Source organism: Pseudophryne corroboree, chromosome 3 (genome assembly GCF_028390025.1).
Source record: "Pseudophryne corroboree isolate aPseCor3 chromosome 3, aPseCor3.hap2, whole genome shotgun sequence".
Lineage (NCBI taxonomy): Eukaryota > Metazoa > Chordata > Amphibia > Anura > Myobatrachidae > Pseudophryne > Pseudophryne corroboree.
In genome coordinates, this window is record NC_086446.1 from 16,153,185 (window position 1) to 16,441,542 (window position 288,358).

At 47.0% G+C, this 288,358-nt stretch overlaps 2 protein-coding genes and 1 long non-coding RNA gene across 5 annotated transcripts; 1 reads left to right on the forward strand and 2 right to left on the reverse strand.

Annotated features, from left to right (window-relative positions):
• Nucleotides 1-72,959: 72,959 nt before the first annotated feature.
• LOC135057027 (uncharacterized) lies at nt 72,960-74,164 on the reverse strand. 2 transcript variants are annotated; one of them, XR_010244110.1, is made up of 4 exons: nt 74,098-74,164; nt 73,943-73,997; nt 73,756-73,860; nt 72,960-73,119 (listed from the first exon to the last, which is right to left on the reverse strand). It is a non-coding gene; the product is annotated as an uncharacterized LOC135057027 (long non-coding RNA). The 2 variants fall into 2 exon arrangements; XR_010244109.1 differs by lacking the exon at nt 72,960-73,119 and adding an exon at nt 73,341-73,461.
• Nucleotides 74,165-85,396: 11,232 nt separating this feature from the next.
• On the reverse strand, nt 85,397-164,539 carry LOC135056976 (zinc finger protein 271-like). 2 transcript variants are annotated; one of them, XM_063962791.1, is made up of 6 exons: nt 164,471-164,539; nt 140,657-140,848; nt 139,298-139,376; nt 139,081-139,178; nt 133,126-133,381; nt 85,397-89,064 (listed from the first exon to the last, which is right to left on the reverse strand). In XM_063962791.1, exons 3-6 carry the CDS (start codon nt 139,329-139,331, stop codon nt 87,146-87,148), a joined length of 2,307 nt encoding a protein of 768 aa, XP_063818861.1. In that variant the 5' UTR covers nt 139,332-139,376; nt 140,657-140,848; nt 164,471-164,539; the 3' UTR covers nt 85,397-87,145. The 2 variants fall into 2 exon arrangements, with proteins under 2 accessions (XP_063818861.1, XP_063818860.1); XM_063962790.1 differs by having other exon boundaries at nt 85,397-89,067.
• Nucleotides 164,540-164,808: 269 nt separating this feature from the next.
• On the forward strand, nt 164,809-236,457 carry LOC135057022 (zinc finger protein 585A-like). Its single transcript, XM_063962885.1, has 8 exons — nt 164,809-164,943; nt 166,279-166,427; nt 167,206-167,397; nt 167,916-167,994; nt 168,113-168,210; nt 168,335-168,878; nt 190,880-192,424; nt 234,746-236,457. The coding sequence occupies exons 2-8, from the start codon at nt 166,350-166,352 to the stop codon at nt 236,032-236,034; spliced, it is 3,825 nt and encodes a 1,274-aa protein (XP_063818955.1). The 5' UTR covers nt 164,809-164,943; nt 166,279-166,349; the 3' UTR covers nt 236,035-236,457.
• Nucleotides 236,458-288,358: the final 51,901 nt, after the last annotated feature.

The window sequence follows — 288,358 nt, forward strand, 5'->3', positions numbered from 1 at the left end:
TATAGGCGGAGACTCTCATTTTTTTCTGTCATCCTCCGGAAAGGGAAAAGCAACAAGAACCCTTTTAGGAATCTGGAATTTTTTTCTCCAGGTTTTCCCAGGCCTTTTCATAAATGGCATTTAATTCCTTAGATGCAGGGAAGGTGAGAGGGGCTTTCTTACAGTCCATTAAAAAGCATCCTCAACCTGCTCAGGAGTGTGTCAGAAATATTCAACACATCCCGCATGGCCTCAATTATCAACTGCACCCCCTTAGCAAGTGATGCCGTCCCCCTTGACACATCCCCATCACCGTCTGCTGTGTCAGAATCGGTATCCGTGTCATCCTGCGTAATTGGGCAAGAGCACGCTTGTGAGAATGTATCGCAGAGGGCCCTGGGGCAGCAGTATCGGACCATACAGCCATAGAGGACTGCAATACCTGAGTTGCATGCTCAGTCCTTGCAACCCTTTCAGAAATCTGAGAAATAGCCCCCCTAAGAGAGACTAACCACTCCGGTTCCCTAGCCGGGATCTGCGCTACAACAGTGCAATCCTGATTACATGGGATGGGTTCTTCTTGAGAAGATATATCCTCTGCAGCATATGAGACAGTTTCTAGACATGGTTGCTTGCACACCCCACATACACACAGGGTACAGGGCAGACAGTCCTCCCCCCCCCCCCCAGAATGTCAGAGAGACACAGAGATTGGAGCCAACCCACACATAGCGCTATACAGGTATAGGGAGACCCTTAACCAGCGCTGACTATGTCACATATTAAGGGACACAGTCTATACACAGCCTCCCCTCCCTTCTACAACCCCCTGGTACTGTACAGATAGCTGGAGTTGCTCTGGAGGGACTGCTCTTCACAGGCAGCGTGTCTGTAGGCAGGAAAATGGTGAACACTGCTGGGTCCGCTCTGAGAAGCTCTGCCCCCTTAATGGCGCTGTCTTCCCACGCTTCCAAGATTATACTGGCCTGAGGATTTTCTGCTGGCTGAGATCCGAGGACCCCGACAGGCTTTCTGGTCAGTGTAGGGTTTTGGCACCGGCTCAGGGCGCCCCTCACAGCGCCGCACCATATACTGCTGAGCCCGCGCAGCGCACTCAGTACTGCACTCCCTACCCTGTAGCTGCAATCTTCACATCGGCTCCCCGCTTGCCAGGGAGCCGATGACTCACTCGCCACACTTTGCAAGGAGGTAGCGGCATGCTACTGGGGTGAGCGTTCCCCTGCGGCGGGGAGTGATCTATCCCCTCTGGAGCTCAGTGTCCAGTCAGTGGAGACAGTGGCTCAGACCTTGCAGGGCGGACACTGCTCCCTGCTCAGTCCCTCAATGCAAGGAGGCTGTTGCCAGCAGCCTCCCTGTAAAATAGCAAACTCTAAAAAAAACTTTTACTAAAGAAGTTCTGTAGAGCTCCCCTAGCTGTGACCGGCTCCTCTGGGCACATTTTCTAAACGGAGTCTGGTAGGAGGGAGGAGCCAGCCCACACTGTTAAACTCTTAAAGTGCCAATGGCTCCTGGTGGACCCGTCTATACCCCATGGTACTAATATGGACCCCAGCATCCTCTTAAGAGAAATAGCAGATGCTATCTCTTCCTTTGTAATGATGGCCTCCAGGGTCTCCCTCTGCTCTGGGGTGTGACAAGGAAAGTCTGCCTCATCAAGCAATTTAGCCATCAGGTCAGGGTCCGAGGAAGAGGCCTGGTAAAGGGATTCATAATAAGCCTGGAATACCCTAGCAATATTAATAGTCTTAGTGGAGAATGTTGGATATGGGATCTTGAATGGTCGCAATATGATTGCAACGTTTGTAGGTTTTAGTTATATTGGCCAAGAAAGTACCAGCCTTATTTCCCCATCAAAAGTATTTCTTTTTCATCCACTAGGGGTCACTGGAGTACTCTTGGGATATGGACGGGGCGTTAGCAGGGATAGGCACATGTAAATATTTAAATTAGTAATCCACCACCCCTCCATACTCCCAAGAGAGTTAGATTTGGGTGGGGTGTGCAAGAAATCTAAATTGCAGTGTAATAATAAACTAGTCGGTATTTACCCTGCACAGAAACAATATAACCCACTCAAATCTCTCTCTGCACATGTTACATCTGCCCCACCTGCAGTGCACATGGTTTGGCCCAATTGCTAACTTTTTTTGGTTTGCTAACTACTCTGAATAACCCCCATAGGCAGATATTCTGTACAACCTTTCTTTCCCTCTTCGTGTAGAAGGAATAAAGCTGTATACACACGTTGCGATGACTATATAGTCACAATGGTTAGTAAAGTTATCACATATCGCACTGTGTGTACACAGTGTCACGATCCGGGTATCTGGACGCCATTTCTTACCCATCAGATGCCTCCTAAGGCTGGCTCAGCGCTCCAGGACCGGATCCCATCTGTTATCCTAATGTTCACATTCCTGCATCCTCTCCTGTCTCTCTGAGACGCTGTCACAGTAACGCCATATTACATCTGGCATGGCGTCTCCCGCGGCCTCCGCCGCCGTCCCTGAGCTTCTGCATGCAGAGTGTCAGAGTGGCGATTACGTCAGCCGCGGCCTCCGCTGTGTCCGCGTGGTTGGATGTGCACTTGTCAGCCTGGCGTCTCCTGTCTCCGGTGGCCGGCGCCGCCATTACTGTTTTCATTACCACATGGATTACAAACCAAACTTTCCTCCAAGTGTCTGCATGGGCGCAGCCATCTTGGATTCTGTCAGCTGATCATTTCCACCAATCTGTTGTCACTATTGTTAATCTGCATAATTGCCTAGCCAATCCCTTCCTTGCTGCAGGTATAAATATGTTGTGCCTGAGCAAGGAAGGCGTCAGTGCTTTGGTTGTCAAACCTAGTTCCAGTTTGTCTCTCTCCTGTGATTGTCTTTCAGGTTCCAGCTCCTGTGTCAATACTTCCACTATAGAGACCCGCACCAGCATTCCACCTGCGGTGTAGCCTGACTCTCCGATCCATTTGGATTCATCTGTTTCCAGCTACAGATCTACCTGCTTTCAGCATCCAGCTTCCAGCAGTGGTCAGCTCTTCTTAAAGTGCCGGTACCCTTTTTCTGCAGATTATCATTTATCACCGGCATTATAATTTCACCGCTCTCAAACTTAAACTTCATCTCATATTTCATCGCTCTCAAGTTCATTTATTATTTAACTGGTTCCAGCCAGTATCCTCTCCGTGCCAACTACAGTCTGGTTCCAGCCAGTATCCACAGCAGCCGTTTTATCTACAGCAGCCCTGCTTTTCCTGGAACACCAGCTGGTACGATCCTGGGCTTTCTTCATTGCTACAGTCGGGCCTGGTAAGGACTTTCCAACTAGAAGATTATAAGAACTATCTCACACTACCAGAGCCTGTGGCTCTTGCCACCCTGTAGTACCCAGGAACTGTGTTTATCCTCTGCTGACTTTTTATGTTTTCTTTTACTGCTGCTGTGTTGCGGAGTTGTCATAAATAAACATCATTGACTTTTATCCAAGTTGTCGTGGTCACGCCTTCGGGCAGTTATTCTTCATGTTACTTACATGTCCAGGGGTCTGATACAACCTCCCAGGTTCCGGTACATATCAGCCCCTACAACTGAGGCTGCCTCCCGTCAGCTCAGGCCCTCAGTTGTGACAGTAAGCACTGACCAGATGAATCCAGCCGGAGACCAGGATCAAGCGGCCAGGCCGATGCAAGAACTGGCAGCCCGACTTGAACATCAGGAGGCTGCACAGGGCCACATCATCCGCTGTCTCCAGGATCTCTCTACTCGGCTGGATGGGATTCAGACAACCCTCCGTGGATCAGGCGCGTCTGGTGCGTCAACCACAGTGACTCCAGCTATAACCCCACCCACCTTACCCATTTCTGCTCCACGTCTTCATCTTCCAACGCCAGCAAAATTTGACGGATCTCCAAGATTCTGCAGGGGATTTCTCAACCAGTGTGAGATTCAGTTTGAGCTACAACCTGGCAATTTTCCCAGTGACCGTACAAAAATTGCCTATATTATCTCTCTTCTCAGTGGCTCAGCCCTTGATTGGGCATCACCGTTATGGGAGAGGTCCGACATCCTGCTATCCTCCTACACTGCATTCGTGTCAACATTCAGGCGTATCTTCGACGAGCCAGGCCGGGTAACTTCAGCTTCATCTGAGATTCTCCGTTTACGCCAGGGATCACGTACTGTAGGACAATATCTTATACAGTTCCAGATCCTGGCATCCGAACTGGCATGGAACGACGAGGCCCTGTATGCTGCATTCTGGCATGGCTTAGCTGAGCGTATAAAAGATGAGTTAGCTACCAGAGACTTACCTTCTAAGTTAGATGAGCTAATCTCACTCTGCACGAAAGTTGATTTACGTTTCAGAGAGAGAGCAACTGAGCGTGGAAGATCATCTGCTCCAAAATCTTCTGCTCCTCCTCCTCGTCAACTGTCACCATCTAAAGATGAGCCCATGCAAATTGGCCGTTCCCGTTTAACTCCTGCTGAGCGCCGAAGACGTCTCTCCGAGTCTCTCTGTCTTTATTGTGCAGCTCCGTCTCACACCATTAATGCCTGTCCCAAACGTCCGGGAAACTCCAAAATCCTAGCTCGCCAAGGAGAGGGCCGGCTAGGAGTAATGAGCTCCTCTCCATCTCCTCAAGATTGTAATCTCCCAGTCTCGCTTCAAGTTGCTCAACGTTATCAGAACGTCATTGCCCTCCTTGATTCCGGAGCAGCTGGGAACTTTATTACCGAAGCCTATGTTAAACGGTGGTCCCTACCCACCGAGAGACTTCCTTCGTCCATCTCCTTAACTGCCGTGGATGGCAGCAAGATTTTTGATGCAGTTATTTCTTTAAGGACTCTACCAGTTCGTCTGAGAGTGGGAGTTCTTCATTCCGAACTTATTTCTTTTTTAGTGATTCCAAGAGCCACACATCCTGTGGTCCTGGGCCTTCCATGGCTCCGTCTTCACAATCCTACAATTGATTGGACGACTACGCAAATCCTGGCATGGGGTTCCTCCTGAGCTGAGACATGTTTGTTCAAAGTATTGCCTGTCTGTTCTTCCTCCCCTAGGTCGTCTGATGTTCCACCTCCTCCATATCAAGATTTCACGGATGTGTTCAGTAAAGCTTCTGCTGATATCCTTCCTCCTCATAGAGAATGGGACTGCCCGATTGATCTCGTTCCAGGGAAGGTTCCACCTCGAGGCCGAACTTATCCGTTGTCTCTGCCTGAGACGCATTCTATGGAGGAATACATTAAAGAGAACCTAGCAAAGGGGTTCATTCGACCTTCTTCTTCTCCAGCCGGCGCAGGCTTCTTTTTTGTAAAGAAGAAAGATGGTGGTCTGCGGCCGTGCATCGACTACAGAGGTACTCAAGATAAGTAGTGATCCCCCCTCTCTGTTCTTTTTAAGGGGAGCGCAGGAAAGAGGACACTTGGAAACTTTGGTAGCTTTAAGTGTTCTTTCTGGGGATGAGGGTAACATCCCACTTCTAAGTGTCCATTGACCTGCAGCTTGGTAGCGCAATTTCCTTAAAGTGTAAATTTCTTTTGTATTTTTGTGTACAGAGGTTTGAATGACATTACCATCAAGAACCGCTATCCTTTACCCTTGATTACTGAGCTCTTTGACAGAGTTAGCGGAGCTACCATCTTTACAAAGTTGGACTTGAGAGGTGCATACAATCTCATCCGGATCCGTGAGGGTGACGAGTGGAAGACCGCCTTTAACACCCGTGACGGACATTATGAGTACCTCGTCATGCCCTTCGGATTGAGCAATGCTCCAGCTGTCTTCCAGCATTTTGTCAATGAGGTCTTCAGAGACATTTTATACCGTCATGTCGTGGTCTATCTAGATGATATCCTCATTTTTGCCAACGATTTAGAGGAACATCGTTTTTGGGTAAAGGAGGTTCTGTCCCGTCTCCGTGTCAATCATCTCTATTGCAAATTAGAGAAATGCATCTTTGAAGTCAAGTCCATTCCGTTTCTAGGTTACATTGTGTCCGGTTCCGCACTAGAGATGGATCCTGAGAAACTACAAGCAATCCAGAATTGGCCGGTACCCTTAACCCTCAAAGGGGTCCAGAGGTTCTTAGGGTTCGCCAATTATTACAGAAAGTTTATACGAGACTTTTCCACCATTGTGGCGCCTATTACTGCTTTAACTAAGAAGGGTGCTAACCCGTCCAAGTGGTCTGAAGAAGCTATGCAAGCCTTTCATCTTTTGAAACAAAGGTTCATCTCTGCACCTGTTCTGAAACAGCCCGACATCAACTCTCCTTTCATCTTAGAGGTGGATGCCTCCTCCGTTGGAGTAGGAGCGGTGTTATCTCAGAGGGCTAAAGATGGCCATTTACATCCTTGCAGTTTCTTCTCCCGGAAGTTCTCCCCAGCGGAGCGCAACTATGCCATTGGCGACCAGGAGTTGCTAGCCATCAAGCTCGCTCTAGAGGAGTGGAGATATCTGTTGGAGGGAGCTTCTCATTCAATCACCATACTTACAGACCACAAGAACCTTTTATATCTGAAGGGCGCACAATGTCTCAACCCTCGTCAGGCCAGATGGGCACTTTTCTTTTCCAGGTTCGACTTTAAACTCCAGTTCTGTCCGGGCTCTCAGAATCGCAAGGCCGATGCCCTTTCCCGCTCATGGGAGCAAGAAAATGAGTCAGAGTCTTCAGACAAGCATCCTATTATAAATCCGTTGGCATTCTCCACGGTAGGGATGGACTCTACGCCCCCATCAGGGAAAAGTTTTGTGAAGCCGATGCTAAGGAAGAAGCTCATGCATTGGGCCCATGCTTCCCGTTTTGCCGGACATACAGGTATCCAAAAAACCCTGGAGTTTATCTCTAGGTCCTATTGGTGGCCAACTCTGAAAAAGGACGTCTTGGAGTTTATTGTATCTTGCCCAAAGTGTGCTCAACATAAGGTATCCCGCCAGTCGCCTGCGGGGCAACTGGTTCCACTATCCGTTTCCCATCGACCATGGACCCATTTGTCGATGGATTTCATTACAGACTTACCCATGTGCAACAAGTTCAATACCATCTGGGTGGTAGTTGACCGGTTCACCAAGATGGCACACTTCATTCCTCTCACCGGTCTTCCGTCAGCTTCCAAGTTGGCTCAAATATTCATACAAGAGATCTTCCGACTCCACGGTCTTCCTGAAGAAATCTCAGATCGAGGAGTTCAATTCACAGCCAAATTCTGGCGAAGTTTATGTCAAGTCCTCCAAGTCAAGCTAAAGTTTTCCACGGCTTACCATCCTCAGACCAATGGTCAAACTGAGAGGGTGAATCAGGACTTGGAGGCCTTCCTCCGCATCTATGTGTCCTCCTCTCAAGATGACTGGGTTCAATTACTTCCCTGGGCCGAGTTCTGTCATAACAACCAGAATCATTCCTCATCTTCTTCAACACCATTCTTCACTAACTTTGGATTCCATCCTAAAGTCCCTGAGTTCCAACCGCTTCCAGCAACTTCTGTTCCAGCAGTGGATATCACCTTGCATCAGTTTGCCAATATCTGGAGGAGCGTACGATCAGCTCTGCTCAAGGCATCGTTCAGGTACAAGAAGTTTGCGGATAAGAAGCGTCGAGCAGTTCCTGCTCTCAAGGTGGGTGATCGGGTATAGTTATCCACGAATAATTTGAGGTTAAGGGTTCCCAGTATGAAGTTTGCACCTCGCTACATCGGTCCTTTTAAAATTGAACAAGTCATCAATCCTGTTGCTTACAGACTCCAGTTGCCTCCCTTCTTGAAAATACCCAGGACATTCCATGTTTCCCTGTTGAAACCGCTGATCTTGAATCGGTTTCATTCCTCACTTCCTCCAACTCCGAAAGTCCAAACTCAACGAGGCGTTGAGTATGAAGTGGCCAAGATCCTGGACTCACGTCACCGTTACGGTCAACTACAGTATCTTATTGACTGGAAGGGTTACGGCCCTGAGGAACGTTCATGGACCAATGCTTCTGATGTCCATGCTCCTGCCTTGGTCCGGAGATTCCATTCCAAGTTTCCTCAAAAGCCAAAGAAGTGTCCTGGGGCCACTCCTAAAGGGGGGGGTGCTGTCACGATCCGGGTATCTGGACGCCATTTCTTACCCATCAGATGCCTCCTAAGGCTGGCTCAGCGCTCCAGGACCGGATCCCATCTGTTATCCTAATGTTCACATTCCTGCATCCTCTCCTGTCTCTCTGAGACGCTGTCACAGTAACGCCATATTACATCTGGCATGGCGTCTCCCGCGGCCTCCGCCGCCGTCCCTGAGCTTCTGCATGCAGAGTGTCAGAGTGGCGATTACGTCAGCCGCGGCCTCCGCTGTGTCCGCGTGGTTGGATGTGCACTTGTCAGCCTGGCGTCTCCTGTCTCCGGTGGCCGGCGCCGCCATTACTGTTTTCATTACCACATGGATTACAAACCAAACTTCCCTCCAAGTGTCTGCATGGGCGCAGCCATCTTGGATTCTGTCAGCTGATCATTTCCACCAATCTGTTCTCAGTATTGTTAATCTGCATAATTGCCTAGCCAATCCCTTCCTTGCTGCAGGTATAAATATGTTGTGCCTGAGCAAGGAAGGCGTCAGTGCTTTGGTTGTCAAACCTAGTTCCAGTTTGTCTCTCTCCTGTGATTGTCTTTCAGGTTCCAGCTCCTGTGTCAATACTTCCACTATAGAGACCCGCACCAGCATTCCACCTGCGGTGTAGCCTGACTCTCCGATCCATTTGGATTCATCTGTTTCCAGCTACAGATCTACCTGCTTTCAGCATCCAGCTTCCAGCAGTGGTCAGCTCTTCTTAAAGTGCCGGTACCCTTTTTCTGCAGATTATCATTTATCACCGGCATTATAATTTCACCGCTCTCAAACTTAAACTTCATCTCATATTTCATCGCTCTCAAGTTCATTTATTATTTAACTGGTTCCAGCCAGTATCCTCTCCGTGCCAACTACAGTCTGGTTCCAGCCAGTATCCACAGCAGCCGTTTTATCTACAGCAGCCCAGCTTTTCCTGGAACACCAGCTGGTACGATCCTGGGCTTTCTCCATTGCTACAGTCGGGCCTGGTAAGGACTTTCCAACTAGAAGATTATAAGAACTATCTCACACTACCAGAGCCTGTGGCTCTTGCCACCCTGTAGTACCCAGGAACTGTGTTTATCCTCTGCTGACTTTTTATGTTTTTTTTTACTGCTGCTGTGTTGCGGAGTTGTCATAAATAAACATCATTGACTTTTATCCAAGTTGTCGTGGTCACGCCTTCGGGCAGTTATTCTTCATGTTACTTACATGTCCAGGGGTCTGATACAACCTCCCAGGATCCGGTACATCTCAGCCCCTACAACTGAGGCTGCCTCCCGTCAGCTCAGGCCCTCAGTTGTGACACATAGCTTGTGATACTGATGCGCGGTCCAGCGAGGTCGGTATCTAAAAACAATAGACTGTGCAGGCATGGCAATGTTCACTATGTGTACTATCTAGTGCATGGGTCTTCAACCTGTGGCCCTCCAGCTGCCATGGAACTACACATCCCAGCATGCCTTGCCTCAGTTTTAGCATAGCTTAATAGCAAAACTGTTGCAGGGCACGCTGGGATATGTAGTTTTCCAGCAGCTGGAGGGCCACAGGTTGAAGACCCATGATCTAGTGCATATCGCACGTGTTTCCAGTAGTGACCGATATTAGCATGTGATACCAATCTACGTCATCACAGCCGCTCCCCACCACCCATAATGTGTATTTTCTGTGCGGAGACGGACAAGCAAGCATCGGCAGTGTGCAGGAGGAAGCAATACAAAATGCGGTTAGTATACTGCCACTGTACACCACCAATAGGGGGCACATGGGTCCAGGTGGGGGCATGAATAGTGCTGCATACACAAGTGCCACTGTACACCACCAATGGGAGGCACATGGGAACAAACACTGGGCATTGTGATCATGTGTAATGGGCATTATGGTGTGTAATAATGTGTAATGGGCATAACGCTGTGTAATAATGTGTAATGGGTATAACGGTGTGTAATAATGTGTAATGGGCATTACGGTGTGTAATAATGTGTATTGGGCATTACAGTGTGTAATAATGTGTAATCTGCATAACGCTGTGTAATAATGTGTAATGGGTATAACGGTGTGTAATAATGTGTAATGGGTATAACGGTGTGTAATAATGTGTAATGGGCATTACGGTGTGTAATAATGTGTATTGGGCATTACAGTGTGTAATAATGTGTAATGGGCATTACGGTGTGTAATAATGTGTAATGGGCATTACGGTGTATAATAATGTGTAATGGGCATTACGGTGTGTAATAATGTGTATTGGGCATTACAGTGTGTAATAATGTGTATTGGGCATTACGGTGTGTAATAATGTGTATTGGGCATTACGGTGTGTAATAATGTGTATTGGGCATTACGGTGTGTAATAATGTGTAATGGGCATTACGGTGTGTAATAATGTGTAATGGGCATTACGGTGTGTAATAATGTGTAATGGGCATTATGTGTGTAATAATGTGTAATGGGCATTATGTGTGTAATAATGTGTAATGGGCATTATGGTGTGTAATAATGTGTAATGGGCATTATGGTGTGTAATAATGTGTAATGGGCATTATGGTGTGTAATAATGTGTAATGGGCATTATGTGTGTAATAATGTGTAATGGGTATTACGGTGTGTAATAATGTGTAATGGGCATAACGGTGTGTAATAATGTGTAATGGGCATTACGTTGTGTAATAATTAGAGATGTGCGGCGGGCACTGTTATCCGCTTTGCAACAGGATGACTGCTGTGATATTTCATCTTCCTCGCAAAGGACTGTTGGACAGTCAATTGCTTACTGGAAGTAGTACAAGTGGGCTTACGACTTCCCCTCTGGGATGACCATCGACTCCCAGCAGCAACAACAGCAGCGCCAGCAGCAGTAGGCGTTACACGCAAGGATGCATCGGAGGAATCCCAGGCAGGAGAGGAATCATCAGAATTGCCAGTGACATGGCCTGCAGGACTATTGGCATTCCTGGGGAAGGAGGAAATTGACACTGAGGGAGTTGGTGGGGTGGTTTGCGTGAGCTTGGTTACAAGAGGAAGGGATTTACTGGTCAGTGGACTGCTTCCGCTGTCGCCCAAAGTTTTTGAACTTGTCACTGACTTATTATGAATGCGCTGCAGGTGACGTATAAAGGAGGATGTTCCGAGGTGGTTAACGTCCTTACCCCTACTTATTACAGCTTGACAAAGGCAACACACGGCTTGACAAATGTTGTCCGCATTTCTGTTGAAATACTTCCACACCGAAGAGCTGATTTTTTTGGTATTTTCACCAGGCATGTCAACGGCCATATTCCTCCCACGGACAACATGTGTCTCCCCGGGTGCCTGACTTAAACAAACCACCTCACCATCAGAATCCTCCTTGTCAATTTCCTCCCCAGCGCCAGCAACACCCATATCCTCCTCATCCTGGTGTACTTCAACACTGACATCTTCAATCTGACTATCAGGAACTGGACTGCGGGTGCTCCTTCCAGCACTTGCAGGGGGCGTGCAAATGGTGGAAGGCGCATGCTCTTCACGTCCAGTGTTGGGAAGGTCAGGCATCGCAACCGACACAATTGGACTCTCCTTGTGGATTTGGGATTTCGAAGAACGCACAGTTCTTTGCAGTGCTTTTGCCAGCTTGAGTCTTTTCATTTTTCTAGCGAGAGGCTGAGTGCTTCCATCCTCATGTGAAGCTGAACCACTAGCCATGAACATAGGCCAGGGCCTCAGCCGTTCCTTGCCACGCCGTGTGGTAAATGGCATATTGGCAAGTTTACGCTTCTCCTCCGACAATTTTATTTTAGATTTTGGAGTCCTTTTTTTACTGATATTTGGTGTTTTGGATTTTACATGCTCTGTACTATGACATTGGGCATCGGCCTTGGCAGACGACGTTGCTGGCATTTCATCGTCTCGGCCATGACTAGTGGCAGCAGCTTCAGCACGAGGTGGAAGTGGATCTTGATCTTTCCCTAATTTTGGAACCTCAACATTTTTGTTCTCCATATTTTAATAGGCACAACTAAAAGGCACCTCAGGTAAACAATGGAGATGGATGGATACTAGTATACTTATGGATGGACGAGCGACTGCCGACACAGAGGTAGCTACAGCCGTGGACTACCGTACTGTGTCTGCTGCTAATATAGACTGGATGATAATGAGATGAAATGAATATATATATATATATATATATAATATCACTAGTACTGCAGCTGGACAGGTATATATATTTATTATGTAATGACTGATGACGGACCTGCTGGACACTGTCAGCTCAGAAGCACCGCAGACTGCTACAGTAAGCTACTATAGTAGTATGTATCAAGAAGAAAGAAAGAAAAAAAAAAAACACGGGTAGGTGGTATACAATTATGGATGGACGAGCGACTGCCGACACAGAGGTAGCTACAGCCGTGGACTACCGTACTGTGTCTGCTGCTAATATAGACTGGATGATAATGAGATGAAATTAATATATATATATATATATATATATATATATATATATATATATATATATAATATCACTAGTACTGCAGCCGGACAGGTATATATATTTACTATGTAATGACTGATGACGGACCTGCTGGACACTGTCAGCTCAGCAGCACCGCAGACTGCTACAGTAAGCTACTATAGTAGTATGTATCAAGAAGAAAGAAAGAAAAAAAAAACACGGGTAGGTGGTATACAATTATGGATGGACGAGCGACTGCTGACACAGAGGTAGCTACAGCCGTGGACTACCGTACTGTGTCTGCTGCTAATATAGACTGGATGATAATGAGATGAAATTAATATATATATATATAATATCACTAGTACTGCAGCCGGACAGGTATATATATTTATTATGTAATGACTGATGACGGACCTGCTGGACACTGTCAGCTCAGCAGCACCGCAGACTGCTACAGTAAGCTACTATAGTAGTATGTATCAAGAAGAAAGAAAGAAAAAAAAAAACACGGGTAGGTGGTATACAATTATGGATGGACGAGCGACTGCCGACACAGAGGTAGCTACAGCCGTGGACTACCGTACTGTGTCTGCTGCTAATATAGACTGGATGATAATGAGATGAAATTAATATATATATATATATATATATATATATATATATAATATCACTAGTACTGCAGCCGGACAGGTATATATATTTATTATGTAATGACTGATGACGGACCTGCTGGACACTGTCAGCTCAGCAGCACCGCAGACTGCTACAGTAAGCTACTATAGTAGTATGTATCAAGAAGAAAGAAAGAAAAAAAAAACACGGGTAGGTGGTATACAATTATGGATGGACGAGCGACTGCCGACACAGAGGTAGCTACAGCCGTGGACTACCGTACTGTGTCTGCTGCTAATATAGACTGGATGATAATGAGATGAAATTAATATATATATATATATATATAATATCACTAGTACTGCAGCCGGACGGCGGACAGGTATATATATTTATTATGTAATGACTGATGACGGACCTGCTGGACACTGTCAGCTCAGCAGCACCGCAGACTGCTACAGTAAGCTACTATAGTAGTATGTATCAAGAAGAAAGAAAGAAAAAAAAAACCACGGGTAGGTGGTATACAATTATATATATATTATATACAATTATATATATATATATATATTAAACTGGTGGTGATTAAATAAACTGGTGGTCAGGTCACTGGTCACACTATCAGCAACTTGCAAGTAGTACTCCTAAGCAGACAATCACAATATATACTGGTGGTCAGTGTGGTCACAATGGCAGTGTGGCACTCTGGCAGCAAAAGTGTGCACTGTACGTTAAAATATGTACTCCTGCTCTCAGACTCTAACTGCTCCCCACTGTCTCCCCCACAAGTCAGATATACAGTCACACTATCACTTCAGCAAGTAGTAGTACTCCTCCTAATGCTCCCCAAAATTACTAAAGTAAATACTGTGTCTCTCTCTACTCTAGTCTCACTCTCTTCTCTATAAACGGAGAGGACGCCAGCCACGTCCTCTCCCTATGAATCTCAATGCACGTGTGAAAATGGCGGCGACGCGCGGCTCCTTATATAGAATCCGAGTCTCGCGATAGAATCCGAGCCTCGCGAGAATCCGACAGCGGGATGATGACGTTCGGGCGCGCTCGGGTTAATCGAGCAAGGCGGGAAGATCCGAGTCGCTCGGTCCCGTGTATAAAAAACTGAAGTTCGGGCGGGTTCGGATTCCGAGGAACCGAACCCGCTCATCTCTAATCAGCACACCTATATGTGACAGGACCAGTGTAATGTTATTAAGACATCAGCACACCTATATGTGACAGGAGCAGTGTAATGTTATTAAGACATCAGCACACCTATATGTAACAGGAGCAGTGTAATGTTATTAAGACATCAGCACATCTATATGTGACAGGACCAGTGTAATGTTATTAAGACATCAGCACACCTATATGTGACAGGAGCAGTGTAATGTTATTAAGACATCAGCACACCTATATGTGACAGGAGCAGTGTAATGTTATTAAGACATCAGCACACCTATATGTGACAGGAGCAGTGTAATGTAAGACATCAGCAGTGCACACCTATATGTGACAGGACCAGTGTAATGTTATTAAGACATCAGCACAGCTATATGTGACAGGAGCAGTGTAATATTATTAAGACATCAGCACACCTATATGTGACAGGAGCAGTGTAATGTTATTAAGACATCAGCACACCTATATGTGACAGGAGCAGTGTAATGTTATTAAGACATCAGATTCAGCACACCTATATGTGACAGGAGCAGTGTAATGTTATTAAGACATCAGCACACCTATATGTGACAGGAGCAGTGTAATGTTATTAAGACATCAGATTCAGCACATCTATATGTGACAGGACCAGTGTAATGTTATTAAGACATCAGCACACCTATATGTGACAGGACCAGTGTAATGTTATTAAGACATCAGCACCCCTATATGTGACAGGAGCAGTGTAATGTTACTAAGACATCAGCACACCTATATGTGACAGGAGCAGTGTAATGTTATTAAGACATCAGATTCAGCACACCTATATGTGACAGGAGCAGTGTAATGTTATTAAGACATCAGCACACCTATATGTGACAGGAGCAGTGTAATGTTATTAAGACATCAGCACACCTATATGTGACAGGAGCAGTGTAATGTTACTAAGACATCAGCACACCTATATGTGACAGAAGCAGTGTAATGTTACTAAGACATCAGCACATCTATATGTGACAGGAGCAGTGTAATGTTATTAAGACATCAGCACCCCTATATGTGACAGGACCAGTGTAATGTTATTAAGACATCAGCACCCCTATATGTGACAGGAGCGGGGTAATGTTATTAAGACATCAGCACACCTATATGTGACAGAAGCAGTGTAATGTTATTAAGACATCAGCACACCTATATGTGACAGAAGCAGTGTAATGTTATTAAGACATCAGCAGAGCACACCTATATGTGACAGGAGCAGTGTAATGTTATTAAGACATCAGCAGAGCACACCTATATGTGACAGGAGCAGTGTAATGTTATTAAGACATCAGCAGTGCACACCTATATGTGACAGGACCAGTGTAATGTTATTAAGACATCAGCACCCCTATATGTGACAGGAGCAGTGTAATGTTATTAAGACATCAGCACACCTATATGTGACAGGAGCAGTGTAATGTTATTAAGACATCAGCAGAGCACACCTATATGTGACAGGAGCAGTGTAATGTTATTAAGACATCAGCACACCTATATGTGACAGGAGCAGTGTAATGTTATTAAGACATCAGCACACCTATATGTGACAGGAGCAGTGTAATGTTATTAAGACATCAGCACACCTATATGTGACAGGAGCAGTGTAATGTTATTAAGACATCAGCACACCTATATGTGACAGGAGCAGTGTAATGTTATTAAGACATCAGCACACCTATATGTGACAGGAGCAGTGTAATGTTATTAAGACATCAGATTCAGCACATCTATATGTGACAGGACCAGTGTAATGTTATTAAGACATCAGCACACCTATATGTGACAGGACCAGTGTAATGTTATTAAGACATCAGCACATCTATATGTGACAGGAGCAGTGTAATGTTACTAAGACATCAGCACACCTATATGTGACAGGAGCAGTGTAATGTTATTAAGACATCAGATTCAGCACACCTATATGTGACAGGAGCAGTGTAATGTTATTAAGACATCAGCACACCTATATGTGACAGGAGCAGTGTAATGTTATTAAGACATCAGCACACCTATATGTGACAGGAGCAGTGTAATGTTATTAAGACATCAGCACCCCTATATGTGACAGGACCAGTGTAATGTTAGTAAGACATCAGCACCCCTATATGTGACAGGAGCGGGGTAATGTTATTAAGACATCAGCACACCTATATGTGACAGAAGCAGTGTAATGTTATTAAGACATCAGCACACCTATATGTGACAGAAGCAGTGTAATGTTACTAAGACATCAGCACACCTATATGTGACAGGAGCGGTGTAATGTTATTAAGACATCAGCACACCTATATGTGACAGGAGCAGTGTAATGTTATTAAGACATCAGCACACCTATATGTGACAGGAGCAGTGTAATGTTATTAAGACATCAGCACACCTATATGTGACAGGAGCAGTGTAATGTTATTAAGACATCAGCACACCTATATGTGACAGGAGCGGTGTAATGTTATTAAGACATCAGCACACCTATATGTGACAGGAGCGGTGTAATGTTATTAAGACATCAGCACACCTATATGTGACAGGAGCGGTGTAATGTTATTAAGACATCAGCACCCCTATATGTGACAGGAGCGGTGTAATGTTATTAAGACATCAGCACCCCTATATGTGACAGGAGCGGTGTAATGTTATTAAGACATCAGCACCCCTATATGTGACAGGAGCGGTGTAATGTTATTAAGACATCAGCACCCCTATATGTGACAGGAGCGGTGTAATGTTATTAAGACATCAGCACCCCTATATGTGACAGGAGCGGTGTAATGTTTGATAAAGCTAAATATTTATCGTATATAATACCCTTTATGAGGTCTAAGAACACTGTACGCTAACTACGTATGAAGTACCGCAAGGGTACGCACGTTGCGTAACGATCGCTTAGCCGTGGTCGAGACGCTCAAGCGTTACGTTCGCTCACGGCCAAGAGATCACTGGCAGGCACGCTATTGGCTGCCGACTACCGTAATGATTCGCTATAGCGATGCGACCGCTCGAGACCACGAAGAGATCACCAGCGGCGCATACGCTCACAATGTAAAACCTTTATATCTAAACCATAAACAGTGTATTATGCAGTAAACCCTTTGTGTAGTGATATGGTGTAAATGCAACACAGTATAACCTTACTAGCTTAAAAGCAGTTTGAGCGTCACCGACGCTCTGAGAATACTTAACTCTATAAGAAATACACAGATACCTGGGCTTAGGGTCCAACGCCTAATATATATATATTTTGAATGATATACTTGCAAAAGAATTAATACAAATACAAATCATACACTACAATATAACATAGACTAACTAACCAGGTAACTACACAGTAAATACAATACAATTAAGTTTAAGAGAAAAATGAGAGAAAGAGAAGAGAGAGAGAGATATGGCCCATAATAACAAGAGAGAAACAGTACGATTACGGAGAAAAACTTACGCACAAAGGAAACGATCGCATGCGCCTCTGGACATCCAGCTCCCGATTTTCAGCAATGATAACCGTTGAAGAGTAAGAGCTGGATGTGATCGGCCTTTCTATTTATTCCCCACACACAATGCAATTCAATGGTCCCTACAATCTCATTGTTCATTGGACACAGGAATTCGGCTTTGCATTATAACAAAAGGTCATAGGTTGATTCATACAGGTGGGCTGTGACTATTTCCAACAGCTCAGGTGGGAGGGAAACTGGGTTTCCCGCCGCATGGGTAATAAAGTGCAAATAAAGTAAATGTTCATAAACTTCTTATGTCCATAACTATTCGCACGAGCGATTGATCTGCTTCAAACCAACACCGGAATATTTCTAATTAAATATTCTTCCGATGGATACTAAACACCACTGTATTACTCCTGTCTGACCCTTCGTATCAAACAAAGAGGGATTTCTCTGTTCATGAACATTCTATATTAACCAAACTTTCAGAATCTATCAAAGGGACCATGATCTACAAAATACATTATATAGTGAAAATATGTAACGATTGAGTCGCACGCTACGATCACATAAACTCTACCGTAAATACGCATACCGTGCGCCTGCGGGTGCCCGCGACTGTGAGTATGCGCACGTACGGGAGAGCGTACGCATGCGCAGCACGGACCTGTGTGAGGTGCAAATATGGTAGTGTGCATAGAGATATTTTTCTGACTTTGACAGTCCACCCTTTGGCAGTCAACAATAACTGCCACTTCCTGAAAACATTTCAAAAAGAGAAAAATATATGTTAGGGGTTAATACATTTACATGGTTGGGTAAGGGAGGAGAGGAGATGGTAGGAAAAGGGTATGACCTAGTGAGATAGCAGAAGCATGTGTGTATGAATCCGTGCTTGGGGGTCATGTATCATCGTGCCGTACGTGTTTTAAATCAAGCTTCGAGGTATTGCGAAGTATACATTTGAATTCCTTCTTATCCCGTGGTACGGGTCTGTGGATGGGCTGTCAAACTTTACCGAGCTCTTTTCGGCTTTGGTTGTAGCAAAATGGGGGGAGCACATTTTAGTTGATGATACATGAATGGGGGAGATATGTGGTTGCTGATATCTGTGCCTGTATTCCCTATCGACTATGTGTGTCATTACCTGAGGGTTGTAGAAATGAAGAAAAGACATAATTACGGTAAATGCGGTGGTATTCTATGTCAGGTAAATGTACATTCGTCGATTGAGGTCTTGTTTGGTGTCTGTTGAATGCAGTCTTCTTTGTGCTTTTGCTCATAAGGTGCGAGCAAAGCTGTCAATGTCCATAGATTTACAAAAGTGTTGGGCTAGCGTAATTTTAAAATTTTCTAGGGAAACTGGGGATCCATGGCATAGTTCATCAAAAATCTGTGTATCAGGTTGTCAAAACTTCTTCTTTAATCCCTCTGTTGTCTGTATATCGGCTCATCAAATTCCTCGTCCAAGTGGGTCTTGTTACCTTGGAGAAAACGGAAAAACAGGTGAAAGAAACGGACCGTAGAAATCGCATTTTCATCACATCATTGTTTCTACATTTGGGTCATAAATCAAGTCCATTGGAATTACAGTTTCCTCACTCCTTAAACTCATTACCCTAGTACGATGATTGCACTTCATTAAAGCCTGACCGCATCTTATGACAACACCTAAGATACATAGGAGAAACTTCCCAACATCCATTATGACTCCTTGAGCCCAGTCTCCTAAACCAGAAAACCAATTTCGCGGGTTCAACCATGACACCCAACCAGTCAGCTCATTACCTACAGCAGCAAGAGTGAGATTGTGTCTCCTGCGAAATTCCCACTTCAATTGGAGAATATCATCCATCTTTTGGTCTATGACCTCGACCGGATCCTCGGTGCTATTCGTAATATATGTGCAACATTTCACGCCGTATTGTGTTGCCAGTGTGACACAATATCCGCCTGTCACTGCTGTGAGGTAATTGAGAACCATTCTATGCTGTACCAGTTCTGTTTTGTAAGCTTGAAGTTCCCTTCCAGTATACCTAAATGTATCATCATACATTTCAGTGATATTGTCTAACAAATTTGCGAGTGCCGATATGTATTTATAATTCAGCACTCCTCTAGCGGTGCGGGTGAAATCTAACGCGATTAAGAATTGAATCCCGGTGGATTCACTTATCAGATCAGAGGCCGGATGCTCTGTCTTCTCTATCAGGTGCCTTTTAACAACGTGCTCGTAATGGGTGTGAGTATAAGGAGCTTGGGCACCACGGTGTATGTCTTTCATTTTGTCATGTGATACAGTCATTACTTCAGGCAGTACTTTTCCAATATAACACAATCCTTCAGAGTTTGGGGCAAGCCACTTGTACGCCTTTCTCCCGCATATGAAATATGCATCATCGGGGAGAACATATGGGACGGAGTAGGACATAACCATATTACACACCTTCCATGTGAAATCTCCTAACCCTAATTCTTCCATCTGCTTAGTACACGTATCAGGTTGTATGATATGTGCACAGTATCCTGGTGATACCTCTCCAACTCTAGTAATCCTATTTCCTAAGGTATACCTATACCGGAAAGATTTTCCTCTACTGGCTATGTGGCGTACAAGCTCTGTATCTGTAGGCATTCTATCTGCTCTATGCGAAAAGGTCATGGTTTGGTTACTCCATGACACTTCCCAATTTCCCGGCTTTCGGGGATTGGAGATGTTGAAACATAATAGGGACCTATCCACATGGTATTGGTGGAGCTTCAAACTAGGAGGGCTGGAGATATTAAACCTCCGGTCCACCGGTCTCCCACCATTTAACTCAAGTACCTCCTCTATCGTTAAAGGAAATGGTACTAGCCCTGATTTGCTATGACCCTGAGGTACTTGAGAGCATACCCAACAATCTGTTTTGTTTAACACATTACCCACTAAGGAGTGATAGTCACTCAATGGATGCCGGTCCATATGGATATTAAAACTGGATTGGCATTTCTTAATTCACCCATCCTCAACTACATTGTTACAGAGCCTACAGATACAGTTTTCTTTTCAGCTAACAATGTTTACAAATAACATGGCTGTTAGATCGTTTCCGGTACTCGCCTTTGCTCGGTGCTTGTGTTGCTATTGGAAATTTACACCTCCGTCTTAGTCATTGGAACCTTTCTGGATCCTTTCTCGACCTCACTGGTACTCTCACCGAAACAGACTGCTCGGGTCAACGTCATGGTCAACAGGAAAATCCATATCACAGTCTCTCGGGGCAAGTCCATCTTACAGGAGGAGAAAAGAAGAAATTTGTAATGGGGTACAGAAAATCAGTTTGAGGGGGAGAGAAACTTGTTACGATAATTAGTTCTCTCGTCTTGTTGTTCTTCTTGTTCTGCTGTCTTCTCAGTCTTCCAAACGAACATTCTGGTGATGCAATATTCCCTCCAAACCAGCGATCTTTCTGTAAGGAGCAAAAATCTTGCATTACCATTTGTCTAACTGATGGGTGACATACCATCTTTAAAACATGAAAGCATGAGTGAGAAGAGAGAGGAAACAAAAAAAAAAACAAAGAGAGAGAGAACAATTTATATGCATATATAACATAACACATCAACAAACAACAGAAAAAAAAGAAACATTTTTCAAACATAAACATTTTCTAAAACATTGTCAGATCATCAGGCTGTCATATCTACATGTCCCATGGTTTCCTTGCGCAGTCCCTCCCCCCAGCACTTCCATATTCCATTGTCTGTATCTGGCCAGAATACGTTGGTGCGGATAGGTCATGCTGGGGTTTGGTAGACTTCTGCAACGACCAAGTATATATGCAATGTTTGAATCCTACCAATAATCGTCAGAGGTGGGGAGAGAGAAAAAGAAAACATTTCACAGATACATTTACAACGTTTCACCCGGTCATTCCTGTGTCTTCAGGGAATGACCTCCCAATTTATTAACCGTTACCTCAGGCTTACCATCAGTTCTAATGATCACCTTTCCTGACCACATATCATGGGTGTGGCCCAAAATTCTTCCTATATGGTCCCTGTTTATAATTGTGTGTGTTTTAATTTTGCTCATTTCTGGGTCTAGGGGGTCTGGCTTTATGTGGGTTTGTCACAACTGAGGGCCTGAGCTGACGGGAGGCAGCCTCAGTTGTAGGGGCTGAGATGTACCGGAACCTGGGAGGTTGTATCAGACCCCTGGACATGTAAGTAACATGAATAATAACTGCCCGAAGGCGTGACCACGACAACTTGGATAAAAGTCAATGATGTTTATTATGACAACTCCGCAACACAGCAGCAGTAAAAGAAAACGTAAAAGTCAGCAAAGAATAAATACAGTTCCTGGGTACTACAGGATGGCAGGAGCCACAGGGCACTGGTAGTGTGAGATAGTTCTTATGATCTTCTAGATGGAAAGTCCTTACCAGGCCCGACTGTAGCAATGGAGATAACCCAGGATTGTGCCAGCTGGTGTTCCAGGAAAAGCTGGGTTGCTGAAGATAAAACAGCTGCTGTGGATACTGGCTGGAACCAGACTGTTGTTAGCACGGAGTGGATACTGGCTGGAACCAGTTAAATAATAAATGAACTTGGGAGCGATGAAATATGAACTGAAATGTAGAACTTGAGAGCGGAGAAATAATAATACCGGTGGAGAGTGGTAAAGTGTAGAAAGGACACCGGCCCTTTAAGGGAAGCTGTACTCTGCTGGAAGCTGAGCTGGAAGCAGGTAATGTTGTAGCTGGAAACAGATGAATCCACAATGGATTGGAGAGTCAGGCTACACCGCAGGTGGAATGCTGGTGCGGGTCTCTATGGTGGAAGTCTTGAGACAGGAGCTGGAACCTGGAAGACAATCACAGGAGAGAGACAAACAGGAACTAGGTTTGACAACCAAAGCACTGACGCCTTCCTTGCTCAGGCACAGTGTATTTATACCTGCAGCAAGGAAGGGATTGGCTAGGCAATTATGCAGATTATCAATACTGAGAACAGATTGGTGGAAATGATCAGCTGACAGAATCCAAGATGGCTGCGCCCATGCAGACACTTGGAGGGAAGTTTGGTTTGTAATCCATGTGGTAATGAAAACAGTAATGGCGGCGCCGGCCACCGGAGACAGGAGGCGCCAGGCTGACAGATGCACATCCAACCACGCGGACACAGCGGAGGCCACGGCTGACGTAATCGCCACTCAGACACTCTGCATGCAGAAGTTCAGGGACGGCGGCGGAGGCCGCGGGAGACGCCATGCCAGGTGTAATATGGCGTTTACTGTGACAGCGTCCCAGAGTGACAGGAGAGGATACAGGAATGTACACATCAGGATAACAGATGGGATCCGGTCCTGGAGTGCTGAGCCAGCCTTAGGAGGCATCTGATGGGTAAGAAATGGCGTCCAGATACCCGGATCGTGACAGCACCCCCCCCTTTAGGAGTGGCCCCAGGACACTTCTTTGGCTTTTGAGGAAACTTGGAATGGAATCTCCGGACCAAGGCAGGAGCATGGACATCAGAAGCATTGGTCCATGAACGTTCCTCAGGACCATAACCCTTCCAGTCAATAAGATATTGTAGTTGACCGTAACGGTGACGTGAGTCCAGGATCTTGGCCACTTCATACTCAATGCCTCGTTGAGTTTGGACTTTCGGAGTTGGAGGAAGTGAGGAATGAAACCGATTCAAGATCAGCGGTTTCAACAGGGAAACATGGAATGTCCTGGGTATTTTTAAGAAGGGAGGCAACTGGAGTCTGTAAGCAACAGGATTGATGACTTGTTCAATCTTGAAAGGACCGATATAGCGAGGTGCAAACTTCATACTGGGAACTCTTAACCTCAAATTCTTCGTGGATAACCATACCCGATCACCCACCTTGAGAGCAGGAACTGCTCGACGCTTCTTATCCGCAAACTTCTTGTACCTGAACGATGCCTTGAGCAGAGCTGATCGTACGCTCTTCCAGATATTGGCAAACTGATGCAAGGTGATATCCACTGCGGGAACAGAAGTTGCTGGAAGCGGTTGGAACTCAGGGACTTTAGGGTGGAATCCAAAGTTAGTGAAGAATGGTGTTGAAGCAGATAAAGAATGATACTGGTTGTTATGACAGAACTCGGCCCAGGGAAGTAATTGAACCTAGTCATCTTGAGAGGAGGACACATAGATGCGGAGGAAGGCCTCCAAGTCCTGATTCACCCTCTCGGTTTGACCATTGGTCTGAGGATGGTAAGCCGTGGAAAACTTTAGCTTGACTTGGAGGACTTGACATAAACTTCGCCAGAATTTGGCTGTGAATTGAACTCCTCGATCTGAGATAATTTCTTCAGGAAGACCGTGGAGTCGGAAGATCTCTTGTATGAATACTTGAGCCAACTTGGAAGCTGACGGAAGACCGGTGAGAGGAATGAAGTGTGCCATCTTGGTGAACCGGTCAACTACCACCCAGATGGTATTGAACTTGTTGCACATGGGTAAGTCTGTAATGAAATCCATCGACAAGTGGGTCCATGGTCGACGGGGAACGGATAGTGGAACCAGTTGCCCCGCAGGCGACTGGCGGGATACTTTATGTTGGGCACACTTTGGGCAAGATGCAATAAACTCCAAGACATCCTTTTTCAGAGTTGGCCACCAATAGGACCTAGAGATAAACTCCAGGGTTTTTTGGATACCTGTATGTCCGGCAAAACGGGAAGCATGGGCCCAATGCATGAGCTTCTTCCTTAGCATCGGCTTCACAAAACTTTTCCCTGATGGGGGCGTAGAGTCCATCCCTACCGTGGAGAATGCCAACGGATTTATAATAGGATGCTTGTCTGAAGACTCTGACTCATTTTCTTGCTCCCATGAGCGGGTAAGGGCATCGGCCTTGCGATTCTGAGAGCCCGGACAGAACTGGAGTTTAAAGTCGAACCTGGAAAAGAAAAGTGCCCATCTGGCCTGACGAGGGTTGAGACATTGTGCGCCCTTCAGGTATAAAAGGTTCTTGTGGTCTGTAAGTATGGTGATTGAATGAGAAGCTCCCTCCAACAGATACCTCCACTCTTCTAGAGCGAGCTTGATGGCTAGCAACTCCTGGTCGCCAATGGCATAGTTGCGCTCAGCTGGGGAGAACTTCCGGGAGAAGAAACTGCAAGGGTGTAAATGGCCATCTTTAGCCCTCTGAGATAACACCGCTCCTACTCCAACGGAGGAGGCATCCACCTCTAAGATGAAAGGAGAGTCGATGTCAGGCTGTTTCAGAACAGGCGCAGAGATGAACCTTTGTTTTAAAAGATGAAATGCTTGCATGGCTTCTTCAGACCACTTGGACGGGTTAGCACCCTTCTTAGTGAAAGCAGTAATAGGCGCCACAATGGTGGAAAAGTCTCGTATAAACTTTCGGTAATAGTTGGCGAACCCTAAGAACCTCTGGACCCCCTTGAGGGTTAAGGGTACCGGCCAATTTTGGATTGCTTGTAGTTTCTCAGGATCCATCTCTAGTCCGGAACCGGACACAATGTACCCTAGAAACGGAATGGACTTGACTTCAAAGACGCATTTTTCTAATTTGCAATAGAGATGATTGACACGGAGACGGGACAGAACCTCTTTAACCCAAAAACGATGTTCCTCTAAATCGTTGGCAAAAATGAGGATATCGTCTAGATAGACCACGACATGACGGTATAGAATGTCTCTGAAGATCTCATTGACAAAATGCTGGAAGACAGCTGGAGCATTGCTCAATCCGAAGGGCATGACGAGGTACTCATAATGTCCGTCACGGGTGTTAAAGGTGGTCTTCCACTCGTCACCCTCACGGATCCGGATGAGATTGTATGCACCTCGCAAGTCCAGCTTTGTAAAGATGGTAGCTCCGCTAACTCTGTCAAAGAGCTCAGTAATCAGGGGTAAAGGATAACGGTTCTTGATGGTAATGTCGTTCAAACCTCTGTAGTCGATGCACGGCCGCAGACCACCATCTTTCTTTTTTACAAAAAAGAAGCCTGCGCCGGCTGGAGAAGAAGAAGGTCGAATGAACCCCTTTGCTAGGTTCTCTTTAATATATTCCTCCATAGAATGCGTCTCAGGCAGAGACAACGGATAAGTTCGGCCTCGAGGTGGAACCTTCCCTGGAACGAGATCAATCGGACAGTCCCATTCTCTATGAGGAGGAAGGATATCAGCAGAAGCTTTACTGAACACATCCGTGAAATCTTGATATGGAGGAGGTGGAACATCAGACGACCTGGGGGAGGAAGAACAGACAGGCAATACTTTAAACAAACATGTCTCAGCACAGGAGGAACACCATGCCAGGATTTGCGTAGTCGTCCAATCAATTGTAGGATTGTGAAGACGGAGCCATGGAAGGCCCAGGACCACAGGATGTGTGGCTCTTGGAATCACTAAAAAAGAAATAAGTTCGGAATGAAGAACTCCCACTCTCAGACGAACTGGTAGAGTCCTTAAAGAAATAACTGCATCAAAAATTTTGCTGCCATCCACGGCAGTTAAAGAAATGGACGAAGGAAGTCTCTCGGTGGGTAGGGACCACCGTTTAACATAGGCTTCGGTAATAAAGTTCCCAGCTGCTCCGGAATCAAGGAGGGCAATGACGTTCCGATAACGTTGAGCAACTTGAAGCGAGACTGGGAGATTACAATCTTGAGGAGATGGAGAGGAGATCATTACTCCTAGCCGGCCCTCTCCTTGGCGAGCTAGGATTTGGAGTTTCCCGGACGTTTGGGACAGGCATTAATGGTGTGAGACGGAGCTGCACAATAGAGACAGAGAAACTCGGAGAGACGTCTTCGGCGCTCAGCAGGAGTTAAACGGGAACGGCCAAGTTGCATGGACTCATCTTTAGATGGTGACAGTTGACGAGGAGGAGGAGCAGAAGATTTTGGAGCAGATGATCTTCCACGCTCAGTTGCTCTCTCTCTGAAACGTAAATCAACTTTCGTGCAGAGTGAGATTAGCTCATCTAACTTAGAAGGTTAGTCTCTGGTAGCTAACTCATCTTTAATACGCTCAGATAAGCCATGCCAGAATGCAGCATACAGGGCCTCGTCGTTCCATGCCAGTTCGGATGCCAGGATCTGGAACTGTATCAGATATTGTCCTACAGTACGTGACCCCTGGCGTAAACGGAGAATCTCGGATGAAGCTGAGGTTACCCGGCCTGGCTCGTCGAAGATGCGCCTGAATGTTGACACGAAGGCAGTGTAGGAAGATAGCAGGGTGTGGGACCTCTCCCATAACGGTGATGCCCAATCAAGGGCTGAGCCACTGAGAAGAGAAATAATGAAGGCAATTTTTGTACGGTCACTGGGAAAATTGCCAGGTTGTAGCTCAAACTGAATCTCACACTGGTTGAGAAATCCCCTGCAGAATCTTGGAGATCCGTCAAATTTTGCTGGCGTTGGAAGATGAAGACGTGGAGCAGAAATGGGTAAGGTGGGTGGGGTTATAGCTGGAGTCACTGTGGTTGACGCACCAGACGCGCCTGATCCACGGAGAGTTGTCTGAATCCCATCCAGCCGAGTAGAGAGATCCTGGAGACAGCGGATGATGTGGCCCTGTGCAGCCTCCTGATGTTCTAGTCGGGCTGCCAGTTCTTGCATCGGCCTGGCCGCTTGATCCTGGTCTCCGGCTGGATTCATTAGGTCAGTGCTTACTGTCACAACTGAGGGCCTGAGCTGACGGGAGGCAGCCTCAGTTGTAGGGGCTGAGATGTACCGGAACCTGGGAGGTTGTATCAGACCCCTGGACATGTAAGTAACATGAATAATAACTGCCCGAAGGCGTGACCACGACAACTTGGATAAAAGTCAATGATGTTTATTATGACAACTCCGCAACACAGCAGCAGTAAAAGAAAACGTAAAAGTCAGCAAAGAATAAATACAGTTCCTGGGTACTACAGGATGGCAGGAGCCACAGGGCACTGGTAGTGTGAGATAGTTCTTATGATCTTCTAGATGGAAAGTCCTTACCAGGCCCGACTGTAGCAATGGAGATAACCCAGGATTGTGCCAGCTGGTGTTCCAGGAAAAGCTGGGTTGCTGAAGATAAAACAGCTGCTGTGGATACTGGCTGGAACCAGACTGTTGTTAGCACGGAGTGGATACTGGCTGGAACCAGTTAAATAATAAATGAACTTGGGAGCGATGAAATATGAACTGAAATGTAGAACTTGAGAGCGGAGAAATAATAATACCGGTGGAGAGTGGTAAAGTGTAGAAAGGACACCGGCCCTTTAAGGGAAGCTGTACTCTGCTGGAAGCTGAGCTGGAAGCAGGTAATGTTGTAGCTGGAAACAGATGAATCCACAATGGATTGGAGAGTCAGGCTACACCGCAGGTGGAATGCTGGTGCGGGTCTCTATGGTGGAAGTCTTGAGACAGGAGCTGGAACCTGGAAGACAATCACAGGAGAGAGACAAACAGGAACTAGGTTTGACAACCAAAGCACTGACGCCTTCCTTGCTCAGGCACAGTGTATTTATACCTGCAGCAAGGAAGGGATTGGCTAGGCAATTATGCAGATTATCAATACTGAGAACAGATTGGTGGAAATGATCAGCTGACAGAATCCAAGATGGCTGCGCCCATGCAGACACTTGGAGGGAAGTTTGGTTTGTAATCCATGTGGTAATGAAAACAGTAATGGCGGCGCCGGCCACCGGAGACAGGAGGCGCCAGGCTGACAGATGCACATCCAACCACGCGGACACAGCGGAGGCCGCGGCTGACGTAATCGCCACTCAGACACTCTGCATGCAGAAGTTCAGGGACGGCGGCGGAGGCCGCGGGAGACGCCATGCCAGGTGTAATATGGCGTTTACTGTGACAGCGTCCCAGAGTGACAGGAGAGGATACAGGAATGTACACATCAGGATAACAGATGGGATCCGGTCCTGGAGCGCTGAGCCAGCCTTAGGAGGCATCTGATGGGTAAGAAATGGCGTCCAGATACCCGGATCGTGACAGGGTTATTACAGCTGCTGGCATAATGCCCTTCTCCTTTACAAAGATAACAAACCCGGGGCTTCTTCCAAGTGTCAGTGACCTGAGGTTTTGGTTGATTTGATGCCTCCTCAAACGCTCGGATGCTCATCACCATCAACCGCTTTCCCTGTGCTTCCCTGATTTCTTGGATATTATGATTATGTCGTTGTCTAGGGGGCTGATGTGACTTTTGTCTACTTCCTGATCTACAATCTCTTGCAAAATGACCTTCCTTCTGGCAATTGTAACAGACTTCCACATTTGAATTTCTTGCAGGGGTTTGGGGCTTATGCTGGAGTGGTCTTGTGGTTAGGGCCTGTATACTTGCGGCCATTAATTTATCACTTTGTGACTCTCTGTATCTGGTGATATTTCGATCAATATCAATAGCGGCTTCTCTTAATGCGGCCACTGAGATATTTCTCCAGTTTGGGTTGGTGGTCTGTACCCTTGTTCTCAATACCTCCTTTAAACCATTCATTAATACCTTAACCGCTATTTCTTTATGCTGTGCGCATGTTTTGATGTCTGTGATCCCAGTGTTCCTAGCCATTACTTGCAGTGCTCGATTGAAATAATTGGAAATACTTTCCCCTTCGTTTTGTCTTATGGAGAAGATTTCATTCCACTTGACAACGGCAGGGAAATATACTTCCAACTGTTGGTTTATCTGCTTAATACATTCCTGATTGTGTTCCTCCGTTTGAGGTACTTCTGTGTCTAATTGACAATCAGTAATAAATTTCGCAGGGTCAACACTGGAGGGCAAACATGCCCTCAGCACTGTCCGCCAATCTTTGTTGGTGGGTTCTGTTGAGTTTCCTAGTTCTTTAATGAACCTTTGACATGCGACTAGATTTTTCCTTGGATCAGGAAATTCGGACATAATTGATCTCAATTCGGTCCGGGACCAGGGACAGCGCATTGCACTGTCCTGGACGGGAATGGTTCCCTGATCGTCAGTCTTCCCATTGGGGACTGTGATCACCCTGACAGGACTAAACTCAATTACATCACCTTGTTTTGGTCTTACAATATGGGGTACATTTGTTTGTGCGTGATATAAAACATTGTACGTACCTGTGGACACGACCTCACCTGACCCTCCGTTAGGGGGTTTGATTATTGCCTTTACCGATTTGGTCGCGTCCACCTGGATGTCTTGTGTGATGGCTGCTGGAAGAGGTGCAGACATCGTGTTGAGTTCACTTTCTTGCTCGTATTCCTGAGGGAAGTTTGACATGGGGTGCAACTTGCACGGGTTAATAGTTGTACATTTAACAGCATTACAATTATCATTGTTATGTTTATTACACTTATTCTTATCATCTATACTACAGTTGCTAAGTGCGTTTTTATTGTTCAACATTGTGCCTTTCTCCGCAACCATAACCCTCTCCATTGCCACATCTCTCCTCCCAAGATGAGAGTCAGGTATGTCAGTTAGCTCTTTTTGCATTTCACTTTCCTGTTGCCATAACTTTAAACAGTCATAATGTTTGATCCGTCTCTTTGCTGGTTCAATAAGACCTATCCTTCTCCTTAGATTTAGTAACACTTCTGGGCTAAAGCTACCTATTCTTGGGAATTTCTCCCCGTCATGTACAGTCATTCTTTCCCATTCATCACATAAAACCTCTGTGTGTGAACCGTATTTTTCACACATTACATACCTGGCCGACCCTATTGGTCGGTTTACTAAATCAACCCGAACCGAGGTTGATCGCCCCCTACCTGAACAACTGGCCCCCATAACTTGCAGGTGTTGCTTTTCTTCAGCGAACCCTTACAAAAACCAAGATGTCCGGGGCAGGCTGGCGGTGAAGTTTACCGAGTACTCCACTCACTTCTCGCCCACGTTGGCCAGTAACACAATCACTGTATCCAGAGCTGTTGTACCCAACCTAGGGCCCCTGTGAACCTTTATTTACTGGGGCGCGTTCCCCAGCAAGTATCGGTTGTTGGATAGTTCCTGAGTGACCAGCGAACTTCCCTTAAAATAAAAAAATTACACAAATCACGTTAAAATGTACAAATAGCGTTTATGACCTTCGTACACAAATAGTACCGGTCAGGTTTACTAATATACACAATTACGTGCGGTACAGTCGTTCAGCACATAAGCAACTAATCTTATGTACGGGGCGACCAGTGGAATCGAAAATTGCGGCTGCGAATTCCTTCAGCAAGAGCTTGTATGGCCTATATGGGTGTTGCACCAACCCTTTCTTGGTGTTGTGCCTGTGGACTGTATAGCGGACTTCCTTGTCTGCTGTACCTGAACCTGCTGGTCTGCTATGACCTCCTGGTCTGTTACAGAATGACCTCCTGGTCTGCTACACTCTAATGCTCAAATTGTATGTTTTAACCAGGGATGCCTCCCTAGCCACCATGTACGTCACTTACACGCATGTACCTCACGAGAACTCGACTTTTCTTGTGGTTCAACCTGTAAAATTGTATACAACACACTCACTCACCACATGTACACTTTTGTTTCTATTTCTATTTCTGCGCAGAAATTTCTCTTTAGACCAGATGTGTTATAAATTAGGAGAAGGATCTATTAATTTAAATTTCGAATTTAAAATAAATTTGTGCGATTTATCGCCTGGCGTTATTTACCGCGTGGCGCTACTTATCGCGTTGAGAGGAGAGAGAAAAAAAAAAAAAAACTTGTGATTTGAGTTACGTGGGCGTACCCGTACGCTCCGTTGCGTAATATACGCTGCGTGCGTCGGCCCTTGGATTGCGTACGCAAGTCTCAGTCTTTTGTTAGAGACACGTGTACGCAAAGCAAAGATCCACCGTAACACAATTTATACGTTTATCAATGTAGATGATCCTTGATCATCTACCGCACACCACACTGACTTCGCCTTATCTCCCAGGCAAAACTGTGTGTTTGTCTATACTTTAACTATGTTACCTTTACTCTTAAACTATAAAATAGTGACAAATCTTTCTTAGCACGTTTATCAACTATAAAACTGGCAAACAGAAGAGTGATATACGAAAATACACAAATGAAAAAGAAATGCAGATATATATATGTGCGTGCGTGTGTACGCAAGACAGAAAAAAAATAAACAGTTTTAAAAAAACACTATTGTTTTGTTCTTACCTCCGGTTCCCGGATTCCTTCAGCACCCTTTACTAAGAGAAGCAGACGCTTATCCAAACAGCACTACGAGGAATATGATCTCCCGCCCTTTGCTGCTGGATAATGTCTGCTGAAATTACCTAGTGTAGATATGTGAAGGACAGGACGAGCCCGCAATTGATAAAGCTAAATATTTATCGTATATAATACCCTTTATGAGGTCTAAGAACACTGTACGCTAACTACGTATGAAGTACCGCAAGGGTACGCACGTTGCGTAACGATCGCTTAGCCGTGGTCGAGACGCTCAAGCGTTACGTTCGCTCACGGCCAAGAGATCACTGGCAGGCACGCTATTGGCTGCCGACTACCGTAATGATTCGCTATAGCGATGCGACCGCTCGAGACCACGAAGAGATCACCAGCGGCGCATACGCTCACAATGTAAAACCTTTATATCTAAACCATAAACAGTGTATTATGCAGTAAACCCTTTGTGTAGTGATATGGTGTAAATGCAACACAGTATAACCTTACTAGCTTAAAAGCAGTTTGAGCGTCACCGACGCTCTGAGAATACTTAACTCTATAAGAAATACACAGATACCTGGGCTTAGGGTCCAACGCCTAATATATATATATTTTGAATGATATACTTGCAAAAGAATTAATACAAATACAAATCATACACTACAATATAACATAGACTAACTAACCAGGTAACTACACAGTAAATACAATACAATTAAGTTTAAGAGAAAAATGAGAGAAAGAGAAGAGAGAGAGAGATATGGCCCATAATAACGAGAGAAACAGTACGATTACGGAGAAAAACTTACGCACAAAGGAAACGATCGCATGCGCCTCTGGACATCCAGCTCCCGATTTTCAGCAATGATAACCGTTGAAGAGTAAGAGCTGGATGTGATCGGCCTTTCTATTTATGCCCCACACACAATGCAATTCAATGGTCCCTACAACCTCATTGTTCATTGGACACAGGAATTCGGCTTTGCATTATAACAAAAGGTCATAGGTTGATTCATACAGGTGGGCTGTGACTATTTCCAACAGCTCAGGTGGGAGGGAAACTGGGTTTCCCGCCGCATGGGTAATAAAGTGCAAATAAAGTAAATGTTCATAAACTTCTTATGTCCATAAGAAGAGAGTATTGACTGCATAGGAGAGAAAAGAGTTAAACATCTGGGGAGGGGTGGACCTAGCTGTAAGGAAAGTACAGCCTTCTTTAAGGGGAGGGCTTGATATATATAGGGAAGGCGAAGCCATCTTAAGTCTCTTGGTGATTTGGTTTGGTGAGTGCTGCAGTGCAAGCAAAATTTTTGTTTTTCCTTGGGCTTTTGCTGTACACATAGTTTATTCATAGTCCATCTGTGGTGATTCTCCTCTCCAGAGAACCCCTCACTATTATAACCTCTCACCTGGTTTGTCTAACTGCTAACATGTCTGCTAGGCCCCGGCGCGGTACAGCGGCTCGGACGTCCGAGCGGGCCCTGAGGCGGCGGTGGGCGGCCTGAGGGACGGGGCTCCGTCCCCTAGGGCCTCTACACTCACGGCCGCAGGCAGCGCGGACGGGGTCCGGGCGGGCTCGCCGCCGGGGGCCGGGATGGGCACTTCGGCCGGACGAGGACGGCGTGGGGGACCGGTGGTCCTTTCAGGCCACCCGAGGATCAGCGGGCGGCGGCCGTCCCCTCCGGGGGCCGCCGTACCCGGGAGCAGGTCGGGCGCCCGCGTGCGCGCTGCGGTGAGCGCCCGGGAGCGGCAGACAGTAACTCTCCTTCCTCGCCGCGGCCGAGTGTTCGTGCCGGGCGGGGGGAGAGGACAGGTGCGGGAGCAGGCGGTCGCCGCGCGGGGCCTATGCAGGAGCCTCGCGCGGCGGCCGAGGAGGAGGAACAATGCGGGAGGACGTGGGACGCGCGCCCGAGGTGCGCGCGCGCCCACGCTCGTTCCGGACGCCGCGGGCCGCGCACGTGCGCGCGCAGCGGGGCCAACTCCACACAGATCACCCGCTTCTTCTCCCCGGATGCCGGTAGACGGCAGGGGGAGGGAGCACATGAGGGGGGTGCAGCGTATGCCTCGAGTAGGCAGCGCTGGGCGCATGGAGAGGGCAGTAGGAGGAGGGGGTACAGTATCAGCGGCAAGGGATGGCCGGGGCCAGCGGGCGGGTGCGCCCTCCGCGGGCCAGGTGACACGCGGGGGAGCACGCGCGGGGGGGCAGCAGGTCCCCATGAATACCGCGGGGCACAGCGGGTCCCGCGGCAGGAAGGGAGACAGGGAGTGGGTCAGCGGCCGCAGGGCCGCGGCGCGGGCCGCTGAGCCCGACAGTGGGTCCTCCACAGGACCAGGGGATTTTTCTGCTTCCCCGGAGAGGGAAGAAGTAGGCTCGGAATTTGAGAGTGGTGGGGCTGTCCGGGGTGCACTTGCCTTCGGTTTAGGGCACGAGGAGCAGGGTCCCCGGGGCGCGTCAGGCGGTCGGTGGGCGCAGGCTCGCGCCCAACCAAGGACCGGCCGTCCATCGGGCGGCGTTTCCGCGGGTCGCGCCGCACGGGTTCCTCCTGGGGCCATGGCGTCGGCGCTGGCCACGGTGGTGGAGGCTCTGGGGCCGTTGGCAGCAGTGGCCTCCCCTAGGGCAAGGACGGATGTTGGCCAGTCTGCGGGACGCAGGGGGTCTGGCGATCGAAGGGCATCAGCGGCGCAGCGAGTAGCACGGGCCTGCCGAGAGCTGGGGGCCGCCGCGGCAGAGCTGGAGCTAGGGCCAGAACGGGAGCAGCGGGGGCGCACAGTCACTGCGCATTCCGCACGGGGTGCCCGGCGTGCGCCGCAAGCGCGGGCCGGGCCCTCTTCTGTTTTGTCTTCCACAGAGGGCCGAAGTGAAAGAGATTGGGCAGATTTCGTGGCGGACGATGATTGGACGGAAGAAAACGAAGGATCCGGGTCGGAGAGGTCGATGGCATCCGGTGAGTTGGTACAGTCTATATCAGTTTCCACCACGAGCTCGAGTTCGCGAAGCTCTTCGTCCTCCTCGTCCTCCTCTTCTTTAGCGTCGCAGGCGTCCGACGCGGATAGTACTGCTAGGGCAAGGAGGGAGGCCGAGAAACTTGCCAAAAGGGCGGCAAAGCAGCAGAAGAGGCGCAAGCGACGCAGGCGAATGAGTGTAGAGTAGCGTAGGGCAAAGAAGCGGCGCGATCTGCCGGGGGTAGTGCGCTGCGAGTACACCGCAGTTATGAGGGGGCTGCGAGATAGCTGCCGCAAGAAGATACGTAGGGGTGACTTCGTGGACTTATTCGTCTTGACTAGGGCCATGAAGAGGGACTACAAAGCGGCGGCCGCTAAGACGGGCATGGGGACAGAAGCTTTCCGGTCTTTTGATAATTGGCTGGCCGGTTTCTGGGTGTTTGCGGCATGCTATTTGGAGGATAGGCCGGAAGAACACATGAATGTTATCCGGTACCTGCATCTCGTGCATGACATGCAGCGCACGTCCGCGGGCTCGGAATGGCGGCAGTATGACCAAGAGTTTCGGGAGAAACAGGATGGGCTGCGGGTCATGGATTTTGGTTTCAAAGATGTGGAGGTCTGGCTCAAAGTGACCCGGGCATCACAACAAGAGGCGGAGCCCCAGAAACAGGGAACAGGTGTGCGTCGCGCGGGGTCATCAGCCCAGGGGGCGGTCGCGGACGGAGGAATTGCCAGGACAGGCGGATTGGCCGCTCGCGGGGGCGGGCGGTCTGCTACTCGGGGGAAATGCTTCGCTTTTAACAGCGGAACATGTTCCTATGGCAAGCAGTGTCGGTTTCGTCACTCCTGCCAGCATTGTGGAGGAACCCACCCAGCCTCCTCTTGTTTCAAAGGGGGGCGACAGGGAAACAGGGGAAAGCAGGCTTACTCGAAGCAGGCCGCGAGCGGGACCGCTCAGCAGAGCCCCAACGCCAGTTAAGTTGGAAACGATGGGCAAATGGTTGGATATGTATCCAAATAGAACGGATGCGAAGTTTTTGTTAGACGGTTTTAAGTTTGGTTTTCGCTTGCCTGTTGCAAGCGAGGTATCAGTGCGGGCACAGAGAAACCTCCAGTCTGCACGGGCCTTGCCGACTGTCCTGCGGGAGAAAGTAGATAAGGAGGTCAGGTTGGGCAGGATGGAGGGGCCTTTTAGATCACCCCCGGTGGATGACTTGGTCATCTCCCCGGTCGGGGTGGTTCCGAAGAAGACCCCGGGCGCTTTTCGGCTCATACAGCATCTGTCTTACCCGCCAGGGGCATCGGTCAACGACGCAATACCGCCGGCTTATTGCTCGGTGGTGTATCAGTCATTTGACGAGGCGCTAGAGATGGTCCGCAGCTACGGGAGCGGGGCCCTCATGGCTAAGATCGATGTTGAGTCAGCCTTTAGATTATTGCCATTGCATCCTGACTCATTCCGTTTCATGGGTTTCCGGATTGGGACGGAGTATTTCATCGACAAATGTCTGCCGATGGGATGTTCCGTTTCATGCTCATTTTTCGAACGCTTTAGCACTTTTCTTCATTGGTGTGTGGAGTCGACGTCAGGCGGCCACGGGGTTGCACATTACCTCGACGATTTCCTATGCGCGGGTCCGGCGAACGACACAAGGTGCGCCGATTTGTTGTTTAGCACCCAGGCTCTCTTTTACCACTTCGGTGTTCCTGTAGCCGGGGACAAAACGGAGGGTCCGGACTCCTGTTTATCGTTCTTGGGGATTGAAATTGACACAGTGGCGGGGGAGTGTCGCTTGCCTCAGGACAAAGTGTCGAAGCTCCGCGAAACCATTTGCCGGTTCAAAGGCTCGCGTAAGGTCACGCTGCGTCAGGCGCAGTCCTTGCTGGGCATGCTTAACTTTGCTTGTCGGGTAATTCCGATGGGCAGGGTTTTCTGCCGGAAGCTCGAAAGGGCAACGGCGGGGTGTGCCAGGCCTCATCATTTCGTTCGATTGTCCTCTGAATTAAAAAGGGATCTGGCCGTATGGGCTTCGTTCCTGGAGGATTTCAACGGGGTGAGCATATGGCAAGCGCCAGCCGTAGACAGCGACCGGTTGCAGCTGTTTACCGATGCCGCAGGTGCATATGGATTTGGTTGTTTTTTGGAGGGATCGTGGTGTGTGGCATCTTGGCCGGAAAGCTGGCATAGTGAGGGTCTTACAAGAGATCTGTTGCTACTGGAGCTTTTTCCCATTATGGTAGCTCTGGAAGTTTGGGGCGACCGGTTGGCTAATCGCAGCATAGTGTTTAGATGCGACAATCTGGGCGTAGTGCATGCGATTAATAACCAGAGGGCGAAATCGCTAGTGGTTCTGAGGGTGCTCGGGCAGTTGCTTCTGACATGCTTGCGTAGGAATCTATGGTTCCGGGCGCAGCACGTTCCCGGTTTGGAAAACGAAATCGCAGATGCATTGTCGCGGGGACAGTGGGAGAGGTTTTGGGTTTTGGCACCCGAGGCCGAAGAGCAGGGTTTTCACTGTCCTGGTTATGTTTGGCAGGTGATCGGGCCGGACTGGAAGGTCTAGCGTTGCGGTCAGTAGCGCCGGCCACGCTCAAGGCGTACGGACAAGCGTGGAGCGAGTAAGAGGAGTTTGTCCAGGGTCGTCAGCATCAAGGTAAGAGCAAGCATCGGCTGATGCTTTCTTTTATGTGGCAGCTCTACGTTTCCGGTAGGTCACGAGCGGTGGTGTCCCGGTACTTGGCTGGCGTCTCATTCTTCTGCAAGCTGCGAGGCGTCCCGGATGTAACGAAAAGCGAGGTTCTACGGAAGGCTATGAAAGGGTGGGCGCGAGTTGCGCCGACGCCGCCAGATAGGAGGCGGCCCATCGATGCGGCTTTGTTGCCGGCCGTCATCGAGGCGGTGGGGCGAGTAGCGTCGTCCAGATTTGAGGCGCTTTTGTTCCGTTTAGCCTTCTCGATGGCTTACCACGGGGCTTTTCGAGTTTCTGAGTTGGTAGCGCCTTCCAAGAGGTCGGAATCGCGCATGCTGGTCGGCGACGTGGTAGTGGGAGAGAGGTCCTTGCTGTGCAGATTGCGGCGCTCCAAGACGGATCAAGTGGGGAGAGGGCGCTGGGTTACGATGGTTCCAGCGCTAGAAGAAAGCGTTTGCCCAGTGGGTCTGGCAATGCAATATGTGGTAGTGCGACCCGCTAAGGAGGGGTCATGGCTATTGCATTATGACGGGCTGCCAGTCACAAAATACCAGTTCCGGTGGAGGCTGGGTCGCTGTCTGACGGGCTTGGGCCTCTCACCTGCTGCTTTCGGTACCCATTCCTTTCGGATAGGCGCGGCGACGTCGGCAGCTGCGGCGGGTTTCTCCATAACTGAGATCCAGGCGGTGGGGCGATGGAAGTCGTCCAGTTACAGGCGATATATTCGCCCCGTCACGTGAGCGGGCGCCCGGCGCTTGGGGCATTGTTAATTGCAATTCGTTATGCTGTTTCAGTTCTGTGTTTTATGGAGTTGTGCGTTTGTTAATGTTTGTTCCCCCTTTTTATCCTACTCAGGGATTAGCTACTCGCCGTTGCCGGCATGAGTCGGCAGCGGGGGTCTGGAGTTATTTGCGATTTTTTGCCTGACTTGACGGACTGAATTCTAATCTATAATTCGGCTAATTTGGTCTAATCAGAGTCCCTCAGCAGGTCTTTACGTTTCATCTCCAGCTGAGTTATTACATGTGTTTCCCATTTTATACCCCCCCCCCCCCTCCCCCTGTTTTTATTTCGTTTATTTTTATTTGATCTTCCCCCTTTGTGTCTTTAATTGCACTTCTAAATTGGCAACGAAGCATGGTGCAGTCGGCTAGGCCGTGACTGCTGCAATAGCGAGTCCTAAAGTTTTCTTTTTTGGCAGATCCTTCAGTGTAAACAATTAATAAGCCTCTTAGTAATCAATTCTACCCCTCTTTTTCCCTTCAGGATGGTTTGAAGACAATTTGACCATTTGGGTGGTTGGCCACTCTTACATTTACTGGGCGGCCAGGTTTGTGGCCTCGGAAGGGTCGCAGGCATTGTTTGGAATACAGGGTGTCAGATGGCTTGGCTGGCGCGGAATGATGTGGGGTGAGCTGAAGAGTAGGTTAGTGAGTCAGGCCAGCAAGCATGGAGTCCCTAAAGTTTTGGTTGTCCATCTAGGTGGCAACGACTTGGGGAAGAGGACATCCTTGGAGCTGCGGTGGGCCATGATACAGGATCTGGCAAGTGTGACCGCGCAATGGACCAATTGTGTGTTGGTTTTTTCCATGATGGTGCCGAGATTGTGTTGGAGGGGTGTGGCGGATGGTCGCCGGATTGATGAGGCCCGGAAAAAGGTGAACGGAGCAGTGGCAAAGTGGGTGCTGTCCCACGGTGGGAGGGTGGTTCGCCACCCGAGGATACGGTTCAGAGACAGCCACCTTTTCCGGCGCGATGGAGTAAATCTATCCGATGAGGGGATGATGTTTTTTCTGGAGGATCTAGGTTTCGCTTTGCAGGAGTTAGGGTAGGTTTATGGTGGCGGTGCGAAAGACTTTGGGGATGAGTCTTTCGCTGTTGGCGGAAAAGAACGGCAGTTTCGTATGGTAGAGAAAACTGTAGTGTTTTACAGTTGGTTGTGGTTTAGGTGCACTCACCTCCATCGACTTATGGCCGCTTGACCACCCGTCCGGGAAGGCAGCGGCAGGGCACCCAGGAGCAGTGGGTAGTCACTGTGGGGGTTGAGTTGTCACCTATTACCGGTTTATGGTAAGCTTTTAGTAAATTTATAGGGTTGAGTTATTTAAGTTTAATTTAGATTAAGTGAGCCGTTCTTTTGGGCCGCCACCATATGCCAGCTGGAGCGGCATATTAAATTAATCTCTTTATTACAGGTTTCCTAATGGTTAGGGACAAATAAATAGCTAGCAATTTTCTGCCAAATTCAAGTCTCAGTGTCGTTATTTCTGGTTATGGTTATGAATGCTTTACTTTCAAAGAAAGGGGTCCACCAAATATCACTAAGATGTTTACTATTCGCACGAGCGATTGATCTGCTTCAAACCAACACCGGAATATTTCTAATTAAATATTCTTCCGATGGATACTAAACACCACTGTATTACTCCTGTCTGACCCTTCGTATCAAACAAAGAGGGATTTCTCTGTTCATGAACATTCTATATTAACCAAACTTTCAGAATCTATCAAAGGGACCATGATCGACAAAATACATTATATAGTGAAAATATGTAACGATTGAGTCGCACGCTACGATCGCATAAACTCTACCGTAAATACGCATACCGTGCGCCCGCGGGTGCCCGCGACTGTGAGTATGCGCACGTACGGGAGAGCGTACGCATGCGCAGCACGGACCTGTGTGAGGTGCAAATATGGTAGTGTGCATAGAGATATTTTTCTGACTTTGACATGTTATTAAGACATCAGCACACCTATATGTGACAGGAGCGGTGTAATGTTATTAAGACATCAGCACACCTATATGTGATAGGAGCAGTGTAATGTTACTAAGACATCAGCACACCTATATGTGACAGGAGCAGTGTAATGCTATTAAGACATCAGCACACCTATATGTGACAGGAGCAGTGTAATGTTATTAAGACATCAGCACACCTATATGTGACAGGAGCAGTGTAATGTTATTAAGACATCAGCACACCTATATGTGACAGGAGCGGTGTAATGTTATTAAGACATCAGCACACCTATATGTGACAGGAGCGGTGTAATGTTATTAAGACATCAGCACACCTTTATGTGACAGGAGCGGTGTAATGTTATTAAGACATCAGCACACCTATATGTGACAGGAGCGGTGTAATGTTATTAAGACCTCAGCACACCTATATGTGACAGGAGCAGTGTAATGTTATTAAGACATCAGCACACCTATATGTGACAGGAGCGGTGTAATGTTATTAAGACATCAGCACCCCTATATGTGACAGGAGCGGTGTAATGTTATTAAGACATCAGCACCCCTATATGTGACAGGACCGGTGTAATGTTATTAAGACATCAGCACACCTATATGTGACAGGACCGGTGTAATGTTATTAAGACATCAGCACACCTATATGTGACAGGAGCGGTGTAATGTTATTAAGACATCAGCACACCTATATGTGACAGGAGCGGTGTAATGTTATTAAGACATCAGCACACCTATATGTGTCAGGAGCGGTGTAATGTTATTAAGACATCAGCACACCTATATGTGACAGGAGCGGTGTAATGTTATTAAGACATCAGCACACCTATATGTGACAGGAGCGGTGTAATGTTATTAAGACATCAGCACCCCTATATGTGACAGGAGCGGTGTAATGTTATTAAGACATCAGCACACCTATATGTGACAGGAGCAGTGTAATGTTATTAAGACATCAGGACACCTATATGTGACAGGAGCAGTGTAATGTTATTAAGACATCAGCACACCTATATGTGACAGGAGCAGTGTAATGTTATTAAGACATCAGCACACCTATATGTGATAGGAGCGGTGTAATGTTATTAAGACATCAGCACCCCTATATGTGACAGGAGCAGTGTAATGTTATTAAGACATCAGCACACCTATATGTGACAGGAGCAGTGTAATGTTATTAAGACATCAGCACCCCTATATGTGACAGGAGCAGTGTAATGTCAGCACACCTATATGTGACAGGAGCAGTGTAATGTTATTAAGACATCAGCAGAGCACACCTATATGTGACAGGAGCAGTGTAATGTTATTAAGACATCAGCACACCTATATGTGACAGGAGCAGTGTAATGTTATTAAGACATCAGCACACCTATATGTGACAGGAGCGGTGTAATGTTATTAAGACATCAGCACCCCTATATGTGACAGGAGCAGTGTAATGTTATTAAGACATCAGCACACCTATATGTGACAGGAGCGGTGTAATGTTATTAAGACATCAGCACACCTATATGTGACAGGAGCAGTGTAATGTTATTAAGACATCAGCACCCCTATATGTGACAGGAGCAGTGTAATGTTATTAAGACCTCAGCACCCCTATATGTGACAGGAGCAGTGTAATGTTATTAAGACCTCAGCACACCTATATGTGACAGGAGCGGTGTAATGTTATTAAGACCTCAGCACACCTATATGTGACAGGAGCGGTGTAATGTTAAGACATCAGCACACCTATATGTGACAGGAGCGGTGTAATGTTATTAAGACATCAGCACACCTATATGTGACAGGAGCGGTGTAATGTTATTAAGACATCAGCACCCCTATATGTGACAGGAGCGGTGTAATGTTATTAAGACATCAGCACCCCTATATGTGACAGGACCGGTGTAATGTTATTAAGACATCAGCACACCTATATGTGACAGGACCGGTGTAATGTTATTAAGACATCAGCACACCTATATGTGACAGGAGCGGTGTAATGTTATTAAGTCATCAGCACACCTATATGTGACAGGAGCGGTGTAATGTTATTAAGACATCAGCACACCTATATGTGTCAGGAGCGGTGTAATGTTATTAAGACATCAGCACACCTATATGTGACAGGAGCGGTGTAATGTTATTAAGACATCAGCACACCTATATGTGACAGGAGCAGTGTAATGTCAGCACACCTATATGTGACAGGAGCAGTGTAATGTTATTAAGACATCAGCACACCTATATGTGACAGGAGCGGTGTAATGTTATTAAGACATCAGCACACCTATATGTGACAGGAGCAGTGTAATGTCAGCACACCTATATGTGACAGGAGCAGTGTAATGTTATTAAGACATCAGCAGAGCACACCTATATGTGACAGGAGCAGTGTAATGTTATTAAGACATCAGCACACCTATATGTGACAGGAGCGGTGTAATGTTATTAAGACATCAGCACCCCTATATGTGACAGGAGCAGTGTAATGTTATTAAGACATCAGCACACCTATATGTGACAGGAGCGGTGTAATGTTATTAAGACATCAGCACCCCTATATGTGACAGGAGCAGTGTAATGTTATTAAGACATCAGCACACCTATATGTGACAGGAGCGGTGTAATGTTATTAAGACATCAGCACACCTATATGTGACAGGAGCAGTGTAATGTCAGCACACCTATATGTGACAGGAGCAGTGTAATGTTATTAAGACATCAGCAGAGCACACCTATATGTGACAGGAGCAGTGTAATGTTATTAAGACATCAGCACACCTATATGTGACAGGAGCAGTGTAATGTTATTAAGACATCAGCACACCTATATGTGACAGGAGCGGTGTAATGTTATTAAGACATCAGCACCCCTATATGTGACAGGAGCGGTGTAATGTTATTAAGACATCAGCACCCCTATATGTGACAGGACCGGTGTAATGTTATTAAGACATCAGCACCCCTATATGTGACAGGACCGGTGTAATGTTATTAAGACATCAGCACACCTATATGTGACAGGACCGGTGTAATGTTATTAAGACATCAGCACACCTATATGTGACAGGAGCGGTGTAATGTTATTAAGACATCAGCACACCTATATGTGTCAGGAGCGGTGTAATGTTATTAAGACATCAGCACACCTATATGTGACAGGAGCGGTGTAATGTTATGAAGACATCAGCACACCTATATGTGACAGGAGCGGTGTAATGTTATTAAGACATCAGCACACCTATATGTGACAGGAGCGGTGTAATGTTATTAAGACATCAGCACACCTATATGTGACAGGAGCGGTGTAATGTTATTAAGACATCAGCACACCTATATGTGACAGGAGCAGTGTAATGTTATTAAGACATCAGGACACCTATATGTGACAGGACCAGTGTAATGTTATTAAGACATCAGCACACCTATATGTGACAGGAGCAGTGTAATGTTATTAAGACATCAGCACCCCTATATGTGACAGGAGCAGTGTAATGTTATTAAGACATCAGCACACCTATATGTGACAGGAGCAGTGTAATGTTATTAAGACATCAGGACACCTATATGTGACAGGACCAGTGTAATGTTATTAAGACATCAGCACACCTATATGTGACAGGAGCAGTGTAATGTTATTAAGACATCAGCACACCTATATGTGACAGGAGCGGTGTAATGTTATTAAGACATCAGCACCCCTATATGTGACAGGAGCAGTGTAATGTTATTAAGACATCAGCACACCTATATGTGACAGGAGCGGTGTAATGTTATTAAGACATCAGCACACCTATATGTGACAGGAGCAGTGTAATGTCAGCACACCTATATGTGACAGGAGCAGTGTAATGTTATTAAGACATCAGCAGAGCACACCTATATGTGACAGGAGCAGTGTAATGTTATTAAGACATCAGCACACCTATATGTGACAGGAGCAGTGTAATGTTATTAAGACATCAGCACACCTATATGTGACAGGAGCGGTGTAATGTTATTAAGACATCAGCACCCCTATATGTGACAGGAGCGGTGTAATGTTATTAAGACATCAGCACACCTATATGTGACAGGAGCGGTGTAATGTTATTAAGACATCAGCACACCTATATGTGACAGGAGCAGTGTAATGTCAGCACACCTATATGTGACAGGAGCAGTGTAATGTTATTAAGACATCAGCAGAGCACACCTATATGTGACAGGAGCAGTGTAATGTTATTAAGACCTCAGCACCCCTATATGTGACAGGAGCAGTGTAATGTTATTAAGACCTCAGCACACCTATATGTGACAGGAGCGGTGTAATGTTATTAAGACCTCAGCACACCTATATGTGACAGGAGCGGTGTAATGTTAAGACATCAGCACACCTATATGTGACAGGAGCGGTGTAATGTTATTAAGACATCAGCACACCTATATGTGACAGGAGCGGTGTAATGTTATTAAGACATCAGCACCCCTATATGTGACAGGAGCGGTGTAATGTTATTAAGACATCAGCACCCCTATATGTGACAGGACCGGTGTAATGTTATTAAGACATCAGCACACCTATATGTGACAGGACCGGTGTAATGTTATTAAGACATCAGCACACCTATATGTGACAGGACCGGTGTAATGTTATTAAGTCATCAGCACACCTATATGTGACAGGAGCGGTGTAATGTTATTAAGACATCAGCACACCTATATGTGTCAGGAGCGGTGTAATGTTATTAAGACATCAGCACACCTATATGTGACAGGAGCGGTGTAATGTTATGAAGACATCAGCACACCTATATGTGACAGGAGCGGTGTAATGTTATTAAGACATCAGCACACCTATATGTGACAGGAGCGGTGTAATGTTATTAAGACATCAGCACACCTATATGTGACAGGAGCGGTGTAATGTTATTAAGACATCAGCACACCTTTATGTGACAGGAGCGGTGTAATGTTATTAAGACATCAGCACACCTATATGTGACAGGAGCGGTGTAATGTTATTAAGACCTCAGCACACCTATATGTGACAGGAGCGGTGTAATGTTATTAAGACCTCAGCACACCTATATGTGACAGGAGCGGTGTAATGTTAAGACATCAGCACACCTATATGTGACAGGAGCAGTGTAATGTTATTAAGACATCAGCACACCTATATGTGACAGGAGCGGTGTAATGTTATTAAGACATCAGCACCCCTATATGTGACAGGAGCGGTGTAATGTTATTAAGACATCAGCACCCCTATATGTGACAGGACCGGTGTAATGTTATTAAGACATCAGCACACCTATATGTGACAGGAGCGGTGTAATGTTATTAAGACATCAGCACACCTATATGTGACAGGAGCGGTGTAATGTTATTAAGACATCAGCACACCTATATGTGACAGGAGCAGTGTAATGTCAGCACACCTATATGTGACAGGAGCAGTGTAATGTTATTAAGACATCAGCAGAGCACACCTATATGTGACAGGAGCAGTGTAATGTTATTAAGACATCAGCACACCTATATGTGTCAGGAGCGGTGTAATGTTATTAAGACATCAGCACACCTATATGTGACAGGAGCGGTGTAATGTTATTAAGACATCAGCACACCTATATGTGACAGGAGCGGTGTAATGTTATTAAGACATCAGCACACCTATATGTGACAGGAGCGGTGTAATGTTATTAAGACATCAGCACACCTATATGTGACAGGAGCGGTGTAATGTTATTAAGACATCAGCACCCCTATATGTGACAGGAGCGGTGTAATGTTATTAAGACATCAGCACACCTATATGTGACAGGAGCAGTGTAATGTTATTAAGACATCAGGACACCTATATGTGACAGGACCAGTGTAATGTTATTAAGACATCAGCACACCTATATGTGACAGGAGCAGTGTAATGTTATTAAGACATCAGCACACCTATATGTGACAGGAGCGGTGTAATGTTATTAAGACATCAGCACACCTATATGTGACAGGAGCAGTGTAATGTCAGCACACCTATATGTGACAGGAGCAGTGTAATGTTATTAAGACATCAGCAGAGCACACCTATATGTGACAGGAGCAGTGTAATGTTATTAAGACATCAGCACACCTATATGTGACAGGAGCAGTGTAATGTTATTAAGACATCAGCACACCTATATGTGACAGGAGCGGTGTAATGTTATTAAGACATCAGCACCCCTATATGTGACAGGAGCGGTGTAATGTTATTAAGACATCAGCACCCCTATATGTGACAGGACCGGTGTAATGTTATTAAGACATCAGCACCCCTATATGTGACAGGACCGGTGTAATGTTATTAAGACATCAGCACACCTATATGTGACAGGAGCGGTGTAATGTTATTAAGACATCAGCACACCTATATGTGACAGGAGCGGTGTAATGTTATTAAGACATCAGCACACCTATATGTGTCAGGAGCGGTGTAATGTTATTAAGACATCAGCACACCTATATGTGACAGGAGCGGTGTAATGTTATGAAGACATCAGCACACCTATATGTGACAGGAGCGGTGTAATGTTATTAAGACATCAGCACACCTATATGTGACAGGAGCGGTGTAATGTTATTAAGACATCAGCACACCTATATGTGACAGGAGCGGTGTAATGTTATTAAGACATCAGCACACCTATATGTGACAGGAGCAGTGTAATGTTATTAAGACATCAGCACACCTATATGTGACAGGAGCGGTGTAATGTTATTAAGACATCAGCACACCTATATGTGACAGGAGCAGTGTAATGTTATTAAGACATCAGCAGAGCACACCTATATGTGACAGGAGCAGTGTAATGTTATTAAGACATCAGCACACCTATATGTGACAGGAGCAGTGTAATGTTATTAAGACATCAGCACACCTATATGTGACAGGAGCGGTGTAATGTTATTAAGACATCAGCACCCCTATATGTGACAGGAGCGGTGTAATGTTATTAAGACATCAGCACACCTATATGTGACAGGAGCGGTGTAATGTTATTAAGACATCAGCAGAGCACACCTATATGTGACAGGAGCAGTGTAATGTTATTAAGACATCAGCACACCTATGTGTGACAGGAGCAGTGTAATGTTATTAAGACATCAGCACACCTATATGTGACAGGAGCGGTGTAATGTTATTAAGACATCAGCACACCTATATGTGACAGGAGCGGTGTAATGTTATTAAGACATCAGCACACCTATATGTGACAGGAGCAGTGTAATGTCAGCACACCTATATGTGACAGGAGCAGTGTAATGTTATTAAGACATCAGCAGAGCACACCTATATGTGACAGGAGCAGTGTAATGTTATTAAGACATCAGCACACCTATATGTGACAGGAGCAGTGTAATGTTATTAAGACATCAGCACACCTATATGTGACAGGAGCGGTGTAATGTTATTAAGACATCAGCACCCCTATATGTGACAGGAGCAGTGTAATGTTATTAAGACATCAGCACACCTATATGTGACAGGAGCGGTGTAATGTTATTAAGACATCAGCACACCTATATGCGACAGGAGCAGTGTAATGTTATTAAGACATCAGCACACCTATATGTGACAGGAGCAGTGTAATGTTATTAAGACATCAGCAGAGCACACCTATATGTGACAGGAGCAGTGTAATGTTATTAAGACATCAGCACACCTATATGTGACAGGAGCGGTGTAATGTTATTAAGACATCAGCACCCCTATATGTGACAGGAGCGGTGTAATGTTATTAAGACATCAGCACACCTATATGTGACAGGAGCGGTGTAATGTTATTAAGACATCAGCACACCTATATGTGACAGGAGCAGTGTAATGTCAGCACACCTATATGTGACAGGAGCAGTGTAATGTTATTAAGACATCAGCACACCTATATGTGACAGGAGCGGTGTAATGTTATTAAGACATCAGCACACCTATATGTGACAGAAGCAGTGTAATGTTATTAAGACATCAGCACACCTATATGTGACAGAAGCAGTGTAATGTTACTAAGTCATCAGCACACCTATATGTGACAGGAGCAGTGTAATGTTATTAAGACATCAGCACACCTATATGTGACAGGAGCAGTGTAATGTTATTAAGACATCAGCACACCTATATGTGACAGGAGCAGTGTAATGTTATTAAGACATCAGCAGAGCACACCTATATGTGACAGGAGCAGTGTAATGTTATTAAGACATCAGCAGAGCACACCTATATGCGACAGGAGCAGTGTAATGTTATTAAGACATCAGCACACCTATATGTGACAGGAGCAGTGTAATGTTATTAAGACATCAGCACACCTATATGTGACAGGAGCAGTGTAATGTTATTAAGACATCAGCACACCTATATGTGACAGGAGCAGTGTAATGTTATTAAGACATCAGCACACCTATATGTGACAGAAGCAGTGTAATGTTACTAAGACATCAGCACATCTATATGTGACAGGACCAGTGTAATGTTATTAAGACATCAGCACACCTATATGTGACAGGAGCAGTGTAATGTTATTAAGACATCAGCACACCTATATGTGACAGGAGCAGTGTAATGTTATTAAGACATCAGCACACCTATATGTGACAGGAGCGGTGTAATGTTATTAAGACATCAGCACACCTATATGTGACAGGAGCAGTGTAATGTCAGCACACCTATATGTGACAGGAGCAGTGTAATGTTATTAAGACATCAGCACACCTATATGTGACAGGAGCGGTGTAATGTTATTAAGACATCAGCACACCTTTATGTGACAGGAGCGGTGTAATGTTATTAAGACATCAGCACACCTATATGTGACAGGAGCGGTGTAATGTTATTAAGACCTCAGCACACCTATATGTGACAGGAGCGGTGTAATGTTATTAAGACCTCAGCACACCTATATGTGACAGGAGCGGTGTAATGTTGAGACATCAGCACACCTATATGTGACAGGAGCAGTGTAATGTTATTAAGACATCAGCACACCTATATGTGACAGGAGCGGTGTAATGTTATTAAGACATCAGCACCCCTATATGTGACAGGAGCGGTGTAATGTTATTAAGACATCAGCACGCCTATATGTGACAGGAGCGGTGTAATGTTATTAAGACATCAGCACCCCTATATGTGACAGGAGCAGTGTAATGTTATTAAGACATCAGCACACCTATATGTGACAGGACCGGTGTAATGTTATTAAGACATCAGCACACCTATATGTGACAGGACCGGTGTAATGTTATTAAGACATCAGCACACCTATATGTGACAGGAGCAGTGTAATGTTATTAAGACATCAGCACACCTATATGTGACAGGAGCGGTGTAATGTTATTAAGACATCAGCACCCCTATATGTGACAGGAGCGGTGTAATGTTATTAAGACATCAGCACCCCTATATGTGACAGGAGCAGTGTAATGTTATTAATACATCAGCACCCCTATATGTGACAGGAGCAGTGTAATGTTATTAAGACATCAGCACACCTATATGTGACAGGAACAGTGTAATGTTATTAAGACATCAGCACACCTATATGTGACAGGAGCAGTGTAATGTTATTAAGACATCAGCACCCCTATATGTGACAGGAGCAGTGTAATGTTATTAAGTCATCAGCACACCTATATGTGACAGGAGCGGTGTAATGTTATTAAGACATCAGCACACCTATATGTGACAGGAACAGTGTAATGTTATTAAGACATCAGCACACCTATATGTGACAGGAGCGGTGTAATGTTATTAAGACATCAGCACACCTATATGTGACAGGAGCGGTGTAATGTTATTAAGACATCAGCACACCTATATGTGACAGGAGCAGTGTAATGTTATTAAGACATCAGCACCCCTATATGTGACAGGAGCAGTGTAATGTTATTAAGTCATCAGCACACCTATATGTGACAGGAGCAGTGTAATGTTATTAAGACATCAGCACCCCTATATGTGACAGGAGCAGTGTAATGTTATTAAGACATCAGCACCCCTATATGTGACAGGAGCAGTGTAATGTTATTAAGACATCAGCACCCCTATATGTGACAGGAGCGGTGTAATGTTATTAAGACATCAGCACACCTATATGTGACAGGAGCAGTGTAATGTTATTAATACATCAGCACCCCTATATGTGACAGGAGCAGTGTAATGTTATTAAGACATCAGCACACCTATATGTGACAGGAACAGTGTAATGTTATTAAGACATCAGCACACCTATATGTGACAGGAGCAGTGTAATGTTATTAAGACATCAGCACCCCTATATGTGACAGGAGCAGTGTAATGTTATTAAGTCATCAGCACACCTATATGTGACAGGAGCGGTGTAATGTTATTAAGACATCAGCACACCTATATGTGACAGGAACAGTGTAATGTTATTAAGACATCAGCACACCTATATGTGACAGGAGCAGTGTAATGTTATTAAGACATCAGCACCCCTATATGTGACAGGAGCAGTGTAATGTTATTAAGTCATCAGCACACCTATATGTGACAGGAGCAGTGTAATGTTATTAAGACATCAGCACACCTATATGTGACAGGACCAGTGTAATGTTATTAAGACATCAGCACCCCTATATGTGACAGGATAAGTGTAATGTTATAAACATCCTAGTGATATCTGGTGGACCCCCTTTCTTCAAAGTAAAGCTTTCGTTACCCTCAACCAGAAATAACGACACGGAGACTTGAATTTTGGCAGAAAAATTGCTAGCTATTTATTTGACCCTAACCAATAGCAAACCTGTAATAGAAAGTTTTTATTAAGATGCCGATCCAGCCGGCATATGGTGGCAGAAAAAAGAACGGCTCTATTAACCTAAACTAACCGTAAAATACTAAAAATTCGAAACCCTCCTAATTTTACTACAACTATCAAAAACCGGTAATAGGTGACAACTCAACCCCCACAGTGACTACCCACCCTGATGGGTGCCCTGCCGCTGCCTTCCCGGACGGGTGGTCAAGCGGCCAATAAGTCGATGGAGGTGAGTGCACCTAAACCATACCAAACTGTAAAACACTACAGCTTACCATACAAATACAAACTGCCGTTCTTTTCCGCCAACAGCAAAAGACTCATCCCCAAAGTCTTTGCACCGCCACCATAACCTACCCTAACTCCTGCAAAACGAAACCCAGATCCTCCAGAAAAAACATCATCCCCTCATTGGATAGATGTACCCCATCAGGCCGAAAAAGGTGACTGTCTCTGAACCGAATCCTAGGGTGGCGAACTACCTTGCCTCCGTGGGACAGTACCCACTTCGCCACCGCCCCATTCACCTTTTTCCGGGCCTCATCAATCTGGCGACCATCCGCCACACCCCTCCAACTCAACCTTGGCACCATCAAGGAGAAAACCAACACACAATTGGTCCATGCTGCGGCCACCCTTGCCAGATCCTGCATCATGGCCCACCGCAGATCCAAGGATGTCCTCTTCCCTAGGTCGTTGCCACCTAGATGGACAACCAAGACCCTAGGGACTCCATGCTTGCTGGCCTGACTAACTAGCCTACTCTTCAGCTCGCTCCACATCATCCCTCGCCAGCCAAGCTATCTCACACCCTGCGCTCCAGGCAACGCCTGAGCCCCCTCCGAGGCCACAAACTTGGCTGCCCAGTATACATAAGAGTGGCCGACCACCCAAATAGCCAAATTGTCTTCGAACCAACCTGAAGGGGGAAAAAAGGGGGTAAAATTGATTACTAAAAAGCTTCATTAATTGCTATCACCTGAAGGATCTGCCAAAAAGAAAAACTTTAGTTCTCGATATTGCGGTAGTCACGGCCTAGCCGATCTGCACCATGCTTCTAGCCAATTTGAAGCGAACATAGACACACAATGGGGAAGTTCAAAATAAAGTCAAACGAAATTAAAACAGGGAGGGGGGTATAAAATGGGAAACACATGTAATAACTCAGCTGGAGGTGAAAGCGTAAAGACCTGCTGAGGGACTCTGATTAGAACAGATTAGCCGAATTGTAGATTAGAATTCAGTCCGTCAAGTCAGGCAAAAAAAAAAATCGCAAAATAACTCCAGACCCCCGCTGCCGGCTCATGCCAGCAACGGCGAGTAGCTAATCCCTGAGTAGGATAAAAAAGGGGAAACCAACAAACGCACAATACCATAACTCACAGAACTGTAAACAACATGATATAAAATGCAAATAACAAAAACGCCACGCGCAATCCGACCTCTCATGCAACGGGGCGAATATATCGTCTGTAACTTGACGACTTCCATCGCCCCACCGCCTGGATTTCAGGTCTGGACAAACCCGCCGCCGCAGCCGACGTCGCAGCGCCTATTCGAAAGGAATGGGTACCGAACTCAGCGGGTGGGAGGCCCAAGCTCGCCAGACAACGACTCAGCATCCAACGAAATTGGTATTTCGTCACCGGCAGCCCGTCATAATGCAATAGCCATGACCCCCTCCTAACGGGTCGCACCGCCACATATTGCACTGCCAGACCTACCGGGCAAACGCTCTCCTCATGCGCCGGAACCAAAGTGACCCAACGACCTCTCCCCACTTGGTCCGTCTTAGAGCGCCACAATCTGCATAGCAAGGACCTCTCACCTACCACCACGTCTCCGACCAGCATGCGCGAATCTGTTCTCTTGGAAGGCGCTACCAACTCCGAAACCCTAAAGGCCCCGTGGTAAGCCATTGAGAACGCCAAACTGAACAAAAGCGTCTCAAACCTGGACGACGCGACTCGCCCAACCGCCGCAATGACGGCCGGCAACAAAGCCGCATCGATGGGCCGCCTCCTATCAGGTGGCGTCGGCGCGACTCGCGCCCATCCTTTCATCGCCTTCCGCAGAACATCGCTTTTAGTCACGTCGGGGACGCCCCGCAGTTTGCTGAAAAACGAGACCCCAGCCAAGTACCGGGATACCACCGCTCGGGACCTACCCGAAACATAGAGCTGCCAAATAAAAGAAAGCATCAGCCGATGCCTGCTCTTACCTTGTCGCTGACGTCCTTGAACAAACTCCTCCCACTCGCTCCAAGCTTGTCCGTAAGCCTTGAGCGTGGCTGGCGCGACTGACCGCAACGCTAGACCCTCCAGTCCGGCCCGATCACCTGCCAAACATAACCGGGACAATGAAAACCTTGCTCGTCGGCCTCGGGTGCCAACAACCAAAACCTTTCCCACTGCCCTCGCGACAAAGCGTCGGCAATTCCATTCTCCAAACCGGGCACATGCTGCGCGCGGAACCACAGGTTCCTACACAAGCATGTCAAAAGCAATTGACCCAGCACCCGCAGAACCACCAACGACTTTGCCCTTTGGTTATTAATCGCATGCACCACGCCCAGATTATCGCATCTAAACAAAATGCTGCGATTAGCCAGCCGATCGCCCCAGACCTCCAACGCCACCATAATGGGAAAAAGCTCCAGAAGCACCAGGTCCTTAGTTAGACCTTCGCCATGCCATTTCGCCGGCCAAGATGCCGTGCACCAAGATCCCTCCAGAAAGCAACCGAATCCAGAGGCACCTGCTGCGTCGGTGAACAGCTGCAACCGCTCGCTGTCCACCGCTGGCGCCTGCCATATACACACCCCGTTGAAATCCTCCAGGAACGAGGCCCATATGGCCAAATCCCTTTTTATTTCGGAGGACAAACGCACAAAATGGTGCGGTCTGGCACACCCCGCCGTCGCCCTTTCTAGCTTCCGGCAGAAAACCCTGCCCATCGGTATTACCCGACAAGCAAAGTTCAACATGCCCAGCAAGGACTGCGCCTGCCGCAGCGTGACTTTACGCGACCCTTCGAACCGGCAAATAGCGTCGCGGAGCTTCGAAACCTTGTCCCGGGGCAGTCGACACTCTCCCGCCACCGTGTCAATTTCAATCCCCAAAAATGACAAACAGGAGGCCGGACCCTCTGTTTTGTCCACGGGAACACCGAAGTGGTAAAACAGAGCTCGGATGCTAAAAAGCAAGTCGCCACAGCGTGGAGAATTAGCCGGACCCGCACACAGAAAGTCATCGAGGTAATGGGCAACCCCGTGACCCCCTGACGAAGACTCCACGCACCAATGAAGAAACGTGCTAAAACGCTCGAAAAATGAGCATGAAACGGAACATCCCATCGGCAAACATTTGTCGATTAAATACTCCGCTCCAATCCGGAAACCCATAAAACGGAATGAGTCCGGATGTAATGGCAGCAACCGAAAAGCTGACTCAACATCAATCTTAGCCATGAGGGCCCCAGTCCCGTAGCTGCGGACCATCTCTAACGCTTCGTCGAATGACTGATACACCACCGAGCATTGAGCCGGCGGTATTGCGTCATTGACCGATGCCCCCGACGGGTAAGAAAGATGCTGAATGAGCCGGAAAGTGCCTGGAGTCTTCTTAGGGACCACCCCGACCGAAGAGATGACCAAGTCATCCACCGGGGGTGACATAAATGGTCCCTCCATCCTGCCCAACCTGACCTCTTTATCCACTTTCTCCCGTAGCACTACCGGCAAGGCTCGGGCAGATTGGAGGTTCCTCTGTGCCCGCACGGACACCTCGCTCGCAACAGGCAAGCGAAAACCAAACTGAAAACCGGAAAACAAAAAATTTGCATCCGCCCTATTTGGATACAAGTCCAACCACCAGCCCATAGTCTCCACTTTAATTGGTGTTGGAGCTCTGCAGAGCGGTCCCGCTCGCGGCCTGTCTGGGGTAAGCTTGCTTGCCCCGCGCCCCCTGCCGACCGCCTTTGAGGCTGGGTGGGATCCGCCACACTGCAGGCAGGAGTGTCGAAAACGACACTGCTTGCCGAAGGAACATGTCGCGCTGTTAAACGCGAAACACTTTCCTCTTGTGGCGGCTCGCCCCCCTGCACGGACGGCCGATCCACCTGCCTTGGCCAATCCGCCGTCCGCGCTGGACCCCTGGGCTGACGACCCTGCGCGGCGCCCATCCGCCCCCGGTTTCCGGGGTTCCTCCGCCTGGTGCGAGGCCCGGGTTACTTTGAGCCAGACCTCCACATCCTTGAACCCGAAGTCCATGACCCTCAAACCGTCCTGCTTTTCCCGAAATTCCTGATCATACCGACGCCACTCAGAGCCCGAGGATGTGCGCTGCATGTCGTGTACGAGATGCAGGTACCGGATTACATTCATGTGCTCCTCCGGCCTGTCCTCCAGGTAGCACGCCGCAAATACCCAGAAACCGGCGAGCCAATTATCGAAGGTCCGGAATGCCTCAGCCCCGATGCCCTTCTTCGCGGCCGCCGCCTTATAATCCTTCTTCATGGCCTTTGTCAATACAAACACAACCACGAAGTCACCCCTGCGAATCTACTTGCGGCAGCTATCCCGCAGACCTCGCATTACGGCGGTGTAGTCGCAGCGTACGACCCCGGGCAAATCGCGGCGCTTCTTGGCCCTACAAGCTTCCTCGCTAAGCCGCTTGCGCCGCTTCCGCCTCTTCTGCTGACTCGCTGCCCGTTTGGCAAATTTCGCCGCCCTCTTCTTCGCCCTAGTAGTACTACTTACGTCGGACGCCTGCGACGACAGAGAAGATGAAGAGGAGGAAGAAGAAGAGCTGCTAGAACTCGAGCTCGTGGGGGAACCCGATACCGACTGCACCACCTCACCTGATGCCGTCGACCGCTCCGACATGGAATCCTCTGGCGCGTCCACCTCGACGTCCTCTTCCCTGGAGCCTGCCATCTCTACTTTCTCGTGGTCTCCTATAAAAGATAAAGAAGAGGGGGACCTGGCCCACACACGCAGCGCATGCCGCACCCTACGTGGGGGGGGCACTGCTGCCGCGCGTCCTAGCCCATCCTGTCCCGGACCTAACTCCAATTCCGCGGCGGCCGCTCCAAGCTCCCGGCAGGCGCGTGCCACCCGTTGCGCCGCTGAGGCCCTCCACCTGCCGGACCCGCCTGCCTCCGCAGACGCGCCGGAACTTGCCGCCGCCCTCGGGGAGGCCACCGCGGCTAGCGGCCCCAACGCCTCCACCACCGTGGCCAGGGCCGACGCAAGCGCCCCGGAAGGGTCCCGACCGCCGTGTAACCCGGCAATGGACCCCGAAGGACCTCTGGCCAGTACCTGGGCGCGATCCCGCGCCCGTCGTCTGCCGGTCGCGACCCGGGCATCCGACGCCCGCCGCCCCAGCGGGAAAGCGGGGGCACCCCATTTGTAGCCCCCACTCTCCCCTTCTGCATCCTCTTCCTCCCCTTGCATATAACAACTAGTCCCCGATCCCGGGGAGGATCCGCCACCATGCCGCGCAGCACGTGCCGCGGCCCTGCGGCCACTGACCCATTCCCTGTCCCCCCTTCTTACCCGAAAGCCGCTGCATCCCGGCTCCGGTGGAGTGTTTAGGGGAGACAGGGAAAATCGCGGTGCAGCTGCGCCCGATCACGCGCGCACTGCACCGCCCGCGATGGGCACGCGCGCATCCCGTGCGCGCGCCCCATCACTGCTCCCCGCCATGTCCTCATTCTCCTGCTGTGTAATGCCCTGCCCATGGCCTCCTTGTGCCCTACTAGGCTGCTCCCCCCTGCTCCTCCCCCCCCCTGGCTCCTGCCGTACTCCGGCAGCCGGGGAGTTACACTAGGGGACAGAGACACTGGCGGTGCCGCTGCGCGCACTCGTGCGTGGCTGGCGCCGCCTGTGGCGAGCGTGGGCGCGCGCGCACCTCGTGCGCGCATCCCACTGCTTCCCGCCACGGAGCTCCCAGCCGCCGCGCGAGGCTCCGAGACAGGCCTCGCGCTGCGACTACACAGACCCCTTCCAGCCCTCCTCCCCCGCCCGGCACTTCCACTCGGCCGAGGCAAGGAGGAGGTAAAGGCCGGGCCCGACTGTACCGCCCGGCGCCCTCCGCGGCACGCATGCACGCGCCCACGGGCGCCCGACGCTGCCTCTGCATCCGCTGCTCCAGGAGGCGAGGGCCGCTGCCCGACCACCTCTGGGCGGCCTGCACGTACCTCCGCCCCCCCCCCCCCCCCCGCGCCGCCAGCGCCCGGCCGGCAACGCCGGCCCGGCCCACAGCGGCGAGGCCGACCTGGTCCGCCGCACATTGCTCCTGCCCGCGCTCGTGGAGGCCCCGGGGGACGGAGCCCCGTCCCCCAGGCCACCCACCCCTTCCCCTGGCCCAGCTCCACCGCCAGAAACGCGGTACCAAGCTGGAGGCCCGGCGGAGCGTTGAGGGCGGGCAGACATAATCTATGCAGAGGAGATAGAACAGTCAAAGGGGGACACAGTGTCTGTGAAATAAAATTGCACAATTTATGTGGGCAAAAAACAATTTCTGCACTGCAGCACTCACCCACAAGGCAAATTCACCACAAGAGAGAACTAAAATGGCCTCACCTTCCCTATATATATTAAACCCTCCCCTTCAAAAGGCTGTACTTTCCTCACAGCTAGGTCCACCCCTCACCGGATGTTTAACTCTTTCCTTTCCTATGGAGTCAATTCTCTCTCCTTAAGACATCAGCACCCCTATATGTGACAGGAGCGGTGTAATGTTATTAAGACATCAGCACACCTATATGTGACAGGACCAGTGTAATGTTATTAAGACATCAGCACACCTATATGTGACAGGAGCAGTGTAATGTTATTAAGACATCAGCACACCTATATGTGACAGGAGCAGTGTAATGTTATTAAGACATCAGCACAATATGTGACAGGAGCAGTGTAATGTTATGAAGACATCAGCACACCTATATGCGACAGGAGCAGTGTAATGTTATTAAGACATCAGCACACCTATATGTGACAGGAGCGGTGTAATGTTATTGAGACATCAGCACACCTATATGTGACAGGAGCGGTGTAATGTTATTAAGACATCAGCACCCCTATATGTGACAGGAGCGGTGTAATGTTATTGAGACATCAGCACCCCTATATGTGACAGGAGCAGTGTAATGTTATTAAGACATCAGCACACTTATATGTGACAGGAGCAGTGTAATGTTATTAAGACATCAGCACCCCTATATGTGACAGGAGCGGTGTAATGTTATTAAGACATCAGATTCAGCACACCTATATGTGATAGGACCAGTGTAATGTTAGTAAGACATCAGCACACCTATATGTGACAGGAGCGGTGTAATGTTATTAAGACATCAGCACACCTATATGTGACAGGAGCGGTGTAATGTTATTAAGACATCAGCACACTTATATGTGACAGGAGCAGTGTAATGTTAATTTGTTAGCACCCAGCCGTAACAGCACATGGGTACTACGGTATGTAATAATGTGTATTGGGTATTACGGTGTGTAAAGTGTAATAATGTGTAATGGGCATTACAGTGTGTAATAATTTGTAATGGGCATTACAGTGTGTATGTCACGATCCGGGTATCTGGACGCCATTACTTACCCTTCAGATGCCTCCTAAGGCGGGCTCAGCGTTCCAGGACCGGATTCCGCTGTTCCTGAGTTTCCACATACAGAGTGGTCTTTTCATCAGCCGCGGCCTCCGCTGTGCCCGCGTGGTTAAATGTGCATCTATCAGCCTGGCGTCTCCTGTCTCCGGTGGCCGGCGCCGCCATTACTGTTTCCCAGACCACATGGATTACAAACCAAACTTCCCTCCAAGTGTCTGCATGGGCGCAGCCATCTTGGATTCTGTCATCTGATCATTTCCACCAATCTGCTGTCTGTGTTGTTGATTTGCATAATTGCCTAGCCAACCCCTTCCTTGCTGCAGGTATAAGTAAGCTGTACCTGAGCAAGGAAGACGTCAGTGCTTTGGTTGTCAAACCTAGTTCCTGTTTGTCTCTCTTCTATGATTGTCTTCCAGGTTCCAGCTCCTGTCTCAAGACTTCCACCATAGAGACCCGCACCAGCATTCCACCTGCGGTGTAGCCTGACTCTCCAATCCATTGTGGATTCATCTGTTTCCAGCTACAACACTACCTGCTTCCAGCCTCAGCTTCCAGCAGAGTACAGCTTCCCTTAAAGGGCCGGTGTCCTTTCTACACTTTACCACTCTCCACCGGAATTATTATTTCTCCGCTCTCAAGTTCTACATTTCAGTTCACATTTCATCGCTCCCAAAGTTCATTTATTATTTAACTGGTTCCAGCCAGTATCCACTCCGTGCTAACAACAGTCTGGTTCCAGCCAGTATCCACAGCAGCTGTTTTACCTTCAGCAACCCAGCTCTTCCTGGAACACCAGCTGGTATAATCCTGGGTTATCTCCATTGCTACAGCCGGGCCTGGTAAGGACTTTCCATCTAGAAGATCATAAGAACTATCTCACACTACCAGTGCCCTGTGGCTCCTGCCATGCTGTAGTACTCAGGAACTGTATTTATTCTTTGCTGACTTTTACGTTTTCTTTTATTGCTGCTGTGATGCGGAGTTGTCATAATAAACATCATTGACTTTTAGCTAAGTTGTCGTGGTCACGCCTTCGGGCAGTTATTATTCATGTTACTTACATGTCCAGGGGTCTGATACAACCTCCCAGGTTCCGGTACATCTCAGCCCCTACAACTGAGGCTGCCTCCCGTCAGCTCAGGCCCTCAGTTGTGACAGTGTAATAATGTGTATTGGGTATTACAGTGTGTAATAATGTGTAATGGGCATTACAGTGTATAATAATGTGTAATGGGCATTACAGTGTATAATAATGTGTAATGGGCATTACAGTGTGTAATAATGTGTATTGGGCATTACAGTGTGTAATAATTTGTAATGGGCATTACAGTGTATAATAATGTGTAATGGACATTACAGTGTGTAATAATGTGTAATGGGCATTACAGTGTGTAATGGGCATTACAGTGTGTAATAATGTGCATAATGCTGTGTAATAATAAGAATTTACTCACCGGTAATTCTATTTCTCGTAGTCCGTAGTGGATGCTGGGTACTCCGTAAGGACCATGGGGAATAGACGGGCTCCGCAGGAGACTGGGCACTCTTAAAAGAAAGATTAGGTACTATATCTGGTGTGCACTGGCTCCTCCCTCTATGCCCCTCCTCCAGACCTCAGTTAAGGAAACTGTGCCCGGAAGAGCTGACATTACTAGGAAAGGATTTGGAATCCAGGGTAAGACTCATACCAGCCACACCAATCACACCGTACAACTTGTGATAACTATACCCAGTTAACAGTATGAATAACAACTGAGCCTCATGTAATAGATGGCTCATAACAATAACCCTTTAGTTAAGCAATAACTATATACACGTATTGCAGAAAGTCCGCACTTGGGACGGGCTCCCAGCATCCACTACGGACTACGAGAAATAGAATTACCGGTGAGTAAATTCTTATTTTCTCTGACGTCCTAGTGGATGCTGGGTACTCCGTAAGGACCATGGGGATTATACCAAAGCTCCCAAAACGGGCAGGAGAGTGCGGATTACTCTGCAGCACCGAATGAGCAAACTCAAGGTCCTCCTCAGCCAGGGTATCAAACTTGTAGAATTTTGCAAAAGTGTTTGAACCCGACCAAGTAGCAGCTCGGCAAAGTTGTAAAGCCGAGGCCCCTCGGGCAGCCGCCCAAGAAGAGCCCACCTTCCTTGTGGAATGGGCTTTCACTGATTTAGGATGCGGCAGTCCAGCCGCAGAATGCGCAAGCTGAATCGTGCTACAGATCCAGCGAGCAATAGTCTGCTTTGAAGCAGGAGCACCCAGCTTGTTGGGTGCATGCAGGATAAACAGCGAGTCAGTTTTTCTGACTCTAGCCGTCCTGGAAACATAGATTTTCAGGGCCCGGACTACGTCCAGCAACTTGGAATCCTCCAAGTCCCTAGTAGCCGCAGGCACCACAATAGGTTGGTTCAAATGAAACGATGATACCACCTTAGGGAGAAATTGGGGACGAGTCCTCAATTCTGTCCTTTCCATATGGAAGATCAGATATGGGCTTTTACATGACAAAGCCGCCAATTCTGACACACGCCTAGTCCAAGCTAAGGCCAAAAGCATGACCACTTTCCACGTGAGATATTTTAGCTCCACGGTCTTAAGTGGCTCAAACCTGTGGGATTTTAGGAATCCAACACAACGTTAAGATCCCAAGGTGCCACTGGAGGCACAAAAGGGGGCTGAATATGCAGCACCCCTGTAACAACGTCCGAACTTCAGGCAGTGAAGCCAGTTCTTTTTGAGAGAAAAAGGGATAGGGCCGATATCTTGGCCTTTATGGATCCTAATTTTAGGCCCATAGTCACTCCTGACTGTAGGAAGTGCAGGAATCGACCCCGCTGGAATTCCTCTGTAGGGCCTTCCCGGCCACACACCAAGCAACCTATTTTCGCCATATACAGTGAAAAAGTCTTGCTGTCACGTCTTTCCTAGCCTTTATCAGCGTAGGAATAACTGCATCCGGAATGCCCTTTTCCGCTAGGATCCGGCGTTCAACCGCCATGCCGTCCAACGCAGCCGCGGTAAGTCTTGGAACAGACAGGGCCCCTGTTGCAACATGTCCTGTCTGAGAGGCAGAGGCCATGGGTCCTCTGAGAGCATTTCTTGCAGTTCCGGGTACCGAGTCCTTCTTGGCCAATCCGGAGCAAAGAATATTGTTCACACTCCTCCTTTTATTACAATTCTCAGCCCTTGGGTCTGAGAGGAAGAGGAGGGAATATATAGACTGACTGGAAAACCCACGGTGTTACTAGTGCGACCACAGATATTGAGGTGGGACGCCATGTAGTCCACCTGGGGCAGTTCCCATCAATTTGCAAAACTGCGTGAAGACTTCCTGATGAAGTCACCACTTTCCCGGGTGGAGGTCGTGCCTGCTGAGGAAGTCTGCTTCCCAGTTGTCCACTCCCGGAATGAACACTGCTGACAGTGCACTTACTTGATTCTCCGCCCAGCGAAGAATTCTGGTGGCTTCTACCCTCGCCACCCTGCTCCTTGTGCCGCCTTGGCGGTTATCATGAGCCCCTGCGGTCTGACTGGATCAGAACCGGTTGGTCGCGAAGCAGGAACTCCGCTTGACTTAGGGCGTTGTATATGGCCCTTAGTTCCAGGATATTGATGTGAAGGCAAGTCTGTTGGCTTGACCACAAACCTTGGAATTTTCTTCCCTGTGTAACTGCCCCCCACCCTCGGAGGCTTGCATCCGTGGTCACCAGGACCCAGTCCTGAATGCCGAATCTGCGGCCCTCGAGAAGGTGAGCACTCCGCAGCCACCACAGGAGAGACACCCTGGCCCTGGGGGATAGGGTGATTAACCGATGCATCTGAAGATGTGATCCGGACCACTTGTCCAGTAAGTTCCATTGTCCTTGCATGGAACCAGCCGAAGGGGATGGCCTCGTATGATGCCATCATCCTTCCCAGGACTCGAGTGCAGTGATGCACTGACACCTGTTTTGGTTTTCAATAGATTCCTGACCAGTGTCCTGAGCTCTCTCTATCGGGAGATAAACCCTTTTCTGGTCTGTGTCTAGGATCATGCCTAGGCGAGGCAGATGAGCTGTAGGAACCAACTGCGACTTCGGAATATATAGAATCCAGTCGTGTTGCCGTTTCACTTCCAGAGAAGGTGATACGCTGTCCAGCAACTGCTTTCTTGATCTCGCTTTTATGAGGAGATCATCCAAGTATGTGATAATAGTGACACCTTGCTTCCGCAGGAGCACCATCATATCCGCCATTACCTTGGTGAAATTGGTAATGACAATCCCGTACCACAATTCTGAGGTACGCCTGATGAGGTGGATAAATGGGGACATGAAGGTATGCATCCCTTATGTCCCGATTCACGATAAAGTCTCCCCCTTTTCAGGCTTGCAATGACCGCTCTTAGCGATTCCATCTTGAACTTGAACCTTTTCAGGTATATGTTCAAGTATTTTAATTCAATATGGGTCTAACTGAACCGTCTGGTTTCGGGATTATAACATGGTCGAATAATAACACCCTCTTGTTGAAGGAGGGGACCCCGTACCAGCACCTGTTGAATATACAATTCACGAATTGCAGTTAACACTGGCTCCCTCTCTTGGGGGGAAACCCGCCGGGTCCTCGGTGAGGGGGCATCTTCTCACAGTCCAGCCTGTATCCCTGCGACACAATTTCTATTGCCCAGGGATCTAACAGGGAGTGAACCCACTTGTGGCTGAACTTACGAAGGCGTGTCCCCACCGGGCCTAGCTCCGCCTGTGGAGCCCCAGCGACATGCGGTGGATTTTTGTAGAGGCCGGGGAGGACTTCTGTTCCTGGGGACTAGCTGTGTTGTACAGCTTCTTTCCTCTGCCCCCGGCTCTGACAAGAAAGGACGCACCTCAGACTTTCTTGTTTCTTTATTCAAAAATCTGCATTTAATAATGTCGTGCTTTCCTAGGCTGTGCAGGAATATAGGGCAAACTAGCAGAATTACCAACTAAAGCTGTGGAGACCAGGCCCGAGAACCTTTCTCCACACAATCCTCAGCCTTTCATATGCCTCTTAAGTCGGCATCATCTGTCCAATGTATATTCTATAGGACACGTCAAGCAGAAATCGACATAGCTTTTGACTCTAGGACCCAGTATACTCATGTCCCTTTGGGCATGCTTTATAATTATATATCTATCACTTAAGACAGCATCTTAAAATATTTATATGCCTACTAGGGTCTCAATCTCTGCTGATAAGGTACCTGTCCAGGCTGCCACAGCGCTATAAACCCATGCCGACACAATCGCCGGTCTGGGTAGTATACTAGAATGTGCACACTATCTGCAGGATCCCTGAGAATAGCTAATGCAAACAGGACACCCAAGGGGAAGATTCTCAACACATCCTGGCCCTAGTGGGGAAAGGATACAGCCTGAGAATTCTCTTGTGGGAAGCTGCCGTCTCTTGTCTGGAGATTCCCGCTCTTTTTCCTCATGAGAGGAGGGAAATTTACCTCAGCATTCTTCCCCTTAACATGTGTACTCTCGTGTCAGGGACAGATGAGTCATCAGTGATATGCAAATCATCTTTTATTCCAATAATCATATATTGAATATCTTTTAGCCCTCTTGGCTGTAACTTTGCATTATCGTAGTTGACAGTGGAGTTAAACTCTGTGTCGATACCAGTGTTTGTTATTTTGGATAGTGAGCATAGAGAGACTCTGAAGGACTCTGTGACACAGGGACAGACCAGGGTAGATTTCCTTTCTGTTCCCTAACCTTTTGTCAGCACTTACACATATCCAAACAGGTGTCGGCGTTGTCGACGGAGACACCCTCCCACACACATATCCGCTCTATCACCTCCTTAGAGGAGCCTTTTACCTCAGACATGTCGACACACGCGTACCGACACACCACACACACAGGGGATGCTCTATTTGAAGACAGTTCCCCCACCAGGCCCTTTGGAGAGACAGAGAGTATGCCAGCACACACCACAGCGCTATATAATACAGGAGTGTACACTATACTGAGTGATTTTTTTCCCCTATAGCAGCTTATATACACAGTTTTGCGCCTAAATTTATGTGCCCCCCCTCTCTTTTTTATCCTTTGTGTACCAGGATACTGCAGGGTAGAGCCTGGGGAGCTTCCTTCCAGCTGAGCTGTGAAGAGAAAATGGCGCCGGTGTGCTGAGGAAGAAGGCCCGGCCCCCTCAGCGGCGGGCTTCTGTCCTTTTATGTACTTTAATGGCGGGGGGTTTTACACACATACAGTACTAGACTGTATTATGTGTGTTTTTATTGCCAGAAGGTAATCTAATTGCTGCCCAGGGCGCCCCCCCCAGCGCCCTGCACCCATCAGTGACCGGAGTGTGTGGTGTGCTAAGGGAGCAATGGCGCACAGCTGCAGTGCTGTGCGCTACCTTAATGAAGACAGAAGTCTTCAGCCGCCGATTTTCAACTTCTCTTCGGTTCTTCTGGCTCTGCAAGGGGGACGGCGGCGCGGCTCCGGACGACCGAGGACTGGGCCTGTGTTCAATCCCTCTGGAGCTAATGGTGTCCAGTAGGCTTAGAAGCCCAAGCTAGCTGCAAGCAGGTAGGTTCGCTTCTCTCCCCTCAGTCCCACGTAGCAGTGAGTCTGTTGCCAGCAGATCTCACTGAAAATAAAAAAACCTAACAAATACTTTCTTTTCTAGGAAGCTCAGGAGAGCCCCTAGGGTGCATCCAGCTCCGGCCGGGCACAGATTCTAACTGAGGTCTGGAGGAGGGGCATAGAGGGAGGAGCCAGTGCACACCAGATATAGTACCTAATCTTTCTTTTAAGAGTGCCCAGTCTCCTGCGGAGCCCGTCTATTCCCCATGGTCCTTACGGAGTACCCAGCATCCACTAGGACGTCAGAGAAAATGTGTAATGGGTATAACGGTATGTAATAATGTGTAATGGCGCTGGAGATAGGTTTCAATTCTCAGCTGGGTGCTCATAAATTAAGTTGCTGTTTGTGCTATACTATACAGGTTGTATGACATAGGTATGTACATTACACTTGTATTTTGTAGTTAAATTGTGTTTAATGTTTTTCCCACAGATATGTCAGCAGAGGCAAATCGAAAATTCTGATCTGGATTCATTGAATTGTATCACGAGAATGAGTGCCTGTGGCACGTAAAAAGCGCGGACTATGCCAACAGGACACAGAGTTATCAGGTATTAGAACAGATTATCAGATACAGTAGAGCCAGGAACAGCGCTGCAGACCTAAATTGGGTAAAGAAGAGGATCGCTAATTTCCGAACAGTGTTTTTGTAGGAGCACAAGAAGTACATGGAATCGCAACGTTCAGGAGCCGGGACGGATGAGGTTTACAAGCCAACACTGTGGTATTATGACCTCATGAAATTCACTTTGGAGCAAGAGCCAAGGATAAGGTCATGGTGTAATCTGGATCCAGATTCTCCCACTCTTGTGGAAGAGGAGGCATTAGAGAGTCTGGATCTGGTAAGTACACATTTGTATTGTATTGTACCCACACATTTTTACATGGAGATCATTTTTGTTTTATATTGCAGGATATTACACTGGACCAGGAAGTGGAGCCTTCCATGAGCGAGGCAACTGAAGTGGACGACCCAATTCCACAGCCATGACCCCCGAAACAGCGAAGGTCGTCCAGAAACCCACTTCTGCCCCGTCCAGCTCACAATAGTTTTTTTTACTCATGCCGAGGAGGTTATTAATAGGCCCCCTGACTTGGAGCAAACTTTTGCCAATTACATTGTGGCAGAGATGCGACTGATGAAGGATGATCAAAAGAAGATCTACAAGTGTCTGGTTCCTAATGCTACCTCATGCACAAAAACAAATCTCTTGTCAAGGCATGTGAGATAACACCACCTGCCAGGCGCTGTTTCCCAAATGTGCCCCCACCCACATCACAAACCCATGCAGTATACACCGGGAAACCCTCCGCAACAATCGAGTTTTCTGCCAGGACCCCCTCCTCCCATTCCAGTGTCTCCTCCAGTGGTGTGTACTTAGACATGCTGAGTACATAGTCCTCTGTACTGGACCATCCTCATTTTTGAAATTTATAATTAGTTTTTTTTTCAAACCATTTTTTTTTGTGTTTAAAATTTTTTTGTTGCCCTTACCCTAGTCTCTTGCTCCAAGTGACCTGTATTGAGGTCATTAGTACCACAGCGTTGGTTTCTTGACCTCATTGTCCCGGACTTCTGACCATTGTGATCTATGCACTTCTTGTGTTCCTTCTAAAAGCACTGTTCAGAAATCTGCACTTTATCTTCTCTCCCCAATGTATGGTGGCAGCACTGATATTCTGTGAGATACGCCCGATTCCTCTACTGCACAGGTTCTCAAACTCGGTCCTCAGGACCCCACACAGTGCATGTTTTGCAGGTCTCCTCACAGAATCACAAGTGAAATAATTAGCTCTTTTTAAAATGTGTCAGTGAGTAATTAATACACCTGTGCACCTGCTGGGTTACCTGCAAAACATGCACTGTGTGAGGTCCTCAGGACCGAGTTTGAGAACCTATGCTCTACTGCTTACTGGTGGCATAGTTCTTGCTAAAAAGGCACTTGTTCCTGTGATAGTCAATGAGTCCAGACCAGAATTCTATAAAGTTTTTTTGGGAAAAAAAATAGGTTTTTAATACCTACCGGTAAAACCTTTTCTCTTAGTCCGTAGAGGATGCTGGGGACTCCGTAAGGATAATGGGGTATAGACGGGATCGGCAGGAGACATGGGCACACTATAAGACTTTGAATGGGTGTGAACTGGCTCCTCCGTCTATGCCCCTCCTCCAGACTCTGTTAGAAAACTGTGCCCAGGGAGACGGACATGTCGAGGAAAGAATTTTATTGTTTAAACACGGTGAGTGTCATACCAGCTCACACCTTGAACATACCGCAGAACATGGTATTCAATAGAACACCAGCCACGGGCATGAAAAATTACACAGCCACATGCTGAGAGAATATATAACACAACCTGTGTGTCAATCCAACCAATAAGAAGGTACCGCATGCCATGGCATGAACAACGTCAGAAACATCCTGACAGAAAAGAAACACCACAAGAGTGTAACCATAACCAATAACTGCAGACACAGTACGCACTGGGACGGGCAGCCAGCATCCTCTACGGACTAAGAGAAAAGGATTTACCGGTAGGTATTAAAATCCTATTTTCTCCTACGTCCTAGAGGATGCTGGGGACTCCGTAAGGACCATGGGGTTTATACCAAAGCTCCAGACCGGGCGGGAGAGTGCGGATGACTCTGCAGCACCGATTGAGAAAACAGGAGGTCCCCATCAGCCAGGGTATCAAACTTGTAGAGCTTAGCAAAGGTGTTTGAACCCGACCAAGTAGCCACTCGGCAAAGTTAAACCGCCGAGACACCACGGGCATCCGCCCAAGAAGAGCCCATCTTCCTAGTAGAATGGGCCTCCACCGACTCCGGTAACGGCAATCCAGCCGTAGAATGAGCATCCTGAATCGCATCACAGATCCAGCGTGTAACAGACGGCATAAACGCAGGTGCCCCAATCACGCTGGGAGCATACCGGACAAACAGGGCCTCTGTGTCCCCAAACTGAGCCAAATTGGTGCCATAAATATTCAAAGCCCTGACTACATCGAGAGACTTTGAATCAGCCAATGCTGAGGATACCACAGGCATCAAAATAGGCTGGTTTCTGCGGAACACAGAAAAAAACCCTTTTGACAGAACTATTATCCGAGTTCTCAATTTCGCTCTATCCACATGGAAGATCAAACAGGGACTCTTGTGAGACAAAGCCGCTACTTCTGACACCCGCCTTGTGGACGCCAAAGCCAAAAGCATGACCACTCTCCAAAAGAGAAATTTTAACACTACCTTTCATAAAGGTTCCAATCAGTGTGACACAAGAAACTCAACACCACGTCAATGTCCCACGGTGCCAATGAGGGCACAAAGGGAGGTTGGATGTGCAGTACTCCTTTCACGAAAATCCGAACCTCCGGAAAGGTGGCCAATTCTTTTCTTGAAATATCTTTTTTTTTTTTTTTAAGGCCAAAACCGTACTGAAATGGAACCTACTTTTAGACCTGCATCCACACCTGCTTGCAAAGAATGGAGAAGAACGACCAGGTGAAAGTCTTTTGTAAGAGCCTTCGTGGATTCACACCAAGACACATATTTACGCCAAATACGGTGGTAAGGCTTTGCCGTTACTTCTTTTCTGGCCTGAAGTGTGGAAATTACTTCACTGGGAATACCCTTTCGGGCTAGGATATGGCGTTCAACCGCAACGCCGTCAAATGCAGCCGAGGTAAGTCTTGATACACGCCCGGATCTCGCTGTAACAGTTCCTCACGTAGAGGAAGAGGCCAGGGATCTTCTATGAGTAAACCTTGGAGAACTGGATACCAAGCCCTCCTTGGCCAGACCGGAACAACGAGGATCGCCTGAACCTTTGTTCTTACTTTTATCACCTTCAGAAAGAGTGAAAGCGGAGGGGACACACAGACCGACTGAAAACACCCAAGGTGTCACGAGGGCGTCCACCGCTATAGCTTTAGTGTCGCTTGACTTGGAACAATATCCCTGAGGTCTCTTGTTGAAGCGAGACGCCAACATGTCCAATTGAGGCACTCCTCAAAGACTTGTCACTTCTGTGAAAACTTCTCGATGATGAGTGTATATCTCCCGGATGGAGATCGCGTCTGCAGAGGTAATTTCTCCGTCGTCTACATCCGTAACGAAGACCGCTAATATATCAATTACCTGTCTTTCCGCCCAGCGGAAAACTTCTTTGCGGCTTCTGCCATTGCCGCTTTGCTCCTTGTTCCGCCCTAGCGGCTTACTTACGCCATTGCTGTCAAATTGTCCGACAGACATAACACGGGCAGATCACGAAGAATAGGTTTGTTGAAAACAGCTCTTAATTGAAGAAAACTTATTGCAGACAAGCTTTCCAGCTTGATCTTTTCCTCTGAAATACTTCCCTTGGAAAGACTGCTCCCCAGCCTCGGAGATCTTCATGCATGGACACCAGGATCTAATCCTGGATCCCGAACCTTCGTCCCTCTAGGAGGCGAGACTGTGCAGATACGACAGGAGCGATATCCGGGCCATTAGGATTATATTCCAGTGCATGCGAGATCCGGACCATATTTCCAACTGGTCCCGTGAAACCCACTCTGGCATTTGACCTGCTCACCGAAAAAGGCCTCTTAGGCCACACCCGTCTTCTTCATCAACGGAACATATTGATGGATTGTCACTGCAAATCTGATCCGACTCTGGATCCTCAGACCTCTTTCCACAAGAAAACACAGAACCTCAACCGTTCAGTATCTACTCTGATACCCACCTCCGACATCCGCGTCGTTGGGAACAACAGCCATTCCCTGGGTCGAAGAAAAGTCAGAGAGAAATAACTATTTGGATCACTTGTTTCTTGACCTCACCATAAGCAGGGGAGTGCCTCAGTACAGAATAACAATGGCTCTTACTATTGAAAGAAAACCATCATACTGCCAACACTCCGGTGAGATGGCAAAGACAATCCTGGATATCACCCCAGGTAGGCTGAATGCTGAGAAAAACGCATTTAACCCCTTTTTCTACCTTTATGTGCTGGAGCTCCCTGGCCTGAGATTCCATCCTGTAGTTCAACTTCGTAAGTAGAAGTCTTTGTTTCTGGTGGATGGGGATCTGAACCCAGGACCCCAGCTGTTGTAGTGCAGAGCACTGTACCACTAGGCTACTCGAGTGGCTATATATATATTTTTTTTTAACAGGGACTGCAGGACAAAATCCTGAACCTGATGCAACTCTGGTATGGCGTCGCGTACTATCTCCCCTTCCAGAGGGTAATCAGTAAGATATATTTGAAAACTCAGTGAGGGGAATCATCTGTCAATTCCAGTATGTCCCCCTTTGGCTTCTACTATTAACCCCCAGGTCCAAGTCCATTCCCGGACTTACGGAAGAGTATTAGACGAGTTCCCACCGGTGTGGGCTCCAGCCAGAGACCCAGCGACATGCGGTGGATGTGGTAGAAACAGAAGACAATATCCGCTTCTGCGAACCTAACAAGGCTGCAGAGCTCTTACCTTTTCACCTTCCACTAGCTGCACAGAAAGGGAAAAAAGAACTGTATCGAAACAGTTAAAATGACTGCATCCCACAAAAGAATGCGTCACCAATCGTTGTGAGGGAATCTAACTCACGAAGGTAGACTTACCAGTGTTATTCGCCGAGAGTGACTTAACTGAGGCATCCCCAAACAGCGGTACACCGTCACAGGGGAAAAAACTCCAGTATCTCTCGGAGTCAGCCTCAGCATTCCCCCGGCCACACCTACTGCAGACGCTCGGCAGCCTGCCGCAATGTTATAGAGAAAAACCAACATAAGAAACATCCCCTCTCTCTCTAGGGTAATTCTATTGGATGTTTTTCTGAATACAAGCACTCCCCCATGCACATGTAATGCAAATAACCTCAAAGCATATAAGTAAAATATCACTTAGCTTCCTGTATACGATCCTTTGTGACAGGGCCCCGTGCCGACCAGGAGTTGACTATCACCGTATTCTATCCGCGGCGGGAAAAGAATAAACACTCTGACTCCTCATGAGGATCTGAGACCAACTTGTCATGGCCGACCTAGAGCTTTATCAACAGAGCAACCAGCACATGGGAAGGAATACTTTTACTTCAGCATTCATTAGAACTTGCAATATGAATATACATATTTGAATACACATATCATATATATATATATATATATATATATATATATATATATATATATATATATATATATATATATATATATATATATAAGTATTTTGTCCAGAACCCCAGGGTCCCTAGTGACATTAATGTGTGCTGAATGTGTACAACCATGTACTAAATGCCCAAGTTGTGGATCTGACCAGGAAACCTTATGGTCGACATAAAACATAGAATTTGTCGACAACAGGGAGTGGTAACTAGGTAAAATAACATTCTTACGACCCCGAGGGGTTCGAGGGAAGTATATACACATAAATGTAATATCATTCCCCCACAAATAAAAGCACATCTGTGCCAGAGCTACAGGCCCATGGAACCGTGCCCTATACAGGTATAGGTTATGTACTTCATGTTAATTTACACCCAGTAATAACAGACGGTGCTGACAGGTCACCCACATACTACTGTGTCACCCATACAACTACCGACCTGCTGACACTTGATCTGCAGACCCAGGTACCATCAGGAGTCAGCAATGCCGACAGAGGGATTCACATAGCCAGCTCGTGGCAGAGCACACACACGTCGACACATGAGTACTATAAGCTATCATGGGTATATGTGACAGGGAAAACACAGAATACCAGTACAACTCATTAACTAACACGCACATTATAGTGTATAGTGCTATATTTTCTCTTTTGCACTAAAACCACCTTGCTTTTTGGCGGGGAAATGAGGAGAAAATGGCGCTGTAACAAGTTGTGAGGGCTAAGCCCCGCCCCCTCTCGGCACGCTTCAGCCCCTCTAATATTATTCATATTTATACTGGCGGGGGTCCCTATACAGTGCCTATGCACTGTATACATCTTTTGCCAGTTGCAGGAAAGAGGTATATTGCTGCCCAGGGCGCCCCCCCTGCACCCTTGTAGAACCGTTGGTGTGTGGGAGCAATGGCGCGCAGCGCGACCGCTGCGCTGTACCTCCGAGACCTGAAGTCTTCTTTTTCTTCCAATACTCACCCGGCTTCTGTCTTCTGTGAGGGGGTTGACGGCGTGGCTTCGAAAACAAGCAGCTAGGCGCACCAAGTGATCGAACCCTCTGGAGCTAATGGTGTCCAGTAGCCTAAGAAGCAGAGCCCTTAACTCAGAAGAAGTAGGTCTGACTTCTCTCCCCTCAGTCCCATGAAGCAGAGAGCCTGTAGCCAGCAGGACTCTCTGAAAATAATAAACCTAGCATAAAGTCTTTCCAGAGAAACTCAGTAGAGCTCCCCTAGTATGTGACCAGTCTCTCCTGGGAAGACTCTAACTGAGGTCTGGAGAAGGGGCATAGAGGGAGGAGCCAGTACACACCCATTCAAAGTCTTATAGTGTGCCCATGTCTCCTGTGGATCCTGTCTATACCCCATGGTCCTTACGGAGTCCCCCTAGGACGTATGAGAAAATGAGTGGTGTTTTTCTTGTTTAATTAATGGTTGTTAATGGAATTTTTTGTAACATAGTTTGTAAAAATCAGAGGGTCAGCGAGATGTTATGGAGCCAATGTATCATTTAATATTTGCTGCTGATTCCCCCAAACAACCGTACCTCCCAAATGTAAGTAGAAGGGACTGCAGCAGGTATCTCCCATACCTTCATACATGTACATCTCCAGGCAAGGGTCAGGTAAGTTTTTTTTTAATGACAACCTTAATTCTCCTACAAGTAAAATAAGAAAACAGAACCTTTGAATAGACAATTTATAAAAAATAAAATAAAAAAATAATATTTTTTTTTAAATATATATATATATATATATATATATATATATATATATATATATATATATATATAGAGAGAGAGAGAGAGAGAGAGAGAGAGAGAGAGAGAAAGTCCCATTGGGGGGGGAGGCACTCTCCAAATCATAGAATAAGTCCAAATCTGGTACAACAATATTTTAATATTCAATATAGTAGCTCCAAATGTCTACGTTTCGATTCTGACATAGAATTTTTCTCAAGACGAGCAATACAATGCAGCATCCATAGTCAATTATACACACTATATGAAGGAAACAAACAAACAGAGAACATCTGAAATTAAAATAATGAACAATGCCTCACAGGCCCACATGTGAACCGAAATGAATCACCCCTAGGTGCATAGCATAATAATGTGCCTAAGATTAGTGCATATACCTATACACACATATTTCGGTACATCACAAACCAAACACCAACTATAAGAAAAGATAGCAGAGCCTGCACATACCAGCTTACCATAAACCAAAGTGTATACGCATGTTACAACAAATAAAGTGTCACCCCCATACAGGTAAACACAGTGAAAGCTTACTCAATGCCCGATTCCAAGCTCATATATACGGAGTAAACCGGAATAGGGACTTTATGCTCAGGAGGAAGGACATCCAGCATGAAGCTATTCATTCAAAGGTAAAACCTAAACAAGGAGACGATGGTCAGATAAACATATATTGAGGACATCTGTATGTCTAATCCACTAATATAGTCCATTAACTCACAACATATATGAAGTCGAGACATCCATCACAGCAGGTGTAAATTCCTCCAGACTTACTACAATAAAATTAATATATCAAGATCACTGCAGATCACAACCATGTATTAATCAAACAATATAACCAAAAACAATTTTTCAATGTTCCAAATTACTCACAGGAGTCTGGAGAGTTAGCAAGACACTCACGAGCATCAGGACAGGGCTGCGTATAGCTCCACTGTCCCATGCTCCAATTATACTATTCAAACCGGAAGTGATGTCTCCGCATGTGTAGACCCACATCTAAATATTACTATAACAATACTTCTAAACTATTCAAATATGGCAACACGTAGTACACATATACTCCACTCAGCTCCCTAGGTGAATAAGTAAACACCCGAAGGCGAGTTCACCCATAGACAACGGAGGGCGGAAGTGACCTGCGTTCCAACTGCCGCGGGCGGAAGTGCATGCGTTCCACATGAGCACTTCCGCCCACTGTAACCAACAACGCCAAGGACATCACAACGGGGGCGGGAGCAATATGCGTTCCAGCTCTGTTAATGCGGAAGTACCTGCGTGCCATATGCGGCTGCGATCAGCATACGTCATTTTAAAACAACATGTCACGATACAATAAACACAGAGTGACCTCTAACACATGCTGCCAGTCCACAAGGGGCCCATGAGGCTAAAGCAAGATACACAAAAATACACAAAAATATACATATATACATAATCTATACATAAATGTACAAGAGGTTTATACATACATACATAACAAACAACATACACAATACACTTATAGGTACTGGGTGAAATACAGTATAAGTAACAAGCTTAAATCAAATGGCAACTGTACAGACATAAAATTAAGAAAATGGGGTACCACAAGATACACCATTGGATTGATCCGTGCATCAGGATGCCCAAACCAGGTGTCACTATACATACATTTGAATATCCTTATACATATATAGTGTCTTGTTATAGATATTTTTTAATAAATATATATTTACCATATATCCTTATGTATGTATAGTGACACCTGGTTTGGGCATCCTGATGCACGGATCAATCCAATGGTGTATCTTGTGGTACCCCATTTTCTTAATTTTATGTCTGTACAGTTGCCATTTGATTTAAGCTTGTTACTTATACTGTATTTCACCCAGTACCTATAAGTGTATTGTGTATGTTGTTTGTTATGTATGTATGTATAAACCTCTTGTACATTTATGTATAGATTATGTATATATGTATATTTTTGTGTATTTTTGTGTATCTTGCTTTAGCCTCATGGGCCCCTTGTGGACTGGCAGCATGTGTTAGAGGTCACTCTGTGTTTATTGTATCGTGACATGTTGTTTTAAAATGACGTATGCTGATCGCAGCCGCATATGGCACGCAGGTACTTCCGCATTAACAGAGCTGGAACGCATATTGCTCCCGCCCCCGTTGTGATGTCCTTGGCGTTGTTGGTTACAGTGGGCGGAAGTGCTCATGTGGAACGCATGCACTTCCGCCCGCGGCAGTTGGAACGCAGGTCACTTCCGCCCTCCGTTGTCTATGGGTGAACTCGCCTTCGGGTGTGTACTTATTCACCTAGGGAGCTGAGTGGAGTATATGTGTACTACGTGTTGCCATATTTGAATAGTTTAGAAGTATTGTTATAGTAATATTTAGATGTGGGTCTACACATGCGGAGACATCACTTCCGGTTTGAATAGTATAATTGGAGCATGGGACAGTGGAGCTATACGCAGCCCTGTCCTGATGCTCGTGAGTGCTTTGCTAACTCTCCAGACTCCTGTGAGTAATTTGGAACATTGAAAAATTGTTTTTGGTTATATTGTTTGATTAATACATGGTTGTGATCTGCAGTGATCTTGATATATTAATTTTATTGTAGTAAGTCTGGAGGAATTTACACCTGCTATGATGGATGTCTCGACTTCATATATGTTGTGAGTTAATGGACTATATTAGTGGATTAGACATACAGATGTCCTCAATATATGTTTATCTGACCATCGTCTCCTTGTTTAGGTTTTACCTTTGAATGAATAGCTTCATGCTGGATGTCCTTCCTCCTGAGCATAAAGTCCCTATTCCGGTTTACTCCGTATATATGAGCTTGGAATCAGGCATTGAGTAAGCTTTCACTGTGTTTACCTGTATGGGGGTGACACTTTATTTGTTGTAACATGCGTATACACTTTGGTTTATGGTAAGCTGGTATGTGCAGGCTCTGCTATCTTTTCTTATAGTTGGTGTTTGGTTTGTGATGTACCGAAATATGTGTGTATAGGTATATGCACTAATCTTAGGCACATTATTATGCTATGCACCTAGGGGTGATTCATTTCGGTTCACATGTGGGCCTGTGAGGCATTGTTCATTATTTTAATTTCAGATGTTCTCTGTTTGTTTGTTTCCTTCATATAGTGTGTATAATTGACTATGGATGCTGCATTGTATTGCTCGTCTTGAGAAAGATTCTATGTCAGAATCGAAACGTCGACATTTGGAGCTACTATATTGAATATTAAAATATTGTTGTACCAGATTTGGACTTATTCTATGATTTGGAGAGTGCCTCCCCCCCAATGGGACTTTCTCTATATGCGTGGACTCACTGTTCCAGTGTATTTCCACTGAGTGCACCCCACTGATGTCATTGATTAGATGAGAGTGCGGGCTTATGTACATATATATATATACAGGCCCGGCGCTACCCGCTCAGCGAAGGGATGCAGTGCAGGGAGGCGCTGGGACAGAGAGGCGCTCCCCCTGCTCTGAATCCCTTCACTGCTGCGCCGTCCTGTCCCCCTGCTGCTGCTGTGACTGTCACGGTATGACAGTCACTGGCAGCAGCGCCTGCTGAATGAAAAACCTCCTGCCTCCCCTCCCCGTGTGACAGCGGCTGACGGGCTGAGTATGGGACAGAAGGGGGCGGAGCTAAATGGTCCGAAAGGGGGCGGGGCTAAATGGGACAGAAGGGGCGGAGCTACACTGACCAGGCTGCAGTACAGAGTGAGACTGGCTTAGGTAAGTGGTGTGTGTGTGTGTATATATATATATATATATATGGTGAGTGTGTATGTGTGCATATGGTGGGTGGGTGTGTATGTGTGTGTATATATGTGTGAATTGTGTGTGTGAGGTATGTCTGCGTACGCGCACTTTATGGATGCTAGTATTGGGGGGGGCATTACGTATAATGACGCTACTACTGGGGGAGGCCATTACATGCAAGGACGATACTACTACTGGGGGGGCATTACGTATAAGGACGCTACTACTACAGGGGGGCATTACGTGAAACTACGCTACTACTGGGGTGGCCATTATTTATAAGGACGATACTACTACTAGGGGGGAATTACGTATAAGGATGTTACTACTACTGTGGGTGCACTACGTATAAGGATGCTACTACTACAGGGGGGGCTTTACGCGTAACGACGCTATTACTACTGGGAGGGTGCATTACGTATAAGGACGCTACTACAGGGGGGGCATTATGCGTAACAACGCTACTACTGCTGGGGGGGGGGCATTACTTATAAGGACGCTACTACTACTACGGGGGAATTACATATAAGGAGGCTTCTACTGGGGGTGCATTATGTATAAGGACGCTACTACTACTGTGGGGCATTACGTATATGGACGATACTACTATTAGGGGGAATTACGTATAAGGACGCTTTTACTACTGGGGGTGCACTACGTATAAGGACGCTACTACTGCTGGGGGGGCATTACGTATAAGAACGCTACTACTACTTGGGGGCATTATATATAAGGACGCTACTATTACTGGGGGGGCATTACGTATAAGGATGCTACTACTGGGGGGGCATTATGCATAAGGACGCTACTACTACGGGGGGGCATTACATGTAAAGATGCTACTACTGGGGGGGGGGCATTACGTATAAGGACGCTACTAGTACTGTGGGGGGGCATTACGTATAAGAACGCTACTACTACTAGGGGGGAATTACGTACAAGGACGCTTCTACTACTGGGGGTACACTACGTATAAGGACGCTTCTACTACTGGGGGGGGCATTACGTATATAAGGACGCATCTACTACTGGGGGTGCACTACGTATAAGGATGCTACTACTACTCTGGGTGCATTATGTATAAGGATGCTACTACTACTGGGGGGGCACTACGTATAAGGATGCTACTACTACTGGGGGCATTATGTATAAGGATGCTACTACTACTGTGAGTGCATTATGTATAAGGGTGCTACTACTACTGGGGTGCATTACATATAAGGACGCTACTACTACGGGTGGGGCATTACGTATAAGGACGTAACTACTACGAGTGGGGCATTACGTATAAGATTAATAAGATTGTGCTACATTGTGGCGTAATTTTAAATGGGGGTACTATTGTGTGGCCATGCCCCTTACTTGTGAGACCACACCCCTTTTCCCGGCGCACGCCAACGGAATATGGGAGGGCGCAATTTTATAGTTTGCAGGGGGGCGCCGAACACCCTAGCACCGGCCCTGTATATATATATATATATATATATATACACACACACAGACACACACACGGGAATATGGAAATCAGAGGAAATCACATGATGTAATTGCAGCTTCCTGACAGGCCACCGCCCCCACTCCACATAAATGCACTGATATAAAATGTCTGCCACTATTTATTTACACAGAGACCCCCCCCCCCCCTGTAATGTCACCCCAATATTCTAATGAGCTGTTACATAGCCAAAATCACAAGTACATATAGTCATTATTGGTGGTTCTGGGCTCCGGCCAGTTCAAGGGAAATCGCACAGTCACAATGGCAGCGTGTGTACCCACCTTTACACACCAGAGATATTTATACACAGCAACACTGATATTATGTGGACACAAAAGTAACAATACAATGACACATTAACATGAAATTGTTTCTGTCACCATAGCGACAATTATCTGATAATAAGATAATACACAAATAAAAAGACTCAACAGAAATCTTGTTTTTAAACAACTTTATTTCATATCTATAATACACATATTTTTGTCCATCTATATTTTAAACTTAAAAAATACTTTACGCTGCATAACATGGATAAAAATAAGATTTTAAACCAACCGGTAAATCTTTTTCTCCTAGTCCGTAGAGGATGCTGGGGATTCCGTAAGGACCATGGGGTATAGACGGGCTCCGCAAGAGACATGGGCACTATAAAGAACTTTAGAATGGGTGTGCACTGGCTCCTCCCTCTATGCCCCTCCTCCAGACCTCAGTTAGAGAAACTGTGCCCAGAGGAGATGGACAATACGAGGAAAGGATTTTGTTAATCTAAGGGCAAGATTCATATCAGCCCACACCATCCACAACGTATAACATGGAATATACACAACCAGTTAACAGTATGAACAAAACGGTATCAGTCAAAGACTAATCTCAACTGTAACATAACCCTTATGTAAGCAACAACTATATACAAGCCTTGCAGATTTAGTCCGCACTGGGACGGGCGCCCAGCATCCTCTACGGACTAGGAGAAAAAGATTTACCGGTAGGTTTAAAATCTTATTTTCGCTTACGTCCTAGAGGATGCTGGGGATTCCGTAAGGACCATGGGGTTTATACCAAAGCTCCCAACCGGGCGGGAGAGTGCGGATGACTCTGCAGCACCGATTGAGCAAACGTGAGGTCCTCATCAGCCAGGGTATCAAACTTATAGAACTTTGCAAAAGTGTTTGAACCCGACCAAGTAGCCGCTCGGCAAAGCTGTAAAGCCGAGACAACCAAGAGCCGCCCAAGAAGAGCCCACCTTCCTAGTGGAATGGGCCTTTACTGAATTTGGTAACGGCAATCCAGCCGTAGAATGAGCCTGCTGAATCGTGTTACAGATCCAGCGAGCAATAGTCTGCTTCGAAGCAGGAGCGCCAACTTTGTTGGCTGCATACAGGACAAACAGTGCTTCTGTTTTCCTAACCCGAGCCGTCCTGGCTACATACATTTTTAAGGCCCTGACTACATCCAGGGACTTGGAGTCCTCCAAGTCACCCGTAGCCACAGGCACCACAATAGGTTGGTTCATATGAAATGAAGAAACCACCTTAGGCAAAAATTGAGGACGAGTCCTCAACTCTGCTCTATCCACATGGAAAATCAAATAGGGGCTCTTGTGAGACAAGGCCGCCAATTCGGACACCCGCCTAGCAGATGCCAAGGCCAATAACATGACCACCTTCCAAGTAAGAAATTTTAATTCAACCGTTTAAAGAGGTTCAAACCAGTGAGATTTTAGGAACCGTAACACCACGTTAAGGTCCCATGGTGCCACAAAAGGAGGCTGGATGTGCAGCACTCCTTTTACAAAAGTCTGGACTTCTGGGAGAGAAGCCAATTCCTTCTGAAAGAATATAGGGGGTCATTCAGAGTTGTTTGCGCATTAGTTTTTTCGCTACGGAGCAATTAGTCGCAAAATGCGCATGCGCAATGTTCGCAGTGCACCTGCGCCAAGTAAATTAGCACAAAAGTTTGGTATTTTACTCACGGCCTAACAAAGATTTTTCATCGTTCTGGTGATCGGAGTGTGATTGACAGGAAGTGGGTGTTTCTGGGCGGAAACTGGCCGTTTTATGGGAGTGTGCGGAAAAACGCGGGAGTGTCTGAAGAAACGGGGGAGTGTCTGGCCGAACGCTGGGTGTGTTTGTGACGTCAAACCAGGAACGAAACTGACTGAACTGATCGCAGTGTAGGAGTAAGTCTGGAGCTACTCAGAAACTGCTAAGAAATTTCTATTCGCAATTCTGCTAATCTTTCAATCGCAATTCTGCTATGCTAAGATACACTCCTAGAGGGCGGTGACTTAGCGTGTGCAATGCTGCTAAAAGCAGCTAGCGAGCGAACAACTCGGAATGAGGGCCATAGATAGGCTCCATTAAGGTACAGATTTCGGCCCTAACTTCAGGCCCATATCCACTCCTGTCTGTAGAAAGTGGAGAAAACGGCCCAGATGGAAATCTTCCGTAGGAGCATTCTTGGCTTCACACCAAGATACATACTTCCTCCATATACAGTGATAATGTTTCGCCGTCACCTCCTTCCTAGCCTTTATCAGAGTAGGGATGACATCCTCCGGAATACATTTTCCCAGCTAGGATTCGGTGTTCAACCGCCATGCCGTCAAACGTTACCACGGTAAGTCTTGGAACACGCAGGGCCCCTGCTGTAACAGGTTCTCCCTGAGAGGAAGAGGCCATGGATCTTCTGTGAGCATTTCCTGAAGATCTGAATACCAGGCCCTTCGAGGCCAATCTGGAACAATGAGTATTGTCTGCACTCTTTTTCGTCTTATGATTCTCAATATTTTTGAGATGAGAGGAAGAGGAGGGAACACATAGACCGACTGAAAAACCCATGGTGTCACCAGGGCGTCTACCGCTACTGCCTGAGGGTCCCTTGACCTGGCACAATACCTCCGAAGCTTCTTGTTGAGGCGTGACGCCATCATGTCTATTTGAGGAAGTCCCCAATGACTTGTTATCTCTGCAAAAACTTCTTGATGAAGTCCCCACTCTCCTGGATGGAGATCGTGTCTGCTGAGGAAGTCTGCTTCCCAGTTGTCCACTCCCGGAATGAAGACTGCTGACAGAGCGCTCACGTGATTTTCCGCCCAGCGAAGAAACCTGGTGGCTTCCGCCATTGCCACTCTGCTCCTTGTCCCGCCTTGACGGTTTACATGAGCCACGGCTGTGACGTTGTCTGATTGAATCAGAACCGGTAGGTCGCGAAGAAGAATCTCCGCTTGTCGTAGGCTGCCGTATATGGCCCTCAATTCAAGTACGTTGATGTGTAGACAAGCCTCCTGGCTTGACCATAGCCCCTGAAAATTTCTTCCTTGTGTGCCTGCTCCCCATCCTCGGAGGCTCGCGTCCGTGGTCACCAGAACCCAGTCTTGAATGCCGAACCTGTGACCCTCTAGAAGGTGAGCACTTTGCAGCCACCACAGGAGAGACACCCTGGCCCTGGTGGACAGGCTTATCTTCTGATGTATTTGAAGATGGGACCCGGACCACTTGTCCAGAAGATCCTACTGAAACGTCCTTGCATGAAACCTGCCGAAGGGGATGGCCTCGTAGGCTGCTACCATTTTTCCCAGAACTCGAGTGCATTGATGAACAGACACTCTTTTTGGGTTTAGCAGGTCTCTGACCATGTTCTGGAGGTCCTGGGCTTTTTCCATCAGGAGAAAAACCCTCTTCTGTTCCGTGTCCAGAATCATGCCTAGGAATGATAGTCTAGTCATTGGAATCAATTGTGACTTTGGCAGATTGAGAATCCAACCGTGCTGTTGTAGCACTCTCAGGGAGAGCGACATGCTCTTCAGTAATTGATCTCTCGATCTCGCTTTTATCAGGAGATCGTCCAAGTATGGGATTATTGTGACTCCCTGACTGCGCAGGAGCACCATCATCTCTGCCATCACTTTGGTGAAAATCCTCGGGGCCGTGGAAAGCCCAAACGGCAACGTCTGAAACTGGTAATGACAGTCCTGTACAGCGAATCTCAGGTACTCCTGATGAGGAGGATATATGGGGACATGAAGGTATGCATCCTTTACGTCCAGTGACACCATAAAATCCCCCCCTTCCAGACTGGATATCACAGCCCGGAGCGATTCCTTCTTGAATTTGAACTTTTTCAAGTAGAGGTTTAGGGATTTTAGATTTAAAATGGGTCTGACCGAACCATCCGGCTTCGGGACCACGAACAGGGTTGAATAGTACCCTTGGACTAGGGGAACCTTGACAATCACTTGCTGTTGACAAAGCTTTTGAATTGCAGTTAACACTACTTCCCTCTCTGGGGGAGAAGCTGGCAAGGCCGACTTGAAAAATCGGCGAGGGGGCACCTCTTCGAATTCCAGCCTGTAGCCTTGGGATACAATATCCATCGCCCAAGGATCCACGTCTGACAGAACACAGACCTGGCTGAAGAGTCGAAGACGTGCCCCCACCGGTGCGGACTCCCTCAGTGGAGCCCCAGCGTCATGCGGTGGATTTAGTAGAAGCCGGGGAGGACTTCTGCTCCTGGGAACTAGCCGAAGCAGGTGTTCTCTTCCCTCTACCCTTACCTCTGGCGAGGAAGGATGAGCCCCGACCTCTTCTGGACTTATGCGACCGAAAGGAATGCATCTGATATTGTGGAGTTTTCTTTTGCTGTGGGAAAACAAAAGGCAAAAAAGTAGATTTACCCGCGGTAGCTGTGGAAACCAGGTCCGCGAGACCGTCCCCAAATAAAACTTCACCTTTGTAAGGTAAAACCTCCATATGCTTCTTTGAGTCGGCATCACCCGTCCATTGGCGGGTCCAGAGGGCTCGCCTCGCAGAAATCGCCATGGCGTTGGCTCTCGAACCTAGCAGCCCGTTTCTTTGAGCGTCTCTCATATATAAAACTGCGTCTTTAATGTGACCTAAGGTCAGTAAAATGGTATGCCTGTCTAGGGTATCAATGTCAGCTGACAAGGTATCTGTCCAAGCTGCAACTGCGCTACATACCCATGACGATGCTATTGCCGGTCTGAGTAAAGCACCCGTATGCGTATAAATAGATTTTAAGGTAGTTTCCTGTCTACGATCAGCAGGATCCTTGAGGGCTGCCGTTTCTGGAGACGGTAGCGCCACCTTCTTGGACAGATGCGTTAAAGCAGAGGTTCTCAAACTTGGTCCTCGTGGGCCCACACAGTGCATGTTTTGCAGGTAACCCAGCAGGTGCACAGGTGTATTAATTACTCACTGACACATTTTAAAAGGTCCACAGGTGGCGCTAATTATTTCACTTGTGATTCTGTGAGACCTGCAAAACATGCACTGTGTGGGCCCACGAGGACCAAGTTTGAGAACCTCTGCGTTAAAGCCTTGCCCACCCTGGGCGAGGATTCCCACCGTACCCTGTCCTGTGCGGGGAAAGGATACGCCATAAGAATCCTCTTGAGAATCTAGTCTTTTGCCTGGAGTCTCCCAAGCTTTTTCAAATAATTCGTTCAGCTCATGAGATGGGGGAAAGGTTACCTCAGCTTTCTTTTCCTTATACATGCGTACCCTCGTGTCAGGGACAGAGGGGTCATCTGTGATATGCAAAACATCTTTTTTTGCAATAATCATATAATTAATACTTTTGGCCACCCTTGGGTGTAACCTTGCATCATCGTAGTCGACACTGGAATCAGAATCCGTGTCGGTATCAATGTCTGCTATTTGGTATAGGAGACGTTTTTGAGACCCTGAAGGGCCCTGTGACACAGTCAAAGCCGTGGATTGACTCCCTACTTTTTCCCTGGACTCTGCTTTGTCCATTCTCTTATGTAATAAGGTCACATTTGCATTTAAAACATTCCACATGTCCAACCAATCATGAGTCAGCGTTGCCGACGGAGACACCACGATCGTCTGCTCCACCTCCTCCTTAGATGAGCCTTCCGCTTCAGACATGCCGACACACGCGTACCGACACCCCCCACACACACAGGGATATATCTATAAGGAGACAGTTCCCCAACAAGGCCCTTTGGAGAGACAAAGAGAGTATGCCAGCACACACCCAGCGCCAACTTACACTGGAAACATAATTCCCAGATAAATAGCGCTTTTATATATAATTACCTGTATAATACACTAACTGCGCCTTACAAGTCCCCCCTCTTTTCAGCCGTGTCACCGTGTTCAGCAGGGGAGTCTAGGGAGCCAGCTTCTCTGCCGTGCTCTGTGGAGAAAATGGCGCTGGTTAGTGCTGTGGGACCAAGCTCCGCCCCCTCCAGCGGCGGGCTTTGGTCCCTCTCAATTTTATAAAACTGGCGGGGGATTAATACACTTACTGCCTCTGCAGCCTATATCCATATAAATGCCAGACTTAAGAGGTTTATATTGCTGCCCAGGGCGCCCCCCCTGCGCCCTGCATCCATCAGTGCCTGCTAGTGTGTGGTAGCAATGGTGCGCAGCGTCACCACTGCACGCTTACCTCAGGGAAGATCTGAAGTCTTCTGCCGCCTTAGAAGTCTTCTTTTCTTCTTATACTCACCCGGCTTCTATCTTCCGGCTCTGTGAGGACGGCGGCGCGACTCTGGGACGAACGGTGGGGGGAGACCAGCATTCCGACTCCCTCTGGAGCTAATGGTGCCCAGTAGCCTAAGAAGCAGAGCCTATCACTTAAGTAGGTCTGCTTCTCTCTCCTCAGTCCCACGATGCAGGGAGCCTGTTGCCAGCAGTGCTCCCTGAAAATAAAAAAACAAACAAAATTGTTTTTCAGAGAAACTCAGGAGAGCTCCCCTGTAATGCACCCAATCTCCTCTGGGCACAGGATCTGAGGTCTGGAGGAGGGGCATAGAGGGAGGAGCCAGTGCACACCCAATCTAAACTTCTTTATAGTGCTCATGTCTCCTGCAGAGCCCGTCTATATCTCATGGTCCTTACGGAGTCCCCAGCATCCTCTAGGATGTAAGAGAAATAACCTTTAAAGCACAGAAATAATGTTATATTAGTATTGCAGGTAAGTAAAAGATACATATCAGAAGAGCCAAAAGCCTATCGGGGTCATTCAGACTCGGCAACAATAGTGGCCCGCAGCAGTTTGCCGGTTGTGGCAAAACGCACATGTGCAGCAGCCACACAAACACGCATTGTGGTCGCATTCCTGAGGGGTTAACGTGGAGTGAACTGGAACCGTTTTCCGGGGGCTGCGTGATGTCACATCTGCATTCATCTCTGATTAACCCCCTATGAGCTTCCAGAGTGCACCTCATATCTCATCTTTTACTCATTTTTTGCAAGTTAAGTCAAATGATAGGAGACCGGTAGCACCACTACTTTCAGGATTATTACACAGAACACACATAAAGGCTGACAAATAACAATAAATGATCACATACAAGGGATTAATTAGAAAAAAGGAAGCATAATAATCATTAAGTCCTAATTATCAACTGGTTCTGTGCAGAACCCATACACCTCTTTACTGCCTCCAGCAGCCCCTGGTACTGCACTGTGAAAAACCGCCCTGTCTCCCCCTCTGACACCTCAGTGCTGTTTGCGGACAAGATTACCCACATAGACACTGCCTCCAGCAGCGCCGCTATTGTATTACTGCCACCCACCCTGTCTCTCCCCACTTCTGCCACCAGCCCTGTCTCCCATCACTACTGCCACCCATCCTGTCTCCCCCTCTGACACCTTAGTGCTGCTTGAGGACAAGATTGCTCGCAGACACTGCCTCCTGCCACGTCCTCCCTCCCTCTGCCACCTCAGTGCTGCTTGGGAACAATATACCCACAGACAATGCCTCCGGCATCCCCCGCTACAGCAATAGTGCCACCCATCCTGTCTCCCCCCTGACATCTCAGTACTGCATGGGGTTTCTTGGTACTGCTGGTAACAGTCCTTCATCTGCAGATGGAAGAAAGCAAGCAGGGCAGTAAGGAGGCAGAAGCTGCTTCTGGTACCACGGACCCTGGTCACATAGGGCTGGGAGTCAGTAAGCAGATTATGTAATAGTCACTATCTTACAGGCAGCCGGTGGAGGGAGCAGAGAATGGGCGTTTTGAGGCAGGAACGGGCTGATTAGGTAACAGACTGGCTGCTGGATTCTGTACAAGCTACAAGTGGTGCAATTTTTTTGCTGTGAAACCCAGGTAGAGGATATTACAGTGTTCTGTGTGTGATGATACAAATACATGTATGACTGTCTGTCTGTCTATGTTCCTCAGATGAGGATCTGATTGTGGCTGATACCTGATGTCTAAGTGTCACTCCACCATCCAGGACACCAAGATTCCACACAGGATAAGCATTTTGTAACTCTGAACCCCCAAGTGTAAGTCTGGTTGGTAGGCAAAGCTGAGCTGTAGCCCTGCCCTTTGTTGGTGACCTTCTATCATAAGGACCTGTTTCACCAGGACTGAGTCACAGCCAACTGGCATCACCCACACCTGGAGCTCAGCTAGACATTTAGGATTGGTATTGGGTTCTCACTACCCAGAGCAAAAGACAGGTCATCAGCATAGCAGTGGTAAACGAGGACATGACGTCTGATTGTTTCACCCTGCGGTAGCATGTATATTGCAAAAATCATGGAAGATAGGATAAGAACGTTACATGGCAATGGTAAGTATACTCCAGAAGAATAAAATGGTTCCTAACCTAAGTGATGTCTATTGTGTGCAACAAGAGCTTATTTCTCAGAACATGGAAACGGCCTCTCACCTGTCTGAATTCTCTGATGTGCAACAAGTTTAAATTTATGAGTAAAACATTTCCCACAATCAGAACAAGAAAATGGCTTCTCACCTGTGTGACTTCTCTGATGTGTAACAAGTTGTGATTTCTGTGCAAAACATTTCCCACACTCAGAGCAAGAAAATGGATTCTCACCTGTGTGACTTCTCTGATGTGTAACAAGTTGTGATTTCTGTGCAAAACATTTCCCACACTCAGAGCAAGAAAATGGATTCTCACCTGTGTGACTTCTCTGATGTGTAAAAAGTTTTGATTTCTGTGAAAAACATTTCCCACACTCAGAGCAAGAAAATGGCTTCTCACCTGTGTGAATTCTCTGGTGTGTAACAAGAGCCGATTTGTTTGCACAACATTTCCCACATTCAGAGCAAGAAAATGGCTTCGCACCTGTGTGACTTCTCTGATGTGTAACAAGTTGTGATTTCTGTAAAAAACATTTCCCACACTCAGAGCAAGAAAATGGCTTCTCACCTGTGTGAATTCTCTGATGTGTAACAAGTTGTGATTTCTGTGCAAAACATTTTCCACACTCAGAGCAAGAAAATGGCTTCTCACCTGTGTGAATTCTCTGATGTGTAACAAGAGCTGATTTGTTTGCACAACATTTCCCACACTCAGAGCAAGAAAATGGCTTCTCACCTGTGTGACTTCTCTGATGTGCAACAAGTTGTAATTTATGAGTAAAACATTTCCCACACTCAGAACAAGAAAATGGCTTCTCACCTGTGTGATTTCTCTGATGTGCAACAAGTTGTAATTTACGTTTAAAACATTTCCCACACTCAGAGCAAGAAAATGGCTTCTCACCTGTGTGACTTCTCTGATGTGTAACAAGTTGTGATTTCTGTAAAAAACATTTCCCACACTCAGAGCAAGAAAATGGCTTCTCACCTGTGTGAATTCTCTGATGTTTAACAAAATCTGATTTGTGTAAAAAACATTTCCCACACTCCGAACATTGAAATGGATTCTCACCTGTGTGAATTCTCTGATGTGAAACAAGATTTGATTTTTGTGCAAAACATTTCTCACACTCAGAACATGTAAATGGGTTCTCACCTGTGTGACTTCTCTGATGTGTAACAAGTTGTGATTTCCAGGTAAAACATGTCCCACACTCAGAGCAAGAAAATGGCTTCTTACCTGTGTGAATTCTCTGATGTTTAACAAGATTTGATTTGAGTGCAAAACATTTCTCACACTCAGAACATGTAAATGGCTTCTCACCTGTGTGACTTCTCTGATGTGTAACAAGTTGTGATTTCCAGGTAAAACATTTCCCGCACTCAGAGCAAGAAAATGGCTTCTCACCTGTGTGACTTCTCTGATGTCTAACAAGAGCTTGATTGCATGCAAAACATTTCTCACACTCAGAACATGTAAATGGATTCTCACCTGTGTGACTTCTCTGATGTATAACAAGTTGTGATTTCTCGGTAAAACAATTCCCACAATCAGAGCAAGAAAATGGCTTCTCACCTGTGTGACTTCTCTGATGTCTAACAAGAGCTGAATTGTATGCAAAACATTTCCCACACTCAGAACATGGAAATGGCCTCTCACCTGCTTTAGCTGGTTGAGGGGTAATAAGGTTTGTGCTCTGTGTAAAACATTTGGCATCTATAGAACAGGGAAACACTGTATCTACTGTCAGAGCTGTAACAGATGCACCAATATCAGAGTGATCAGGAGAACATTTCCCAGGATCAGAGGGATCAGCTGATAGAGCTGGATGTATAATTGGAGTAATGGGGTTAGCTTCTGGAGAATCCTGTCTACTGTCATTATCTTTTATTTCACAATTCGGGGATAACATTAGATGTCCTTCTGAGATATTCCTGCTTGTGTGTCCATCTGCTGAAAATAAAACATATTATGGAAAAGTTAAATTTTCTGTAACAATATTAATCTTGCAAATAGAAGACCACCCTCTGGGACACTTAATTGTAAATGTGTGTGTATAATAAAACATAACTTTTAATGAAGGCTTTATAATATTGTGTCTCAGGCTATCATTGTGTCCACCCTCCCGAGGACATTCACAATAACAAATGTAATATCATAATAAGACTAAAGGCCCATACACACTTGACGATGCACACGTCGTTAACGACCATCGTTAACGACTTCCCTTGAACTTCCCTTGAACAGCTGAGCAAACGACATGAGCATACACACTACCAACGACGAAAGACCAAAGACGAAAGACCAAAGACCATTCATCGTTGAAGCATCCAAGCTGAACAGTTTATTAAAATAATGAGCTGGGAACAGGGCTGGTGAACAGTGGCTTGGTCGTTGGTCTTTCACACCATACACATTCAACGACGTCTCTGGTCGGTAACGACCATAGTGGAAATTGAGCATACATGCTCCACAGATAAGCGAGGGTCGTTAACGTCCCGCGGGGCCGCGCATCGGTGGTCGTCGGATGCATACACACTTGACGATATAATGAGCGACGTCGTTGATGAGGGCTGAAATGAACGATGTCGTTCATTTTATCGTCAAGTGTGTATGGGCCTTTAGGGTGTGTACACATGGTGAGATAAATCTGTGAGATTTTGACTATATAGTCAAAATCTTATGAAAAGTTAGTGCATATCTCATGGTGCTAGGCAGCTTGCGATACAGATTCGATCCCGATGCGCGCTCCCGTGGGGTCGGTATCGTAAGGCTAGATAGACTGTGCAGGCAAGTCAATCTTGACTATCTAGTGTACAATCTAGTACATAGTATAGTCAAAATTGGCACTTAGTCAAAATCGTACATAGACAAAATCTCAAGCACAGACAGTCAAAATCTGTACAATCTGTGCTATCTGGGGGAGTTCAAGGGAAATTGCATCGTCAAAATCGAACATAGCAGGGGTCTCACCGTGTGTACACACCCTTAGATATATCTCTCTCGTACTGGTAACTAACCATGAAGTATAAATGGAGATGTAGTCACTCACCAAGTCCTATGTCAGCACCAATGTAAAACAATGGATGAGGAACATATCGTATGAATTGGAGATTCTAGATGAACAATAACATCAGTCATATGAGCTGATGGATCAGAGAAATGTCTCCTAATGTTACTCCTGGAAGCATGGGTAAGGTAGCATTCCTTTGTGTGTGCTCATACGCTGGTAAGCCTGTACATGTGTTACTCACCCTTATGTAAGGTATATTGCTACAGCAGAGTAGGTGTGGAACAAGGTACTTTACATGCAATACACCATATAATACCCTCAATCATCATCATTTGCTAAGTTATAATCCACTTTAACACCCACATAATCAGTGTCTTTCCTCCATACTCTCAATAGTAATAAGGATGTGTATACGGTAAGTATGATACAGAGAATTACATATCAGAATCTATACAGCTGCCTCCATACTTCTGCTTCTCATATGTGTACTACTGAAAGCAGTGAACATCTGAGTGAGAGTGCAGGGAAGACAGCAGAGTCTGATGAGAAAGATTGGATCTGCCTTTGCAGGGATGTACCAAACCGTCACCCCTGTAAGTATATAAAATAATAAATAAGAGGGGCGTGGGCGGAGTCCATCCAGACGTGCTTTCTGGAGTTCTCCTCACTAAGTGGCTTCTTATCTACCCTACCTGACAGCTCCCAGCCGCCGCTGGGACCAAGACCCAATCTATTAAGTCCCAGCCCTCCTCCTGTCCTATAGCCGCAGAACTCTGCTTGCACCAGCCACCGTTCACCGCCGCGGCCTAGTAAAGCCGCGGGCTGTAATTCGGGGCTGGTTGCGACCAGTCTCTCCTGCACGCTCCGGACACCTGACTTGGAGGTGCTTTTGCCTCGGGCGGGAGTTCACTGTCCCGCACATACGGGTGCGCAGCTCCCGCTACTGCTGGGACAGAACGGGCTGCCCACAGTCCCCGGTGGTGATATTGGGAAGTGAGGTGGCTGCCATTTTGGATCCTAGCCCTGGTCATCACATGCTTTGCCTTCTGCATCTGCCTTCAATAAGGTTTGAAATTGATCTAAGCTGCTAAATAAGTGTCCTGACGGCTGGACCGGGGTCACTACACTAAATTGAAGCCTTTGCCTGGAGGTGAAACTATCTATTTATATGGTAAAAGTATATTCTACTTCCTCTCAGTCTACATGCAGAGCCTAGTATCAAGAATCATCTGAGTACAGCTCATTACACCGTAATTTATTACAACCTCACAGTATAAAAATAAGATTTTACTCACCGGTAAATCTATTTCTCGTAGTCCGTAGTGGATGCTGGGAACTCCGTAAGGACCATGGGGAATAGCGGCTCCGCACGCAGGAGACTGGGCACAACTAATAGAAAGCTTTTAGACTACCTGGTGTGCACTGGCTCCTACCACTATGACCCTCCTCCAAGCCTCAGTTTGGATACTGTGCCCGGAAGAGCTGACACAATAAGGAAGGATTTTGAATCCCGGGTAAGACTCATACCAGCCACACCAATCACACCGTATAACTAGTGATACTATACCCAGTTAACAGTATGAAATATAACTGAGCCTCTCAACAGATGGCTCAACAATAACCCTTAGTTAGGCAATAACTACATACAAGTATTGCAGACAATCCGCACTTGGGATGGGCGCCCAGCATCCACTACGGACTACGAGAAATAGATTTACCGGTGAGTAAAATCTTATTTTCTCTGACGTCCTAGTGGATGCTGGGAACTCCGTAAGGACCATGGGGATTATACCAAAGCTCCCAAACGGGCGGGAGAGTGCGGATGACTCTGCAGCACCGAATGAGAGAACTCAAGGTCCTCCTCAGCCAGGGTATCAAATTTGTAGAATTTTGCAAACGTGTTTGCCCCTGACCAAGTTGCAGCTCGGCAAAGTTGCAAAGCCGAGACCCCTCGGGCAGCCGCCCAAGATGAGCCCACTTTCCTCGTGGAATGGGCTTTTACTGATTTAGGATGCGGCAATCCAGCTGCAGAATGCTCCAGCTGAATTGTGTTACAAATTCAGCGAGCAATAGTCTGCTTAGAAGCAGGAGCACCTATTTTGTTGGGTGCCTACAGGATAAAAAGCGAGTCAATTTTCCTGACTCCAGCCGTCCTGGAAATATAAATTTTTAAGGCCCGGACTACGTCCAGTAACTTGAATCTTCCAAGTCCCTAGTAGCCGCAGGCACTACAATAGGTTGGTTCAAGTGAAAAGCTGATACCACCTTAGGGAGAAACTGGGGACGAGTCCTCAATTCTGCCCTATCCATATGGAAAATCAGATAAGGGCTTTTACATGACAAAGCCGCCAATTCTGACACACGCCTGGCCGAAGCCAAGGCCAATAACATGACCACTTTCCACGTGAGATATTTCAAATCCAGTTTTAAGTGGCTCAAACCAATGTGATTTTAGGAAACTCAACACCACGTTGAGATCCCAAGGTGCCACAGGAGGCACAAAAGGGGGCTGAATATGTAGCACTCCCTTTACAAATGTCTGAACTCCAGGCAGTGAAGCCAGTTCTTTCTGGAAGAAAATCGACAGAGCCGAAATCTGGACCTTAATGGAACCCAAGTTTAGGCTCATAGTCACTCCTGACTGTAGGAAGTGCAGAAAATGACCCAGCTGAAATTCCTCTGTTGGGGCCTTCCTGGCCTCACACCACGCAACATATTTTCGCCAAATACGGTGATAATGGTTTGCGGTTACTTCTTTCCTAGCTTTAATCAGCGTAGGAATGACTTCCTCCGGAATGCCCTTTTCCTTTAGGATCCGGTGTTCAACCGCCATGCCGTCAAACGCAGTCGCGGTAAGTCTTGGAATAGACAGGGCCCCTGCTGTAGCAGATCCTGTCTGAGCGGTAGAGGCCATGGGTCCTCTGATATCATTTCTTGAAGTTCTGGGTACCAAGCTCTTCTTGGCCAATCCGGAACCACGAGTATCGTTCTTACTCCTCGCCTTCTTATTATTCTCAGTACCTTTGGTATGAGAGGCAGAGGGGGGAACACATAAACCGACTGGTACACCCACGGTGTCACTAGAGCGTCCACAGCTATTGCCTGAGGGTCTCTTGACCTGGCGCAATATTTATCTAGTTTTTTGTTTAAGCGGGACGCCATCATGTCCACCTGTGGCCTTTCCCAACGGTTTACCATCAGTTGGAAGACTTCTGGATGAAGTCCCCACTCTCCCGGGTGTAGATCGTGTCTGCTGAGGAAGTCTGCTTCCCAGTTATCCACTCCCGGAATGAACACTGCTGACAGTGCTAACACGTGATTTTCCGCCCATCGGAGAATCCTTGTGGCTTCTGCCATCGCCATCCTGCTTCTTGTGCCGCCCTGTCGGTTTACATGGGCGACTGCCGTGATGTTGTCTGATTGGATCAGTACCGGCTGGTTTTGAAGCAGAGGCCTTGCCTGACTCAGGGCATTGTAAATGGCCCTCAGTTCCAGAATATTTATGTGTAGGGAAGTCTCCTGACTTGACCAAAGTCCCTGGAAGTATCTTCCCTGTGTGACTGCCCCCCAGCCTCAAAGGCTGGCATCCGTGGTCACCAGGACCCAGTCCTGTATGCCGAACCTGCGGCCCTCTTGAAGATGGGCACTCTGCAGCCACCACAGTAGCGATACCCTGGTCCTTGGAGACAGGGTTAACAGCCGATGCATCTGAAGATGCGATCCGGACCACTTGTCCAACAGGTCCCACTGAAAAGTTCTTGCATGGAACCTGCCGAATGGGATTGCTTCGTAGGAAGCTACCATTTTTCCCAGGACTCGCGTGTAATGATGCACCGATACCTGTTTCGGCTTCAGGAGGTCTCTGACTAGAGATGACAGCTCCTTGGCTTTCTCCTCCGGGAGAAACACTTTTTTCTGGTCTGTGTCCAGAACCATCCCCAGGAACAGTAGACGTGTCGTAGGAACCAGCTGTGACTTTGGAATGTTTAGAATCCAACCGTGCTGTTGTAGCACTTTCCGAGATAGTGCTACCCCGACTAACAACTGCTCCTTGGACCTCGCCTTTATAAGGAGATCGTCCAAGTACGGGATAATTAAAACTCCCTTTTTTTCGAAGGAGTATCATCATTTCGGCCATTACCTTGGTAAACACCCTCGGTGCCCTGTACAGTCCAAACGGCAGTGTGGTAATGGCAATCCTGTACCACAAATCTGAGGTACTCCTGGTGAGGATGGTAAATGGGGACATTCAGGTAAGCATCCTTGATGTCCAGGGATACCATGTAATCCTCCTCGTCCAGGCTTGCAATAACCGCCCTGAGCGATTCCATCTTGAACTTGAATTTTTTATGTATGTGTTCAAGGATTTTAAATATAAAATGGGTCACACCGAACCGTGCGGTTTCGGTACCCCAAACAGAGTGGAATAGTAACCCCGTCCTTGTTGAAGTAGGGGCACCTTGACTATCACCTGCTGGGAATACAGCTTGTGAATTGCCTCTAGCACAGCCTCCCTGCCTGAGGGAGTTGTTGGCAAGGCAGATTTGAGGAAACGGCGGGGGGAAGACATCTCGAATTCCAGCTTGTACCCCTGAGATACTACTTGAAGGAAACAGGGATCCACCTGTGAGCGAGCCCACTGATCGCTGAAATGTTTGAGGCGGCCCCCCACCGTACCTGGCTACGCCTGTGGAGCCCCCGCGTCATGCGGTGGACTCAGAGGAAGCGGTAGAAGAATTTTGATTCTGGGAACTGGCTGACTGGTGCAGCTTTTTCCCTCTTCCCTTGTCTCTATGCAGAAAGGAAGCGCCTTTGACCCGCTTGCTTTTCTGAAACCGAAAGGACTGTACCTGATCATACAGTGCTTTCTTAGTCTGTGAGGAAACCTGAGGTAAAAATTTTTCTTCCCAGCTGTTGCTGTGGATAAGAGGTCCCAGAGACCATCCCCAAATAATTCCTCACCCTTATAAGGCAGAATCTCTATGCGCCTTTTAAAGTCAGGATCACCTGTCCAGTGACAGGTCTCTAACACCCTCCTGACAGAATGGACATTACATTAATTTTGGATGCCAGCCGGCAAAATATCCCTCTGTGCATCCCTCATATATAAGACGACGTCTTTAATATGTTCATGTTAGTAGTATCCCTGTATGACAGGGTCACCGACCACGCTGCAGCAGCACGATCTGCAGGTCTCAGTCTAGTACCTGAGTGTGTAAATACAAACTTCAGGATAGCCTCCTGCTTTTTATCAACAGGTACCTTCAAAATGGCCGTATCCTAAGACGGCCGTGCCACCTTTTTTGACAACCGTGTGAGCGCCTTATCCACCCTAGGGGATATCACCCAGCGTAACTTATCCTCTGGCGGGAAAGGGTACGCCATCAGTAACTTTTTAGAAATTACCAGTTTCTTATCGGGGGAACCCACGCTTTTTCACACACTTCATTCACTCATCTGATGGGGGAACAAAACACTGCCTGCTTTTTCTCCCCAAACATAAAACCCATTTTTAGAGGTACTTGGGTTAATGTCAGAAATGTGTAACACATTTTTTATTGCCGGGATCAAGTCACGGATGTTCCTAGTGGATTGTGTATATGTCTCAACCTTGTCGACACTGGAGTCAGACTCCGTGTCGACATCTGTGTCTGCCATCTGAGGGAGCGGGCGTTTTTGAGCCCCTGATGGCCTTTGAGACGCCTGGGCAGGCGCGGGCTGAGAAGCAGTCTGTCCCACAGCTGTTACGTCATCCAGCCTTTTATGTAAGGAGTTGACACTGTCGGTTAATACCTTCCACCTATCCATCCACTCTGGTGTCGGCCCCACAGGGGGCGACATCACATTTATCGGCCTCTGCTCCGTCACCACATAAGCCTCCTCATCAAACATGTCGACACAGCCGTACCGACACACCGCACACACACAGGGAATGCTCTGACTGAGGACAGGACCCCACAAAGCCCTTTGGGGAGACAGAGAGAGAGTATGCCAGCACACACCAGAGCGCTATATAATGTGGGGATTAACACTATAACTGAGTGAATTTTCCCCAATAGCTGCTTGTATATACAATATTGCGCCTAAATTTAGTGCCCCCCCCTCTCTTTTTAACCCTTTGAGCCTGTAAACTACAGGGGAGAGCCTGGGGAGCTGTCTTCCAGCTGCACTGTGAAGAGAAAATGGCGCCAGTGTGCTGAGGGAGATAGCTCCGCCCCTTTTTCGCTGACTTTTCTCCCGCTTTTTTATGGATTCTGGCAGGGGTATTTATCACATATATAGCCTCTGGGACTATATATTGTGATTATTTTGCCAGCCAAGGTCTTATTATTGCTGCTCAGGGCGCCCCCCCCCCCCAGCGCCCTGCACCCTCAGTGACCGGAGTGTGAAGTGTGTATGAGGAGCAATGGCGCACAGCTGCAGTGCTGTGCGCTGCCTTGGTGAAGACTGATGTCTTCTGCCGCCGATTTTCCGGACCTCTTCTTGCTTCTGGCTCTGTAAGGGGGACGGCGGCGCGGCTCCGGGACCGAACACCAAGGACGGGCCTGCGGTCGATCCCTCTGGAGCTAATGGTGTCCAGTAGCCTAAGAAGCCCAAGCTAGCTGCAAGCAGGTAGGTTTGCTTCTTCTCCCCTTAGTCCCTCGGTGCAGTGAGCCTGTTGCCAGCAGGTCTCACTGTAAAATAAAAAACCTAACATATACTTTCTTTCTAGAAGCTCAGGAGAGCCCCTAGTGTGCATCCAGCTCGGCCGGGCACAAAGATCTAACTGAGGCTTGGAGGAGGGTCATAGTGGGCACGCCCCCAAAATGACTAAAACGGACCCTCGGCGTGTGGCCACGCCCAGTCAGCAGGAACCACACCCCTCTCATATGAGGCCACTCCCCCTTTTCGGAACGCGCGAGAATCCTTAAAAGTTGGGAGGTATGCAAACATATACACAGACACTAACACACACACACTCTCTCATACACACACACACACTCACACACACACACACACACACACAGAGAAATACACTTTCTTTCCCTCACTTTTTCCAACTCACTGATCTGTGTCTGGCTGGGAGTGGCAGAAAGGATGGATCTGTAGCAGTGGCTTATGTCCCGAGTAGCTCCGCCCCCTGAGATCCAGAGTAGCCCCGCCCCTCATCGTTGCATAGCTCCGCCCCCTTTTCGTCTGATCACTGCCTTTGTCACTGGGGACTCTGGAGGCGGGAGGAGGAGGATGAATGTGTCAGGCGCCGTGCAGCAGCAGTAGGGGAGACAGGCGCCGGCAGCTTGGAGGTACTGCAGAGCAATAACAAGCAGCTCAGTCGGTCGGGCCGCTTGTCATTGCACGCTGGTGTGAAGCAGTGGGCCGGGCAAGATCTGTTTGCCCACCCCTACTCTAGATGGTCCTGTTACTCTACGCTCTATACATTCTCTGTTATTTACATTTAAGGACTGAAATAACCTCAGAACTTAACTCAAATATTCAAGCTTTGAGGTCCGATATCAGTGAGATTTGCACTCGTACAGACTAAGTTGAAAGAGATTGTTGCGTCTCACAATGATCTGATTTCAGCACATGACACCCTTCAGGAAGACATGGTCTCCATTCGTGATAAAGTCATTGATTTAGAAGACAGGTCTCGGAGAAATAATATCAGAATAATGGGCATTCCGGATTCTGTTACAAATGCTGAGCTTTATGATTATGCCACGGACCTCATTCAGAAACTTTCACTGAAGGCTTCTGCCGCTGACTTTCTTACTGATAGGCTACATACACTCCCAAAGTCCTAACAGGCCCCTATCCAAGCACCGAGGGACACTCTGCTCAGGGTCCACTTTTTTCATATTAAAGAAGACATTCTACAGGCTGCTTTGTCTTCCTCATCCACGGCTGAGTGTCTGGATAATCTGCAGATATTTCCGTATCTTTCTCCTGCGACGCTGGCGAAAACACATCTATTCAACCCAAATGCTACAGCTTTATGCAAAGTAAATGTGTAATACAAATGGAACTTTCCTACTAAGCTTATTGTGATGCAAAATGGTGCCTTCACAGTGATACCTTCACCCGAGGATGGCCCTGCTATTCTGAGAAAGTGAGACATTCCTGTTGTCCTCCATGACACTTAACCTAAACCCATCCCGCAGGAGTGGTCTTCTGTTTCAAATGAATATGCTAAAGGAGTAAGACTGTTAGAGACACTCAGAGTTTGTTTCCTACTGTAACATGTGCCAACTGGGACTAAGTTACTGGGCATGGATCTATTTTTGGCCCAGATTTATTTGCTCTTGTTATGAGTTTAAAAATAAGAATTTACTTACCGATAATTCTATTTCTCGTAGTCCGTAGTGGATGCTGGGGACTCCGTAAGGACCATGGGGAATAGCGGCTCCGCAGGAGACTGGGCACATCTAAAGAAAGCTTTAGGATCAGGTGGTGTGCACTGGCTCCTCCCCCTATGACCCTCCTCCAAGCCTCAGTTAGGATACTGTGCCCGGACGAGCGTACACAATAAGGAAGGATTTTGAATCCCGGGTAAGACTCATACCAGCCACACCAATCACACTGTACAACTTGTGATCTGAACCCAGTTAAAAGCATGATAATAGAGGAGCCTCTAGAAAAGATGGCTCACTACAACAATAACCCGAATTTTTTGGTAACAATAATTATGTACCAGTATTGCAGACAATCCGCACTTGGGATGGGCGCCCAGCATCCACTACGGACTACGAGAAATAGAATTATCGGTAAGTAAATTCTTATTTTCTCTGACGTCCTAGTGGATGCTGGGGACTCCGTAAGGACCATGGGGATTATACCAAAGCTCCCAAACGGGCGGGAGAGTGCGGATGACTCTGCAGCACCGAATGAGAGAACTCCAGGTCCTCTTTAGCCAGAGTATCAAATTTGTAGAATTTTACAAACGTATTTGCTCCTGACCAAGTAACTGCTCGGCAAAGTTGTAAAGCCGAGACCCCTCGGGCAGCTGCCCAAGATGAGCCCACCTTCCTTGTGGAGTGGGCATTTTAAGATTTTTGGCTGTGGCAGGCCTGCCACAGAATGTGCAAGCTGAATTGTACTACAAATCCAACGAGCAATCGTCTGCTTAGAAGCAGGAGCACCCAGTTTGTTGGGTGCATACAGGATAAACAGCGAGTCAGATTTTCTGACTCCAGCCGTCCTGGAAACATGTATTTTCAGGGTCCTGACCACGTCAAGCAACTTGGAATCCTCCAAGTCCTTAGTAGCCGCAGGCACCACAATAGGTTGGTTCATGTGAAATGCAGAAACCACCTTAGGTAGAAAATTTGAGGACGAGTCCTCAATTCTGCCCTTTCAGAATGAAATATTAAGTAAGGGCTTTTATATGATAAAGCCGCCAATTCTGACACACGCCTGGCTGAAACCAGGGCTAACTCGTTACTTCCATGTGAGATATTTTAAGTATACAGTGGTGAGTGGTTCAAACCAATGTGACTTTAGGAAACTCAACACAACATTGAGATCCCCAAGGTGCCACTGGAGGCACAAAAGGAGACTGTATATGCAGCACCCCTTTTACAAATGTCTGAACTTCAGGCACTGAAGCCAGTTCTTTTTGGAAGAAAATCGACAGGGCCGAAATTTGAACCTTAATGGACCCTAATTTTAGGCCCATAGACAGTCCTGTTTGCAGGAAATGGAGGAAACGACCCAGTTGAAATTCCTCTGTAGGGGCCTTCTTGGCCTCACCCCACTCAACATATTTTCGCCAAATGCGGTGATAATGTTTTGCGGTTACGTCTTTCCTGGCCTTGACCAGGGTAGGGATCTTCAGGATCCGGCATTCAACCGCCATGCCGTCAAACGCAGCCGCGGTAAGTCTTGGAACAGACAAGGCCCTTGCTGGAGCAGGTCCTTTCTTAGAGGTAGAGGCCACGGTTCGTCCGTGAGCATCTCTTGAAGTTCCGGATACCAAGTCCTTCTTGGCCAATCCGGAACCACGAGTATAGTTCTTACTCCTCTCCTGCTTATGATTCTCAGTACTTTTGGTATGAGGGGCAGAGGAGGGAACACATACACTGACTGGTACACCCACGGTGTTACCAGAGCGTCCACCGTTATTGCCTGAGGGTCCCTTGACCTGGCGCAATATCTGTCTAGTTTTTGTTTAGACGGGACGCCATTATGTCCACCTTTTGTTTTTCCCAACGGTTTACAATCAGGTGGAAGACTTCTGGGTGAAGTCCCCACTCTCCCGGGTGAAGGTCGTGTCTGCTGAGGAAGTCTGCTTCCCAGTTGTCCACTCCCGGAATGAACACTGCTGACAGTGCTATCACATGATTTTCCGCCCAGCTAAAATCCTTGCAGCTTCTGCCATTGCCCTCCTGCTTCTCGTGCCGCCCTGTCTGTTTACGTGGGCGACTGACGTGATGTTGTCCGATTGGATCAATACCGCCTGACCCTGAAGCAGGGGTTTCGCTTGACTTAGGGCATTGTAAATGGCCCTTAGTTCCAGAATGTTTATATGAAGAGATGTCTCCAGGCTTGACCATAAGCCCTGGAAATTCCTTCCCTGTGTGACTGCTCCCCAGCCTCGCAGGCTGGCATCCGTGGCCACCAGGACCCAGTCCCGAATGCCGAATCTGCGGCCCTCTAGAAGATGAGCACTCTGCAACCACCACAGGAGGGATACCCTTGTCCCTGGTGACAGGGTTATCCGCTGAAGCATCTGAAGATGCGACCCGGACCATTTGTCCAGAAGGTTCCACTGTGCGTGGAATCTGCCGAATGGGATTGCTTCGTAGGAAGCCACCATTTTTACCCAGAACCCTTGTGCATTGATGCACTGAGACTTGGTTCGGTTTTAGGAGGTTCCTGACTAGCTCGGATAACTCCCTGGCTTTCTCCTCCGGGAGAAGCACCTTCTTTCTGGACTATGTCCAGAATCATCCCTAGGAACAGAAGACAAGTCGTCGGAATCAGCTGCGATTTCGGAATATTGAAAATCCAATCGTGCTGCCGCAACACTACCTGATATAGTGCTACACCGATCTCCAACTGTTCCCTGGATCTTACCCTTATCAGGGAATCGTCCAAGTAAAGGATAACTAAAATTCCCTTCCTTCGAAGGAATATCATCATTTCGGTCATTACTTCAGTAAAGACCCGGGGTGCCGTGGACCATCCCTACGGCAGCGTCCGAACTGATACAGTTCTGTACCATAACCTGAAATACCCTTGGTGAGAAGGGTAAATTTTGACATGAAGGTAAGCATCCTTGATGTCCCGAGACATCATGTAGTCCCCTTCTTCCAGGTTTGCAATCACTGCTCTGAGTGACTCAATTTTGAATTTGAACCTCTGTATGCAAGTGTTCAAAGATTTTAGATTTTAGATTTTAAAATCGGTCTCACCGAGCCGTCTGGCTTCGGTACCACAATAGTGTGGAATAATACCCCGTTCCCTGTTGCAGGAGGGGTACCTTGATTATCACCTCCTGGGAATACAGCTTGTGAATGGCTTCCAAAACTGCCTCCCTGTCAGCGGGAGACGTCGGTAAAACAGACTTTTGGAAACGGCGAGGGGAATACGTCTCGAATTCCAATTTGTACCCCTGAAATATTATCTGAAGGATCCAGGGGTCTACTTGCGAGTGAGTCCACTGCGCACTGAAATTCATTGACAACGGGACCCCACCGTGCCTGAACTTGTAAAGCCCTAGCGTCATACTGAGGGCTTGGCAGAGGCGGAAAAGGGTTTCTGTTCCTTGGAACTGGCTGATCTCTGCAGCCATTTTCCTCTCCCTCTGTCACGAGCAGAAAAGAGGAACCCTTTTGTCCGCTTGCCAACCAGGACTGCGCCTGATAATACGGCGTCTTATTTTGAGAGGCGACCTGGGGTACATCCCCTCTTTTAAGGCAATACTTCCAAATGCCGTTTGGAATCCGCATCACCTGACCACTTTACTGGAATAATTGGACAACGCACTTATACTTGATGCCAGTCGGCAAATATTCCGCTGTGCATCATGCATATATAGAAATGCATCTTTTAATTGCTCTATAGGCAATAATATACTGTCCTTATCTAGGATATCATATTTCCAGTCAGGGAATCCGACCACGCCAACCCAGCACTGCACATCCAGGCTGAGGCGATTGCTGGTCGCAGTATAACACCAGTATGTGTGTAAATACATTTTAGGATACTCTCCTGCTTTCTATCAGCAGGATCCTTAAGGGCGGCCATCTCAGGAGAGGGTAGAGCCCTTGTTTTTACAAGCGTGTGAGCGCTTTATCCACCCTAGGGGGTGTTTCCCAACGCACCCTAACCTCTGGCGGGAAAAGGTATACTGCCAATAACTTTTTAGAAATTATCAATTGTTATCGGGGGGAAACCCACGCATCATCACACACCTCATTTTATTTCTCAGATTCAGGAAAACTACAGGAAGTTTTTCCTCACCAAACATAATACCCCTTTTTTTGGTGGTATTCATATTATCAGAAAAGTGTAAACTTTTTCCATTGCCTCAATCATGCAATGTGTGGCCCTACTGGAAATCACGGTTGTCTCTTCACCGTCGACACAGGAGTCAGTACCCTTGTCGGCGTCTGTATCTGAGGTAACGGGCGCTTTAGGGCCCCTGTATGAGACGTCTGGACATGCACAAGCTGAGTAGCCGGCTGTCTCATGTCAACCACTGTCTTTTATACAAAGCTGACACTGTCACGCAATTTCAACAGTACATCCACTCAGGTGTCGACCCCCTAGGGGGTGACAACACTATTTCAGACACTCTACTCCGTCTCCTCATCATTTTTCTCCTCATACATGTCGACACCAACGTACCGACACACAGCACACACACAGGGAATGCTCTGATAGAGGACAGGACCCCACTAGCCCTTTGGGGAGACAGAGGGAGAGTTTGCCAGCACACACCAGAGCGCTATATATATATATACAGGGATAACCTTATATAAGTGTTTTTCCCTTTATAGCTGCTGTATTTATATACTGCGCCTAATTTGTGCCCCCCTCTCTTTTTTAACCCCTTTCTGTAGTGTAGTGACTGCAGGGGAGAGCCAGGGAGCTTCCCTCCAACTGAGCTGTGAGGGAAAATGGCGCCAGTGTGCTGAGGAGATAGGCTCCGCCCCTTTTTCGGCGTCCTTATCATCCTTTTTCTGTATGTTTTGGCAGGGGTTAAATGCATCCATATAGCCCAGGAGTTATATGTGATGCATTTATTTTAGCCATATAAGGTTTTTTTATCGATTTATTGCGCCTCAGGGCGCTGCCCCCCCCAGCGCCCTGCACCCTCAGTGACCGGAGTGTGAAGTGTGCTGAGAGCAATGGCGCACAGCTGCGGTGCTGTGCGCTACCTTATCTGAAGACAGGATCGTCTTCTGCCGCCGATTTTTCCGGACCTCTTCGCTCTTCTGGCTCTGTAAGGGGGACGGCGGCGCGGCTCCGGTGACCCATCCAGGCTGAACCTGTGATCGTCCCTCTGGAGCTAATGTCCAGTAGCCTAAGAAGCCCAATCCACTCTGCACGCAGGTGAGTTCGCTTCTTCTCCCCTTAGTCCCTCGATGCAGTGAGCCTGTTGCCAGCAGGTCTCACTGAAAATATAAACCTAAACTAAAACGTTCACAAAGAGCTCAGGAGAGCCCCTAGTGTGCACCCTTCTCGTCGGGCACAGAAATCTAACTGAGGCTTGGAGGAGGGTCATAGGGGGAGGAGCCAGTGCACACCAGGTGATCCTAAAGCTTTCTTTAGATGTGCCCAGTCTCCTGCGGAGCCGCTATTCCCCATGGTCCTTACGGAGTCCCCAGCATCCACTAGGACGTCAGAGAAACATATATTTTTTCTCTTTATTTCCTGTGCTATTTAATTGCTATACGCAGAGGCGGATTTAGATCTCATGGGGCCCTAAGCAAGACACTGATTTAATTCCAGATTTATTCCCCTTACATTGTCTACTTTTTAAAACTTTAAATATGTGGGGGGATGGATGCCTGCCAGACAGTGCTGCTGGAGGTGAGGCCAACAATCAGCGTGTGGGGGGAAGGGGGGTATATACAAATTTAGTAAAGGATATGTGAGGCTAGTGCCGTAACTAGGCATTTTAGCACTGTGTGCAAGAAACGGCATTGGCGCCCCCCCATTGTTTAAAACACGGGCATGTAAGTTGTCACAGTAGGCCTCATGATAAACTTAGGGGTGGGGATTTGGAATGGCCCTATGTGGGCACTGCTATTATGTAGGTTAGGACTGCTGTATCGGAGAAGCCGTGAAGTGGCCAGCAGCTAAGCATGTGTTTGCAAACATTTGTGACGAATTCTCAGAATTTTATTACCAGATAGGTTCAGGGATGGTTACAGGTAATTTTCAGTGTGCGGAAGGGAACTTAGGGGTGGGGATTTGCAACCCCCCCCCCCTCTCTGTTGTTCATCCTAGTCCTAGCCTGTCCCACAGGAGGAGGGAGCTACTGTGGGCGTGAGCCGGCACTGGTCCCAGCGGCAGCTGTCAAATCAGCATGCGCTGACAGCCTGCTGGGGCCAGGACAAATGACAAAAAAAATTAAAATCCTCTACCGCTGAGGGCAATCCGAGGCCGCGGTCGGACACCCTGAGACTCATGGAGCCCTTAAGCGGATACCTCAGTTGCCTAGCGGCAAATCCGCCCCTGCCTATCCGGTCTGACATTCTTTCCACTGTTACGTTTCATTATACCTTTCTAGAATGCTTGGGTGTTCAGGCAAAGCATGACTGATTCGTCTAACATCCTGTTGCCCTTATAACACTTTGTACAATATATACAGGTAGCGTTAATAATGATTACGATTTAGATTATATCCACACAAAAGCAACAACTCCTGCGCCTACACAGTCACTAGCCACCTCAGGGAATACTTGCGTTTGGCGACACCTGGTGGATACTGGTTCCTGGAAGGTCGATGATGTCTGTCTTGCTGATCCCGGCCGCATGGCCTGATGGTCCTATACCATGCAGAGGTAGGGTGTGCTGACCAGTCACCCGGCTCCAGCCGGTCCACCAGTCACACACCTGGAACAGCTCCCGATGGAGCAAACGCTTAACTGCGTATACTGGACCCTCTCCGCAAAGCCATGTCTCCCCACAAACGGGCTGACAGGATCTCTCGACTCCTGGCAACAGCCCCGTTCTTTAGTCCGAATTTCCATACCATCTCTCTGCGGGCCCTTTTGAAAACTCCTAAACTCCCATGATGCGTTGCTCACCAGGTGATGCCGCAGGGTGTCCCGATTGGAGGGATTTTCAATTCTAATATGTAAAAGTGTCCAGGGACACCAGGGGCCCCCCTGTGGCTTTGGAGTCACTAAGTCTACTGGAAGGCCATCCAGGACAATAGGCACTAATTATGGAGATAAGAAGGGTGGCCGCCCTGAGGCCATAACCTGAGTCGATCTTAACCCCATGTAGTCATTTGTGATGTCACAGCCTCTTCACTAAGTGATGCTTCCTGTGAAGGGGGGCTGTGACAGACGGGGGGCTGTGACAGAGGGGGGGTCAGCCCTGCACTTCCGGTACATCACATAGCCAGATGTCCTAGACAGTTTACCTGGCTGGGCACCCGCCTGACAACAAGCACATACCCCCATTAGTGCAATACAAAACAATCACACATATACATTTCATAGGCATTGTGTAGGGAGCAAATCAGGGCTATAAAGATATTCCCTGAGAGTCACAACCATATAAAAAAAGGGACAATTACCTAAATACATATAGATCCTTTATGTCCACTGCATACAGTAGTATGGGGTATACAGCTCAGACACGAATAACAGATGGGTGTTATACAGGATAAAATACCGTTATCTCTGGCCTTCTGCCATCACTACTGAAGCGCAGGACCAGGCTGGCCCAAAAAAATGTGACGCGACGCTGGCATGGCCACGTTCCGTCACACACCTCCCTATTTTTTTCCAGCCACTGTGTGAATATTCAGTGACCACAGCTACCCAGTGGCCCTGGGTAAGGTTTACACCTGGAACTCCTACTTTCAGCAACCGTGGGCTCAAAGTGTCCTCTGGGTCTGGGGCTCCACAGTTCACAGTTCTTAGCAATACCTCCAGTATCCCAGGTACTGCGTTTGTCTCCTTCCTGGGGAAATTGTCTTTCCTTTATGGGTGATCGCCCTCCCGGTTGCGCCTCTGGGGCCCAATCTGCGCAGGCAGACCAGCATCAGGGAACCTGGCCGGGGACTCTCCTTCTGCTCTTAACTTTTTATGATTTAGTCTCATCTAATCACATTACATTCTCCCAATCCTCCTCTGGATCATCCAGATGGTCACTGGTAAACTTTAGACAGGCCTGGACATGTGCTGCTTAAGCAGGGGGACCTTTCAGGAGTTTCAGGATTTCAATCCATGATGACGTAGTGTGTTACTAATGGTAACCTTTGTGACTGTGGTCCCAGCTCTCTTGAGGTCATTGACCAGGTCCCCCGTGTAGTTCTGGGCTGATTCCTCACCGTTTTCAAGATCATTGATATTGTCAGTAAGGGATATTGTCAGTGATTTTGTATTTCTTCCATTTTTTATTAATTGCGCCAACAGTTGATCTGGTTACTGTTATCATTCAGGGTGCTGGGGGAAACAATGTCTCTCCCTTTTTTTCTTGCTTAGAAATACCCCTCCTTTTCGAGCACCTGAATGATATCATTAAGCTGATTGAGCATCTACCATTATATATGCCTGTTGTGAGAGGCAGAGAGGTTCCTGCATTAGGAGGAGGTGCAGGCCCTGACATGCCACATGGAGCATTTTGGGGTTGCTCCAAGATAGGTAGCTCTTAGCTTAGACATACTGTAGTAAGGAGCCATTATCACGTGGCTCCTTGCTGGTTAATCATAGACCCAGATTGGGGTAATTGGGGTAATGGAGGTGTGGGGTGTGGTGCCTCTGGACTGGCTGAGCTGGATGGCTTTAGTGTGGCATACCTTCACATTCTATTAACACTTGACACATATTCATTTTTTAACACTATTTCTCTATTTCAATTACATTTCATTTTTGTATCACCTTTACTATAGCTTCGGCTTCCTAAATACTAATTTATTAACACTATAGTTTTTTCACTGGTGTGCTACCCTGGGCTTTCTGGCTTATGCTGGTGTTTTGGGGTGCCACACCCTGCACCTAGATATAGCGCTAGGGACCCCAAATATACAGAGACGCCTTGATGCGGCTTTGGGGCTTAGTCACACATTTGCGCAAATATGTGTAACCAAGATCTCTGAATTCTAATATCATGTGGGATTTATATCTGGTTACTGTTATCATTTAGGGTGCTGGGGGAAACAATGTCTCTCCCTTTTTTTTCTTGCTTAGAAATACCCCTCACTTTCGAGCACCTGAATTATATCATTAAGCTGATTGAGCATCTACCATTATATATGTATCTTGAGGTCATTGACCAGGTCCCCCCGTGTAGTTCTGGCTGATTCCTCACCGTTCTCAAGATCATTGATACCCAACGAGGTGAGATCTTGCATGGAGCCCAAGGTTGAGGGAGATTGTCAGTGATCTTGTATTTCTTCCATTTTTTATTAATTGCACCAACAGTTGATCTCTTCTCACCAAGCTGCTTGCCTATTGTCGAGTAGCTCATCCCTGTCACAACTGAGGGCCTGAGCTGACGGGAGGCAGCCTCAGTTGTAGGGGCTGAGATGTACCGGAACCTGGGAGGTTGTATCAGACCCCTGGACATGTAAGTAACATGAATAATAACTGCCCGAAGGCGTGACCACGACAACTTGGATAAAAGTCAATGATGTTTATTATGACAACTCCGCAACACAGCAGCAGTAAAAGAAAACGTAAAAGTCAGCAAAGAATAAATACAGTTCCTGGGTACTACAGGATGGCAGGAGCCACAGGGCACTGGTAGTGTGAGATAGTTCTTATGATCTTCTAGATGGAAAGTCCTTACCAGGCCCGACTGTAGCAATGGAGATAACCCAGGTTTGTGCCAGCTGGTGTTCCAGGAAAAGCTGGGTTGCTGAAGATAAAACAGCTGCTGTGGATACTGGCTGGAACCAGACTGTTGTTAGCACGGAGTGAATACTGGCTGGAACCAGTTAAATAATAAATGAACTTGGGAGCGATGAAATATGAACTGAAATGTAGAACTTGAGAGCGGAGAAATAATAATACCGGTGGAGAGTGGTAAAGTGTAGAAAGGACACCGGCCCTTTAAGGGAAGCTGTACTCTGCTGGAAGCTGAGCTGGAAGCAGGTAAAGTTGTAGCTGGAAACAGATGAATCCACAATGGATTGGAGAGTCAGGCTACACCGCAGGTGGAATACTGGTGCGGGTCTCTATGGTGGAAGTCTTGAGACAGGAGCTGGAACCTGGAAGACAATCACAGGAGAGAGACAAACAGGAACTAGGTTTGACAACCAAAGCACTGACGCCTTCCTTGCTCAGGCACAGTGTATTTATACCTGCAGCAAGGAAGGGATTGGCTAGGCAATTATGCAGATTATCAATACTGAGAACAGATTGGTGGAAATGATCAGCTGACAGAATCCAAGATGGCTGCGCCCATGCAGACACTTGGAGGGAAGTTTGGTTTGTAATCCATGTGGTAATGAAAACAGTAATGGCGGCGCCGGCCACCGGAGACAGGAGGCGCCAGGCTGACAGATGCACATCCAACCACGCGGACACAGCGGAGGCCGCGGCTGACGTAATCGCCACTCAGACACTCTGCATGCAGAAGTTCAGGGACGGCGGCGGAGGCCGCGGGAGACGCCATGCCAGGTGTAATATGGCGTTTACTGTGACAGCGTCCCAGAGTGACAGGAGAGGATACAGGAATGTACACATCAGGATAACAGATGGAATCCGGTCCTGGAGCGCTGAGCCAGCCTTAGGAGGCATCTGATGGGTAAGAAATGGCGTCCAGATACCCGGATCGTGACAGCACCCCCCCCTTTAGGAGTGGCCCCAGGACACTTCTTTGGCTTTTGAGGAAACTTGGAATGGAATCTCCGGACCAAGGCAGGAGCATGGACATCAGAAGCATTGGTCCATGAACGTTCCTCAGGACCATAACCCTTCCAGTCAATAAGATATTGTAGTTGACCGTAACGGTGACGTGAGTCCAGGATCTTGGCCACTTCATACTCAACGCCTCGTTGAGTTTGGACTTTCGGAGTTGGAGGAAGTGAGGAATGAAACCGATTCAAGATCAGCGGTTTCAACAGGGAAACATGGAATGTCCTGGGTATTTTTAAGAAGGGAGGCAACTGGAGTCTGTAAGCAACAGGATTGATGACTTGTTCAATCTTGAAAGGACCGATATAGCGAGGTGCAAACTTCATACTGGGAACTCTTAACCTCAAATTCTTCGTGGATAACCATACCCGATCACCCACCTTGAGAGCAGGAACTGCTCGACGCTTCTTATCCGCAAACTTCTTGTACCTGAACGATGCCTTGAGCAGAGCTGATCGTACGCTCTTCCAGATATTGGCAAACTGATGCAAGGTGATATCCACTGCGGGAACAGAAGTTGCTGGAAGCGGTTGGAACTCAGGGACTTTAGGGTGGAATCCAAAGTTAGTGAAGAATGGTGTTGAAGCAGATGAAGAATGATACTGGTTGTTATGACAGAACTCGGCCCAGGGAAGTAATTGAACCCAGTCATCTTGAGAGGAGGACACATAGATGCGGAGGAAGGCCTCCAAGTCCTGATTCACCCTCTCGGTTTGACCATTGGTCTGAGGATGGTAAGCCGTGGAAAACTTTAGCTTGACTTGGAGGACTTGACATAAACTTCGCCAGAATTTGGCTGTGAATTGAACTCCTCGATCTGAGATAATTTCTTCAGGAAGACCGTGGAGTCGGAAGATCTCTTGTATGAATACTTGAGCCAACTTGGAAGCTGACGGAAGACCGGTGAGAGGAATGAAGTGTGCCATCTTGGTGAACCGGTCAACTACCACCCAGATGGTATTGAACTTGTTGCACATGGGTAAGTCTGTAATGAAATCCATCGACAAGTGGGTCCATGGTCGACGGGGAACGGATAGTGGAACCAGTTGCCCCGCAGGCGACTGGCGGGATACTTTATGTTGGGCACACTTTGGGCAAGATGCAATAAACTCCAAGACGTCCTTTTTCAGAGTTGGCCACCAATAGGACCTAGAGATAAACTCCAGGGTTTTTTGGATACCTGTATGTCCGGCAAAACGGGAAGCATGGGCCCAATGCATGAGCTTCTTCCTTAGCATCGGCTTCACAAAACTTTTCCCTGATGGGGGCGTAGAGTCCATCCCTACCGTGGAGAATGCCAACGGATTTATAATAGGATGCTTGTCTGAAGACTCTGACTCATTTTCTTGCTCCCATGAGCGGGAAAGGGCATCGGCCTTGCGATTCTGAGAGCCCGGACAGAACTGGAGTTTAAAGTCGAACCTGGAAAAGAAAAGTGCCCATCTGGCCTGACGAGGGTTGAGACATTGTGCGCCCTTCAGGTATAAAAGGTTCTTGTGGTCTGTAAGTATGGTGATTGAATGAGAAGCTCCCTCCAACAGATACCTCCACTCTTCTAGAGCGAGCTTGATGGCTAGCAACTCCTGGTCGCCAATGGCATAGTTGCGCTCAGCTGGGGAGAACTTCCGGGAGAAGAAACTGCAAGGGTGTAAATGGCCATCTTTAGCCCTCTGAGATAACACCGCTCCTACTCCAACGGAGGAGGCATCCACCTCTAAGATGAAAGGAGAGTCGATGTCAGGCTGTTTCAGAACAGGCGCAGAGATGAACCTTTGTTTTAAAAGATGAAATGCTTGCAAGGCTTCTTCAGACCACTTGGACGGGTTAGCACCCTTCTTAGTGAAAGCAGTAATAGGCGTCACAATGGTGGAAAAGTCTCGTATAAACTTTCGGTAATAGTTGGCGAACCCTAAGAACCTCTGGACCCCTTTGAGGGTTAAGGGTACCGGCCAATTTTGGATTGCTTGTAGTTTCTCAGGATCCATCTCTAGTCCGGAACCGGACACAATGTACCCTAGAAACGGAATGGACTTGACTTCAAAGACGCATTTTTCTAATTTGCAATAGAGATTATTGACACGGAGACGGGACAGAACCTCTTTAACCCAAAAACGATGTTCCTCTAAATCGTTGGCAAAAATGAGGATATCGTCTAGATAGACCACGACATGACGGTATAGAATGTCTCTGAAGATCTCATTGACAAAATGCTGGAAGACAGCTGGAGCATTGCTCAATCCGAAGGGCATGACGAGGTACTCATAATGTCCGTCACGGGTGTTAAAGGCGGTCTTCCACTCGTCACCCTCACGGATCCGGATGAGATTGTATGCACCTCGCAAGTCCAGCTTTGTAAAGATGGTAGCTCCGCTAACTCTGTCAAAGAGCTCAGTAATCAGGGGTAAAGGATAACGGTTCTTGATGGTAATGTCGTTCAAACCTCTGTAGTCGATGCACGGCCGCAGACCACCATCTTTCTTTTTTACAAAAAAGAAGCCTGCGCCGGCTGGAGAAGAAGAAGGTCGAATGAACCCCTTTGCTAGGTTCTCTTTAATATATTCTTCCATAGAATGCGTCTCAGGCAGAGACAACGGATAAGTTCGGCCTCGAGGTGGAACCTTCCCTGGAACGAGATCAATCGGACAGTCCCATTCTCTATGAGGAGGAAGGATATCAGCAGAAGCTTTACTGAACACATCCGTGAAATCTTGATATGGAGGAGGTGGAACATCAGACGACCTGGGGGAGGAAGAACAGACAGGCAATACTTTAAACAAACATGTCTTAGCACAGGAGGAACCCCATGCCAGGATTTGCGTAGTCGTCCAATCAATTGTAGGATTGTGAAGACGGAGCCATGGAAGGCCCAGGACCACAGGATGTGTGGCTCTTGGAATCACTAAAAATGAAATAAGTTCGGAATGAAGAACTCCCACTCTCAGACGAACTGGTAGAGTCCTTAAAGAAATAACTGCATCAAAAATTTTGCTGCCATCCACGGCAGTTAAAGAAATGGACGAAGGAAGTCTCTCGGTGGGTAGGGACCACCGTTTAACATAGGCTTCGGTAATAAAGTTCCCAGCTGCTCCGGAATCAAGGAGGGCAATGACGTTCCGATAACGTTGAGCAACTTGAAGCGAGACTGGGAGATTACAATCTTGAGGAGATGGAGAGGAGATCATTACTCCTAGCCGGCCCTCTCCTTGGCGAGCTAGGATTTGGAGTTTCCCGGACGTTTGGGACAGGCATTAATGGTGTGAGACGGAGCTGCACAATAGAGACAGAGAGACTCGGAGAGACGTCTTCGGCGCTCAGCAGGAGTTAAACGGGAACGGCCAAGTTGCATGGGCTCATCTTTAGATGGTGACAGTTGACGAGGAGGAGGAGCAGAAGATTTTGGAGCAGATGATCTTCCACGCTCAGTTGCTCTCTCTCTGAAACGTAAATCAACTTTCGTGCAGAGTGAGATTAGCTCATCTAACTTAGAAGGTAAGTCTCTGGTAGCTAACTCATCTTTAATACGCTCAGATAAGTCATGCCAGAATGCAGCATACAGGGCCTCGTCGTTCCATGCCAGTTCGGATGCCAGGATCTGGAACTGTATCAGATATTGTCCTACAGTACGTGACCCCTGGCGTAAACGGAGAATCTCGGATGAAGCTGAGGTTACCCGGCCTGGCTCGTCGAAGATGCGCCTGAATGTTGACACGAAGGCAGTGTAGGAAGATAGCAGGGTGTCGGACCTCTCCCATAACGGTGATGCCCAATCAAGGGCTGAGCCACTGAGAAGAGAAATAATGTAGGCAATTTTTGTACGGTCACTGGGAAAATTGCCAGGTTGTAGCTCAAACTGAATCTCACACTGGTTGAGAAATCCCCTGCAGAATCTTGGAGATCCGTCAAATTTTGCTGGCGTTGGAAGATGAAGACGTGGAGCAGAAATGGGTAAGGTGGGTGGGGTTATAGCTGGAGTCACTGTGGTTGACGCACCAGACGCGCCTGATCCACGGAGAGTTGTCTGAATCCCATCCAGCCGAGTAGAGAGATCCTGGAGACAGCGGATGATGTGGCCCTGTGCAGCCTCCTGATGTTCTAGTCGGGCTGCCAGTTCTTGCATCGGCCTGGCCGCTTGATCCTGGTCTCCGGCTGGATTCATTAGGTCAGTGCTTACTGTCACAACTGAGGGCCTGAGCTGACGGGAGGCAGCCTCAGTTGTAGGGGCTGAGATGTACCGGAACCTGGGAGGTTGTATCAGACCCCTGGACATGTAAGTAACATGAATAATAACTGCCCGAAGGCGTGACCACGACAACTTGGATAAAAGTCAATGATGTTTATTATGACAACTCCGCAACACAGCAGCAGTAAAAGAAAACGTAAAAGTCAGCAAAGAATAAATACAGTTCCTGGGTACTACAGGATGGCAGGAGCCACAGGGCACTGGTAGTGTGAGATAGTTCTTATGATCTTCTAGATGGAAAGTCCTTACCAGGCCCGACTGTAGCAATGGAGATAACCCAGGTTTGTGCCAGCTGGTGTTCCAGGAAAAGCTGGGTTGCTGAAGATAAAACAGCTGCTGTGGATACTGGCTGGAACCAGACTGTTGTTAGCACGGAGTGAATACTGGCTGGAACCAGTTAAATAATAAATGAACTTGGGAGCGATGAAATATGAACTGAAATGTAGAACTTGAGAGCGGAGAAATAATAATACCGGTGGAGAGTGGTAAAGTGTAGAAAGGACACCGGCCCTTTAAGGGAAGCTGTACTCTGCTGGAAGCTGAGCTGGAAGCAGGTAAAGTTGTAGCTGGAAACAGATGAATCCACAATGGATTGGAGAGTCAGGCTACACCGCAGGTGGAATACTGGTGCGGGTCTCTATGGTGGAAGTCTTGAGACAGGAGCTGGAACCTGGAAGACAATCACAGGAGAGAGACAAACAGGAACTAGGTTTGACAACCAAAGCACTGACGCCTTCCTTGCTCAGGCACAGTGTATTTATACCTGCAGCAAGGAAGGGATTGGCTAGGCAATTATGCAGATTATCAATACTGAGAACAGATTGGTGGAAATGATCAGCTGACAGAATCCAAGATGGCTGCGCCCATGCAGACACTTGGAGGGAAGTTTGGTTTGTAATCCATGTGGTAATGAAAACAGTAATGGCGGCGCCGGCCACCGGAGACAGGAGGCGCCAGGCTGACAGATGCACATCCAACCACGCGGACACAGCGGAGGCCGCGGCTGACGTAATCGCCACTCAGACACTCTGCATGCAGAAGTTCAGGGACGGCGGCGGAGGCCGCGGGAGACGCCATGCCAGGTGTAATATGGCGTTTACTGTGACAGCGTCCCAGAGTGACAGGAGAGGATACAGGAATGTACACATCAGAATAACAGATGGAATCCGGTCCTGGAGCGCTGAGCCAGCCTTAGGAGGCATCTGATGGGTAAGAAATGGCGTCCAGATACCCGGATCGTGACAATCCCAGCCTTGTGCAGCTCTACAATTTTGTCCCTGGTGTCCTTAGACAGCTCTCTGGTCTTGGCCATGATGGAGAGGTAGCAGTCTGACTGTTTGAGGATGTGGACAGGTGTCTTTTATAGAGATAACCAGTTCAAACAGGTGCCATTAATACAGGTAACGAGTGGATGATAGAAGAAGTAACAGGTCTGTGAGAGCCAGAAATCTTGCTGCTTGGTAGGTGTCCAAATATTTATTTTCCACAAGAATATACAAACAAATTGTTTAAAAATCACACAATGTTATTTCCTCAGATTCTGTCTCTCACAGTTGAAGTGTACCTATGATGGAAATTACAGACCTATCTCATCTTTTTAAGTGGGTCAACTTGCACAATCGGTGGCTGTCCAAATACTTTTTTGCCCCACTGTATGTAGCAAAATGATAAAAGGATAATGCTAGCAAATATCACACATTACAGGAAGCTGTATCACATAGTTCTCCTGATTATGTCACCTGCCCTTCTGACTCAACTTTAGGTTCATATCTACAAACACAAAAAATTGCTAGTCCTTTTTGACATCACAGGCAACTCAACACTTGGATTACACAAAACATTCTTTTTATCACTCAGTTTTATGCTGAACTATATGTCGCAAGGCCCTTCCATACTGATTTACATTCAACACTTTTGAATGAAGCAAATCTCCCTACACTCAGGCTCAGAAAGATCTTTTGTCAGCAGACATAATGGAAGGAGAGCTAGAGATGGTGATTAATAACCTATTACCGCACAAATCTCCCGGCCCGGATGGGTACACTGGGATATATTTCAAACTCCTCCAAAATGAGATTACCCCATCTCTTCTTGAACTTTATGGTAAACTTTTCCCAAACACTCCCTCATATCCCTCATTTTCTCACGCATTTACAACTCTATTACCCAAACCAGGCAAGGACACTGCCTCGGTGGAGGCAAATAGACCCATCTCCTTATTAAATACTGATTTTAAAATATTTGCAAAAGTCATGGTCAATAGGCTTCAGAGCATACTCCCTGAGCTAGTAACTCATCACCAGGTATGCTTTGTCCTAAGTCATTACTCGGTAAAGGCAATACGAACTGCTCTTGTCGCTTCTAATTCCTTGAATCCTAACTGTAAGCTGCTAAGCTTAGATACTCATAAAGCTTTTGACACCGTAGTTTGGCCTCATCTGTTTCGGGTCCTTGAGAAGTGTGAATTCGCCCCTTCATTTATACAAATGCTTCATTATCTTTACTCCTCGCCTACCACCTCTTTAATTGTTAATGGATTACGTGGCCCTTCAATAAACATACAGAGAGGTAGACGTCAAGGCTGCCCCCTCTCACCTTTATTATTCAATTTGGCAATAGACCCACTCTTTCAAATCCTGCAAACTTCACCTTCATTCCAGGGAATTCAAATTGGTACTGCAGAGGTGCGTCACTCGACATTTGCAGACGATGTTCTATCATATATATCTAACCCCCAGCACTCTCCACCCGCTATCCTGAATATTTTGAAAGACATTGGACAAGTCTCGGGCTTCGAAGTGAACATGTCTAAGTCTATGGGCTTGTTTTTGAAACCTGGAGTTGTCCATCCATCGTGGCATAAACATCTACCGTTGTCATGGGCCAGGTCCCACGTCACATGTTTAGGAATACAACTGCCAAAGTCGCCATCGGCTCTTTATTGTTTTAACATCACTAAAGCAATCTTTTCCATCGCGGCGGAGCTTGAGGGGTGGGGCCATCTCCTGTTATCTTACTTGGGTAGGGCGAGTTTAATAAAAATGGTAACCTTCCCACATCTACTTTATTTGTTTCAGTCCATACCACTTCTGTTAACACAACGGGACACTTTAAAGATTAATACTTTATTCAGGAAATTTCTTTGGAAAGGTAAACGTCCTAGAATTGCCCTGGTGAAGTTATAGCAGACCAGAGACAATGGAGGTATTAATTTTCCACATTTAAAATACAACCATACATCTATTTTGTGATATTTACGCGACTGGTTACATAGTAGTAATATTTATACGGATTCATTTCTAGACAAACAATTTTTGGCAAAGGGTAACTAAATTAGCTGCTTACATCAACATGATGCAGAAATTGGGCAGGAGATACGGGACAACCCACTATTATGGTCTACGAGAAAGGTGTGGCATATACTACGTCACCAAAACAATTTAAATTTGTATAAATCTTTGTTTCTGCCATTTCTGACCAACCCAAATTTTCAAAATGGATTAGCATCCTTTCCCTTTATATTATGGTGGAGGAAGGGAGTAAAGAATGTAGGTAGTATTTTAGAACCTTCATCTGACCGTCTGTTACATTATGGCGGAGGGATGGAGTAAAGGATGTAGGTAGTATTGTAGAACCTTCATCTAAGCATCTGTTACATTATGGTGGAGGGAGGGAGTAAAGGATGTAGGTAGTATTGTAGAACCTTCATCTAAAGAGTCTGTTACATTATGGTGGAGGGAGGGAGTAAAGGATGTAGGTAGTATTGTAGAACCTTCATCTGAGCATGTTACATTATGGCGGAGGGAGGGAGTAAAGGATGTAGGTAGTATTGTAGAACCTTCATCTGAGCGTCTGTTGACAATTGAGCAGGCCAGAGAAAATACCCAGTACTTCGAAAATTCCCTCTGGCATTTTTCCAGGGGCAACACTACGTAAGTTTGGTTATTAGGGACTTTTCAGATCGGGATTGGCAGAATACAACTGATATTATGTTCCGATCCAATCCACCGGTTCTATTTCTTGGCACTACACTATTTTAAGAAAGCAAATAATCCATGAACAGGTCACATCGGGGGTTAGTCAGTGGTCGTCCTCTTTTCCCTCATTGACATGTGAAGATTTGCTTAAGAATCTCCGCAGTTGTTGTAAATTATCGCCTGCAGTGCAATACCAAGAGATGTTCTTGAACATTTTTCCTTAGTCCTATTTCACACCCCATAGGCAGTATCTGGCAGGGATGACCTCCCATAACTGTTTACGATGCACGTCCCCTCAAGCGGACTTCCTCCATTGTTTCTGGTCTTATCCTATGTACGTCAATTTTGGCTTTCAGTAAGAAAATTATCTTTGGATCATCTAGTCAATTACATTCCACTCAGTGCTGAGTGGGCAATATTCGGGATGCCTACTACACAAAGGATAGCCAAGGGGTGTAGGAAATTATTGTTGGCTATAAGCGCTGCTGCCATGAAAGTAATACTACAAAATTGGATCTCTACGTCTCCGCCATCCTTACAGATGTTTAATAACAAGCTGTTCCATGTTTATAACATGGATTGGATTGAAGCATCACTGCATAAGGAACGCTTCATTCTGCCTTTTTTTATGCAATGGTGCTAAAATAGGATTTTGGTTATCTACCGGTAAATCCTTTTCTCGCAGTCTGTACAGGATGCTGGGGTCCATATTAGTACCATGGGGTATAGACGGGTCCACAAGGAGCCATTGGCACTTTAAGAGTTTAATAGTGTGGGCTGGCTCCTCCCTGTATGCCCCTCCTACCAGACTCAGTCTAGAAACTGTGCCCGAGGAGACGACATACTTCGAGAGAAGGAATTACACAGATAGTGGCGAGATTCATACCACCTCACACAAACATGAAAATCCGGCCAACATGCCGGAACAACCCAGCAACAGCTGAAACAGTAAATAACGCAGAACTTACCTAGGAACCAGGTAACACTGAACTATAAAACCAATGCAGGAAACGAAGCGCTGGGCAGGCGCCCAGCATCCTCTATGGACTACGAGAAAAGGATTTACCGGTAGGTAACCAAAATCCTATTTTCTCTAACGTTCTAGAGGATGCTGGGGTCCATATTAGTACCATGGGGATGTACCAAAGCTCCCAGTACGGGAGGGAGAGCGCGGAGGCTCCTGCAACACTGCCTGACCAAACTTGAGGTCATCAGAGGCCAAAGTATCGAACTTGTAAAACTTGGCAAACGTGTTCGACCCAGACCAAGTAGCTGCTCGGCAGAGTTGTATCGCCGAGACACCCTGGGCAGCCGCCCAGGAAGAACCCACTTTACGAGTAGAGTGGGCCTTTACGGATTTCGGACACGGCAATCCTGCCGTGGAATAAGCATGCTGGATAGTGAACCTGATCCAGCGTGAAATCGACTGCTTAGAAGCAGGACATCCAAGTTTCTTTGGATCATAGAGGACAAACAGAGAGTCACTTTTCCTATGACGAGCCGTCCTCTTCACGTAAATCTTCAAAGACCTCTCTACATCCAAGGCCTTTGAATTAATTGAGGAGTCAGCAGCCACTGGCACCACAATAGGCTGGTTGATGTGGAAAGCCGACACAACCTTAGGCAGGAACTGTGGACGAGTCCTAAGTTCCGGAAAATCATGGAAAATCAGATAGGGGCTTTTACAAGATAAAGCCCCCAATTCCGACACATGTCGCGCAGAAGCCAAGGCCAACAAGGTTACCGCCTTCCACGTGAGAACCTTGAGATCAGCCTCCTGTACAGGCTCAAACCAAGCAGATTGTAGGAACTGCAACACCACATCCAGATCCTATGGAGCCGCAGGCGCCACAAAGGGAGGCTGAATATGCAAAAAGGTCTGAACCTCAGGAAGAACAGCCAATTGTTTTTGGAAGAAGATGGACAAAGCAAAGATCTGGACCTTGATGGAGCCCAGTCTCAGCCCCATATCCACCCCTGCCTGCAGAAAAAGGAGAAAACGACCAAGTTGAAACTCCACCGCCGGAAACTTCTTGGTCTCACACCAAGAAACATATTTCTTCCAAATGCGATGGTAATGCTTAGACGTTACTCCCTTCCTGGCCTGTATCAGGGTAGGAATGACCTCACTCGGGATACGTTTCCGAGCTAAGAACTGGCGTTCAACCGCCATGCCATCAAATGAAGCCGCGGTAAGTCTTGATAAGTGAACGGCCCCCGCAGAAGCAGATCCTCCCGAAGAGGTAAAGGCCGTGGATCTTCTACCAGAAGATCCAGCAGGTCCGCGTACCAAGCCCTCCTTGGCCAGTCCGGAGCAATGAGGATTGCCAGAACCTTCGTTCTCACGAGTTGAAGAACTCTTGGTATCAGAGGAAGTGGAGGGAACACATACACTGACTTGAACACCCAAGGTGTTACCAGTGCGTCCACCGCCACTGCCTGTGGGTCTCTCGACCTGGAACAGTACCTCTGTAGCTTCTTGTTGAGGCGGGAGGCAATCATGTCTATGTGAGGAACCCCCCACCAACCAGTTACCTCCTCGAACACCTCCGGATGGAGGCCCGACTCCCCAGGATGGAGATCGTGTCTGCTGAGGAAGTCTGCTTCCCAGTTGTCTACGCCCAGAATGAAGATTGCCGACATCGCCACCGCGTGCCTTTCTGCCCATACGAGGATATTTGACAACTCTGCCATGGCAGCTCTGCTCTTCGTTCCACCTTGTTGGTTTATGTAGGCCACTATGGTCACGTTGTCCGACTGCACCTGAACAGCCCGATCCTGTAGAAGGTGTGCTGCTTGTAGAAGGGCGTTGTCAACGACACTGAGTTCCAGAATGTTTATTGGGAGAAGTGACTCTTGAGCCGACCATCGTCCTTGAAAGGTTTCCCCCAGAGTGACCGCTCCCCAACCTCTTAGACTTGCATCTGTGGTCAACAGGATCCAGTCTTGAATTCCGAACCTTTGCCCTTCCAGAAGGTGTGGAAGTTGCAGCCACCAGAGGAGTGAAATCCTGGCTTTCGGAGACAGGCGTATCCTCTTGTGCATGTGTAGGCGAGAGCCCGATCACTGGTCCAAGAGGTCCAGTTGAAAAGGTCGAGCATGAAACCTGCCGTACTGCAGAGCCTCGTAGGCGGCAACCATCTTCCCCAGAAGGCGCATGCACTGATGAACCGATACCCGGGTAGGCCGTAGGTCATCCCGGACCATTGTTTGAATCACCAACGCTTTCTCCGCCGGGAGAAAAACCCTCTGCACTTCCGTGTCGAGGATCATTCCCAGGAAAGACAGCCGCCTTGTCGGCTCCAGATGAGACTTCGGAAGATTCAGAATCCAACCGTGCTTCCTGAGCAGCTGTGTCGTGAGTGCGATGGACCGCAACAACCTCTCCCTGGATGACGCCTTGATCAGGAGATCGTCCAGATATGGCATTATGTTCACGCCGTTTGCGGAGAACCATCATCTCTGCCAACACCTTGGTGAAGATCCTTGGTGCTGTTGAGAGGCCAAATGGCAGCACCTGGAACTGATAGTGATCGTCCATCAGCGCAAACCTGAGATAAGCCTGATGCGGCGCCCAAATTGGAATGTGGAGGTAAGCATCCTTGATGTCCAGGGACACCAGGAACTCCTCCTCCGACAGCCCTGAAATGACAGCTCTCAGAGATTCCATCTTGAATTTGAACTCCTTGAGATAAAGGTTCAATGACTTTAAATTTAGAATAGGCCGTACCGAACCATCCGGTTTCGTTACCACAAAAAGGTTTGAATAATAACCCTTGTTCCGTTGCTGAAGAGGGACCTGAACAATGACCTCTGACACCACCAATTTCCTGATAGCTTCCAGAAGAATTGTCCTGTCCGCCAGCAGAGCTGGTAAGCCTGACTTGAAAAAACGGTGAGGCGGGGGCTCTTGAAACTCCAGTCTGTACCCCCTGGACACTATATCCAGAACCCAGGGGTCCAGACCCGACGACACCCAGAGGTGGCTGAACTGCTTGAGTCTCGCCCCCACCTGACCTTCCTCCAGGCCTAGCTGTCCACCGTCATGCGGAGGACTTAGGGGTATCAGAAGCGGGCTTCTGGGTCTGGGAACCTGCGGGAGCGGGTTTCTTTCCCTTGGCACGCCACCTCTGAAGAAGGTGTTCGAAGGCTTATTCTTTCTAGACCTCGTGGCCCGAAAAGACTGACGTGTTAGATGAAAAGGGCTTCTTCGTAGCCGGTGCAGCTGAGGGGAGAAAGGAAGACTTACCCGCGGTAGTCGTGGCAATCCACCTGTCAGGAATCGGCGCTCTGCTGCGTCTTACTTACCAGCGCGCTGGTGTACAGGCCTCTGGAGGTCATGGCCCCAGTTGCGGCTGCATGGATGCGCTGACTGCGAGTGTCATCTCCTGTGTCGCTGAGTACCCCTGAGTCTGGCCCTGTGTGTGTATTCCGCTGTGTGCCGGTGTCTGGCCTGTGTGGACGTTGCCATGGCACCTGCACTCAGCTGATCCCGGCATCCAATCCAGCGCTGTGCTTCCAGCCAGAGTTCAGTGACCAATCACTGCAGAGCAAGGGGTATAAGTTCCAGTCCGTGGCTCACTCACATCACCTCGGACAACAAGTCACATACCGTGTGCCTAGTTCTCCTGGTTCCTGTTTCCAGCGTTCCTCTGTGGTTATCTTCATTGTTCTAGTTACCATTCCTACAACTCTCCTGTTACTCCGGACTCCAGCCACAGCCAGCCACAAACTCATCAGCAGTAAGAGACTCTCCTCAGGTGTCATTTCATTACCTTACCTGTGCACTTCGTTATCAGCATATCATCTGTGCATCTCAGCAGTTATACCAACTTATTGCTTAGAGACTGTCTCCTGCTTGTGCCTAGTGAGGCTACCTGGACTTGTGCTATATAGAGACTGGATGTTTCTGAGACATATCGGAGTTCTGCTTTCAAAGTTATCTTTTCCTGTGTTATACCGAGACTGTGTGCTATCAAGTACTATTGGATTTTAGTTTATATCATCTGCCTTCAGTATTTGTTGTTTCATATTTTCTTTGCAAGAGACTTCAGTTATTCGGATTCAGTTACCAATCATTGTCATTACATTACCGGTTTTCTGTTCACTCAGTGTTATCCCATCTGCTTTGTTATAATAAACATCAGCGCCTATGCGCAGGACTTTTATATTTGCCTCCACGTTTTATCCATCACACCAACACTGACCCACTAGCGCCCCCGCCGGGGACAGACAAACCCAGAGACCTGACAGTACACATCCAGCGCCTCCCCAAATAGAGCCTGACCTTTGTACGGAAGGCCTTCCACACACTTCCTGGATTCCACGTCAGCAGACCAGTTGCGCGGCCAGAGACCTCTGCGAGCCGAGACTGACATGGAAGAGATCCCTGCAGCCATGGAACCCAGGTCCTTCATGGAATCCACCAGGAACCCTACAGAATTCTGAATATTACCCAAAAACAAATCAACGTCACCTTTGTCCAGCGTAGACGATTCCTCCTGCAGACTGATCGACCACCTGGCAATAACTTTAGCAATCCAAGCACAGGCAATAGTAGGCCGCAATATAGCCCCCGAAGCCATGTAAATGGATGTCAGCGTAGCATCCACCTTGCGATCTGCCGGGTCCTTTAACGCGGTAGATCCCGGGACCGGTAAAACTACCTGTTTGGACAGCCTGGATACAGAGGCGTCGACTATCGGCGGGGACTCCCACCTCTTCCTATCCTCCTCTGGGAAGGGAAAAGCCACCAACACCCTCTTGGGAATCTGGAATTTCTTCTCCGGAGTTTCCCATGCCTTTTCAAAGATAGCATTCAATTCCTTGGATGCCGGGAAGGTGAGGGGGGTCTTCTTATTATCTGTAAAGAAGGCCTCCTCCAACTGTTCCGGAGCTGTGTCTGAAATGTGTAAAACCTCCCTAACAGCCTCAATCATCAACTGCACCCCCTTGGCAAGTGATGCCGTCCCCCGCAACACATCCCCATCACCGTCTGCAGCGTCAGAGTCAGTGCCCGTGTCATCCTGCATAATTGCCTGCGCACGTTTGTGAGAATGTACCGCCGGGGACCCCGAGGAGGCAGTATCAGACCATACCCCCATAGAGGACTGGAGGACCTGAGTGGCGTGCTCAGTCCTAGCAACTCTATCAGATATCTGAGAAATAGTCCCCCTCAGAGAGGCTAACCATTCTGGCTCTCTAGCAGGGATCTGCGCTAAAACTGTGCAATCCTGATTACATGGTATGGAGTCCTCCTGGGAGGACAAATCCTCTGCAGCATATGACACATTGTCCCTAGACATGTTACCACACACACAAACACACACACACACACACACACACACACACACACACACACAACACCCCACAAACACAGAGGGTATTATGCAGGCAGAGTTCCCCACCAAGAAAGGCAGAGAGACACAGAGATTGGAGCCAACCCACACACAGCGCTTTATAGGCAAAGGGAGTCCCTTCCCAGCGCTGACTGTGTCTCTTAATAGGCGACACAGCCTATTATGCAGCCTCCTCTCCCTTCTACAGCCCCCTGGTACCATCCAGACTGCTGGAGAAAGCTCTGGAGGGACCTGGATCCAGTGGAAAGCGACTGCAGGCAGAGAAAATGGCGCTGAGCGCTGCTGGGTCCGCTCTGAGGAGAAGCTCCGCCCCCTTCAATGGCGCCGGCTTCCCGCTCTCAAGATTATACTGGCCTGGAGGATTCGGCTGACCTGGATCCGCAGACCCCGACATGCAGGAAACGACCAGTGCAGGCCCAGGGCGCTCCCCCCCAGCGCCGCACAAGGTACCGCTGAGCCTTCCAGGAGCGCGGTTTGGACCGCGCTCCTAACCCTCTAGCCGCCCACTTCACACTGTCCCCCTGCTTGCAAGAGGGGACAGTGACTCACTCGCCATCTTCAGCTTCTGAGGGGGTGGCGGCCGGCTGCCGGGGAGAGCGTTCCCCTACGGCGGGGCGCTATCGGTACCCTCTGGAGCTAGTGCCCGGTCAGCGGGAGCAGTGGCTCAAGACCCAGCGGGCAGACACTGCTCCTCCCCCCCCAGTCCCACGCTGCACGGAGGCTGTCGCCAACAGCCTCCCTGTAAAATAAAAAACTGAAAAAGAAATAAACTCATTTACTAAGAGAACTCTGTAGAGCTCCCCTAGCTGTGACCGGCTCCTCCGGGCACATTTTCTAAACTGAGTCTGGTAGGAGGGGCATAGAGGGAGGAGCCAGCCCACACTAATAAACTCTTAAAGTGCCAATGGCTCCTGGTGGACTCGTCTATACCCCATGGTACTAATATGGACCCCAGCATCCTCTAGGACGTTAGAGAAGTATTGTCCCGGCCATTTAGAGTCTGGACTTCTTCTGCAGGAGATGCATTGCTGGACGTGATCCGTGCATTAAGGATCTACGTAGATGGTACCAGTGTCATCAGAGAAGCAGATTCTCTTTTCATTTTTCTATGGATTTCAATGACCTGCTGGTAGGCAGACACTGGCAAGATGACTTCGAATGACGAAGCATATTTTCAAGCTGATCTCCCTGTTCCGGCTAATGTCTCTGTTCACTCTACTCGTAGGGTAGGTCCTTCATGGACAGCACAATGTGGTGCTTAAACAGAACAGATATGTAAGGCAGCCATCAGGTATTCCAGTTACACGTTTTTTTAAGACATTGTGCCTTGGATACCTTTGCCTCTCACGATGCTGAATTAGGGCGAAGGATTCTCCTGAGCATCTGGAGCATCCCCACCACTAAACTGCTTTAGGAAATCCCATTGTTATCCTGTGGATAACCTGTGGACCCTGCCGGAGAAATATACGTTATGGTAAGAACTTACCATTGGTAACGGTATTTCTCCTATGTCCACAGGTTCCACAGGGATCCCACCCTGACGCACCCGATTTGAGGATCCTTTTTTACTCACTAAACCTCTTCCTTCTTGTACGGAAGGGTGTGCATGTGTGTTCTTCTTGCCTGATTAGGGCTCTACATGATGCCCCTGCCTTGAGCTTTGGAATACAACTGATTTGCGTAAGACAGGGGGCGGGGATATATGGACGGGCCCGTTGCATGCTGGGAGGCCGGAGAGCATTGACTTATTGGTGCAAATCCGCTGTCGCTCCATCATATCCCATTGTTATCCTGTGAAACCTGTGGACTTAGGAGAAATGCCGTTCTCAACAGTAAGTTCTTACCATAACGTATACATTGCTACAGCAGAATAGGTGTGGAACAAGGTACTTTACATGCAATACACCATATAATTCACTGCAATCATCATCATCTGCTAGGTTATAATCCACTCTTCCACCAGTGACGTGCGGTGGGGTGAGGCAGAGCCTTTCCTGTCATACTAACGTTTGTGCCAGAGTTTTGACTGTATAAAGTATATGAAAAATACAAAGAATATGTTTGAAATATCTTCTTTGCATTATTCTAATAATTTTTATAGCCAAAACTGTGGAGTAAAAAGTCTATGGCAGGTGAGGAGCCTAACTTTTATGCTCATCTCTGATTAAAACTCACCAAATTTCCAAGAGTTTATACTGCTGCACCTGTGTATAATGCCCAGATGAATCATTTGGCTCATATATTGCATGCAAATCTGGCTCTGGTGCTAGCCAGTGCCTCCTCAGCCATTTACCTCACCGCACGTCCCTGTCTTCCACCATCATCAGTGTGTTACCTCTATTCTCTCAATAGTAATAAGGATGATGTGTGTACGGTAAGTATGATCCAGAGAATTACATATCAGAATCTATACAGCTGCCTCCATACTTCTGCTTCTCATGTGTGTGCTTCTGAAAGCAGTGAACATCTGAGTGAGAGTGCAGGGAAGACAGCAGAGTCTGATGAGAAAGACATTGGTTCTGCCTTTGCAGGGATGTACCAAACCTGTCACCCTGTAAGTATATAAAATAATAAATAAGAGGGGTGTGGTCCGAGTCCATCCAGATGTGCTTTCTGGAGCTCTCCTCACTAAGTGGCTTCTTATCTACGCTACCTGATAGCTCTCAGCCGCCGCTGGGACCAAGACCCAATCTATTAAGTTCCCCACTCCTCCTGTCCTAAAGCCTCTCGCTCGGCTCACTCTTGGCACCGTCACTGCCGCAGCCTAGTGACGCCACTGAAGCCACGGGCTGTATTCTGGGGCTAAGTGCGCCCAGTCTTTCCTGCATGCTCCGACCACCTGACTTGGCTTTTGCCTCAGGTGGGAGCAAATGCTTTCCCGCTACTGCTGGGGACAGAACAGGCTGCTCACAGTCACCGGAGCCCAGCAATTATATTGGGAAGTGAGGTGGCTGCCATTTTGGATCCTGGTGCCAAAGCCATCGCATGCTTTGCCTTCAATAAAGTTTAAAATTGATATAAGCTGCTACATGACGACTGGACCGGGGTCACTACACTAAATTGAAGCATTTGCCTGGAGGTGAAACTACCTTCTATTTATATGGTACCACTATAATCTACTTCCTCTCAGTCTACATGCAGAGCCCAGTATCAAGTATCGTCTGAGTACAGCTCATTAGACTCTTAATTGATTACAACCTCACAGTATATTATTTGGTGGATTTATTCACTGAATATATTTTGCCATTTGTGTCTCTCTGTGCTGAGTACTTCACGTCTGTGATCACGCTGACCTCTAGTGGAATTTCTCGCTCATTACTGTGTTATTTGAGTTGCATTACATCAGGTTTACTTGAAATTTTGGCTTGCATACCCCCCGTCACCCCGACTAAGGGGTATATTCAATTAGGGTCAGATCCATTCCGACATGCATTTGTCGGAATGGATCCGACAACCCCTATTCAATCCCATCTCAATTCGACTTTAATAAAAGTCGAATTGATACGAGACCTGTGAGCGGAGGAGAGGGGGAAGACCAGTGGGGACAGCGCTGCAGAAGGATGTCTCACAGCCGCCAGATCTCACGGCAGTGTCCACCCGGCTCCAGCAAGCGTGACCTCACTTACTGGAGCCGGGTGGATGCTGCCGTGAGCGGCTGTGACAAATCCTCCTGCAGCGCTGTGCTGTAGCGCTGCTCTCCCCTGTCTGCCCACGGCTCTCCCCCGTTTCTCCCCCCTCTCCTCCTCTAAGGTCCCTCATCTCAGTCTGACATTTTTTTATGTCGGGCTGAGATGGTCGGAAACGGGGCCAAATCCTGTCGAATTTGGCCCCGTTTCCCTCAAAAGTACGTGAATCGGCAGCTATACCGCCGATTCACGTACTATTCGACAAGTCGTATTCCCCGACTTGTCGAATAAAAATAGCGGGGACTGAATAGGCCGAATCACGATTCGATCCTAAAAAGTCAAAAACTGCCGTCTTTTCGACAGACGCCAGCTTTCGACCCTAACTGTATATACCCCTAAGAATTTCATTTTGAACGGAGTCATCTTGATGTAACCTCCTGACAGCGTACTACTGCTCCTTTTATTTATAGATCGTTGGTATTTTCCTATCTCTGAGTGGTCAGTCTCTTTGTAGCCGGCTTACCATGCCTCTAAAAAAGGTTAAAAGGTACCAAATCGGCCCCACCTGTCCATCTCTTTGGTACCTCGAATTCAGGTGGTCCTTCTGAGACCGCTACATCATCTGCTTCTTCTTGTAAATGCACAGCCCAGCTGTAATGGCTGAAGACGTCTTAATACACTCTAGATGGTCCTGTTACTCTACGCTCTATACATTCTCTGTTATTTACATTTAAGGACTGAAATAACCTCAGAACTTAACTCTAATATTCAAGCTTTGAGGTCCGATATCAGTGAGATTGGCACTAGTACAGACTAAGATGAAAGATTGTTGCGTCTCACAAAGATCTGATTTCAGCACATGACACCCTTCAGGAAGACCAGGGGCCAAATGTAATAGAGTGAGAGATTCAGAAAGTGAGAGATTTGGTAAGGTTTTTCAGTTTATTTTAAAGTGGCAATCATTTACACTGCAAAACCAGGTTGGTCTTACTGTGTAAATGATTGCCACTTTAAAATAAACTGTAAAACCTTACCAAATCTCTCACTTTTTGAATCTCTCACTCTATTACATTTGGTCCATGCTCTCTATTCGTGATAAAGTCATTGATTTAGAAGACTGGTCTCGGAGAAATAATATCAGAATAATGGGCATTCCGGATTCTGTTACAAATGCTGAGCTTTATGATTATGCCATGGACCTCATTCAGAAACGTTTACCGAAGGCTTCTGCCGTGGACCTTCTTACTGATAGGATCCATAGACTCCCAAAGTCCTAACAGGCCTCTATCCAAGCACTGAGGGACACTCTGCTCAGGGTCCACTTTTTTCATATTAAAGAACACATTCTACAGGCTGCTTTGTTTTCCTCATCCACAGCTGAGTGTCTGGATAATCTGCAGCTATCTCCGGATATTTCTTCTGTGACGCTGGCCAAAAGGCGTCTATTCCACTCAAGGACATGTGCAATACATATGGGGCTTTCCTACTAAGATTATTGTAATGCAAAACGGCGCCTTCGCAGTGATACCTTCACCTGAGGATGGCCCTGCTGTTCTGAAAGAGTGGGACACTCCTGTTGACAGTCCTTCATGACACTTTACCTAAACCAATCCCGGAGGCGTTGTCTTCCGTCTCAAAGTAATATGGTAAAGGACTAAGACTGTTGCAGACACTCTGAGAATCTGTTTCCTACTATAACATGTGACAACTGGGACTAAGTTACTTGGCATGGATCTATTTTTGGGCCAGATTTATTTGTTCTTGTTATGGGTATAAAACATATTTTTTTTATCTTTATTTCCTGTGCTATTTAATTGCTATAATGTATACGATCTGATAATCTTTCCACTGTTACTTTTAGTTATTCCTTTCCATAATGCTTAGGTGTTCAGGCAAAGCATGACTGATTCGTCTAACATCCTGTTGCCCTTATAACGGTGTTGGTAGAACCTAAATTGGATATCAGGCTATGTTCTTGGCCTTTACATCCTTTGGATACATTGACATTTGATATTTCTTTGTACAATTGTTACTATGATGACTATATTTTGCACTCTCGTATGGCTACTTGGGGTAGTCGGTGGGTATCTCTTTTAGGCCCGACTGCCACCTTTTTCCGCCCTTTCTGTCACGGTACACTAGTGACGGAATCTCTAGCTCCTTTATGGACGCTATTTCTGTTTGTCTCCCGTTTTTGTTCCCTATTTTATTTATTTTTTCTGTTATTTGATAGTTTGAAGTATGCACCCCCCCTCTATTCTCTATTGGACTTTACACTGATGATCCTAGAGGTTTCATATCATAATCTGATATCTGTCTATCAACGGTGACGTTTTTAAGTCTTAATGTAAAAGGTCTCAATTCTCGCCGTAAGAGATGTCTTGCACTAAAATATTTTGCTGACCAGAAGGCGGAGGTGGTAGCCATTCAGGAGTCACATGTTCCACTGCACTCTCCCCCTCAGTTTACCAATAACTACCCAACATGCTATATCTCCTGTGGTGTAGCCATCCTTTCTAACAGATCCTGCCCCATTCACCTGGAAAGCAAGTGGGTGGATTGCAATGGTAGATATTGGATTCTAGTTGGGATAGTTCATTATACATATGTCCCCCTCACTTCTCTCTATGCCCCTAATGCCAGAGAGCCCCGATTTCTTTAAAAAAAAATTCAAAAGCTATAAGAAATTGCACTTCTCCTTATGGGAGATGTTACTCTTGCTCCAGACCCTCGTCTTGATAGATCCTCCACTACTGATGAACAGGCCGGTAATGTCGCCCGTTCCATAGCTTCCTCACCCTCCCTTTATTAGCTGAATTTGACCTCTATGATACTCGGAGAATTAGACATCCAGGTGTGTGTGATTATACTTATTACTCTGCTGTACACAGGTCATATTAGAGAATAGACCTTCTTCTAGGTCGTTACAATTGATCCCTCGCATTGATATATTTCTGTATGGGGTGATATTTTTTAACTACTTTTTAGATGCCATTTTGTCCATGTGTAACTCCATTTTGTATATGTATGACCTCATTGCTTTATATATGGACATTTTATTAGGATTAGTGAGAAGAATATACACAGATTTTAGGCTGGCTGATTATTATAGATATATGTTCCTGTTATCAGTATCTCAGATGGAAACTGTCTAGTAAGATGGTTGGGGTATTGTATTCATTAGTAGGTGAAAGGGGACAGTTGTCCAGGATAAGATAAATGATGTTATACTGAAGGACTACTGCACCCAGCATCACAGACCCTGAATGTAATATCTGGTAAGACAATGTTAGCGTATCCTTGCAGGGTATAAAGCCTAGACACTTACACATAGCAGGTTAGTTCCGATTGAAGCTGGTTCTGTCTGCAGCGGATACAGACTTCTATAAACCCACCTCAGTTTAATAAATTCAGACAGAGTTATTAAAAAGGGACCCTGGGGGCGACTGAACTATATTGTTTAAACTACATAATCGATGACTATCATCTGGGACAGATCTTATAACATCTGAGATAAGAGCTGAGTATTCTAATTTGTTCTTGCTATTATTGTAACAGAGTGTAACTTGTTATTTGCAGGTTTTCTTTGTTGTAACTTAGAGAAATAAATGTTTATCCTTTATAAAATGTCCTGCGTCAGTCTCCATATTTATCACATTGTATGCCAGAACCTGGTCACTTGAGTTTTTCTACCGACAACAATTTCATGGTCTGATCCCACCCCTCTGATATGGTCCTGGTCGTCTTTTCCCGCTACTCCTCCTTCACCACCTTGAAGATTGCAGGATTATATATTAATGGATGCTGAAGGCACCATAATTTTGCAAGAGGCATTGTCCACCTACTTAGACGTGAACGCTTCTGAAGATACTTCCATTACTAACCATTGGGGTGCCCTTAAGGCCATGGATCAGAAGCCAGAGAAGGCAGTCATCCAAGTGCCAGGGGACAGGTAATCAGTAGAGAAGGTGCAGGATTCTGAATGCAGGTTTCCATAGACAAGCTCAATAAATGTATTATGTACCTAAGGCGACGGTAGCAAGACTCAGATGCTGCCAACTCAGTAACAGGAGCCGCTCATTAGCCAATTCCCTGAGGCCGGCTGTTACAGGAGCATGTGGATACAGGACACGGGCTGCACCAGATATTTCCTAAGCATTGTGTCACGTGGCATGAGGAACCCCGAGCCTGTGCCCCAGCAAGTACCCGCACCATGCCACAAATAATACACATCCATAGCGTACATAATATAGCATGTAATACCATAGGCAGAGGTACTGCTAGCACACAGTATGGCTGCTGGTGACACACAGTGACATAATGTGAGGGGAGAGCAGGAGTATAATAGGGGCTGATGGCTCCTGATGTATGAGATACACCAGAGAGTGTGGGGAGGAGACTGGTCAGATCTCTGGGCTGGTAACACAGTGACATGATGTGAGGGGGAGAGCAGGAGTATAATAGGGGCTGATGGCTCCTGATGTATGAGATACACCAGAGAGTGTGGGGAGGAGACTGGTCAGATCTCTGGGCTGGTAACACAGTGACATGATGTGAGGGGGAGAGCAGGAGTATAATAGGGGCTGATGGTTCCTGATGTATGAGATACACCAGAGAGTGTGGGGAGGAGACTGGTCAGATCTCTGGGCTGGTAACACACAGTGACATGATGTAAGAGCAGGAGTATAATAGGGGCTGATGGCTCCTGATGTATGAGATACATTAGGGAGTGTGGGGAGGAGACTGGTCAGATCTCTGGGCTGGTAACACACAGTGACATGATGTGAGGGGGAGAGCAGGAGTATAATAGGGGCTGATGGTTCCTGATGTATGAGATACACCAGAGAGTGTGGGGAGGAGACTGGTCAGATCTCTGGGCTGGTAACACACAGTGACATGATGTGAGGGGGAGAGCAGGAGTATAATAGGGGCTGATGGTTCCTGATGTATGAGATACACCAGAGAGTGTGGGGAGGAGACTGGTCAGATATCTGGGCTGGTAACACACAGTGACATGATGTAAGAGCAGGAGTATAATAGGGGCTGATGGCTCCTGATGTATGAGATACATTAGGGAGTGTGGGGAGGAGACTGGTCAGATCTCTGGGCTGGTAACACACAGTGACATGATGTGAGGGGGAGAGCAGGAGTATAATAAGGGCTGATGGCTCCTGATGTATGAGATACACCAGAGTGTGTGGGGAGGAGAGATCTCTGGGCTGGTAACACACAGTGACATGATGTGAAGGGGATAGCAGGAGTGTAATAGGGGCTGATGGCTCCTGATGTATGAGATACACCAGAGAGTGTGGGGAGGAGACTGGTCAGATCTCTGGGCTGGTAACACACAGTGACATGATGTGAGGGGAGAGCAGGAGTATAATAGGGGCTGATGGCTCCTGATGTATGAGAAACACCAGAGAGTATGGGGAGGAGACTGGTCAGCTCTCTGGGCTGGTAACACACAGTGACATGATGTGAGGGGGACAGCAGGAGTATAATAGGAGCTGATGGCTCCTGATGTATGAGATACACCAGGGAGTGTGGGTAGGAGACTGGTCAGCTCTCTGGGCTGGTAACACACAGTGACATGATGTGAGGGGGGAGAGCAGGAGTATAATAGGGGCTGATGTCTCCTGACTCCCCCACTGGGAAAATACATATTCCTCATTAGTTTGTACAGAGGAGGGTGTAGGATTAGAGATTGCTGTAGTGACTGAGCAAGGAGAATATGTGACTCTTTTCTGTAATAAGTGATTATTACTCACCTGTGATGATATCTGTAGGGATTTCCTCCTCCTTACACTGCTGATCACCCCTCACATACATCTCTTCTTCTCCCTCTATATCTTCTACCTTCATATCAGTCACATCCGTCTCTTCTTCTCCCTCTATATCTTCTGCCTTCATATCAGTCACATACATCTCTTCTTCTCCCTCTATATCTTCTGCCTTTATATCAGTCACATACGTCTCTTGTTCTCCCTCTATATCTTCTGTTTTAATATCAGACAGACGTTCTTCCTAAAAAAAAACACGAAAAAACACTATAATGACATTTGCATACAGTCATATTAAACTGAGGTGAAACAGTAAAAATAAGATTTTACTTACCGATAAATCTATTTCTCGTAGTCCGTAGTGGATGCTGGGGACTCCGTCAGGACCATGGGGAATAGCGGCTCCGCAGGAGACAGGGCACAAAAGTAAAAGCTTTAGGATCAGGTGGTGTGCACTGGCTCCTCCCCCTATGACCCTCCTCCAAGCCTCAGTTAGGATACTGTGCCCGGACGAGCGTACACAATAAGGAAGGATTTTGAATCCCGGGTAAGACTCCTACCAGCCACACCAATCACACTGTACAACCTGTGATCTGAACCCAGTTAACAGCATGATAACAGCGGAGCCTCTGAAAAGATGGCTCACAACAATAATAACCCGATTTTTGTAACAATAACTATGTACAAGTATTGCAGACAATCCGCACTTGGGATGGGCGCCCAGCATCCACTACGGACTACGAGAAATAGATTTATCGGTAAGTAAAATCTTATTTTCTCTGACGTCCTAGTGGATGCTGGGGACTCCGTCAGGACCATGGGGATTATACCAAAGCTCCCAAACGGGCGGGAGAGTGCGGATGACTCTGCAGCACCGAATGAGAGAACTCCAGGTCCTCTTTAGCCAGGGTATCAAATTTGTAGAATTTTACAAACGTGTTCTCCCCCGACCACGTAGCTGCTCGGCAGAGTTGTAATGCCGAGACCCCTCGGGCAGCCGCCCAGGATGAGCCCACCTTCCTTGTGGAATGGGCCTTGACAGATTTAGGCTGTGGCAGGCCTGCCACAGAATGTGCAAGTTGAAATGTGCTACAAATCCAACGAGCAATCGTCTGCTTAGAAGCAAGAGCACCCAGTTTGTTGGGTGCATACAGGATAACAGCGAGTCAGTTTTCCTGACTCCAGCCGTCCTGGAAACCTATATTTTCAGGGCCCTGACAACATCTAGCAACTTGGAGTCCTCCAAATCCCTAGTAGCCGCAGGTACCACAATAAGCTGGTTCAGGTGAAACGCTGACACCACCTTAGGAAGAAACTGGGGACGAGTCCGCAGTTCTGCCCTGTCCGAATGGACAATCAGATATGGCTTTTGTGAGACAAAGCCGCCAATTCTGACACTCGCCTGGCCGAGGCCAGGGCCAACAGCATGGTCACTTTCCATGTGAGATATTTCAAATCCACAGATTTGAGCGGTTTAAAATGTGATTTGAGGAATCCCAGAACTACGTTGAGATCCCACAGTGCCACTGGAGGCACAAAAAGGGGGTTGAATATGCAATACTCCCTTGACAAACTTCTGGACTTCAGGAACTGAAGCCAATTCTTTCTGGAAGAAAATCGACAGGGCCGAAATTTGAACCTTAATGGACCCCAATTTGAGGCCCATAGACACTCCTGTTTGCAGGAAATGCAGGAATCGACCGAGTTGAAATTTCTTCGTGGGGCCTTCCTGGCCTCACACCACGCAACATATTTTCGCCACATGTGGTGATAATGTTTTGCGGTCACCTCCTTCCTGGCTTTGACCAGGGTAGGAATGACCTCTTCCGGAATGCCTTTTTCCCTTAGGATCTGGCGTTCCACCACCATGCCGTCAAACGCAGCCGCGGTAAGTCTTGGAACAGACCTGGTACTTGCTGAAGCAAGTCCCTTCTTAGCGGCAGAGGCCATGAGTCCTCTGTGAGCATTTCTTGAAGTTCCGGGTGCCACGTCCTTCTTGGCCAATCCGGAGCCACGAGTATAGTTCTTACTCCTCTACGTCTTATAATTCTCAGTACCTTGGTTATGAGAACCAGAGGAGGGAACACATACACCGACAGGTACACCCACGGTGTTACCAGAACGTCCACAGATATTGCTTGAGGGTCTCTTGACCTGGCGCAATACCTGTCCAGTTTTTTGTTCAGGCGGGACGCCATCATGTCCACCTTTGGTCTTTCCCAACGGTTCACAATCATGTGGAATACTTCCCGATGAAGTCCCCACTCTCCCGGGTGGAGGTCGTGCCTGCTGAGGAAGTCTGCTTCCCAGTTGTCCACTCCCGGAATGAACACTGCTGACAGTGCTATCACATGATTTTTCGCCCAGCGAAGAATCCTTGCAGTTTCTGCCATTGCCCTCCTGCTTCTTGTGCCGCCCTGTCTGTTTACGTGGGCGACTGCCGTGATGTTGTCCCACTGGATCAATACCGGCTGACCTTGAAGCAGAGGTCTTGCTAAGCTTAGAACATTGTAAATTGCCCTTAGCTCCAGTATATTTATGTGGAGAGAAGTCTTCAGACTTGATCACACTCCCTGGAAATTTTTTCCCTGTGTGACTGCTCCCCAGCCTCTCAGGCTGGCATCCGTGGTCACCAGGACCCAGTCCTGAATGCCGAGTCTGCGGCCCTTTAGTAGATGAGCACTCTGCAGCCACCGCAGAAGAAACACCCTTGTCCTTGGAGACAGGGTTATCCGCTGATGCATCTGAAGATGCGATCCGGACCATTTTTCCAGCAGATCCCACTGAAAAGTTCTTGCGTGAAATCTACCGAATGGAATCGCTTCGTAAGAAGCCACCATTTTTCCCAGGACCCTTGTGCAATGATGCACTGACACTTTTCCTGGTTTTAGGAGGTTCCTGACTAGCTCGGATAACTCCCTGGCTTTCTTCTCCGGGAGAAACACCTTTTTCTGGACTGTGTCCAGAATCATCCCTAGGAACAGCAGACGTGTCGTCGGAAACAGCTGCGGTTTTGGAATATTTAGAATCCACCCGTGCTGTCGTAGAACTACTTGAGATAGTGCTACTCCGACCTCCAACTGTTCTCTGGACCTTGCCCCTATCAGGAGATCGTCCATTTTCTTTGAAGAAGAATCATCATTTCGGCCATTACCTTGGTAAGGACCCGGGGTGCCGTGGACAATCCAACCGGCAGCGTCTGAAACTGATAGTGACAGTTCTGTACCACGAACCTGAGGTACCCTTGGTGAGAAGGGCAAATTGGGACATGGAGGTAAGCATCCCTGATGTCCCGGGACACCATATAGTCCCCTTCTTCCTGGTTCGCTATCACTGCTCTGAGTGACTCCATCTTGATTTGAACCTTTGTATGTAAGTGTTCAACTATTTCAGATTTAGAATAGGTCTCACCGGGCCGTCTGGCTTCAGTACCACAATATAGTGTGGAATAATACCCCTTTCCTTGTTGTAGGAGGGGTACTTTGATTATCACCTGCTGGGAATACAGCTTGTGAATTGTTTCCACTACTGCCTCCCTGTCGGAGGGAGACGTTGGTAAAGCAGACTTCAGGAACCTGCGAGGGGGAGACGTCTCGAATTTCCAATCTGTACCCCTGGGATACTACTTGTAGGATCCAGGGGTCCACTTGCGAGTGAGCCCACTGCGTGCTGAAACTCTTGAGACGACCCCCCCCCCACCGCACCCGAGTCCGCTTGTACGGCCCCAGCGTCATGCTGAGGACTTGGCAGAAGCGGTGGAGGGCTTCTGTTTCTGGGAATGGGCTGCCTGCTGCAGTCTTCTTCCCTTTCCTCTATCCCATGGCAGATATGACTGGCCTTTTGCCCGCTTGCCCTTATGGGGACGAAAGGACTGAGGCTGAAAAGACGTTGTCTTTTTCTCCTTTATACGGCAATACTTCCATGTGCCGTTTGGAATCTGCATCACCTGACCACTGTCGTGTCCATAAACAACTTCTGGCAGATATGGACATCGCACTTACTCTTGATGCCAGAGTGCAAATATCCCTCTGTGCATCTCGCATATATAGAAATGCATCCTTTAAATGCTCTATAGTCAATAAAATACTGTCCCTGTCAAGGGTATCAATATTTTCAGTCAGGGAATCCGACCAAGCCACCCCAGCGCTGCACATCCAGGCTGAGGCGATCGCTGGTCGCAGTATAACACCAGTATGTGTGTATATACTTTTTAGGATATTTTCCAGCCTCCTATCAGCTGGCTCCTTGAGGGCGGCCCTATCTGGAGACGGTACCGCCACTTGTTTTGATAAGCGTGTGAGCGCCTTATCCACCCTAAGGGGTGTTTCCCAACGCGCCCTAACTTCTGGCGGGAAAGGGTATACCGCCAATAATTTTCTATCGGGGGAAACCCACGCATCATCACACACTTCATTTAATTTATCTGATTCAGGAAAAACTACAGGTAGTTCTTTCACACTCCACATAATACCCTTTTTTGTGGTACTTGTAGTATCAGAAATATGTAACACCTCCTTCATTGCCCTTAACAAGTAACGTGTGGCCCTAAAGGAAAATACGTTTGTTTCTTCACCGTCGACACTGGAGTCAGTGTCCGTGTCTGTGTCGACCGACTGAGGTAAAAGGACGTTTTAACGCCCCTGACGGTGTTTGAGACGCCTGGACAGGTACTAATTGGTTTGCCGGCTGTCTCATGTCGTCAACCGACCTTGCAGCGTGTTGACATTATCACGTAATTCCTTAAATAAGCCATCCATTCCGGTGTCGACTCCCTAGAGAGTGACATCACCATTACAGGCAATTGCTCCGCCTCCTCACCAACATCGTCCTCATACATGTCGACACACACGTACCGACACACAGCACACACACAGGGAATGCTCTGATAGAGGACAGGACCCCACTAGCCCTTTGGGGAGACAGAGGGAGAGTTTGCCAGCACACACCAAAAACGCTATAATTATACAGGGACAACCTTTATATAAGTGTTTTTCCCTTATAGCATTTTAATATATATAGTCATATCGCCAAATAAGTGCCCCCCCTCTCTGTTTTAACCCTGTTTCTGTAGTGCAGTGCAGGGGAGAGCCTGGGAGCCTTCCCACCAGCATTTCTGTGAGGGAAAATGGCGCTGTGTGCTGAGGAGAATAGGCCCCGCCCCCTTTTCGGTGGGCTTCTTCTCCCGTTTTTCTGAGACCTGGCAGGGGTTAAATACATCCATATAGCCCCCAGGGGCTATATGTGATGTATTTTTAGCCAGAATAAGGTACTATCATTGCTGCCCAGGGCGCCCCCCCCAGCGCCCTGCACCCTCAGTGACCGCTGCTATGAAGTGTGCTGACAACAATGGCGCACAGCTGCAGTGCTGTGCGCTACCTTATGAAGACTGAAAAGTCTTCTGCCGCCGGTTTCTGGACCTCTTCACTTTTCGGCATCTGCAAGGGGGTCGGCGGCGCGGCTCCGGGACGAACCCCAGGGTGAGACCTGTGTTCCGACTCCCTCTGGAGCTAATGGTGTCCAGTAGCCTAAGAAGCCAATCCATCCTGCACGCAGGTGAGTTCACTTCTCTCCCCTAAGTCCCTCGATGCAGTGAGCCTGTTGCCAGCAGGACTCACTGAAAATAAAAAACCTAACAAAACTTTTACTCTAAGCAGCTCTTTAGGAGAGCCACCTAGATTGCACCCTTCTCGGCCGGGCACAAAAATCTAACTGAGGCTTGGAGGAGGGTCATAGGGGGAGGAGCCAGTGCACACCACCTGATCCTAAAGCTTTTACTTTTGTGCCCTGTCTCCTGCGGAGCCGCTATTCCCCATGGTCCTGACGGAGTCCCCAGCATCCACTAGGACGTCAGAGAAATATCAGTGTATAAAACACACAGCTGCTCTACAGATCATATAGTGACAGTCACTTTGGTATATTGGTGAGACCCTAAATCCCACCTACCTGATCCTCCTGTGGGGTCCTGTGATTCACCTCTGTACAATCCTGGGAATACAGAGCACGGGGACATCTCTCTGGGGTATCTCTGTTACTGGGTCCATCTGTAGGAGACACACAGTGACTGAGTACAGTGTATATATGTGATTATCAGATGGTGTGTGTATATAGGGGGCCCCCAAACCTGCTCTCCCCTGTACAATACATGACAGTCTCCTCTTACCCAGTGATGTTAGGGGCCGGTGATTCTCCATCATCACGTCCTTGTACAGACCCCTGTGTTCCTCTATATACTCCCCCTCCTGCATGGAGACATAGACAGTGACATCCTGACACCTTATAGGAACCTGACACACACAATGATACATCCTCTGGTGTTACTGCATAATGCCCCATTCCCGGCAGTCGCCTCTCCAGTCATCACCCAGACACATCCCCTGGTGTTTCTGTATAATACCCCATTCCCAGCAGTCACCTCTCCAGTCATCACCAGGACACGTCCCCTGGTGTTACTGTATAATGTCCCATTCCCAGCAGTCACCTCTCCAGTCTTCACCCGGACACATCCCCTGGTGTTACTGTATAATGTCCCATTCCCAGCAGTCACCTCTCCAGTCATAACCCAGACACATTCCCTGGTGTTACTGAATAAAGTCCCATTCCCAGCAGTCACCTCTCCAGTCATCACCCAGACACCTGGTGGTACTGAATAATGTCCCATTCCCAGCAGTCACCTCTCCAGGACACGTCCCCTGGTGTTACTGTATAATGCCATATTCCCAGCAGTCACCCCTCCAGTCAAAATCCAGACACGTCCGCTGGTGTTACTGTATAATGCCCCATTCCCAGCAGTCACCTCCCCAGACATCACCCAGACACATCCCCTGGTGTTACTGTATAATGTCCCATTCCCAGCAGTCACCTCTCCGGTCATCACCCAGACACATCCCCTGGTGTTACTGAATAATGTCCCATTCCCAGCAGTCACCTCTCCAGTCATAACCCAGACACATCCCCTGGTGTTACTGTATAATGCCCCATTCCCGGCAGTCACCTCTCCAGTCATCACCCAGACACATCCCCTGGTGTTACTGAATAATGTCCCATTCCCAGCAGTCACCTCTCCAGTCATAACCCAGACACATCCCCTGGTGGTACTGAATAATGTCCCATTCCCAGCAGTCACCTCTCCAGTCATCACCAGGACACGTCCCCTGGTGTTACTGTATAATGTCCCATTCCCAGCAGTCACCTCTCCAGTCATCCCCCGGACACATCCCCTGGTGTTACTGTATAATGCCATATTCCCAGCAGTCATCTCTCCAGTCAAAATCCAGACACGTCTGCTGGTGTTACTGTATAATGCCCTATCCCCAGCAGTCACCTCTCCAGACATCACCCAGACACATCCCCTGGTGTTACTGTATAATGCCTTATTTCCAGCAATCACCTCTCCAGTCATCGCCCAGACACGTCTCGTGGTGTTACTGTATAATGCCCAATTCCCAGCAGTCACCTCTCCAGTCATTGCCCAGACACGTCACCTAGTGTTACAGTATAATGCCCCATTCCCAGCAGTCACCTCTCCAGTCAGCAGCTGAATGATCTTGTTGGTGAGTTCCAGGAGCTTCTGGTCATTGTGTCTCTTATGTATCAGTGAGTGAGGTGGAGGCACCGCGATGGAGCACTGGGTCCTGCTTAGTCCACCTGACACACGAGGATGGCTGCTGAGTGTCTCACACTCACCGGATGTCTTCTTCACTATAGTGTAATCCTGCGAAATGAGGGAGACATCAATATCACTGTAAATATTCCCAGATAACCTCACCTCCCCAGTCATGTCCTGTAATAGATATAAGTGATGTCACTGTGACGCTCCCAGATCCCCTCACCTCCCCAATCATGTCCCTGTATTATTACTATAGATATAGAGGGAGAGAGCGCATAAAGTTTTATAAGGTTTTATTACAATTTAAAAAATATAAAAAAGTTTTTCCTTAATTGCAATATTAATACATGCATATATTACTAAAGTGCTAATTAAACCAATCAATCTATATTCATTGTGCTGCTAACACATATAAATCATTAGTCATCCGTTAATATCGAGTCCACTTAGTCCATAGATTTAAATTTGGTGACAACTGCCACTCAGTATCAAACACAAGTTCCAGAGTCCCTTTTGTGTTTACTCAAATTGATACTTTGTAATTATGTCCCACACATGAGAGAATCACTCATAGAATTGAACTGTGGTATTTAGAATGAATATATGCTGCAGCATTAATTAAGTTTTACTCTGAAAAGCCATTCATCTGTAGGTTTCACATGTGCTGATTATTTTTTGGTGTGCGTAAATTCACTTAACCAAGTGTTGCATCAGATTTTGCAGAAATATTTTATATGGTCTGTCACAAGCAATGTTTCTCACCTCACTGCGGACCGGGTGTAAGCTTTCCCCGTTACTTTTGAGCCACTCAGAGCCGTAACATACCTCCGCTGTCAGCTCTATTTTCCCTGTGTTGCTCCGTCCGCTTGAGTCAGATGAATCAGACCCGATGAGAGCTCCCAGTCACGGCCACGTCTTGCTCACACTCCCCGTTTTTTCCCCGATGTGCGTCCAACTTCTCTCTGCCGGAGATCATATGATGTGGTTGGTAGGGGAGGGGGGGGTAGATAGACGTACCGCCGGACTTTAAACCCACTGGGGCTGCAATGCTTCTCACCTCCGGACTGCAGGTACACAGATGGATGGCTGCCAGACCTCACAAATCACCAGCTTCTGCAGCAGTGCAGTCTGTATCAGAGTCCCAAATTGGTTTTAAAAGCACAAGAGTATGGCACTCTTAACGCGTTTCTCCGTTGTGATATTCTAACGGTTTCCTCAGAAGGAGGAAACCGTTAGAATATCACAACGGAGAAACGCGTTAAGAGTGCCATACTCTTGTGCTTTTAAAACCAATTTGGGACTCTGATACAGACTGCACTGCTGCAGAAGCTGGTGATTTGTGAGGTCTGGCAGCCATCCATCTGTGTACCTGCAGTCCGGAGGTGAGAAGCATTGCAGCCCTAGTGGGTTTAAAGTCCGGCGGTACGTCTATCTACCCCCCCCTCCCCTACCAACCACATCATATGATCTCCGGCAGAGAGAAGTTGGACGCACATCGGGGAAAAAACGGGGAGTGTGAGCAAGACGTGGCCGTGACTGGGAGCTCTCATCGGGTCTGATTCATCTGACTCAAGCGGACGGAGCAACACAGGGAAAATAGAGCTGACAGCGGAGGTATGTTACGGCTCTGAGTGGCTCAAAAGTAACGGGGAAAGCTTACACCCGGTCCGCAGTGAGGTGAGAAACATTGCTTGTGACAGACCATATAAAATATTTCTGCAAAATCTGATGCAACACTTGGTTAAGTGAATTTACGCACACCAAAAAATAATCAGCACATGTGAAACCTACAGATGAATGGCTTTTCAGAGTAAAACTTAATTAATGCTGCAGCATATATTCATTCTAAATACCACAGTTCAATTCTATGAGTGATTCTCTCATGTGTGGGACATAATTACAAAGTATCAATTTGAGTAAACACAAAAGGGACTCTGGAACTTGTGTTTGATACTGAGTGGCAGTTGTCACCAAATTTAAATCTATGGACTAAGTGGACTCGATATTAACGGATGACTAATGATTTATATGTGTTAGCAGCACAATGAATATAGATTGATTGGTTTAATTAGCACTTTAGTAATATATGCATGTATTAATATTGCAATTAAGGAAAAACTTTTTTATATTTTTTAAATTGTAATAAAACCTTATAAAACTTTATGCGCTCTCTCCCTCTATATGTATTAGTTATGTTTAATCTTGGGTAATACTTCAGATTACCAAGTGGGAGCTGCTTGTAGTTTTATATTTTTTAATGTTTTTTGACTAGTCTAATATATTAGGAAAGTACTTTGCGCCCGAATTAATATAGACACACAGTAGTGATAAAAATTCTTTGTTTCACGTCTGTGTGCCTGTATATAATTTTAGTAATTGTATTACTATAGATATAAGTGATGTCACAGTGACACTCGCAGATCCCATCACCTACCCAGTCATGTCCCTGTATTATTATTATAGATATAAGTGACGTCACTGTGACGCACCCAGATCCCCTCATCTCCCTGTATTATTACTATAGATATAAGTGATGTCACTGTGACACTCCCAGATCCCATTACCTCCCCAGTCAGGTCCCTGTATTATAACTATAGATATAAGTGATGTCACAGTGACACTTCCAGGAGTCTGATATACATTTGCTTCATACTGCTGCAATTATCATCTGTTACACATGCCAGGGATATTATGGTCCCTGCTTTAATATATCCTAGAATTTGAGAAAAATGTTCAATCCCCACAATTACATATAATAATAATCATAATAATAATCATAATAATAATAACAACACTAAAGGCTGCTACCCAGTATAAAAATAATAACACTTGCCTTTAAAAGCAGGACACCTCAGTCCATTCCTCCTGTATTTTAGGACATCACCACCACTCCCAATGTATAATAATAATAATAATAATAATAATAATAATACCAGGACACCACAAGCTGCTCTCCCTGTATAATAATAACCATACACAAAAAACCTGCTCCCTCTGTCTAACACTAATAACAACAGGACTTCCCATTCTGCTTTCCTTTTATAGTAATAATAAAATGACACCACAGGCTGCTCCCCCTGCAAAAAAATAATATTAATAGGACACAACAGGCTGCTCCCCCTGTATTATAATAATAAAAATAATAACAGGACACCACAGGCCGCTCCATCTGTATAATAATAACAGAACACCACAGGCCGCTCCCGCTGTATAATAATAATAACAGGACACCACAGGCCGCGCCCCCTTAATAATAATAATAACAACAACAGGACACCACAGGCTACTCCCCCTGTATAATAACTGGACACCACAGACTGCTCCCCTGTATAATAATAATAATTATGACAGGACAGCACAGGCTGCTCCCCCTGTATAATAATATTAATAATAATAATAATAATAATAATAATAACTGGACACCACAGGCTGCTCCCACTGTATAATAATAATGGCAGGACAGCACAGGCTGTTCCCCCTATATAATAATAACAACAACAACAACAACAACAGGACACCACAGGCTACTCCCCCTGTATAAAAACTGGACACCACAGGCTGCTCCCCTGTATAATAATAATAATAATAATAATAATAATGACAGGACAGCACAGGCTGCTCCTCCTGTATAATAATAATAACAACAGGACACCACAGGCCGCTCCATCTGTATAATAACAGGACACCACAGGCCGCTCCCGCTGTATAATAATAACTGGACACCACAGGCTGCTCCCCTGTATAATAATAATAATAATAATAATAATAATAAGACACCACAGGCTGCTCCCCCTGTATAATAATAATAATAATAATAACAACTATACACCACAGGCTACTCCCCTTGTATAATAATAACTGGACACCGCAGGCCGCTCCCCCTGTATAATAAGGAGATTTATGGTAAGAACTTACCTTTGTTAAATCTCTTTCTGCGAGGTACACTGGATTCCACAGGAATAACATTGGGGTGTAGAGTAGGATTTTGATCCAAGGCACCAACAGGCTAAAAGCTTTGACTGTTCCCAGGATGCATAGCGCCACCTCCTCTATATCCCCGCCTCCATGCACTGGAGCTCAGTTTTGTTAACCAGTCCAATGCAGCAGCAGGTAAAAGATGACAACAGATAGTAGCCACAGACCACACATTCTCACGACAGGAGAAGGTATCAGCGGCTAATGCAATACCAACCCAAAGAAGCTAAGTGCGTCAGGGTGGGCACCCTGTGGAATCCAGTGTACCTCACAGAAAATAGGATTTTGATACCTACCGGTAAATCCTTTTCTCCTAATCCGTAGAGGATGCTGGGGTCCACTTCATGACCATGGGGAATAGACGGTTCCGCAGGAGCCATGGGCACTCTTAAGACTTTTCAATGGGTGTTAACTGGCTCCTCCCTCTATGCCCCTCCTCCAGACCTCAGTTCTTGGAACTGTGCCCAGGGAGACGGACACTTTGAGGAAAGTATTTACTTTAACACTAGTGATGAGATACTTACCAGCTCACACCTCAACCATGCTGCACAACATGGCATTCAACATAACACACGCCAACAGGCATGAACCATTTACAGCAACATGCTGAAAACAAATGTAACACAACTTGTGTAACCAAAATGAACAAAATTGCAGGTAAAGTACGCACTGGGACGAGCGCCCAGCATCCTCTACGGACTAGGAGAAAATAAGATTTTACTTACTGGTAAATCTATTTCTTGTAGTCCGTAGCAGATGCTGGGGACTCCGTAAGGACCATGGGGAATAGACGGGCTCCGCTGGAGACAGGGAACTTTAAGTAAGAATTAGGAATACTGGTGTGCACTGGCTCCTCCCTCTATGTCCCTCCTCCAGACCTCAGTTAAGGAAACTGTGCCCGGAAGAGATGACAGTACAAGGAAAGGATTTTGGAATCCAGGGCAAGACTCATACCAGCCACACCAATCACACCGTATAACTCGTGATAAACTTACCCAGTTAACAGTATGAACAACAATAGAGCATCAGTTAAACCTGATGCAACCATAAAATAACCCTTATTTAAGCAATAACTATATACAAGTATTGCAGAAGAAGTCCGCACTTGGGACGGGCGCCCAGCATCCACTACGGACTACGAGAAATAGAATTACCGGTAAGTAAAATCTTATTTTCTCTAACGTCCTAGTGGATGCTGGGGACTCCGTAAGGACCATGGGGATTATACCAAAGCACCCCAAACGGGCAGGAGAGTGCGGATGACTCTGCAGCACCGAATGAGCAAACTCAAGGTCCTTCTCAGCCAGGGTATCAAACTTGTAGAACTTTGCAAAGGTGTTTGAACCCGACCAAGTAGCCGCTCGGCAAAGCTGTAATGCCGAGACCCCTCGGGCAGCCGCCCAAGAAGAGCCCACCTTCCTTGTAGAATGGGCTTTTACTGATTTTGGAGGTGGCAAGCCAGCCGCAGAATGAGCCTGCTGAATCATGTTACAGATCCAGCGAGCAATAGTTTGCTTTGAAGCAGGAGCACCCAGCTTGTTGGATGCATACAGGATAAACAGCGACTCAGTTTTCCTGACTCTAGCCGTTCTGGCGACATAAACCTTCAAAGCCCTGACTACATCCAGTAACTCGGAATCCTCCAAGTCAAGAGTAGCCACAGGCACCACAATAGGTTGGTTCATATGAAAAGATGACACCACTTTTGGCAGAAATTGCGGACGAGTCCGCAATTCTGCCCTATCCATATGGAAAACCAGATAGGGGCTTTTATGTGGCAAAGCCGCCAATTCTGACACACGCCTCGCCGAAGCCAAGGCTAATAGCATGACCACCTTCCACGTGAGATATTTAAACTCCACGGTTTTAAGTGGCTCAAACCAGTGTGATTTCAGGAAACTCAACACCACGTTAAGATCCCAAGGTGCCACTGGAGGCATAAACGGGGGCTGAATATGCAGCACTCCCTTTACAAACGTCTGAACTTCAGGCAGAGAAGCCAGTTCTTTTTGAAAGAAAATTGATAGGGCCGAAATCTGGACCTTAATGGACCCCAATTTTAGGCCCAAAGTCACTCCCGACTGTAGGAAGTGAAGGAAACGGCCCAGCTGGAATTCCTCTGTAGGGGCATTCCTAGCCTCACACCAAGCAACATATTTTCGCCATATACAGTGATAATGTTTAGCCGTCACGTCCTTCCTAGCCTTTATTAGCGTAGGAATAACCTCATTCGGAATCAGTGTTTCTGCTAGGATCCGGCGTTCAACCGCCATGCCATCAAACGCAGCCGCGGTAAGTCTTGGAACAGACAGGGCCCCTGCTGCAACAGATCCTGCCTTAGAGGCAGAGGCCATGGGTCCTCTGTGAGCATTTCCAGCAGATTCGGATACCAGGTCCTTCTTGGCCAATCCGGAACAATTAGTATTGTTCTCACTCCTCTTTTTCTTATGATTCTCAGTACCTTGGGTATGAGAGGAAGAGGAGGAAACACATAAACCGACTGGAACACCCACGGTGTCACTAGTGCGTCTACAGCTATTGCCTGAGGGTCTCTTAGCCTGGCGCAATACCTCTGTAGTTTTTTGTTGAGGCGGGATGCCATCATGTCCACCTGTGGCCACTCCCACCGACTGGCAATCTGCGCGAAGACTTCTTAATGAAGTCCCCACTCTCCCAGGTGGAGGTCGTGCCTGCTGAGGAAGTCTGCTTCACAGTTGACCACTCCCGGAATGAACACTGCTGACAGTGCTCTCACGTGATTCTCTGCCCAGCGAAGAATCCTGGTGGCTTCCGCCATCGTCACCCTGCTCCTTGTGCCGCCTTGGCGGTTTACATGAGCCACTGCTGTGATGTTGTGTGATTGAATCAGCACCGATTGGTCGCGAAGCAGGGTCTCCGCTTGACTTAGGGCGTTGTATATGGCCCTTAGTTCCAGGATATTGATGTGAAGGCAAGTCTCCTGACTTGACCACAGACCCTGGAAATTTCTTCCCTGTGTGACTGCCCCCCACCCTCGGAGGCTTGCATCCGTGGTCACCAGGACCCAGTCCTGAATGCCGAATCTGCGACCCTCTAGAAGGTGAGCACTCTGCAGCCACCACAGAAGAGACAGGCCCTGGGGGATAGGGTGATCAGCCGATGCATCTGTAGATGTGATCCGGACCACTTGTCCAACAGATCCCATTGAAAGGTCCTCGCATGGAACCTGCCGAAGAGAATGGCCTCGTATGACGCCACCATCTTCCCCAGGACTCGCGTGCAGTGATGCACCAACACCCGTTTTGGCTTTAAGAGGTCTCTGACTAGTGTCATGAGTTCCTGAGCCTTCTCCGTCGGGAGAAAAACCTTCTTCTGGTCTGTGTCCAGAATCATGCCCAGGAAGGGCAGACGCGTCGTAGGAATCAGCTGCGACTTTGGAATATTCAGAATCCAGCCGTGCTGTTGTAACACTTCCCGAGAGCGTGCTACGCTGATCAGTAACTGCTCTCTGGACCTCGCCTTTATGAGGAGATCGTCCAAGTATGGGATAATTGTGACTCCTTGCTTTCGCAGGAGCACCATCATCTCCGCCATTACCTTGGTAAATATTCTCGGTGCCGTGGAGAGACCAAACGGCAACGTCTGGAATTGGTAATGACAATCCTGTACCACGAATCTGAGGTACTCCTGATGAGGTGGATAAATGGGGACATGCAGGTATGCATCCTTTATGTCCAGAGACACCATAAAATCCCCCTCTTCCAGGCTTGCAATGACCGCTCTGAGCGATTCCATCTTGAACTTGAACCTTTTCAGGTAAATGTTCAGGGATTTTAAATTCAAAATGGGTCTGACCGAACCGTCCGGTTTCAGTACCACAAACATTGTGGAATAGTAACCCCTTCCCTGTTGAAGGAGGGGAACCTTCACCACCACCTGCTGGAGATATAATTTGTGAATTGCCACTAACACTATTTCCCTCTCCAAGGGGGAAGCTGGCAGGGCCGATTTGAGGTAACGGTGAGGAGGCATCACTTCGAATTCCAGCTTGTATCCCTGAGATACAATCTGTATAGCCCAGGGATCCACCCGTGATCGAACCCACTGGTGGCTGAAATGTCGGAGACGCGCCCCCAGGCGGTGGATTTAGAGGAAGCCGGGGAGGACTTCTGTTCCTGGGAACTAGCTGTATTGTGCAGCTTCTTTCCTCTACCCCTGCCTCTGGCAAGAAAGAATGCACCCGTCCCCAAACAATTCCTCACCCTTATAAGGTAAAACCTCCATGTGCCGTTTTGAGTCGGCATCACCTGTCCATTGCCGAGTCCACAGGACCCTTCTGGCCGAAATCGACATTGCATTTATTCTAGAGCCCAGTAGGGTAATATCTCTCTGGGCATCTCTCATATATAGGACAGCGTCTTTTATATGCCCCAGGGTCAGTAATATAGTATCCTTGTCCAAGGTATCAAGTTCCTCAGATAAAGTATCTGTCCATGCTGCGACAGCACTACACATCCAGGCCGACGCAATTGCCGGCCTTAGCAGAGTACCTGAATGTGTATAAATGGACTTCAGAATACCTTCCTGCTTTCTATCCACAGGATCCTTTAGGGTGGCCGTATCCTGTGACGGCAGGGCCACCTTCTTAGATAAGAGTGTCAAAGCTGTCTACCCTAGGGGAGGATTCCCAGCGTAACCTGTCCGTTGGCGGGAAAGGATACGCCATAAGCAACCGTTTGGAAATCTGCACTTTCCTACCTGGAGATTCCCAAGCTTTTTCACATAACTCATTTAACTCATGTGAAGGGGGAAAGGTCACCTCATGCCTTTTTTCCCCAAACATATAAACCCTCTTGTCAGGGACTGGGTTTTCCTCTGAGATGTGTAAAACATCCTTCATTGCTATAATCATGTAGCGGATGGCTTTAGTCATTTTAGGCTGCAACTTTGCATCATCGCCATCGACACTGGAGTCAGAATCCGTGTCGATATCTGTGTCAACTATTTGGGATAGTGGACGCTTCTGACACCCTGACGGCCCCTGTGTTGTAGGGTCAGGCATGGGTTGAGACCCTGACTGTCCCAAGGCTGCAGCTTTATCCAACCTTTTATGCAAGGAATTAACATTATCATTTAAAACCTTCGCCATATCCATCCAATCGGGTGTCGGCGCCGTCGGCGGCAATACCACATTCATCTGTTCCTGCTCTGCTTCCACATAGCCTTCCTCGTCAAACGTGTCGACACAAGCGTACCAACACACCACACACACAGGGGATGCTCTATTTGAGGACAGAACCCCCACAAGGCCCTTTGGAGAGACAGAGAGAGAGTATGCCAGCACACACCCCAGCGCTATATGACCCAGGGATTACACAGTAACTTAGTGTTTACCCAGTAGCTGCTGTATACACCGATTTTGCGCTAAATTTATGTGCCCCCCTCTCTTTTTACCCTCTTTCTACCGTGATTCTGCAGGGGAGAGCCTGGGGAGCTTCCTCTCAGCGGAGCTGTGGAGAGAAAATGGCGCTGGTGAGTGCTGAGGAAGAGCCCCGCCCCCTCAGCGGCGGGCTTCTGTCCCGCGATTTTGTGTAAAATAATGGCGGGGGCTCCTGCATATATACAGTGCCCAACTGTATATATGCTCTTTTATGCCAAGATGTACTTAATTGCTGCCCAGGGCGCCCCCCCTGCGCCCTGCACCCTACAGTGACCGGAGTGTGCGGGTTTAATGTGGGAGCAATGGCGCACAGCTGCAGTGCTGTGCGCTACCTCATATGAAGACTGGAGTCTTCTGCTGCCGCTTTCGAAATCTTCTTGCTTCTCACGCCGGCTTCTGGCTCCGCGAGGGGGGCGGCGGCGCGGCTCTGGGATCGGACGACCAAGGTTAAGTTCCTGTGTTCGATCCCTCTGGAGCTAATTGTGTCCAGTAGCCTAAGAAGCGCGACCTATCCACAGTGAGTAGGTCTGCTTCTCTCCCCTCAGTCCCACGTAGCAGAGAGTCTGTTGCCAGCAGATCTCTCTGAAAATAAAAAAACCTAACAAAATACTTTCTATTCAGCAAGCTCAGGAGAGCTCACTAAAGTGCACCCAGCTCGTCCGGGCACAGATTCAAACTGAGGTCTGGAGGAGGGTCATAGAGGGAGGAGCCAGTGCACACCAGTATTCCTAATTCTTTCTTAAAGTGCCCTGTCTCCAGCGGAGCCAGTCTATTCCCCATGGTCCTTACGGAGTCCCCAGCATCCACTAGGACGTCAGAGAAAAGGATTTACCGGTAGGTATCAAAATCCTATTTTCTCATACGTCCTAGAGGATGCTGGGGTCCACTTCATGACCATGGGGTTTATACCAAAGCTCCAGTACGGGCGGGAGAGTGCGGATGACCCTGCAGCACCGATTGACCGAACTTGAGGTCTTCATCGGCCGAGGTGTCAAACTTGTAGAACTTAGCAAATGTGTTTGACCCTGACCAAGTAGCTGCTCGGCAAAGTTGTAATGCCAAGACCCCCGGGCAGCCGCCCAGGATGAGCCCACCTTCCTAGTAGAATGGGCCTTCACTGACGTAGGTAACGGCAATCCAGCCGTAGAATGTGCATGCTGAATCGTACCTCTGATCCAGCACGCAATACACTGCTTGGAAGCAGGACACCCAATCTTGTTGGGAGCATACAGGACAAACAGAGTCTCTGTTTTCCGTATCCTAGCTGTTCTAGTGACATAAATCTTCAAAGCCCTAACCACATCTAGAGACTTTGACTCCGTGAACGTGTAAGTAACTACTGGCACCACAATAGGTTGGTTTATGTGGAAAGATGGAACCACCTTTGGAAGAAAATGTTGGCAAGTTCTCAACTCTGCCCTATTTTCATGGAAGATCAGGTAAGGGCTCTTGTGAGACAAGGTCCCCAATTCAGACATCCGCCTTGCGGATGCCAATGCCAAAAGCATCACCCCTTTCCAAGTGAGAAACTTCAACTCTATCTCTTGTAGAGGCTCAAACTAATCCAATTGAAGGAACTTCAACACCACATTAAAGGTCCCATGGTGCCACTGGAGGCACAAATGGAGGCTGGATGTGCAGAACCCCTTTCACGAAGGTCTGTACCTCTGGAAGAGCGGCCAATTGTTTCTGGAAGAAAATTGACAAGGCCGAAATCTGGACCTTGATTGACCCCAATCGAAGGCCCGCCTCCACACCAGTCTGCAGAAAATGGAGAAAACTTCCCAACTGTAACTCTTCCGTAGAAGCCTTCTTGGATTCACACCAAGACACATATTTTCTCCAAATACGGTGGTAATGTTTCGACGTAACTCCTTTCCTGGCCTGAATAAGTGTGGGAATGACTTCTTTCGGAATACCCTTTCGGGTTAGGATCCGGTGCTCAACAGCCATGCCGTCAAACGTAGCCGCGATAAGTCTTAATACACGAACGGCCCCTGCTGCAGCAAGTCCTCGCGAAGAGGAAGAGGCCGAGGCTCTTTTATGAGCAACTCCTGAAGATCTGGGTACCAAACCCTCCTTGGCAAGTCCGGGGCAATGAAGATTGCTCGAACTCTTGTTCTTCTTATGATCCTGAGAACTTTTGGGATCAGCGGAAGTGGAGGGAAGACGTACACTGACCGGAAAACCCACTGGGCCACCAGCGCATCCACTGCTACTGCTTGAGGGTCTCTCGACCTGGAACAATATCTCTGAAGCTTCTCGTTGAGACGAGATGCCATCATGTCTACTTGAGGAACTCCCCAAAGACTTGTCACCTCTGCGAAGACTTCTTGGTGGAGGCCCCACTCTCCTGGATGGAGACCGTGTCTGCTGTGGAAGTCTGCTTCCCAGTTGTCTACTCCCGGAAAAAAAATTGCCGACAGAGCTTTTACATGCCTTTCTGCCCAGAGGAGGATCTTCGTCACCTCTGCCATTGCCGCTCCGCTTTTCGTTCCGCCCTGCCTGTTTATGTACACGACTGCTGTTACATTGTCCGACTGGATCTGCACGGGATGATCTTGAAGAAGATGTACCGCTTGTCGAAGGCCGTTGTAAACGGTTCTCAATTCCAGCACGTTTATGTGAAGGAAGGCTTCCTGACTTGACCATTTTCCTTGGAAGCTTTCCCCCTGAGTGCCAGCTCCCCAGCTTCGGAGACTTGCATCCGTGGTTACCAGGACCCAGTCCTGAATCCCGAACCTGCATCCCTCTAGTAGGTGTGAACTGTGTAGCCACCACAGGAGCGAAATCCTGGCTTTTGACGACAGGACTATCTTCCGGTGCATGTGTAGGTGGGATCCCGACCACTTGTCCAACAGGTCCCACTGGAATACTCTGGCATGGAACCTGCCAAACTGTATGGCCTCGTAGGCTGCCACCATTTTCCCCAGCAACCGAATGCACTGATGGATCGACACACTTGACGGTTTCAATATCTGTTTTACCATTGTCTGGATTTCCAGAGCCTTTTCCACCAGAAGAAACACTCTCTGAACTTCTGTGTCCAGAATCTTCCCGAGAAAAGACAATCTTTTCGTCAGTTCCAACTGTGACGTGGAAAATTTATGATCCAACCGTGTTGTTGGAGTATGGACAGGGAGAGCATGATGTTCTGTAGCAACTGCTCCCTGGATCTCACCTTTATCAGGAGATCGTCCAGATAAGGAATTATATTGACTCCTTTTCGACGAAGGAGGACCATCATCTCCGCCATCACCTTGGTGAATACCCTCGGCGCCGTGGAGAGACCGAAAGGCAACGTCTGGAACTGGTAATGGCAGTCCTGAACCGTGAATCTCAGATTAGCCTGGTGAAGAGGATAAATGGGAACATGTAGGTAAGCATCCTTTATGTCTACTCACACCATGTAATCCCCCTACTCCAGACTGGAAATCACTGCCCTGAGTGATTCCAACTTGAACTTGAACCGTTTCAAGTAGAGATTCAGATTTTTTAGGTTTAGGATCGGTCTGACCGAGCCGTCCGGCTTCGGAACTACAAAGAGGCTGGAATAAAACCCCTCCCCTTGTTGTGACAAAGGTACCAGGACTATGACCTGATCCTGACATAATTTTTGAATTGCCGCTGTTACTGCCTCTCGTTCTGGAAGAAAAGCTGGCAAGGTCGATTTGAAAAATCGGCATGGGGGAACGTCTTGAAACTCCAGCTTGTATCCCTGTGATACTATCTGCAAAACCCAGGGGTCCAGGCCAGATTGAATCCAACCTTGACTGAACAGTTTCAGACGTGCCCCCACCCGAGCGGCCTCCCGCAAGGGAGCCCCAGCGTCATGCTGTAGATTTGGCAGAAGTAGGGGTTGACTTCTGCTCCTGGGATCCCGGAGAAGCTGCGGGCTTCCTACCTCTTCCCCTTCCCCTACCTGCAAAGAAGGGGGAACCTCTGTCCTTTTTGTATTTGTTGGGCCGAAAGGACTGCATGTATGAGGGATGTGTCTTTTTTGCCGGTGCAGGGGCATATGGCAAAAACGTCGACTTACCTGCGGTAGCCGCCGAGACTAACGCATCCAGCCTATCGCCAAATAAGGCCTCACCTTCATATGGGAGAGCCTCCATATATTTTTTTTGAATCTGCATCCGCGTTCCACTGGCGAATCCATAACGCCCGCCGAGCCGATACTGCCATGGTACTTTAGGAGTATCTCATCCTTATCAATCGTGTCAATTTCCGATGACAAGTTGTCTGACCATTTTTTAATCGCACGACTCACCCATGCGCAAGCAATTGTGGGCCTGAGCAGCGTACCATTGGCAACATAAATGGATTTCAATGTAGTCTCCATTTTGCGGTCTGCCGGCTCCTTTAGCGAAGCCGTGCCAGGTGCAGGGAGAATTACCTACTTTGTCAAACTGGACAGTGCACTGTCTAACACAGGGAGTGACTCCCATCCTTTTCTGTCCTCTACAGGGAAAGGATAAGCTATCTGAATCCTCTAGGGAATACGAAATTTCTTTTCGGGATTCACCCACACCCCTTCAAAGAGAGTATTCAGCTCGTGTGAAGGAGGGAAAGTTACCTTAGATTTCTTTTCCTTATAGAAATAGGCCTTCTCCTGAGGTACAGGAGCGGCTTCGGTGACTAAGTAAGAATTCCAGACCCTATGATAAATCCAAGCAGAAGCCGGTTTACGGCCCTTCAACATAGTTTGAATCATCTCAGAAAATCCTTTGGCCCTCAGAAATGAAGCATCAAGAGCCACGTCGTCAAAGCCAGCCGAGCCAAATCCTGGTAGACACAAGGGCCCTGAAAGAGGAGGTTTGGGCGTTGCGGAAGAAGAAGAGGACGCTCGAATGAGAGACCCTGTAGGTCTGAGAACCAATGCCGTCTGGGCCACGCCGGAGCAATCAGAAGAAGGATCCCTCCTTCTTGCTTGAACTTCCTTATTACCCTGGACAGGAGGTGACACTGGAGGGAACACGTACGGCAGCCGAAAGTTCCATGGAATTGCCAGTGCATCCACGAACGCTGCTTGAGGATCCCTTGTCCCTGCTCCGAAGACCGGAACCTTGTGATTGTGTTGAGACGCCATTAGGTCTACGTCTGGTAGGCCCCACTTGTCCACTAGGAATTGAAATACTTCTAGATGAAGGCTCCACTCTCCAGGCGTGTATGTCCTGATGACTGATGAAGTCCGCTTCCCAGTTGAGGACCCCGGAATGAACACTGCCGATTTGGCTGGTAGATGGTGTTCCGCCCATTGAAGAGTCTTTGACACTTCTATCATTGCCATGCGGCTTCGAGTAACGCCTTGGCGATTTATGTACGCCACCGTGGTGGCGTTGTCCGACTGTAATTGAACAGGCCTGTTCTATATCAGATGCTGGGCCAGTGCCAGAGCATTTAACACTGCCCGTAATTCCAGAATGTTTATCGGGAGGAGGGACTCCTCCCTGGTCCACCGACCCTGAAGGGAGTGTTGCTCCAACAGCGCACCCCAATCCCTCAGACTGGCTGGCGTCTGTCGTTAGGAGGACCCAGTTGGAGATCCAGAAGGTGATGAAGACGAAATGTAACATATATTCTTCAGGTGGGAAATAGGAAAACTACGTAATTAGAATTTTAATAAACCTCCCCTAAGGGGATGAAAAGGGAGTTGACATAATGACGTCATTACCGATGCGTGGTTTGCGCTGCGTGAATGATAATGCCCAAACGGACAATCTGATCAAAATTTGGATTGTGTAGAATTTAATAAACTCCAAAAATTGTCCTGTCACTTTTTACCGTATCTGCTTCGGGTGCTCCTCGGGTAACGCCAAGAACCATGGATTCATATTTACTTACATTAGGACGTCTCAGGTTTACATCTCTATAGATTTACCAAATTATTGACACTCATTTATGTGTACAACCATGAAGATCAGAAACTCTCGTGTGAAGAGCGAGTACTACAGCCAGTAACATAAATAATAGATTTAACCGGTAAGTAAAATCTTATTTCTCGTAGTCCGTAGAGGATGCTGGGGACTCCGTAAGGACCATGGGGATAGACGGGCTCCGCAGGAGACATGGGCACTTTAAAGAAGAATTTAGTTCCTGGTGTGCACTGGCTCCTCCCTCTATGCCCCTCCTCCAGACCTCAGTTAGAGAAACTGTGCCCAGATGAGATGGACAGTACGAGGAAAGGATTTTGTTAATCCAAGGGCAAGATTCATACCAGCCACACCAATCACACTGTATAACTTGTGATAACTACCCAGTTAACAGTATGAAAACAACATAGCATCAGTTCAATACCGATGCAACTATAACATAACCCTTATTGAAGCAATAACTATATACAAGTATTGCAGATGAAGTCCGCACTTGGGACGGGCGCCCAGCATCCTCTACGGACTACGAGAAATAGATTTACCGGTAAGTAAAATCTTATTTTCTCTAACGTCCTAGAGGATGCTGGGGACTCCGTAAGGACCATGGGGATTATACCAAAGCTCCCAAACGGGCGGGAGAGTGCGGATGACTCTGCAGCACCGATTGAGCAAACATGAGGTCCTCCTCAGCCAGGGTATCAAACTTGTAGAATTTTGCAAAAGTGTTTAAACCCGACCAAGTAGCAGCTCGACACAGCTGTAGTGCCGAGACCCCCTGGGCAGCCGCCCAAGAAGAGCCCACCTTTCTAGTGGAATGGGCCTTGACCGATTTTGGTAACGGCAAACCAGCCGTAGAATGCGCTTGCTGAATAGTGTTACAAATCCAGCGAGCAATAGTTTGCTTTGAAGCAGGGGCACCAATCTTGTTGGATGCATACAGGACAAACCGCGCTTCAGTTTTCCTGACTATAGCCGTTCTGGCTACGTAAATTTTCAAAGCCCTGACCACATCAAGTAACTCGGAATCCTCCAAGTCACACATAGCCACAGGCACCACAATAGGTTGGTTCATATGAAAAGATGAAACCACTTTTGGCAGAAATTGCGAACGGGTCTGCAATTCTGCTCTATCCATATGGAAAACCAAATAGGGGCTTTTATGTGACAAAGCCGCTAATTCAGACACTCGCCTAGCCGAAGCTAAGGCTAATAACATGACCACCTTCCACGTGAGATATTTCAACTCCACCGTTTTAAGTGGCTCAAACCAGTGTGACTTTAGGAAACTTAACACCACGTTAAGATCCAAAGGTGCCACCGGAGGCACAAAAGTAGGCTGAATATGCAGCACTCCCTTTACAAAAGTCTGAACTTCTGGGAGAGAAGCCAATTCTTTTTGAAAGAAAATGGATAGGGCCGAAATCTGAACCTTAATGGAACCTAATTTAAGGCCCAAATTCACTCCAGTTTGTAGGAAGTGAAGGAAACGACCCAGATGGAATTCTTCCGTAGGAGCATTCTTGGTATCACACCAAGAAACATATTTTCGCCATATACGGTGATAATGTTTTGCTGTTACTTCCTTCCTTTATCAGCGTAGGGATAACCTCAACCGGAATGCCCTTTTCTGCTAGGATCCGGCGTTCAACCGCCATGCCGTCAAACGCAGCCACGGTAAGTCTTGGAACAGACAGGGTCCCAGTTGCAACAGGTCCTGTCTTAAAGGAAGAGGCCACGGATCTTCTGTGATCAGTACCTGCAGATCTGGATACCAGGTCCGTCTTGGCCAATCTGGAACAGTGAGGATTTTTCTCACTCCTTTTCTTCTTACTATCCTCAACACCTTTGGTATGAGAGGAAGAGGAGGAAATACAAAGACTGACCGGAATACCCACGGTGTCACTAGGGCGTCTACCGCTACTGCCTGAGGGTCTCTTGACCTGGCGCAATACCTCTGTAGTTTTTTGTTGAGGCGGGACGCCATCATGTCTATCTGTGGCAGTTCCCACCGTCTCGCAATCTGTGCGAAGACTTCTGGATGAAGTCCCCACTCTCCCGGGTGTAGGTCGTGTCTGCTGAGGAAGTCTGCTTCCCAGTTGTCCACTCCCAGAATGAACACTGCTGACATTGCGCTTACATGATTCTCCGCCCAGCGAAGAATTCTGGTGGCTTCCGCCATTGCCACTCTGCTGCTTGTGCCGCCTTGGCGGTTTACATGAGCCACTGCGGTGATGTTGTCAGAACTGGTCGGTCGCGAAGCAAGGTCTCCGCTTGACGTAGGGCATTGTATATGGCCCTTAGCTCCAGGATGTTTTAATGTGAAGACAAGTCTCTTAACTTGACCAAAGACCCTGGAAATATCTTCCCTGTGTGACTGCTCCTCAACCTCGGAGGCTTGCGTCCGTGGTCACCAGGATCCAGTCCTGAATGCCGAATCTGCGGCCCTCGAGAAGGTGAGCACTCTGCAGCCACCACAGTAGTGACACCCTGGCCCTTGGGGACAGGGTGATCAACCGATGCATCTGAAGATGTGACCCGGACCACTTATCCAGTAGGTTCCAATGGAAAGTCCTCGCATGGAACCTGCCGAAGGGAATGGCCTCGTATGCCGCCACCATCTTTCCCAGGACTCGAGTGCAATGATGCACTGACACTTGTTTTGGTTTCAATAGGTTCTTGACCAGAGTCATGAGTTCCTGGGCCTTCTCCATTGGGAGATAAACCCTCTTCTGGTCCGTGTCCAGAATTTTGCCCAAGAAGGGCAGACGAGTCGTAGGAACCAACTGCGACTTTGGAATATTGAGAATCCAGCCGTGTTGCCGTAACACTTCCAGAGACAGTGATACGCTGTTCAGCAACTGATTTTTTGATCTCGCTTTTATGAGAGGAGATCGTCCAAGTACGGGATAATTGTGACACCTTGCTTCCGCAGGAGCACCATTATTTCCGCCATTACCTTGGTGAAAATCCTCGGGGCCGTTGAGAGACCAAACGGCAACGTCTGAAATTGGTAATGACAATCCTGTACCGCAAATCTTAGGTACGCCTGATGAGGTGGATAACTGGGGACATGAAGGTATGCATCCTTTCTGTCCAGAGACACCATAAAATCCCCCCCTTTCAGGCTTGCGATGACCGATCTTAGCGATTCGATCTTGAACTTGAACCTTTTCAAGTATAGGTTCAGAGATTTTAAATTCAATATGGGTCTGACCGAACCGTCCGGTTTTGGGACTACAAACATGGTCGAATAATAACCCCTTCCCTGTTGAAGGGGGGGAACCTTGACCACCACCTGCTGAAGATACAATTTTTGTATTGCGTTTAACACTATTTCCCTCTCTTGGGGGGAAGATGGTATGGCTGATTTGAAATACCGGCGAGGAGGCACCTCTTCGAATTCCAGCTTGTAACCCTGAGACACAATTTCTATTGCCCAAGGATCCACCTGGGAGTGAACCCACATGTGGCTGAATTTCCAAAGACGTGCCCCCACAGGGCCCGGCTCCGCCAGTGGAGCCCCAGCGTCATGCGGTGGATTTTGTAGAGGCCGGTGAGGACTTCTGTTCCTGGGAACTAGCTGCGTTGTGCAGCTTCTTTCCTCTGCCAAGAAAGGACGCACCTCGGACTTTCTTGTTTCTTTGTGAATGAAAGGACTGCATTTGATAATGCGGTGCTCTCTTAGGCTGTGAGGGAACATAAGGCAAAAAATTTGACTTTCCAGCTGTAGCTGTGGAGATCAGGTCCGAGAGACCTTCCCCGAACAATTCCCTAGTAGTGCCAGGTACACATAATGCCCCCAGTAGTGCCAGGTACACATAATGCCCCCAGTAGTGCCAGGTACACATAATGCCCCCAAGTAGTGTCATGTTTACATAATGCCCCCAGTAGTGCCAGGTACACATAATGCCCCCAGTAGTGCCATGTACACATAATGCCCCCAGTAGTGTCATGTACACATAATGCCCCTAGTAGTGCCAGGTATACATAATGCCCCTAGTAGTGCCAGGTACACATAATGCCCCTAGTAGTGCCAGGTACACATAATGCCCCCAGTAGTGCCAGGTACACATAATGCCCCCAGTAGTGCCAGGTACACATAATGCCTCCAGTAGTGCCAGGTACACATAATGCCCCCAGTAGTGCCAGGTACACATAATGCCCCCAAGTAGTGTCATGTACACATAATGCCCCCAGTAGTGCCAGGTACACATAATGACTCCAGTAGAGCCATGTATACATAATAAGAAATAATAAGTGCAGGGGAAGAACTCCCAGAGACAATGGACTCAGCTGCCGTCGGCCTCCAGGCTTGAAGGGGACATCTGCTCTATTGGTCCGGGAGGCTCGGACTGTCACTTTGGGGCCAGGGTGTCAGGTAATTCACCCATGGTCCCCACTGCTTACAGACCATACCCCTTTCTGAAAGGGGCGGGGATTAGCGAGCCGAAATCGCGCAGGAATGGGAGTGTATTTATTGCACTGCCCAGCATGTTCTGCCCGTGCGCTTATATAACACCATCAGTGTGGCTGGGCACAGGGCAGCATTCTCTGCCTGTGTCCCGCTGTCAGTCACATCCAAGCTGTTTATGGCTGCGCTGTGCTCTCCTCCCGTGTTCACTCTGCAGCGGCAGATCCTTTCTGACTCTGAAGTGGCTGCCTGATCTGCAGGTGTGGAATGCACAACATGTAATTCCTCCCCTCTCTGCCTGAGATCCCCGTGTGTCCTCCCCAACCTGCTCTTTCCTGTCTGTCACTCTCTTCTACTACTGAATCTTCTCCTTCCTGTCTCCCTCCAAGACACGCACCTCACCCTGAGTCCCCGCCTACTCCTATACTCTGACTATTATAATGTCCCTTGTCATGACTCCACCCCCTCACCCTGAGTCCCCACCCACTCCTCTGCCCTATCTGACTATTATAATGTCCCTTGCCTTTACTCCACCCCCTCACCCTGAGTCTCCGCCCCCTCACCCTGAGTCCCCTATCTTGATTCCCAAAACGTGTGTATTCTGTATCAGGACAGGGACAAGACAGGACGCAGTGTGGGGGTGCAGTGAGGGATAAGGTATACCTATGCAATAGGGGGGGTGTCTTATTACTGTCTGTGCTGGGAGTGGTTTATTAATGTGTGTGGGGGGCGGTGTATTCATATTTTTTCTTATTGGTGGGTCACAGATGGTCTCTGCATTACCTGGCGGTCACAGCGACGCTCATTGCATTATCTAGCGGTCACAGCGACGCTCTCTGTATTATCTGGCGGTCACAGTGACGCTCTCTGCAGTATCTGGCGGTCACAGTGACGCTCTCTGCAGTATCTGGCGGTCACAGTGATGCTCTCTGCAGTATCGGACGGTCACAGCGATGCTCTCTGCAGTATCTGGCGGTCACAGCGACGCTCTCTGTATTATCTGGCGGTCACAGTGACGCTCTCTGCAGTATCTGGCGGTCACAGCGACGCTCTCTGCAGTATCTGGCGGTCACAGTGACGCTCTCTGCAGTATCTGGCGGTCACAGCGACGCTCTCTGCATTATCTGGCGCTCACAGCGACGCTCTCTGCATTATCTGGTGGTTACAGCGACGCTCTCTGCATTATCTGGTGGTCACAGCGACGCTCTCTGCATTATCTGGTGGTCACAGCGACGCTCTCTGCATTATCTGGCGGTCACAGCGACGCTCTCTGCATTATCTGGCGGTCACAGCGACGCTCTCTGCATTATCTGGCGGTCACAGCGACGCTCTCTGCAGTATCTGGCGGTCACAGCGACGCTCTCTGTATTATATAGTGGTCACAGCGACGCTCTTTGCATTATATAGAGGTCACAGCGACGCTCTCTGTATTATATAGTGGTCACAACGACGCTCTCTGTATTATATAGTGGTCACAGCTACGCTCTCTGCATTATCTGGCGGTCACAGCGACGCTCTCTGCATTATATAGTGGTCACAGCGACACTCTCTGCATTATATAGTGGTCACAACGACGCTCTCTGTATTATATAGTGGTCACAGCTACGCTCTCTGCAGTATTTGGCGGTCACAGTGACGCTCTCTGCATTATCTGGCGGTCACAGCAACACTCTCTGCATTATCTGGCGGTCACAGCGACGCTCTCTGCATTATATAGTGGTCACAGCGACGCTCTCTGTGTTATATAGCGGTCACAGCTACGCTCTCTGTATTATATAGTGGTCACAGCGACGCTCTCTGCATTATATAGCGGTCACAGCGACGCTCTCTGCATTATATAGCGGTCACAGCGACGCTCTCTGCATTATATAGTGGTCACAGCGACTCTCTCTGTATTATATAATGGTCACAGCTACGCTCTCTGTATTATATAGTGGTCACAACGACGCTCTCTGTATTATATAGTGGTCACAGCGACGCTCTCTGCATTATATAGCGGTCACAGCGACGCTCTCTGCATTATATAGTGGTCACAGCGACTCTCTCTGTATTATATAATGGTCACAGCTACGCTCTCTGCATTATATAGTGGTCACAACGACGCTCTCTGTATTATATAGTGGTCACAGCGACGCTCTCTGCATTATATAGAGGTCACAGCGACGCTCTCTGTATTATATAGTGGTCACAGCGACGCTCTCTGCATTATCTGGCGCTCACAGCGACGCTCTCTGTATTATATAGTGGTCACAGCGACGCTCTCTGCATTATATAGTGGTCACAGCGTCGCTCTCTGCATTATATAGTGGTCACAGTGACGCTCTCTGCATTATATAGTGGTCACAGTGACGCTCTCTGCATTATATAGTGGTCACAGCGTCGCTCTCTGCATTATATAGTGGTCACAGTGACGCTCTCTGCATTATATAGTGGTCACACAACGCTCTCTGTATTATATCGTGGTCACAGCGACGCTCTCTGCATTATATAGCGGTCACAGCGACGCTCTCTGTATTATATAGTGATCACAGCAACGCTCTCTGCATTATATAGTGGTCACAGCGACGCTCTCTGTATTATATAGTGATCACAGCAACGCTCTCTGCATTATATAGTGGTCACAGCGACGCTCTCTGCATTATATAGTGGTCACAGCGACGCTCTCTGCATTATATAGTGGTCACAGCGACGCTCTCTGTATTATATAGTGGTCACAGTGACGCTCTCTGCATTATATAGTGGTCACAGCGACGCTCTCTGTATTATATAGTGGTCACAGCGACGCTCTCTGTATTATATAGTGGTCACAGCGACGCTCTCTGCATTATATAGTGGTCACAGCGACGCTCTCTGCATTATATAGTGGTCACAGCGACGCTCTCTGTATTATATAGTGGTCACAGTGACGCTCTCTGTATTATATAGTGGTCACAGTGACGCTCTCTGTATTATCTAGTAGTCACAGCGACGCTCTCTGTATTATATAGTGGTCACAGCGACGCTCTCTGCATTATATAGTGGTCACAGCGACGCTCTCTGTATTATATAGTGGTCACAGCGACGCTCTCTGCATTATATAGTGGTCACAGCTACGCTCTCTGTATTATATAGTGGTCACAGCGACGCTCTCTGTATTATATAGTGGTCACAGCGACGCTCTCTGTATTATATAGTGGTCCCAGCGACGCTCTCTGCGTTATATAGTGGTCACAGCGACGCTCTCTGTATTATATAGTGATCACAGCAACGCTCTCTGCATTATATAGTGGTCACAGCGACGCTCTCTGCATTATATAGTGGTCACAGATGGTCTCTGCAGTATCTGGCGGTCATTGCGCTGTGTAAGAAGTGTAAGCGCTCTGTGCGTGCAATGCCAGAGACAGACGTCAGAGAAATCACAGCCGGGACTCGGGAGAGATAAAGACATTGATAAATGCAATGTGCATCATGTGACCCTGTGCCTGCTGACACTGAGGTGAGAGTAAGTATGGGCGCTGCAGCTGCTGAGGTCGGGGTGTGGGGGGAACGTGTCTCTGTGTGTAGCGGGGGTCGGCTTGTTGGTAGGGTTGGTTCTATATCGGAGGGGCTGAAGGGACCTTGTGACGTATTGAGGGGAGGAGCTACGTCACCAGGGGGAGGAGCTACGGGCGAACAGGGTCCCCGAAAAGTACCCTCGCGGGCTCGCTTCGCTCTGCTCACCACCTAATTACTAAAGGTAATAGTTGGTGGCGTGGATAGTAGAGGAACTATCCCGCTGGCATAGCTCCTCCCCCTTGCGTCGTAACTCCTCCCCCTTACGGAAAAGGTCCCTTAGCCCACTTGATTCTAGCATCTACCTTGTTGGTAGGGGGGCACCAACCATTATCTCCAGGCGCTCTACCCCCTATATACACACATATTACATACATACCCTGTGTACAGTGATAATGCAGCACCAGAGGCTGCTCCAGCTGCACTATAACAAGGCACCAGAGGCTGCTCTCCCTGTAGTACAGCAACCTGACACCAGAGCTGCTCAGCCTATAGAATAATAATAATAATATCATTACCTGCTGCCAGACACAGCAATGGCTGCTCTCTGCTCCTGCTGCCTCGTGGGAATGATAGAAGGAAAGCGGAGCTCAGACCAGGGGAAAATGGCCGCCGCTCCTGACGTCACTACACGGCCAGGAACCTATTGCTGGTAACGGACTGGTCTACAAGAAAATGGCCGCTGGCCTCCTGCACTGATGACATGTATAGTAATAGTCATTACAGAGGGCGGTTGCTATGGTCGGGGTGTAGGAGGGGAGGGGTCAGTCTCCAGGAAGCAGCCTGTGCCAATCATGTCTTACTTCTGCCTGTGCGTTCCACCATACTTCCGGTCTTTGCGTTCCACACACAGGAATTGATTTTTCATTGCTGCAGCCACCCAGTGTCCGTCGGGGTTGAGGTAGATGCTAGAATCAAGTGGTGCTAAGGGACCTTTTCCGTCTGGGGGAGGAGTTACGACATAAGGGGGAGGAGTGTCCGTCGTGATCAGGTAATGGCGTCTTACTATACAGGGGGAGCAGCCTGTGGTGTCCTGTTAGTATTGTTATACAGGGGGAGTGACCTGTAGTATCCTGTTACTATTCTTATACAGGAGGAGCAGCCTGTAGTGTCCTGTTATTATTGTTATGCAGGGGGAGCAGCCTGTGGTGTCCTATTAGTATTATTATACAGGGGGAGAAGCCTGTGGTGTCCTGTTAGTATTATTATACAGGCGGAGAAGCCTGTGGTGTCCTGTTAGTATTATTATACAGAGGGAGCAGCCTGTGGTTTCCTGTTATTATTGTTATACAGGTGGAGCAGCCTGTGGTGTCCTGTTAATATTATACAGGGGTGAGCAGCCTGTGGTGTCCTGTTCGTATTATTATACAGGAGGAGCAGCCTGTGGTGTCCTGTTCGTATTATTATACAGGAGAAGCAGCGTGTGGTGTCCTGTTAATATTATTATACAGGGGAGCAGCCTGTGGTGTCCTGTTAGTATTATTATACTGGGGAGAAGCCTGTGGTGTCCTGTTACTACAGCAGCAGAGTAATAATAACAGTAATGAGTGGTCAACCTCCGCTGTACACCCAGATTTCCTACTTTTGTTCCCCTCTCCCCACATCTACACCCCTTCTGCTCTCCTGTGTAATTACCCCTGGTTATGAATCAAAGGGTCGCCCTCGATAAGGACAATGGGTTGACCGGTATTGGTCGACATGTGGAAAAGGCGGACGCGGGACAGGTCAACACGTGAAAAGGTCGGCATACATTAAAATGTGTTTGGTGTCATTTTCTCCGTAACATCACCAGGACCCCAATTATTGCACCGCATCCCCTTGCATGGCTCGCTGCGCTTCCCAGGTTACTATTCCCAATCATAGTCCACGTGGATCGGAAAGTATGAAAAAGATAAAAATAAACTATAAAAATGTGAAGTCGAACTTTTCCTGTGTCAACCTTTTTCCCATGTCGACCAATAGTGGTCGCCCTATTGACTGCCACCCTACCATCCGAATCCCCTCCCCTCACCTCCCCCCTATCTGTCTGACCTGGGTACAGTCACAAATCCTCCCTAATTCATGTGTCTGTAACTGATTCCTGTGCAGCAACTGGCACCAAGTACGTGTCTGGGAGGAATAAGACCCCGGCCATGGGAGGAGCATTGGGGTAACATTATACAGTACAGCGCTGTGTGACTCTGAGGAGCCTTATGTGTCACAGGAACCTCTGACAGATGCTGACCAGGGATCTCTGGCTGTGGGGGCGTGGTCACGGAGTGTCATGTATCTGTGTTACATGTTTTCTCTGTCATGTGTGTGTTATATCTATTACATTTATTCCCAGACTCTCCAGCTGTGAGGAACCAGAGTCTTTATTACACGTCACACGTTCTGTATTCTCATCTATCACAAAGCATGGACATGGACGGAAGTCACAGGACTGAGAGGATAATAAATATCACCCTGGAGATCATCTACCTGCTGACTGGAGAGGTGATAGGATCTGGGAGTGTCACAGTGACATCAGTTATACCTATAGTAATAATACAGGGACATGACTGGGGAGGTGAGAGGATCTGGGAGTGTCACAGTGACATCATTTATACCTATAGTAATAATACAGGGACATGACTGGGGAGGTGAGGGGATCTGGGAGTGTCACAGTGACCTCACTTATATCTATAGTAATAATACAGGGACATGACTAGGTAGGTGAGGGGATCTGGGAGCATCACAGTGACGTCTCTTATATCTATAGTAATAATACAGGGACATGACTGGGGTGGCGAGGAAGTCTGGGAGTGTCACAGTGACATCACTTATATCTATAGTAATAATACAGGGATATGACTGGGGAGGTGAGGGGATCTGGGAGAGTCACAGTGACATCATTTATATCTATAGTAATAATACAGGGACATGACTAGGGAGGGGATCTGGGAGTGTCACAGTGACGTCACTTATATCTATAGTAATAATACAGGGACATGACTGAAGAGGTGAGGGGATCTGGGAGTGTCACAGTGACATCACTTATATCTATAGTAATAATAAAGGGACATGACTGGGGAGGTGAGGGTTTCTTGGAGTATCACAGTGACGTCACATATCTGTAGTAATAATACAATGACATGACTGGGGAGGTGAGGGGATCTGGGAACGTCACACTGACATCACTTATATCTATAGTAATAATACATGGACATGACTGGGGAGGTGAGGGGATCTGGGAGTATATGTATTCATAGTTGGTGTCTTCCCCAATACACAGGATTACACAGTAGTGAGGAAGACATCCGGTGAGTATGAGACACCCAGCAGCCGTCTCCGCGTGTCAGGGGGACTGAGCAGGACCCAGAGCCCCATCACGGTGCCTCAACCTCACTCACTGAAACATGAGAGACACAATGACCAGAAAATCCTGGAACTCGCCAACAAGATCATTCAGCTGCTGACTGGAGAGGTGACTGCTGGGAATGGGGCATTATACAGTAACACCAGGGGATGTGTATGGGTGATGACTGGAGAGGTGACTGCTGGGAATGGAGCATTATACAGTAACACCAGGGGACGTGTCTGGGTGATAACTGGAGAGGTGACTGCTGGGAATGGGGCATTATACAGTAACACCAGGGTTCGTGTCTGGGTGATGACTGGAGAGGTGACTGCTGGGAATGGGACATTTTGCAGTAACACCAGGGGATGTGTCTGGATGATGACTGGAGAGGTGACTGCTGGGAATGGGACATTATACAGTAACACCAGGTGATGTGACTGGGTGATGACTGGAAAGGTGACTGCTGGGAATGGGGCATTATACAGTAACACCAGGGGACGTGTTTGGATGATGACTGGAGAGGTGACTGCTGGGAATGGGACATTATACAGTAACACCAGGGGACGTGTCTGGGTGACGACTGTATTGCTGTGTGTCAGGTTTATGTAAGGTGTCAGGATGTCACTGTCTATGTCTCCATGCAGGAGGGGGAGTATATAGAGGAACACAGGGGTCTGTACAAGGACGTGATGATGGAGAATCACCGGACCCTCACATCACTGGGTAAGAGGAGACTGTCATGTATTGTACAGGGGAGAGCAGGTATGGGGGCCTCTATATACACACATCATCTGATAATCACATATATACACTGTACTCAGTCACTGTGTGTCTCCTACAGATGGGCCCAGTAACAGAGATACCCCAGAGAGATGTCCCCATCCTCTATATTCCCAGGATTGTACAGAGGAGAATCACAGGACCCCACAGGAGGATCAGGTAGGTGGGAGGAATACGTACGATTTACATGCACCCTGTATAAGGTGTTGTGGTATTATACTGTTTCACCTACATTTTATCTGACTGTATGCAAATGTCATTATAGTGGGGGTTTTTTTTTTAGTTAGAACACCTGTCTGATATTAAAACAAGAGATACAGAGGGAGAAGAAGAGACGTATGTGACTGATATGAAGGCAGTCGATACGGAGGGAGAAGAAGAGACGTATGTGACTGATATGAAGGCAGAAGATATAGAGAGAGAAGAAGAGACGTATGTGACTGATATGAAGGCAGAAGATATAGAGGGAGAAGAACAGACGTATGTGACTGATATGAAGGCAGAAGATATAGAGAGAGAAGAAGAGACGTATGTGACTGATATGAAGGCAGAAGATATAGAGAGAGAAGAAGAGACGTATGTGACTGATATGAAGGCAGAAGGTATAGAGGGAGAAGAAGAGACGTATGTGACTGATATGAAGGCAGAAGATATAGAGGGAGAAGAAGAGACGTATGTGACTGATATGAAGGCAGTAGATACGGAGGGAGAAGAAGAGATGTATATGACTGATATGAAGGTAGTAGATACGGAGGGAGAAGAAGAGACGTATGTGAGGGGTGATCAGCAGTGTAAGGAGGATAAAATTCCTACAGATATCAGCACAGGTGAGTAATAAACACTTATTACAGATAAGAGTCACATATTCTCCTTCCTCAGTCACTACAGCAATCTCTTATCCTACACCCTCCTCTGTCCGTACAAACTAATGAGAGAAGTATATTTTCCCAGTGGGGTAGTCAGGAGCCATCAGCCCCTATTATACTCCTGCTCTCCCCTTCACATCATGTCACTGTGTGTTACCAGCCCAGAGATCTGACCAGTCTCCTTCCCACACTCTCTGGTGTATCTCATACATCAGGAGACATCAGCCCCTATTATACTCCTGCTCTCCCCTTCACATCATGTCACTGTGTGTCACCAGCAGCCATGCTATGTACTATAATATATTATTATAGATAGATAGATAGATAGATAGATAGATAGATAGATAGATAGATAGATAGATAGATAGATTTATTTTTATATATATATTTCTCTGACGTCCTAGTGGATGCTGGGAACTCCGTAAGGACCATGGGGAATAGACGGGCTCCGCAGGAGACTGGGCACTCTAAGAAAGAATTAGGACTACTGATGTGCACTGGCTCCTCCCTCTATGCCCCTCCTCCAGACCTCAGTTAGAATCTGTGCCCGGCTCGAGCTGGTTGCACACTAGGGGCTCTCCTGAGCTTCTAGTAAAGAAAGTATTTGTTAGGTTTTTTATTTTCAGTGAGATCTGCTGGCAACAGACTCACTGCTACGAGGGACTTAGGGGAGAGAAGCGAACCTACCTGCTTGCAGCTAGCTTGGGCTTCTAGGCTACTGGACACCATTAGTTCCAGAGGGATCGAACACAGGCCCAGCCTCGGTCGTCCGGTCCTGGAGCCTCGCCGCCGTCCCCCTTGCAGAGCCAGAAGCAAGAAGAACGTCCTGGAAATCGGCAGCTGAAGACTCCGGTCTTCATTAAGGTAGTGCACAGCACTGCAGCTGTGCGCCATTGCTCCCTATGCACACCACATACTCCGGTCACTGATGGGTGCAGGGCGCTGGGGGAGGGCGCCCTGGGCTGCAATTAGAGTACCTTAAATGGCAAAAAAACACATAATATAGTCTAATAAACTATATATGTGTAAAAATCCCCTGCCATAATATTAATATAAGAGCGGGAGAAGCCCGCCGAAAAAGGGGCGGGGCTATCTCCCTCAGCACACTGGCGCCATTTCCTCTTCACAGCTCCGCTGGAAGGACGCTCCCCAGGCTCTCCCCTGCAGTTTCCAGGCTCAATAGGGTAAAAAAGAGAGGGGGGGCACTAAATTTAGGCGCAAAACTGTGTATTATAGCTGCTATAGGGAAAATCACTTTGTGTAGTGTAAATCCCTGTTTATATAGCGCTGTGGTGTGTGCTGGCATACTCTCTCTCTGTCTCCCCAAAGGACTTTGTGGGGTCCTGTCCTCAGTCAGAGCATTCCCTGTGTGTGTGCGGTGTGTCGGTACGGCTGTGTCGACATGTTTGATGAGGAGGCTTATGTGGAGGCGGAGCAGGTGCCGATAAATGTGGTGTCACCCCCTGCGGGGTCGACACCTGAGTGGATGGATATGTGGAAGGTATTAACCGACAGTGTCAACTCCTTACATAAAAGGTTCGATGACATATCAGCTGTGGGACAGCCGGCTTCTCAGCCAGTGCCTGCCCAGGCGTCTCAAAGGCCATCAGGGGCTCAAAAACGCCCGCTACCTCAGATGGCAGACACAGATGTCGACACGGAGTCTGACTCCAGTGTCGACGACGACGAGACTAATGTACATTCCACTAGGGCCATCCGTTGCATGATTACGGCAATGAAAAATGTGTTGCACATTTCTGACATTAACCCAGGTAAAAAGGGTATTATGTTTGGGGAGAAAAAGCAACCAGTGGTTTTTCCCCCTTCAGATGAGTTAAATGAAGTGTGTGAAGAAGCGTGGGCTTCCCCTGATAAAAAACTAGTGATTTCTAAAAAGTTACTAATGGCGTACCCTTTCCCGCCAGAGGACAGGGTACGTTGGGAGACATCCCCGAGGGTGGATAAAGCGCTCACACGCTTGTCAAAAAAGGTGGCACTACCGTCTCAGGATACGGCCGCCTTAAAGGAGCCTGCGGATAGAAAGCAGGAGGCTATCCTGAAGTCTGTATATACACACTCAGGTACTATACTGAGACCTGCTATTGCTTCAGCATGGATGTGCAGTGCTGCAGCAGCGTGGTCTGATTCCCTGTCTGATAACATTGATTCCCTTGACAGGGACACTATATTGATAACCATAGAGCATATTAAAGACGTAGTCTTATACATGAGAGATGCACAGAGGGATATTTGCCGGCTGGCATCTAGAATAAATGCAATGTCCATTTCTGCCAGTAGAGTATTATGGACTCGGCAGTGGACAGGTGATGCGGATTCTAAAAGGCATATGGAGGTTTTGCCTTACGAGGTTGAGGAATTGTTTGGGGATGGTCTCTCGGACCTCGTTTCCACAGCGACAGCTGGGAAGTCGACATTTTTACCCCAGGTTCCCTCACAGCCAAAGAAAGCACCGTATTATCAGGTACAGTCCTTTCGGCCCCAGAAAGGCAAGCGGGTTAAAGGCGCGTCCTTTCTGCCCAGAGGCAGGGGTAGAGGGAAAAAGCTGCACCATACAGCCAGTTCCCAAGAACAGAAATCCACTGGTGGAGCCAGGTGCGGTGGGGGCCCGTCTCCGGAACTTCAGCGACCGGTGGGTTCGCTCACAGGTGGATCCCTGGGTTCTACAAGTGGTATCTCAGGGATACAAGCTGGAATTCGAGACGTCTCCCCCTCGCCGTTACCTCAAATCAGCCTTGCCAGCTACTCCCCCGGACAGGGAGGTAGTGCTGGCAGCAATTCACAAGCTGTACCTCCAGCAGGTGATAATAAAAGTTCCCCTCCTTCAACAGGGACGGGGTTACTATTCCACAATGTTTGTGGTACCGAAACCAGACGGTTCGGTGAGACCTATTTTAAATTTGAAATCCTTGAACACTTATATAAGAAGGTTCAAGTTCAAAATGGAATCGCTCAGGGCGGTTATTGCAAGCCTGGAAGAAGGGGATTACATGGTATCACTGGACATCAAGGATGCTTACCTGCATGTCCCCATCTACCCACCTCACCAGGTGTACCTCCGTTTTGCGGTACAAGACTGCCATTACCAATTCCAGACGTTGCCGTTTGGTCTGTCCACGGCACCGAGGGTATTTACCAAGGTAATGGCCGAAATGATGATACTCCTTCGAAAGAAGGGAGTTATAATTATCCCGTACTTGGACGATCTCCTTATAAAGGCGAGGTCCAGGGAGCAGTTGTTGGTCGGAGTAGCACTATCTCAGGAAGTGCTACAACAGCACGGCTGGATTCTGAATATTCCAAAGTCGCAGCTGGTTCCCACGACGCGTCTGCTGTTCCTGGTTATGATTCTGGACACAGAACAGAAGAAGGTGTTTCTCCCGGAGGAGAAGGCCAAGGAGTTGTCATCTCTGGTCAGAGACCTCCTGAAACCAAAACAGGTGTCGGTGCATCACTGCACTCGAGTCCTGGGAAAGATGTTAGCTTCTTACGAAGCAATTCCATTCGGCAGGTTCCATGCAAGGATCTTTCAGTGGGATCTGTTAGACAAGTGGTCCGGATCGCATCTTCAGATGCATCGGCTGATCACCCTGTCCCCGAGGGCCAGGGTGTCTCTGCTGTGGTGGCTGCAGAGTGCTCATCTTCTCGAGGGCCGCAGATTCGGCATATAGGACTGGGTCCTGGTGACCACGGATGCAAGCCTCCGGGGTTGGGGGGCAGTCACGCAGGGAAGAAACCTCCAAGGACAATGGTCGAGTCAGGAGGCTTCCCTACACATTAAAATATTCTGGAACTAAGGGCCATTTACAATGCCCTAAGTCAGGCAAGACCCCTGCTTCAAAACCAGCCGGTGCTGATTCAGTCAGACAACATCACGGCGGTCGCCCATGTAAACCAGTCAAAAAAGAACACCTGTACAGACAAGCGCTTAATTAGCAGCAAGCGGATGGTGATCCAAAAAAGGGGTGCTACCCTCACCCCAGACACGTTACCCAAATACTAAAAGAAAATTGGATCTCCTATCCACTGCGCTCTCCCACTATGCAAATTCGTGAAAAAGGGGAAAAACCTCTACTTATCTGAAGGAGTTGGTGTATTTTTCTTCCTCTCTTTCTATCCCACCTCCTTCACTTTAGGATTTAGTGTAACTAATGATAAGTGATATTATTCCAGAGGTCCCATATGAACAACCATGCAAGAGAAAATAAAACACAATCTAGTGTAATACCATCACATAAATCTCTTCATTAGATAAAAATGCAATATGGATCCTTATATTCAAATCTGAAAAAAATATGATCCACACATGTGTATAAAAAATGCAAAATTTTTAATGCTAAAATGGTTTTCAATTAAACAGTGTGCTTCAGTCACATAGATGACACTTGTCCACTTTTACATCCAATAATATGTGAGGGTGGCTTCCTACCAGATTTGGGAATTTTGAAGTGCTTATAAAAAAGCTGTGCAGATGTTACAGCAGTCCCAGGAACAATCAGCCTCAGTGGTCAGCACCTCGTCCTTTCCTCTTCCGGTATGTTCGCCACAGCTCCTCACCCTCATCCAACGCGTTTCGATCAGTTCCGCTGATCTTTGTCAAGGCATATCCTGGTGGTCTCCTTTCCCAGCTATTTATACCCTCAGAACCATATGTTCCTAATTACTGGGAGGAGCCACTCTCACTTACAGTAAACACGATTTTTTACATTCATTCCATTGTCATCTCCTAATCTAACATCCAAACACTATTCTAAACAGCATCTCTTTAATTCATAATTAACTAAAAAACGAGTCATATAAAACGATTTATAGACATAAAACATAAAATATCGATGACCGGAAGTGCCCTGTGTGAACAGGAACAACTTCCGCCTATGCTCATACAAAGGTTCCACACCGCCAGGCGATGGAATCTGGTCCGTCCGCAATCGCGTCACTTCCTGACACGTGATCGATTAGTCACGTGATCGCGGCTTTCCGCATTAGTGTGGTTTCAGTCCCGTCAAACGGAGTGTCCGATCACATGATGCTGCATGCCCGGAAGTCCCGCAATCGCCATTTTTAAAAGTCCAAGAGAAACTTTAATGGACTGTCATCCTATCATTATACAGGGGCGGAAATATCTACAGCGCCATATTGCTTCCTGGAAAAAACGGGAATTTGCCTTTTATTTCATAGCAATAGTTATATACAATAATCAAATATTCTTAATAGGAAATTACCATACCTACAGTTCACATCCCCCCACTTAATATAGGGACAATGGGCTGGAGAATATAACTGGATAATTCTGGTACAATACAATTCACTTGAAGCTAAACTTAGTTGAGGAACCATTTGACCTCGAAATCTTTATTCAGGCCACCCGGAATTAGGGTTTTCAATGAGTATATATATTGCATTTCGGTTTTTGCTAGAATTGCAGCTGCATTGTTACATCTCCAACTCCCCTTTATTTGCTTTAATGCTCCAAATACTTTTAGCTGTTTGATATCCCGGCCATGGATGTTCCTAAAATGGGATGAAAGCGCATGTGTTTCAACCCCATTTTTTATATTGCGTAAGTGCTCTGAAAATCTTGTTTTTAAATTTCTACTAGTTCTGCCGATGTAAAATAAATCACAGCTACACCCCAAATAGTATATCACATTCTTTGAGGTGCAAGTTATGAATTCATTAATTTTATTAATTTGCCCATTTATTTCAATTTCTGTACATTTCGCTGTACCTTTAATTTCTTTGCACATACAGCAAATCCCACACCTGAAAAAACCTTTTGACAGAGTGCGAGTGTTTGCTTTTGGAGGTGACATTGCACTTTTGACCAGTTTATCTTTGATGTTCTTGGCTTTCCGGTAAATGAATTTGGGTCTCTCCGGCAATAATTTTTCTAATAAAGGGTCACCCTTTAAGATAGTCCAGTGGTTCCTAAATATCCTTTCTATCTGTTTATGTTGAATATTGTAGTTTGTGATAAATGCCAAAGAAAAGTTCTTATCTCCATCCGATACCGATGTTTTCCTTGATGGAAGTAATAAATCCTTTCTTTCAATATTTTCACATTTAGTGACAGCTTTTTCAATATTCTTATCACTGTACCCACTGTTCTTAAATCTCTTAACCATTGCATCGGCTTGTTCTCTATAGATCTCATTATCCGTGCAATTCCTCTTAAGTCTTTGTAACTGACTATGAGGTATGGACTCCAACCAGTTGACATGATGAAATTAGCAACAGCAGTGTAAATTTCCTGGACTTAAATATCTATGTGGAAGATGGACAACTTAAAACCCGTAATCATATAAAACCAACTGATTCGGGAACATATATCCATACCAACAGTTGCCATCATGTCAACTGGTTGGAGTCCATACCTCATAGTCAGTTACAAAGACTTAAGAGGAATTGCACGGATAATGAGATCTATAGAGAACAAGCCGATGCAATGGTTAAGAGATTTAAGAACAGTGGGTACAGTGATAAGAATATTGAAAAAGCTGTCACTAAATGTGAAAATATTGAAAGAAAGGATTTATTACTTCCATCAAGGAAAACATCGGTATCGGATGGAGATAAGAACTTTTCTTTGGCATTTATCACAAACTACAATATTCAACATAAACAGATAGAAAGGATATTTAGGAACCACTGGACTATCTTAAAGGGTGACCCTTTATTAGAAAAATTATTGCCGGAGAGACCCAAATTCATTTACCGGAAAGCCAAGAACATCAAAGATAAACTGGTCAAAAGTGCAATGTCACCTCCAAAAGCAAACACTCGCACTCTGTCAAAAGGTTTTTTCAGGTGTGGGATTTGCTGTATGTGCAAAGAAATTAAAGGTACAGCGAAATGTACAGAAATTGAAATAAATGGGCAAATTAATAAAATTAATGAATTCATAACTTGCACCTCAAAGAATGTGATATACTATTTGGGGTGTAGCTGTGATTTATTTTACATCGGCAGAACTAGTAGAAATTTAAAAACAAGATTTTCAGAGCACTTACGCAATATAAAAAATGGGGTTGAAACACATGCGCTTTCATCCCATTTTAGGAACATCCATGGCCGGGATATCAAACAGCTAAAAGTATTTGGAGCATTAAAGCAAATAAAGGGGAGTTGGAGATGTAACAATGCAGCTGCAATTCTAGCAAAAACCGAAATGCAATATATATACTCATTGAAAACCCTAATTCCGGGTGGCCTGAATAAAGATTTCGAGGTCAAATGGTTCCTCAACTAAGTTTAGCTTCAAGTGAATTGTATTGTACCAGAATTATCCAGTTATATTCTCCAGCCCATTGTCCCTATATTAAGTGGGGGGATGTGAACTGTAGGTATGGTAATTTCCTATTAAGAATATTTGATTATTGTATATAACTATTGCTATGAAATAAAAGGCAAATTCCCGTTTTTTCCAGGAAGCAATATGGCGCTGAAGATATTTCCGCCCCTGTATAATGATAGGATGACAGTCCATTAAAGTTTCTCTTGGACTTTTAAAAATGGCGATTGCGGGACTTCCGGGCATGCAGCATCATGTGATCGGACACTCCGTTTGACGGGACTGAAACCACACTAATGCGGAAAGCCGCGATCACGTGACTAATCGATCACGTGTCAGGAAGTGACGCGATTGCGGACGGACCAGATTCCATCGCCTGGCGGTGTGGAACCTTTGTATGAGCATAGGCGGAAGTTGTTCCTGTTCACACAGGGCACTTCCGGTCATCGATATTTTATGTTTTATGTCTATAAATCGTTTTATATGACTCGTTTTTTAGTTAATTATGAATTAAAGAGATGCTGTTTAGAATAGTGTTTGGATGTTAGATTAGGAGATGACAATGGAATGAATGTAAAAAATCGTGTTTACTGTAAGTGAGAGTGGCTCCTCCCAGTAATTAGGAACATATGGTTCTGAGGGTATAAATAGCTGGGAAAGGAGACCACCAGGATATGCCTTGACAAAGATCAGCGGAACTGATCGAAACGCGTTGGATGAGGGTGAGGAGCTGTGGCGAACATACCGGAAGAGGAAAGGACGAGGTGCTGACCACTGAGGCTGATTGTTCCTGGGACTGCTGTAACATCTGCACAGCTTTTTTATAAGCACTTCAAAATTCCCAAATCTGGTAGGAAGCCACCCTCACATATTATTGGATGTAAAAGTGGACAAGTGTCATCTATGTGACTGAAGCACACTGTTTAATTGAAAACCATTTTAGCATTAAAAATTTTGCATTTTTTTATACACATGTGTGGATCATATTTTTTTCAGATTTGAATATAAGGATCCATATTGCATTTTTATCTAATGAAGAGATTTATGTGATGGTATTACACTAGATTGTGTTTTATTTTCTCTTGCATGGTTGTTCATATGGGACCTCTGGAATAATATCACTTATCATTAGTTACACTAAATCCTAAAGTGAAGAAGGTGGGATAGAAAGAGAGGAAGAAAAATACACCAACTCCTTCAGATAAGTAGAGGTTTTTCCCCTTTTTCACGAATTTGCATAGTGGGAGAGCGCAGTGGATAGGAGATCCAATTTTCTTTTAGTATTTGGCCCATGTAAACCGACAGGGCGGCACAAGAAGCAGGATGGCGATGGCAGAAGCCACAAGGATTCTCCGATGGGCGGAAAATCACGTGTTAGCACTGTCGGCAGTGTTCATTCCGGGAGTGGACAACTGGGAAGCAGACTTCCTCAGCAGGCACGACCTCCACCCGGGAGAGTGGGGACTTCATCCAGAAGTCTTCCAACTGATTGTAAACCGTTGGGAAAGGCCACAGGTGGACATGATGGCGTCCCGCCTAAACAAAAAGCTAAACAGATATTGCGCCAGGTCAAGGGACCCTCAGGCGATAGCTGTGGACGCTCTAGTGACACCGTGGGTGTACCAGTCGGTTTATGTGTTCCCTCCTCTTCCTCTCATACCAAAGGTGCTGAGGATAATAAGAAAAAGAGGAGTAAGAACTATACTCATTGTTCCGGATTGGCCAAGAAGGACTTGGTACCCGGAACTACAAGAAATGATCTCAGAGGACCCTTGGCCTCTGCCTCTCAGACTGGACCTGCTACAGCAGGGGCCCTGTCTGTTCCAAGACTTACCGCGGCTGCGTTTGACGGCATGGCGGTTGAACGCCGGATCCTGATGTAAAAGGGCATTCCGGTTGAGGTCATTCCTACGCTAATAAAAGCTAGGAAAGATGTGACAGCAAAGCATTATCACCGCATATGGCGAAAATATGTTGCTTGGTGTGAGGCTATGAAGGCCCCCACAGAAGAATTTCAGCTGGGTCGATTTCTGCACTTCCTACAGTCAGGAGTGACTATGGGCCTAAAATTGGGATCCATTAAAGTCCAGATTTCAGCCCTGTCTATTTTCTTTCAAAAAGAACTGGCTTCACTGCCTGAAGTTCAGACGTTTGTTAAGGGAGTGCTGCATATTCAGCCCCCTTTTGTGCCCCCAGTGGCACCTTGGGATCTCAACGTTGTGTTGGATTTCCTAAAATCACATTGGTTTGAGCCACTTCAGACCGTGGAATTAAAATATCTCACGTGGAAAGTGGTCATGCTTTTGGCCTTGGCTTCGGCTAGGCAGGTGTCAGAATTAGCGGCTTTGTCCTGTAAAAGCCCCTATCTGATCTTCCATATGGACAGAGCAGAATTGAGGACGCGTCCCCAATTCCTCCCTAAGGTGGTGTCAGCGTTTCATTTGAACCAACCTATTGTGGTGCCTGCGGCTACTCGGGACTTGGAGGCTTCCAAGTTGCTGGACGTGGTCCGTGCCCTGAAAATCTATGTTTCCAGGACGGCTGGAGTCAGAAAGACTGACTCGCTGTTTATCCTGCATGCACCCAACAAGTTGGGTGCTCCTGCTTCTAAGCAGACTATTGCTCGCTGGATCTGCTCCACGATTCAACTTGCACATTCTGCGGCTGGACTTCCGCATCCTAAATCAGTCAAAGCCCATTCCACTAGGAAGGTGGGCTCTTCTTGGGCGGCTGCCCGAGGGGTCTCGGCTTTACAACTTTGCCGAGCTGCTACCTGGTCGGGATCAAACACGTTTGCAAAATTCTACAAGTTTGATACCCTGGCTGAGGAGGACCTTGAGTTTGCTCATTCGGTGCTGCAGAGTCATCCGCACTCTCCCGCCCGTTTGGGAGCTTTGGTATAATCCCCATGGTCCTTACGGAGTTCCCAGCATCCACTAGGACGTCGGAGAAAATAAGAATTTACTCACCGGTAATTCTATTTCTCGTAGTCCGTAGTGGATGCTGGGCGCCCATCCCAAGTGCGGATTGTCTGCAATACTTGTATATAGTTATTGCCTAACTAAAGGGTTATTGTTATGAGCCATCTGTTCGTGAGGCTCAGTTGTTATTCATACTGTTAACTGGGTATAGTATCACGAGTTGTACGGTGTGATTGGTGTGGCTGGTATGAGTCTTACCCGGGATTCCAAATCCTTTCCTTATTGTGTCAGCTCTTCCGGGCACAGTTTCCCTAACTGAGGTCTGGAGGAGGGGCATAGAGGGAGGAGCCAGTGCACACCAGTAGTCCTAATTCTTTCTTAGAGTGCCCAGTCTCCTGCGGAGCCCGTCTATTCCCCATGGTCCTTACGGAGTTCCCAGTATCCACTACGGACTACGAGAAATAGAATAACCGGTGAGTAAATTCTTATTATATATATATATATATATCGTTTGAAAAAGGAATAGATCAGTGCGCTTCTCCCAGTCCAATATTTCTGTACCCTGATGTAGTCCACAGGGTTCCATGAAGTCCAATGTAGGGTTTATAGCCTCAATCTCACACACTCCACTTCTTTGGGCGGCTGCTCAGTTCCTCAAATTGCTACTAGGTAGATAGTCAAAGAATCTGTGAGGAAGAGGAAGAAGCGCCTATGGTGTAGTAATTCTTTTCAGGGTGCCCACACCCACCAATAATAAACTGCGTACCAGATTGTGACTTGAATTACAGCATATCAATCCACTGCTTCATGTACTAATATCCGGATCTGATCCTAGCAGCAAATTTGCTGCTACGATCAGACTGATTGCTAGTGTGGCTGCTGACCTTTACTGTATATCTGTCAGTTTTGCGGGTGTTATATATCCTCAATGCTGGTGCAAGGCAGAGAGGGATCGGATTGTATATCACTTTAGCAAGCTTACAGTGAATGTGGTCACAAATTGTGTAGTTAACACCATACATGTGTGTGAATGCCATGTCTAAGAGAGGCAAGGGTTAGGAGGATACACTCTCCACAGCAGCACCAACATTGATATCATGTTTGTCATGCAAAGCAGGGTTAACCTCTCAAGATCTGGTACAAAATGGATTATGTGTTATAGCTTCCACCAAAGCCTCCATAGTAATCCAAGGCAGGCACAGGTTCTGTCAGAACCTCCATGGGCTTCTTTTACACAAACATTATCCAATATTGCTGAGCGGATTATACCAGCTCCCATACCAGGGATATGTTAACAAATTAACCCTTACATGCAACATTCTCCCTGGGTCTTATCAGATCCAGTCCAGGAATCTGCAGCCTTTCAACAAAAACAGGCTGAAAGGCCTCTGGAAAGTAAATCACACTGACATGAAACAACATCTTCACAGTCTACACAGGTTTCAGAAGGGGACACTTCGGAGGATGAGGATGATTCCTCGCATTCTGGGTCTGTATACAGGGATGAGGATGAAGGTCCCAGCTTGGTAGATATACCTGAGCTAATTAGTGCTATGAAAGCCATTCTATCCTTAGAGGAGGCACCTGTGTTTACATGTCCCAAAACGGTCAGAACTGAATTTCCGGAGACAGAACAGCTGACGGAAATCATGCAAGATGCTTGCGTCACACCCAATAAGAAGTTCAGAATTCCTAAAAAATGGAATTCTCATTATCCTCTTCTGGATGGGGATTGTTTGAAAAGGGAAGTGGCTCCCAAAGTAGATACGCATGTCATTCGGTTGGTGCGTAAATCTACATTACCCCTGCCTTCAACATCATTAAATGATGTAACAGATAGAAAAATAGTTTTCTAATAACTGTTTTTTCCTTGTCAGGGGCAGTTGTTAGGCCGGCCCTGGCTTCAGCCTGGATGGTGAAAGCAGTGGCGGCCTGGGCTGATGCATTAGAAGACGATCTGCTAATGGTGTACAGAGAACAAAAGTCCCATATTGCTCATATTAAACAATCAGCTGTTTTTATGGAAGAAGCAGCCTTGGATATGGGTACTATAGCTTCTCAAGCATCAGCCTCCGCAGTAGCAGCATGTAGAGTTGTCTGGCTACGTACATGGAAGGCTGACTCAGAGTCCAAAAGAGGACTAGAATCTTTGCCTTTTACTGGAGATATTCTTTATGGTAAAGAGTTAAACAATATTCTGGCGTCAGAAGCAGACTCTAAGAAAGTGAAGTTTCCTTCTACCTACAAGTCTAAACCTAGGTTTCCAGCTTTTCAGTCCTTTTGGACCCAAGGAAAAGTGAAAGGAAAGGGTAACGGCAAACAGTCCCGATCGGATAAGTCTGTACAGAGTAAAAAGCATTGGGCTACCAGAGGGCCTTCTTCCAAACCAGAAGATAAGCCATCAGCCTCTGTACATTGCTGCATTCATCTTTCCCTACTTTCCGGATGCACTGTACATTTGGGTGCCTCGTTTTCATATGGAGACTTTACGTTCCATTATCTTGGACGTGGAGCCGGGGGATTTTATGGTATCCCTAGATATCCAGGATGCTTACCTGCGTGTACCTATAGCAGGGATGGGGAACTTTGGGCCCTCCAGATGTTGTTGAACTACACATCCCATCATGCCCCTCATCAGTTTTTGCATGGCCAAATAGCAAAAACTGTGGCAAGGCATGCTGGTATGTGTAGTTCAACAACAACTGGAGGGCCGAAGGTTCCCCATCCCTGACCTATAGCACCGTTCCATCAGTGCTATCTCAGGTTTGCCATGCTCCGGCAACATTTTCAGTTTCAGGCCCTACCGTTTGGACTGGCTACAGCTCCAAGAGTGTTTACCAAAATGATGGTGGTGATGGCGGCTTATCTCCGTCGTCTGGGGACAAGAATTTTCCCATACCTGGGCAACCTGTTAATCCTGGCTCATTCCCAGGAAACTTTCCAGGGCCATCTGCAATTGACAATAGGCTGTTTACAAAGCCACGGCTGGCTCATAAATTGGGCGGTCATCCCTGGTTCCGTCTCAACGCATGACGCACCTGGGGGCTGTATTGTATTCCAGGCTTCTGAGACTTTTTCTACCTCTGAACAGAATATCCACAATACAGACAAGGATTCAGTAGCTACTACACAATCAAAGAGTAGTAGTGATGGAATCTATGGTGTCAACATTCGACAGGGTGGAATATGCTCAATTCCACTAGAGGCCCCTTCAACGTCTGATTCTTTCCAGATGGAATGGGCTACATCAGATGATAAAACTCAGACTATGGTCTTTCCTCAGGAAGTACGGAGGTCGTTAGCCTGGTGGCTACAGACAAAGGGCGACCCTTTTGGATCTCGGAGTGGGAGGTTCTGATAACGGACGCCAGTCTTCAGGGCTGGGGAGCCATGTCAGAAAAGTGCTGCTTCCAGGTGCAGTGGACCAAGGAAGAAAGTTGCCTGCCAATAAATATATTGGAACTTCGGGCCATATACTGTATATGGCATTCCTCAGGTAAATGACATACTTCAAGGAAAACCGGTTCAGATTCTCTTGAACAATGCAACGGCTGTAGCGTACCTCAATCATCAGGGAGGAACTCGCAGCCAAATGGCAATGAAGGAGGTAAGCCGCACATTAAGGTGGGCAGCCCTTCATCATCCAGATCCTGAGCAGAGTATCCCTCGGTGCTTGGATAGGGGCCTGTTTAGACTTTGGGAGTCTATGGATCCTATAAGTAAGAAGGTCCGCGGCAGAAGCCTTTCGGTGAAAGTTTCTGAATGAGGTCCGTGGCATAATCATAAAGCTCAGCATTTGTAACAGAATCCGGAATGCCCATTATTCTGATATTATTTCTCTGAGAGCATTCTTCTAAATCAATGACTTTATCACGAATAGAGACCATGTCTTCCTGAAGGGTGTCATTTGGTGAAATCAGGTCTTTGTGACACGCAACAATCTCTTTCATCTTAGTCTGTACGAGTGCCAATCTCACTGATATCGGACCTCAAAGCTTGAATATTAGAGTTAAGTTCTGAGGTTATTTCAGTCCTTTAATGTAGATAACATAGAATGTATAGAGCGTAGAGTAACAGGACCATCTAGAGTGTCTTAAGACGTCTTCAGCCATTACAGCTGGGCTGTGCGACTGACAAGAAGAAGCAGATGATGTTGTAGCGGTCTCAGAAGGACCACCTGAATTAGAGGTACCAAAGAGATGGATAGGTGGGGCCGATTTGGTACCTTTTAACCTTTTTTGAAGGCATGGTAAGCTGGCTACAAAGAGACAGACCTCTCAGAGATAGGAAAATACCAACAATCTCTAAATAAAAGGAGCAGTAGTACGCTGTCAGGAGGATACATCAAGATGACTCCATTCAAAATGACATTCTTAGTCTGGGTGACTGGTCTATCCGAGCCCAAATATCAAGTAAACCATGATGTAATGCAACTCAAATAACACAGTAATGAGCGAGAAATTCCACTAGAGGTCAGCGTGATCACAGACGTGAAGTACTCAGCACAGAGAGACACAAATGGCAAAATATATTCAGTGAATAAATCCACAAAATAATATACTGTGAGGTTGTAATCAGAGTGTAATGAGCTGTACTCAGACGATACTTGATACTGGGCTCTGCATGTAGACTGAGAGGAAGTAGATTATAGTGGTACCATATACATAGAAGGTAGTTTCACCTCCAGGCAAATGCTTCAATTTAGTGTAGTGACCCCGATTCAGCCGTCAGGACACTTATTTAGCAGCTTATATTAATTTTATTGAAGGCAGAAGGCAAAGCATGCGATGGCTGGGAACCAGGATTTAAAATGGCAGCCACCTCACTTCCCAATATCGCCGCCGGGCTCCGGTGACTGTGGGCAGCCCGTTTTGTCCCCAGCAGTAGCGGGAGCTGTGCACCTGTGTGAGCGGGAGAGCAAGTGCTCCTGCCTGAGCAAAAGCGCCTCCAAGTCAAGTGTCTGGAGCGTGCAGGAAAGACTGGGCGCACTTAGCCCCAGAATACAGCCCGAGGCTTCAGCGGCGTCACTAGGCTGCGGCAGTGAACAATGACCAGAGTGAGCTGAACGAGCTGCTTTAAGGCAGGACGAGTGGGGGACTTAATAGATTGGGTCTTGGTCCCAGCGGTGGCTGAGAGCTATCAGGTAGGGTAGATAAGAAGCCACTTAGTGAGGAGAACTCCAGAAAGCACATCTGGATGGACTCAGGCCACGCCCCTCTTATTTATTATTTTATATACTTACAGGGGTGACAGGTTTGGTACATCCCTGCAAAGGCAGAACCAATCTCTTTCTCATCAGACTCTGCTGTCTTCCCTGCACTCTCACTCAGATGTTCACTGCTTTCAGAAGCACACACATGAGAAGCAGAAGTATGGCGGCAGCTGTATAGATTCTGATATGTAATTCTCTGTATCGTACCGTACACACATCATCCTTATTACTAATGAGAGTATAGAGGTAAGGCACTGATGATGGGGGTGTAAGAGTGGACTGTAACCTAGGAGATGTATGATGATTGCAGGGTATTATATGGTGTATTGCATGTAAAGTACCTTGTTCCACACCTACTCTGCTGTAGCAATATACCTTATAATAGGATTTTAATTACGTACCAGTAAATCCTTTTCTCGTAGTCCGTAGAGGATGCTGGGGTTCCATTTAGTACCATGGGGTATAGACGAGTCCCTTGGGAGCCATGGGCACTTTAAGAGTTTAATAGTGTGGGCTGGCTCCTCCCTCTATGCCCCTCCTACCAGACTCGGTCTAGAAACTGTGCCCGAGGAGACGGACATACTTCAAGAGAAGGAAATACACAGATAGTGGTGAGATTTACACCAGCTCACACATACGCAAAGAAGCCAAGCCAACTAGCTTGAAACAATTCAGCAACGGCTGAACAACAATACTTAACCAAGTAACAATGCAGTACTAAACCTAGTAACAATGCAGTACTTAACCAAGTAACAATGCAGGAAAACGAAGCACTGGGCGGGCGGGCGCCCATCATCCTCTACGGACTACGAGAAAAGGCTTTATCGGTAGGTAATTAAAATCCTATTTTCTCTTACGTCCTAGAGGATGCTGGGCGTTCCATTTAGTATCATGGGGATGTACCAAAGCTCCCAGTACGGGAGGGAGAGTGCTGAGGTTCCTGCAGAATAGATTGACCAAACTTTAGGTCCTCAGAGGCCAAAGTATTGAACTTGTAGAACTTAGCAAACGTGTTCGACTCTGACCAAGTAGCTGCTCGGCAAAGTTGTAAAGCCGAGACACCCCAGGCAGCTGCGCAGGAAGAACCCACTTTACGAGTAGATTTTTGGACACTGCAGGCCTGCCGTAGAATAAGCATGCTGGATAGTAAACCTGATCCAGCGAGAAATCGTCTGCTTAGAAGCAGGACACCCAACCTTGTTGGGATCATAAAGGACAAATAGAGCGTCCGACTTCCTGTGACGAGAAGTTCTCTTCAAATAAATTTTCAATGCCCTCACAACATCCAAGGACTTTGAGGTGATTGAGGAGTCGGTAGCCACTGGCACCACAATTGGTTGGTTGATATGAAAAGCTGATACAACCTTTGGAAGAAATTGCTGACGCGTTCTGAGCTCAGCTCTATCCTCATGGAAAATCAAGTAGGGGCTCTTTCATGACAATGCCCCCAATTCTGACACACGTCGAGCACATGCCAATGCCAACAGTGTGACCCCCTTCCAAGTAAGAAACTTGACGTCCACCTCCTGTAAAGGCTCAAACCAATCCAATTGCAGGAACTGCAGCACCACATTAAGATCCCAAGGTGCCGTAGGAGGAACAAAGGGTGGTTGGATGTGCAGAACCCCTTTTTAAGAAAGTCTGAACCTCAGAGAGGGCAGCCAATTGTTTCTGGAAGAAAATGGACAAGGCCGAAATCTGGACCTTTATGGAGCCAAAGCGTAGGCCCACATTCACGCCTGCTTGCAGAAAGAGGAGAAACCATCCCAGTTGAAACTCCACCATAGGAAATAACTTGGATTCACACCAAGACACATACTTTTTCCAATTCCGATGGTAATGTTTAGACGTTACTCCCTTCCTAGCCTGTACTGGGGTAGGAATGACCTTTTTCGTAATGCACTTCCGAGCTAAGATCTTGCGTTCAACCTCCATGCCGTCAAACGTAGCCGCGGTAAGTCTTGATAGGCGAACGACCCCTGTAGCAGAAGGTCCTCGCGAAGAGGAAGAGGCCTCGGATTCTCCAGCAGTAATTCCAGAAGATCCGCGTACCAACCCCGTCTTGGCCAGTCCGGAGCAATGAGGATCGCCTGAACTCTTGTTCTTTTTATTAGTTTGAGAATCCTTGGGATGAGTGGAAGTGGAGGGAACACATACACCGATTGGAACACCCACGGAGTTACCAGGGCTTCCACCACCACTGCTTGTGGGTATCTCGACCTGGAACAGTACCTCCGAAGCTTCTTGTTGAGGTGGGAGGCCATCATGGCTATCTGAGGTACACACCATCGACTTGTTACCTCTGCGAACACCTCTGGGTGGAGGCCCCATTCTCCTGGATGGAGATCGTATCTGCTGAGGAAGTCCGCTTCCCAGTTGTCCACTCCCAGTATGAAGATTGCTGACAGTGCCATTGCGTGCTTTTCTGCCCAGAGGAGGATTCTTGTAACCTCTGACATCGCCGCTGTGCTCTTCGTTCCTCTCTGTCGGTTTATGTAGGACACCGCCGTTACATTGTCTGACTGAACCTGAATGGCCCGATCTTGCAGAAGATGTGCCGCTTGTAGAAGGCCGTTGTATATGGCCCTTACTTCCAGAATGTTCATCGGAAGGATGGATTCCATACTTGACCACTTTCCTTGGAAGTTTTCCCCTTGGGTGACTGCTCCCCAACCTCTGAGACTTGCATCCGTGGTTAGAAGGTTCCAATTCTGAATCCCGAGCCTGCGGCTCTCGAGTAGGTGAGAAGTTTGCAGCCACCAGAGGAGTTAAATTCTGGCTTTTGGTGACAGGTGTATCCGCTGGTGCATGTGAAGATGAGATCCCGACCATTTGTCTAGGAAATCCAGTTGGAATGACCTCGCATGGAATCTTCCGTATTGTAGAGCCTCGTAGGAGGCTACCATATTCCTCAGAAGGTGAATGCACTGATGAACCGATACCCAGGTTGGCTTCAGGACATCCCGTACCATTGATTGGATCACCAACACTTTCTCCGCCAGTAGAAACACCCTCTGCTCTTCCGTGTCGAATATCATACCCAGGAACTGCAGTCTCCGTGTCGGTTCCAAATGTGACTTTGGAAGGTTCAGGATCCACCCGTGATCCTGGAGTAGTCCAGTCGAGAGAGCTATACTCTGCAACAACCTCTCGCTGGAAGATGGTTTTATCAGCAGATCATCCAGATATGGAAATTTGTTCACTCCCTGCATGCGGAGGAGTGGCATCATCTCTGCCATGACCTTGGTGAACACCCTTGGTGCTGTGGATAGGCCAAATGGCAGTGCCTGGAACTGATAGTGACAGTCCAGCAGCGCATATCTGAGAAGCCTGGTGAGGCGGCCAGATCGGAATGTGAAGGTACGCATCCTTGATATCCAGGGTTACTAGGAATTCCCCCTCCTCCAGACCTGAGATCACCGTTCTCAGAAACTCCATCTTGAATTTGAATTCCCTCAAGTACGGGTTTAATGACTTTAGGTTTAATATCGGTCTTACCGAACCGTCCGGTTTGAGTAATAACCTTTGTGCATTAGGTGAGGTGGAACTGGAACAATAACATTTGTTTAACCCAGTCTTTGAATGGCTTCCTGTAGGATAGCACTTTCTGTCAGTGAAGCTGGTAAGCCTGATTTGAAGAATCTGTGAGGTGGGAGGTCTTGAAATTCCAGTTTGTACCCCTGGGTAACAATATCTTTGACCCAGGGGTCTAGGCAAGAGGATGCCCAGATATGACTGAAATCTTTTAGTCTCGCTCCCACCTGCCCGTTCACCAGGCTGGGAGGTCCACCGTCATGCTGAAGACTTGGATGAAGCAGAACCTGGTTTCTGTTCCTGGGAACCTGTTGGTGCAGGTTTTCTGGATTTTCCCCGACTTCCTCTAAAGAAAGTGGAAGGGGGTTTGGACTTTTTGACTTTCGCTGTCCAAATGGACTGCAATGTGGACGTAGGATAAGATTTCCTAGTCGGCGGTGTGGCTGAGGGAATGAAGGTTGACTTACCCGCAGTTGCTGTGGAGATCCACGCATCCAATGCATCCCCAAACAGAGCCTGACCTGTGAAGGGTAGGTTCTCCACACTTTTCTTGGATTCCGCATCGGCAGACCATTGGCGCAGCCAGAGTCCCCTGCGTGCCGAGACTGCAATGGAAGAAGCCCTTGCATTCAGCAAGTCCAGGTCCTTCATGGCCTCCACCATAAAACCTGCAGAATCCTGTATGTGACGTAAAAACAATTCAATGTCACTCCTGTCCATAGCATCTAATTCCTCTAGTTATGTGCCTGACCACTTTACTATGGCTTTAGAAATCCACACACAAGCAATGGTGGGCCTTAAAGCTACGCCTGTAGCTGTGTATAGTGATTTGAGTGTAGTCTCAATCTTGCGGTCAGCCGGTTCTTTTAAAGCGGTCAACCCAGGGACAGGTAAAACCACCCTTTTAGACAACCGAGATACAGAAGCGTCAACTATCGGTGGGTTTTCCCACTTTTTCCTGTCCTCTTTAGGGAAGGGAAAAGCAATGAGAACCCTCTTTGGAATCTCTGGGTTTTCCCAGGATTTTTCAAACAAGGAGTGTTACTCCTTTGAAGCAGGGAAGGTAAGGGAGGATTTTTTATTGTCAGTAAAGTAAGCCTCCACCTTTCTCAGTAATATGCAAAATGTCCCTAATGGCCTCAATCATTAATTCCCCCCCCCCCCCCCCGCATATCCCCATCACTGTCCCCTGTATCACAGTTGGTATCCATGTCATCTTGTATTATCTGGGCAAGATCACTCTTTTTTGGATATGTAGTAGGGGTCCCAGGTGAGGTAGTGGGAGTTGAACACTGCAATACCTCTACAGAGTTCCTCAAAACCTGCGTTTGTTTCTCATTATATGACATCCTAGATGAAATCTGTGATATCATGCCCCTTATAGAATCCACCCATGGGGGTTCAGATTCAGAGGGCTGGGAAATTACATTGCAGTCCTGAAAACATGGGATAGACTCTTCAGGAGAAGATACACACTCTGCAGCACAAGATACAGAGTCCTTAGACATGTTAATGTGAGATATACATCCACACACATACACACAGGAAAATGTCAGACACAGTTTCCCACAGAGTACCTTCAGAGAGACACAGAGTATAAGGAGCCAGCCACACAGCGCCCCAGTAGGCAGTTATTAATACAAACTGCCGGCGCTGACTGAGTAACAATAGGATAAACTGTACATATAAACACACTCCCCCCTTGTCTATAACACCCTGGTACCGCAGAGGATAGCTGGAGTTATGTGGAGGTCAGTGCTCCCCGTCAGCGTTCTGATGCTGTGATCTGCAGGGAGAAAATGGTGCTGGTGAGTGCTATATCCACTCTGAGGAGAAGTCCCGCCCCCTGTAATGGCGCGTTCTCCCGCACTTAGCTATAAAATACCTCAGGCCAGTATAATCAACTAACAGTGGGATTAGCCCCTGATAGCTATAGTTGACCAGTGTAGGGTGATTGCGCTGGCCCAGGACGCCCCTCACAGCGCCGTACACAGTGTGCCGCTGAGCCTTCCGGAGCGCAGCCTGTCAGAGCTGCGCTCCCACCCTTGTGCCGCCATTCCCGCCGGCGACCCGCTTCCCGGGCCACCGGCGCTGTACTCCCCACTCTTCATTCTTCTGGCTCTGTTAGGGGGTGGCGGCCGTGCTGCCGAAGTGAGCAGTCGCCTCGTGGGCTTGTGATCAGCACCCTCAACTTCAAGAGTTGGTTCCTACTCCCCCCCCCCCCTAAGTCCCACGAAGTAGGGAGGCTGTTGCCAGCAGCCTTCCTGTAACCTAATCTCTTAAAAAACAATAAAACTAGAAAAACTCCTAGGAGCTCCCTTAGCTGTGACTGGCTCCTCCGGGCACATTTTCTAAACTGAGTCTGGTAGGAGGGGCATAGAGGGAGGAGCCAGACCACACTGTTAAACTCTTAAAGTGCCCATGGCTCCCAAGGGACCCGTCTATACCCCATGTTGCTAAATGGAACCCCAGCATCCTCTAGGACGTAAGAGAAATAAGGGTGAGTAACATGTACAGACTTACCAGCTTATGAGCACATACATAGAGGAATGCTACCTTACCAATGCTTCCAGGAGTAAGGTTAGGAGACATTTCTCTGATATTAGCTCATATGACTGATGTTATTGTTCATCTAGAATCTCCAATTCATACGATATGTTCCCCATCCATAGTTTTACATTGGTGCTGACATAGGACTTGGCGAGTGACTACATCTCCATTTATACTTCATGGTTAGTTACCAGTACAAGAGAGAGCTATATATAAGTCTTATTATAATATTACATTTGTTATTGTGAGTGTTCTCAGGACGGTGGACACAATGATAGTCTGAGACACAATATTTTAAAGCCTTCAGTAAAAGTAATGTTTTATTATACACACACATTTACAATTAAGTGTCCCAGAAAGTCGTCTTCTCCTATTGTTTACAAGATTAATATTGTTACAGAAAATGTCACATTTCCATAATGTATTTTATTTCCAGCAGATGGACACACAAGCAGGAATATCTCAGAAGGACATCTAATGTTATCCCCGGATTGTGAAATAAACGATAATGACAGTAGACAGGATTCTCCAGGAGATAACCCCATTACCCCAATTATACATCCAGCTCTATCAGCTGATCCCTCTGATCCTGGGAAATGTTCTCCTGATCACTCTGATATTGGAGCATCTGTTACAGCTCTGAGAGTAGATACAGGGTTTCCCTGTTCTATAGATGCCAAATGTTTTACACAGAGCACAAACCTTATTACCCATCAACCAGCAAAGGCAGGTGGGAGGCCATTTCAATGTTCTGAGTGTGGGAAAAGTTTTACATACAAATCACGTCTTGTAATACATAAGAGAATACATACAGGTGAGAAACTATATTCCTGTTCTGAGTGTGGGAAATGTTTTATACACAAATCAGCTCTTGTTATACATCAGAGAATTCACACAGGTGAGAAGCCATTTTCTTGCTCTGAGTGTGGGAAATGTTTTATACAGAAATCAGATCTTGTTAAACATCAGAGAATTCACACAGGTGACAAGCCATTTTCTTGCTCTGAGTGTGGGAATAGTTTTATACAGAAATCGGCTCTTGTTACACATGAGAGAAGTCACACAGGGGAGAATCCATTTCTATATTCTGAGTGTGGGAAATGTTTTCCACACAAATCAGATCTTGTTAAACATCAGAGGAGTCACACAGGTGAGAAGCCATTTTCTTGCTCTGAGTGCGGGAAATGTTTTACCCTGAAATCAAATCTTGTTAAACATCAGAGAAGTCACACAGGTGAGAATCTATTTCTATGTTCTGAGTGTGGGAAATGTTTTCCATACAAATCAGATCTTGTTAAACATCAGAGAAGTCACACAGGTGAGAAGCCATTTTCCTGCTCTGAGTGTGGGAAATGTTTTACCCAGAAATCAAATCTTGTTACACATCAGAGAAGTCACACAGGTGAGAGTCCATTTTCTTGCTCTGAGTGTGGGAAATGTTTTGCAGAAAAATCACATCTTGTTAGACATCAGAGAAGTCACACAGGTGAGAAGCCATTTTCTTGCTCTGAGTGCCGGAAATGTTTTACCCAGAAATCACAACTTGTTACACATCAGAGAAGTCACACAGGTGAGAAGCCATTTCCATGTTCTGAGTGTGGGAAATGTTTTACATACAAATCAGCTCTTGTTACACACCAGAGTAGTCACACAGGTGAGAAGCCATTTTCCTGTTCTGAATGTGGGAAATGTTTTATAAGTAAATTACATCTTGTTACACACCAGAGAAGTCACACAGGTGAGAAACCATTTTCTTGCTCTGAATGTGGGAAATGTTTTACCCAGAAATCACAACTTGTTACACATCAGAGAAGTCACACAGGTGAGAAGCCATTTCCATGTTCTGAGTGTGGGAAATGTTTTACATACAAATCAGCTCTTGTTATACACCAGAAAAGTCACACAGGTGAGAAGCCATTTTCTTGCTCTGAGTGTGGGAAATGTTTTACCCAGAAATCACAACTTGTTACACATCAGAGAAGTCACATAGGTGAGAGGCCATTTCCATGTTCTGAGAAATAAATCGGCTCTTGTCGCACACAATAGACATCACTCAGGTGAGGAACCATTTTATTCTTCTGGAGTATACTTATCATTGCCATGTAACGTTCTTCAAGGTTCTTATCCTATCTCCCATGCTTCTTGCAATATACATGCTACCACAGGAGGAAACAATCCGACGTCATGTCCTCGTTTACCACTGCTATGCCAATTACCTGTTTTTTGCTGTGGGTACTGAGAACCCAATACCAATCCTAAATGTCTAGTTGAGCTCCAGGTGTGGGTGATGCCAGTTGGCTGTGACTCAGTCCTAGTGAAACAGTTCCATATGATAGAAGCTCACGACAAAAGGCAGGTCTACAGCTCAGCTTTGCCTACCAACCAGACTTACACTTGGGGGTTCAGAGTTACAAAATGCTGATCATGGGGTAATTCCAAGTTGATCGCAGCAGGAAATGTTTTAGCAGTTGTGCAAAACCATGTGCACTGCAGGGGGGGGGGGGGGCAGATATAACATTTGCAGAGAGAGTTACATTTGGGTGGGTTATTTTGTTTCTGTGCAGTGTAAATACTGGCTGCTTTATTTTTACACTGCAATTTAGATTGCAGATTGAACACACCCCACCCAAATCTAACTCTCTCTGCACATGTTATATCTGCCTCCCCTGCAGTGCACATGGTTTTGCCCAATTGCTAACAAACTTGAAGCTGCGATCAACTCAGAATTACCCCACATGTGCGGAATCATGGTGGAGGAGTGACACTTAAACATCAGGTATCAGCCACAATCAGATCCTCATCTGAGGAACATAGCCAGACTCCAGCACTTATTTCCCTCAGAACCCTCAGAAGACCTACAGTCATACATGCATTTGTATAATCACACATAGAACACTGTAATGTCCTCTACGTGGGTCTCCCAGCAAAAGAATTGCAGCACTTGTAGCTTGTACAGAATGCAGCAGCCAAGCTGTTACCTAACCAGCCTGTTCCTGCCACATACCACCCATTCTCTGCTCCCTCCCCAGCTGCCTTTAAGATGGTGACTCGGCCTGATTCAGGTTGGTTCGCAGTGTGCGATCCAACCAGAATTATTGAGAAAACGTTGCGGGTGCTGCGCATGCGTCCTCATTTTCTTTGGGGGGAGCAGAAAATGCGATTGCCCCTGCTTGTCAATCAGGCAGAGGTGGTCGCCGGGGGCTGGGCAATGCTCCATTTCCAGGGATTAGACGTGGCACTGTAGGACAAACAGGGGCGTGATGATGGCGGCTGCATGACATCACACGCAGCTGCCGAGATCGAGAAGAACGTGGCGTGCCTCCTGCAGTCGCAGCTAAGCTGAGCCAGCAGGAGGCTTCACTAATTTCTATGATGAAGCAGAAATTGTGAGGCGATCACAATTTCTGCTTCATCAAGGGGGGAGGCGGCAGTCAGCATGCTAGGAAAAGGATTGCAAACGCTGCTAATTAGCAGCACCCTATTACAGAATCTTACTGACTCTCCGAGCCCTACATGACCAGGGTCCATGGTACCAGAAGCAGCTTCTGCCTCCTTACTGCCCTGGTTACATCCATCTGTTGATGAAGGACTGTTAGCAGTACAATAAATGCCCAAGCGGTGCTTAGATGTCAGGGGGAGACAGGGTGGGTGGCAGTAGTGCAGTGGGAAATATTGTTTTTCAATCAGCGCTGAGGTGGCAGACTGGACGAGTGGCAGTAGTGGGTGCTGCTGGAGGCAGTGTGTAAGTGGGTAATATTGTCCCCAGTCAGTGCTGAGGTGGCAGACAGGACGAGTGGCAGTAGTGTGGCCTGCTGGAGGTAGTGTGTAAGTGGGTAATATTGTCCCCAAGCAGCGCTGAGGTGTCAGAGGGGGAGACAGGGCGGATGGCCGCAGTGCAGTACCAGGGGTTGCTGGAGGCAGTAAAGGTGTATGGGTCCCGCACAGAACCAATTAATAATTAGACTTAATGATGATTATGCTTCCTTATGTCTAATTAATCCCTTGTATGTAATAATTTATTGTTATTTGCAGTGTCAGCCTTTATGTGTGTTCTGTGTAATAATCCTGAAAGTACTGGTGCTACCGATCTCGTATCATTTGTAGTAACTTGGAAAAGATGAGATATGAGGTGCACTCTGGAAGCTTGTAGGGGGTTAATCAGAGATAGACCCAGATGTGACATCACTCAGCCCCCTGGAAAATGGTCCCGGCCCGCGTTCACCCCTCAGGGATGCGACCGCAATGTGTGTGTCCGCGCGGCTGCTGCGCATGTGCATTTTGCCACACCAGCAAACTGCTGCGGGCAGCTATTGCGGCTGGGTCTGAATGTCCCCCCTAAGGCTTTTGGCTCTCCTGATATGTATCTGTTTTACTTACCTGCAATACTAAAACATAACTTGAATTGTTTCTGTGCTTTAAAGGATATTTCTCATACGTCCTAGAGGATGCTGGGGTCCACTTTAGTACCATGGGGTATAGACTGTTCTGCAGGAGCCATGGGCACTTTAAGACTTTTTCAGAGTGTGAACTGGCTCCTCCCTCTATGCCCCTCCTCCAGACCTCAGTTTAGAAAATGTGCCCAGGCAGAATGGCCGCACTCTAGTGGGGCTCTACTGAGTTTCACTGAAAGACTTTATGTTAGGTTTTTTATTTTCAGGCAGACTGCTGGCAACAGTCTCCCTGCTTCATAGGACTTAGGGAGAAGAAGTAGGAACCAACTTCCTGCATAGTTTCATGGCTCTGCTTCTTGCTGACAGGACACCATTAGCTCCTGAAGGGTACTGAACACTAGCTGCGGCTATGCGCTCACTCCCACAGTACGCCGTCACCTCCCTAACAGAGCCAGAAGTCAGAAGACGCGTGAGTATTATTACCGGAGATCTGCCAGAGGGACCTCCGGTCATCGTGACGGCTAAAGGTACCGCGCAGCGAGCGGGAATGCTGCGCAAACATGCTATCAAAACTCAGGCACACAGCGGGAGCAGGGTGCGGGGGGGGGGCGCCCTGGGCAGCATAAAATCCTACTCTGACTGGCAAAAAATGGCATATTGGACCGTGGCTCAATCCTACACCCCTGCCAGTATAAATTTTTGTCAAATAAGCTGAGGGTAAATGCGCCATTACAGGGGCAAGGCTTCCTCCTCAGTCAGCCAGAACACTGCTCAGCGCCATTTTCTCCAAGCAAGGTTGCAGGGGAAGAAACGTTGGTCCTCCTCCACTTCTGAATCAAGTATCATGGTGCAAAAAGGGGGGGGGAGAAGTGTAATATTGAGGTGCTCAAACTATTATTGGCAATATATAAGCACTGGAAAGTCTCTGTGTACAAAGTACGCGACACAGGGATTTTTTCTTTAGGCGCTGAGTTGTGGACTGGCAATTCCTTTCTGTGTCCCTCTGACAGATTTTACTGTGGGTCTGTCCCCTATAATCCCCAGAGTGTCTGTGGTGTGGTTGTGCACGTGTGTGACATGTCTGAGGCAGGGTGCTCTTCCCCTGAGGAATCCATTTTAGGGACAGAGTTGTAATGTGGTGACACTGCCAGCACACCATGAGCCTGAATGGGTGAAAGAATTACATGAAAGTGTGAATCATATCAGTAAGAGATTGGATAAGTCTGAGTCTCATGCAGAAACCTGGAGAAAGTCTGTGGAAGATGTGATTTGTCAAAACTCTGCTTTTTCATCCACAGGGGACCCCTCTGGGTCCCATAAGAGGTCATTTACTCAGGTAATACAGACTGACACCGACACGGACTCTGATTCCTGTGTCGACACTAGTGATTCCAGGGAATAGATCCAAAATTAGCAAAAAACATTCAGTACATGATTGTGGCTATAAAGGAGGTGTTAGACGTTACAGAGACCCCTGCTTTTCCTCAGCAGAAGGTTTACCTTTATAAAGAAAAGAAAATGAATGTAACTTTTCCTCCTCATGAACTGAACACTCTCTTTGAGGGTGTCTGAGCAAACCCTGAAAAGAAATTTCAGATCCCCAAAAGGATTCAGGCTGCTTATCCGTTCCCGGCAGAGGACAGGAAAAGGTGGGCGTCACCCCCCGTTTTAGACAGTGCCCTGCCACGATTAACAAAAAGGTAATTCTCCCTGCTCCTGGGACGGCTTCACTCGAGCCGGCAGACCGCAAGTTGGAGACTACGTTAAAATCTATTTATGTGGCCAATGGGACACTACTCAGGCCTACAATTGCCTGTGCGTGGATAGTAGTGCTATTGAAAAGTGGTCAGATAACTTATCATCTGAAATTGACAATAGATAGAGACGAGGTTCTCCTACCGTTGGGTCATATTAAAAACGCTGCAGGGTACATGCGTGAAGCCATGAGAGATATTGGGCTCTTGTGATCAAGAGCAACTACCATGGCAGTCTCGGCAAGGAAAGCGTTGTGGATTCATCAATGGAATGCTGACACAGATTCCAAAAGGAATATGAAGTCTCTCCCGTATATAGGGGAAGCCTTGTTTGGAGACGGGCTGGATACTTTAGTTTTTGTGGCTACCGCAGGTAAATCGACTTTATTGCCTTATGCTCCGAAAAAGCCACATCACTTTCAGATGCAGTCCTTTCGGCCCAATAGATACAAAAAGGGAAAAGGTTCCCCTTTCTTTTCGGGTAGAGGAAGGGGAAGAGGAAAAAAGCCCACAGCGTCTCCAGGATCACAGGAGCAGAAATCATCCCCTGCTTCTGCCAAATCTACAGCATGATGCTGGGGCTCCGTGGCGGGAGTCCGCTCAGGTGGGGGCACGTGTGAAACTTTTCAGTCAGTTCTGGGTTCATTCTGGCCTGGACCCATGGGTCTTACAAATAGTGTCCCACGGGTACAAACTGGAGTTTCAAGACGTTCCCCCGCACCGTTTTTTCAAATCGGCCTTACCAGTTTCTTTCCCAGACAGGGAAGTGGTAACGGCAGCAATACAAAAATTGTGTCAGGATCAAGTCATCGTCCTGGTTCCCCTGTCACAACAGGGAGAAGGGTTTTATTCAAGCCTCTTCGTAGTTCCGAATCCGGACGGCTCGGTCAGACCGATCCTGAACCTGAAATCTCTGAATCTCTACCTGAAAAGGTTCAAATTCAAGATGGAATCTCTCAGGGCAGTGATCTCCAGTCTGGAGGAAGGGGATTTCATGGTGTCGGTGGACATAAAGGATGCCTACTTACATGTTCCTATTTATCCTCCGCATAAAGCTTATCTGAAATTCGCGATACAGGATTGTCATTACCAATTTCAGACGTTGCCGTTTGGACTCTCCACGGCACCGAGGGTCTTCACCAGGGTGATGGCGGAGATGATGGTCCTCCTTCGTTAGAAGGGAGTCAATATAATTCCTTACCTGGACGATCTCCTAATAAAAGCGAGGTCCGGGGAAAGGTTGGTGCAGAACATTGCACTCTCCAACAACACGGTTGGATCATAAACCTTCCAAAGTCACAGTTGGAACTGACGACAAGGTTATCCTTTCTGGGAATGATACTGGACACGGAAGTACAGAGGGTATTTCTTCCAGTGGAAAAGGCTCTGGAAATCCAGAGAATGGTCAAACAAATTCTGAAACCGACAAGAGTGTCAATTCATCAATGCATTCGGTTGTTGGGAAAGATGGTAGCGGCCTACGAGGCCTTACAGTTTGGCCGATTCCATGCCAGAGTATTCCAGTGGGACCTGTTGGACAAGTGGTCCGGATCCCATCTACACATGCACCAGAGGATAATCCTGTCATCCAAAGCCAGAGTTTCGCTCCTGTGGTGGCTACACAGTTCTCACCTACAGCAGGGTCGCAGGTTCGGGATTCAGGACTGGGTCCTGGTGACCACGGATGCAAGTCTCCAAGGCTGGGTAGCAGTCACACGGAGTAAGCTTCCAAGGAAGATGGCAAGTCAGGAAACTTGTCTTTACATAAACATTCTGGAGTTGAGAGCCATTTACAACGTTATTCTACAAGTGGAGCATCTTCTTCAAGATCTACCTGTACAGATCCAGTCCGACAATGTAATAGCAGTGGCGTACATAAACCGTCGGGGCGGAAAAAAAAGCAGAGCGGCGATGGCAGAGGCAACAAGAATCCTCCTCTGGGCAGAAAGACATGCAAGCGCTCTATCTGCGATTTTTCATTCCGGGAGTGGACAACTGGGAAGCAGACTTCCTCAACAGACACGATCTCCATCCAGGAGAATGGGGCCTCCACCCACAAGTCTTCGCAGAGGTGGCAGGTCTTTGGGGAGTTCTTCAAGTAGACATGATGGCATCTCGGCTCAACAAGAAGCTTCAGAGATATTGTTCCAGGTCTAGAGACCCTCAAGCAATAGCAGTGGATGCACTGGTGACACACTGGGTGTTTCGGTTGGTGTATGTCTTCCCTCCACTTCCACTCATTCCAAAAGTTCTCAAGATCGTAAGAAGAACAAGGGTTCAAGCGACCCTCATTGTCCCAGACTGGCCAAGGAGGGCTTGGTATCCAGATGTTCAGGAATTACTCATAGAAGATCCTCAGCCTCTTCCTCTTTGCGAGGAACTGCTGCAGCAGGGGCCGTGCGTGTATCAAGACTTACCGCGGCTACGTTTTGACGGCATGGCTCCTCATTCAGGCCAGGAAAGGAGTAACGTCTAAACCATGGGTCTTCATCCTGTGGCCCTCCAGCTGCTGTGAAACTACACATCCCAGCATGCCCTGCCACAGTTTTGCTATTAAGGTATGCTAAAACTGAGGCAGGGCATGCTGGGATGTGTAGTTCCACAGCAGCTGGAGGGTCGCAGGTTGAAGACCCATGGTCTAAACGTTACCACCGTATTTGGAGAAAATATGTATCTTGGTGTGAATCCAAGAAGGCTCCAACGGAAGAGTTTCAGTTGGGATGTTTTCTCCATTTCTACAGGCGGGTGTGGATGCGGGCCTAAAATTGGGCTCAATTAAGGTCCAGATTTCGGCCTTATCGGTTTTCTTTCAGAAACAATTGGCCTCCCTTCCAGAAGTTCAGACGTTCGTGAAAGGGGTTTTGCACATCCAACCTCCATTTGTGCCTCTGGTGGCACCATGGGATCTTAACGTGGTGTTGCAGTTCCTTCAATCACATTGGTTTGAACCTCTACAGGAGATAGAGTTGAAGTTTCTCACTTGGAAAGTGGTCATACTGTTTGCCTTGGCATCTGCAAGGAGGGTGTCTGAGCTAGGGGCCTTGTCTCACAAGAGCCCTTACTTGATCTTCCATGAAGATAGGGCGGAGTTAAGAACTCGTCAGCAATTTCTTTCAACGGTGGTTTCCTCTTTCCATATAAACCAACCTATTGCGGTGCCAGTGGCCACTGACACCTTTTCTACATCAAAGTCACTGGATGTGGTCAGGGCTTTGAAAATTTATGTCGCAAGAACAGCTCGAATACGGAAAACAGAGGCTCTGTTTGTCCTGTATGCTCCGAACAAGATTGAGTGTCCTGCTTCTAAGCAGACCATTGCGCGCTGGATCAGAGGTACGCTTTTACAGGTTTGATACCTTGGCCGATGAGGACCTCAAGTTTGGTCAATCGGTGCTGCAGGGTCATTTGCACTCTCCCGCCCGTTCTGGAGCTTTGGTATAACCCCATGGTACTAAAGTGGACCCAGCATCCTCTAGAACGTATGAGAAAACAGGATTTTAATACCTACCGGTAAATCCTTTTCTCCTAGTCCATAGAGGATGCTGGGCACCCGACCCAGTGCGTACTTTACCTGCAGTTGTTAGCTGTAATTACACAAGAGTTGTGTTACGCTTCTTTTCAGCATGTTGCTGTAAATTTGTTCATGCCGTTGACATGTTTTATGTTGAATGCCCTGTTGTACGGCATGGTTGAAGTGTGAGCTGGTATGAATCTCACCGTTCACTTTAAAATAAATCCTTTCCTCAAAATGTCCATCTCCCTGGGCACAGTTCCTATACTGAGGTCTGGAGGAGGGGCATAGAGGGAGGAGCCAGTTCACTCACTGGAAAAGTCTTAAAGTGCCCATGGCTCCTGCGGAACTGTCTATACCTCATGGTACTAAAGTGGACCCCAGCATCCTCTACGGACTAGGAGAAAAGGATTTACCGGTAGGTATTAAAATCCTGTTTTTATCCATGTTGTGCACATAGTAAAGTATTTTTTAAGTTTAAAATATAGATGGACAAAATGTGTGTATTAAAGATATGAAATAATGTCATTTAAAAACAAAAGATTTCCGTTGAGTCTTTTTATTTGTCTGTGTATTATCTTATTAGCAGATAATTGTCGCTATGGTGACAGAAACAATTTCCTGTTAAAGTGTCACTTGTATTGTTATTTTTGTGTCCACATAATATCAGTGGTGCTGTGTATAAATATCTCTGGTGTGTAAAGGTGGGTACACACGCTGCCATTGTGACAGCAATTTCCCTTGAACTGGCCGGAGCCCAGAACCACCAATAGTGACTGTATGTACTTGTGATTTTGGTTATGTCTGACTTTGACAGCTTATTAGAATATTGGGGTGACATTACAGGGGGGGGGGGGGGGGCTCTGTGTAAATAAATAGTGGCAGACATTTTATATCAGTGCATTCATGTGGAGTGGGGGCGGTGGCCTGTCAGGAAGCTGCAATTACATCATGTGATTTCCTCTGATTTCCATATTCCCTTCGTGTGTGTGTGTGTGTGTGTGTGTGTGTGTGTGTGTGTGTGTGTGTGTGTGTGTGTGTGTGTGTGTGTATATGTGTATATATATATATTTATTTCATTTGTTTATTTTTGTTTTAAATAAGTTATGTCTGTTCAAAGGTTCAGTTTGTTTTTTTTACTTGTAGGTGAAATAGGGTTGTTGTATTTAAAAAAAAAAAAGAAAACTTACCTGACCCTTGCCTGGAGACGTACATGTATGAAGGTATGGGAGATACCTGCTGCAGTCCCTTCTACTTACATTTGGGAGGTACGGTTTTTTTGGGGAATTAGCAGGAAATATTAAATGATACATTGGCTCCATAACATCTCGCTGACCCTCTGATTTTTACAAAAATATGTTACACAAAATGACATTTGCATTAACAACCATTAATTAAACAAGAAAAACAAAAACAAAAATTCCCAAAAAACTTTACATATAAAAAAAATAGAAGAAAATCACCAATTCTGGTCTGGACTCAGTGGGGTAAATTTACTAAGGTGGGAGATTTTTAGAACTGGTGATGTTGCCCATGGCAACCAATCAGATTCTACTTACCATTTATCTAGCTGCTTCTAGCAGATAATAGATATAATCTGATTGGTTGCCATGGGCAACATCACCAGTTCTAAAAATCTCCCACCTTAGTAAATTTACCCCATTGACTCTATCGCGAGAACAAGAGCCTTTTTAGCAAGATAAAGTGCAGAATTCTGAACAGTGGGGGTAATTCCAAGTTGATCGCAGCAGATGGGCAAAACCATGTGCACTGCAGGAGGGGCAGATATAACATGTGCAGAGAGAGTTAGATTTGGGTGGGTTATTTTGTTTCTGTGCAGGGTAAATACTGGCTGCTTTATTTTTACACTGTAAATTAGATTGCAGATTGAACACACCCCACCCAAATCTAACTCTCTCTGCACATGTTAAATCTGCCTCCCCTGCAGTGCACATGGTTTTGCCCAACTGCTAACAGAATTCCTGCTGCGATCAACTTGGAATTACCCCCAGTGCTTTTAGAAGGAACATAAGAAGTGCATAGATCACAATGATCAGAAGTCCAGGACAATGAGGTTAAAAAACCAACGCTGTGGTACTAATGACCTCAATACAGGTCACTTGGAGCAAGAGACTAGGGTAAGGGCAACACCAATATTTTAAAATAACAAAAAAAAATGGTTTGACAAAAAACTAATTATAAATATAAAAAATGAGGATCGGCCAGTACAGAGGACTGTGTACTCAGCATGTCTAAGTACGCACCACTGGAGGAGACACTGGAATTGGAGGAGGGGGTGGGCTGTATGGGTCCTGGCGGAAAACAGCTCATCTGTTGAGGAAGGTTTCCTGGCACATAATGCATGGTTGGGGATATGTGTAGGTGGGTGGGGGCACATTTGGGAGACAGCGCCTGGCAGGTGGTGTTATCTCACACGCCTCAACAAGAGATTCATTGTTTGTGCATGAGGTAGCATCAAGAACCAGACACTTGTAGATCTTTTCATCCTCCTTCATCAGTTACATTTCTACCACGATGTAATTGCCAAAAGATTGCACCAAGTCCGGGGGCCTTTTAAGAACCTCCTCGGCGTGAGTAAAAAAACTGTTGTGTACAGGGTGGGGCAGAAGTGGATTTCTGGATGACCTCTGCTGTTTCGTGGGTCATGGCTGTGGAACTGGGTCGTCCACTTCAGTTGCCTCGCTCATGGAAGGCTCCACTCCCAGCTTCGGTGTAATATCCTGCAATATAAAACAAAAAACTCCATGTAAAAATGTTTGGGTACAATACAATACAAATGTGTGTGTATTTACCAGATCCAGACTCTCCGATGCCTCCTCTTCCACAAGAGTGGGAGAATACAAAACCAGATTACACCATGACCTTATCCTTGGCTCTTGCTCCAAAGTGAATTTCATGAGGCCATAATACCACAGTGTTGGCTTGTAAACCTCATCCGTCCCGGCTCCTGAACATTGTGGACCATCCTCTCCTACTGCAAATCCTTCACTCCATTGGTCTGCGTGACACTGCCCTTTCTTGGCTGTCCTCCTACCTTTCTGACCGTTCATTATCAGTCTCCTCTTATGACTCTACCTCCCCCTCACTTCCACTAACTGTAGGGGTACCCCAAGGTTCTGTCCTTGTTCCTCTACTCTTCTCTCTCTACACGTCCTCACTAGGTAAGCTCATTAGTTCTTTTGGTTTCCAATATCATCTCTATGCTGATGACACTCAAATCTATATTTTCTCTCCAGACCTCTCCCCTGCTCTCCTCACTCGTATCTCCAACTGTCTCTCTGCTACCTCTTCCTGGATGTCCCAGCGCTTTCTTAAACTTAACATGTCTAAGACCGAGCTGATCATCTTCCCTCCCTCCCGCATAACCTCACCTCCTGCAATCTCATTATCTATTGATGGCACTACTATCTCCTCTAGCCCCCAAGTACGCTGTCTTGGAGTAATCCTCGACTCCTCCCTCTCCTTCAAACCACACATTCAGCACCTCTCACAAACCTGCCGTTTTCATCTAAAAAATATTTCCAGGATCAGACCCTTTCTGACCCAGGATGCTACTAAGACTCTTATCCACTCACTGGTCATCTCCAGACTGGACTACTGTAATCTCCTAACTGGCATTCCTGACAAATACCTCTCTCCACTCCAATCTATACTCAATGCTGCTGCCCGGCTCATCTTCCTCACCAAACGCACTACGTCCTCTCCTCTCTTACTAGACCTTCACTGGCTCCCCTTCCCTTTCAGAATCCATTTCAAGCTTCTCACACTTGCTTACAAAGCCCTCACCCACTCCTCTCCCATCTACATCTCTGACCTTATCTCCCTTTACACTCCCACCCGTCCTCTTCGCTCTGCTAATGCACGTCGACACTCCTGCCTACGGATTACTTCCTCCCACTCCTACCTCCAAGATTTTTCACGTGCTGCACCACTTCTCTGGAATTCCCTACCTTTCCCCCTCAGACTCTCCTCCTCTCTACAAAACTTTGAACGAGCTCTCAAGACCCACTTTTTCACCAAACCCAGCCAAATCTCATCCTAAACCTCTGTTCCACGCTCTCTATGTATCCCATCTGTCTCACCCCTATCTGTCTACCCTCCCCTTTAGAATGTAAGCTCTCACGAGCAGGGCCCTCTTCCCTCATGTGCTTATCCTTTTCTTACTTTAATAATATTCAGCTGCACCAAATCCAGCAGTCTTCTGCCACCTGATACTTATTCCAGTGTCATCTGCTGATGTAGCTATGTTTATTTACCCTGTACTTGTCCTATATTGCCAACTGTACGTTGCTGTTTTCCTGCTTGATTATTTGTTTATGTACTCTGTAATTGGGCGCTGCGGATCCCTTGTGGCGCCATATAAATAAAGGATAATAATAATAATTGCGAATCCATGTACTTCTTGTGCTCCTACAAAAACACTGTTCGGAAGATTGCAATCCTCTTCTTTACCCAATTTACGTCTGCAGCGCTGTTCCTGGCTCTACTGTATCTGATAATCTGTTCATATGCCCGATTCCTCTTTCTTCTGTTGGCATAGTCCGCGCTTTTTACGTGCCACAGGCACTCGTTTTAATGATACAATTCAATTAATCCAGACCAAAATTTGCGATTTGCCTCTCCTGACACATCTGTTAAACACAATTTAACTACAAAGTACAAGTGTAATGTACATACCTATGTCATACAATCTGTATAGTATAGCACACACAGCAACTTCATTTATGAGCAACCAGCTGCAGGGCCGTTACACATTATTACACACCGTTGTGCCCATTACACATTATTACACATAGTAATGCCCATTACACAGTATTACACACCGTTATGCCCATTACACATTATTACACACCATAATGCCCATTACACATTATTACACACCGTTATGCCCATTACACATTATTACACATAGTAATGCCCATTACACATTATTACACACCGTTATGCCCATTACACATTATTACACACCGTTATGCCCATTACACATTATTACACACCGTAATGCCCATTACACATTATTACACATCCATAATGCCCATTACACATTATAACACACCATAATGCCCATTACACGTTATTACACACCATAATGCCCATTACACATTATTACACACCGTAATGACCATTACACAATATTAAACAACACAATGCCCATTACATATTATTATTACACACCGTTATACCCATTACACATTATTACACACCATTATACCCATTACACATTAGTACACACCATAATGCCCATAACACATTATTACACACCATAATGCCCATTACACATTATCACATGCCATAATGCCCATTACACATTATCACACACCGTAATGTCCATAACACATTATGCTACACACCATAATGCCCATTACACATTATTACACATCATAATGCCCATTACACATTATTACACACCATAATGCCCATTACACATTATTACACACAGTAATGCCCATTACACATTATTACACACCATAATGCCCATTACACATTATTACACACCGTAATGACCATTACACAATATTAAACACCACAATGCCCATTACATATTATTATTACACACCGTTATACCCATTGCACATTATTACACACCGTTATACCCATTACACATTAGTACACACCATAATGCCCATAACACATTATTACACACCATTATGCCCATTACACATTATCACATGCCATAATGCCCATTACACATTATCACACACCGTAATGTCAATAACACATTATGCTACACACCATAATGCCCATTACACAATGTGAAGATACAGGGTTCTTCTAATCACTCAAACACAGAGCCGATGAAACCAAAGTGATGGTTTATTTCTCACCGCACACAGTAGTAGATAATTCACAGGAAGCAGAAGTAAATATAGCCCAGAAACAGTATACAGGTAGCAGTCCAGATAGTAAGTCCCAGTAGAGGATTTAGGTCCACAGCAATTCCATGCAGAAGTTCCAGATAAACAGGTCCATACAGCAGAACTATCACTGAGTCCACACAGCAGTGATAGCAGATTAGTCCATGCAGTAGTAAGTACATATAAGTCCACACAGCACTGTTGATGCGTTCCACAAGGTACCCTGGCAGAGAATCACCCCTTAGCCAGAGTCCTGCGACTAACATGAGGAGCTGACCTGCGCAACCTCTTTTAAAACCTTCCAAATGCCCATCATGCCACGCTCACCTGGGGAGGAGACGCAGGTTCCTGATTGGTGGTATCCCACCTCAGGTATTTCCCTACTCCCTCCCACAGCTGGCCTTCTCCTGCTGACCACATGCTGGGTCAGGCTCCGAGTTGTCTGTGAGAGACCAGGATGGGACAGGGGACAGTAAACAGAAGGAACAATGACAGGGAAATTGGTTTAAGTCCTGATTGTCCCCTGTGGAGGAGAAGCTTCAAAGAGACATTACCTGGTCCTCAAATGTATTTCCTGTGTGACCATATAAGGATCATAGATGGACTCAATAGGCATGGCAATGATAACCTGTAGTAACCTCATACCAGACTGGCATTCTCCTACAAGAACATAACATGACAGCACTAGGTGCCAGGTCACAGCCCACCTGTATTTACCTGGGTAAGATTATAGTACAGAATATATAGGGTAATGGATGAACACACACATGGGGTAATAGTGACACAAGCCAGAGAGACATGGGAACAGAAGGAATAAAAAGTACATTAAACGCTATACAGATTGAAACACCACAAATACAGTATTAGCCCCCCTATATCTTTACACACATTATTACACACCGTAATGCCCATTACACATTATTACACACCGTTATGCCCATTACACATTATTACACACCATAATGCCCATTACACATTATTACACACAGTTATGCCCATTGCACATTATTACACATCCGTAATGCCCATTACACATTAAACAATTTTATGCCCATTACACATTGCACATCATAATGCCTATTACACATTATTACACACCAGAACGCCCTTTACACATTATTACACACAGTAATGCCCATTACACATTATTTCACACCGTAATGCCCATTACAGATTATTACACATCATAATGCCCATTACACATTATTACACACAGTAATGCCCATTACACATTATTACACATCCATAATGCCCATTACACATTACACATCATAATGCCTATTACACATTATTACACATCCGTAATGTCCATTACACATTAAACAATTTTATGCCCATTACACATTGCACATCATAATGCCTATTACACATTATTACACACCAGAACGCCCTTTACACATTATTACACACAGTAATGCCCATTACACATTATTACATGCCTGTAATGCCTATTACACATTATTACACACCGTAATGCCCATTACACATTATTACACACCGTTATGCCCATTATGTTACCTTCTCTGTACTCGGAACCCAAGAGACAGGGTGGCAATAGATGAGCTCTGAGTACAGGAATGTGATGCTGCAGTTTGAGCTGAGTTCAGTAGCGACCCCTAAGGAAACCCTGACTCCATTGTTTCCCCCAAGTGGTCGGTTAATGCCTGCAAGACTATGGTTTCTTGGGCCCACAGCAGCCACGTTTTACGGGTGGATTAAGTCTGCCCTACTCCGATGACCCCCACCGTCTTAGTAGATGACAAAGGGAAAACCTAACTAAAAACTGATACACAAAAGAAAAGGGGAACTACTAAAAACTATAACCAAGTTTTTCTCCGGCTGGGTCCACAGGTTATCCACAGGATAACATTGGGATATGCCGGAGCGACAACGGAAATGGCACCAAATAGTCACAAGCTTTCTGGCCTCCCAGGATGCATTGGGCTCGTCCATATAATCCCGCCCACCGACTCAGTCAAATCCGTTTTTTGTTTGGTGCGGCAGGAGCTGGACCATGGTCACAGGACTGCTGTTAAGGCAGCCCTAAGCTTTTATTACTTTCTTTTTATAGTCTTACTATGTTTTGAGTCATCTTTCTTAACAGCGTCTTAAATGCATGCTAGAAAGAGTCGCTCCAACAACTCTCCATCGGGTCGCAACAACACTTAACTCCGGGTATTTGTGCTGTCTCGGCAGGCGTCTGTGACGGATGTTCTAGCAGGTCCAGTAGACATTACCAGGCTGTGGCCGGAACATGGGGAGAAGGTAAGGCATCGGTTCCACTTACTAGGGGAATTCGGACACAGCCGCACTGTATTGGTGGAGACTACAAACAGTGGTTGATGCGCCGCCACTCTTAAGTGCTCCAGCGCTATGCTTTAGGGATCATAGGCGCCAGGACTAGGTTGAGGCTGCGATCTCTGGAGTTGGTCAGCAGGGGGAGTCAGACGCTCTCCTGGTCGCCCCTCCCCCCAGTTCATGACCAGTTTCTGTGCGTCTCCTGTCCATGAACTGATAACCTCACTTCCGGCTCAGACGCTACCACGAGGAAACTCGGTCGCAGCTTAGGCTGCTGCGAGCGTGTACACTAGAGTTACTGCCTATACCGGGTCACAGACAGGAGCGTCTGCATACACTCATCGTTCACTGAGCGTCTGTGTCCGTTATTGAGTGTCTGTGTCCGTTATCAGTTACCGTAGAGGCAGTGTACACTAGTAGCGTCTGGGTCCACTCAGTGTCTTTCGAGCGTATTGATTGATCCTGGAAGTGGGGTGAGTCTCCCTGTATCCCACTCTACTGAGTAAGGGTTATACAGTAATAAAATTCTATCTACTGTGTAGTGCGACTAGTTAATTTTGGTACACAATGCATATGAGTCCTGTACAGTACTGTTGTTTTCTGCATAACATGTCTGAAAAACTTGTTGAAATAGCTGTTTAAAAACAGAATATGGTAATTGTACTCCTACATACTGGAGAAGTATTTTTGTGGTTGATTTTATACTCATATGACAATGTCTAATTTTTTAACATGTGACTGACTGCTAGTGTGACTGCTTACTATTATATGTTTGTCGGTATTGTTTCTGAACCTCAATTCGGGTGCTCGGGTTGTGGTCAGATTGATATCACTTCTATATTTATATAAGTGATTTCAGTCACAGAGAGTGTAGTATATTATTTTGACAAATTATTTACCATGTCTGTGAGCGGCAAAAGTGACGAGGACACCTTATTAGGGACTCCTACACCTTTAACATGTTTATTTTGTAAAGTGGGGGTGTTAGCCCAGTATCTAACTTATGATGGGTTATGTGCAAACTGTTGTGCGTGTCAGCAAAGTAAAAGACAGGTTCTTGTTCAGCAACCAGTAGATCCACCATGGGGTATGTTCGCAAAGACCTTATCTACAATAGCTAACAGATTAGCACCTGCAGTTCCACCCCCAGGAATAGGTTACACTATTAACCCTTACATGCAGCTCCCTCCTTGTGGTTTAGTTCCAGCAGCTTCAACAAGTAAGCAGGCTAGTAAAACCAGGGTAGATACATCTATGTTACAGACTACACAAGATGATGCAACAGATGAGGATACAGTGTATTCAAATACCCCATGTGATGATCAGTCGGAGGGTTTCAGCTCAGAGGCTATAGCTGAGCTTATTGATGCCATGAAGGCTATTCTGTCTCTGGAAGAAACAGCCAAGGCAATATCAAAATCTAAAGCACCTGTGTTTAAACGTCCAAAAACAGTTAGGATTGAGTTTCCAGTGTCAGAAAAACTGACGGAAATTATGGAAGAATCTTGGGCTACATCCAATAAGAAGTATAGAATTCCGAAAAAGTGTGATTCTTACTATCCTTTTCTGACTGCAGACTGTTCTAAAAGAGAAGTTCCTCCTAAGGTAGATACACATGTCGTATGACTTGTGCGGAAATCTATTTTACCATTGCCGTCTACCTCACTAAATGATGTCACAGATAGAAGAGTGGACGGTTTCTTGAAAAACATTTTTTCTCTGTCAGGGGCTGTTTTAAGGCCAGCTATGGCTTCAGCTTGGATGGCAAAAGCGATGGTAGAATGGGCTGAGGAACTAGAGAATGGCCTCTCTGCACCTACCAGGGAGCAGGAGTCTCATCTAGGCCATATAAAACAAGCTGCGCTATATTTAGAAGAAGCAGCAATAGATATGGGTACGATTGCTTCTAAAGCATCAAGCTTAACGGTAGCCGCTCGTAGAGCAATTTGGCTATGTACCTGGAAAGCAGACACTGAATCCAAGAAAGTTCTGGAAGCTTTGCCTTTCACTGGTAATATTCTGTTTGGAAAAGAATTGACAGATATTCTGGAATCGGAAGCTGAAACCAAGAAGGTCAGGATTCCGGCCAGTTATAACCCTAAGCCGAGGGGTGCAAAATTTCGGCCATTTCGATGGCAAGGTAGAGTTAAGGGAAAGGATGATTCTAAGCAACCTCAGTACAATAAATCAGCTAGGGGTGGGAAGCAATGGGCCAATAGACGGCCAGCTTCCAAACCAGAACAGAAGCCATCAGTCTGAGGATGCGAGCCTCCACCTTGGGGACTCCAGGGTTGGGGGCCAACGTCTTCATTTTGCACACATATGGCAGCAGTCGACGACAGATGCTTGGGTGCAGAAGGTGGCATCTCTCGGTTATGGTTTCCCTTTCAAGAAGCAGACTCCTCAGAGGTTTTTTTGCACCAGCCCATCTCTTACAGAGTCGAAGGCCAGAGCTCTTGAAGAAGCAATTCAGAAATTGCTTCAGTCTGGGGTAATTATCCCAGTACACCCGACACAACGGGGACGGGGGTTTTACTTCAACCTATTGGATACAGAAGCCAAATGGATCATTCCGACCAATTCTCAATCTCAAAATGTTAAACGAATACATTTGGGTTCCAAAGTTTCACATGGAGATGTTACGCTCCATAGTTTTGGCCATGGAACCAGGAGATTACATGGTATCTCTGGATATACAGGATGCTTATTTACATGTGCCCATAGCACGGTCCCATCAGTGTTACCTCAGGTTTGCCATCCTCCAGCAACATTTTCAGTTCCAGGGTTTGCCCTTTGGGCTAGCGACAGCCCCCAGGGTATTTACCAAAATTATGGTGGTTATGGCAGCTTATCTCCGCAAGCAGGGGATAAGAATTTTTCCATACCTCGACGATCTTTTAATCCTGGCACAATCCCAGGAATTACTCTTGAGCCATCTCCAACAGACAATAGCTTGTCTACAAAGACACGGATGGCTCATAAGTTGGGAAAAGTCGTCTCTCAGTCCATCACAACAGATGGTTCACTTGGGGGCCATATTGGATTCAGGTCTACAAAGGATAATCTTACCTGGGAAAAAGATATCCAAAGTGCAGGTAATGACTCAGGAATTGTTGCACAGTCAGACAATATCAGTCCATGCAGCAATGCGAGTGATGGGTCTGATGGTGTCAACATTCGACATGGTGGAATATGCACAATTCCACTCCAGAACCTCATTCTAACCAGATGGGATGGAAGACATCAGACAATAAAAAGACAGATACAAGAAATAGAAAGATAATGAGAATCTGCGCAAACGTTACCGGTGCAGCTAAAATCTATAGTTCACAGTGCATATCCCTTTGCACCAAAAATGATAACAGATATAGTATAGAAGTTGAAGAATAGATCAAAGCGCTCCAATAACACCCAAGGTTATAAATGTACACCAAACGGTGAAAAAATAAACCAATAGCAGTACCGTGATATATAATATCGATACACAATTATCAGACTTTGTAATTGATTTGTAGTTCCTTCACCTAAAAGAGCTTTTTACGGCTCAAAAAGGGAATAGAAAAGAGAAAGTGCAATAGTGCAAATTATCTTTTTTTACAATAAAGAATTTATTTGATCCATCACATTTGTACCTAACGAAAATCAGTCACTGGCGTATAGATATCCTCATAGGCAATAACAGCAGCAGGTGACCGAATCTCTGAAGGTTGTAAATCAAGACTCCACGGATGGATATTTCAATACCAAGATGTAACCCCTTCACACCTATATGAGTATGAATCACTCGTGGGGAGTATAAGTGATAAAAAGTGCAATAGTGCAATTAACCTTTTTAAAAGCATACACATTTATTTTTAAAACATCGCACTTACACCAACACAGACGTTAAAGAACACAGAAAAGTGTCTCCAAATGTATTCAGCAGCAGCAGGAAACAGGGTTCTGAATGCTCCAGATGGAAAATGGAACCAAGGATAGGGGCTCCGGAAACCACAGTCCAGCAGAAAATAAATAAATAAAGAAAAAAAAAGAAAAAGACAGATGATAAAGCTTCCAGTAAACGTAAAAAGGTCTCTAGCCTGGTGGCTACAGACGGACCATCTAAACAAGGAGAGAACAGATGCCAGTCTTCAGGGCTGGGGAGCAGTGTTCGAAAATGTTTGGTTCCAGGGAAAATGGACCACAAGGGAAAGCCAATAAATCTGTTGGAAATAAGGGCCATATATATGGCTCTAGTTCAGGCAAAGGACATTCTGCAAGGAAGACCAGTCCAGATCTGCTCAGACAATACAACAGCAGTAGCGTACCTCAATCATCAGGGAGGAACTCACAGCGAAAGATTAATGGAGGAAGTAACTCACATACTAAGATGGGCAGAACTCCATCTTCCAGTATTGTCCGCAGTGTTTGTGCCAGGGGTACTAAACTGGGAAGCGGCCTTTCTCAGTCTACACACCATTTAGGAAACCGAATGGGCGTTACACCCGGAAGTATTTCAGACTCTAGTAAACAAATGGGGTCTGCCAGAGATAGATCTCATGGCGTCCCGTCTGAAAACAAAGTTCCAGTATAATGGTAAAGAACAAAGGATCCCGGGGTGATCCTTGTAGACGCACTGTCAGAGAGATGGGAATTTCATCTGGCTTATCTGTTTCCTCCAATCTCTCTGTTACCCAGGGTGGTGAGGAAAATAAAGCAAGCAAGCAAAGGGAGCCATAATTCTAATAGTTCCAGCTTGGCCCAGAAGGCATTGGTATATAGATCTATTAAGGATGTCTGTGGAAGCTCCAATTCTGCTCCCTCAACGTCCAGATCTACTAATGCAGGGTCCTTGTTATCACAGCCATCTGGATCGTCTGTCTTTGACGGCGTGGCTGTTGAAACCTCTATCTTAAAATCAAGAGGATTTTCACAACGGCTAATTCAAACCATGCTTAGAGCAAGAAAGCCTTCTTCAGCTCGTATTTATCATCGAATATGGCAAGCCTATATTCATTGGTGTAGCGAAAGAGGTATGGATCCAAGATCTTTTAGAGTATCCAGGATTTTGGATTTCCTCCAAGCAGGAATGAAGAAGGGTTTAAAGTGGGCTTCCTTGAGAGTTCAAGTATCAGCATTAACTGTATGGTTTCAGGAAAAGATTGCTAACCTACAGGATGTGCGTACTTTTTTTCAGGGAATGTTGCACATTTAAACGCCTTTTGTTCCTCCTGCAGTATCCCAATGTTATCCTGTGGATACCTGTGGACATAGGAGAAATTCCGTTATCAACGGTAAGTTCTTACCATAACGTATATATATATGTGCGGCGCGGCCACCAAGAAAAACTGTAACAAAAGCATCGATGCCCAAACGCCAAACACGACACCGTCGTATCTCGGCGAGGACAGCAATGGCGGAAACCTCCACAGAAAACACAAAAGCAAGAAAGTAAGAAATAATACGGCCGTAAAATGTGGCAGAGCCGCTAATCAGGACACCGGTAAAGGTGCACACAGATGGAACAGGAACACCAAGGCTGCAGATACAGGATCACAGGACTGGAAGGCTGGATCAGATTCCAAATGACCAGGCTCCGGACACCAGGATACAGGGTCACAGAACTGGAAGGCTGCAAAGGAACTCTCCAGGGGCAGGAAGCAGCTACACAGGAAGCTATCACTGGCAAGGCTGCCTGATCCTGGCTCCCATAAAAAGGTCCTGACCTATCATGGGAGATCCAGCACACCAGCCCCCCAGACCTAATTGTCCAGCTGTGCAGTGTCCCGGCTGCTGGTAAAAGCCGGGACTGGAGTTCGGGGCGGCAGCTGAGTGTCCCAGGTTGCTAGGCAACGGCCGGGAGCCGGCACGTCTAACACCAGCCGCCACTGACACATTATAACACACCATAATGCCCATTACACATTAATACACACCGTAACGCCCATTACACACTATTACACACCATAATGCCCATTACACATTATTACACACCGTTATGCTTACACATTATTACACAGCATAATGCCTATTACACAGTATTACACACCGTTATGCCCATTACACATTATGCTGCACACCATGCCGATTACACAGTATTACACACCGATATGCCCATTACACATTATTACACACCGTAATGCCCCTTACACATTATTACACAGTGTTATGCACATTACACATTATTACACACCATAATACCCATTACTACACACCGTAATGCCCATTACACATTATTACACACCATAATGCCCATTACACATTATTACACACCGTAATACCCATTACACATTATTACACACCGTAATGCCCCTTACACATTATTACAAACCATAATGCCCATTACACTTTATTACACACCATAATGCCCATTACACATTATTACACACCATAATGCCCATTACACATTACACACCATTATGCCCATTACACATTATTACACACCATAATACCCATTACACATTATTACACACCGTAATGCCCATTACACATTATTACACACCATAATGCCCATTACACATTATTACACACCATAATGCCCATTACACATTATTACACACCGTAATGCCCATTACACATTATTACACACCATAATGCCCATTACACATTATTACACACCGTAATGCCCATTACACACCGTAATGCCCATTACACATTATTACACACCGTAATGCCCATTACACATTATTACACATCTGTAATGCCCATTACACATTATTACACACCGATATGCCCATTACACTTTATTACACACCATAATTGTTATGATTCCTGTACTCCAGACCGGAGGAGATCTTATGGCAGGGATCTGAGTACAGGAAAATAAGCTGGTTGTGGGAGCTGGATAGCCTAGTAACCCCTGGCGCCCTAACTCCGTTGTCTCGCCCGTGTTATCAGAAATCCCCTGCGAGACTATGGTTGCTTGAGCCCATGGCAGCCGCGTTCGAAGGGCGGATTATGTCTGCCCAACCCCGATGCCCCCGCAGGTCTTAATGGGAGACAAGGGGAAGTCCGAGACAGGGTGATAACAAGGGGCCCTCTGACTAAGCAACCAGGCCAGGGGTTACAAGCTAACTAACTAAATCAAAAGGTATGTGCGGACTAGCCGCCAGGAAAAAGGACAACCAAGGATCCACTGATCCGACACTCCTATCCGGCACCGCCGGACACCAGAGTGGATCTGTGGAAGCGGAATCCTCCGCAAAGCTCCAGAACACAATTAAACAAAATAATAAACAGAAGCGGACAAGCCGCAACACACGGCTGCGCCGCGACTCACGAACACCACCAGATGTTAAAGGTGCTCGGTCAGACTCCAGGAACAGATGGTAACTTCCGAGTACAGGATCTCTGAGGACAGGAACAACCGAAAAGACCGGGACTGGGAACTCTCTGCAGCAGACACAGGCAAACAGGAAGCTATCACCGGCGTCTGTAAGAAGTCCTGAGGGTGCCTTTATTCAGGCACCCTCCAATCAAGATCCAGACAGGACAATCAAAATAGAAATGCCGTGCAGCTTGCATGCTGCACGGCCAGCACATAATCAGGGTAATGAGAATAGACCCAGCAACGGGGAACGCGGCTGAACGTGGCGTCCCCGTTGCTAAGGTCAGAGCGGCTCCGTGCGCCCGGCGTCTTAGCGTTGCCAGGGAGCCGGCGGCTGAATGCGCACGGCGTCCCTGGTTGCTAGGCGCCGGGCCGCACGGCCGAGTGGACCCCGGCGCCTAACAGTACCCCCCCCTTGAGGAGGGGTCAAGGAACCCCTAAAGCCAGGTTTCCGAGGAAATTCACAAAAAAATGCCCTTTTGAGCTTTGGAGCATGAAGGTCTTCATCCAGGACCCACGACCTTTCCTCTGGCCCATAACCTCTCCAATGCACCAAAAAATAAATCCGACCCCGGGACAACTTGGAATCGAGAACCTTCTCAACTAAGAACTCTTGCTGACCCTGTACATTAACTGGTGATCTCCCCTGAGATTTTTTACGAGGAAATCTGCTGGACGAAACATATGGTTTAAGCAATGAGCAATGGAAGGTATTTCCGATCCGTAAAGTTTTTGGTAAACGTAACCGGAAAGCAACTGGATTGACTTTTTTGATAATGAGAAATGGTCCAATAAATCTAGGACCCAATCTGGCTGAGGTTTGTCGAAGTTTGATGTTGCGAGTCGACAACCACACCCTGTCTCCTACTTTAAAAGTGCACGGCCGCCGGAGCCTGTCAGAAAAATTTTTTTCCCGGAAAGCTGCTTTTCTGAGAGCCAGGTGCACTTTTTTCCAAATAAGTTTAAGATGAGAGGTCAGGGCCAGAGAGGAGACAGAGGAATGTTGAAAAAATGAATTAGCTCTGGGGTGGAAACCAAAAACTGCAAAAAATGGAGACACATTGGTGGAAGAATGACAGGCATTGTTATAAGCAAACTCCGCCAATGGAAGAAACTCAGACCAGTCATTTTGGAGTTTGGCCGAGTACAAACGCAAATATTGTTTTAGAGATTGGTTAACTCGCTCAGTCTGTCCATTGGATTGTGGATAATAGCCGGAGGTTAATGATAATTTCATCTTTAACGAAGCACAAAAAGACTTCCAAAATTGTGCAATGAATTGTGGACCCCTGTCAGAAACAATATCGGTGGGTAACCCATGGAGTCTGAAAACATGACGGAGGAACAAGACTGCCAATCCCTGGGCAGATGGCAATCGGGGGAGAGCAATAAAATGGGCCATCTTGCTAAAACGGTCCACTACCACCCATATGACTCGGCATCCGGCCGACAGAGGGAGATCCACCACAAAATCCATGGAGATATGCGACCATGGCCTAAGAGGAACCTTCAAGGGCATAAGTTGACCAATAGGCAAAGAACGGGGAACTTTATGCTGTGCACAGACCTGACACGAAAAAACAAACTCTTTAATGTCTTTGGAAAGACCAGGCCACCATACTGAGCGGGATACTAATTCCAAAGTCTTAGCGATTCCCGGATGCCCTGCAACTTTGCTATCATGAAATTCCGCCAAAACAGTTGCTCTCAAAAACTCAGGAACAAAAAGACGACCAGCAGGAGTATTTCCCGGAGCTTGATGTTGAAGCAGCTTTAATTGGGAAAAAACATCCTGTGTGAGACCTGCCTGAATGACTGAAGGCGGAAGTATGGGAGTAACAGGACTGTTGTCTTGAACCGGAAGGAAACTGCGTGACAGGGCATCTGCCTTGGTATTCTTGGAACCTGGGCTGAAGGTGATAATGAATTTGAAACGAGTAAAAAATAAAGCCCAACGAGCCTGTCGGGCATTCAGTCGTTTAGCCGATTCAATGTATTGAAGATTTTTGTGATCAGTCAAAACTGAAATGGTATGGGTTGCTCCTTCAAGCCAATGTCTCCACTCCTCGAAAGCCCATTTAATAGCCAGCAATTCCCGGTTACCAACATCGTAGTTGGATTCTGCAGATGAGAATTTCCTGGACATAAAGGCACAAGGATGTAACTCAAGGGAATCTGGATCCTTCTGAGAAAGGATAGCCCCTACTCCAACCTCCGAGGCATCCACCTCAACAATGAAAGGTAATTCTGGGTTGGGATGTCTAAGGACAGGGGCTGAGACAAAGGCTTGTTTTAAGGCCTGAAAAGATAACTCAGCTTCACATGACCAATTGGTAGGATCCGCTCCCTTCTTAGTGAGTGCCACAATGGGAGCAACTAGGTCAGAGAAAGAGTGAATAAATCTTCTATAGTAGTTTGCAAACCCTAAAAAGCGCTGAATTGCTTTTAAATTGGTGGGTTGCGCCCAACTAAGGATGGCTTGGAGCTTTTTTGGTTCCATTCGGAATCCCCGAGGGGAAATAATGTACCCTAAAAAGGATACCTCCGTGACATGAAATTCACACTTCTCCAGCTTGGCATATAGGTGATTTTCACGTAATTTCTTTAGCACCTGACGCACCTGGGTGACATGTTGTTCTACGGAGTCAGAATATATCAAAATATCGTCTAAATAGACCACGACGAATCTTCCCAGAAACTCACGGAGCACATCATTAATGAGATCCTGGAAAACTGCCGGAGCATTAGATAGGCCGAATGGCATGACCAGATACTCATAGTGGCCTGACTGAGTACTAAATGCCGTTTTCCACTCATCCCCTGACTTGATTCTGATGAGGTTATATGCTCCTCTCAGATCAATCTTAGAAAAAATAACAGCCGAACGTAGCTGATCAAAGAGGACAGAGATCAGCGGCAGAGGGTAAGTATTCTTTACTGAGATTTTATTCAAAGCTCTAAAGTCAATACAGGGTCTGAGTGAACCATCCTTCTTCTCTACGAAGAAAAAACCTGCACTTAAAGGGGATTTAGATGGCCTGATAAACCCTTTTCCAAGGCTTTCTTTCACATACTCATTCATGGCCACAGTTTCAGGACCAGACAATGCATATAACCTTCCTTTAGGCAACGTGGCACCAGGAATTAACTCAATGGCACAATCATAAGGCCTATGGGGAGGCAAAATATCCGCATTGCCCTTGGAAAACACATCAACAAAATCTTGGTATTCCCCAGGAATATGTGCGGAACTGGCGGCAGCTACTCGGATAGGAAGCGTAATACATTCTTTATCACAGATGGTACCCCATTGTAGGATCTCCCCAGACTGCCAATCTATGATGGGATTATGAAAGGCCAGCCAAGGGTGACCCAGAACCACAGGAACTGCTGGACAATGGGTAAGGAAAAACTCAATCTTTTCAGAATGTAGAGCTCCCACCGAGAGCAAAACAGGAGGCGTACATAGAGAAATAACCCCATTGGATAAAGGACTCCCATCTAAACCATGCATGGTGATACACCTACCCAAGGTTAGCTGAGGAATACCTAAGGCCTTGGCCCATGTTAAATCCATAAAGTTTCCTGCAGCTCCACTGTCCACAAAAGCAGAGACCGAGGAACAGAGGCTGCCATAGGAAACTTTAGCAGGAACCAACAGTGAATTATTTGAGGAGATGAGCTGCAGACCAAAGTGAACCCCCTCACAATTCACTTGGTCAGGAAGTTTCCCAACTTGTTTGGACAACTACGGGCAAAATGTCCCTTACCTCCGCAGTATAAACACAGACCATAATTTTGCCTCCTGGTTCTTTCTTCCGGAGACAATTTGGAGAGACCAATCTGCATAGGCTCCTCTATGTCTACAGGAATGGAAGGAACCCAGGGAGAGGACCCGGCAGAGGCCCCTTTTTCAGCCCTCCGCTCTCTGAGCCGACGATCTATTTTAATAGATAGCTCCATGAGGTTATCGAGGGTCTCAGGAGCGGGATACTGGAGGAGACTGTCTTTTATAGATTCAGATAAGCCGAGGCGAAACTGACTGCGCAGGGCTGGGTCATTCCAGCCACAGTCGTTCGACCAACGGCGAAACTCCGTACAATAATTCTCTGCGGGATTCCTACCCTGTCTAAGAGCACGCAACTGACTTTCTGCGGACGCCTCTCTATCAGGATCGTCATACAATAGCCCTAAAGATTTTAAAAAGGCGTCTACAGACGATAAGGCCGGATCGTCTGTCTTTAAACCAAAAGCCCAGGTCTGAGGATCCCCCTGAAGTAGAGAAATAATAATCCCAACCCGCTGAGCCTCTGTACCTGAGGTAACTGGTCTTAAACGAAAATACAGTTTGCAAGATTCTTTAAAATTAAAAAACTGTTTTCTATCCCCAGAAAAACGGTCAGGCAGATGCATTTTTGGTTCAGGGATGACCCTCGGGGAAGTCCGTAACAGATCTTCCTGTGACCTCACCCGGAGGGACAGATCCTGAACCATCTGAGTAAGTTCCTGAATCTGACTAACAAGAAGCTGGCCAGGGTTTGGCCCAACACCGGTGGGATTCATAAGGCCGACAAAAATCTCCCAACTAAAAAGTGAAAAAATTTACTGTAAGTTAAATCTTTTCTTTTGGGCCGGTGATAATGTTATGATTCCTGTACTCCAGACCGGAGGAGATCTTATGGCAGGGATCTGAGTACAGGAAAATAAGCTGGTTGTGGGAGCTGGATAGCCTAGTAACCCCTGGCGCCCTAACTCCGTTGTCTCGCCCGTGTTATCAGAAATCCCCTGCGAGACTATGGTTGCTTGAGCCCATGGCAGCCGCGTTCGAAGGGCGGATTATGTCTGCCCAACCCCGATGCCCCCGCAGGTCTTAATGGGAGACAAGGGGAAGTCCGAGACAGGGTGATAACAAGGGGCCCTCTGACTAAGCAACCAGGCCAGGGGTTACAAGCTAACTAACTAAATCAAAAGGTATGTGCGGACTAGCCGCCAGGAAAAAGGACAACCAAGGATCCACTGATCCGACACTCCTATCCGGCACCGCCGGACACCAGAGTGGATCTGTGGAAGCGGAATCCTCCGCAAAGCTCCAGAACACAATTAAACAAAATAATAAACAGAAGCGGACAAGCCGCAACACACGGCTGCGCCGCGACTCACGAACACCACCAGATGTTAAAGGTGCTCGGTCAGACTCCAGTAACAGATGGTAACTTCCGAGTACAGGATCTCTGAGGACAGGAACAACCGAAAAGACCGGGACTGGGAACTCTCTGCAGCAGACACAGGCAAACAGGAAGCTATCACCGGCGTCTGTAAGAAGTCCTGAGGGTGCCTTTATTCAGGCACCCTCCAATCAAGATCCAGACAGGACAATCAAAATAGAAATGCCGTGCAGCTTGCATGCTGCACGGCCAGCACATAATCAGGGTAATGAGAATAGACCCAGCAACGGGGAACGCGGCTGAACGTGGCGTCCCCGTTGCTAAGGTCAGAGCGGCTCCGTGCGCCCGGCGTCTTAGCGTTGCCAGGGAGCCGGCGGCTGAACGCGCACGGCGTCCCTGGTTGCTAGGCGCCGGGCCGCACGGCCGAGCGGACCCCGGCGCCTAACAATAATACCCATTACACATTATTACACACCGTTATTGCCTTTACATATTATTACACACCGTAATGCCCATTACACATTATTACACATCTGTAATGCCCATTACATATTATTACACACCGATATGCCCATTACACATTATTACACAGTGTTATGCACATTACACATAATTACACATCCGTAATGTCCATTACACATAATTGCATGGGTATGGGTCTCAGGGTCATCACCGATAAGGTCAACACTGATTAGGTCGACACCCATTGGTCAACAGTGGATAGGCCAACACTCGAAATAGGTCGACATCAACAAGGTCAACATGAAAAAAGGTTGACATACATTTTTTATGCTTTTTTTGTGTCGTTTTCTCCGTGAAGTGATCCGGAACCCCAATTAGTGCACCACGTCCCCTTGCATGGCTCGCTTCGTTCGTCATGCAGCAGATTACCATTCCTAATCATAGTATCATAGTCCACCTGAATCGTAAAGTATGAAAAAGTCCCCAAAAAAATGTGAAAAACTCATGTCGACCTTTTTCCATCTCGAACATGTTGATAACCTAATGGTCGTGTCGACCTATCCACTGTCGACTAATGGGTGTTGACCTAATTGGTGTTGACCCAGAGTCCAGATAACTTATTACACACCCGTAATGCCCATTACACACCGTAATACCCATTACACATTATTACACACCGTAATGTCCATTACACATCATTACAAATCCGTAATGCCCATTACACATTATTACACACCATTATGCCCATTACACATTATTACACATCTGTAATGCCCATTACATATTATTACACACCATAATGCCCATTACACATTATTACACAGTGTTATGCACATTACACATTATTACACACCATAATACCCATTATTACACACCGTAATGCCCATTACACATTATTACACACCATAATGCCCATTACACATTATTACACACCATAATGCCCATTACACATTACACACCATTATGCCCATTACACATTATTACACACCATAATACCCATTACACATTATTACACACCATAATGCCCATTACACATTATTACACACCATAATGCCCATTACACATTATTACACATCTGTAATGCCCATTACATATTATTACACACCGATATGCCCACTACACATTATTACACACCGTAATGCCCATTACACATTATTACACACCGTAATGCCCATTACACATTATTACACACCATAATGCCCATTACACATTATTACACACCATAATGCCCATTAAACTTTATTACACATCTGTAATGCCCATTACATATTATTACACACGATAATGCGCATTACACATTATTGCACAGTGTTATGCACATTACACATAATTACACATCCGTAATGTCCATTACACATAATTGCATGGGTATGGGTCTCAGGGTCATCACCGATAAGGTCGACACTGATTAGGTCGACACCCGTTGGTCAACAGTGGATAGGTCAACACTCGAAATAGGTCGACATCAAGAAGGTCAACATGAAAAAATGTTGACATAAGTTTTTTATGCTTTTTTGTGTCGTTTTATCCGTCAAGTGATCCGGAACCCCAGTTAGTGCACCGCGTCCCCTTGCATGGCTCGCTTCGCTCATCATGCAGCAGATTACCATTCCTAATCATAGTATCATAGTCCACGTGGATCGTAAAGTATGAAAAAGTCCCCCAAAAATGTGAAAAACTCATGTCGACCTTTTTTCATCTCGAACATGTTGATAACCTAATGGTTGTGTCGACCTATCCACTGTCGACCATTGGGTGTTGAACTAATGGGTGTTGACCTAATTTGTGTTGACCCAGAGTCCAGATAACTTATTACACACCCGTAATGCCCATTACACACTATTACACACTGTAATGCCCAGGGAGTGAACATAATTCCGTACCTGGACGATCTGATAAAGGCAACGTCCAGGGAGAGGTTGTTGGACAGCATTGCCCTCTCAACCAGATTACTCCGGGATCACGGGTGGATTTTGAACCTTCCGTAATCTCACCTAGAGCCAACACGGAGGCTTCCATTCCTGGGGATGATGCTGGACACAGAGTCGCAGCAGGTGTTCCTTCCATTGGAAAAGGCATTGGTAATCCAGTCGATGGTTCGGGATGTCCTGAAGCTAACTTGGATATCGGTAAATCTATGCATTCTGGGAAAAATGGTAGCCTCTTATGAGGCACTTCAGTATGGAAGGTTTCATGCAGGACCTTTCCAGCTCTATCTGTTTTTACAAGTGGTCCGGAGCGCATCTTTACATGCAGGATTTCTGTTCTATGGTGGCTTCAGACTTCTCACCTAATCAAGGGTCGTCTGTTCGGGATTCAGAATTGGATTCTGCTAACCACAGACGCAAGCCTCAGAGGTTGGGGAGCAGTCACCCAGGGGGTGCAGTTTCAGGGAAGATGGTCAAGTCAGAAAGTCGTCCTTCCATTCAACATTCTGGAACTCAGGGCTATATACAACACTTTTCTGCAAGCTTCATATCTTCTTCAAGATCAGTCCATTCAGGTCCAGTCGGACAATGTGACGGTGGTAACGTACATAAACCGACAAGGCGGAACGAAAAGTAGAGCAGCAATGTCAGAGGTGACAAGAATTCTCCTCTGGGCAGAAAAGCACGCTGTGGCGTTGTTAGCGGTCTTCATTCCGGGAGTAGACAAATGGGAAGCAGACTTCCTCAGCAGACACGACCTGCACCTGGGGGAGTGGGGCCTTCACCCGCAAGCAGTGGCGGTGGACGCTCTAGTAACCCCATAGATGTTCCAGTCAGTATATGTGTTTCCTCCACTTCCTCTGATCCTAAGAATTCTCAAAAGACTAAAAAGGGAAAGGGCAATCCTCATTGCTCTGGACTGGCCAAGAAGGGCCTGGAACGCGGACTTTCTGGAGATGCTACTAGAAGATCCGTGGCCTCTACCTCTTCGCGAGGATCTCCTGCAACAGGGCCCATTCGTCTTTCAAGACTTACCGCGGCTACTTTTGACGCATGGAAGTTGAATGGCTAATTCTAGCCCGGAAGGGGATCCCGGACAAGGTCATCCCGACTATGATCCAAGACAGAAAGAGGGTAACGTCTAAACATTACCACCGTATTTGGAAGAAATAGTTCTCTTGGTGTGAGAACAGGAAATATTCTGCGGTGGAATTTCATCTGGGACGTTTACTGCTTTTTTTTAGTCAGGTGTGGATGTGGGCCTACGTCTAGGCTCCATAAAAGTCCAGATTTCAGCCTAATCCATTTTCTTTTAGAAGCAATTGGCTTCTCTCCCTGAGGTCCAGACGTTCTTGAAAGGTGTTCTGCACATCCAACCTCCCTTTGTGCCTCCCACGGCACCTTGGCATCTCAATTTAGTGCTACAGTTCCTCCAATCAGACTGGTTTGAACCGTTACAGAAGGGTGACGTAAAATATCTTACTTGGAAGACCGTCACACTGTTGGCCTTGGCTTCAGCAAGATGTGTGTCGGAGTTGGGGGCGTTGTCTCACAAGAGCCCCTATTTAATTTTCCATGAAGACAGAGCTGAACTCAGAACTCGTCAGCAATTTTTTCCAAAAGTGGTGTCTGCTTTTCACATCAACCAACCTATTGTGGTCACGGTTGTTACCGACACCTCTGCTACTTCAAAGTCTTTGGATGTTGTGTGGGCTTTGAAGGTGTATGTGAAGCAAACGGCTCATCACAGAAAATCGGACTCGCTGTTTGTTCTTTATGATACCAATAAAATTGGGTGTCCTGCTTCAAAGCAGTCCATTGCACGCTGGATCAGGTTCACTATCCAGCATTCTTATTCCACGGCAGGATTACCGGTTCCAAGATCTGTACAGGCCCACCCTACTAGGTCAGTGGGTTCTTCTTGGGCGGCTGCTCGGGGTATCTCGGCTTTACAGCTCTGCCGAGCAGCTACATGGTCAGGTTCGAACACGTTTGCTAAGTTCTCCAAGTTCGAAACTTTGGACTCTAAGGACCTTAAGTTTGGTCAATCAGTTCTGCAGGAACCTCAGCACTCTCCCATCTGGATTGGGAGCTTTGGTACTTCCCCATGGTAAAATGGTTCCCAGTATCCTCTAGGACGTAAGAGAACATAGGATTTTAATTACCTACCGGTAAATCCTTTTCTCGTAGTCCGTAGAGGATACTGGGCGCGCGCCCAGTGCTTCGTACTTCCTGCGCTATTACTTGGTTAAGAATTGTTGATTGGTTGAGCCATTGCTGTTCCTGTTTTAAAGTTTGGCTTGCATGGCTTTCCTCTTTTCTTGTGTGCAGGTTCGGAATCTCACCACTGTCCTTTTATATCCTTCTCTCAAAGTATGTCCTTTTCCTCTGGCACAGTTTCCAAAACTGAGTCTGGTAGGAGGGGCATAGAGGGAGGAGCCAGCGTACACTTTCAAATTCTTAAAGTGCCCATGGCTCCTAGTGGACCCGCTTATACTTATGGTACTAAAGGGTTCCCAGTATCCTCTACGGAGTACGAGAAAAGGATTTACCGGTAGGTAATTAAAATCCTATATTTCTCTCACACAGAGCTATAACCACACTCCCGTCATTACACAATGGCTGCCTCCAGGCTCTGTTCTTGGAGGCTCCGTACTATTGCTCTTTATCTGCTGATCTGTCTCTGTATCCTGCTCTAACCTTCTGTTGTCTTCCTATTTCTGTGCACCATTCCCGTACCCTGTCCTGCTGCCTCCCCGCTCTATGCCCTGAACCATTCCCCTACCCTGTCCTGCTGCCTCCCCGCTCTATGCCCTGCACCATTCCCCTACCCTGTCATGCTGCCTCCCTGCTCTGTGCCCTGCACCATTCCCCTACCCTGTCCTGCTGCCACCCCCGCTCTCTGCCCTGCACCATTCCCCTACCCTGTCCGCTGCCTCCCCCGCTCTGTGCTCTGCACCATTCCCCTACCCTGTCCTGCTGCCTCCCCCGCTCTGTGCCCTGCACCATTCCCCTACCCTGTCCTGCTGCCTCGCCTGCTCTGTGCCCTGCACCATTCCCCTACCCTGTCCTGCTGCCTCCCCCACTCTGTGCCCTGCACCATTCCCTTATCCTGTCCTGCTGCCTCCCTTGCTTTGTTCCCTGCTCCATTCCCCTACCCTTTTGCCTCCCCGCTCTGTGCCCTGCACCATTCCTCTAATCTTTCTTGCTGCCTCCCACAGCCTGTGACCTGCACCATTCACCTACCCTGTCCTGCTGCCTCCCCCGCTGTGCCCTGTACCATTCCCTTACTCTATCTTGCTGCCTCCATGCTCTGTGCCCTGTACCATTCCCCTACCCTGTCCTGCTGCCTCCCCCGCTCTGTGCTCTGCACCATTTCCCTACCCTGTCCTGCTGCCTCCCCCGCTCTGTGCTCTGCACCATTTCCCTACCCTGTCTTGCTGCCTCCCCCACCCTGTGACCTGCACCATTCCCCTACCCTGTCCTGCTGCCTCCCCCGCTGTGCCCTGTACCATTCCCTTACTCTATTCTGCAGCCTCCCCCGCTCTGTGTCCTGCACCATACCCCTACCCTGTCCTGCTGTCTCCCTGCTCTGTGCCCTGCACCATTCCTCTACCCTGTCCTGCTGCCTCCCTGCTCTGTGCCCTGCACCATTCCTCTACCCTGTCCTGCTGCCTCTCCCGCTCTGTGCCCTGCACCATACCCCTACCCTGTCCTGCTGCCTCCCTGCTCTGTTCACTGCACCATTCCCCTACCCTGTCCTGCTGCCTCCCCGCTCTGTGTCCTGCACCATTCCCCTACCCTGTCCTGCTGTCTCCCTGCTCACGCCCTGCACCATTCCCCTACCCTCTCCTGCTGCCTCTTCCGCTCTGTGCCCTGCACCATTCCCCTACCCTGTCCTGCTGCCTTTTCCGCTCTGTGCCCTGCACCATTCCCCTATCCTGTCCTGCTGCCTCGCCGCTCTGTGCCCTGCACCATTCTCCTACCCTGTCCTTCTGCCTCCCCGCTCTGTGCCCTGCACCATTCCCCATAACCTGTCCTTCTGCATCCTCGCTATGTGCCCTGCACCATTCCCCTACCCTGTCCTGCTGCCTCCCCCACTCTGTGCTCTGCACCATTCCCCTATCCTGTCCTGCTGCCTTCCTTGCTTTGTTCCCTGCTCCATTCCCCTACCCTGTCCTGCTGCCTTCCCCGCTCTGTGCCCTGCACACATATACTGTGTTTCTGCAGCGGGGTACACTGGGATTCCACAGGGAATACATCGGGGTATAGAGTTGGATCTTGATCCGAGGCACCAACAGGCTAAAGCTTTGACTGTTCCCAGGATGCACTGCACCGTCTCCTCTATAATCCCGCCTCCAGGCACTGGAGCTGTTTTTAAGTTGGTGCCTGCAGTGCAGGTAACGCAGCCCTGACGAGCTTTTTTGAAGAAGACTTCAAGGGTCACAGCACTGTAAAGTCACTCTGACATTCTGTGCTGTGGCTCCATCACCTCCCCACGCAGCGCTGCATACTCCCGTGGCCTGGTTCCTGGGTACTTGCAGCGGAGGCGCTCCGGTCTTTAGGCGCACACACCGCTGAACGCTCTTCTGGATCGCCTGGCTACACATCAGGGAGGAGGTAAGAGGGTCCCCCAGGTGGGACCCGCCGGTAAATTGCGATCCGGTCGCGGTCTTAGGAGATGGACCACGATGCTTACGTGGACACTGTGACCATGCAGGGACCCCCACTATATCCACCAGGGCATGGGGCACAGGTCGGATTTACTAAAATCCATTTGCTATAGGCTCCATAGTACCCGATGGTGAGGACCAGCATAGGGGATAAGGCGCTGACCTGTAGCCCCTCCCCCAGCTCCGGGCGCCATCTACTGCTGGTGTTCCCGCCCTGGAGCTGCATCTCTCTCCCTCACTCCCTGCAAGCGTTTGGACGCCATTTTTACTAGCTGCGCTGATCTTTGGAACTGCAGGGCACTGTCTCCTCTGTAAAGCCGCCATTCTCATCAGCGCTGTGCATTTACAGACACTTAAGTATTCTACATGTCATTTTAGACTGTGTTAGTTAAGAACAAGTGTACTGCAATCTGAATATTTAGTACAAGTATTCTGTGATATACATACAGTGGTTACTGTGCATTGTTTTATCTATAGTCATATATCTATATATGTAGTATTACTAGTCCAGTGCAGTTTATTGTTTATCTGTAATAACTTCTGCATTGTACCTGTGACTGAGTGTGCCTGTAGCTGCCGTGTGGATTTCATTCTCGTGTATCACACCTATTGCTATCACTATATTCTATACCCTAGGGGGCTAAGTGCGTCAGGGTTTTCATATAACATATAGTGCTACACAGCATATACTATTTAGTATTTTTTACTGTGTATTTCAGTCACCTCATACCACTTAAATCCTCTGACATAATTCAGGGAGTTATTTGCAGGTATTGTGTTTGTCTGGCTATATTGTACTGTTACGATCTAAGGCTACATTCCCTATAATGTCTGCCGTACAGGGCGGGAAATCTGCAGATGCTCCTCCATCATGCAGTGCTTGCACCAAGGATTTACCTGAGGGGGAAGGTTTAGCTGATGGTTCAGGCACTGAGTGCCATACACCTCCCAGTCAACCTGCAGCACCTATGGCCAATCAGGAACCGCCTTGGGCAGCGTTCCTAAGTATGCTGAATACACTTGTGACACGTCTTACGCCATCTGTGGGACCTCCTGTGCCATTGCAGCCAAATATTGTCCCTGTAGTTAATCCGTCTTGGGCGGATACCCTGCCTGTCTATTTACAGCAATTAAATCAATGTTTGGTTAGACAAAAGTCTACCCCACGTCCCTCTGGGGCCAAGGGGTCATCTAAGCGGGCCATTACTTCCTCACAATCCAAAAATATTTCGGATCATTCTTCTAATAATGATGGGGACTATACTGATCCATCAGACACTGATACAGTCGCTTCTGACGAGGATTCTACAACCCAGGTTGATGTTTCTGATCTAGTGAGTGGAGGCTATTAAGCTGATTCTCCAAATAGATGATGAGCTTGAGCCCACTACTGCGTCTAAGAAACCTGACCTGTTCAAATGTCAGAAGGTTACTAAAGTAGTTTTACCACATTCTAACCATTTAATTGACATACGTCAGGAACCCTGGTCATCTCCAGGTAAAGAAATTCTCCCTGTCTAAGAAGATGCTAGCTCGTTATCCTATCCCTGCGGAGCTGAGTAACAAGTGAGAAACTCCACCGCCGGTGGACTCGCATGTCGCCCGTCTTGTGGTGTCATCTACTCTGCCGGTCACCACCATCACCTCACTGAGGGAACCGATGGATAAGCGTGTGGAGGGATGCCTGAAGTATATTTACTCCCTGACAGGTGCTGTACATAGACCCACTATAGCAACCTCCTGGGCAGTGAAAGGAATTAAAGCATGGGTTCAGGCAATTGAGGATGAGCTACCTACCTATGGATTTTTCTGACACCGCCAGACAATACCTGTCTTACATTACCACAGCCTCCTACTATATTCAGGAGGTGGCCTCTGAGGCAGGTGTAATGGCCGCCAAAGCCTGTACTACTTCTATACTCATTCGCCGCATTTTGTGGTTGACGTCTTGGAAGGTGGACCTGGACTCGAAAAAGACCTTGGAATTACTCCCTTTTAAGGGAGACATTCTATTTGGGGAGGATCTGAACAAGAGTGTCACTGACTTGGCGTCTGCCAAGACTGCGTTTCTTCCATGTACTAATCCTTCTGCTCCGAAGGCTAAGAGTACCACTTTTCGTTCCTTTCGACTTACAGGAAAATTGAAAGGTCAGGCATACCCGAGGCAGGATTGTGCTTCCAAAACAACTAAGCCTAAACCGAAACAATCCTAGGCCGCCCGTCAGCCTGCTTCCAAGCAAGATAAGCCTGTTGCATGACGAGGCGGGCCTTCGGACGCTTGAGTGTAGGAAGTTGTCTCTCACGGGTAGGCAATCTCTTTCCAGAGACATCCCCCTCACCAGTTCTGCTTAACGGTAATCCCTTCGGATCCGTTAAAAGCGCAAGCTCTACACTTGGTTGTGCAATCCCTCCTGGACACACGAGTGGTAGTGCTGGTACCTCTGTCCCAGAGAGGCAGGGGATACTATTCGACCCCGTTTCTAGTTCCAAAGCCAAATGGGTCCTTCCGGCCTATTCTCAACATCAAATCATTGAACAAATTTGTGAGAGTGTCCAAATTCCATATGGAAACTCTGAGCTCTATTGTACTGGCCATGGAACCCGGAGACTATATGGCAGGCCTCGCCAACCTGTGGCTCTCCAGCTGTTGTAAAACTACACATCCCAGCAGGCCCTGACAAAGTTTTAGCTTTCCCAAATAGAAAAGCAGTAGCAGAGCATCATGAGACTTGAAGTTTCACAACAGCTGGAGAGCCGTAGGTTGGCCAAGCCTGCTATATGGTATCCCAGGACATACAGAATGCTTATCTCCACATACCTATTGCCATTTCGCATCTGCAATATCTGTGGTTTGCTATTGGCAACCTACATTACCAGGTTCTGCCATTTGGACTGACCACGGCTCCTCGGATCTTCACCAAGGTAATGGCCATGATGACGGCCCATGTCCGTCGTCAGGGAATCAGAATCCTGTTGTGTCTGGATGAATTGCTGATCCGGGCAAACTCCCAAGATGTTCTCCTCAGTCATTTGGAACTGATGGTACAATTCCTCCAAGACCACGGGTGGCTCATCAACTGGAAAAAGTTCTCACTGGTCCCTGCTCGGAGCATGGTGCACCTGGGGTCACTGCTGGACACACACAGTCAAAGATTGTTTCTGTCTCCAGAGAAAGTCCTGAAACTTAAGGACAGGATCAGATACTTCCTCTCTCGCCCAGGAGTGTCGATACACTCGGCGATGCAAGTACTAGGCCTCATGGTGTCAGCTTTCTACAAGGTGGAGTACACTCAATTTCATTCCCGCCCTCTGCAAATGTTAATCCTCTCCAAGTGGGATGGCCGGCCTCAGTGGATCAGGTCTCAAATGATTTCCTTGACTCCGGATGTCTATCTGTCACTGAACTGGTGGCTACAGGACCAACAGTTGATCAGGGGCCGTCCCTTCTGGATCTCCAACTGAGTCCTTCTGACAAAAGACGCCAGTCTGAGAGGTTGGGGCGCAGTGTTGGAGCAACACTCTCTCCGGGGTCGGTGGACCAGGGAGGAATCTCTCCTCCCAATAAACATTCTGGAATTGCGGGCAGTGCTCAATGCTTTGACACTTGCCCTGCCTCTAGTACGGAACAGGCCTGTTCAAGTACAATCAAACAACGGCACCACGGTGGCGTATATAAATCATCAAGGCGGCACTCAAGTGGCGTATATAAATCATCAAGGCGGCACTCGAAGCTGCATGGCAATGCTGGAAGTGTCAAAAATTCTCAATTCGGCGGAACGCCATCTGCCAGCAATGTCGGCAGTGTTCATTCCCGGAGTCCTCAACTGGGAAGCGGATTTCCTCAGTCGTCAAGACGTTCACTCTGGAGAGTGGAGTCTTCATCCGGAAGCCTTTCAACTCCTAGTGGACAAGTGGGGCTTACCAGATGTAGACCTGATTGCATCTCGACACAATCATAAAGTTCCGGTCTTCAGATCAAGTACAAGGGATCCTCAAGCAGAGTTCATGGACGCACTGGCAATTCCATGGAACTTTCGGCTGCCCTACATGTACCCTTCAGTGTCACTCCTGCCCAGGGTACTACGGAAGTTCAAGCAAGAAATTGGAATACTACCTCTAGTCGCTCCAGCGTGGCCGAGACGGCATTGGTTCTCAGACCTGCAGGGTCCTCTTCTACTTCCTCAATGCCCAGACCTGCTTGTTCAGTGCCCTCAATGCCCAGACCTGGCCAGACTGGCTTTGACGGCGTGGCTCTTGAAGCTTCACTCCTGCTGGTCAAAAGATTCTCTGAGGCGGTTATCCAAACTATGCTATGGGCCCACAAACCTGCTTCTGCACTGATTTATTATAGAGTCTGGAATTCTTACTTCACCTGGTGTGCTGCTAAGAATTACGATGCTTACAAGTTTAGTACTCCCAGAATTCTGGCGTTTTGCAACAAGGCCTGGAATTAGGACTTCGTCTGGCGTCCCTTAAGGTTCACATATCTGCCTTGTCAGTGTGGTATCAGAGAAAAATTGTGTCTATACCTGACGTTCATACATTCACTCAGAGTGTATTACAGATTCAACCTCCCTATGTCCCTACTGTGGCTCCATAGGATCTGTCTGTTGTCCTGAACGCCCTGCAAGAGTCTCCATTTGAACCTCTTGAGACAGTGACCTTAAATGGATCAACCGCCAAGGTCCTGTTTTTACTGGCTATTGCCTCTGCTAGAAGGGTATTGGACTTAGGAGCGTTGTACTGTCGTCCACCCTTTCTGATATTTAATCGTGACCAGGCAGTTTTTGGAACTCGCCCAGGTTATTTGCCTAAGGTGGTGTCTTCTTTTCACCTTAACCAAGAGATTGTGGTTCTGGCTTCAACTCTTCTGGATTGTCCTCCAAATAAAGGTCTTGGGATGTGGTACGGGCTCTCCGTATCTACATGGATAGGACTACCTCTATCAGGAGGTCCGATACCTTGTTTGTACTTTTTGGTTTTCACAAACGTGGTTGGCCTGCAAATAAGCAAACCATGGCCAGATGGATTAGAATGGTGATTGCACAAGCCTATGCACAGACTGGACTCCCAGCTCCTGCTGCTATCAAAGCCCTTTCTACTCAGCGTTGGACCTTCTTGGGCGGCCCACCGTGGTGCGTCCGCTGAACAATTGTGCAAGGTGGCTCCGTGGTCCTCAGTGAACACGTTCATTAGGTTTTATGCCTTTGATACTTCCGCCTCCCAGGATGCTTCCTTTGGACACCGGGTTCTTGTGCCTGCTACATTGCGTCCCCTCCCATGAGGAACTGCTTTATGACATACCCAATGCATTCCCTGTGGAATCCCAGTGTACCCCGCTGCAGAAAAGGAGATTTATGGTAGACTTACCATGGTTAAATCTCTTTCTGCGATGTACACTGGGTTCCACAGGGTGCCCACCCTAATGCACTTAGCGTCTTTGGGTTTGTAGGGCTTTATCCGTTAGAACCACATTTTCACGACAGGAGACGGGACTATGTGACTAACATCTACCGTCTCTTTTACCTGCTACTGCATTGGACTGGTTAAACGAAACTGAGCTCGTGCTTGGAGGCGGGATTATGGAGAAGGCGGTGCAGTGCATCCTGGGAACAGTCAAAGCTTTAGCCTGTTGGTGCCTCGGATCAAGATCCAACTCTACAGCCCAATGTATTCCCTGTGGAACCCAGTGTACCTCGCAGAAAGAGATTTAACCATGGTATGTCTACCATAAATCTCCTTATATAACCACTTGGAGCACTTTGTGTAGTGTGGATGCAGTTGTTGGTAATTAGCACACAAGTGTCCCGTGTTTATGAGTGAGGAGGTCTGGATGGATATTGTGGTTCAGCAACGTCACTGGCTGATGACGCTTCCTGCTCTGTGATGCTGGCTAGGGAATGTTACCAAGCAAAGTCTGCATTATGGGGGGATATCCATTGGTGATGTGCTATCTGCATGTCCCTGTGGCAGGGGCTATGACATGTGCTGATAATGAGGTTGTGATATTATAAGCCAGTGTTGTATCTGTTCCGTGAGTGTATTTATTTGTTGTTTGTGCATTTGTAATGTGGTCAAAGGTGTTTTTTTTTTATGGATGCGCTACTTTTGTGTAATTAAAAAAAAACGGGATGATAGCGCGATTAATAACTGGTGGTCTTCAATTAAAGCCCTTTTTTTTCCAGGAGAAATGTTGCGTTATCAGGCGATTGCCCATGGGTTCAGGGATAAGTCCCCGATCCTATGTGTTGTCAAGGCTCTGTGGGCTATATCGTTGATTATGTGTAGCATAATCCCCGATAAGCGCTGTGTATCTGACTACGTGATTCCCCCGGGGGATTATTTAAGTGGTAAAGTACCACGGGTAATTGAATAGCACCTAAAGTTTGCAGGTTTAAATTAATTTGCTAAACCTCTTTGTTAATAATAGTAAGATGGTGGTGTAGTGGTTAGCATTGCTGTCTCACAGCACTGAAGTCACGAGTTCAATTCCTGAACTGTGTGGAGTTTGTTTGTGTTTACACAATTACTCCAAAAATCATACTGGTAGGTTAATTGGCTTCTGTTAACAAATTGTCCCTTGTGTGTACGTGTGGTAGGGAATATAGAGTGTAAGCTCCCCTGGTGGGCCTGATGTGAATGTCTAAATATTCTCTGTACAGTGTAATATGTAGGCGCTATATAAAGATCTGTGAATAATAATAATACAGCTATTTTATCTCCAGTAGATGGCGGCACAAGCAGGAATGCCTTGGAGGGAGATCTCTTCTTATATGCAGATACTAAAACAGAAGATAACATCACACAGGATTCTCCAGGAGACAGCGCTGTTATGCTAAATATACATCCAGTACCTCACAGCGCAAATATATCATCCAATCCCTCTAATCGCGAGGACTGTTCTGATGATAACTCAGCTTTTGTTACACATAGTGCAGCTCATACACCTGATAATATATTTCCCTGTTCCGAGTGTGGGAAATGTTTCACACGGAAATCACATCTTATTAGACATCAGAGAAGTCACACAGGTGAGAAGCCATTTCCATGCTCTGAGTGTGGGAAATATTTTAAACAGAAATCAGATCTTGTTAGACATCAGAGACGTCACACAGGTGAGAAGCCATTTCCATTCTCTGAGTGTGGGAAATGTTTTACACAGAAATCACATCTTGTTGCACATCAAAGAAGTTACACAGGTGAGAAGCCATTTCCATGCTCTGAGTGTGGGAAATGTTTTACACTTAAATCATATCTTGTGAGACATCAGAGAAGTCACACAGGTGAGAAGCCATTTCCATGCTCTGAGTGTGGGAAATGTTTTACACTGAAATCAGAGCTGGTTAGACATCAGAGACGTCACACAGGTGAGAATCCATTTCCATGCTCTGAGTGTGGGAAATGTTTTACACTTAAATCATATCTTGTGAGACATCAGAGAAGTCACACAGGTGAGAAGCCATTTCCATGCTCTGAGTGTGGGAAATGTTTTACACTGAAATCATATCTTGTTACACATCAGAGAAGTCACACAGGTGAGAATCCATTTCCATGCTCTGAGTGTGGGAAATGTTTTACACTTAAATCATATCTTGTGAGACATCAGAGAAGTCACACAGGTGAGAAGCCATTTCCATGCTCTGAGTGTGGGAAATGTTTTACACTGAAATCATATCTTGTTACACATCAGAGAAGTCACACAGGTGAGAATCCATTTCCATGCTCTGAGTGTGGGAAATGTTTTACACTTAAATCATATCTTGTGAGACATCAGAGAAGTCACACAGGTGAGAATCCATATCCATGCTCTGACTGTGGGAAATGTTTTACACAGAAATCACATCTTGTTTCACATCAAAGAAGTCACAGAGGTGAGAAGCCATTTTCATGCTCTGAGTGTGGGAAATATTTTAAACAGAAATCAGATCTTGTTAGACTTCAGAGAAGTCACACAGGTGAGAAGCCATTTCCATGCTCTGAGTGTGGGAAATGTTTTTCACTGAAATCATATCTTATTATACATCAGAGAAATCACACAGGTGATCGACCATATCCATGCTCTGACTGTGGGAAATCTTTTACACAGAAATCACATCTTGTTAGACATGAGAAAATTCACACATGTGAGAAACCATTTTCATGCTCTGAGTGTGGGAAATGTTTTACACGTAAATCACATCTTGTTACGCATCAGATTTCACACAGGAGAAGCATTACTATGAGTTGATACAGGGTTGAAGCAACACTCCTGTCACACACTATTTTAACACTTTATGTTATCCTTCCACAGATAATTGGAATGTGTGTCATTAATATAAGATGACTAGATCACCCCAGCAAAACTTTTAGTAATTTCTCCTATAGATTTTTCTATATATTTCCTATATATGTAATTTAGACAAGATGTTGCCAGCACTCTCCACAGTAATACCAGACCACATAGCTGTTATGTATGGGCTAGATGTTACCAGCACTCTCCACAGTAATACCAGGCCACATAGCTGTTATGTATGGGTTACATTGTATGGATTTCAGTCACACAGATAAACGATAAAACACATTATCATCTTGTAAAAACATTTTATTCTGGAAACGTATGGGTAGAATCCAGCAATTGCTGTTCTGGAATGGTGGAGAAATGGTGAAGCACGAACCAGAAAGTATTTCCTGGTGGTTAGAAAAAAAATTAAAACTTTACTTTCTTTTCACTTTTTTGCAATTTATTGAAACCTAATTATTTTGTCAAAAAGCAAGCTAATTATATTTTCTGGGGGTAAAAATATTGTGTGGGTCTCTACATCAGCACCTAATGAGCTGGCTACTTAGCTTCTATAAAAACTATTCCCCTCTGATCCCTCCTAACTCAGTGCTGAAGGAGAAGGTATCTCCCCTGTTCTCCATAGATGTACAGGTTGGGTATGTGTGTCAGTGCTGAAGGAGCAGGTATCTCCCCTCTTCTCCATAGATGCCCAGGTTGGGTATGTGGGTCAGTGCGGTGTCTCTCCTTACTGGTCACAGGCTCTCTAAAGAGCAGATACTGGTGGCTGAGAAGGCGCTGTTTTCACACAGTTCCGGACAGATTCTGAGGTTTCAGAAGCAGGGATGAAGGCGGGAGGCACTGCGGTAACATCCCCAGGAGTGAGGGACAAGCAGGGTGCCCACACTCTGCCAGCAGCACATGAAAGATGCTAGCAGGAAGTGCATCTTAGTCCTCTTTATCACCCTAACAAAAGGGTAATTGGTACGGGCAGACATGGTCAACGTCCACCCTAGTAGAGAGGGTAACACACTAAGATAGGTCATCTGACCAGCTGGAACAACACTGCCAGAGCTGCATTAACCTACAGCCACCCACACTGGATATGCCCAATCTCATCTGATCTTGGAAACTATGCAGTGTTGGGCCTGGTTAGTACTTGGATGGGAGAACACCTGGGAAAACCATGTGCAAATACTTTTGACTAATGGGATCATTGTAGGCTACTTGATCAGAGGTATGTGCGAGAAGCATTGTGGATGTTAGGAAGGTTCCTAAATCTACTCTGTCATTAATGCATGAGAGAAGAACGTTCACTGCAGGAATGCACCTCACCCTGGAAACCCCCCTCCCCCAGCCCCCCAAACTGCACCCCAGGGACCAGAGAGTGGTAACCAGGGAGCTGCAAACAGGGGTCTTCCCATGCATACCATTGCACATGAGTTCCACATGGCCACTAATGTGCCGGTTTCCACAAGAACACTTCGTAGGGAGGCCCATGCAACTCTAATCACAAAGAAGAATGCAGCCCAGCGCTTATGATGGTGGTAAGACTGCAAAAACTGGACAATGGAACAATGGCGGCGAGTGTTATGGGGCGATGATCACAGTTTCCACTTTTCAGATCAGATGGACGTGTTTGAGTTTGGCGACTGCCAGGAGAAGGTCTGATACCAGAGTGTACAGTACCTGCAGTTAATCATGGAGGTGGTGGTGTTACGCTGTGGGGCTGTGTCAGCTGGTTTGGCATGGGTCCACTAGTTTCCAAGAAGTAAAGAAAGAGATACGCCCGGGCACTATTATTTTCACTAATTAGCCAATAATATAATGATAAATCAAGCAGCAAAATATTACCCTCCTATATGCTTGTGAATATATATTCTATATACTGGCTACATGACCTGTATATAACAAACTGAAAAAACAAACAAACATTTTTTGAGAGTTTTGCGCTAGTTGTAAAAACACTCTGGAGTCTGATATCTGAATAAACCATCCACACTAGATGTTATACCTCATACTGTACGTTCTTTTATTTATCAATGGCATGAATATTCATTATAAAAATATCACATGAACAACCGCTTATTCACAATACCAATAAAAGCAGACCTATAAGAAACATCACACATATATAACATACTGACCCTTGGTCCTAAATGAACTTTCCTACTAAAGGTGGATTTTGTATATTAGCTCTTATAAGACACTTCCACGGGATTATACACAGTCCTTGTGTTGATAAACTTCCAGAAAATAACTGGTTAAATCACAATGTCCTGATGCATTTGCTTTCTTTCCTTTGTATATTCAATGGAGTTATCATGGCATGACGCACCTGGGGTCTGTATTGGATTCCAGGCTTCAGAGAGTTTTTCTACCTCTGAACAAAATATCCACAATACAGACAAGGATTCAGGAGCTACTGCAGAATTGAAGGGAATCCATTCACGCAGCAATGTGAGTGATAGGATCAATGGTGTCCACATTCAATATGGAGGAGTATGCTCCATTCCACTCCAGGCCTCTACAACATCTGATCCTTTCCAAATGGAATGGTTTTCTTCAGACAATAAAAACACAGACTATGGTCCTTCCTCTGGAAGTAAGGAGGTCATTATCCTGGTGGCTATAAACATCCCATCTGGACAAAGGGAGACCCTTTTGTATATATTGGGAAGTTCTGACAATGGATGCCAGTCTTCAGGGTGGGGGAGCAGTGTCAGGAAGAAGTTGCTTCCAGGGGCAGTGGACCAAGGAAGAAAGTGGCCTGCCGTACACAGTAACATAGAACACAGTAACATAAGGGGTAATTCAGAGTTGATCGCAGCAGTTAATTTGTTAGCAGTTGGGAAAAACCATGGGGGTCATTCCGAGTTGTTCGCTCATTGTAGATTTTTGCAACCGAGCGATTAGGTGGAAAATGCGCATGGGCATGGTACACAGCGCGCCTGCGCCAAGTTATTTAACACAAAACTTTGCTATTTTACTCACGGCATAACAAAGCTTTTCCATCGCTCTGCTGATCGTAGTGTGATTGACAGGAAGTGGGTGTTTCTGGGCGGAAGCGGACCGTTTTATGGGAGTGTGCGGACAAACGCAGGCGTGCCAGCAGAAAATGCAGGAGTGTCTGGAGAAACGGGGGAGTGGCTGGACGAATGCTGGGCGTGTTTGTGACGTCAAACCAGGAACGAAAAGGACTGAGCTGATCGCAATGGAGGAGTAAGTCTGAAGCTACTCAGAAACTGCGGAGAAATCGGTACGAGAAAATTTGCTAAGGTTTCGTTAGCAAATCTGCTAAGCTAAGATACACTCCCAGTAGGCGGCGGCTTAGTGTGTGCAATGCTGCTAAATATGCTACACAATAACATAGTACACAGTAATATAGTGCACAGTTACATAGGCCCTCATTCCGAGTTGATCGCTTGCTAGCTGCTTTTAGTTCCTGATTTGACGTCACAAACACGCCCAGCGTTCTCCCAGCCACGCCTGCGTTTCTACAGGCACACCTGAGTTTACATCTGTGATGCCTGCGTTTTTCCCAACACTCCCCAAAAACGGCCAGTTTCCACCCAGAAACACCCACTTCCTGTCAATCACTCTGTGGCGTTTACAGCGACTGAAAAGCTTAGTTCGGACATGAGTAAAAGTACTAAGAATGTAGTAAAAGATCGCCGCGCGTGCGCATTGCGGCCCATACGCATGCGCAGAAATGCTGATTTCTGCCTTAGTAGCAGAAATGCAAAAATCGGCATCTAGCGATCAACTCGAAATGACCCCCGAAACACAGTGACATAGTAACATAGGGGGTAATTCCAAGTTGATCGCAGCAGGAATTTTTTTTAGCAGTTGGGCAAAACCATGTGCACTGCAGGGGGGCAGATATAACATTTGCAGAGAGAATTAGATTTGGGTGGGAAGGAGTGGGTGCTAGAATGGGAGCCACCCAGCTTAAAGATGGCTGTCCAGTTAGCCGACAAGTATGTGGCAATTCGGCCACAGGGGCAGAAGCGCCCAGCCAGCAGCCAACTCCTAAAGACTACCACCAGGGGGACACCACTCTTCAGCTCATCACCCCCCAAAGCAAGCATCTTTCAACCCGGGTGCTCTTGGCCAGCAACCGCAACCCCGGTGGCCCTGCAAATGATCAGAGGTCATCGGTGCCGTGACTGGAGAAGAAGTGCTATGGCTCCACTTCCCGTCAGTCTGATGGAGTGTAGCGAGAAACAGGTGCACTCTGCGGATAGAGTCACCTTTATGACCAAACAGGCCCTACACAATATGTGGAGGCATCTGCAGCCGGTCTACGTGGGACCCCTGCAGGGGGAAGGCCTAAGAGATTCTGGGGCCTCAATAACTGTTGTGAGCCCCCACCTTATGGATCCTTATAGATCCTGCTGCAGTATTGCAGGGTCGCACTGCCAAGGTCACCCTGGCAGATGGAACAGAGAAAGAGGTTTCCATGGCAAGAGTCTACCTGGACTGGGGAGCTGGACCAGAGTTGCGAGAAGTTGGCCGTCACTGATGGTCTCCCAACTGATGTGGTCCTAGGAAATTATCTGGGTGGTGTCAGGTCCGGGTGTTTTTGTGAATCCGTTAACCCGGGACCAACCACAGGTGTAGGTGCTGGGGTATGAAGAAAGCAGGGAGGACGAAGAAAGTTCCGTTTCATATATTTATTAAAAATAACAATTCAGTAAAGAGTTAAATGACAAGTTGTTAATCATCATATTATACTGAAGTATTGCAGGAATGGCAGAAATAATATGCAGGATAAATCTCAAAGACAAATAAAAGAAATGTTCATGGTACTGTATATAAAACAAGCTGATGAATAAATGTTGAATTGTCCAAATATAAACAAGCTTTGATGCTGAACTGCAGAATGTGTTTAACTGGTTAATGCAGACATGAAGAAATAACTGTAAGGATTTGCAATGAAGTTTTGAGAGTTAACTGAGAAGCTGTGAAGAATTATCCTTGTTATGGCCTTGTTATGGTAACATAGAAAATAAAAGTTCTGAATTGGGTTACTTGCGGGTTCCGGAGATCACTGTGAAAACTGTAGCAGATGACAAGGTGGTGAACGGGTTAAATGCAGAGTAGAACAAACGAACAGCTGAGGGTAATGGAATCCTCCAAACTTTGTATGGTTGAAAGCAGACAGACAAGGTAACCTCATGCAGGACTCTGGGAATCCAACTATTTCCAGTAGGTGTGCAATTAACTGACAGCACAGCGGAGAGCCGGTGGATCTTTAGCAGTGAAGGCTGCAGACGGACCTCTGGGAACGGAGGCGATATCTGGACCACGGGAATCACACAGGAATGCACGGAGAGAGCTCAGAGCTAGAGCACAGCGTTGATACAACAAAGCACTGGCCCAGAGTAACATAATCCCAGCCTACTTAAAGGCAGCACACGCACGGGATTGGCTTACACCTGCCCACAGGTGTTTTCACAAGTGCTCTGTATTACCTATTTGGTCTCCAACATGGCCACCTCCTATACAGCAGACACACCGCAGTGCCTTAGGCCATTTGGTCCCCGCACTCCCAGTTCCCAGACTCTGCATTACCTGTGCCACTGATCATGCCGCGTCCCTACCCGGGCGCACAGCACCGCGAGCAACCGCACTGGCAACGGATGAACCCCAGAACCCGCAGAGGTGAGAGACCGGTTCGTGACAGTACCCCCTCTTCTAAGGGTGGTCTCCGAACACCTTTGAACCTTATCAGGATTTTTGGAGAAGTATTTCTGTACCAGTCTTGGAGCATGAACATCTTCAGAGAAAACCCAGGATCTCTCCTCCGGACCGTAACCCTTACAGTCGACCAGAAACTGTAAACGTCCATATCGGGAACGTGAGTCCACAATCTCTTTAACTTCAAATTCCTCATTCTGCAAAGAGTGAACTTTAGGAGATTTGGACTGGGTAGTACGGAACTTATTGAGAATCAAAGGTTTCAGTAAAGATGTATGAAAGGCGTTAGGAATTCTCAAAGACGGTGGCAACTTGACTTTGTATGACACAGGGTTGAGTACTTTTACAATGGGAAATGGACCAATAAACTTGGGAGCAAATTTTTTAGAAGGAACTTTGAACCTGAGATTGCGCGTAGAAATCCAAACTTGGTCTCCCACCTTGTAATTCGGTACAGCTTTACGTTTTCTATCTGCAAAAGATTTATAACGAGCGTAAGTTTTGACCAACGACTTACGCACACAACTCCAGATTCTAGATAGACGTTGAAGCTCTTGATCTGCTGCTGGAACCTCTAGGGCTGGCAATGGATGGAACTCTGGCACACGAGGATGAAAGCCAAAGTTAATATAAAAGGGCGTAGATTCAGAAGACGAATGGAAGAGATTATTATGAGCAAATTCTGCCAATGGAAGGTAGTCAACCCAGTCATCCTGTGAGGACGATATATATAGCCGGAGAAATGTTTCAAGGTCTTGGTTTACTCTCTCAGTTTGTTCATCTGCCTGAGGATGATATGCAGAAGAAAAGTTCAACTTGACATTTAAAGATGAACAAAGCGACCTCCAAAACTTGGCCACAAACTGTGTTCCCCGATCAGAGATGATCTCTCGAGGAAGGCCATGCAACTTGAAGATTTCAGAGATGAACAATCTGGCTAATAAAGGGGCTGATGGTAACCCAGTTAATGGAATGAAATGTGCCATTTTCGAAAATCGATCCATTATCACCCAAATGGTATTTCGCCCTTTTGATGGAGGTAGATCGGTCACGAAATCCATTGAGATATGAGTCCATGGTTGTTTGGGTATGGATAATGGATGTCATAAACCTGGTGGAGAACTTCTTGGACTCTTATGTTGGGCACATTTAGGACATGCTGCTATAAACTCTTGGACATCGGCTTTGAGACATGGCCACCAATAAGACTGTTGAATAAATTTGAGAGTCTTTAGAACCCCAGGATAACCCATGAAGGAAGAGGAGTGAGCCCAGGTAAGCAGCCATTTTCGAAGATTTGTGGCGACAAAGGTCTTGCCAGGCGGAGGAACTGGAGAGGTTCGAGTCATTAAAAAGGACGTAGGATTTACAATGGCTTGATTCGTGGTAGCATCATTTAATTCAGAAGAAGCGAAGGACCAGGAAAGGGCATCTGCCTTTTTGTTCTGAGACCCTGGACGATAGGTGAGCTTGAAATTAAATTGTGTGAAGAAAAGCGCCCATCGAGCTTGTCGTGGATTCAAGCACTGAGCTGACTGCAGATATAGAAGATTCTTATGATCAGTATAAACTGTAATACGATGTTGTGCTCCTTCTAGAAGGTATCTCCACTCCTCAAATGCCAACTTGATGGCAAGTAATTCTTGCTCACCGATTGCATAATTACGTTCGGCCGGGAGGAACTTACGGGAGAAATATCCGCAGGGATGGATGGACCTTTTTATCTTCAAAGACTTGTGACAACACAGCTCCTACTTCTTCTGTAGATGCATCCACCTCTAGTAGAAAGGGACGATTCAAATCAGGCTGTGGAAGAATAGGGGCCAACACAAAGGCTTGCTTTAAATCAGAGAAGGCTTTGATTGCTTCAGAAGACCAGTTCGTAGGATTTGCTCCCTTGCGAGTTAGGGCTGTGATGGGAGCAGCTAACGTAGAATAATTCTTAATGAATCTCCTATAGAAATTAGCAAAGCCAAGAAATAGCTGAATCCCCTTGAGAGTTGTAGGAGTGGACCAATCTCGGATAGCTTGTACCTTACCGGGATCCATACATAGCACTGATCCAGAAATGATGTAACCAAGGAACGGTATGGAAGATACTTCAAATGTGCACTTCTCTAACTTACAATAAAGTTGATTTTTTCTCAGACATGTCAGTACCTCTTTAACTTGGTGACGGTGAGACTTTAGATCCTTAGAGAATATTAGGATATCATCCAGGTACACTACTAGACACTTGTAGAGAAGATCACAAAAAAGTTCATTCACATAGCTTTGAAAAACTGCAGGTGCATTACAAAGACCAAAAGGCATTACAAGGTATTCGTAATGCCCATCCCGGGTATTAAAAGCAGTTTTCCACTCGTCCCCTGCCCGGATGCGGATTAAATTGTAGGCCCCTCGGAGATCCAGTTTTGTAAACACAGTAGCTCCCTTTACCCGGTCAAATAATTCTGGAATTAAGGGTAATGGATACTTGTTTTTCACAGTGATCTCATTGAGTCCACGGTAATCTATGCATGGTCGTAACCCACCGTCCTTCTTCTTAACGAAAAAGAATCCGGCTCCTGCAGGTGAAGAAGATGGTCTGATAAATCCTTTGGTTAGATTTTCCTGTATATAATCAGACATAGCTTGCGTCTCTGGGATGAATAGCGGATAAATTCGTCCCCTAGGAGGTGTTTTACCCGGAACCAGGACAATTGGGCAGTCCCATTCACGATGAGGAGGTAGAGAGTCTGCTGCTTGTTTACTGAAAACATCCGCAAAGGATTGATACACCGGAGGTAGGTCGGGAAGGCTAATTGACCGGAGAGGTACAATTGAGGCTAAATAGTCCTTGGTACAAGATTTACCCCATGAAAGGACTTCCATGGTTTGCCAATTAAGTTGAGGATTATGTTTCTGCAGCCAAGGTAAACCAAGTATCACATCTTGAGAGGCTTTGGGAATCACGTAGAAGGAGAGGTATTCGGAATGGAGCACACCAACTTTCATCTTGAGACATATGGTTCGATGAGTAATTATACCATCTGGAATTCGACTTCCATCCACTGCTGTAACGGCAACTGCTGCTTCCAGAGGCATGGTTTGAACTTTAGACCGTATGACAAAGGCTGAGGAGATGAAGTTCTCGGCTGCCCCGGAATCTAGGAGAGCTGAAACTTTCACTGTAGAACTTGGAACTTCTAATTGAATAGACAAGGTCGGCTCTTTCCCAGAACGTGATTCTAAAGTAACTCCTAGCTTAACCTCCCTTGAATAAGCTAGGAGCGAGAGTTTTCCAGGCCGGAGTTTGCAGGATTTAACCAAATGTTCGGAGGACCCACAGTACATGCAGAGGTTACCCTGTCGACGATGAAGTCGTTCTTCCTCTGTGAGGCGAGAGCGTCCAATCTGCATAGGTTCTTCTGTTGTTACCGGCGACTGTGATGAAGAATCTTGTCGAGGCCTAGGATGATAACGTGGACTGGATCGCTCTGTCCTGGATTTCTCTAAACATCGCTTTCTGTAGCGTAGTTCAAGTTTGTTACAGAGAGAAATCAATTCATCCAGTTTAGTAGGCACATCCCGGATGGTTAAATCATCCTTGATTTTCTCTGAAAGTCCATTCCAAAACGCGGCGATCAAGGCCTCCTCATTCCAATTTACCTCTGAAGACAACGTGCGAAACTGAATAATATATTGACTGACAGGATGTAAACCTTGACGTAGACGGAGAATCTCCAAAGATGCTGAGGTGTTTCTGCCTGGTTCGTCAAAGATTCTCCGGAAGGATGATACGAACTCCTTGTAATTAGAGAGGATAGGATCACCTCTTTCCCATAATGGTGATGCCCACTCCAGAGCGTGACCGGAGAGGAGGGCAATAATATATGCAACCTTAGAACGAGCTGATGGGAAACTGGCGGACAACAGTTCGAACTGGATCTCGCATTGATTCAGGAATCCTCTGCAAAGTTTTGGAGTTCCGTCAAACTTACTCGGAGAGGGTAACTGCAAGCGGGACGTAGGCAGCGTCACAGGAGAAACTGTAGTGGTAACTGGGACAACCGGAGTTGGAATCTGGACTTGAGACGTTTTAATAGCCGTATGAAGAGTCTCTAAACGGTCTGCCATAGTTTGCATAAACTGCACTATTTGTGTCTGTATAGACTCCTGGTTTTCCAGACGGGAAAGTATATCTGACGTAGCACCGCCTCCTGCGAATTGGTCACTTGACGGATCCATGTGGCCAGTGCTTACTGTCAGGTCCGGGTGTTTTTGTGAATCCGTTAACCCGGGACCAACCACAGGTGTAGGTGCTGGGGTATGAAGAAAGCAGGGAGGACGAAGAAAGTTCAGTTTCATATATTTATTAAAAATAACAATTCAGTAAAGAGTTAAATGACAAGTTGTTAATCATCATATTATACTGAAGTATTGCAGGAATGGCAGAAATAATATGCAGGATAAATCTCAAAGACAAATAAAAGAAATGTTCATGGTACTGTATATAAAACAAGCTGATGAATAAATGTTGAATTGTCCAAATATAAACAAGCTTTGATGCTGAACTGCAGAATGTGTTTAACTGGTTAATGCAGACATGAAGAAATAACTGTAAGGATTTGCAATGAAGTTTTGAGAGTTAACTGAGAAGCTGTGAAGAATTATCCTTGTAATGGTAACATAGAAAATAAAAGTACTGAATTGGGTTACTTGCGGGTTCCGGAGATCACTGTGAAAACTGTAGCAGATGACAAGCTGGTGAACGGGTTAAATGCAGAGAAGAACAAACGAACAGCTGAGGGTAATGGAATCCTCCAAACTTTGTATGGTTTAAAGCAGACAGACAAGGTAACCTCATGTAGGACTCTGGGAATCCAACTATTTCCAGTAGGTGTGCAATTAACTGACAGCACAGCGGAGAGCCGGTGGATCTTTAGCAGTGAAGGCTGCAGACGGACCTCTGGGAACGGAGGCGATATCTGGACCACGGGAATCACACAGGAATGCACGGAGAGAGCTCAGAGCTAGAGCACAGCGTTGATACAACAAAGCACTGGCCCAGAGTAACATAATCCCAGCCTACTTAAATGCAGCACACGCATGGGATTGGCTTACACCTGCCCACAGGTGTTTTCACAAGTGCTCTGTATTACCTATTTGGTCTCCAACATGGCCACCTCCTATACAGCAGACACACCGTGTCACAACTGAGGGCCTGAGCTGACGGGAGGCAGCCTCAGTTGTAGGGGCTGAGATGTACCGGAACCTGGGAGGTTGTATCAGACCCCTGGACATGTAAGTAACATGAATAATAACTGCCCGAAGGCGTGACCACGACAACTTGGATAAAAGTCAATGATGTTTATTATGACAACTCCGCAACACAGCAGCAGTAAAAGAAAACGTAAAAGTCAGCAAAGAATAAATACAGTTCCTGGGTACTACAGGATGGCAGGAGCCACAGGGCACTGGTAGTGTGAGATAGTTCTTATGATCTTCTAAATGGAAAGTCCTTACCAGGCCCGACTGTAGCAATGGAGATAACACAGGATTGTGCCAGCTGGTGTTCCAGGAAAAGCTGGGTTGCTGAAGATAAAACAGCTGCTGTGGATACTGGCTGGAACCAGACTGTTGTTAGCACGGAGTGGATACTGGCTGGAACCAGTTAAATAATAAATGAACTTGGGAGCGATGAAATATGAACTGAAATGTAGAACTTGAGAGCGGAGAAATAATAATACCGGTGGAGAGTGGTAAAGTGTAGAAAGGACACCGGCCCTTTAAGGGAAGCTGTACTCTGCTGGAAGCTGAGCTGGAAGCAGGTAATGTTTTAGCTGGAAACAGATGAATCCACAATGGATTGGAGAGTCAGGCTACACCGCAGGTGGAATGCTGGTGCGGGTCTCTATGGTGGAAGTCTTGAGACAGGAGCTGGAACCTGGAAGACAATCACAGGAGAGAGACAAACAGGAACTAGGTTTGACAACCAAAGCACTGACGCCTTCCTTGCTCAGGCACAGTGTATTTATACCTGCAGCAAGGAAGGGATTGGCTAGGCAATTATGCAGATTATCAATACTGAGAACAGATTGGTGGAAATGATCAGCTGACAGAATCCAAGATGGCTGCGCCCATGCAGACACTTGGAGGGAAGTTTGGTTTGTAATCCATGTGGTAATGAAAACAGTAATGGCGGCGCCGGCCACCGGAGACAGGAGGCGCCAGGCTGACAGATGCACATCCAACCACGCGGACACAGCGGAGGCCGCGGCTGACGTAATCGCCACTCAGACACTCTGCATGCAGAAGTTCAGGGACGGCGGCGGAGGCCGCGGGAGACGCCATGCCAGGTGTAATATGGCGTTTACTGTGACAGCGTCCCAGAGTGACAGGAGAGGATACAGGAATGTACACATCAGGATAACAGATGGAATCCGGTCCTGGAGCGCTGAGCCAGCCTTAGGAGGCATCTGATGGGTAAGAAATGGCGTCCAGATACCCAGATCGTGACAGCACCCCCCCCTTTAGGAGTGGCCCCAGGACACTTCTTTGGCTTTTGAGGAAACTTGGAATGGAATCTCCGGACCAAGGCAGGAGCATGGACATCAGAAGCATTGGTCCATGAACGTTCCTCAGGACCATAACCTTTCCAGTCAATAAGATATTGTAGTTGACCGTAACGGTGACGTGAGTCCAGGATCTTGGCCACTTCATACTCAACGCCTCGTTGAGTTTGGACTTTCGGAGTTGGAGGAAGTGAGGAATGAAACCGATTCAAGATCAGCGGTTTCAACAGGGAAACATGGAATGTCCTGGGTATTTTTAAGAAGGGAGGCAACTGGAGTCTGTAAGCAACAGGATTGATGACTTGTTCAATCTTGAAAGGACCGATATAGCGAGGTGCAAACTTCATACTGGGAACTCTTAACCTCAAATTCTTCGTGGATAACCATACCCGATCACCCACCTTGAGAGCAGGAACTGCTCGACGCTTCTTATCCGCAAACTTCTTGTACCTGAACGATGCCTTGAGCAGAGCTGATCGTACGCTCTTCCAGATATTGGCAAACTGATGCAAGGTGATATCCACTGCGGGAACAGAAGTTGCTGGAAGCGGTTGGAACTCAGGGACTTTAGGGTGGAATCCAAAGTTAGTGAAGAATGGTGTTGAAGCAGATGAAGAATGATACTGGTTGTTATGACAGAACTCGGCCCAGGGAAGTAATTGAACCCAGTCATCTTGAGAGGAGGACACATAGATGCGGAGGAAGGCCTCCAAGTCCTGATTCACCCTCTCGGTTTGACCATTGGTCTGAGGATGGTAAGCCGTGGAAAACTTTAGCTTGACTTGGAGGACTTGACATAAACTTCGCCAGAATTTGGCTGTGAATTGAACTCCTCGATCTGAGATAATTTCTTCAGGAAGACCGTGGAGTCGGAAGATCTCTTGTATGAATACTTGAGCCAACTTGGAAGCTGACGGAAGACCGGTGAGAGGAATGAAGTGTGCCATCTTGGTGAACCGGTCAACTACCACCCAGATGGTATTGAACTTGTTGCACATGGGTAAGTCTGTAATGAAATCCATCGACAAGTGGGTCCATGGTCGACGGGGAACGGATAGTGGAACCAGTTGCCCCGCAGGCGACTGGCGGGATACTTTATGTTGGGCACACTTTGGGCAAGATGCAATAAACTCCAAGACGTCCTTTTTCAGAGTTGGCCACCAATAGGACCTAGAGATAAACTCCAGGGTTTTTTGGATACCTGTATGTCCGGCAAAACGGGAAGCATGGGCCCAATGCATGAGCTTCTTCCTTAGCATCGGCTTCACAAAACTTTTCCCTGATGGGGGCGTAGAGTCCATCCCTACCGTGGAGAATGCCAACGGATTTATAATAGGATGCTTGTCTGAAGACTCTGACTCATTTTCTTGCTCCCATGAGCGGGAAAGGGCATCGGCCTTGCGATTCTTAGAGCCCGGACAGAACTGGAGTTTAAAGTCGAACCTGGAAAAGAAAAGTGCCCATCTGGCCTGACGAGGGTTGAGACATTGTGCGCCCTTCAGGTATAAAAGGTTCTTGTGGTCTGTAAGTATGGTGATTGAATGAGAAGCTCCCTCCAACAGATACCTCCACTCTTCTAGAGCGAGCTTGATGGCTAGCAACTCCTGGTCGCCAATGGCATAGTTGCGCTCAGCTGGGGAGAACTTCCGGGAGAAGAAACTGCAAGGGTGTAAATGGCCATCTTTAGCCCTCTGAGATAACACCGCTCCTACTCCAACGGAGGAGGCATCCACCTCTAAGATGAAAGGAGAGTCGATGTCAGGCTGTTTCAGAACAGGCGCAGAGATGAACCTTTGTTTTAAAAGATGAAATGCTTGCATGGCTTCTTCAGACCACTTGGACGGGTTAGCACCCTTCTTAGTGAAAGCAGTAATAGGCGCCACAATTGTGGAAAAGTCTCGTATAAACTTTCGGTAATAGTTGGCGAACCCTAAGAACCTCTGGACCCCTTTGAGGGTTAAGGGTACCGGCCAATTTTGGATTGCTTGTAGTTTCTCAGGATCCATCTCTAGTCCGGAACCGGACACAATGTACCCTAGAAACGGAATGGACTTGACTTCAAAGACGCATTTTTCTAATTTGCAATAGAGATGATTGACACGGAGACGGGACAGAACCTCTTTAACCCAAAAACGATGTTCCTCTAAATCGTTGGCAAAAATGAGGATATCGTCTAGATAGACCACGACATGACGGTATAGAATGTCTCTGAAGATCTCATTGACAAAATGCTGGAAGACAGCTGGAGCATTGCTCAATCCGAAGGGCATGACGAGGTACTCATAATGTCCGTCACGGGTGTTAAAGGCGGTCTTCCACTCGTCACCCTCACGGATCCGGATGAGATTGTATGCACCTCGCAAGTCCAGCTTTGTAAAGATGGTAGCTCCGCTAACTCTGTCAAAGAGCTCAGTAATCAGGGGTAAAGGATAACGGTTCTTGATGGTAATGTCGTTCAAACCTCTGTAGTCGATGCACGGCCGCAGACCACCATCTTTCTTTTTTACAAAAAAGAAGCCTGCGCCGGCTGGAGAAGAAGATGGTCGAATGAACCCCTTTGCTAGGTTCTCTTTAATATATTCCTCCATAGAATGCGTCTCAGGCAGAGACAACGGATAAGTTCGGCCTCGAGGTGGAACCTTCCCTGGAACGAGATCAATCGGACAGTCCCATTCTCTATGAGGAGGAAGGATATCAGCAGAAGCTTTACTGAACACATCCGTGAAATCTTGATATGGAGGAGGTGGAACATCAGACGACCTGGGGGAGGAAGAACAGACAGGCAATACTTTAAACAAACATGTCTCAGCACAGGAGGAACCCCATGCCAGGATTTGTGTAGTCGTCCAATCAATTGTAGGATTGTGAAGACGGAGCCATGGAAGGCCCAGGACCACAGGATGTGTGGCTCTTGGAATCACTAAAAAAGAAATAAGTTCGGAATGAAGAACTCCCACTCTCAGACGAACTGGTAGAGTCCTTAAAGAAATGACTGCATCAAAAATTTTGCTGCCATCCACGGCAGTTAAAGAAATGGACGAAGGAAGTCTCTCGGTGGGTAGGGACCACCGTTTAACATAGGCTTCGGTAATAAAGTTCCCAGCTGCTCCGGAATCAAGGAGGGCAATGACGTTCTGATAACGTTGAGCAACTTGAAGCGAGACTGGGAGATTACAATCTTGAGGAGATGGAGAGGAGATCATTACTCCTAGCCGGCCCTCTCCTTGGCGAGCTAGGATTTGGAGTTTCCCGGACGTTTGGGACAGGCATTAATGGTGTGAGACGGAGCTGCACAATAGAGACAGAGAAACTCGGAGAGACGTCTTCGGCGCTCAGCAGGAGTTAAACGGGAACGGCCAAGTTGCATGGGCTCATCTTTAGATGGTGACAGTTGACGAGGAGGAGGAGCAGAAGATTTTGGAGCAGATGATCTTCCACGCTCAGTTGCTCTCTCTCTGAAACGTAAATCAACTTTCGTGCAGAGTGAGATTAGCTCATCTAACTTAGAAGGTAAGTCTCTGGTAGCTAACTCATCTTTAATACGCTCAGATAAGCCATGCCAGAATGCAGTATACAGGGCCTCGTCGTTCCATGCCAGTTCGGATGCCAGGATCTGGAACTGTATCAGATATTGTCCTACAGTACGTGACCCCTGGCGTAAACGGAGAATCTCGGATGAAGCTGAGGTTACCCGGCCTGGCTCGTCGAAGATGCGCCTGAATGTTGACACGAAGGCAGTGTAGGAAGATAGCAGGGTGTCGGACCTCTCCCATAACGGTGATGCCCAATCAAGGGCTGAGCCACTGAGAAGAGAAATAATGTAGGCAATTTTTGTACGGTCACTGGGAAAATTGCCAGGTTGTAGCTCAAACTGAATCTCACACTGGTTGAGAAATCCCCTGCAGAATCTTGGAGATCCGTCAAATTTTGCTGGCGTTGGAAGATGAAGACGTGGAGCAGAAATGGGTAAGGTGGGTGGGGTTATAGCTGGAGTCACTGTGGTTGACGCACCAGACGCGCCTGATCCACGGAGAGTTGTCTGAATCCCATCCAGCCGAGTAGAGAGATCCTGGAGACAGCGGATGATGTGGCCCTGTGCAGCCTCCTGATGTTCTAGTCGGGCTGCCAGTTCTTGCATCGGCCTGGCCGCTTGATCCTGGTCTCCGGCTGGATTCATTAGGTCAGTGCTTACTGTCACAACTGAGGGCCTGAGCTGACGGGAGGCAGCCTCAGTTGTAGGGGCTGAGATGTACCGGAACCTGGGAGGTTGTATCAGACCCCTGGACATGTAAGTAACATGAATAATAACTGCCCGAAGGCGTGACCACGACAACTTGGATAAAAGTCAATGATGTTTATTATGACAACTCCGCAACACAGCAGCAGTAAAAGAAAACGTAAAAGTCAGCAAAGAATAAATACAGTTCCTGGGTACTACAGGATGGCAGGAGCCACAGGGCACTGGTAGTGTGAGATAGTTCTTATGATCTTCTAGATGGAAAGTCCTTACCAGGCCCGACTGTAGCAATGGAGATAACCCAGGATTGTGCCAGCTGGTGTTCCAGGAAAAGCTGGGTTGCTGAAGATAAAACAGCTGCTGTGGATACTGGCTGGAACCAGACTGTTGTTAGCACGGAGTGGATACTGGCTGGAACCAGTTAAATAATAAATGAACTTGGGAGCGATGAAATATGAACTGAAATGTAGAACTTGAGAGCGGAGAAATAATAATACCGGTGGAGAGTGGTAAAGTGTAGAAAGGACACCGGCCCTTTAAGGGAAGCTGTACTCTGCTGGAAGCTGAGCTGGAAGCAGGTAATGTTGTAGCTGGAAACAGATGAATCCACAATGGATTGGAGAGTCAGGCTACACCGCAGGTGGAATGCTGGTGCGGGTCTCTATGGTGGAAGTCTTGAGACAGGAGCTGGAACCTGGAAGACAATCACAGGAGAGAGACAAACAGGAACTAGGTTTGACAACCAAAGCACTGACGCCTTCCTTGCTGAGGCACAGTGTATTTATACCTGCAGCAAGGAAGGGATTGGCTAGGCAATTATGCAGATTATCAATACTGAGAACAGATTGGTGGAAATGATCAGCTGACAGAATCCAAGATGGCTGCGCCCATGCAGACACTTGGAGGGAAGTTTGGTTTGTAATCCATGTGGTAATGAAAACAGTAATGGCGGCGCCGGCCACCGGAGACAGGAGGCGCCAGGCTGACAGATGCACATCCAACCACGCGGACACAGCGGAGGCCGCGGCTGACGTAATCGCCACTCAGACACTCTGCATGCAGAAATTCAGGGACGGCGGCGGAGGCCGCGGGAGACGCCATGCCAGGTGTAATATGGCGTTTACTGTGACAGCGTCCCAGAGTGACAGGAGAGGATACAGGAATGTACACATCAGGATAACAGATGGAATCCGGTCCTGGAGCGCTGAGCCAGCCTTAGGAGGCATCTGATGGGTAAGAAATGGCGTCCAGATACCCGGATCGTGACACACCGCAGTGCCTTAGGCCATTTGGTCCCCGCACTCCCAGTTCCCAGACTCTGCATTACCTGTGCCACTGATCACGCCGCGTCCCCACACGGGCGCACAGCACCGCGAGCAACCGCACTGGCAACGGATGAACACCAGAACCCGCAGAGGTGAGAGACCGGTTCGTGACAGGTGGTGGGATCGTCGCCACATGTGCTGGCGCCATTCCCCGGAGTCAAGTTCCACAACCACCGTTGACATCAGCTACTCCAGCACAACACAGCCCAGAGGAAAAGATTACAGCTGCTAGACAACTGCCAGCACAGCCAACCACAGCATCAACCAGCCCAGAGGAAAAGATTACAGCGGCTAGATCGGTACATCGACCCCGCATGCCTTTTGCCTCTGTTATGCCTACGTCGCCTAGCAACGCAGAGGATGTTGGTTCCAGCTTGTTTGATCCTGTGGGGGTGCCCAATGATGCTCCTGACCCAAGTGGTTTGCCAACTCCGGCGGTGAGTGTGAGAAACCACACTGACTTTTCCGTGACTGACCCCTACCAGACTGACCTTAGTAGTTCCCACCTAGATCCCCCTGTAGAGTGTCAAAATTTAGGAGAGATTGAGGGCCCCAAGCAGGAGTTTAGGGAGGCTCAACTCTCTGACCCATCCCTGAAAGGCATGAGGCGCCACTCAGGCAGCGGCCTTGACAGGGTTGGGGCAGGAAGTTTAACCTGGCGGGAAGGGTTAAGGTACAGGGTAGACAGGAAAGTGGGAGTGGATGGATCAGATAGGGAACGTGTCCAGCTGGTCCCCCCAGGGAACTTTCCTGCACAATCTGTGTCGGTTGCCAGCGAAACCACTTTGGACAGCCACTCAGAGATAGACCGTACCCTGAAGTGCCTGACACAGAGCTTACCCTGGTCTGGAATGTCAGATTACGCCTAGACCAACTGTAAGGCTGGTGCCATGCGTTGGCAGATAGGGCACTCCAGCGGTTGTGTAGTCTCTGGGCCTCTGGCCTTAGGAGAACCATTACAGCAAGTTGCTGTGGACATAGCAGGTCCCCTGCCTGTGTGCAGTAGATCGGGGAGGACATGCAGCATCCCTGTAGTGGATGCCACACACGATCCAGAGGCTGGTGCTCTGGCCGCCATCACTGTGGCACAGGTAGTGGATGAGGAGGAAAGAGCAGACCTAGGTGACAGGGTAGGTTTCCCAAGTCATAGGTCGACAGAGGAGGATTGGAGTGCAGGTCTGACAGTTAGGGCAGACCGTTGCCAGATAGGGATGACGGAGGTGCAGTGCCTGGGGCACCATGTGGGAGGAGATAGGGGTAGGCCCAAGGCAGAGGCAACCAAAGGCTGTCCCCGGCCCACATCACCCAGACTGGTACTGACCTTAGAACCTGTAAGGCCCTACCGACACGTTGTCACCGACTTTAGTTCTGTAGTGAACCCCCTTACAGAGATGACTAGGAAGGGCATCCCCAAGTCAGTGGACATTGCACCCGCTTGTGAGTTGGCATTCCAGTCATTGGAGGAGGCTCTGGTACCCGCTCCAGTGCTGATGGTGCACATTCTTGACCTGGATGTTGAGGTACAAACTACTGTGCCACTGCACGGACTGGGAGCAGTACTGAGCCAGAAAGAGCCATATGGGCAGGAGCACCCTGTGGCCTGTTTGAGCAGAATACTGCTATGGTGGGAGGTGGGGCATGCCACAATTGGGACACCTTGGGTGGCACTTGTGTGTACACTGGACCAGTTTTTACTCTGCTTGTGTAACTGGCCCCCTACAGTGGTGACTTTCCACCCACCTGTTAGGTGTCTGAAACCTACCTTGGGGAAATCGGACAGACTTTTGTGGTGGAGCCTTGAACTTGCACTTCAGGTGGACTACTTGAACATTGTGCACCCACGAAGAGAGGCCCACTGCACTATGGATGAACTTTCTAGGCCGGAGCCTACACCCCCAGGTAGCGTCCTCTTCAACCCAAGAGACTGCGGGACCAGGAGTCAAATCGTTGGGACATGGCTCCCTGGTTTCCCGCTTGAATTGGGTTGGAGGAGTGTGGCCGGACAGCCCTGGTGGCCACATGGACAATGGCAGCCGTGGCACTGAAGGGGATAACCCCTAGTGCCCGGCGCCATTAGGAGGACAGTGGGCGCTTGGTGCCACTTTTAAACTGTGCACTGGCGATAGGCGCCATCTTTAAATGTATTGTGGGTGCTAGGCTCTGGGTATTTAAAAATATGTTTAATACTGTGTTTTCACCATGGTATATTTAATGCTCTAGGCACAGTTGTAGGATTGCACATTTACAATGCAGCAAATGCCAGCACTTAGAAGGAATGTGTAAGCTGTGTTGATTTTAAAATGCATTTACGTTTGAGGATAAATGGCCTTGGAAGCGTCTCACCTAGGAATTGAGATGCTGATGTCCCTGGCACCTGGAAAGGGGTCTGTGGACAAGCCATTTCTTTGAGATTGAGATGTGTCGGCACATACAGAGAAGAACTGTGGTTCCAAACGCCACGGCAGGTTAGGAGTTTGGTAGTGGCATCATAAACCCGCCCACGGCGCAGTGGGTGGAGTCAGTAACAGGCAGTTACCGACGGTAAGCGGGAATCCCCTATGTTGTCAAGTCCCGAATTACCTAAACATCCATTCTGTGTACTGGGGACAAGAAGCGAAAGCGGTGAGGGCTTTCGTACTGGACCATCCGGTCACAATTACAGATTGACAAAGGCAACACATGGCTTGACACCTGTTGTCCAGATTTGTGGAGAAATAATTCCACACCAAAGAGGTGGCTTTTTTGGTATTTTGCCCAGGCATGACAATGGCCTTTCTCATCCCATGGACAACAACTGTCTCCACTGGTGTCTTATTCAAACCAACCACATCACCATCAGAATCCTTATCGTCAACTTCCTCCTCAGAGCTACACCAATATCCTGCTAATCCCGGTGTACGTCTACAGTGACATCCTCAATCTCAATATCAGCAAATGGACTGGCGGTGCTCCTCCCCGCACTTGCAGGGGGCGTGCAAATGGCGGTAGGAGCCTTCTCTTTCCATACAGTCTTGGGAAGGTCAGGCCTAGACATAGCAACCACGGACACACTTGGACTCTCCTTGGGGGTTTGTGATACCTCTGAATGCATAGTTGTTTTTTTCTTGTACTTTAACAAGCTTCATTTTTTATATATTTTTCGAGAGGGAGAAGGGCTTCCATCCTCATGAGAAGCTGAGCCACCAGTCATGAACATAGGCCAAGGACTTAGCCTTTCCTTGCCACTTCATGTCGTGAATGGCATATTGCCAATTTTACGTTTCTCATCAGATCATTTCTAATTTTTTCTGATTATTTATTTTTGCTTCTTGGATTTTACATGCCCTCTATGACATTGGGCATTGGATTTAGCAGACGACATTGATGGAATTGCATCGTCAATGTCAGCTTCAGCACTAGCCCTGGGAACTGGAAGTGGTTCCTGATCTTCCACTATTTTTTCCTCCAAATTGTTGTTCTCCATTTTACAGGACAGAACCACTTTATTATTACAACACACAGGACAGCACCCCTTAACTTTCACAGGGCCCCTGTATTCTTACAGCACACAGAACAGTGCCCCTTTATTTTCACAGCACCCCTGTATTCTTACAGCATACAGGGCCAGTGTAATGTTATTTGAACAGCAACACCCCTATATTTTACAGCATTCAGGATTAGTGTGCTTTAATTTTAGCTACACCACAGAATTTATATAGCATAGAGTGCCAGTGTACTTTTTTTTTTCTTTTACATCCTATGGGATACTGGGAATCCATTTAGTACCATGGGGTATAGATGGGTTCACTTGGAGCCATGGGCACTATAGAAGTTTGATAACGTGTGCTGGCTCCTCCCTCTATGCCCCTCCTACCAGACTCAGTTTAGAAAATGTGCCCGACGAAGCCAGTCACATCTCTGGAAGCTCCTGAAGAGTTTTCTGTATTTATCTTAAAAGTTTGCTATTTTCAGGCAGGACTGGTTGGCACCAGCCTGCATGCTTCATGGGACTTAGGGGGGAGGGGACGGCCCAATCCCACTAAGCAGTGGCAAAACTACCGTCAGTGCAAGCAGTGCCTTGCACTGGGGCCCGCCACTGTCCAGGGGCCCAAAGCCAGCGCGGCAAGTAATGAGTCAAACTAACTCTTTACATGCTGCTGTCCACCGCCCACTGAGGAGCAGAGCGCTGCACCACAGGGGGGATGAGGAGGGAGGTGGAGGAGGGAGCCGCAGCAGCGCAGTGTAATTGGTGCACATCCCAGCATTCACAGCAGCAGAGGACAGCCTATGGTGAAGGAGAAGGACAGCAGCAGCAGCGCCTCCACCAATTATACTGCGCTGCTGAAGCTCCCTTCTCCACCTCCCTCCTCCTCCTTTTCCCCTGCCCGGGATCATCATCCACCATCAAGCTGCACCGAGGAGCCTGACTGCCAGCAGAGACAGTAAGTATAATCTTTTGTTTCTTTCTTTCTTTCTTTCTTTCTTTCTTTCTTTCTTTCTTTCTTTCTTTCTTTCTTTCTTTCTTTCTGTCTGTCTGTCTGTCTGTCTGTCTGTCTATCTATTCTGTCTGTCTGCCACAATGTGTAAAAAGGGGGACTGGCTGCCTTAATGTGTAAAAAGGGGATGCTGTCTGCCATAATGTGTAAAAAGGGGACGCTGTCTGCCATAATGTGTAAAAAGGGGACGCTGTCTGCTGTAATGTGTAAAAAGGGGACGCTGTCTGCCATTATGTGTAAAATAGGAGGCACTGTCTGCCGTAATGTTTAAAAAGGGGACGCTGTCTGGCGCAATGTGTGAAAAGGGGACGCTGTCTGCCGTTATGTGTAAAAAAGAGGACGCTGTCTGCCGTAATGTGTAAAAAGGGGATGCTGTATGCCGTTATGTGTAAAAAAGGAGACGCTGTCTGCCGTAATGTGTAAAAAGTGGACGCTGTCTGCCATAATATGTAAAAAGGGGACTCTGTCTGCCGTAATGTGTAAAAAGGGGACGCTGTCTGCCGTTATGTGTAAAAAAGGGGACGCTGTCTGCCGTAATGTGTAAAAAGGGGAATCTGTCCGCTGTAATGTGTAAAAGGGACTCTACCTGGTGTAGTGGTGCTACTGTGCGGCGTAATTTGAATAATGGAGACTACTGTGCACCGTTATATGAATTGATATTATTTTGTGGCCACGCCCCTATATTTTGTGCGCGCGCCTACGGCACGCACTGCCCCTGTTTACTATAGAGGGGGGTTGCTCCGATGCCGTTTCTTGCACACAGCACTAAAATGTCTAGTTACATCACTGTTGCTAGGTAACCATTTCCCTGGCCCTAAGCATGTCCCCCTCACCAGATCCTCTCCAGGGGTGAGGGGGCGGACTTGGATGGGATGGAGTGGCCAAAGCATTTTGTCGCACCTGGGCCCACCGCTCGCTAGTTACGCCACTGCCACTAAGGTTTAATGGTCCCATTCCCCGCTGACAGGACACTAGCTCCTGAGGAAACTATTCGCAAACCCCACCATGGTGAGAGTACATTCCCGCAGCACGCCGCCACCCCTAACAGAGCCAGAAGACAGAAGAGTGGTGAGTACTAAGCCGGCGTCCTGGTTAGCAGGTCGCCGTCCATTATGGCAGAATTAGGGTACGGAGATACACGGCTTCTAACGAGGTGGACTTAGTTTCCAGACTTACTGCACAGTAAGTGTTCACAGTACTCAGACTGGCATTGCAGCTTAAAAGACACATAATGGCAGTATAAAGAAGAGCGGGAAGACTGCGCGCCATTGCAGGGGCAGGGCTTCAATATGGGGGTCATTCAGACCCGATCGCATGCTAGCTTTTGCAGCAGTGCGATCAGGTCTGAACTGCGCATGCATATGCTCCGCAATGCGCAGGCGTGTCAGCCACTGGCGGTAGAGATCGCCGGACAGCGATGGATTTAACAAAGAAAGTGATCGCACCGGCGGTTGCAAGAAGATTGACAGGAAGAGGCCATTTGTGGGTGTCAACTGACCGTTTCTGGGGAGTGTCTGGTAAAACGCAGACGTGCCCAGCCGTTTGGAGGGAGGATTCCTGATGTCAGCTCCTGGCCGGATCATCGCAGCGGCTGAGTAAGTTCTGAGCTGTGCAGAAACACTTTTGTTTGTGCAGCTCTCTGCATAAGCGTTCACACCCTTGCACATCAACTACCCCCTCCCCCTGCAGGAGGCAACTACCTGATTGCAGCACAGCAAAAAATGCTTGTGTGTGATCAGGTCTGAATTAGGCCCTATGAGTGGATCCAGCAGCTCACAGAGGCCATTTTACCCTACTGCAGCTAACACAGATGCTAACTGCAGGGACGCGTATCTCCTCCGGAGAGCCTCCAGATTATTTCAGCGGTACCAGGGGGTCATAGCAGGGAGGAGCTTTATACTTGTCTATGATAAAGCTGATTATTTACCTTATAACATTCACTATATATTGGTAAGAGACTTAGTACGCAATTGGCGTATGGGGTACCGTAAGGGTACGTACTTAGCGTAGCAGACGCTTAGCCGTGGTTGAGACGCACGAGCGGCACGTTCGCTCACGGCTTACGCTTGGTATCGAGCACGCTATAGGCGGCCGACTACCGTAATGCTACGCCACTAGCGTAGTGGATGCCGTGACCACGAGTGGAACACGAGCGGCGCAGACGCTCACGGGATGACACTCAGTAAACCTTGTATGCAACACACTGAAAGATTAAGTTTATACTGTAAACCTTACTACTGAAATACTGTTATGATATAACGTTTCTTAACCTCGTTAATATAAAAGCTGCTTGAGCGATTGAGACGCTCCGAATACCCTCAGTAATGTAATAAACATACAATACCTTGCTAAGGCTCCAAAACCTTTACTAACGAGGTTTAGTTATGCAAAAAGGGAAAATACAGTTAACATCTTATACACTACAGGCTAACATCAATATCTAACAGAATAACTACACATAAATAAATATACAATAGCGTCTTAATCCTTAACAATAACAGTGTTAGGGTCTCCTGCCCTGTGCTGCCACGTCGTCATGGCAACCGGGAGACAAGTGCTAGCGGAGTAACCTGAGCACAGCTGATACTCCGGTTCGGGTCTTTTGCTGTGCAGTGGTTACAGGCTCTGTGCACGGCAGGGGATCCGGTGCTGGTTTTTGTGCTCACAGTCTGTGAGGTCTGAGTGGGGCGTGGACAGCACCTGCTATATAAACCCTCTTCTCAGGTTAGGCAGATGCTGCTGAATCTTTGTTGGTTAGTCAGTTCCTGAAAGTTAGCTAGTACTGTGCAACTTTGTGTTTGTTTGTTGCTTACTGCAGGTGTCAGTTTAGTGGCAGTAAGCTGAACCAGTGCACTGCAAGTGAGGACTAGGATTGTGGAGACTCTCCTTGTGTCTATTATTCCATCTCTGACCAAGGAGTTTACTGCCACACCCGTTGGTAACCCTTTAGGGTTTTGCTGTTGCCCTTAGCAACAGCATTTCGGGTTCTCTACGTATTAAATCACAACATCTCGCTTCTTTCCATCTGAGCATTACTAATACTAGGGAGACACCCAGTTTCTAAGCCTTTGGGCTTCTCTGTTCACTTTGTGTTTATTTTGTTACTCTATCACCTTCTGTGTATGTAATGTCATATTCCCCAGTCTGTCTGTGAGTTCATTTGTTTTGCATCCCTCTCCGTTCAGACACCAGTACATTCCTGCTGGCACTGGTGTGCATAACAAACAGAGAGAGAGAGAGAGAGAGAGAGAGAACGTGGCAAAATACAGTCAGAGAATAAAGTGGTCACAGAGAGAAACTTACACACTGGGGAATGATTCGCTGCGCAGTCCTGGTCACCAGCTCTCGAGTTAGTCAATGATGAAAACCGTTGTGGAGAGTAGACTGAGCTGGCCCAAGCTGGCTGTTCTTATATACACTGCATACAGTACACTACAAAGGGACCTATAATCTCATTGTTCATTGGACACAGGAATGTCTCCCCACATTATAACAAAAGGTCATAGGTTGGTTTGAACAGGTGGGCTGTGACTATATCGAACTGCTCAGGTGGGAGGTAATCTCAGGATTCCCGCCGCATGGATAATGAACCGCAAATACAGTAAATGTCTAGAAACTACTAATAGACATAACTATACGCAGGAGCGATTAATCTTTACCTAACCAGCACCGGATTGTTTCTAATAAAATGTTCTTTAGTTAGGCACCAAACACCACCGCTCAAACCCTGTCTGACCCTTCGTATCATGCAAAGAGGAACTCCTCTGTCCAGGGACCAGTTACGCTAAACAAACTTACAGTTATTATTAAGGGGAACATTACCTATAAAACATACTATTTGGATTTACTATGTAACGATTGATTTGCCCTCCAGACGCACACAAACTCTACTGTAAATGCACATACCATGCGCCCGAGCGCACGGCCGTGGAGGCACCGTCACGCAACTGCGAGTATGCGTACGCACGGGAGAGAATGTGCACGTGCAGCGGGCAAGCGCATGGGGTGAATATATGGCAACGTGTAGCATGATATTTTTCGACTTTGACAGTCCACCCTTTGGCAGTCATCAATAACTGCCACTTAATAAAACAGTTCAAACAGAAAAATATATGTCATCATGTAAATACCTTTTTATGATTGGGTAAAGGGAGGAAAGGAGAAGGCGGGAAAAATATGACCTAGTTAAATAGTAGAAGCGTGTGTGTATGAATTCATGTTTGAGAGGTCATGTATCATCGTGCCGTACGTGTTTTAAATCAAGCTTCGAGGAATTGCGAAGTATACATTTGAATCCTTCTTATCCCGTATTAAGGGTCTGTGGATGGGCTGTCAAACTTTACCGAGCTCTTTTCGGCTTTTGGTTGCAACAAATGGGGGAGCACATTTAGTTGATGATACATGAATGGGGGGAACATGTGAATGCTGATATATGTGTCTATATTCCCTGTCGACTATGTGTGTCATTACCTGAAGGTTGTAGAAATGAGGATAAGAAGCAATTGTTATAAATGCAGTCATAAACTATGTGAGTTTAGTATGCATTCGCCGATTGAGGTCTTGTCTGGTGTCTTGTCTTGATGTACATGTTGTCTGATGTCTCTCGATGCTTTTGCTATAAATGGCGACAAAAGCTTTCTCCAATGTCCATAAGATTACAGTCTCTAAAGTATTGGGGCTTTCGTAAAAATTTAAAGTCACTAGGGATATTGGGGGGTGACATAGTTCATCAATGGTCTGTATAAAAGAGGTTGTCAAATTCTTCTTCCAAGCGGATGTCTTTGTACCTTGGAGGAAAACAAAGGAGAAACGGGTGAAAGAAACGGACCGTGGAATCATATTTTCATCACAACATTGTCTCTATCGTTGGGTCATAAATCAAATTTGTTGTTGTTATTACAGTGTCCTCGCTCCTCAGACTCATTACTCTGGTATTACCTTTACACTTCGTTAAAATCCGAATGCATCTAAATATCAGACCAACCAATATGACGACTCCCAGAATACACAAGAGAAATTTCCCTACATCCATGATAATACCTTGGGCCCATTCTCCTAAACCAGAGAACCAATTTCGTGGGTTCAACCATGACACCCAACTGGTCAGCTCATTACCCACAGCAGCGAGAGTGAGATTATGTCTCCTTTGGAACTCCCACTTCAATTGTAAAATGTCATCCATCTTTTGGTCTATGACCTCGGCTGGGTCCTCAGTGCTGTATGTAATATACGTGCAGCACTTTATTCTATATTGAGTTGCTAGGGTAACACAATACCCGCCTGTCACAGCTGTGAGGTAATTGAGAATCATCCTATGCTGAACCAGTTCTGTTTTGTAGGCTTGTAACTCTCTCCCAGTATACCTGAATGTGTCGTCATACATTTCGGTGATATTGTCTAATAAATTTGCAAGCGCAGATATATATCTATAGTTTAACACTCCTCTGGCGGTACGAGTGATGTCTAACGCGAGTAGGACTTGAATCTCGGTGGATTCATGGATCAGGTCAGAGGCCAGATGCTCTGTTCTTTCTATCAGGTGTCGTTTAACGACGTGCTCGTAATGAGTGTGAGTATAAGGTGCTTGGGCACCGCGGTGAATGTCTTTCATTTTGATATGGGATACAGTCATTACTTCAGGCAGTATCTTTCCAATGTAACACAATCCTTCTGAGTTTGGGGCAAGCCACTTATACGCCTTCCTCCCGCATATGAAATATGCATCATCGGGGAGAACATATGGGACGGAGTATGACATTACCATGTTACAAATTTTCCATGTGAAATCTCCTAACCCTAATTCTCCCATCTGTTTAGTACACGTATCTGTTTGTACGATATGTGCACAGTATCCTGGTGATACTTCTCCAACTCGCATGGTCCTACTTCCTAAAGTGTACCTATACCGGAAAAATCTTCCATTGTCGGCTATCTGGTGTATAAGCTCTGTGTCTATGGGCATTCTGTCGGCTATATGTGAGAATGTCATGGTTTGATTACTCCATGACACTTCCCAATTTCCCGGCTTTCAGGGATTGGAAATGTTAAAGCATACTAAGGACCTATCCACATGATATTGGTGGAGCTTCAAACTAGGAGGACTAGAGATATTAAACCTCTTGTCCACCGGCCTCCCACCACTTAGCTCAAGTACCTCTCCTACAGTTAAAGGGAATGGTACTAGCCCTGATTTGCTATGACGTTGAGGTACTTGAGAGCATACCAAACAGTCTGTCTGGTTTAACACTTTACCCACTAAGGAGTGATAGTCACTCAATGGATGCCGGTCCATTAGGATATTAAAACTGGACTGACATTTCTTGATGCACCCATCCTCAACTATATTGTCACAGTGCCTACAGATGCAGTTCTCTTCAGCTAACAATCCTTCACAATTCCTTCTATTGTCAATGCTATCAGATCGTTTTCTGATACTCGCCTTTACTCGGTGATTGTGCTGCTCTTGGAAATCTACGCCTCCATTCTGGTCATCAGAACCCATTCCAGATCCTTTCTCGACCTCCATGGTACTCTCACCGAAACAGACTGCTCTGGTCAACAACAGGGTCAACAGGAAAATCCGGATTACAATCTCTTGGGGCAAGTCCATCTTAGAGGAGTAAAAGGAGAAAAATAAGAAGGGGGAAGGGAAATAGGAGGGAGGTGGGAACTGGAGAAAATAACAAATGGGAAAAAGAAATCTGGCTCGACAAACGCCTTCGGTCTTTTTATTCTCAGCGCTCAGGTGTCGTCTCAATCTTCCCTGAACAGACACTCTAGTGATACAACCTCTACCGTCTGTTCTTTATCACGGGACCTCTCTGGGTCAGTAACCTTTTTACAATGAGACGAATGGACCCAAGTCTCCCTCTCGGCAACCTTCAATGCTGTTGTGCTGGTTAATAAGACTTGGTATGGTCCTTCCCATCTGTCAATAAGGCAACCTGAGCGTAGAAAATTCTGTATCATTACATAATCCCCAGGTTCAATGTCATGACAATTACTGTCTGGCAAATCAGGAATCACCAACTTTAGATTATCATTCTGATTCCTCAATTGCTTACTCATCTTAACCAAGTACTTTACGGTTACTTCATTGTTACATTTCAAATCATCCTGGGGGTTAATCATAACATGGGGTTGTCGACCAAACAGAATTTCAAAAGGAGACAGATTAAGAGGGGACCTGGGAGTGGTTCTGATGCTGTATAATACGATTGGCAAAGCTTCGGGCCATAACAGTCCTGTTTCAGTCATTACTTTGCTCAATTTATTTTTAATAGTGCTGTTTACTCTTTCCACCTTCGCACTCGCCTGGGCGCGGTACGGAGTGTGCAGCTTACTATTAATTCCCATCAACTTACACATTGTTTGAAAGACTTCACCTGTAAAATGGGTACCCCTATCACTCTCAATGATTCTAGGGATGCCATACCTGCACACAAATTCCTGCACAATTTTCTTTGCAGTAAACACAGCGGTATTTGTGGCCGCGGGAAATGCTTCAACCCAATTTGAGAACACGTCAATACAGACCAATACATACTTTAAATTTCTACAAGGTGGCAATTGTATGAAATCAATTTGTATTACCTGGAAAGGGCCATCTGTCGGAGGGATATGGGATGGCTCTGTTGGTATTGCCTTTCCGATATTCTTCCTCAAGCAGGTGAGACATGTCATCGCTCTTTTACCCGCATGGGAAGAAAATCCTGGGGCGCACCAATAAGCTCTTACCAACTTACACATTCCTTCTTTGCCTAGATGAGTCAGCCCATGTGCTGCTTCCGCTAGACTTGGAAGGTATGCTCTGGGTGCCACTGGCTTACCCTGTCCGTCTGTCCAGAGTCCTGAGGACTCCTGGCCATATCCTTATGACCTCCAAACTGCCTTTTCTTGTGGTGAACACAAATTTTGCATTTCATATAATTTCTGTGTGTTTACAGTATTAAATACCATCAGTTGTGTGATGTCTGTCTGTATGGGGGTACCGGCTGCTGATTTGGCAGCTTCGTCTGCTCGGCTGTTACCAAGTGATACCGGGTCTTGGCTATATGTGTGAGCTTTACACTTGATAACAGCCACTCTGTCGGGTTCCTGTATCGCTGTTAGAAGTCTTTTGATGTGGGCTGCATGCGCTACAGGTGTGCTAGCTGCCGTCATGAAATTTCTGAGGCGCCATAGGGCCCCGAAATCATGGACTACTCCGAAGGCGTACCTAGAATCTGTGTAGATATTGGCTGACTTGCCCTTAGCCAATTCACATGCTCTGGTTAGGGCAACCAGTTCAGCAACTTGTGCTGAGTGTGGTGGGCCTAGCGGTTCTGCTTCTATGGTACCTTGGTCATCTACGACTGCATATCCAGTACACAAGTCTCCCGAGTCCGTCTGTCTGTGACAACTACCGTCAGTGTAGAAAGTAACATCTACATCTTCCAGTGGTTTGTCACTGATGTCAGGCCTTGCCGTGAAATTTTGGGTCAAATATTCCATACAATCATGTGTGTCATTGTCCTTACTAAATCCTCCTTCACCATAACTCTCATCCTCCACCCTTTGTGGCTGTCCAGGCACACCTGGGAGATATGTTGCAGGATTTAGTGCGCTGCATCTTTTTATAGTAATGTTTACCGGGGCCATTAATGCCAATTCCCATCTTGTAAACCGTGCTGATGAGACGTGCCTGGTTTGGGCAGAATTCAGTAAAGCTGACACTGCATGTGGTGTATGAATTGTGAGGTTGTGTCCTAGCACTACATCTTCGCTTTTACTTACTAGCAATGCTATCGCTGCAACACTTCGCAAGCATGTGGGGAGGGATCGCGCTACCGTGTCTAGCTGAGTGCTATAGTAGGCTACCGGCCTGCTGGCATCACCATGCTTCTGGGTTAAGACACCTGCCGCGCACCCAGCACTCTCTGTTCCGTACAGCTCAAAGGGTTTCCCATAGTCTGACATACCTAATGCCGGTGCCTGCGTTAGGCACTGCTTAAGTCTCTCAAATGCCATCTCAGACTCGTCTGTGTGCGAAATCCGATCGGGTTTGTCTGATGAGACCATCTCCTGCAAAGGTAGGGCTAGTATGGAAAAACCTGGGATCCAGTTACGGCAATACCCACACATTCCTAAAAACGTTCTAATCTGTTGCTGGGTTTGTGACAGGGTCATGTCACGGATTGCTTGAATTCTATCAGCGGTGAGGTGTCTCAGTCCTTGTGTCAGACAGTGTCCCAAATACTTCAGCCTGGTCTGGCATAATTGTAACTTATCTTTGGAAACCTTGTGTCCAGTGTCTGAAAGATGAAACAGGAGTTGTTTCGTATCTCTCAGGGACGATTCCAGTGAATCTGAGCACAGCAGTAAATCATCTACATACTGTATTAATATTGATCCACTCTCAGGTTGGAAAGACTGTAAACAATCATGCAAGGCCGAAAATATTTGGACTGTCTATGAAACCTTGTGGTAAGCGAGTCCAGGTGTACTGAACTCCTCTGTATGTAAATGCGAATAAGTATTGACTGTCAGGGTGCAGAGGTACCGAAAAGAAAGCAGAGCAGAGGTCAATCACAGTGAAAAATTTGGCAGTGGGAGGGATTTGCATAAGGATGACAGCTGGATTTGGCACTACGGGGAATTGACTCTCAACTATTTTGTTGATCCCTCTTAGATCCTGCACTAGTCTGTAACCCCTCCCCCCACTCTTTTTAAAAAGGGAAGTTGGACTATTGGCAGTGCTGGACGCTCTTACCAGAATGCCCTGTTGTAGCAAGCGCTCTTTTACAGGGTAAACTCCTAACTCCACCTCTGGCTTCAGAGGGTATTGTGGGATTTTTGGAGCTATCCTACCATCTTTTACTTGTACAACTACTGGGGCTACATTTGCCATTAATCCAGTGTCTTGCCCATCCTTGGTCCAAAGTGATTCCGGTATCTGGGAAATCATTTCCTCTACCTTGGACGGACACCTATTTACAACAACAGTGTGTGACATTAATCTTGTTGGGGAGTCTAGCATATCCTGCACTTCCTGAGCGTGGTTTTCGGGTATGTCCAAGAACACACCTTCAGGAGTACAATCTATGACGCATCCCATTTTGCACAGTAAATCTCTCCCTAGGAGATTAGTCGGAGCCGATGCAGCCAGTAGAAAAGAATGCTTGGTATGCAAAGGCCATATCGTAATCTCTGCTGGTTTGCTTAAAGGATAGTGTCGTACTACTCCTGTTACTCCCATGGCTGGAATTGTTTTACCAGTGGTTCTCATGCCCACGGTCGGATTTATCACTGATTTGGCCGCCCCCGTATCTATAAGGAAATTTAGAGATCTACCAGCTACATCAATTGTGACCTCGGGTTCACTTCCAAGGCTCGCAATTAATTTCACTGGCTGCAGATTACAGGTGTGGCCCCACCCCTATGGTGTGTGGTGACCTACCTGTATCACACTGGCAGCTATTACCTGTGAAGGGGGTAAATGGGAACTATCGGAGACTTGCCAGTCTCGTCTTGGGGGATACCTTCTTGTTTCCCCTGCGTGTGGCTCATAACTCCGTCTCTGCGGTCCTTGATCCCAATTTTGTGTGTCATGTCGTTGTCTAGGGGTTTGGTATGAGTTTTGTGTGTTTTTTATTCTACGGTCTCGTGCAAAATGTCCCTTTTTATGACAATTATAACAAAGTACCACATTTGACTTACCCACAGGGGTCTGAGACTTATGCTGAGGTGGCCTTGTGGTCAGGGCCTGTATACTTACGGCCATCAGCTTATCACTCTGCGACTCCCTGTGTCTGGTGATATTCCGATCATGATCAACAGCGGCCTCTCTCAAAGTAGCCACCGCCAACATGGTTGGGTGGTCTGTACCCTAGTCTTCAATACTTCCTTTAAACCATCCAGTAACACAGATACTGCTACTTCTCTATGATTCACATTTGTTTTAATGTCTTCTATCCCTGTATACCTAGCCATGTCCTGCAGTGCCCGATGGAAATAATCGGCAGCTGTTTCTCCCTCTTTTTGTTTAATGGAGAAAATTTTGTTCCATTTGACAACAGCTGGGAAATACTCTCCTAACTGTAAATTGATTCTCTTTACATTATCTTGATTGTACGCATCCGTAAGGGGTACCTCTTCGTCTAATTTACAGTCAGCGATAAATTTCACTGAGTCGACATTGGGGGGTAAACATGCCCTCAGCAATGTCCGCCAATCTTTGTTAGTGGGCTCTGCAGAGTTACCTAGCTCTCTAATGTATCTCTGGCTTGCAACCAGATCTTTTCTAGGATCAGGGAATTCAGACATCATTGATCTTAATTCTGTTCGGGAAAAGGGGCAGTGCATGGCGATGTTCCTGACAGGAGTGACTCCTGAAGTGTCACTTTTCCCATTTGGTACTGCAATTACCCATACAGGATTAAGTTCAATAACATCATTCTGAGTAGATTCTACAACATGTGGTGTAATGGTTTCTGCATAGTGTACAGTGCCGTACTTACCGGTTGATACGACCTCACCTGTCCCTCCGCTAGGGCCTTTGATACTACTCTTACGGGTTGGGCCGTGCCCACTGTCGTTTCTGCTATGGTGGCTGCTAGAGAGAGTGCCGATATTGTTGTTGGCTCATCCTCTTGATCACAATCCTGGGGAAAGTTTAAAACAGGGTACAGCTTGCACGGGTTAGTATTAGCATCAACAATCTTAGTTACATTATTCTTAACATCTATACATTTACTAAGTGCATGTTTATCAAACAAAAGTGTGTGCCACTCTCTGTAACCACCTTCTCTCCTGTCATGTATGGTGGTGGGGGAGCGGTGGCTATCAGTTTTCTGATAGGGTTAGATCCAGCCGCTTGAGCCAATCCTCTTTGTATTTCACCCTCCTGTTGCCATAACTGTAAATAGTCATAATGTCGGATCCGTCTCTTCGCAGATTTAATGAGACATATCCATCTCCTTAGATTTTGTAACACCTCTGGGATAAAACTGCCTACCCGTGGGAACTTTTCCCCGTCATGCACAGTCATTCTTTCCCATTCATCGCACAAAACCTCTGTGTGTGAACCGTATTTCTCACACATGATATACCTTGCCGACCCTATTGGCCGGCTTACTAAATCAACCGGAACCAAGGTTGATCGCCCCCTACCTGAACAACTGGCCCCCATCTTTGCAGGTGTTGCTTTCACTACCTCTGACCTTCAAATCAGGGTCTTCAGCGAACCCTTACAAAAACCAAGATGTCCGGGGTAGGCCGACGGTGAAAGTTTACCGAGTACCTTCACACACTCGCCCACGTCGACCAATATGCCCACACGCTGCCCTAGCGCTGGCATACTCAACCCAGGGCCCCTGCGACCTGAACCTCTATTTACTGGAACATGTGGGTGTGATCCGAAGAGCATTTACCCTTCCCAGTAACTATTGGTTGTTAGAGAATTCCCGAGTGACCAGCGAAACTCCCTTAAAATAAAAAAATTACACAAATCACGTTAGAATGTACAAATAGCGTTTATGACCCCTCTAGCGTACGCAAACGGTACTGGGTCAAGTTACAAACTAATGCACACAATTACATGCGGTACAATCGTACTGCACACAAGCAACTAATCTTATGTGCGGAACGACCAGTGGAATCGAAAATTACGGCTGCGAATTCCTTCAGCCAGAGCTTGTTGGCCTATATGGGTACTGCACCAACCCTCCTGTGGTTGTGCTTCTTTTCTCTATCTATAGCGGACTTCCTAGTCTGCTGTACCTAGACCTCCTGGTCTGTCTCTCTGGACCTCCTGGTCCGTGACCTCCTGGTCTGTGTCTACAGTAGACCTCTTGGTCTGCTATACTCTAATGCTCTTAATTCAATATTTAACAAGGGATGCCTCCCAAGCCACCACGCGCTGTCACTTTCGCGGATGTACCTCTGCGAGAACCCGACTTCTACGTTCCAACAAAAATGAGAAAATACTTATATATACACACTCTTTCACCTCATATACTCTTTGCTTTCGTTTCTGTACAGAAATCCCTTTCATGCAGTAACACAGTCTAGTCCCAGAGGAGTTGCAACTAGAGAAGGATCTATTAGATTAAAATTTAGGACACTGAAATTGACTTGCGCTATTATCGCGTTGCCTCCGTATCGCCTACTAAAACAATACTATCGTGTGATTTGTATTATGTGGGCATACCCAGACGCTCCGTTGCGTAATATACGCTCCGTGCGTCGGCCCTTGTGTCGTGTCAAAGTCAGAAAAATATTACTATGCACACTGCCATATTTGCACCTCATATGTGTCCCTGCTGCGCATGCGTGCGCTCTCCCGTGCGTGCGCATACTCGCTGTTGCGGGCACCCGCAGGCGCACGGTATGCGCATTTACGGTAGAGATTGTGTGCGTCTAGCGGGCGACTCTTTCGTTACATATTTTCACCATATAATGTATTTTGTAGATTATGGTCCCTTTGATAGAATCTGAAAGTTTGGTTAATGTAGAATGTTCATGTACGGAGAAATCCCTCTTTGTTTGATACGAAGGGTCAGACAGGAGTAATACAGTGGTGTTTAGTATCCATCGGAAGAGTATTTAATTAGCAATATTCCGGTGTTGGTTTGAAGCAAATTAATCGCTCGTGCGAATAGTTATGGACATAAGAAGTTTATGTCCATTTACTATTATTTGCACTTACTTATCCATGCGGCGGGAAACCTAGTTTCCCACCCACCTGAACAGTTGGAAATTGTCACAGCCCACCTGTATGAATCAACCTATGACCTTTTGTTATAATGCGAAGAGGAATTCCTGTGGCCAATGAACAATGAGATTGTAGGGACCATTGAATCGTATTGTGTGCGGGGCATAAATAGACAAGCCGATCACATCCAGCTCTCACTCTTCAACGGTTCTCATTGCTGATAATCGGGAGCTGGATGTCCAGAGGCGCATGCGATCGTTCCCCTTTGTGCGTAAGTTTTTCTCCGCAATCATATTGTATTTCTTGTTATTGTGGGCCATTTCTCTCTCTCTCTCTCCTCCCCTTTCTCTCTTAATTTTCCTGCAAACGTAATTGTATTATATTGTATTTCCTGTGTAGTTATCTGGTTAGTTAGTCTATGTTATATTGTAGTGTGTGACTTGTATTGTATTATTCTTTTTGCAAGTAATAACATTCATATAAGGCGTTAGACCCTAAGCACGGTATCGGTGTATTTCATATAGTGTTAAGTATTTTCAGAGCGTCGGTGACGCTCGAACAGCTTTTAAGATAATCAGGCTACACAAGGTTGCATCTACACTCTATCATTACACTAAGGTTTTGCTGCATAATACATTGTTTATGGTTTAGATATAAAGGTTTAACATTGTGAGCGTCAGCGCCGCTGGTGATCTCCTCGTGGTCCCGAGCGTCCGCTACGCTATAGCAAATCATTACGTTAGTCGGCAGCCAATAGCGTGCCTGCCTGTGATCTCTTGGCCGAGAGCGAACGTGACGCTTGAGCGTCTCGACCACGGCTAAGCGATTTTTACGAAAAACGTGCGTACCGTTACGGTACTCCATACGTAAATAGCGTACAGTGTTCTTAGACCTCATAAAGGGTTTTATATAAGATAAATATTTAGCTTTATCAATTGGCGGATCGTCCTGTCCTTCACATATCTCTGCTAGGTAATTTCAGCAGACATTATCCATCAGCAAAGGGCGGGAGATCATATTCTTCGCAGTGCTGATGGGATAAGCGTCTGCTTCGCTTAGTAAAGGGTGCTGAGGGAATCCGGAACCGGAGGTAAGAACAACACGCTAGTGTCTTTTAAAACTGTTTATTTCTATCTTGCGTACGCACACACGCATATCTGCATTTCTTTTTCGTGTATTTTCATATATCACTCTCCTGTTTGCCATTTTAAAATTGATAAAACGTGCTAAGAGAGATTTGTCGCTATTTCATAGTTAAAGTGTAAAAGTAATATTAAGGGATAAAGTGTAAAGCACACACGCAGCTCTACCTAAAGGTACAAGGAGAGATTGGTGTGGGGTTCAGTAGAGGATCGAGGATCATCTACATTGATAAACGTGTACATTGTGTTACGGTGGACATTGGTTTTGTGTACACGTGTCTCTAACAAAGGGCTGAGACTCGCGTACGCAAAGGCCGACGCACGCAGCGTAAATTATGCAACGGAGCGTCTGGGTACGCCCACGTAACTCAAGTCACACGATAGTGTTGATGTTTAAAGCGAAAAAGTGGCAAGGCGATAAATAGCGCAACAGGCGATAAATAGCGCAACAGGCGATAAATAGCGCAACAGGCGATAAGTAGCGCAACAGGCGATAAATAGCGCAAGTTTATTTTAGTATTCGAAATTTAAATTAACAGATCCTTCTCCAAATTTACAACACATCTGGTCTAAAGAAAATTTCTGCGCAGAAATAGAAATAGGAACAAAAGTGTATATGTGGTGAGTGAGTGTTTGTTTTTACAATTTTGGGGATTGAACCACAGAAATCATCGAGTTCTCGTGAAGGTACATACGTGTAAGTGACATGCACGGTGGCTAGGGAGGCATCCCTGGTTAAACATAAAATTTGAGCATTAGAGTGTAGCGGACCAGGAGGTATAGCAGACCAGGAGGTATAGCAGACCAGGAGGTCGTATAACAGACCAGGAGGTCTAGGTACAAAGAAGTCCGCTATAGAGACAAGGCACAACACCAAGAAGGGTTGGTGCAACACCCATATAGGCCATAAAAGCTCAGGCTGAAGGAATTCGCAGCTGCCGAATGTCGATTCCACTGGTCGCTCCGTACATAAGATTAGTTGCTTATGTGCTGAACGACTGTACCGCACGTAATTGTGTGCATTAGTTAGTAACCTGACCAGTACCATTTGTGTACAAACCCGGTCACAAACGCTATTTGTACATTCTAACGTGATTTGTTTAATTTTTTATTTTTTCAAAAAGGGAAGTTCGCTGGTCACTCAGGAATTATCCGACAACCCCACCTTTACTGGAAAGGGTTAATGCTCTTTGGATCACACTCACATGTTCCAGTAAACTAAGGTTAATAGGGGCCCTGGGTCGAGTACGCCAGCACTATATCAGCGTGTGGGCATATTGGTCGGCGTGGGCGAGTGAGTGAGGTGCTCGGTAAACTTCACCGTCAACCTATCTTTGAATACTTTGGTTTTTTGTAAGGGTTCGCTGAAGACCCTGATATAAAGGTCAGAGGTAGAGCAAGCAACACCTGCAAATTATGGGGGCCAGTTGTTCAGGAAGGGGGCGATCAACCTCGGTTCGGGTTGATTCTGTAAACCGACCAGTCGGGTCGGCAAGGTATGTAATGTGTGAAAAATACGGAAGACACACAGAAATTTTATGTGATGAATGGGAGAGAATGACTGTACATGACGGGGAGAAATTCCCAAGAGTAGGCAGCTTCAGCCCAGAAGTGTTGCAAAATTTAAGGAGAAGGATATGTCTCATTAAATCAGCAAAGAGACGAATCAAACATTATGATTATTTGCAGCTATGGCAACAGGAGGGTGAAATACAGAGAGGATTGGCTCAGGCGGCGGGATCTGGCCCTATCAGGAAACTGATAGCCACGGCCCCACCGCCACCATACATATCAGGAGAGAAATTGGTTGCGGAGAATGACGCATCAGGGGGTAACAAACAGGCACTTAGCAACTGTATAAATGTTAAGGATAATGTTAATAAGTTAACCCATGCAAGTATTAACCCGTGCAAGTTGTACCCTGTTTTGAACTTTCCCTAGGAGTGTGATCAAGAGGACGAATCGGCAACAATATCAGCGCTCTCTCTAGCAGCCACTATATCAGAAACGACAGTAGGCACGGCCCAACCCATAAGATTAGTAACAAAGCCCCCTAGCGGAGGGACAGGTGAGGTCGTATCAACGGGTAAGTACGGGACCATACACTATGCTGAAACTATTTCACCACAGGCTGTAGACTCTACACAGAATGATGTTGTTAGAATTAATCCTGTTAAGGTAATAGTAGTGCCAAATGGGAAAACGGACACTTCAGGAGTCACTCCTGTTAGGAACATTGCCATGTACAGCCCGTTTTCCCGAATGGAATTAAGAACCATAGTGTCTGAATTCCCTGATCCTAGAAAAGACTTAGTTGCTAGCCAAAAATACATCAGAGACCTAGGAAACACTTTAGAGCCCAATAACAAAGATTGGCAGATATTGCTGAGGGCTTGTTTACCCTCCAATGTCGACGCAGCTCAATTTTTAGCTGACTGTGGATTGGATCAGGATGTACCTCTTACAGATGTGTACAACAAAGATAACGTAAAAAGAATAAATTTACAGTTAAAGGAGTATTTCCCAGCTGTAGCCAAATGGAATAGAATTTTTTCCATTAAACAGAAAGAGTCAGAAACAGCTGCTGATTATTTTCACCGGGCATTATTAGAAATGGCAAAGTACACTGGCATAGAGGACATTAGGACCAATGCAAACCATCAAGAAGTAGCAGTATCTGTGCTAATGGATGGTTTAAAAGAGGCATTAAAGACCAGGGTACAGACCACACAACCATGTTGGCGAGGTCTGTCAGTGGCTACTTTGAGAGAGGCGGCTATTGATCACGACCGGAATATCACCAGACACAGGGAGTCACAAGGTGATAAGTTAATGTCAGTAAGTATACAGGCCCTGACCACAAAACAGCCTGTGTTTATATCACCAAACCCTGTGGGTAAGTCAAATGTGGTAACATGTTATTTTTGTCATAAACAGGACACATAGCACGAGACTGTAGAGTGAAAAATTCGCAAAGATCATACCAACCCCCTAGACAACGACACGACACACGACATTGGGAGCAAGGTCTGCAGAGACGGAGTTATGAGCCACATACAGGGGAAACAAAAAGATACCCCCCGAACAGAGACTGGCACGCCTCTGGTAGTTCCCAGCTAACTCCCTCACAAATAGTTGCTGCCAGCGGGATTCAGGGAGGTCACCATACCCAATAGGGGTGTGGCCATACCTGTAATCTCCAGCCAGTAAAATTGATTGCAAATCTTGGAAGTGAACCCGAGATTGCAATAAATGTAGCTGGTAAAACATTAAACTTTCTTGTAGATACGGGGGCGGCCAAATCAGTGATAAATTCGACAGTGGGCATGAGAACCACTGGTAAGACAATTCCAGCCATAGGAGTAACGGGAGTAGTCCAGCACTACCCTGTTAGCAAACCAGCCGAGATTACAATAGGGCCTTTACATACCAAGCATTCCTTTTTGCTGGCTGCATCGGCACCGACTAATCTCCTGGGAAGAGACTTATTGTGTAAAATGGGGTGCGTCATTTATTGTACTCCTGAAGGTGTATTCTTGGACATACCTGAGAATCACGCTCAGGAAGTGCGAGACATGTTAGACTCCCCATCAAAATTAATGTCACATACCATTATGACAAATAGGACTCCATCCCAAGTAGAAGAAATGACATCCCAGATACCAGAGTCACTTTGGACTAAAGATGGACAGGACACTGGATTAATGGCAAACGTAGCTCCGGTAGTTGTACAAGTAAAAGATGGTAGGATAGCTCCAAAAATCCCACAGTACCCTCTGAAGCCAGAGGTGGAGTTAGGAGTTTATCCCGTAATAGAGCGCTTGCTACAACAGGGCATTCTGGTAAGAGCGTCCAGCACTGCCAATAGTCCCATCTTCCCTGTTAAAAAGAGTGGGGGGAGGGGTTACCGGCTAGTGCAGGATCTAAGGGGGGTTAACAAAATAGTTGAGAGTCAGTTCCCCGTAGTGCCAAATCCAGCTGTCATCCTTATGCAAATCCCTCCCACTGCGAAATTTTTCACTGTTATTGACCTCTGCTCCGCTTTCTTTTCGGTACCTCTGCACCCTGACAGCCAATACTTGTTTGCATTCACATACAGAGGAGTCCAATACACATGGACTCGATTACCACAAGGTTTCATAGACAGTCCAAGTATATTTTCCCAGGCTTTGCATGATTGTTTACAGTCTTTCCAACCAGAGAGTGGATCAGTATTAATACAGTACGTGGATGATCTACTACTGTGTTCTGATTCATTGGAAGCATCCCTGAAGGATACGAAACAGCTCCTGTTTCATCTTTCAGATACAGGACACAAGGTTTCCAAAGACAAGTTGCAATTATGCCAAACTAAGGTAAAATATTTGGGACACTGTCTAACACAAGGACTGAGACACCTGACCGCTGATAGAATTCAAGCAATTAGAGACATGACCCTGCCACAAACCCAGCAACAGATCAGAACATTTTTAGGAATGTGTGGGTATTGCCGTAACTGGATCCCAGGGTTTTCCATTCTAGCGTTACCTTTGCAGGAGATGGTCTCCTCAAACAAACCTGATCGGATTTCGCATATAGACGAGTCCGAGATGGCATTTGAGAGTCTTAAACAGTGCCTAACGCAGGCACCAGCATTAGGTATGCCAGACTATGGGAAACCCTTTGACCTGTACGGAACAGAAAGTGCTGGTTGCGCGGCAGGCGTCTTAACTCAAAAGCACGGTGATGCCAGCAGGCCAGTAGCATACTATAGCGCTCAGCTAGATACGGTAGCGCGATCCCTCCCCACATGCTTGCGAAGCGTTGCTGCGATAGCATTGCTAGTAACGAAAAGCGAAGATGTAGTGCTAGGTCACAACCTCACAATTCATACACCACATGCAGTGTCAGCCTTGCTAAATTCTGCCCAAACCAGGCACGTCTCATCAGCGCGGTTTACAAGATGGGAATTGGCACTAATGGCCCCCGTAAACATCACCATAAGGAGATGCAGTGCATTAAATCCTGCAACATATCTCCCAGGTGTGCCTGGACAGGCACAAAGGGTGGAGGATGAGAGTGGTGGGGAAGGAGAATTTAATACAAAGGAGGACACACATGATTGTATGGAATATTTGACCCAAAATTTTACCGCAAGGCCTGACATCAGTGACAACCCACTGGAAGATGTAGATCTAACTTTCTACACGGACGGTAGTTGTCACAGACAGTCAGACTCGGGAGACTTGTGTACTGGATACGCAGTCGTAGATGACCAAGGCACCATAGAAGCGGAACCGCTAGGCCCACCTCACTCAGCCCAGGTTGCTGAACTGGTCGCCCTAACCAGAGCATGTGAATTGGCTAAGGGCAAATCAGCCAATATCTACACCGACTCTAGATACGCATCCGGGGTAGTCCATGATTTCGGAGCCGTATGGCGCCTCAGAAATTTCATGACGGCAGCTGGTACACCGGTAGCGCATGCAGCTCACATCAAAAGGCTTCTAACAGCGATACAGGAACCCGACAGAGTGGCTGTTATCAAGTGTAAAGCACACACATATAGTCAAGATCCAGTATCACTTGGTAACAGCCGAGCAGACGAAGCTGCTAAGTTAGCAGCTGGTACCCCCAGACAGACAGACACCACACAATTGATGGTATTTAATACCATCAACACACAGAAGTTGTGTGAAATGCAAAATTTGTGTTCCACACAGGAAAAGGCAGTCTGGAAGGCAAAGGGATATGGCCAGGAGTCCTCAGGACTCTGGACAGATGGACATGGTAAACCGGTGGCCCCCAGAGCATATCTCCCATGTTTAGCTGAGGCAGCTCACGGGCTGACTCATCTGGGCAAGGAAGGAATGTGCAAGTTGGTAAGAGCATATTGGTGCGCCCCAGGATTTTCATCTCATGCAAGTAAAAGAGCAATGTCACGCCTTACATGCTTGAGAAAGAATATCGGAAAGGCAATACCAACAGAACCATCTCATATCCCACCTGCAGGCGGCCCTTTCCAGGTAATACAGATTGACTTCATTCAATTACCCCCTTGTCGAAATTTGAAATATGTACTTGTTTGTATAGATGTTTTTTCAAATTGGGTCGAAGCATTTCCTGCGGCCACAAATACCGCTATGTTTACTGCTAAGAAAATTGTGCAGGAATTTGTATGTAGATATGGTATCCCTAGAATTATCGAAAGTGATAGGGGTACCCATTTTACAGGTGATGTCTTTCAAGGAATGTGTAAGTTGATGGGAATTGATAGTAAGCTGCACACTCCATACCGTCCACAGGCGAGTGCGAAGGTGGAAAGAGTGAACAGCACTATTAAAAATAAACTGAGCAAAGTTATGGCAGAGACAGGATTGACATGGCCAGAAGCTTTACCCATTGTACTGTACAGCATCAGAACCACTCCCAGGTCCCCTCTTAATCTGTCTCCCTTTGAAATCTTGTTTGGTCGACAACCGCATGTTATGATTAACCCTCAGGATGATTTGAAGTGTAACAATGAAGTGACCGTAAAATACTTGATTAACATGAGTAAACAGCTAAGGAATCAAAATGATAATTTGAAGTTGGTGATTCCTGATTTACCAGATAGTAATTGTCATGACATTGAACCTGGGGATTATGTAATGATACGGAATTTTCTACACTCAGGTTGCCTTATTGACAGATGGGAAGGACCATACCAAGTCTTATTGACTAGCACTACAGCATTGAAGGTTGCCGAGAGAGAGACTTGGGTTCATTCGTCCCACTGTAAGAAGGTTGCTGATCCAGAGAAGTCCCGTGATAAGGAACAGACGGTAGAGGAAGTTGTATCACTGGAGTGTCTGTTCCAGGAGGACTGAGGCGGCACCTGAGCATTGAAAATCACAAGATCAAAAGCAGTTGTCGATTCCCTGTTCCCTTTTATTGTTTTTATCCACTTCCCATCCCCTCTCCCTCAAATTATTTTTCCCCCTTCTCATTCTTCTCCGTTTCCTCCTATAAGATGGACTTGCCTCAAGAGACTGTGATCCGGATTTTCCTGTTGACCATGATGTTGACCAGAGCAGTCTGTTCCGGCGAGAGTACCATGGAGGTCGAGAAAGGTTCTGGAATGGGTTCTGATGACAAAGATGGAGGCGTAGTTTTCCAAGAGCAACCTAATGTCACGATCCGGGTATCTGGACGCCATTACTTACCCTTCAGATGCCTCCTAAGGCTGGCTCAGCGTTCCAGGTCCGGATCCCGCTGTTCCTGAGTTTCCACATGCAGAATGTCAGAGTGGTGATTTCATCAGCCGCGGCCTCCGCTGTGCCCGCGTGGTTAAATGTGCGCTTATCAGTCTGGCGTCTCCTGTCTCCTGTGGCCGGCGTCGCCATTACTGTTTCAATTCTCACATGGATTACAAACCAAACTTCCCTCCAAGTGTCTGCATGGGCGCAGCCATCTTGGATTTTGTCATCTGAGCATTTCCACCAATCTGCTGTCTGTATTGTTGATTTGCATAATTGCCTAGCCAACCCCTTCCTTGCTGCAGGTACAAGTAAGCTGTGCCTGAACAAGGAAGGCGTCAGTGCTTTGGTTGTCTAACCTAGTTCCAGTTTGTCTCTCTCCTGTGGTTGTCTTCCAGGTTCCAGCTCCTGTCTCCAGACTTCTGCTATAGAGACCTGCACCAGCATTCCATCTGCGGTGTAGCCTGACTCTCCGATCCATTCTGGACTCACCTGTTTCCAGCTACAACAATCACCTGCTTCCAGCAGTGTACAGCTTCTCTTAAAGGGCCGGTGTCCTTTCTGCAGTTTACCACTCTCCACCGGTATTATTATTTCACCGCTCTCAAACAATCACCTGCTTCCAGCCCAGCTTCCAGCAGTGTATAGCTTCTCTTAAAGGGCCGGTGTCCTTTCTGCAGTTTACCACTCTCCACCGGAATTATTATTTCACCGCTCTCAAACTCCAAACTTCATTATTATTTCATCGCTCTCAAGTTCGTTTATTATTTAACTGGTTCCAGCCAGTATCCACTCCGTACCAACAACAGTCTGGTTCCAGCCAGTATCCACAGCAGCCATTTTACCTTCAGCAGCCCAGCCTTTCCTGGAACATCAGCTGGTACGATCCTGGGTTCTCTCCCTTGCTACAGTCAGGCCTGGTAAGGACTTTCCAACTAGAAGATTATAAGAACTGTCTCACACTACCAGTGCCTGTGGCCCTTGCCACCCTGTAGTACCCAGGAATTGTATTTATCCTCTGTTGACTTTTATGTTTCCTTTTACTGCTGCTGTGTTACGGAGTTTGTCATAATAAACATCATTGACTTTTATCCTGGTTGTCATGGTCACGCCTTCGGGCAGTTATTCTACATGTTACTTACATGTCTAGGGGTCTGATACAACCTCCCAGGTTCCGTTACATCTCAGCCCCTACAACTGAGACTGCCTCCCGTCAGCTCAGGCCCTCAGTTGTGACAGTAAGCACTGACCTAATGAATCCAGCCGGAGACCAGGATCAAGCGGCCAGGCCGATGCAAGAACTGGCAGCCCGACTTGAACATCAGGAGGCTGCACAGGGCCACATCATCCGCTGTCTCCAGGATCTCTCTAAACGGCTGGATGGGATTCAAACGACCCTCCGTGGACCTGGCACGTCCGGTGCGTCCACTACAGTGACACCAGCTGTAACCCCACCCACCTTACCCATTTCCAGTCCACATCTTCATCTTCCAACGCCAGCAAAATTTGATGGATCTCCAAGGTTCTGCAGGGGATTTCTCAATCAATGTGAAATCCACTTTGAGCTTCTACCTGGCAATTTCTTCAGTGACCGTACCAAAATTGCCTATATCATCTCCCTTCTCAGTGGCTCAGCCCTTGACTGGGCATCACCTTTATGGGAGAAGTCTGATCCCCTGCTATCCTCCTATACTGACTTTGTAGCTACATTCAGGCGCATCTTCGACGAGCCAGGCCGGATAACATCTGCTTCATCTGAGATTCTCCGTTTACGCCAGGGAACACGTACTGTGGGACAGTATCTTATACAGTTTAAAATCCTGGCATCCGAACTGGCATGGAACGACGAGGCCCTGTATGCTGCATTCTGGCATGGCTTATCAGAACGCATCAAGGATGAGTTAGCTACCAGAGACTTGCCCTCTAAGTTGGATGAGCTAATTTCTCTTTGCACGAAGGTTGATCTACGTTTCAGAGAGAGCAACTGAGCGAGGAAGATCATCTACTCCTAAATCTTCTGCTCCTCCTCTTCGTCAACCATCTCCATCCAAGGATGAGCCTATGCAAATTAGTCGTTCCCGTCTATCTCCCGCTGAGCGCCGAAGACGTCTCTCTGAGTCTCTCTGTTTCTACTGTGCAGCTCCGTCGCACACTATCAATGCCTGTCCCAAACGTCCGGGAAACTCCAGATCCTAGCTCGCCAAGGAGAGGGCCGGCTAGGAGTAATGATCTCCTCTCCATCTCCTCATGACTGTAACCTCCCAGTGTCGCTCCAAATTGCTCAACGTTACAGGAACGTCATTGCCCTCCTTGATTCCGGAGCAGCTGGGAATTTCATAACCGAAGCTTATGTTAAACGGTGGTCCCTACCCACCGAGAGACTGTCCTCGTCCATCTCTTTGACTGCCGTGGATGGCAGCAAGATTTTTGACGCAGTCATTTCCTTAAGGACTCTTCCAGTTCGTCTGAGAGTTGGAATTCTTCATTCTGAGTATATTTCTTTTTTAGTGATTCCAAGAGCCACACATCCAGTGGTTTTAGGCCTTCCATGGCTCCGTCTCCACAACCCATCAATTGACTGGACGACTACGCAAATACTGGCATGGGGTTCCTCCTGTGCTGAGACTTGTTTAGCCAAAGTTCTTCCTGTTTGTTCTTCCTTCCCCAGGTCATCTGATGTTCCGCCTCCTCCATATCAAGACTTCACGGACGTGTTCAGTAAAGCCTCTGCTGATATCCTTCCTCCTCATAGAGAATGGGACTGCCCAATCGACCTCATTCCAGGGAAGGTTCCACCGCGAGGCCGAACTTATCCGTTGTCTCTGCCTGAGACACACTCCATGGAAGAGTACATCAAAGAGAACCTGGCGAAGGGTTTCATCCGACCATCTTCTTCTCCAGCCGGCGCAGGCTTCTTCTTCGTTAAGAAGAAAGACGGTGGTCTGCGTCCGTGCATCGACTACAGAGGTCTGAACGACATTACCGTCAAGAACCGATACCCTTTACCCCTGATTACCGAGCTCTTTGATAGAGTTAGTGGTGCAACTATTTTCACAAAGCTGGACTTGAGGGGTGCCTATAATCTCATCCGAATCCGTGAGGGTGATGAGTGGAAGACCGCCTTTAACACCCGTGACGGACATTATGAGTACCTCGTCATGCCCTTCGGATTGAGCAACGCTCCAGCAGTCTTCCAGCACTTCGTGAATGAGATTTTCAGGGACATCTTGTACCGCCATGTCGTGGTTTATCTAGACGACATCCTCATCTTTGCTAATAATCTCGAAGATCATCGTTTCTGGGTAAAAGAGGTTCTTTCCCGTCTCCGTGTCAATCACCTCTATTGTAAATTGGAGAAGTGTGTGTTTGAAGTTAAAACCATTCCGTTTCTAGGTTACATTGTGTCCGGTTCCGGACTAGAGATGGATCCTGAGAAACTCCAAGCAATCCAGAATTGGCCTATACCCTTAAGCCTCAAAGGGGTCCAGAGGTTCTTAGGGTTCGCCAATTATTATAGAAAATTTATACGAGACTTTTCCACCATTGTGGCGCCTATCACTGCATTAACCAAGAAAGGTGCTAATCCGTCCAAGTGGTCCGAGGAAGCTACACAGGCCTTTCACCTTCTGAAGCAACGGTTCATCTCTGCACCAGTTCTGAAACAGCCCGACACCGACTCTCCTTTTATCTTAGAGGTAGATGCCTCCTCCGTTGGAGTAGGAGCAGTGTTATCCCAGAGGGCCAAAGATGGACATCTACATCCTTGCAGTTTCTTCTCCCGGAAGTTCTCCCCAGCTGAGCGCAACTATGCCATTGGCGATCAGGAGTTGCTAGCCATCAAGCTCGCTCTGGAGGAGTGGAGATACCTGTTGGAGGGAGCTTCCCACTCAATCACCATACTTACCGACCACAAAAATCTTTTATATCTCAAAGGCGCACAATGTCTGAATCCTCGTCAGGCCAGATGGGCACTTTTCTTCTCTAGGTTTGACTTTAAACTCCAGTTCTGTCCGGGTTCCCAGAATCGTAAGGCCGATGCCCTTTCCCGCTCATGGGAGCAAGAAAATGAGTCCGAGTCTGCAGACAAGCATCCTATTATTAATCCGTTGGCATTCTCCACGGTAGGGATGGACTCTACGCCTCCACCAGGGAAAAGTTTTGTTAAGCCAGTTCTAAGGAAGAAGCTCATGCATTGGGCCCATGCTTCCCGTTTTGCTGGACATACAGGCATTCAGAAAACCCTTGAATTTATTTCTAGGTCCTACTGGTGGCCAACTCTGAAGAAGGACGTTATGGAATTTATTGCCTCCTGCCCAAAGTGTGCCCAACACAAAGTCTCCCGCCAGTCGCCTGCGGGGCAACTGGTTCCATTATCTGTTCCCCGTCGACCTTGGACCCATTTGTCGATGGACTTTGTTTCCGATCTACCTATCTGCAACAAGTTTAATACCATCTGGGTGGTAGTTGACCGGTTCACCAAGATGGCACATTTCATCCCTCTCACCGGTCTTCCGTCAGCTTCCAAGTTGGCTCAAGTGTTTATACAAGAGATCTTCCGACTTCACGGTCTTCCTGAAGAGATCATCTCGGATCGTGGAGTACAATTTGTAGCCAAATTTTGGCGAAGTTTGTGTCAAGCCCTCCAAGTCAAGTTAAAGTTTTCCACGGCTTACCATCCTCAGACCAATGGTCAAACCGAGAGGGTGAATCAGGACTTGGAGGCCTTCCTCCGTATATATGTGTCTTCCTCTCAAGATGACTGGGTTCAACTCCTTCCTTGGGCCGAGTTCAGCCACAACAATCAATACCATTCCTCATCTTCTTCTACACCATTCTTCATTAATTATGGATTCCACCCTAAAGTCCCAGAATTCCAGCCGCTTCCCGCAACTTCTGTTCCAGCAGTGGATGTCACCTTGCGTCAGTTTTCAAATAACTGGAGGAACGTCCGCGCAGCCCTGCTTAAAGCCTCATTCAGGTATAAGAAGTTTGCTGATAGAAAGCGTAGAGCGGTTCCTGCTCTCAAGGTGGGTGATCGTGTGTGGCTGTCCACGAAGAATTTGAGGTTGAGAGTTCCCAGCATGAAATTTGCACCTCGCTACATCGGACCCTTCAAGATTGAACAAGTCATCAATCCTGTTGCCTACAGGTTACAGTTACCATCCTTCTTGAAAATACCCAGGACATTTCATGTTTCTTTGTTGAAACCGCTGATCCTGAATCGGTTTCATTCCGCACTTCCTCCAGCTCCCAAAGTTCAGACTCAACGGGGAGTCGAGTACGAGGTGGCCAAGATTTTGGACTCACGTTTCCGTTACGGTCAGTTACAATATCTCATTGACTGGAAGGGCTATGGTCCTGAAGAACGCTCTTGGACCAATGCCTCAGACGTCCATGCTCCTGCCTTGGTCCGAAATTTCCACGCAAAGTTTCCTTTAAAGCCTAAGAAGTGTCCTGGGGCCACTCCTAAAGGGGGGGGTGCTGTCACGATCCGGGTATCTGGACGCCATTACTTACCCTTCAGATGCCTCCTAAGGCTGGCTCAGCGTTCCAGGTCCGGATCCCGCTGTTCCTGAGTTTCCACATGCAGAATGTCAGAGTGGTGATTTCATCAGCCGCGGCCTCCGCTGTGCCCGCGTGGTTAAATGTGCGCTTATCAGTCTGGCGTCTCCTGTCTCCTGTGGCCGGCGTCGCCATTACTGTTTCAATTCTCACATGGATTACAAACCAAACTTCCCTCCAAGTGTCTGCATGGGCGCAGCCATCTTGGATTTTGTCATCTGAGCATTTCCACCAATCTGCTGTCTGTATTGTTGATTTGCATAATTGCCTAGCCAACCCCTTCCTTGCTGCAGGTATAAGTAAGCTGTGCCTGAACAAGGAAGGCGTCAGTGCTTTGGTTGTCTAACCTAGTTCCAGTTTGTCTCTCTCCTGTGGTTGTCTTCCAGGTTCCAGCTCCTGTCTCCAGACTTCTGCTATAGAGACCTGCACCAGCATTCCATCTGCGGTGTAGCCTGACTCTCCGATCCATTCTGGACTCACCTGTTTCCAGCTACAACAATCACCTGCTTCCAGCAGTGTACAGCTTCTCTTAAAGGGCCGGTGTCCTTTCTGCAGTTTACCACTCTCCACCGGTATTATTATTTCACCGCTCTCAAACAATCACCTGCTTCCAGCCCAGCTTCCAGCAGTGTATAGCTTCTCTTAAAGGGCCGGTGTCCTTTCTGCAGTTTACCACTCTCCACCGGAATTATTATTTCACCGCTCTCAAACTCCAAACTTCATTATTATTTCATCGCTCTCAAGTTCGTTTATTATTTAACTGGTTCCAGCCAGTATCCACTCCGTACCAACAACAGTCTGGTTCCAGCCAGTATCCACAGCAGCCATTTTACCTTCAGCAGCCCAGCCTTTCCTGGAACATCAGCTGGTACGATCCTGGGTTCTCTCCCTTGCTACAGTCAGGCCTGGTAAGGACTTTCCAACTAGAAGATTATAAGAACTGTCTCACACTACCAGTGCCTGTGGCCCTTGCCACCCTGTAGTACCCAGGAATTGTATTTATCCTCTATTGACTTTTATGTTTCCTTTTACTGCTGCTGTGTTACGGAGTTTGTCATAATAAACATCATTGACTTTTATCCTGGTTGTCATGGTCACGCCTTCGGGCAGTTATTCTACATGTTACTTACATGTCTAGGGGTCTGATACAACCTCCCAGGTTCCGTTACATCTCAGCCCCTACAACTGAGACTGCCTCCCGTCAGCTCAGGCCCTCAGTTGTGACACCTAATCAACAAGTAAAGGCGAGTATCAGAAAACGATCCGATAACATTGACAATAGAAGGAATTGTGAAGGATTGTTAGCTGAAGAAAACTGTATCTGTAGGCTCTGTGACAATGTAGTTGAGGTTGGGTGCATCAAGAAATGCCAATCCAGTTTTAATATCCACATGGACCGGCACCCCTTGAGTGACTATCACTCCTTAGTGGGTAGTGTGTTAAATCAGACAGATTGTTGGGTATGCTCTCAAGTACCTCAAGGTCATAGCAAATCAGGACTAGTACCATTTCCTTTAACGATAGGGGAGGTACTTGAGCTAAAGGGTGGGAGACCGGTGGACAGGAGGTTTAATATCTCCAGTCCTCCTAGTTTGAAGCTCCACCAATATCATGTGGATAGATCCCTAATATGTTTTAACATTACCAATCCCCGAAAGCCGGGAAATTGGGAAGTGTCATGGAGTAACCAAACCATGACCTTTTCTTATAGAGCAGATAGAATGCCGACAGATACAGAGCTTATACGCCACATAGCCAGTAGAGAAAAATCTTTCCGATATAGGTATACCCTAGGAAGTAGGATTACGAGAGTTGGAGAGGTATCACCAGGATACTGCGCACATATCGTACAAACTGATACGTGTACTAAACAGATGGGAGCATTAGGGTTAGGAGATTTCACATGGAAGATGTGTAATATGGTTATGTCCTACTCCGTCCCATATGTTCTCCCCGATGATGCATATTTCATATGCGGGAGGAAGGCGTATAAGTGGCTTGCCCCAAACTCTGAAGGATTGTGTTATATTGGAAAAGTACTGCCTGAGGTAATGACTGTATCACATGCCAAAATGAAAGATATACACCATGTTGCCCAAGCTCCTTATACTCACACCCATTACGAGCACGTAGTTAAACGGCACCTGATAGAAAGAACAGAGCATCCGGCCTCTGACATGATCCATGAATCCACCGGGATTCAGTTTCTAATCGCGTTAGACATCACTCGCACCGCCAGAGGAGTGTTGAATTATAAATACATATCTGCGCTCGCAAATTTGTTAGACAATATCACAGAAATGTATGATGACACGTTTAGGTATACTGGAAGGGAACTTCAAGCTTATAAAACAGAACTGGTCCAGCATAGAATGGTTCTCAA

What these genes read in the sequence shown, in the direction of transcription:
- LOC135057022 (XM_063962885.1), top strand. Translation starts at nt 166,350, where the DNA reads ATGGACATGGACGGAAGTCACAGGACTGAGAGGATAATAAATATCACC. An exon ending in TCTACCTGCTGACTGGAGAG is followed by an intron (nt 166,428 to 167,205) that starts GTGATAGGATCT and finishes CCCAATACACAG; the next exon opens with GATTACACAGTAGTGAGGAA. An exon ending in TCCTACAGATATCAGCACAG is followed by an intron (nt 168,879 to 190,879) that starts GTGAGTAATAAA and finishes TTTTATTTCCAG; the next exon opens with CAGATGGACACACAAGCAGG.
- LOC135056976 (XM_063962790.1), bottom strand. Translation starts at nt 139,331, where the DNA reads ATGATGGAGAATCACCGGCCCCTAACATCACTGG. An exon ending in GGACCCCACAGGAGGATCAG is followed by an intron (nt 133,382 to 139,080) that starts GTAGGTGGGATT and finishes GTTTTTTTTTAG; the next exon opens with GAAGAACGTCTGTCTGATAT. An exon ending in CCCTACAGATATCATCACAG is followed by an intron (nt 89,068 to 133,125) that starts GTGAGTAATAAT and finishes TTTTATTTTCAG; the next exon opens with CAGATGGACACACAAGCAGG.